The sequence below is a fragment of the Cherax quadricarinatus genome, chromosome 30, assembly GCF_038502225.1.
Source record: "Cherax quadricarinatus isolate ZL_2023a chromosome 30, ASM3850222v1, whole genome shotgun sequence".
Classification (NCBI taxonomy): Eukaryota; Metazoa; Arthropoda; class Malacostraca; order Decapoda; family Parastacidae; genus Cherax; species Cherax quadricarinatus.
The window spans coordinates 27873066-28118065 of NC_091321.1; the positions used below are offsets into that span (position 1 = coordinate 27873066).

General features: G+C 40.6%; 4 protein-coding genes and 1 non-coding gene across 21 annotated transcripts in view; 3 read left to right on the forward strand and 2 right to left on the reverse strand.

The window, feature by feature from the left end:
• Trs31 (trafficking protein particle complex subunit 31) overlaps positions 1-18401 on the reverse strand; it is a 105208-nt gene extending 86807 nt beyond the window's left edge. For 2 of the 4 annotated variants that reach the window (XR_011392621.1, XM_070090065.1), the window contains exons 1-2: positions 17815-18395; positions 6096-6252 (exon numbers count right to left, since the gene is read on the reverse strand). Coding sequence is in view for 2 of the 4 variants with exons in the window: in XM_070090065.1 (XP_069946166.1) it covers positions 6096-6247 (152 nt within the window). In the remaining 2 variants the exon portion in view is untranslated. Of the gene's footprint in view, positions 1-6095; positions 6253-17806 lie in introns of all 4 variants that reach the window. The other 2 variants (XR_011392622.1, XM_070090066.1) reach the window with 2 other exon arrangements.
• Positions 18402-23743: 5342 nt separating this feature from the next.
• On the forward strand, positions 23744-23860 carry LOC128692805 (U5 spliceosomal RNA). Its single transcript, XR_008407633.1, has one exon. It is a non-coding gene; the product is annotated as a U5 spliceosomal RNA (small nuclear RNA).
• Positions 23861-45116: 21256 nt separating this feature from the next.
• On the reverse strand, positions 45117-85288 carry LOC128692764 (rab-like protein 3). Of its 9 annotated transcripts, none has more exons than XM_070090063.1 (6): positions 85141-85288; positions 73673-73822; positions 68632-68841; positions 61075-61229; positions 51059-51172; positions 45117-48773 (listed from the first exon to the last, which is right to left on the reverse strand). In XM_070090063.1, exons 2-6 carry the CDS (start codon positions 73728-73730, stop codon positions 48582-48584), a joined length of 729 nt encoding a protein of 242 aa, XP_069946164.1. In that variant the 5' UTR covers positions 73731-73822; positions 85141-85288; the 3' UTR covers positions 45117-48581. The 9 variants fall into 9 exon arrangements, with proteins under 9 accessions (XP_069946164.1, XP_053638088.1, XP_053638089.1 ...); XM_053782113.2 differs by having other exon boundaries at positions 61057-61229; XM_053782114.2 differs by having other exon boundaries at positions 61057-61229; positions 85129-85245.
• Positions 85289-87748: 2460 nt separating this feature from the next.
• CCT2 (chaperonin containing TCP1 subunit 2) lies at positions 87749-153569 on the forward strand. 2 transcript variants are annotated; one of them, XM_053782118.2, is made up of 10 exons: positions 87749-87766; positions 95517-95688; positions 98424-98530; positions 121738-121938; positions 123516-123681; positions 138750-138889; positions 139093-139181; positions 141254-141428; positions 146320-146497; positions 153059-153569. In XM_053782118.2, exons 1-10 carry the CDS (start codon positions 87764-87766, stop codon positions 153433-153435), a joined length of 1608 nt encoding a protein of 535 aa, XP_053638093.2. In that variant the 5' UTR covers positions 87749-87763; the 3' UTR covers positions 153436-153569. The 2 variants fall into 2 exon arrangements, with proteins under 2 accessions (XP_053638093.2, XP_053638092.1); XM_053782117.2 differs by lacking the exon at positions 87749-87766 and adding an exon at positions 87843-87928.
• Positions 153570-209023: 55454 nt separating this feature from the next.
• LOC128692478 (uncharacterized) overlaps positions 209024-245000 on the forward strand; it is a 97242-nt gene continuing 61265 nt past the window's right edge. The window contains exons 1-6 of one of the 5 annotated variants that reach the window (XM_070090040.1): positions 209026-209309; positions 213798-213915; positions 227391-227518; positions 228059-228220; positions 238923-239119; positions 240260-240381. In XM_070090040.1, the coding sequence (XP_069946141.1) occupies positions 213817-213915; positions 227391-227518; positions 228059-228220; positions 238923-239119; positions 240260-240381 (708 nt within the window). In that variant the 5' untranslated portion in view covers positions 209026-209309; positions 213798-213816. Of the gene's footprint in view, positions 209552-213060; positions 213098-213797; positions 213916-227390; positions 227519-228058; positions 228221-238922; positions 239120-240259; positions 240382-245000 lie in introns of those variants that run through there. The other 4 variants (XM_070090039.1, XM_070090038.1, XM_070090041.1 and 1 more) reach the window with 4 other exon arrangements.

The window sequence follows — 245000 nt, forward strand, 5'->3', positions numbered from 1 at the left end:
AGACATGCATAATAACTGTATATTATTGTGTAATGAACAATAAATGACACTTACCTTTATTGAAGATCTGCCGATGAGCGATGGGATGGGAGGAGGGGAGATGATGTAGGTTATTTTTTGGAAGGGGAATCCCCTTCCATGAGGACTTTAGGTAGAATGTCCTTTTCTGGGGTTACTTCCCTTCTTCTTTTAATGCCACTGGGAACAACTTGACAGCCACTGGACGTCTGTCGCACCAAAAATCTTTCAAGATTTTTCTAAAGTGGTTCACAACACTGTCATTGTACAGGTTGTCAACACGGCTTGCAATAGCTGTGTCAGGGTGGTTTTCATCCATAAAGGTTTGCACTTCAAGCCACTTTTCACACATTTCCTTAATCTATGAAGAAGGCAACTTCTTCAATTTCTCTCTCCCCTCCTCTGAAGCAGTTTCCTCAGGTCTGGCCTCTTGCTGTTCCAGATGCTCTTGCAGCTCTTTAGTGGTTAGTTCTTCATCGTCCTCCTCCACCAACTCTTCAACATCTTCCCCACTAACCTCCAACCCCAAGCACTTCCCCAATGCCACAATAGATTCCACAACTGGCATAGGCTTCTCAGGGTTAGCCCCAAACCCTTCAAAATCCCTCTCTTCTACACATTCTGGCCACAATTTCCTCTAAGCAGAGTTCAAGGTCCTCTTAATCACTCCCTCCCAAGCCTTACTTATAAGGTTTACACAACTGAGGATACTAAAGTGATCTTTCCAAAACTTTCTTTGGGTCAATCGAGTGTCTGAGGTCACTTCAAAGCACTTTTGAAACAGCTTTTGTGTAGAGTTTTTTGAAGTTGGAAATGACCTGCTGGTCCATGGGCTGGAGGAGAGGAGTGGTATTAGGAGGCAAAAATTTGACCTTGATGAAGCTCATGTCCCCAGAAAGTCGCTCTGCCAAGTCTGAAGGATGACCAGGAGCATTGTCTAATACCAGGAGGCACTTAAGGTCCAATTTCTTTTCCAGGAGGTAATTTTTCACAGTGGGGGCAAACACATGGTGAAACCAGTCATAGAAAAAGTCCCTATTGACCCATGCCTTACTGTTTGCCCTCCACATCACACACAAATTAGCCTTGAGGACATTGTTTTTCCTGAACACTCTGGGAGTTTCAGAGTGATACACCAATAAAGGCTTCACTTTGCAATCACCACTAGCATTACCATGCAACAAAAGAGTAAGCCTGTCTTTCATAGGCTTATGTCTTGGAAGTGCCTTTTCCTCCTGAGTAATGTAGGTCCTGTTTGGCATTTTCTTCCAAAACAGGCCTGTTTCGTCACAATTAAACACTTGTTCAGGTTTCAATTCACACTATGTATGCCACTACGATTCTTAAATCTCTCAAACCAACCTTTGCTGGTCTTAAATTCACATGCATCACCACTAGTTGCAGGCATTTTTTTAATTAAATCGTCAAGCAACTGCCTTGCCTTTTCACATATGATCGCTTGAGAGATGCTATCTCCTGATATCTGCTTTTCGTTTATCCTCACCAGTAACAGTCAACATTTTCAAGCACTTGCGATCTGTGTTTCGTAAAAATACTTGCATCTTTTGCAACAACAGCTTTCTTGATTGCCTGTTTGTAGGCCAGGATAGTAGAGATGGTTGACTGGGGTTTGTTGTACAACCTGGCCAGCTCAGAGGCACGCACTCCACTTTCGTACTTATTCACTATCTCCTTCTTCATTTCAACAGTAATTTTCACCCTTTTTATCACAGGGTTGGCACTAGAAGCTTTCTTTGGGCCCATGGTGGCTTATTTAGCAGTTAGAAGCACTTAAAATAGTACAGTGGACCCCCGCATAACGATATTAATCCGTTCATGAGAGCTCATTGTTATGCGAAATTATCGTCATGCGAATGAATTTTCCCCATAAGAAATAATGGAAATCAAATTAATCCGTGCAAGACACCCCAAAGTATGAAAAAAAAAACATTTTTACCACATGAAATATTAATTTTAATACACAAACTAAAAAAGGCATGCACAATTACATGACACTTACCTTTATTGAAGATCTGGTGATGATTGATGGGATGGGAGGAGGAGAGAGTCTTAGTGTTTAGAAGGGGAATCCCCTTCCATTAAGACTTGAGGTGTCAAGTCCTTTTCTGGGGTTACTTCCCTTCTTTTAATGCCACTAGAACCAGCTTCAGAGTCACTGGACTTCTGTCGCACAACATATCTGTCCATAGTGGCCTGTACCTCTCGTTCCTTTATGACTTCCATAAAGTGTTTCACAACATTGTCAGTGTAATAGTCACCAGCACGGCTTGCAATAGCTGTGCGAGGGTGATTTTCATCCATAAAGGTTTGCACTTTCAGCCACATTGCACAGATTTCCTTAATCTTTGTAGTAGGCAACTTCTTCAATTTCTCTCTCCCCTCCTCCGAACCAGTTTCCTCAGGTCTGGCCTCTTGCTGTTGAAGTTGATCTAGCAGCTCATCAGTGGTTAGTTCTTCATTGTCCTCCTCCACCAACTCTTCCACATCATCCCCACTAACCTCCAACCCCAAGTACTTTCCCAATGCCACAATGGATTCCTCAACTGGCATACTCCTCTCAGGGTTAGCCTGAAACCCTTCAAAATCCCTTTGGTCTACACATTCTGGCCACAGTTTCTTCCAAGCAGAGTTCAAGGTCCTCTTAATCACTCCCTCCCAAGCCTTACCTATAAGGTTTACACAATTGAGGATATTAAAGTGCTCTCTCCAAAACTCTCTTAGAGTCAGTTGAGTTTCTGAGGTCACTACAAAGCACCTTTCAAACAGAGCTTTTGTGTACATTTTTTTGAAGTTTGCAATAACCTGCTGGTCCATGGGCTGCAGGAGAGGAGTGGTATTAGGAGGCAAAAACTTCACCTTAATGAAGCTCATGTCCCCATAAAGTCGCTCTGCCACATCTGTAGGATGACCAGGGGCATTGTCTAACACCAGGAGGCACTTAAGTTCTAATTTCTTTTCAGTTAGGTAATCTTTCACATTGGGGGCAAATGCATGGTGTAACCAGTCATAGAAAAAGTCCCTAGTGACCCATGCCTTACTGTTTGCCCTCAACAGCACACACAAATTAGCCTTGAGGATATTCTTTTGCCTGAACGCTCTGGGAGTTTCTGAGTGATACACTAATAAAGGCCTCACTTTGCAATCACCACTAGCATTGGAACACATCAACAGAGTAAGCCTGTCTTTCATAGGCTTATGTCCTGGGAGTGCCTTTTCCTCCTGAGTAATGTAGGTCCTGCTTGGCATTTTCTTCCAAAACAGGCCTGTTTCATCACAATGAAACACTTGTTCAGGTTTCAGTCCTTCAGTCTCTATGTACTCCTTGAATTCCTGCACATATTTTTCAGCTGCTTTGTGGTCCGAACTGGCAGCCTCACCATGCCTTATCACACTATGTATGCCACTACGCTTCTTAAATCTCTCAAACCAACCTGTGCTGGCCTTAAATTCACTCACATCATCACTAGTTGCAGGCATTTTTTTTAGTTAAATCCTGATGCAACTTCCTAGCCTTTTCACTTATGATCACTTGAGAGATGCTATCTCCTGCTATCTGTTTTTCATTTATCCACACCAATTAGAGTTTCTCAACATCTTCCATCACTTGCGATCTCTGTTTCGAAAACACAGTTGAACCTTTGGCAAGAACAGCTTCCTTGATTGCCGTTTTGTTGCCCACAATAGTAGCGATGGTTGACTGGGGTTTATTATACAACCTGGCCAGCTCGGAGACACGCACTCCACTTTCATACTTATCAATGATCTCTTTCTTCATCTCTATAGTAATTCTCACCCTTATTGCTGTAGGGTTGGCACTAGAAGCTTTCTTGGGGCCCATGGTCACTTATTTTGCAGATAAAATCACCAAAAACACTGTAATAATACGAAATGTTCCGATTGTATGCTTGGATGTTACCGCGGAGGCTGGCTGGTAAACAATGCCACCGGCGGAACATGTGAGGCTGGCTAAGGCCGCACATTAGACGCGTCTCGGACGAACAGCATTGAGCGGGTTTTTTAGCGGTATGCGAGGCAAAATCTTAGCGATAAAATGTATCGGTATGCAGATTTAACGTTATGTAAGGCCAACGGTATGCGGGGGTCCACTGTACTTTAAAAATAGAAAATGTTCTGAATCTATGCGTGGGAGCAACCGCTCTGGCTTGTAAACAATGGCACACTAACTGAAGGCAGGCCAGGTGAGGCATGCTCAGGCCACACAGATATGTGGATACGTACCGGACGAATGTTGCAGGTTGAGTTTTTCAACGTACGTCAGGGTCAAATTTTTAAGCTGAAATGCATCATAGGTCAGTTTTAACGTAGGATGGGGACATCGTACGTCGAGGGTCCACTGTATTTCTGAGACCAGACAATTTTTTTCACCGAGACTTATACAAGTTCTCCTTTACTTACAATATTTTGACTTTATGATGGTGGAAAAGCAATTATTTTGGAAATGAACCTTAAGACAATTATCCAGAATGAAGGCAGCAAGTCCGTAACTTTTATTCATTTATTTATTGGTATTTAGTTTGTTACAGTAATTATTTATTTATTCAGTGACAGTAGCTATTTATTTACTTATTTATTCAGCGTATCATATTCACATTCGACTAATGATATTTTCAACTTATGATGAGTTTGCCAGAACGTAACTCCATTATAAGTTGAGGAGCACCTGTAGTTTTGTGAAATGTTTAAAAAAAAGAAAAATCTGGCAATAAGATTCCCCTTATTTCTGTCAAATGATAGACGGTGTATGTTACATAAGCTATTATACAATGCAGCTTTTTTTTTTGTTCACTGATGCCATCAAACATTACACAAGTGTTATTCCAGTGGGGAGGTATATTTTGAATGAGTTTGTGCTTTACTAATAAAAAATAATAGTAATAATAATAGCAGTAGTAGCAATAATAATAATACAGTGGTACCTCCAGATACGAACTTAATTCGTTCCAGAAGGCTGTTCGAGTGCCGATACCGAACGAATTTGTTCCCATAAGGAATAATGTAAATTAGATTAATCCATTTCAGACCCCCCAAAAATACACTTACAAGAGCACTTACATAATTGTTCGAGTTTTGAGCTGTTCGTATCCCAAGGTACCACTGTATTCTTTTTCTATAAGCACATGATACAACTGATACAGACCTAGCTGACATCACTGGTAAACTATGTACATATATAAAGAGCCCCTGGTAATGAAGAGCATTTCGGACAACTTAGGTTAATCTTGTCCCCAGGATGTGGCCCACATCTGGCTAATATACAGGTACCTATTTACTACTAAGTGAATAGGGGCAGCAGGTGTAAGGAAACATGCCCAATGTTTCACTTGTGCCGAGGATCAATCCCAGACCCTCGGTGTGTGATCTGAGGAAGTTACCAACCCAGCCATGAACCTCTTGTTTACTGCAGGCTAGTGGAGAATGACTGAAGTGATTTGTTATTTGTCTACAGTTTGCAATGATTCTTTAATTACTCTCTACTCCTAATACAATCATGGATAACCAGATGAAGTGTATGGCAAACTGTTGTATCCTGTCCCTCCAATTCCTTTGACAACAATGGCATCATTATCTCATGTTATAAAATGAATTTTGGAAGCAGTATGTTGAATCAGTGGGGTAGTCAGGAGGGAAGAGTAGAAAGGAAACAGCATTGCTTCCCCTGGGCTTGTGTCTTCTAGAATCTAGGGAAACCCAGTGGCCTAGCATACATTATTAAAAGACAAGCATGTTAAGGCCACAAGCATTTTAAGGAGAAAAACATCTTGGGACTTCTAGCATTAGAGAGAAAAAACAATGTCTTGAGGCACCTGCACTATAAGGAAGGAAATGAACTGTGGTCACCAGCATTATAAAGAGAGAAATGCATTGGAGCCACCAGCATGGAAAAATAATGTCATCATTTGGAGGTAACAGACACTTGCTTCAACAGCTGCCTCCTCCCCTATTAGTCTGTTAAATAAGGTGCACAATGTCTACACAAATACAGTAGCTCATCATTTACATATACATGTAATACAAAACAAAAATTTCAAACTCACTTATTGTGTAATTCATTGACACTTGTCACACGGTTGTGGGAGTACTGGACCATCTCGGAAAACAGAAGCGCATAAGCTGTGAGGCTCACCTCGGTCCTGCCCCGACTCAGAGACTTGTCCAGGATACTTGGGCGCTGTTTGCTACCACTCATTGTTGCTGAAAATCAGTAACAGAATATGTATGGAATTTTTTTTTAACATGCTGGCTATCTCCCACAAAGGCAGGATGATCTGAAAAAAAAAAAACTTTCACCATCGTTCACACAATCACTCCTAAACAGCAAATATGTGAACCCCTCCTGAAGAGTGCAGGCACTACACTTCCCATCTCCAGGATTCAAGTCCGGTTAACTGGCTTCCCTGAATCCTTTCACAAAATATTACCATGCTCCGCTCCAACAGCTCATCAAGTCCAAAAATCGGTTCGTCTCCACTCGTTCCTAACACAGTCACACATGCTTGATGTATGTCCAAGCCCATTGCATCCTAAAATCTCCTTTACCCCCCCCTCTCTCCAGCCTTACCTAGGATGACCCCTTACCCTGCCTTCCCTCCAATACAGATTTATTATTATTTATTATCACACTGGCCGATTCCCACCAAGGCAGGATGGCCCGAAAAAGAAAAACTTTCAACATCATTCACTCCATCACTGTCTTGCCAGAAGGGTGCTTTACACTACAGTTTTTAAACTGCAACATTAACACCCCTCCTTCAGAGTGCAGGCACTGTACTTCCCATCTCCAGGACTCAAGTCCAGCCTGCCGGTTTCCCTGAACCCCTTCATAAATGTTACTTTGCTCACACTCCAACAGCACGTCAAGTATTAAAAACCATTTGTCTCCATTCACTCCTATCAAACACGCTCACGCATGCCTGCTGGAAGTCCAAGCCCCTCGCACACAAAACCTCCTTTACCCCCTCTCTCCAACCTTTCCTAGGCCAACCCCTACCCCGCCTTCCTTCCACTACAGACTGATACACTCTTGAAGTTATTCTGTTTCGCTCCATTCTCTCCACATGTCTGAACCACCTCAACAACCCTTCCTCAGCCCTCTGGACAACAGTTTTGGTAATCCCGCACCTCCTCCTAACTTCCAAACTACGAATTCTCTGCATTATTTTCACACCACACATTGCTCTCAGACATGACATCTCCACTGCCTCCAGCCTTCTCCTCGCTGCAACATTCATCACCCATGCTTCACACCCATATAAGAGCGTTGGTAAAACTATACTCTCATACATTCCCCTCTTTGCTTCCAAGGACAAAGTTCTTTGTCTCCACAGACTCCTAAGTGCACCACTCACCCTTTTCCCCTCATCAATTCTATGATTCACCTCATCTTTCATAGACCCATCCGCTGACACGTCCACTCCCAAATATCTGAATACATTCACCTCCTCCATATCTCTCCCTCCAATCTGATATCCAATCTTTCATCACCTAATCTTTTTGTTATCCTCATAACCTTACTCTTTCCTGTATTCACTTTCAATTTTCTTTTTTTGCACACCCTACCAAATTCATCCACCAATCTCTGCAACTTCTCTTCAGAATCTCCCAAGAGCACAGTGTCATCAGCAAAGAGCAACTGTGACAACTCCCACTTTATGTGTGATTCTTTATCTTTTAACTCCACGCCTCTTGCCAAGACCCTCGCATTTACTTCTCTTACAACCCCATCTATAAATATATTAAACAACCACGGTGACATCACACATCCTTGTCTAAGGCCTACTTTTACTGGGAAATAATTTCCCTCTTTCCTACATACTCTAACTTGAGCCTCACTATCCTCGTAAAAACTCTTCACTGCTTTCAGTAACCTACCTCCTACACCATACACCTGCAACATCTGCCACATTGCCCCCCTATCCACCCTGTCATATGCCTTTTCCAAATCCATAAATGCCACAAAGACCTCTTTAGCCTTATCTAAATACTGTTCACTTATATGTTTCACTGTAAACACCTGGTCCACACACCCCCTACCTTTCCTAAAGCCTCCTTGTTCATCTGCTATCCTATTCTCCGTCTTACTCTTAATTCTTTCAATAATAACTCTACCATACACTTTGCCAGGTATACTCAACAGACTTATCCCCCTATAATTTTTGTACTCTCTTTTATCCCCTTTGCCTTTATACAAAGGAACTATGCATGCTGTCTGCCAATCCCTAGGTACCTTACCCTCTTCCATACATTTATTAAATAATTGCACCAACCACTCCAAAACTATATCCCCACCTGCTTTTAACATTTCTATCTTTATCCCATCAATCCCGGCTGCCTTACCCCCTTTCATTTTACCTACTGCCTCACGAACTTCCCCCACACTCACAACTGGCTCTTCCTCACTCCTACAAGATGTTGTTCCTCCTTGCCCTATACACGAAATCACAGCTTCCCTATCTTCATCAACATTTAACAGTTCCTCAAAATATTCCCTCCATCTTCCCAATACCTCTAACTCTCCATTTAATAACTCTCCTCTCCTATTTTTAACTGATTTATACAGATTTATACACCAATAACCTGCATATAGAAGAGAGGAGCTTATGACTTATACACTCTCCAAGTCATCCTGTTTTGCTCCATCCTCTCTGAATGGAAGTACTGTAGAAAATCGCACTACTACCACATAACTGTTTATTATATACATACATATAATACAATACTATACATGTTTTTTTACCCAAATAAGATGGCCCTGCTTAATTGTTTAAGTCGAGTAATACATATACCATAAATTGTTAGTACAATACTGGATACTATTTATTCTTGACTAAGACAAGGGTATATTTTCATGTCAAGAAAATGTTTGTTTTGCCTTGACTCACCCACAAGCTGATTTCTCCTTTACATGTATAATTATCAAGGAAACCATCATGACTGAAGTTCAATATTTTATTTGTAGGCTGAACTGGAATAGGGTATTAAGAAAACACTAAGACTACTGGAAAAGCAAAAACTGCCTGAAGCAAATAGTACACCAACCATCCAATTTATGACCTGCTCCACATTCGACCACTTGACTTACGACCATGTTTTTTATGCCAAATTTCTGGGATATAAACAACTGTTTGTGTTGTGCACAGTGTTTATCCTAAACCTTATGGTATAAAATACAGTACTAACAGCATAAAAAGTAAAGTAAAAAATGAAATATCAAAATAAAACAGTAAAATAAAATCATTAAAAAAGTGTGATGTTGATGTTCAGTAGTAAAGTTCGACTTACGTCCATTTTGACTTATGACCGGTTGGTCGGAACCAAGCTTGGTCATAAGTTGGATGGTACCTGTATATTGAAATAAACAGAATAGAGGAAATCAGCTCTAATATACATTATTTAGGTATGAATACTGGTCAGAGCCCATTGTAAGTCTGAGGCGTCGGTAAACAAGTGAGGAGAGGCTGTAATTGGACGAGTTGATTTTGTTAGGTATAGCACGGTGTTGGTGTAGTTAAGTTTGGGAGAGGAGGTGATTTCTAATTATATTTCTGTACTGAATGGCAGATGGGGACCTTGTGCTGGTTTGGGAAATGAATTCCAGATCTTGGGGCCTTAAAAAAAATGAATTTGAGTCAAGTCGAGTCTTGGGGCCTTTTATGTGCACTGCATTTTTGCATGGGGTGAGGCGGACATGGGGTACGTTGAAGTGTGTTTTGTGCTTTGTGTTGTACCTGAGTGTTTTGTTGTAGCTATCAAGAAGTTTGAGAGGAGGGTTTGTAATGGAGTTTGTTGTTCTATATATATAATAGGAAAGGTAGTAGGTTGGTGGACAGCAACCACCCAGGGAGGTACTACTGTCCTGCCAAGTGAGTGAGAAGCAGAACCTGTAATTGTTTTACATGATGGTAGGATTGCTGGTGTCTTTTTTCTGTCTCATATATACCATCTCATATATATATTACAGTGAAACATATAAGTGAACAGTATTTAGATAAGGCTAAAGAGGTTTTTGTGGCATTTATGGATTTGGAAAAGGCGTATGACAGGGTGGATAGGGGGGCAATGTGGCAGATGATGCAGGTGTATGGTGTAGGAGGTAGGTTACTGAAAGCAGTGAAGAGTTTTTACGAGGATAGTGAGGCTCAAGTTAGAGTATGTAGGAAAGAGGGAGATTATTTCCCAGTAAAAGTAGGCCTTAGACAAGGATGTGTGATGTCACCGTGGTTGTTTAATATATTTATAGATGGGGTTGTAAGAGAAATAAATACGAGGGTCTTGGCAAGAGGCGTGGAGTTAAAAGATAAAGAATCACACATAAAGTGGGAGTTGTCACAGTTGCTCTTTGCTGATGACACTGTGCTCTTGGGAGATTCTGAAGAGAAGTTGCAGAGGTTGGTGGATGAATTTGGTAGGGTATGCAAAAGAAGAAAATTAAAAGTGAATACAGGAAAGAGTAAGGTTATGAGGATAACAAAAAGATTAGGTGATGAAAGATTGGATATCAGATTGGAGGGAGAGAGTATGGAGGAGGTGAATGTATTCAGATATTTGGGAGCGGACGTGTCAGCGGATGGGTCTATGAAAGATGAGGTGAATCATAGAATTGAGGGGAAAAGGGTGAGCGGTGCACTTAGGAGTCTGTGGAGACAAAGAACTTTGTCCTTGGAGGCAAAGAGGGGAATGTATGAGAGTATAGTTTTACCAACGCTCTTATATGGGTGTGAAGCATAAGTGATGAATGTTGCAGCGAGGAGAAGGCTGGAGGCAGTGGAGATGTCATGTCTGAGGGCAATGTGTGGTGTGAATACAATGCAGAGAATTCGCAGTTTGGAAGTTAGGAGGAGGTGCGGGATTACCAAAACTGTTGTCCAGAGGGCTGAGGAAGGGTTGTTGAGGTGGTTCGGACATGTAGAGAGAATGGAGCGAAACAGAATGACTTCAAGAGTGTATCAGTCTGTAGTAGAAGGAAGGCGGGGTAGGGGTCGGCCTAGGAAAGGTAGGAGGGAGGGGATAAAGGAGGTTTTGTGTGCGAGGGGCTTGGACTTCCAGCAGGCATGCGTGAGCGTGTTTGATAGGAGTGAATGGAGACAAATAGTTTTTAATACTTGACATGCTGTTGGAGTGTGAGCAAAGTAACATTTATGAAAGGATTCAGGGAAACCGGCAGGCCGGACTTGAGTCCTGGAGATGGGAAGTACAGTGCCTGCACTCTGAAGGAAAGGTGTTAATGTTGCAGTTTAAAAACTGTAGTGTAAAGCACCCTTCTGGCAAGACAGTGATGGAGTGAATGATGTTGAAAGTTTTTCTTTTTCGGGCCACCCTGCCTTGGTGGGAATCGGCCAGTGTGTTAATAATAAAATAATAAAAAAAATATACGTGGGATACCAGGTATATCTTGCTATTTCTACATGCACTTAGGTCACACTACACATACATGTACATGCATATACAGTGGACCCCCACCTTACGAGTGCATCGCATTATGTTAAATCCGCCATACGAAGCATTTGAACGCAAAAATTTTGCCTCGCCTCACGATAAAAAATTCGCCTTACATGATTCGTCCAGGACACGTCCCACATGTGGCCTCAGCACCAGTGTTTACAAGCCAGCCAGTACAGTCGCATCTACACATACATTCGGTACATTTCACATTATCCCAGTGTTTTTAGTGCTTGTAACTGCAAAGTAAGTCACCATGGACCCCAAGAAAGCTTCCAGTGCCATCCCTGTGGTAAAAAGGGTGAGAATTAGTGAGAATTAGTAAGGAAATATGTGCAAAGTGGGTTGAACTGCAAACCTTTACGGATGAAAATCACCCTGACACAGCTACTGCAAGCCGTGTTGGCAACGTGTACAATGACAATGTTATGGCCCAATTTAGGAAAGTCTTACAGGAACAGGAGGTACAGAGCTCTATGGACAGATTTGTTGTCCGACAGAGGTCCAGTGACTCTCAAGCTGGTCCTAGTGGCATTAAAAGAAGAAGGGAAGTAACCCCGGAAAAGGACTTGCTACCTCAAGTCCTAATGGAAGGGGATTCCCCTTCTAAACAATAACTTCCACACTCTCCCCTCCTCCCATCCCATCAATCATCACCAGATCTTCAATAAAGGTAAGTGTCATGTATTCTATTCTTAGTAGAGTAGTAATTGTGCATGTCTTCTTCAGTTTGTGTGTATTAAAATTAATATTTCATGTGGTAAAATTTTTTTTTTTTCATACTTTGGGGTGTCAAGAACAGATTAATTTGATTTCCATTATTTCTTATAGGGAAAATTAATTCGGCTAACGATAATTTCGGCTTACGATGAGCTCTCAGGAACGGATTAATATTGTAAGGCGGGGGTCCACTGTATATACATACCCCTCTGGGCTTTCTTCTATTTTTTAAATAGTTCTTGTTCTTGTTTATTTCCTCTTATCTCCATGGGGAAGTGGAACAGAATTCTTCCTCTGTAAGCCATGCTTGTCGTAAGAGGTGACTAAAATGGCAGGAGCAAGGGGCTAGTAAACCCATCTCCTGTATACTGTACATTACTAAATTTAAAAAGAGAAACTTTCATTTTTCTTTTTAGGTCACTTTGCCTTGGTGGGATGTGGCCAGTACCTGACCACAGCCCAGCTGGCCAGGTTCTGATTTTAGGCGCACGTCCAAAGCCGTCTTGAAGACAGCCAGAGGTCTACTGGTAATTCCCCGTATGTATGCCGGGAGGCAGTTGAACAGTCATGCTAGTGATGCCCCTGCTTTTCATTGGGGGGATGTTGTATTGTCTGCTGAGTCTTTTGCTTTCTTAGGGAGTGATTTTCATGTGCAAATTTGGTACTAATCCCTCTAGGATTATCCGAGTGTATATAATCATGTATCTCTCCCACCTGCATTCCAGGGCGTACAGGTCGAGGAACTTCAAATGTTCCCAGTAATTTAGGTGTTTTATCACATTTATGTGCCGTGAAGGTTCTCTGTGCATTTTCTAGGTCAACAATTTCACCTGCCTTGAAAAGTGCTGTTAGTGTGCTGCAATATTCCAGCCTAGATAGAACAAACAACCTTAGGAGTGTCATCATGGGCTTGGCATCCCTAGTTTTGAAGGTTCTCATTATCCATTCTGTCACTTTTCTAGCAGATACCATTGATACAATGTTGTGGTTTTTGAAAGTGAGATTCTCTGACATTATCACTTCCAGGTCTTTTACATTAGTTTTTCGCTCTATTGTATGGTTGGAATTTGTTTTATACTCTGATATAGTTTTAATTTCCTCATGTTTTCCATATATGAGTAATTGAAATTTCTCTTCACTGAACTTCATATTGTTTTCTATGGTCCATTTAAAGATTTTGTTGATGTCCGCCTGGAGTCTTGCAGTGCATTTTGTTAATTAAGCAAGTTCAAATTCTTGAAGAGCAGAGCTGTGTGTTGTCTGGCACAGGAATGGGTGATAACCTACACAGCAGCTATTTGTTGGGTTATTAATGGTTTAACATGATTTGTCATAGTAGTACAGTGGTCCCTCAATTATCGTCTATAATCCGTTCCTGGAAGTGGGACTATTATCGAAGCAGACGATTTTTTAATCAAATTCCCCATAAGAAATAATATAAATACAATTAATCCGTTCCTGACACCCAGAAGTATTAAAACAAAAAAAATTTTTACATGAAATATAGATGTAGTACATAAACAATACAATGGCACATGATGAATGAAACATTAACAGCATAACACTTACCTTTATTGGCGATTCTTCTTAGTGTATGGAAGACTGGAAGAGGAGAGACATTGAATTACTGTTTGGAAGGAGAATCCCCTTCCATCAACACCTCAGGTACCAAGTGCTTTTCTGGGGTTACTTCTCTTCTCTGTTTCTTAATGCCACTAGGACCACCTTGAGAGTTACTGGAGTCCTGTCTCACAAAAAAAACTGTCCAGAGAGCTCTGTTTCTGGTATCTCTTTAAAACTTCCCTAAAATGGGTCAAGACTCTGTCACTGTACAAGTTGCCGATATGGCTTGCAACATCCTTCTCAGGGTGATATTTCTCCATAATTCTTTCCATCCTATCCCACATTTCAAAAATCTCCTTAATTTCTGAAGAAGGCACCTTCTTCCATCTCTCTTCCTCCTCCTCTGCAGCAAGATTCTGAGCTGCGATCTGTTGCTCCTCCTCCTGAAGCTCTTGCAGCTCCTCAGTGGTTAGCTCTTCATTGTGGTCCTCCACCAACTCTTCCACATCCTCCAAACTCACATCCAACCCCATGGAACTCCCCAGTGCCACAACAGAGTTCACAACTGACAGGCTCATCAGGGGCCACCTCAAACCCTTCAAAATCCGTCTTGTGGACACAATCTGGCCACAATTTTCTCCAAGCAGAGTTCAAAGTCCTGGTAGTCACTCCCTCCCAAGCCTTACCTATAAGGCTTATGCAATGGAGAATACTGAAGTGTTCTTTCCAAAAATCTCTTAGGGTCAAGTGAGTGTTTGAGGTCACATTAAAGCACCTTTGAAACATTGCTTTGGTGTAGAGTTTTTTAAAGTTTGAAATGACCTGCTGGTCCATGGGCTGGAGGAGAGTAGTAGTATTCGGGGGCAAGAACTTTACTGTGATGAACCCAAACTCCTTCGGAATTAGGTTATCCAAGTTTGGAAGATGAGCAGGTGCATTGTCCATTACTAGGAGGCACTTGAGATCCAATTTCTTTTCCAGGAGGTAATTCTTCACTCTAAGGCCAAACACTTCATTGAACCACTCGACGAAAATGTCCCTCGTGACCCATGCCTTATTATTAGATCTCCAAAACACACACAATTTACTCTTCAGAACATTGTTTTTCTTGAACACTCTGGGATTTTCAGAATGGTACACTAGTAATGGCTTCACTTTGAAATCCCAACTAGCATTAGCACAGAACATGAGCGTCAGCCTGTCTTTCATAGGCTTGTGTCCTGGAAGTGCCTTTTCTTCCTGAGTAATGTAGGTCCTCTTTGGCATTTTCTTCCAAAAGAGGCCTGTTTTGTCACAATTGAACACTTGTTCAGGTTTCAGTCCTTCAGCCTCTATGTACTCCTTGAATTCCTGCACATATTTTTCAGCCGCTTTTTGGTCCGAACTGGCAGCCTCACCATGCCTTATCTCATTGTGTATGCCAGTATGCTTCTTAAATCTCTCAAACCAGCCTTTGCTGGCCTTAAATTCACTCACATCACCACTAGTTGCACGCAATTTCTTTACCAAATCGTCATGCAACTGCCTAGCTTTTTCACAAATAAGCGATGTCATAAGACTATCTCCTGCTAATTGTTTCTCGTTTATCCACACCAATAATAACTTCTCAACATCTTCGAGTACTGGTGATCTCATTTTTTGTCAGCATATTTACCCCCTTTGCAACAACAGCTTCCTTGATTTCCTTTTTCTTAGCTATGATGGAAGATATGGTTGTACGGGATTTGTTATACATCCTCGCCAGTTCGCCCACACGTACGCCACTTTCATATTGTTCAATGATGTTTTTCTTAAATTCAATTGTATTTCTCACCTTCTTTACCAAAGGCTTGGCACTAGGAGCTTTCTTTGGAGCCTTGGTAGCTTATTTAGCACTTGCAAGCACTAAAATGAATGGAATACAGTGGACCCTCGAATTTAGTAGTGCTGTTTCTGAATGCAAAACTATTTTTATCTATAAAATGTATTGTTTGTTTATATTTTTGGGTGTCTGGAATGGTTTAATTGGATTTACATTATTTCCTATAAGAAATATTAACAAAACATACATTTTATAGATAATAAAAATAGTTTTGCATACAGAAAAGGCACTACTAAATTTCGTATGAACACATGAGGGAACCGTCGCTCACTGGTAAACAATGGCACACTGGCTGGGAAGGGAAGACGACGCAGCTCAGAGTCGTGAGTACGCGTCCAGGACGAAAGACGATTAGCGAGTTAACGGACCATTTACAAGCCTGGAGTTTACCTGGAGAGAGTTTCGGGGGTCAACGCCCCCGCGGCCCGGTCTGTGACCAGGCCTCCTGGTGGATAAGAGCCTGATCAACCAGGCTGTTGCTGCTGGCTGCACGCAAACCAACGTACGAGCCACAGCCCGGCTGATCAGGAACTGACTTTAGGTGCTTGTCCAGTGCCAGCTTGAAGACTGCCAGGGGTCTGTTGGTAATCCCCCTTATGTGTGCTGGGAGGCAGTTGAACAGTCTCGGGACCCTGACACTTATTGTATGGTCTCTTAACGTGCTAGTGACACCCCTGCTTTTCATTGGGGGGATGGTGCATCGTCTGCCAAGTCTTTTGCTTTCGTAGTGAGTGATTTTCGTGTGCAAGTTCGGTACTAGTCCCTCTAGGATTTTCCAGGTGTATATAATCATGTATCTCTCCCTCCTGCATTCCAGGGAATACAGGTTTATAAACCTCAAGCGCTCCCAGTAATTGAGGTGTTTTATCTCCGTTATGCGCGCCGTGAAAGTTCTCTGTACATTTTCTAGGTCGGCAATTTCACCTGCCTTGAAAGGTGCTGTTAGAGTGCAGCAATATTCCAGCCTAGATAGAACAAGTGACCTGAAGAGTGTCATCATGGGCTTGGCCTCCCTAGTTTTGAAGGTTCTCATTATCCATCCTGTCATTTTTCTAGCAGATGCGATTGATACAATGTTATGGTCAGCCAATGTTTAGACAAAATAACGGGACTATTTCCGAAATGGACGACTTTCAGGCCAGACGATTATTGAAGGACCACTGTATTTACAATTATGCCTGTTCTTAATTTAATTTGCATAACACAAAAGTATGAAAATTTAGACAAATTCTGATCATGTCTCTGAGAGAATAGCAATGTCATATCACATACTGTACTTCCTTTTACTCCTCCCTCCCTCCCTTTATCAGTGATGATGGGAGGGAGGAAACATAGTGGTATTATTCCCATTTCAGGAGGGCATAACACAAAAAGGATGTTAAAAAATCATCAAAATATCAAGAGAGGTATCACAAGATACTATACATTTCAACTAAACAATAACAGCTAGCCTACAAGCCATCATAATTTGTCACCCCCAACAATAATAAAAACATAATGATATTTCTCTCAATATTTTGATAATTTTTTCATAGTTTTCTGTATTATGAACTCACCCAATGAGGGAGGGGGCATAAGGAGTATAACAATGCTTCTATTAAACACTTCTATTAAACACTTCTATTAAACACTTATCAACTGCAACACCCCCCCCCCCAATGAAAAGCAGGGAGGCCACGAGTATGCTAAGAGACAACATGATAAGCATCAGGGGGCCCAAGACTGTAGAAGTGCCTCCCAGCATTAATTAGGGAGATTACCAACAGACCCCTGGCTGTCTTCAAAAAGGCACTGGACAGGCACCTGAAGTCAGTACCTGACCAGCTGGGCTGTGGTTCGTACAGTAGTTTGCGTGAAGCCAGCAGTAATAACCTGGTTAATCAGGCCCTGATCCACCACAAGGCCTGGTCAAAGACTGGGCCACTGGGGCGTTGACCCCCAAAACCCTCCCCAGCTATACTCCAGGTAACTCTCCAAGGCTAAGTGGGTGAACACCATAATGTTACTTCTCCACCAGGTGGACGAAACATCTTCTAAGTACATCATATGTAATTCACATACAGTAAAAGGTGAGTAGGGGTGAGATAGCTCACATTCCCTGTGCTACTCCATTATTGAAATGACAACTCTCACTATCCTATTAAAGAATAAAATAAAGTCACATACATACAAACCTCAGGATGTATTTCTTGGCTGCTCACTGGTATACCTGACAGCTACTTTGTGTCAGTGGTATACTTGGCAGCTACCTTGTGTCACTGGTATACTTGGCAGCTACCTTGTGTCACTGGTATACTTGGCAGCTACCTTGTGTCAGTGGTATACCTCGGCAGCTACCTTGTGTCAGTGGTATACCAAATTGACGCTGGGAAGCTGGTATACCGTGTATCAGTGGTATAACTGTCACTGAGTGAAGGTGGGAGGGTTGTTGTTGTTTTGGGTTGTTAAGGGCTAACAAAGGTTACACCTCACTAACTCCTGACTCCCGGGAGTCCAGAGGAACAGGATGCCAAAATTTGGGTGGGAATTGTAAAGAAAAAGTTTCTTAAGAAACGAAAAAAATGGAAACAATAAAGTCCAGTTAGGTCAAGTGGACCATCACCTTGCCTAAGGTTGGTTGGACGGGGTATAAAGTCTTTGGACTACACTAGGGTCAGCAATGACCTATGTTCAATTTCTATAGTATTATATAGTCTGTAAGCCATTAAATTAAGTCTGCCCATAATGCCTAGGCATGATAGTGGCTCTCTTTGCACTGCAACTCATTTTTGTTATTTCATAATCTCAATGTAATCTTGCAAGGAAATAAAAATTTACTGATTAATTGATAGGCAAGATCAACAAGGGGGTGGCACAGCTGTATACTACTCAGACCAACTAGAATGTATCACTAATACTTGCACAAGGGATGAACATGGGGAATATATAATAGCTAAATTCAAATCCAAATACCTACAAAAACCTCTCACAATGATAAACATCTACAGAGTACCACAGTCAAACATTAGCCGTTTTAGTGAAAACCTAGGAAGTATGATAACTGATGCACGCATGAATAAAGATCACTTACTACTCTCAGGTGACTTCAATATAAATCTGCAAGACCAAGTCCCACACGTTACTGAATTCACAAACGCTATGAGTAACTGCTTGTTGCTACCAACAGTAACAAAACCTACAAGAATTACAGAAACTAGTGTTTCCCTACTACACCACATCTGGACCAACATCATATCCCCTTTAAAATCAGGCATAATCACAAATATTACCACAGACCACTACCCTACCTTCCTCATAACTAATCTAGGCAAATTACCCCAAGACACTACTGAAGTCACTTTCAGACTTCACAATGAGGCAGCCATTAATAACTTCACAACAGCAGTAACAAACATTGACTGGCACACTGAGCTAGAAATCTATACAGATATTGACGAATGTATTAATAATTTTCTAAAAAAAGACCCAATACCTCTATAACAAGCACTGCCCTAAAAAAAATTAAACAGATGACAGCTAAGAGACTGAACAGTCCCTGGATAACACCCAGTATCCTCAAATCCATAAATACAATGCACCTATATGAAAAACAGTACAGAATGGATCACATAACCAGAGACCAAACAAAACGTTACTCGTCAATCCTAACCAGCCTGATAAGAAGGGCTAAAAAACTTTATTATGAGAACAGATTATTCAACTTAAAAGGAGATATAAAAAAGACCTGGAAAACCCTATCAGAAATTCTAGGAACAAAAAAGATATCACGAAATGGCGCAATTGAACTAACAAAACCATATGAACCCCAACTCCCACCAACTGAAACAGCAAACAGACTCAATGATTTCTTCTCCACCATAGGAAAAAATCTTGCCAATAAAATCCCAAGCTCAAATACCCCACCCAATGACTACCTCACTGGCAACTACCTGAACACACTGTTCCTAGCTCCGACTAACCCAACAGAAGTTTCCCTTATTTTCAACACACTAAAAAACAAGACAGGAGATTTAAATACCTTACCACCCTTTATATACAAAAAAGCGTCCCAAGTGCTGTCACCAATCATTGCAACACTAACAAATCCATCGAATCCTCTACCTTCCCTACAGTTCTCAAAATAGTGAGGGTAACCCCGATCCTTAAAGGAGGAGAACAAACAGACTTGAACAACTATAGGCCAATATCCAACTTACACCCTCTCTCTAAAATCTTCGAAAAATTAATTCATAAGCGAATCTATTCCTTTCTCATCTCCCACAACATACTCAACCCATGTCAGTTTGGGTTCAGGCCTAATAAAAATACGAATGATGCTATTATACACATGCTAGAACAAATATACACTGCACTAGAGAAAAAAGAATTCCCACTGGGGATCTTCATTGATTTACGTAAAGCTTTTGTTACAGTTTACCGTGATTTGCTCCACATAAAATTGTCGCACTATGGTATTAGAGGGCACTCCCTCAACTACCTAAAGTCATACCTCAGCAACAGAAGCCAATATGTGTACACAAATGGAGCAAACTCTTCCGCACAGCCAATTACAGTTGGTGTCCCACAGGGAAGTGATCTTGGCCCTCTCTCTTTCTCGTTTACATAAATGGCCCACCAAATGCATCGCAACTACTCAACCCCACACTATTTGCAGATGACACTACATACGTCTTCTCTCACCCGAGCCCAGTTATGCTAGCCAGTACTGTGAATACCGAATTACAGAAAATATCTACCTGGATGATGACTAACAAACTTACTCTCAACACTGACAGATGTCCCTCTTAACATAATGATAAACGGATCACCTATCACAAAGCTCACAGAGGGAAAATTTCCAAGAAAATTTCCAAAACCGTAGGCATACTATCGAAGATACGGTACTATGTTCCACAGTCAGCCCTCCTGGCCCTATATCACTCACTTATTTACCCCTATCTCACCTATGGAATTTGTGCATGGGGCTCAACAACAATAAACCATCTCAGACCATTAATTACACAACAAAAGGCTGCAGTCAGAATGATAACAAATTCCCACTACAGACAGCACATTCCACCAATATTCAAAACTCTTAACCTACTCACCATACAGAACATCCATACTTATTATTGTACTTACTACATACATAGAACACTTAACTCGGATATAAACCCTTCCCTCAAACGTCTCCTTACCAACCTCAACAGAACACATGACCATAACACAAGGCACAGATCACTCTTTGATGTTCCTCGTGTCCATCTCACACTATGCAAAAACTCAATGCACATAAAAGGCCCAAAAATCTGGAATTCATTGCCTGTGAATGTAAAAGAAATACTGTTTATAAATTCAAGTCTCTTCTTAAAAATCACTTACTCACCCTCAACTAAATAAATACTGAATAATTGTATCTCATAAATGTTTGCCCTGTGACCCAATCAAACTTTGTTATTTTTAATTACAATACCTAACAGAATACTCCATCCTACTGAATGCACAGCAACATTGTAAATGACAATATGACCTGTCTTTGAAATACTCATTTGTGCTTAATTGTTATTTGTTTACAATAATGTTTACCACCGAATATATCATTGCTTAGTTAATCTTAAGTTAATTTTAAGCCTGCCCATAATGCTCTGCATACAAGGGGCTTTGGCATGTTACACTTAGCCACTATATTTCTTTGTACTTCTATGTATCATGTTCAAATTAATAATAAATAAACAAAATAAATAAATAAATAAATAGCGTTTTAATGACTTGACAAGAATACTTCAATCCTTAAAATAGATTCAAATTAAAAAAAATTATTTCTATGCATAGTATACAATGTGTAGTTTACATGTAGTAAAATATTGTTAAGCACAAAGAAAACTATTAGTATGCATGAGCTTGGATAAAGGGCGCCCCTTAAGGGAGGATCCTTAACGCTGGTGAGGGGCTCTTGATTTAGGGTAAGTTTATTCAGGTATATACAAATACAGTTACATAGAATTATCATACATAGCAGCATATGTGTAGAGAACCTAGGATAACCCAAAAAAGGCAGACAGAGTGGCTTATTTCCATTGGGGAATTGAATCTGTGCTCCAGTTCCCTGAATTGAGCCTGAATACCTTCTATCATCCCCACATGCGCTGTATAATCCTACGGGTTTAGCGCTCCCCATTATAATAACAATGACTGGATAAAGAACCCCAATGGAAATAAGTCACTGACTTTTTTGGGTTATCATAGGTTCTGTACACATATGCTGCTATGTATGATCATCTATGTAAATTTTTTTTTTTTTTTATTCACCGGTATTCTCCCGGCCCGGGTCTTTTCCAAGTAGTGGTGACCCGGCCTTGGCTCCCTATCTGGGGAGTGTCTCGAGACTTAAGTCTCCCATGGGAGGAAGGACAAGTACCTCCTCATCTTTGGGACCAAGTGTCCCCAGGCCTAGCCACATTCCCCGCCCTCACGGGGCTCGTAGGGAGAAGCTAGGCCTCAGGTCTGCCATCTACCCCGCCTCAAAGGGGCTCGTGGGGATGGCAGTCTTATGAGCTGCAGATGGTAGCAAGCTCAGGCTATCTATGTAAATTATTTATTATTATTATTAAAGATTAGCCGGTATTCTCCCGGCCCGGGCCTTTTCCAAGTGGTGGCCCGGCCTTGGCTCCCTCTTTAGGGAGTGTCTGAGACCTAAGTCTCCCATGGGAGGAGGCACAAGTACCTCCTCATCTTTGGGACCAACTGTCCCCAGGCCTAGCCACAAGCTAGGCCTTTCTGGTCTGCCATCCCCGCCCCAAGGGGGCAAATGGGAATGACAGTCTTATGAGCTAAAGGCTCGGGCTCAGGCACCTACCCTACCCTAGAAGGGTTAGGCATGGTGTCGATGTATGTAAATTGTATTTGTGTAAACCTGAATAAACTTACTTGCTTACTTACTAGCAATTCGGGCAGAGATTAAACAGGGATTAAAGTAAACTCCAAGAATCTGCGTATTCTGTTGGATGCACAAGACATGTGGCTCCTCCTGCATGATAGATTGATGATAGATGGACTGACTATTGTCAATCTACCTCAGTCTAAAGTCAATAAAGTTCAGTTGAAGTTCTTTTCGTATTACTGTTCTCAAATTGCTGATTGACAAGCCAAGATTATAATCTACTCTCTCTCTCTGAAAGCATATAATTTAGCTGGCTGAAAGATGGAATAATTTGTAGACAGCGTAGGATGCTGAGCTTCGACCTCCTTTGAGTTGTTATCCCGACCGCTGTTAAGATAAGATAAGATACTTTATTTCAGCAAGATACAATGTTTGTACAAAGGTTAATGATATTTAGGTGGCCATGCTTAAGGTGGCAAACTTTAAGGTGGCCATGCTTAAGGTGGCAAACTTTAGGTGGCAAACTTAAGACTAACTTAAGATTAATAAGGCAATGACATTTTGGGTGGTTTTATACATACAGTCTCTTTGGTGAGTGTAAATATAAATTTAGGAGTTACAGTGAAGGAGGAACCTGTCTCTCATTTTTCCTCATTTCTTCAAAGAGATGCAAGTTACCGCAGTATGTCTAATCTCCTTATCTAACATAAAATAATATTAGTGTCTAAAGTTACATTATTAATTCTAATATTAATTACTAATAATTCAAACCTAAATCCAGGGCCGGATTAAGGCATGGACTTTAGAGGCTGCAGCCCAGGAGCTCACAAAGTCTTTATCCGGCTCTGCTTAAATCTATTTATTAGTATGTCAATATTATGATTTCTCCCCATATTCTTACATAGAGGTATTTATTAATGGGTTGTAAGGAAGCAGTACAATACTCTCGCAGTTACTGTGGCCACCTCCCTGAAATGTTGACATACGAACCCGTCAGTGGTATTTTTGGTACAAATAAATTTCCACAATATCTCGACAGTTATAGCAGACACTTATTTCTGAAACTGTAGGGATAAATATTGCTATGAACACCATATAAAAATATTTGTAATGTACCAAACAAATGACAACAAAAACGAAGTAATAATACAAAATTTCCCGAAAAGTCTTTCTTGCTTGGAGACGGTTCTCGTTATATTGCCTCAGCGACTCATTTCTGGCACTACCAATTTGACCTCGATTTTTAACTCTGGTTTCCCTTCAAAACGAATAAATCTTTCGCCTTTTACTAAAGATTTCCGTGGAGGGGAACAACTCAATGAGTCTTAATTAATTTTTACTTGGCCCATTAAGTTGGGCCTTATAACGTAACGTGACTCCTGAAATCATCTCCGGGTTTTTACTTTGCTTTATATTCAGTGAGAAATAAAGCTTCTAAAGATGGAGAGAGATACAGTTGTATATATAGTCAAGATAATAATGGAAGTTGAGACATGACAGAACAATTGTTAAAATATTCCCTCCAGGTAGAGAATACCTGGTGAGTGTTCCTGTTATGAATTATTATTGAGTAAATTACCTGCATGTGATTTACAGAGGTATTGCCTGAATTATTACAGGCAAGTAATTTGGGTGGGATTTAAGTCACATATTTATTCTTATTATTATACAGATCAAGGGACCTGAACCGTTCCCAGTAATTGAGGTTCTTTATTGTACTTACGCGTGTTTACCTGGAGAGAGTTCTGGGGGTCAACGCCCCCGCGGCCCGGTCTGTGACCAGGCCTCCTGGTGGATCAGAGCCTGATCAACCAGGCTGTTGCTGCTGGCTGCACGGAAACCAACGTACGAGCCACAGCCCGGCTGATCAGGAACCGACTTTAGGTGCTTGTCCAGTGCCAGCTTGAAGACTGCCAGGGGTCTGTTGGTAATCCCCCTTATGTATGCTGGGAGGCAGTTGAACAGTCTCGGGCCCCTGACACTTATTGTATGGTCTCTTAACGTGCTAGTGACACCCCTGCTTTTCATTGGGGGGATGTTGCATCGTCTGCCAAGTCTTTTGCTTTCGTAGTGAGTGATTTTCGTGTGCAAGTTCGGTACTAGTCCCTCTAGGATTTTCCAGGTGTATATAATCATGTATCTCTCCCACTTGCGTTCCAGGGAATACAGGTTTAGGAACCTCAAGTGCTCCCAGTAATTGAGGTGTTTTATCTCCGTTATGCGCGCCGTGAAGGGTCTCTGTACATTTTCTAGGTCAGCAATTTCACCTGCCTTGAAAGGTGCTGTTAGTGTGCAGCAATATTCCAGCCTAGATAGAACAAGGGACCTGAAGAGTGTCATCATGGGCTTGGCCTCCCTAGTTTTGAAGGTTCTCATTATCCATCCTGTCATTTTTCTAGCAGATGCGATTGATACAATGTTATGGTCCTTGAAGGTGAGATCCTCCGACATGATCACTCCCAGGTCTTTGACGTTGGTATTTCGCTCTATTTTGTGGCCAGAATTTGTTTTGTACTCTGATGAAGATTTAATTTCCTCGTGTTTACCATATCTGAGTAATTGAAATTTCTCATCGTTGAACTTCATATTGTTTTCTGCAGCCCACTGAAAGATTTGGTTGATGTCCGCCTGGAGCCTTGCAGTGTCTGTAATGGAAGACACTGTCATGCAGATTCGGGTGTCATCTGCAAAGGAAGACACGGTGCTGTGGCTGACATCCTTGTCTATGTCGGATATGAGGATGAGGAACAAGATGGGAGTGAGTTACTTAACTGTGGGTGATTGATACTCCTTATTTCCTCCATTCACCATCTCATTTCGATGTCCTGCTACACCGACACGGTTCTTATTCCAGCAGGACGAGGTATCTGTTGGTTTGTCCCGGTTTAGAAGTCGTGACTCCATAAAACCTTCACTATCCTCGGGACAGGAACAACGAGGTAAACATGTGCACACACACTCTGGGAATGACAGCTCATATCGCTTCAATGATTCCTTAACTTAGTGTTATTATCACTGATTACATTACGATTTACAAGACGGTTTAATGTCTCATAATTATTATACACATTGGAGGCCTCTCCATTAAGATCTGAGACCGATGAGTGATGATTAAATCACGGGTATTTTTCCTCGGGACACAGTCCATGGCGACGCGCCAGTCACCACCGGTCCTACCATTATTCACTCATTTTACCACCTTATTTACAGCGGTGCCGTCAATCACGTTCCCTCACTCTTCACCAGGGACAGTCACGACACTTCCTATTATGAAGTTTACCTGGAGTTTACCTGGAGAGAGTTTCGGGGGTCAACGCCCCCGCGGCCCGGTCTGTGACCAGGCCTCCTGGTGGATCAGCGCCTGATCAACCAGGCTGTTGCTGCTGGCTGCACGCAAACCAACGTACGAGCCACAGCCCGGCTGATCAGGAACTGACTTTAGGTGCTTGTGAGGCCTATATTAACCCTTAGGCCGCCGTGAACGCCAATTTCCTGGTCCCATGTTTTCACAGCCTCTTAAACCCATTCAAAACACTCCCGCCTCCCCCCATGCCCCGAGTCGACCTGTCTCCCCGCACATCCGCGCAGGCGCAGGGTGAACCCGGTTGGTTCTATTCAAAATACAATTTAGAACAACAGTAATGCATTAATCATGTATATTTACATTATAAAAATATATACAGTATAATTATGGGAATTTATTTTCCACATCCCCCTACCTGTACTGTTCTTTTCAACCTCTCTGTTAGAAATTATGAAAGTCCCAGGACTGAAACGTCTTCTTATAAATATGTCGTAGTATTTGCTCCCTACGAAAGTAAAAGACCCAGAAGGCGGTGCAACATCCCCCCCCCTTACCATTCTACAACGATAAGCTGTAAGTTTATTCAGGTATACACAAATAGTTACATAGCAGCATATGTGTAGAGAACCTGGGATAACCCATAAAAAAGACAAAGTGACTTATTTCCACTGGTGTGTGTGTGTGTGTGTGTGTGTGTGTGTGTGTGTGTGTGTGTGTGTGTGTGTTTGTGTGTGTTTGTGTGTGCGTGTGTATGTGTATGAGTGTATGTGTGTGTGTGTGTGTGTGTGCGTGTGTGTGTGTGTGTGTGTGTGTGTGTGTGTGTGTGTGTGTGAGAGGTAGGTGACTTGTACGTGTGTATGTGTGTGTACTCACCTAGTTGTACTCACCTAGTTGAGGTTGCGGGGGTCGAGTCCGAGCTCCTGGCCCCGCCTCTTCACTGATCGCTACTAGGTCACTCTCCCTGAGCCGTGAGCTTTATCATACCTCTGCTTAAAGCTATGTATGGATCCTGCCTCCACTACATCGCTTCCCAAACTATTCCACTTACTGACTACTCTGTGGCTGAAGAAATACTTCCTAACATCCCTGTGATTCATCTGTGTCTTCAGCTTCCAACTGTGTCCCCTTGTTACTGTGTCCAATCTCTGGAACATCCTGTCTTTGTCCACCTTGTCAATTCCTCTCAGTATTTTGTATGTCGTTATCATGTCCCCCCTATCTCTCCTGTCCTCCAGTGTCGTCAGGTTGATTTCCCTTAACCTCTCCTCGTAGGACATACCTCTTAGCTCTGGGACTAGTCTTGTTGCAAACCTTTGCACTTTCTCTAGTTTCTTTACGTGCTTGGCTAGGTGTGGGTTCCAAACTGGTGCCGCATACTCCAATATGGGCCTAACGTATACGGTGTACAGGGTCCTGAACGATTCCTTATTAAGATGTCGGAATGCTGTTCTGAGGTTTGCTAGGCGCCCATATGCTGCAGCAGTTATTTGGTTGATGTGCGCTTCAGGAGATGTGCCTGGTGTTATACTCACCCCAAGATCTTTTTCCTTGAGTGAGGTTTGTAGTCTCTGACCCCCTAGACTGTACTCCGTCTGCGGCCTTCTTTGCCCTTCCCCAGTCTTCATGACTTTGCACTTGGTGGGATTGAATTCCAGGAGCCAATTGCTGGACCAGGTCTGCATCCTGTCCAGATCCCTTTGTAGTTCTGCCTGGTCTTCGATCGAGTGTATTCTTCTCATCAACTTCACGTCATCTGCAAACAGGGACACCTCAGAGTCTATTCCTTCCGTCATGTCGTGTACTCACCTATTTGTACTCACCTATTTGTGGTTGCAGGGGTCGAGTCCTAGCTCCTGGCCCCGCCTCTTCACCGGCTGCTACTAGACCCTCTCTCTCCCCGCTCCATGAGCTTTATCAAACCTCGTCTTAAAACTGTGTATGGTTCCTGCCTCCACTACGTCATTTTCTAGGCTATTCCACTGCCTTACAACTCTATGACTGAAGAAATACTTCCTACTATCTCTCTGACTCATTTGTGTCTTCAACTTCCAATTGTGGCCTCTTGTTTCTGTGTCCCCTCCCTGGAACATCCTGTCCTTGTCCACCTTGTCTATTCCACGCAGTATTTTATATGTCGTTATCATGTCTCCCCTGGCCCTCCTGTCCTCCAGTGTCGTCAGGCCGATTTCGGTGTGTATGAGTGTGTGTGCGTGTGTGTGTATGAGTTTGTGTATGTGTGTGTGTGTGTGTGTGTGTGTGTACTCACCTATTTGTGGTTGCAGGGGTCGAGTCTTAGCTCCTGGCCCCGCCTCTTCACCGGTTGCTACTGGGCCCTCTCTCTCCCCGCTCCATGAGCTTTATCAAACCTCGTCTTAAAACTGTGTATGGTTCCTGCCTCCACTACGTCATTTTCTAGGCTATTCCACTGCCTTACAACTCTATGACTGAAGAAATACTTCCTAATATCTCTCTGACTCATTTGTGTCTTCAACTTCCAATTGTGGCCTCTTGTTTCTGTGTCCCCTCCCTGGAACATCCTGTCTTTGTCCACCTTGTCTATTCCACGCAGAATTTTATATGTCGTTATCATGTCTCCCCTGACCCTCCTGTCCTCCAGTGTCGTCAGGCCGATTTCCCTTAATCTTTCTTCATAGGACATTCCCCTTAGCTCTGGAACTAACCTTGTGGTAAACCTTTGTACTTTCTCTAGTTTCTTGACGTGCCTTATCAAGTGCGGGTTCCAAACAGGTGCTGCATGCTCCAGTATGGGCCTGACATACACGGTGTACAGTGTCTTGAACGATTCCTTACTAAGGTGTCGGAATGCTGTTCTCAGGTTTGCCAGGCGCCCATATGCTGCAGCAGTTATCTGATTGATGTGTGCTTCCGGAGACATGCTCGGTGTTATACTCACCCCAAGATCTTTCTCCTTGAGTGAGGTTTGCAGTCTTTGGCCACCTAGCCTATACTCTGTCTGTGGTCTTCTGTGCCCTTCCCCTATCTTCATGACTTTGCATTTGGCAGGATTAAATTCGAGAAGCCATTTGCTGGACCAGGTGTCCAGTCTGTCCAGGTCTCTTTGAAGTCCTGCCTGGTCCTCATCAGATTTAATTCTCCTCATTAACTTCACATCATCTGCAAACAGGGACACTTCTGAGTCTAACCCTTCCATCATGTCGTTCACATATACCAAAAATAGCACTGGTCCTAGGACCGACCCCTGTGGGACCCCGCTCGTCACAGGTGCCCACTGTGATACATCATTACGTACCATGACTCGTTGTTGCCTCCCTGTCTGGTATTCTCTGATCCATTGCAGTGCCCTTCCTGTTATATGCGCCTGATGCTCTAGCTTCTGCACTAATCTCTTGTGAGGAACTGTGTCAAAGGCCTTCTTGCAGTCCAAGAAGATGCAATCAACCCACCCCTCTCTCTCGTGTCTTACTTCTGTTATTTTATCATAAAACTTCAGAAGGTTTGTGACACAGGATTTGCCTTCCATGAATCCGTGCTGGTTGGCATTTATACTCTTGTTCCGTTCCAGGTGCTCCACCACTCTCCTCCTGATAATCTTCTCCATAACTTTGCATACTATACACGTCAGTGACACAGATCTATAGTTTAGTGCCTCTTTTCTGTCTCCCTTTTTTAAAAATGGGAACTACATTTGCCATCTTCCATACCTCAGGTAGTGTACGAATGGTATATAATACCGGCAAGATGAGATTAAGACACATGTGCAACATCTGGGTATCTTTATTGTAGACGTTTCGCCATCCAGTGGCTTTATCAATACAAATTCTAGGACATAACTGGAAGACAGTAGAACTATGTACAGAAGATGAGGTAATCAGTCCTTCAACCTAGGAGTAGGTGCGAAGAGCACCATAGTCGTGGCGATTCTGAAGCAGAAGAAAGGATCCTGGCGCTTATATAGTAACGTCAGGTGTAGCAGACGAGGGCATATTCACTGGTAGGCGGGATTCCCCAGTGGAAGTAGGTCCTTCCCAAAGAGATGGGTTAGTTGTAGTAGTAGTTGTCGTAGTCGTGAAGGTTAATTCTGAGGACATGTACATAACCTTCACGACTGCGACAACTACTACTACAACTAACCCATCTCTTTGGGAAGGACCTACTTCCACTGTGGAATCCCGCCTACCAGTGAATATGCCCTCGTCTGCTACACCTGACGTTACTATATAAGCGCCAGGATCCTTTCTTCTGCTTCAGAATCGCCATGACTATGGTGCTCTTCGCACCTACTCCTAGGTTGAGGGACTGATTACCTCATCTTCTGTACATAGTTCTACTGTCTTAAAGTTATGTCCTAGAATTTGTATTGATAAAGCCACTGGATGGCGAAACGTCTACAATAAAGATACCCAGATGTTGCACATGTGTCTTAATCTCATACCTCAGGTAGTTGCCCAGTTTCCAGGGACGTGTTGAAGATTGTGGTAAGTGGCACGCACAACATATCTTCTCCCTCTCTAAGGACCCACGGGGAGATGTTGTCCGGTCCCATTGCCTTTGAGGTATCGATGTCCCTTAGCAGTTTCTTCACCTCCTCCTCATCTGTATGTATGTCGTCCAACACTTGTTGGTGTATTCCTTGCTGGTGTCCCCATCTGATCTGTCCCCCCAGAGTCCTTCCTGTCTCTACTGTAAATACTTCCTTAAATCTCGTGTTGAGCTCTTCACATACCTCTGTGTGTGTGTGTGTGTGTGTGTGTATCTCAACAATCAATATTTGCACCAATAACTCATTACAGTTGTGACCGGGTATGGAAGTGTGAATTGCTCATTACACTATAATTTGTTCATGATTGTAGCCATGTATAAACGTAAGTAACCATTCTTACAGTATTCATTACCTTTGTAACTTGTGAGTTCATTACCTTGTACCTAGTTCAGCCATCAAAACTTTGGGGCCCAGTCCCTGGACCCATTACGTACCTCTGTAATTTGTAAATACCTTTGCAACTTGTCATGATTGTGACTAGACCTACCTGGAGTTCATTACCTTTGTAAATTGTGAGTTCATTACCTTTGTAAATTGTGAATTCATTACCTCTGTAACTTGCTCAGCTATCAAAACTTTGGAGTCCAGTCCCTGGACCAATTATGTACCTCTGTAATCTTTTGACTACCGCCCACAGGATGGGTATGGGGTGCATAATAAACATATTAAACTAAACTTCCACTGGGGTCCTTACTTATTTCTATTGGGGAGCCTTGAGTATGCTAAGAGACAGCACAGGAAGCGTCAAGGACTCAAGGGCCCAAGATTGTTCTACTGCTTCCCATCATACATAGGGAGGATTACCAACAGAACGCTTGCTGTCTTCCAGATGAAGCTGGACCAGCCGGGCTGTGGTTCGTATGTCGGTTTGCGTGCGGCCAGCAGTAACAACCTGAGTGATCAGGCCCTGATCCACTACAAGGTCTGGTCATGGGCCGGGCTGCGGGGGTATTGACCCCCGAAACACCTTCCAGGTATACCTGTTTTTTAAAACCAGTTTATCGGTATACTTACCAAGGTTTATATCAGCTAAGCTGTATAGGGTGCATAATAAATATATTAAACTATACCAACTAAATAATACTATTAATTTAATATATACATAAACTTTGACATTTTTGGGTTATCCTAAGTAATTTACACGTTACTATGTATGATAATTAGTGTAACTATTTATGTGTACCTGTACCGAAATAAACTTACTTAACAAAGTTTGAGGCCATCTTGTTACCTTGATGTGTCATTCATCATCATTCCAATACCATAGTCAAAATGAAAGTTAAGACACATGTGCAACATCTGGATATCTTTATTGTAGACGTTTCGCCATCCAGTGGCTTTATCAATACAGATTCTAGGACATAATAGGAAGACAGTAGAACTATATAGAATCTGTATTAATAAAGCCACTGGATGGCGAAACGTCTACAATAAAGATATCCAGATGTTGCACATGTGTCTTAACTTTCATATTGTCGGTATTTTATACCTTTCTTGCACAACCACCATAGTCAAACATTTCGACAACCTTAACCCATATATTGTTAAAATGTGCTTCCCGAAGATTGCCACGTGACACTGTTATAAGATACACACTTCCGCTGGGTTACCGGTCCATCCCTTTAAAAATTATGGTCATATAACCATTTTAATCCACTCTCTCTCTCTACTGCCCTTATATTACCTGTCTTCTTTTACCCTCTGGCACAGGATGCGTCTTTATGTGCTGGAATGCGATAAAATTAATGAATTCGGAGATAAACCACTCAGAAATATTACATTATTTTATCCAGTGGCATATTACCAAATAGTCTCTCAAAATACCCTGACTTTGCCTATTGTGAATAACGTATCAACATTTAGACTTTAAATTCAAGCATACCTTGTAAAAAATATAGTAATATTTTTGAAATTTTTTTTTTGTGATTTAATTCATGTCTGCATATATCTTATTATGATTGTTACCAGATATAAACATGTAAATAGTTCATTACCTTTGTAACTTGTTCAGCTATCAAAACTTTGCGACCCAGTCCCTGGACCCATTATGTACCTCTGTAATCTCTTCGACTATCACCCACACCATGGGTATGGTGTGACTACCACCCACACCATGGGTATGGTGACTACCACCCACACCATGGGTATGGTGACTACCACCCACACCATGGGTATGGTGACTACCACCCACACCATGGGTATGGTGACTACCACCCACACCATGGGTATGGTGTGACTACCACCCACATCATGGGTATGGTGTGACTACAACCATAATAATAATAATAATAATAATAATAATAATAATAATATCTTTATTTCAATAAGTACATGTAAAGGTATACAGGCCTAGCTGACATCAGTGACATATATATAGTAAGCTGCTTGTTATGCAAAGCATTTCAGGCAACTTAGATCACTTTTGTTCCAGGATTACATTTTTGGGGGACACCATTCTCACGAGCCCTCCTAGGGCAGGGAAGGTGCCAGAGCCAGAGCTTGCTACCACCTGCAGCTCACAAAACTGCCATTCGCACGAGCCCCCCTGGGGCGGGGAAGATGGCAGACCAGAGGCCTAGCTTCTCCCTGAGCCCTGTGAGGGCAGGGAATGGGACAATGCCTAGGGACAATTGGTCCCACAAGATGAGGTACTTGTACCACCTCCCATGGCCGACATAGATCTCAGATACCCCCAGGACAGGGAGCCACGGCCAGGTCACCATCTGGAAAAGACCCGGGCCGGGACAATACCAGTGAATCATCCGTACCGGAGGTTCGAACTCTGGACCTGTGAATAAATAACAAAAAGGCACAATACCGTGACTGGAACAATACACAAATAACCCGCACATAAAAGAGAGAAGCTTACGACGACGTTTCGGTCCGACTTGGACCATTGACAAAGTCACACTAACAGAGGTGGACACTCCCCAGATAGGGAGCCAAGGCCGGGTCACCACTACTTGGAAAAGACCCGGGCCGGGAGAATACCGGCTAATAAAAAAAAAAAAAAAAAAACATACCCGGGCCGGGAGAATACCGGCGAAAAAAAAAAAAAAAAAAACAAAAAAAAAAAACATTCAAGTGAAAAGCCTGAGCTTGTTACCATCCCCACGAGCCCCGAATGAACTGTTCTGCCTTAACAATATGCCATCGCCACCATCATAGGACTTCAAGATAACCCCATACATCTTGAACTTCACATCAACCTCAGGTGCAACTCTTGACTGCCCAAGAACCCACTCCAGAGCCATCCCCACTGACTACCGCCATCTCTCAACACCCACAGACAACCAAGCAAGCCACAAATAGTCTAGATTCCCAGCCTCCTCTCAGAACAATCATAGAAGCAAAGGAACCAGAACATTCTGAAGAATCCTCCGAAGACGAAGAGAAGAAAGTGAAGACACTCAATGCATGGACCACATCTATAACGAGATCCTTATCTTTTTACACCACCTCCAACCGAAATGTACGCAAAAGAACTATATTCTCATCTGAAAGATGGAACAGTTAAGTACACATGCAGACCACCTTGGAACAGTTAAGTACATATGCAGACCACCTTGGAACAGTTAAGTACACATGCAGACCACCTTGGAACAGTTAAGTACATATGCAGACCACCTTGGAACAGTTAAGTACACATGCAGACCACCTGGGAAACCCTATTTTGAAGATGCACTTTCGGAACTTATGCCTTACCTGTAGAACTGCATTCACACACTCCAACTATACCACTTGTCCAAGAGGGACTTCAAAAGACTAAAGAATGGCACATCTACAGACGAATTTTATTATTATTATTATAATCAAAAAGAAGCGCTAAGCCACAAGGGAGACGAATTTTAGCCAATCTCAGGATACACCTTCCCAAGAATTTATCTCAACAATGCCACACGATCTGAGCCTCCCTATACCTGACACCTATCCAGTCAAGATCCTCACTTCAGTCATATGCCAGCCACCCAACAAGCACTGACTCCACCCTGCTCTCCCCACTCTGCACTCTCTACAGTGCCTCACAGCGCCATGCAGCTAGGTTTAGCCCTGGCACTTTCATCTCATTACCAGCCATCAGCTTCCTCCTCATCACCAACCACCAGTTTCCTCCATGTTACCAGCCACCAGCTCCCTCCTCATTACCAACCACCAGTTTCCTCCTTGTTACCAGCCACCAGCTTCTCCCTCATTACTAACCATCAGCTTTCCCCTTCATTACCAGTCTCCTCCCTTCCTCTCCTCAATTAGTTTGTGAAATGGAGGGTTTATATTTTTAATTTTATAGTTATAGACAGTTGAGCATCACATGTACAGACAAATGCAAGATTTTTTATGTTATCAAGTAATGAATCACTTTTTTTTCTGACCACAGATCTGTGAATCATGGCTTCAGGAAATAAATGGTCCTAAAAAGAAGAGTTTTTACAATGGAGCTTCACCAGTTTTGTTGGCAAGTCAATTGAAAAGCCTCAGTGTATTCTTTACAATAAATTCCTTAGTGTAAAGAGCATAAAACCAACCAAAGACCACGTGAACAGTCACACACAGGTTTCAGAAGGCATTAAATTCCTTAAAAGAATGGTGTACATCCTGAAATCTTCCTGTGTGGACTCAGCTGGTCACTTTGCTCACCAAAATGAAGCTACTTTCGAAGCCTCCTATATCACTGCTCTCCATATTGCTGCATGTAAAAAGTCCCATACTATTGGATGAGTTCATCAAGCCATATGTAGTAGAATTATTATTATTATTATAATCAAGGGGGAAGCGCTAAACCCGGAGGATTATACAGCTTATATGTAGTAGAAGCAGTGATGCCTATCCTTGGGAGCAATAAGTGAGAAAGAAGAACTGGATACTTTCAGCCACCATGAGAAACTGTATCTCTGAGATGAGCAATGACATTTTCTACAAAGTACAGTTCAGTTGTAAAAATGAAAGCAAACTGCTACTTTACACTTTAGTTGGACACGTCAACACATACTGACTTCAGGATGTTAACTCATCCAACAGTTACCTCTTGTTGTTCAGGACCTGAAAGATGTCTCTTTTCATAAGGAATATCTGCTTTCTAAATTATTGACCACCACTGCCCATGTTCAGGACGTTGCAGAATTTTATTGCCAACAAGAAGCTGGAGTGAGCAAAGTTAGTTGGCACGTGCACTGATGGGGCACCATTGATGATGGGTTCTGTATTCACCCACTTCATATTTCACTGATGTATGCAGTATGAGAGCGAAGACACTCGCCTCTGATCTTATCAATGTGTTCTCTGAGGTTAAATTTTTTAATCACATCCAAGGGAGTCCCACAGACTCCAGAATTTTTCAAAATAGTATGTAAAAGGGCTGGAGCCAAATTCAGTATACAACTGTCTCATACAGAGGTTCATGGAGGGAAGTCTTACACCATGTGTTGAGACCAAGAGAAGAAATTGACATGATCCTAAAAAGTGTAGAGCTACTAAAAAGCAAGAAAGTCATTTAAAATTAACTATATACGCAGTTTAATTTTGGTCTATTTTTCATTTTTTCTGAATCACCTTCAAGGGAATATGGTGAATACTTTCACAATTCAAGACAAGGTTGCTAGCTTCCTAAACAAACTCCAGCTTTACCAACAGGGTGTAAGCTAATAATGTATCCATTTTCTCAGAAATGACATTGTTACTTAAGGCGATCACAGAGAAATGTTCATTTAATGATGATTTAAATCAACACTTATTTTCCACCAAAGAACCAATCAATGGATACTATACTGATCTGAGACACTGTGAAATATATGTATGAATTATGAGGATTTTCCTCAGTGGAGGAAGGCATCATCAAAGACAAGGATCTCTGGAGAAAGAGTTTGATCAAAAGAAGGAAGAAAGTTTTCATTCTTGAAGAAAACTTTGACCTAATAAATCAATCAGTGCTCTTATCAGTAAAATCATTACAAACTACTGTACTCATAAAAATAAAGTAAAATTAAGTAACAAAATTAAAAACTACTACCATGAACAAAACACACGACATAAATATTTTCAGGCCAATTTAAAACAATTATCAAAGACTCAGCAGCACACCACAAGACACACAACACAGAAAAGACACCTGCAGGCAGATGGCGATGGTTGGAGAGTGAGTGAGTGCGAGAGAGTGAAAGAGAGTGAGAGAGTGTGAGTGTGAGAGTGAGAGAGTGTGTGAGTGTAAGTGTGTGTGTGTGTGTGTGTGTGTGTGTGTGTGTGTGTGTGTGTGTGTGTGTGTGTGTGTGTGTGTGTGTGTGTGTGTGTGTGTGTGTGTACTCACCTAGTTGAGGTTGCAGGGGTCGAGTCCAAGCTCCTGGCCCCGCCTCTTCACTGGTCGCTACTAGGTCACTCTCCCTGAACCATGAGCTTTATCGTACCTCTGCTTAAAGCTATGTATGGATCCTGCCTCCACTACATCGCTTCCCAAACTATTCCACTTCCTGACTACTCTGTGGCTGAAGTAATACTTCCTAACATCCCTTTGATTCATCTGTATCTTCAGCTTCCAACTGTGTCCCCGTTTTGCTGTGTCCAGTCTCTGGAACATCCTGTCTTTGTCCACCTTGTCAATTCCTCTCAGTATTTTGTAAGTCGTTATCATGTCCCCCCTATCTCTCCTGTCATCCAGTGTCGTCAGGTTGATTTCCCTTAACCTCTCCTCATAGGACATACCTCTTAACTCTGGGACTAGTCTTGTTGCAAACCTTTGCACTTTCTCTAGTTTCTTTACATGCTTGGCTAGGTGTGGGTTCCAAACTGGTGCCGCATACTCCAATATGGGCCTAACGTACACGGTGTACAGGGTCCTGAACGATTCCTTATTAAGATGTCGGAATGCTGTTCTGAGGTTTGCCAGGCGCCCATATGCTGCGGCAGTTATTTGGTTGATGTGTGCTTCAGGAGATGTGCCTGGTGTTATACTCACCCCAAGATCTTTTTCCTTGAGTGAGGTTTGTAGTCTCTGGCCCCCTAGACTGTACTCCGTCTGCGGTCTTCTTTGCCCTTCCCCAATCCTCATGACTTTGCACTTGGTGGGATTGAACTCCAGGAGCCAGTTGCTGGACCAGGTCTGCAGCCTGTCCAGATCCCCTTCTATTTCTGCCTGGTCTTCGATCGAATGAACTCTTCTCATCAACTTCACGTCATCTGCAAACAGGAACACCTCGGAGTTTATTCCTTCCGTCATGTCGTTCACAAATACCAGAAACAGCACTGGTCCTAGGACTGACCCCTGTGGGACCCCGCTGGTCACAGGTGCCCACTCTGACACCTCGCCACGTACCATTACTCGCTGCTGTCTTCCTGACAAGTATTCCCTGATCCATTGCAGTGCCTTACCTGTTATCCCTGCTTGGTCCTCCAGTTTTTGCACTAATCTCTTGTGTGGTACTGTGTCAAACGCCTTCTTGCAGTCCAAGAAAATGCAATCCACCCACCCCTCTCTCTCTTGTCTTACTGCTGTCACCATGTCATAGAACTCCAGTAGGTTTGTGACACAGGATTTCCCACCTCTGAAACCATGTTGGCTGCTGGTGAGTGAGATCATTCCTTTCTAGATGTTCCACCATTCTTCTCCTGACAATCTTTTCCATGATTTTGCATGCTATACATGTCAGTGACACTGGTCTGTAGTTTAGTGCTTCATGTCTGTCTCCTTTTTTAAAGATTGGGACCATATTTGCTGTCTTCCATGCCTCAGGCAATCTCCCTGTTTCGATAGATGTATTGAATATTGTTGTTAGGGGTACACAGCGCCTCTGCTCCCTCTCTCAATACCCATGGGGAGATGTTATCTGGCCCCATTGCCTTTGAGGTATCTAGCTCATTCAGAAGCCTCTTCACTTCTTCCTCGGTTGTGTGTACTGTGTCCAGCACATGGTGGTGTACCCCACCTCTCCATCTTTCTGGAGCCCCTTCTGTCTCCTCTGTGAACATTTCTTTGAATTTCTTGTTGAGTTCCTCACATACTTCATGGTCACTTCTTGTCTCTCCTCCTTCCTTCCTTAGCCTGATTACCTGGTCCTTGACGGTTGTTTTCTTCCTGATGTGGCTGTATAACAGCTTCGGGTCAGATTTGGCTTTTGCTGCTATGTCGTTTTCATATTGACGTTGGGCCTCCCTTCTTATCTGCGCATATTCGTTTCTGGCTCTACAACTGCTCTCCTTATTCTCCTGGGTCATTTGCCTTCTATATTTCTTCCATTCCCTAGCACACTTGGTTTTTGCCTCCTTGCATCTTTGGGTGAACCATGGGCTCATCCTGGCTTTTCCATTATTCCTGTTACCCTTGGGTACAAACCTCTCCTCAGCCTCCTTGCACATTGTTGCTACATATTCCATCATCTCATTAACTGGCTTCCCTGCCAGTTCTCTGTCCCACTGAACCTCATTCAGGAAGTTCCTCATTCCTGTGTAGTCCCCTTTCCTGTAGTTTGGTTTCATTTGTCCTGGCCTTCCTGCTTCCCCCTCCACTTGTAGCTCTACTGTGTATTCGAAGCTCAAAACCACATGATCACTGGCCCCAAGGGGTCTTTCATATGTGATGTCCTCAATATCTGCACTATTCAAGATGAATACTAAGTCCAGTCTTGCTGGTTCATCCTCTCCTCTCTCTCTTGTAGTGTCCCTTACGTGTTGGTACATGAAGTTTTCCAGTACCACCTCCATCATCTTAGCCCTCCATGTATCTTGGCCCCCATGTGGCTCCAAGTTCTCCCATTCGATCTCCTTGTGGTTAAAGTCGCCCATGATCAGGAGCTTTGCCCTGCATGCATGAGCTCTTCTCGCCACTGCAGCCAGTATGTCAACCCTCGCTCTATTGCTCTCGTCATACTCTTGCCTTGGCCTCCTGCTGTTCTGTGGTGGGTTATACATCACTGCAATTATCACCTTGGGACCACCAGAGTGAAGCGTTCCTGCTATGTAATCACTTTCTTCTCCGCTGTCTCCTCTCTCCAGCTCATCAAAATTCCATCGGTGTTTGATCAGCAATGCCACTCCTCCACCCCCCCTGTTCCTTCTGTCTTTTCTCAGGATCTGGTATCCCGCTGGAAAGATGGCATCTGTTATCATACCTGTAAGCTTGGTTTCTGTGATTGCTATGATGTCTGGTGATGCCTCTTTGACTCTTTCGTGCCACTCCTCCCACTTGTTTGTTATTCCATCAGCGTTTGTGTACCATACCTTCAGTTTCCTTTCCAACACTGTGGTTTGGGGGGCCTGTGGGGGTGGGAGACCTGGTAGCATACTGTGGGATTCTATGGTTGGGGGTTGGGTGGAAGCTGTGGGTATGGATTGTATTGTGTGTTGGGATGGTGTGATAGGTTGTGGGGTTCTGAGGATGTGTGTGTGCTTGCCCTTGCTGCTCTGTTCTGCTCTGACTGACCTCTGCTGGTTCCATCCTTGTCTCCTTTCCTAGCTCCTTTCGCTTTTTTGTCCTCTCCCTCAGCTGCTGTCTGTTTGTGTTCTGTCTCTGTCTAGGAACACCTTCTTGTACTCTTCCGAGCTTTTCAACCGTGGTTTCTCTTGGAGGATCCTGTTCCGCACTGTTTCTGTCCTGAGAATCAGCTTGATCGGTCGGTTTCTCCCCTTCAAGTACCCCCCTATTCTCTGAAAATTTACAATCTCATCCATGTCTTCTCCCCCTATTTCTGTGGTGATTTTCTCAATCTCCTTTCTTTCTTCCTGCCGTCTTTCAGTGTGTGTCCTTTCCTCTCTCTTCCGAAGCCCATGGATAATCACTGATTTTGCCCAATCCTTTTCCCATTGCCTCTCCCTCTGTGACTCTGGTTCCTGTCTGTATGTGGTCATTTTCTCCCTTGATTTTTCCAGTGGCTCTTGGTAGCATGGTTGTGCCTCAGCATTCGACCTATCTCCCTCTCCATCTGCACCCATCTGCTCTTCCCTTCCACTCCCTGGCCCTTCTTTGCAGGCTGATATGACCTTAGCATAATTCATATCTCCTTCCTTCCTGTTCAGCCTCTCATCTTCGTATGGTGTCTTCTCTGGTCACTACCCCTGAGACTTGCTTCAGCCTGTTTACCTCAAATTCTAGGACCTTTACCCTGGCTACTGCAGTTTCGACTTGTGCCTCCCAATTCTTCATCTCCTTCTCCGACCTCTTTTTCCTATTTCACAGAGAGCTCTTTTTCCATTTTTTCAGAAAGCTCTCCTAATTTTCTCTCCCATTCTTCCTCTATCCTTTTCCACTGTTCCTCCATCCATTCCTCCCTACCAGTACCATTGTCATCTGATCCCTGATTCCTGTGAGTCCCAACCATTTTTTTTTTTAGTGAAAGAGAGAAAGATAAAAAGAAAAAGGGGGAGAGAGTGAGAGATAGGGAGAGAGAGAAGGGGAGCCTAGAAGGAGGGGAAAAGAAGGGAAAAAGGGAGAGAAAGTGAGAGAGAGAGAAAAGGTAAGAGAGAGGGAGGAGTGACAAGGGAAGAGAGAGAGAGATAAAAGAAGAGGAAGAGAGAGAGTATGAGAGGAAGAGAGAGAGGGAGAGGGAGAGAGAGAGGGAGAGAGAGAGGAAGAGAGAAAGAGTGAGAGGAAGAGAGAGAGGAAGAGATAGAGGAAGAGAGGATGAGAGAAAGGGGGAAAGAGAAAGAGAGAGAGAAATGCCAGCTGCTCTAAGCTACATCAATCACCAGCTGAGAGCTATATCAGCTTGGGGAAATAGATGGCAAGTAACATTTGCACCTGAGAAAACGCAAATGATGATCGTCTCTAGGCACCATGATGGTAATGCTGGTGCAGCAGTAAGGATGAATGGGAGGATGTTGGCACCTGGAGAAGTTGATATCCTTGGGGTGAAATTTGACTCCAAACTAACCATGAAGAACCATGTTGTAAATCTTGCAAACAAGGCAGCCAGGAAGCTTACAGCACTTCGCTGTATCTCCCATCTGCTTGACAGTAGGGGTTGCAAGATCCTGTACGAGGCACAAGTACGCTCGCACCTTGAGTATGCTCCACTTTCTTGGTTTGCCTGCCCCCCCTCTCATCTGCGACTGCTTGACAGAGTAGAGAACAGAGCAAGACGTCTCATCTCTCGCCTGGACCCATCCTGGATAGATCTGTCATTTCAGCAGAGCCTTCAACATAGGAGGTTTGTGGGTGGCCTTACTGTTATGTACAAGGCCAATATTGTCAAAATACCACACTTGGATCCACTTCGAGGACAGCGTGAAACAAGCTTTTATGCCACAAGACGGGCAGAAAGCAGCAACTTCACTCTGGCTGTACCCTTCTCCAGAACATCACTCCATCTGAGATCATACATACCCAGGATGACTCGAGTATGGAACACATTCGTACAGGATAATGATGTCAATGAGATAAAGTCAGTTGATCAAATGAAAATGCTGGCCCACAGATGGCTCCAACTTCATCCTGTTTCCTACTTGTATGTCTCATAACAATAAAAATGCTTTCAAATGAGCTGATGTAGGTAACAGCTCTTAGCTTGCCAATAAAGTTAGGACTCCTTAACCTGTAAATAGCTGTCAATAAAGCTAGGGATCCTTAACCTTGTCAAACCCTGTGTAAAAAAAAAAAAAACAAAAAAAAAAAAAAAAAAAAAAAAAAAAAAAAAAGAGAGAGAGAGAGAGAGAGAGAGAGAGAGAGAGAGAGAGAGAGAGAGAGGAGAGGGAGAGAGATGGGGGGAAAGGAAGGGTTATAGGGTCACTTCACAGGAAGGTGTAAAATCCTGTATATGTGTGTGTGTGTGTGTCTGTATGTGTGTGTGTGTGTGTGTGTGTGTGTGTGTGTGTGTGTGTGTGTGTGTGTGTGTGTGTGTGTGTGTGTGTGTGTGTGTGAGTGTGAGTGTGTGTGAGTGTGTGTGAGTGTGTGTGTGTGAGTGTGAGTGTGTGTGTGTGAGTGTGAGTGAGTGAGTGAGTGTGTGTGTGTGTGTGTGTGTGTGTGTGTGTGTGTGTGTGTGTGTGTGTGTGTGTGTGTGTGTGTGTGTGTGTGTGTGTGTGTGTGCTACAGCTATTCAAGTGCCTAACAGCAGAGCTGTCCTCACCTAGTGTGTGTGCATATGTGTATGTAAACAGTCCTTATTTCCCACGTGTGTACTACATATGTATTGTATATGTACCCGATCTCTTGGTTCCCACTGTACTGTCTTATGCGTTTAAAATTACGTTCAAAAATAAATACACTAGGCTTCGCCTATATGCCGCTACCTCTAAATTCTATTAAATGCCAGTAAATGCTGCTTATTCTAATTCTGATAGCTCGAGGAGAGTGACCCCCAATTCCAGCTAGAGACAGGTACTATTGACCCCATGTAACTCAAACTAGGTGAATATTACTTGAGGCTGGCAGTGGAGTAACGTTGCGGGTCTGTCCTGTCCCAGAAGTTGATGTCTGATGCTTCTCGGTAATTTTTCCACTAACTTCCTGTACGCACTATAGTCTCTAGCTCTTCTAATTTTTTCACTCACTCACTGTATTTACTGACACATCTATACATATCTCTTATCTCCCTGGTCTTGAGTCGCACTTATTCTTCAAATACCCCACTGCGTTATTATAGCAACACTATTTAGGCCTGACACAACAGTTCACCCTTCCAACGGCCCCCACTAAACACTTAGTCGCTATTTCCTTTGTTTTCTTTTCTGTGATCACTTATATTTCCTTTTTTCGGGGCTTAAGTGATTATATGCACTCTTATAATCACTCTGGTGGCTCTGGTGGCCTGGTGGCTAACGCTCTCGCTTCACACGGTGAGGGCCTGGGTTCGATTCCCAGCCGGAGTAGAAACATTGGACGTGTTTCTTTCCACCTGTTGTCTATGTTCCCCATCAGTAAAATGGGTACCTGGGTGTTAGTCGACTGGTGTGGGTCGCATCCCGGGACACTGACCTAATTTGCCCGAAATGCAGAGCATAACAAGGGAGTTTCTATATAGTAGTATGTCATTGTTGTCAGCTAGGACTGTATACCTTGTACATGTACTTGTAGTAAACAAAGATATTATTATTATTATTATTATGCGTGCACACGCCTATATCCCACACTCTATTCCTTATGGCACAGTCAGAAATTACCACCAAAACACGACCTCAAACCGCATGACTCCTCCACGAGAGAGAGAGAGAGAGAGAGAGAGAGAGAGAGAGAGAGAGAGAGAGAGAGAGAGAGAGAGAGAGAGAGAGAGAGAGAGAGAGAGAGAGAGAGAGTGAGAGTGAGAGTGAGAGTGAGTGAGAGTGAGAGTGAGAGTGAGAGTGAGAGTGAGAGTGAGAGTGAGTGTGAGTGTGAGTGTGAGTGTGTGTGTGTGTGTGTGAGTGAGTGTATGTGTATGTGTATGTGTGAGTGTGTGTGTGTGTGTGTGTGTGTGTGTGTGTGTGTGTGAGTGTGTGTGTGTGTGAGTGTGTGTGTGTGTGAGTGTGTGTGTGTGTGTGTGTGTGTGTGTGTGTGTGTGTGTGTGTGTGTGTGTGTGTGTGTGTGTGTGTGTGTGTGTGTGTGTGTGTGTGTGTGTGTGTGTGAGTGTGTGTGTGAGTGTGTGTGTGTGAGTGTGTGAGTGTGTGTGTGAGTGTGTGTGTGTGTGAGTGTGTGTGAGTATGTGTATGTGTATGTGTGAGTGTGTGTGTGTGTGAGTGTGTGTGAGTGTGTGAGTGTGTGTGTGTGTGTGTGTGTGTGTGTGTGTGTGTGTGTGTGTGTGTGTGTGTGTGTGTGTGTGTGTGTGTGTGTGTGTGTGTGTGTGTGTCAGATGCTCAGTCAACAGAGAATCATCTCAATGAGGGTTGTTGAAGGAGGGCCAAACATTAATTTCCAGATAAACACTGTATAACTTAATTGTTTGTAGGGCCCACTGAGCCCGATGAAACCGATAACAGTATAAGTTAATCACTTGGAATTACTTGAAATTATGATGTCTATCAAAAGAAGATCTGAAAAGTAATCTCGTGGAAATAAATTTTGGAAATGGTCTGTATAAAATTGAGACTATAGTCAGTGTGCTGTTGTAATTTTTTCGTGAAACTGAATGGAATCTTTTAAAGAAAGAACAGCGTGTGTGTGAAATTCATTGTCAAACTCTGTAAAATGGCTAGTGAAACTCACAAAATGCTTCAGCAAGCATTTGGCAATGAAGTAGTGGTCAAACAATGTTTTAAATGGTTTTCTCAAGTCAAAGCAGGACAAACGTCAATTGACGATGAGCACTGGTTGTCCATCAACATCAAAATAGACACCAGCATTGAAAAATGAAGAAGGCTATTCATGAAGGTCACCATCAGAGTTTCCAGGACATTACAAGTGCTGTGGGGCATTCTTGCAAGTCGTGTCAAATCATTTTGACTGAAAATTTGAAAGAAAGACCAGAAAGACCATTATTTTCTGGCCAAAAATAAAAGACAGTCGTCCTCTGCACTCCCTAGACTTCCAATTCCTTGGATCAATAAGGCAATAAGGCATCCTCATTCCTCATCCTTGAGAGGAAATGTGGAAATAAGACTTCCCTTTGCAGATGGGATGATGCTTCTTGGCAATATATGCCTTCCCTCCAATACAAAAACACTTTATACTCCCATGTAAAACTAGAACACTGATGGACAAGAGTGATGAGCCTCTGTATAACTACAGCAGAGGTGGAGAGCTCTAACAGGATACATATGTGTCTCCAATAAAAAGAGCACTCATCAGATGATCAACAGTACTTTGTTAGATGACGAAACTGCTAGTGTTCTTAACATTATTGTTTAGTGAAAACCGTCTGTGAAATCATCAACTGTTGTCCTGCAAGGTGTAACATAAATGGCAGGGAGCAGTAGTCAAAGGAGTTTATCCACAGTACTAGAATACTTACAGTAGCCATGCACAGTATAAACAAGGTCTCAATGTTGGAGATATGTAAGCCCTATACTGCAGCTCTAATTGACTGTTTATCTTCTGAATACTCTCTTTTTATAACTATCAGATGTAGTACAAGAATGTAGTTGGTTGGTAGACAGCAACCACCCAGGGAGGTACTACCATCCTGCCAACCGAGTGTAAAACGGAAGCCTGTATAATTGTTTTACACGATGGTAGGATTGCTGGTGTCTTTTTATTCTGTCTCATACACATGCAAGATTTCAGATGCATCTTGCTACTTCTACTTACACTTAGGTCACACTACACATACATGTACAAGCATATATATACACCCCTCTGGGTTTTCTTCTATTTTTTCTAGTTCTTGTTCTTGTTTATTTCCTCTTACCTCAATGGGGATGTGGAACAGAATTCTTCCTCCGTAAGCCATGCGTGTTGTAAGAGGCGACTAAAATGCCAGGAGCAAGGGGCTAGTAACCCCTTCTTCTGTATAAATTACTAAATTTAGAAAGAGATACTTTTGTTTTTCTTATGAGGCCACCCTGCCTCGGTGGGATATGGCCGGTGCATTAAAAGAAAGAAATGTAGTACAAGAATACATACAATATAATTTTCAGCTGGGAGATTGAGTCAGCAACTGGCCCTCTGTTTTAGCTCTATTTTCTCACCAAAGAAGGAAAATACCCATCATTGAGCAACAGTGCAAGGAGTAATCTTGACCTCCAAGTGAGAGAAAAACAGTGAGTATACAGATCTCTAAGCATGATAGTCAAGCTGGTTTTCTCAACCACATTCTCTTTCTCTAGTATGGAAGACCTCAACCATTACAGTCCATGGCATCACCAAAGCTGGCAATATTCCATGAACAAAAACTGACTTATCATATTCTGTATGAGATGGAAGGTCAACCATCTCAAGGACTGTAAGAAAGAGCACGTGGATGGTGGTGGTTTACAAAATGTTGATTTCAAAATAAAATGTCATTCAAAAGCATTTTATGTTATATAATTTTCAGTACAGTTATATACAGCCTCTCCTCACTTAACTACGGAATTCCGTTCCTAAGACCATGTCGGTAAACGAATTCGTCACTAAGTAAGGAGCATACTATAATGGTAGTGGGTTTGATATTGGTTTAATGTCATCTCTGCACCATTTATAACATTTCTGGTATATTTTTAAATGTTTATATGGCAGTGTACTGTATTCTTTCAACAAATCGGCCATTTCCCACCAAGGCAGGGCGGTCCAGAGAGAAAAACAAAAGTTTTTCTTCTTAAATTTAGTAGTTTATACAGAAGAGGTTACTAGCTCCTTGCTCCCAGCATTTTAGTTGCCTCTTACAACACGCATGGCTTATGGAGGAAGAATTCTGTTCCACTTCCCCATGGAGATAAGAGGAAATAAACAAGAACAAGAACTAGAAAGAAAATAGAAGAAAACCCAGAGAGGTGTGTATATATATATGCTTGTACATGTATGTGTAGTGTGACCTAAGTGTAAGAAGAAGTAGCAAGACATACATGAAATCTTGCATGTTTATGAGACAGGAAAAAGACACCAGCAATCCTACCATCACGTAAAACAAATACAGGCTTTTGTTTTACACTCGCTTGGCAGGATGGTAGTACCTCCCTGGGTGGTTGCTGTCTACCAACCTACTACCTCAGTGTACTGTATATTGTAATAAAAAGAATTGAGGAAATTAGCTCTAATATACATTATTTAGTTATACATACTGGCCAGAGAGCCCATCGCAAGTCTGAGTCGTCGGTAAACGTGTAAATCGCTAAGTGAGGAGATACTGTATTCATGAACCATACAACATTCCAGCACTGTAATTTGCAATGCTGTAATTTGTGCTCTGAACCAGAGCACAAATTGCAGCAGTTCAGTGGTAAGAGTCTTTCCAACCTCTTGAATCAATGCAACACTTTTCCTTTACCTATAGTTATCTTACAATTGCAGATTACCATAATCACCTGCATTCTTTTAACCCTTTGACTGTCGCGGCCGTATATATACGTTTGTGAGGTACCGTGTTTGACGTATATATACTCATAAATTCTAGCGGCTTCAAATCAGGCAGGAGAAAGCTAGTAGGCCCACATGTGAGAGAATGGGTCTGTGTGGTCAGTGTGCACCACATAAAAAAAATCCTGGAGCACGCAGTGCATAATGAGAAAAAAAAAACTCCGACCGTTTTTTTTAATTAAAATGCCGACTTTGTGGTCTATTTTCGTATAGTATTTGTGGTTGTATTCTCGTTTTCATGGTCTCATTTGATAGAATGGAAACTATATTATAGAAATGGAGGTGATTTTGATTAATTTTACTATAAAAAGAACCTGGAAATGGAGCACAAAGTACAGGAAATGTTTGATTTTTGCCGATGTTCAAAAGTAAACAAATGATGTCATTGTCCAATAAATGTCCAAATAGCCATTCTAATACGCAGTCATGAATGGGTTGATGTAATTTTTACAATTATTACAGTATTGCAGTAGTCTGCATAACAGTAAATCTTCTATTTTTTGTTTGAATAAAATTTCAAAATAAAAAGCAAGAGTAATATCACAGGGACCTGGAGACATGACTGATGAACAAAGAAAATCTTACTTTAGAGCCAGGAATGTCTGCATTGTTCATTCTGGACCTTATTTTGAAATTGTCGTATTTTTTAATTTTCGTGAAATTGGCCAAATTGCAAATTTCTGACCATGTTATTGGGTAGTTGAAATCGGTAAATGGGCAGTTTCTTGTGCTCAATCGATAGAAAAAATAGAGTTCTGAAGAAATAGTTATGAGTTTGGTTGACTGGAATAACGGAATTAGCCGAAAATAGGGCTCAAAGTGGGCGAAATTGCCGATTTTTAAATATCGCCGAAGTCGCTAACTTCGCGAGAGCGTAATTCCGTCAGTTTTCCATAAAATTTCGTTTTTTTGGTGTCTTTACAATCGGGAAAAGATTCTCTATCATTTCATAAGAAAAAATAATTTTTTTTTTTTCGAATATTTTGCGACACCAGGAGCAACTTCAGGATTGGGCCCTTCGACAGTCAAAGGGTTAAATAAGCAAGTGTTCTGACATGATCATCCATGGACATATTAAAAGAAACACTGCAGAACAATTTGCTTAACTTCTCACATCTCACAACATAATTTAAAATTTATGGCACAAGTGATATAAATTTAAAGTGAAGCTGATGCTATTTCCACATAATAATAAAAACGTTATACAAAAAAGCAAATAAGCTTTTATTATTTATCATGGGAAATGTAATACAACTAGACTTCTTATAAATAATTAATTGTTGTCTTGAAAAGAAAATACAGTAATTACAATTTTTTAACAAAGACTGGAACTCTATATTATGAGGAAATTCACAATTTCAAACAATTTCCTTTAACCATCTATCCTGTAACAACAAAGGAAGATGTGGCTTTGTTTCTTCTGAACATAGGATTTTCTCTTTCAAGGTAAGAAAATCCTCCATCTGTCCTTGAGGTGGTTGTCTGCTGCCTTTCAATTACTTTATCAAAAAAACGAGATAGTCTGACTGCATTGCTGGAACCTGGTGCTAGAGAACGTTGATCTAGTGTGTTCTGCAACAAAAAAGTAACATCAGATGTATTTTGGTCCCTGAAAGGTATCCCTGCATTTCATAAGCCCAGCCTCCTCTAACATAATACATGCACTAATTCACTCACAAGCAGTACACAAATCAATGCATTCATAGAAACAAGTGGTTTAAAGCAAAGAATATAACTATTGCAACAGGCAAAGATTTGAACCCGAGTCATTGTGGGAGTCTCCAAAGAAACTAGACAACTTGGGTTCAAATCTCAGCCAGTCAGTATATTCTTTGCTTTAAATCACTTGCTGTGGATGAATTGATTTGTGTAGTGCTAGTGAGATAAAGTCAGTTGATCAAATGAAAATGCTGGCCCACAGATGGCTCCAGCTTCATCCTGTTCCCTACTTGTATGTCTCATAACAATAAAAATGCTTTCAAATGAGCTGATGTAGGTAACAGCTCTTAGCTTGCCGAGAGGAGAATGATATTAATCTCTAAGCTTACCATTCCTTGAATACGCCTGATGTCAAGGGAAACATGTAGTGCTTTCACTGGACACCTAACATCTTTAGCATGGTGGAGTAGTTGTCTAGGGGTTGACAGCTCAGCTGGCTTACCAGGAAGCTGCCTAGATAACTGGGTTTCAAATCTCTTTGCTTTAGACCACTTGTTTCCATGGATTTATTGAGTCGTGTACTGCTCATGAGACTAGTATCCGAATGGAAGGAGAATGAAATTATTTTCTGAGCTTATTACTCCTGAATGTGCCCGGCATTAGGGTAAATACGTCTAGTTTTCTCACTGGACACTAAACATGTGCCATGGTGGTGTAGTGGTCTAGGGCACTGAGAGTTTAGCTAGCTTCCCAGGAGACTGCCTAGATAACTTGGGATCAAATCTTGGCCAATGGCAAAGGTTGGTGTATGAATTTGGGAGGGTATGTAAAAGGAAATTAAAAGTGAACATAGGAAAGAGCAAGGTGATGAGGGTAACAAATAATTTAGGTAATGGAAGACTGGATTTCAAATTGGAGGGAGTATGGAGGAAGTGAATGTGTTCAGATATTTGGGAGTGGATTTGTCTGCAGATGGGTATATGAAAGACAAGGTGAGCCATAAAATTGATGAAGGGGAAAAAGGTGGGTGATGCATTGCAGCATCTGTGGAAACGAAAAACATTATCCATGGAGGCAAAAACAGGAATACTATATGAGAATATAGTGTTCCTTTTATACCAAGAATCATATATGGGTGTGAAACATGGTTTATGAATGTTGCAGCAAGGAGGAAGCTGGAGACAGCAGAGATATCATGTCTGAGGGCAATTTTTTTTTTTAACATGTCAGCCGTTTCCCACTGACGCAGGGTGACCCAAAAAGAAAGAAAAAATTTTCATCATCATTCAACACTTTCATCATCACTCATACATAATCACTGTCTTTGCAGAGGCGCTTAGATACGACAGCTTAGACTGACAAAACCCAAACCCCTCCTTAAAAGTGCAGGCATTATACTTCCCATTTCCAGGACTCAAGTCCGGCTAACTGGTTTCCCTGAATCCCTTCACAAAATATTACCCTGCTCACACTCCAACAGCAATGTATGGTGTGAATATTATGCAGAGAATTCATAGTCTGGAGATTAGAAGGTGCAAGGTTACTAAAAGTATTATCTAGAGGGCTGAGGAGGGGTTGTTGAAGTGGTTTGGACATTTAAAAAGGATGGAGAAAAATAGAATGACTTGGAGGGTGTATAAATCTGTATTGGAGGAAAGGGAAGGTAGGGGTTGCCCTAGGAATGGTTGGAGGGAGGAGGCAAAGAAGGTTTTTGTGTGTGAGGAGCTTGAACATAAAGCAGGCATGTGTGATAGGTGTGAGTGGAGGCAGGTTCTTTCTATGACTTGATGAGGTGATGAAATGAGAGCAAGGTAACACTTATGAAGGGATTTAGATCAGCTAGATAGTTAAACTTGATTTTTGGAGGTGGAGAGTACCGTGCCTGTACTCTTGAAGGATGGGGTGTGGAGGGACATCTGGACTGTATTATCAGCACATCTCGGGCAAGACAGTGGAGTGAATGATAGTGAAAATGCTTCTTTTTTGGGTCACCCAACTGCAGTGGGAGCCTACAGAGTTACTACTTGAATTCAGATCTCAACCTTCCGAAATGAAATTTGAGCAAAACAAATGAAGAACACACTGGATGATCATACAACAGAAAGCATTGCATGCATATACATAAGGAAGTTGCAACTAAAAGAATGGCAGCTTAAATATATGAGAAACCTGGAATTGCCAAGGCATAATAAACTTACAACAGTAATCTCATCAGCAGCACATTCATCAGCAATAGAGGAGCTTCGCACTCTCCCAGATGTGCGAAACTCAGCAACCTGCTCTTGTTTGGTTCCAACAACAAATACTGGCAGCTATTAAACAAAAATATCTGTTAGCAAGAAATTTAATTTTCTAAATTATAATATAAGATTAATACAATTATGTAAGTAAAGGCTATAATTCTTTAAAAAAAAAAATGTGTTTCTTGAGCTAATATTAGTTTCAAAATTATGTTGGAACAATATACTGGTTGTACTTATATCAATTATGCCACTTTGCAATATATGTACAGCAGCAGGGTGGTTCCTATCATCTCACCTCCACACAGCATAGATAACACAGTGCTGTAGGTGCATTTAATCAAATCCCCCCACCCACATTCTCACTCTATGAAAAAGACACAAATTACAAACTTTAGATCCCAGCACCTTGGTCACCCCAGATGTATATAGGAGTAGGAAGACATGAACCTGTAAAGTCACAAAAGCACCCGAGTGGCAGGGCTTTCCTGATTACATAACCTCATGTCTGGCCTACCCATACATACATTTGGAGTAACTAAGGTCCCAGGACAGAAACATCTCTATCACAACGTCTTAGTGTTTGCATTTTGTCTTTTTCCAACAACCTATCAGTATCACATACTATTTTTACCACTATCTTAGCTCATCTTTATTCATATTTCTCACACGAAGTCATATCTGGTTCCTATTGCACTCTTGAGCTGTCAATATTTACCTAATCACACTAAAACATCTATCAAACAACAGGTTTTCATTGTGTTGCCTCAAGTCAACCTTGGCATAGCTTATATTACAAAAATAATAATTTTCAATTCAGTACATCATAACTTTGTAATGCAAAATTTTATTATCTTAATAAAGAAGTCTGCACTTGATGACCTTCTTATCATGTTTCATACAATGCTAATGCTTCTTTTACTCTCTGCAAGCATAATTTTACATTTTATTAAACTTTTAATCCATACTGAAAATTTACTTATTAGGGTAAAACCTTAAAAAAATGTAATTCTACTTTAAAGTAATGGAAAACAAATGTTACCAACATAGATTTGCAAAACAAGGTAACATACTATACAATTACGTAGGAGAGGTCAACAAAAATACATTCTAAATACTGTACTGCTTTATTACATGGATATACTTTGCTGTTCAAGCTGATTCACCAAATAAGCATCATTGGTGCAATAAAAATAAACACCAAAGCAATACTAACAAAATTAATACTACACAGTATTCAAAATAACAACATAAATACAACTATATAGCTAAAGTAGAAAACTGTGCTGGCTAAACCTGGACTGTATTTATCCCTGTGGGCATATAACAGGCTGAAATTAGAGTAATAGATATGTGATGCTTAAGTAATAGGTTCCCACATGAGGAATTTTGTAATTATATATTGGCATTTTGTGATTATCTGGTTGCAGATGCAAGAGCAGAATTATGCTGGTGGTGTCCCATCTTCAGTGATTATTTTTTCATATATTGTTTTTAAGGTTCCTGGATCCCATTCCAGCAGTCTGCTGCTGTACTTCTCTGCCTGCCTGTCTGCATGCCTCCTCACTCTCCCTCCCTGCTTGCCTGCACTGGTCTGCTTGTCTCAGTTGCCCTGCCATCCTTTGATTGCCGGGTATCTTTATAAACAGACTGGGCAAATTTATGAGCGAGAAAGATTGGATTTCATTAGGACAGTAAATCTACTTTGGTGCTCCTCTAATGTAATGTGTGAGAGTAAGACTGTGTGAGAGTAAGACTTGCCTAACATGAGCAAGTAGGTCTACTGCAATGTTCCTTTAGTTCTATGGTAATCATTTGTTAGTTTTCATTACTTCCCCCTTCCTCAAGTTTTGAATACAATAGTACTGTAGTACTACATCTTATTTATTTATTTATTTATTTAGAAATTTTAGCATACAAACAGAGGTACAAAAAATACAGGTAAGAGCAGCATGCCAAAGCCACTTATATGCATAGCATTACGGGCTGGCTTAAAATTAACTTAAGATTAACTAAGCAATGATGAAATCAGTGATAAGACATTATTGTAAACAGATAACTATAAAATACAAATGAGTATTACAAAGACAGGTCCTATGGTTGCATGCATTGCTGTTCATTCAGTAGAATGGAGTATTCTGTTAGGTAGTGTATTTAAAAAAAATAACAAAGTTAGGTTTAACATTTGTGTGATATAATTGTGAGTAACATTTAGGATATACAATTTATATGGTTCAGTTATTCAGTATTTATTTGGTTTTGAGTGAGTAAGTGAACTTTGAGAAGAGACTTGAATTTATAAACAGGTAGTGTTTCTTTTATATTTACAGGTAATGAATTCCAGATTTTAGGGCCTTTTATGTGCATTGAGTTTTTGCATAGCATGAGATGGACACGAGGAACATCAAAGAGTGATCTGTGCCTTGTATTATGGTCATGTGTTCTGTTGAGGTTGGCAAGGAGATGTTTGAGGGGAGGGTTAATATCAGAGTTAAGTGTTCTATGTATGTAATAAGTGCAATAATAAGTATGGATGTTTTGTATGGTGAGTAGGTTGAGTGTTTTGAATATTGGTGGAGTGTGCTGCCTGTAGTGAGAATTTGTTATCATTCTAACTGCAGCCTTTTGTTGGGTAATTAGTGGTCTGAGATGGTTAGTTGTTGTTGAGCCCCATGCACAAATTCCATAGGTGAGATAGGGGTAAATAAGAGAGTGATAAAGGGCCAGGAGGGCTGACTGTGGAACATAGTACCGTATCTTCGATAGTATGCCTACAGTCTTGGAAATTTTCTTAGAAATTTGTTGTATATGTGTATGAAATTTGAGTCTATTATCGAGGTGGATTCCTAAGAATTTTCCCTCTGTTAGCTTTGTGATAGGTGATCCGTTTATCGTTATGTTAAGAGGTACATCTGTAGCTCTGCTACCAAACTGAATGAAGTAGGTTTTGTCAATGTTTAGTGTAAGTTTGTTAGTCCTCATCCAGGTAGATATTTTCTGTAATTCGGTGTTTACAGTATTGGCTAGCGTGACTGGGCTCGGGTGAGAGAAGACGTATGTGGTGTCATCTGCAAAAAGTGTGGGTTTGAGTAATTGCGAAGCATTTGGTAGGTCATTTATGTATAGGAGAAAGAGAAGAGGGCCAAGGACACTTCCCTGTGGGACACCAACTGTAATTGGTTGTGCGGAAGAGCTTGCCCCATTTGCGTACACATATTGGCTTCTGTTGCTGAGGTAAGACTTGAGGTAGTTGAGGGAGTGCCCTCTAATACCATAGTGTGACAATTTTACGTGGAGCAAGTCATGGTCAACTGTATCAAAAGCTTTACGTAAGTCAATGAAGATCCCCAGTGGGACTTCTTTTTTCTCTATTGCAGTGTATATATGTTCTAGCATGTGTATAATAGCATCATTAGTATTTTTATTAGGCCTGAATCCAAATTGGCAGGGGTTGAGAATGTTATGGGAGATGAGGTAGGAGTGGATTCGTTTATGAATTAATTTTTCGAAGATTTTTGAGAGAGGGTGTAAATTGGATATTGGCCTATAGTTATTCAACTCTGTTTGGTCTCCTCCTTTATGGATCGGGGTGACCCTTGCTATTTTGAGAACTGTAGGGAAGGTGGAGGATTCAATGGATTTGTTAAAGAGTGTTGCAATGATTGGTGATAGTACTTGTGATGCTTTTTTGTATATAAAGGGTGGTAAGGTATTTAAATCTCCTGCCTTGTTTTTCAGTGCGTTGATAATAAGGGAGACTTCGTATGGGTTAGTCGGAGCTAGGAACAGTGTGTTCGGGTAGTTGCCAGTGAGGTAGTCATTTGGTGGGGTATCTGAGCTTGGGATATTATTGGCAAGGTTTTGACCTATAGTGGAGAAGAAATCATTGAGTCTGTTTGCTGTTTCTGTTGGTGGGAGTTGGGGTTCATCTGATTTTGCTAATTTTATTTCGCTATGTCGTGATATCTTTTTTGTTCCCAGAATTTCTGATAGGGTCTTCCAGGTCTTTTTTATATCACCTCGTAAGTTGGATAATCTGTTCTCATAATACAATTTTTTTGCCCTTCTTATCAGGCTGGTTAGGATTGACGAGTAACGTTTTGTTTGGTCTCTGGTTATGTGACCCATTCTGTACTGTTTTTCATATCGGTGTTTTGTATTTATGGATTTGAGAATGCTGGGTGTTAGCCAGGGACTGTTCAGTCTCTTAGCTGTCATCTGTTTAGTTTTTTTAGGGCAGTGCTTGTTATAAAGGTATTGGGTCTTTTTTAGAAAATTATTAAAACATTCGTCAATATCTGTATAGATTTCTAGCTCAGTGTGCCAGTCAATGTTTGTTACTGCTGTTGTGAAGTTATTAATGGCTGCCTCATTGTGAAGTCTGAAGGTGACTTTAGTAGTGTCTTGGGGTATTTTACCAAGAGTTGTTATGAGGAAAGTAGGGTAGTGGTCTGTGGTATTATCTGTAATTATGCCTGATTTTAAAGGGGATATGGTGTTGGTCCAGATGTGGTCAAGTAGGGAAACACTAGTCTCTGTAACTCTTGTAGGTTTTGTTACTGTTGGTAGCAACATGCAGTTACTCATTGTGTTTGTGAATTCAGTAACGTGTGGGTCCTGGTCTTGCAGGAGATTTATATTGAAGTCACCTGAGAGTAGTAAGTGATCTTTGTTCATGCGTGCATCAGTTATCATACTTCCTAGGTTTTGACTAAATTGGCTAATGTTTGATTGTGGAATTCTGTAGATGTTTATCACTGTGAGAGGTTTTTGTAGGTATTTGGATTTGAATTTAGCTATTATATATTCCCCATGTTCATCCCTTGTGCAAGTATTAGTGATACATTCTAGTTGGTCTGAGTAGTATATAGCTGTGCCACCCCCTTGTTGGTCTGGCCTACAGTTGTGTATGGCTGTGTAACCAGGAATGGCATAGACATCTGTAGTATCAGGCTTTAGCCAGGTTTCAGTTAGTGTAATAATGGACATATTGGCATGCAAGGAATTTAGTAATGCTAGGAGGTCATCATAATGCTTGCTTAAAGATCTGATATTGTAGTTAAAGATAGTTATGTTGTTGTTGGCTCTGAGAAGTGCCTTTGATTGTTCTGCTGTGTAGTAATTACAGTAACTGTTTGAATCATTTAAGTCATTAAATAAGAGGTTGGTATCAGGATCAATGCTTGTAATCATAAGATTTGTAGTGAATCTATAGTTAGAATTAAGTAAAAAATAAAGTAAATATTCTAAAGCTAAAAAAAAATAGCACCTGAATTATTTAACAAATGTAAAAAATAATGAGCTAAGGTAGTTTTTTAAAGCTAAAATAAAGGAGACAATATAAAAGGGACTAAAATAATTTGTGGTGAACAAATAAAGTGATGATCAAATAATGGAGCTTGGGAATATGATAGTAGGTAGTACTTTAAAGGTAATTCTTTAAAGTTAGAATTATAATATAAAATTATAATATAAAAGGGACTAATATAAGTTGTGGTGAACAATAAAGTGGTAATCAAATAAATGAGCTTTGGAGTATAATGGCAAAATAGTGAACTTATTAACTTTAGCACCTGAGAATAGCACCTTGATTAGTTTAACAATTGCGAATATATGATCTAAGGTAGTTATATAGAGCTAAAATAAAGGACAAAAAATATATAAGGGACTACAATTGAGTAATGGTAAACAAGTTAAATGGACAGATAGTCACTATGAAATAATATTGGTTTAGGAGTAAGATCTGATTTGTAATATTAAATAAGTTGAGCAGTTTATTGCACAATAAAAAGTAAAAAAAAATGAGGTAGTTGGTACTAGCTAGCAAAAGATAGTTTTGGTACTTGCAAAAAAGTAATTGGAATATACACTAATTGCACACACAATAAAAAGTGACTAAAAAAACAAGTAGTGGTAAACAAAATTAAATGGACAGGTAAGAACAATGAATAATGGTAATGTCTTGGTTATAATATGATAGTAAGATGGTAGACAGGTACAAAGGATAATATAAAGGTTGGAGTTGAATATGCAAACTTGAAAATTTGGCAACAAAATGTTATGGGAAGTATAAAATAATGTTTAATGTACAAAAGTAAAATTGACTGGTAGTAAATATGGTGTTTAATAAAATTTTAGTAAGTAATAATGATTACAAAAAAAGTGAAAAAGTAATGTTTATTTCATTCAATATTGCACTGGTAGTTATACTAGAGGTTATATGGCAGTACAAGGTAATTAAGAGTACTCTAAGATAGTAAATGTGGTATAAAACAGGTAAAGGTAATTAGACAAGTAATGGTTATTAAATGTCAAAAATGTTAAGAGTAAATTGAAATTATAGTAAAAATGATAATTATTAATTTTAGTAGGTAATATCAATTGATAGTATTTAAAAAAATATGAGGTAGTAATATGGACAGAGAAAGTATCAATTCAGCTAATGTTTAAGCAAACAATAGTAAATAAGAAAATTACATAAGGTGACTTATGCTTACTAGTAAAATCACAAAATGAGGTAGTTGATTATTTAAATACTAAGAGATTGTACAATGAAATTTGAACAATAATGGAGCAAAACATACACTACACTACGTAGGCTTTTAAGTTGGACATTGTTTAGTTATTCTCTGTAAGATTAGTATCCCTGAGAAATCGTGATAGATCATTCTCGTTCGTGATTGTGTACAGTTGACCTACATTTGTTTTCCTAACAAGAATTTTCCCATCCCGTGTGAAGCATTGGTGTATTGTGTCGTTATTCTCCCGCTTAAGTTTTCTTACTCTATACAGGAGGTTCTGACGTTTTTTGGTAAGACACTCGTTTATGTATACCTCTTTCTTTACTTTAATAGATGCAATAATTAAGTCTTTTTTCCTGTCATGTGAGTGGAATCTAAGCATAACACTTTTTCTACCATGGGATCCTAGTAACCTGGCTTCTTTTATTTCAGACTCAGGTACAATAACACTTGTTTGGTCCTTTATGATCTGCAGAGTAATTTCTTTACTGTTTGTTTGGTTCATATCACTGGGAAAAAGTGGACTGTTAACTATTACTGCGTCCGATAGTTTATCTTGTTCAGTTTTATCTTCTTGGAGAGCAAAGTAGTCACTGAACTGGTTATCTAAGTTGTTCTTCCATTCTTTTACTGCTTCTTCAACCTTTGTATTAAGAGATATTATTTGTTGGGTATGGCTATCTATGACTGTTTGGATGGTCTTGTCACAGTTAGTCATTCCTGGTGTTGATAACTTTTGTTCAAGACTGAGGATTTTGTTCTCGAGTTGTGTCATCCTGGTGTCTTGTTTTGTTAGCGTCTCTCGAAGATTCATATTTTCAATAACTAAGTTGGAGATGCATGACTTTAGGGTATTTGGATCGTTGGTCATACCTGAGAGACTACTTGGTAGGTTGAATCCGGGGAAGAGAGGGGAGGATGGGCTGGTGGCAGCCATGTTTGTTGTTATTGTTGTGGTGTCGCCTTGAGTGGTGGTGAGTGGGGTGGTTGCTGGGCCGGCGTCCACCTGGCTACACTTGTTGAATAGTTGATTTTTCGGCGTTTTCTTGCTGGCCTTGGTGCTGTTTCCTCTTAGATTGCGCCTCATAATACTACAGGAATTGTTGTAGTTAAGAAGAAGTTGTAGTTATACAAAGTTTAGGGTTACGTTGTTCTTATGAGCCAGTGTTGGTGACGTATTAATATGCCCAAATTCTAGAGGCTTCAAATCTAGTGGGAGAAAGCTGGTAGGCCTACATGAGAGAGAATGGGTCTGTGTGGTCAGTGTGAGCAGTATAAAAAAAATTGGGGAGCCAGTGGTGCATTGTGGGAATGCCATTTCAGTAGTCCTTGTTCAGCATGTCTAGTGGTAAGAAACAGCTGACTCCCCGGTGAATCTGGGACTCTTTTCTTCCCACGTGATAGCTCTAACACAGCTGGAAGTATCAGTGAAGATGAATTTCGTGATTTTGAGGAGTTTGTGACCGAAAGCAATGCTCAGGAAACCAGAAGGAAGGAAGGAAGGAAGGAAGGAAGGAAGAGATGAGAAGGAAGGAAGGAAGAAAGGAAGGAAAGAAGAGATGAGAAGGAAGGAAGGAAGGAAGGAAGGAAGGAAGGAAGGAAGGAAGGAAGGAAGAAAGGACACCCCAGACAACCATCAACCTAGGATAACCCAAAAAAGTCAAAGTGACTTATTTCCTTGTGGGTGGTGGGGAAGACACCATGCTTGTTGGAGAAGAGGGTGTGCGTAATAGGTGGTGGTAATGCGTCATTGTGACACCAGCCACGCTGCTCTCAGCACATCCATAACAAAGGGGGCCACCCACACACAACCACCTTCCAGAAGCTGTAGCAGTTCTAGAAACGTGTCCAGTGACTATATTTTTATTTTTTTTTTTTTTAACAAGTCGGCTGTCTCCCACCGAGGCAGGGTGACCCAAAAAGAAAGAAAATCCCCAAAAATAAAATACTTTCATCATCATTCAATACTTTCACCTCACTCACACATAATCACTGGTTTGCAGAGGTGCTCAGAATACAACAGTTTAGAAGCATATATGTATAAAGATACACAACATATCCCTCCAAACTGCCAATATCCCAAACCCCTCCTGCAGGCACTGTACTTCCCATTTCCAGGACTCAAGTCCGGCTATATAAAAATAACCGGTTTCCCTGAATCCCTTCACTAAATATTACCCTGCTCACACTCCAACAGCTCGTCAGGTCCCAAATACCATTCGTCTCCATTCACTCCTAACTAACATGCTCTGGAATGGATTAAACACGAAAACTCAAGGTCAACTGTAATTCATTCCAGAAGGCTGTTTGAGTGCCATTACTGAACGAATTTGTTCCCATAAGGAATAATGTAAATTAAATTAGTCTGTTTCAGGCCCCCAAAAATACATTTACAAAAGCACTTACAAAAATGCACTTACATAATTGTTCGAGTTGGGAGCTGTTATAATTCGAGGTACCACTGTATATATGTATTAGGTACTGACACCTACTATGGAGAAAACCCTGGAGAATTTCAACTAAATCAACTAAATGAAATTAAAAAATTAGAACTATTTAACAGCTTGGTTTTAAAACAAAACAAAATCAGAATGATGTCAACACCCAAAATTTTCTGCATTTTTACATTCTTACATTTTAGTGAAAATTTCTGCTATAATTTGCTCAAACTCTTGCAAAAGTTCAAGGAATACTACATAATACTGAGAGAGATACAATAGTTGCAACAATAGATACAGCAGATACAACAGCAAGTTTAGAAATGTGCATATGAGATGTGTGTACAGATGATACAGAAGAATGTATATAATAACAGTGTAAGGAAGCTCATTGTACTCTAGTAAGAGAATAATGCACAATACTGTACCTAAGTTCTCAATGATGCCTTAGTCTGGTCTGGTTCTTATTTTTTCAAAATAATTACTACTTTGATATCTGAGACCAAAATTATAAGTCTTTCTTTCAACGTACCAGCCATATCCCACTGAGGTGGGGTGGCCCAAAAGGAAAAACAAAAGTTTCTCCTTTTAAATTTAGTAATATATACAGGAGAAGGGGTTACTAGCCCCTTGAAAATTATAAATATGGTAGTATATACATGTTCTTTATTGTATAATTTTTAGCAAAGATTTAGATATACAGAAGCAAAACAGGTAAAACTAACTCATATACATACAATCTTGCAGCATAAATTTTGCCTAAATGCTGAACATTACAACAATCAGTTTTCAACAACAACTTAAGCACAAACAAAACTACAACTTACAAAACCCACAACCTACTTACCACAAGAAGTGATTAGGAAAAAATCTTACAAACTAGTAATACTTAGGCAACAAATTAGGCCTACAGCCATCAAGCTTACCCCTCGTAGACATACAGACAACCAAAGGCTCCCAGGAGAGATGCTAAAAAAAATATATATATAATAAATACCTTTTTCATTCCATATACCTGAGAAAACCCTCCAAATTGCTCTGCATCAAAGTCATCTACCAGTGGAATACGGGATTTCGTCCCGCCCCCTTCTCGAAGCAGAATTTCAGACAACCAACGGCGAAGATTTTGCTGTGATTTCCGATTGGTCAGATCATGTACAAGAATGATTCCTGAAAGAATGTATAACAAAATAAGTTGTGCAATATTAAATAATAGTGTTAATAACAATAATAGGACAAACAAAACAACAGTATGACAAATGTTTTTATTGATACTTTACTACTGTAACATTACAAAGAGGCACGAAAAATGGCTATACAGTTTGACTGTAAGAGGGAGGAACACATCTACGCTTGAAAAACTTATTATTTTAAAAAAAATTATTTTACCACATTGGAAGGGTTACCCTTAAAGGAAACACATTCACCATCACTTATTCTCCAGCTATCATTCCAGAAGTACACAGACATCACTATTCAAATGATCCTCAAAACTACAACATCCCCATCAATCCTTCAAAGTGCAGGTACTGTATTTCTCGCCTCCAAAACTTGAGTCCAATTACCTTGTTACCACGAACCCCTTCACAAATTTTACTTTGCTCACACTTCAATAACAAGAAAATCTAAAAAATACGATCACAAAAGGCTGTTCGAGGCTCGAACCTCTACCACTTAAAATTACCACCCATCTTCCAACCTTCCCTGGCACATCCCCTACACCTACCAACCACCACAAATACATATATACAGGAGGGCCCCACGTACTCTGCTACCTTTTTTTGATGTTCCAAGTTTTCGTTGGCTTTCAACTGAGCTGTTATTCATCACGTTCAATGCTTTACTATTTTTCAGCCTTTCTGCACAACAGTTGTGTAAGGGAAGGGCGACTGGTGCCATATTTTAAGTATTGTATATACTGTGTATTTATTTTACCTTTTGTGCCTGTTTTTTATGCCTGGCTGTATTGAGTACTTAATATATATATATGATAGTGTAAACACGCTATCAGGCATTTTAGAAGCATCTGGTAATGAAAAAATGCTCTTTTCCATCCACTGGCGATTTTTGCTCACTGCACAGGTTCAGGAACCTAAGAGCCATACAAATGGGGCCCCTACCATTTAAACTCTCCTGGTCAAATAATCTTGCTTCACCCTTTTTAAAATAACAAACTATTTCAACATCCCCTCCCCTCCGAATGTAACTTTCATACTGTGTTCAGTCGAACCCTCAAATTCACAAGTGTTAAGTTTCTAGAGGTCCTGTATTATTTGTATTATAACCAAAAGAAAGTGCTAAGCCTTTAACCCTTTGACTGTCACAGGCCCCTTTCTGAAACTGTCATTCTATGTCGCAAAATATTCGAAAAAAAAATTATTTTTTCTTATCAAAATGTTAGAATTATTTTACTGAGTGTTTTAAGCCTAAAAAAAAATTTTTGCCATCAGTACTTAATGAAAAACAGAGGCGCAAAGTTGGCAGAAAATGAGCGGTGTATGGCAACAGCGGCGAATGACGCCCACCCGGTATTCTTTCATTTACCCCAATTCAAAGGTTTCTTGTATTTTCCAATATTTTTCTTTTCTAAGTAACTTATGTGGCCTGTGAAACCAAAGTAAGGTGTGCTGTTCAAATATACACTCATTGTTTACAACACAATAACTGAACAAACATTATCACTATTAGATTGTGTACAAAACTTGTTTACACAAACAATACAAAACATTGTTTATTACTTCTTTCTTTCTTTCAACACACCGGCCATATCCCACCAAGGCAGGGTGGCCCAAAAAGAAAAACTAAAGTTTCTCTTTTAAATTTAGTAATTTATACGGGAGAAGGGGTTACTAGCCCCTTGCTCCCGGCATTTCAGTCGCCTCTTACAATACGCATGGCTTACGGAGGAAGAATTCTGTTCCACTTCCCCACTGAGATAAGAGGAAACAAACAAGAGCAAGAACTAGAAAGAAAATAGAAGAATACCCAGAGGGGTGTGTATATATATGCTTGAACATGTATGTGTAGTGTGACCTAAGTGCAAGTAGAAGTAGCAAGACATACCTGAAATCTTGCATGTTTATGAGACAGACAAAAGACACCAGCAATCCTACCATCATGTAAAACAATTACAGGTTTTCGTTGTACACTCACTTGGCAGGACAGTAGTACCTCGCTGGGTGGTTGCTGTTTACCAACCTACTACCTAAGTGTTTATTACTATTGTTCCATAATATATATGCTTATGTACAGTCACTGAACACTTTCCTAGAACTGCTGCAGCTTGTGGAACTCTTTGAAACATGGGTATATGCAGAGTGGTACTTGACACTCCTCACACATAAAACGAGTGTCTCTGCATGTTTGTGGGCGTTTTGTGGTATGTCCACATACAAAACGCCTCTTCCGAGCACTTTTCTTGAAAGCAGTAGGAGGCAGTTGTATGGGGTAGTGATCACCAGGCCTCAAACGAGATGGCATGTGTTGGTAATTTCATGGGCGCTGGTCTATTGCAGGTGTTGCTCCTTGGTACTTGGCAATTATTTGTCTGATGACTGACAAACAAAATTCACCATATTTTGGTTTGTTGTTGGTCCTCAACTTGTATATGTTATAAGCATTTAGCATGGAAATATCAACAAGATGGAAAAAAAGTTTCATATACCACTTATAACTCTTGCGTACACAATCAGCAAACCCAATCTGCATGTCACATTTGTCCATTAAGTGCATATTGAGGTTGTAGTCCATGACAGCTGCAGGTTTTAGAATGGGTTCACTGGTCTCTCTGCTGTGCCTGCCAGTGTGTGCCATTTCGTTTCGGTGAACTGATGTCAACAATGTGACATCACATTTGTCATGCCACCGAAATGCCATGATGTCATTGGCAGCAAAGGCCTGCACCTCACCTCTGCGAGTGCCAGCGTCGAACCTTGGCATATGTTTACGATTACCATGCACTGTGCCACACATGTCTGTCAGGTTCACTTGCAAGAAATCATTGAGTATGGGGCTTGTGTACCAGTTATCAGTATATAATTTATGCCCCTTACCAAGATATGGTTCCATCATTGTTCTAACCACATCACCAGAGATACCCAATAACTTCCTGGTATATCTCAATGTATTACTGCCAGTGTACACAATGATATCCAAAACCAGACCATTTTTGCAATCACACAGTACAAATAACTTTATATCAAAGCGTTTCCTCTTGCTTGGTATGTATTGCTTGAATGAGTCTTCCTTTGAATAAAATCAAAGACTCCTCAATAACAAGCTTCCTGAAGGGATAAAAATACATGCAACACTTTTGTTTCAGGTACATAAACACATTTCTGATCTTATATAACCTGTCGCTTCTGTCAGGCCTTGTTTTGTCTGAAAAGTGTAACATATGTAACAGTATCAAAAAACGATTCACACCTAAAATGTCACTAAAACCTGGGGTTGAAATCAAGCATTCTATTGCCCAGTATGTGGTGACAGTGTGCTTATACACATGTGGCATAAGCATTATTGTGGCAAAAAACAGGTACATCTCTGCTACAGTTGTGTCCTTCCACTGGTGTAGCCGTGAATTGGTGAAATAATTGTATTTGCCATGGTGTACTCATAGCATGTGTTGGTTTCCCTTACAATAATGTCCATCAGGGGTTCACTGAAGAATAACTGAAAGCATTCCAGTTCAGTAGCATTGTTCCCAAGTGTACACGATGGCCATATTCCACTTCGTGTTTCATCAAAGTCATGGGGACTGGGAACAAACTCGTCACCTTCCTCCCAATCCCAGATGCGGTCTGCTGGTGGGTTCTGGATATTGAAACGTGGTTGTGGTTGTGCAGGTTGTGGGAGTGTGGGGTTGGGTGAGGCTGGTTGTAGTTGTGCAGAGTCAGCAGCGTTGGTAGTAGCGTGGCCCGCTGCTGGTGCCACATGACTCATGCCACCATCACTATCACCACCACCACCTGCTGCCTCACTCACATCATATTCATAACCACAGTAACAACATTGTCATCTTCACTATCAGGTCGTGGTGTAGGGCCACGGGATGTGCTCCGAGATTTACTCCTTCCCCTTGGAACAGCATATGACACACTACCAGACCGCATACTATGTCAAACATACTGCCGCTTCACTGGGGAATATTCACCCTCACTGTCGCAACTAGAACTGCTTTCAATAGCTCTGAAATCACTATCGCTTTCACTGTTCACATCTGAGCCTTGTACATGGACAAATAGTTTCCTCTTTCATCCTGGTACAGGTGAACGTGAACGAGCCGGCCCAGCACCAGAGGTGGAAGGTCATGGGTCATCTGGATTTTCATCACTAATTACATTATCCTGGGCACTGTTTTCGGTCACACCTGCTTGAAAACCATGGAATTCACTTTCACTGACACTTTCATTGCTGTTAGAGCTATCACTTGGGAATAAAAGACCTCCAATCCGCCGAGGAGTGAGGTGCTTCTTACTGTGAGGCATGGTGAAAATGGACCACCAAGATGGCGTTCCCACAATGCACCACTGAGTCCCAGATTTTTTTTCACAGGGTGCACACCCACCACTCAGACCCATTCTCTCTCATGTAGGCCTACCAGCTTTCTCCCGCTTGATTTGAAGTCGCTAGAATTTACGCGTATAAATATGCCAGAAGCAGTGGCGCATAAGACGTATATATACGACCGAAACAGTCAAAGGGTTAAAGGCCATACAGCACTGCTAGAGGTCCTGTAAATCAGGACTTGTAAATAATATAAAATTTTGTTTGATATACCTTTGAAGGTTTTCAAAAGTTTTCCTACTCTTGCAGCCTGGCCCTGGGCCAGGCTTGTCTGGTGCTTGCCTGATCAGCCAGGTTGTTACTGCTGGCAGTCCATTGGCCCACAAATCCATCACAACCTGATTGATCTGGCACTGCATAATGAATTTTGTTTAAGATTTGGGTATGTTTTATGTTTCAGGTGACAGCTCTCTCTAACCATTGCTTTAATCTTGTTAATATTAGCACTCATAAAAAAGAATAACCAGAAACAGATTTGGATGTTGCAGTTCAGAGGGTCATTTCATCTGTGATGTCTTCACACTTCTGGCACAACAGCTACTGAATGAATGATGGGGAATGGTGTGCTAAAAAAATCATTAAAAAGAATATACAGTACAGAAGGAGCATTGGTACTCTTTAGTTGAATTGAAGGGGCTCTGGCACCCTTCTTTGGTTGATAATTCAATTCAAAGTTTATTCTCTATAAGGATTACAATGCTGAGTTTACAGAATTTGGTTACTGTGTGGTTTACATGTAGTAAAATAATGATTACAGAGTGTACCACTAGAACACCTATAAAGATAAGATGAAGTGAGTATAACTAAATGCAACTGAAAAGTGCATCCTTATTAGTATAGTGCATGAAGAAAGCCTTGAAATATGTCAATATGCACAATTTTGATAATTCACATCATAGATTTCTTCCCCTCTAAGCTACACCATGAATTTCTTTCCCTCTGACCCAAGTTGGGCCTATGGAGAATAGTGTTTGGAAAAACACAGATCCTCTACTCACACACTGCCTGCAGTTGCTTTTTGGGAATGTTATGTGTCAGTTTATCAAACAATTTTGGATCTTCAAATCACTCCATCTCTGAATAATAACCATGATGCCCAAGAGGAATACATTACTAGAGATGCTGGAGGTGCTAAGAAGAAAAGCATGTAGCTCGTATGGTATTAACCTTTTCAGGGTCGACAGGCCCTCTCAGAGACTTGTTCTCAGGGTCAGCCAAATTTCAAAAAAAAAAAAAAAAAAAAAAATTTCTTATGAAAAGATAGAGAATCTTTTCCCGATCATAATGACACCAAAAGTATGAAATTTGATGGAAAACTTACGAAATTATGCTCTCACGAACTTAGTGGTCTCAACGATGTTTACGCATCGGCGATTTTGCTCACTTTGAGCCCTATTTTCGTCCAATTCCAGTGTACTTGTCGACAAAAATCATAACTATTTTGCTAGAACTCCATTTTTTCTACCAAATTTCAACTATCCAATAAAGTGGTCAGAATTTAGCAATTTTGCCAATTTCACACAAATTTCAAAAGATGCCAATTTCCGAATAGGGTCCAGAATAAACAAGAGAGAGATTCCTGGCACTAAAATAACAGTTCCTCTGTTCATTAGTCACATCCCCAGGTCCCTCTTACATTCTTTTGCTTTCCACTTTGAATTTTTATTCTCACAAAAAAATAGAAGATTTACTGTTATGCAGACTACTGCATTGGTGTAGAAATGGTATAAATATTATAAGCGCACTTGTGAAAGAATATTAGACTCACCAGTTGACGTGTATTGGACGCATAGCATGATTTGTTTACTTTTGAACTTTGGTAAAAATCGAACATTTCTGCTACTTTGAGCGCAATTTCAAGGTAGTTTTCTTTGTAAAACCAGTCAAAATCATCTCAATTTCTGTAATATGTCTTCCATTCTATAAAATGAGATCAGAAAAACTAGAATACAGCAATAAATACCATACGAAAATACAGTGCAAAGTCACTGTTTTAATCCAAAAACACGGTCAAAGTTTTTATTTTCTCATTAAGCACTGTGTGCTGCAGGATTTTTTTTATACTGCGCACACTGACCACATAGACCCATTCTTTCATATATAGATCTACCAGCTTTCTCTCACTAGATTTGAGGGCGCTAGAATTTAGGCGTACTAGTACGTCAAAAACCTTGGTGTATAAGCCATACTAGTACAGCCGAAACCCTGAAAGGGTTAAAGAGAGTGGAAATTTCTGGTAAGTCATGAAATGGTTCAAATGTGAAACAAAACTGTTTGCATTTTGGTTTGAGAGAATCCACTATCTACATAATTAAGAGATAATGAGAAGAAAACAAGAGTTTTAAAGTGATGTGGGGAAAAGAATGTCAACAAGATCAATACAGCTAAACAAGGGAGAAATGTTACTGGATCTGTGGACTGAGAACAAAATAAGGAGAGAGGCCCACTTAAAGCTCATATAATAAGGCACAAAGCCTTAGTGTGCTATAAAACTGTGGGAGAAGGAATAAGAACCTTCACAATAGTGTATTTTCAGTTCTCGATGATTTGAAAGCTTCAAAAGCAGAATCAGCTTCATAACATTTGGTTTATCATCAAGAGCACATCACCTGATTCATGCTGCCACAGGAAATTTCCCTTCAGACTTTACACAAATAATTTCTAAGAACAGTTACAGGTGCTTAATGATAATGAGTCAGGGGTATCTTGGAAGCATATACCATCAAGAATATAAATTAGCAAATATGAAAAAATGCAGCAATTTCAATGTAGCTAAGGATTGCTTCACCTTGCTTCCTTGCATAAATGCAACAGGTGATTTGTACAAGTTAATGATAATTTATCATGCAGAAAACCCTCATGATTTAAAACATCAGGACAAAGCCTGTTTACTTGTTTTTAACACACTAATAATGCAGCACAGAAGACTGAGGCCTTGTCTGTTGATTCAAGCATTATTTTATTCCTGCAGTCAAAATAAATATATGCATATTAATGGCATACAAACCATGGACAGGATTGTAGAAGACATGCCGAGCATTTTTATGAGAGTTGCTGCCACCCACATCCCAGAGTTCCACAAAATAAGGTCGCTGACTTGGCGTTCCTTCGCGATACTCGTGAACACGAACCTCCACACTGCATCCAATTGTCCAAGAGGAATTGCTGAGGCACTGTCCATGGCATATTAAGTGAACTAAAGATGATTTACCCACTCCTGGAAAAAAATAAATTGTTTTAATATACTGTAACTACAAACTAGATGACTGGAATTACAAGTAAATAATCCTGCACCTGCCTACCTGGAGTTACCTGGAGAGAGTTCCCGGTCTGTGACCAGGCCTCATGGTGGTCCAGGGCCTGATTAACCAGGCTGTTACTGCTGACTGCACGCAATCCAACATATGAGCCACAGCCCGGCTGGTCAGGTATCAACTTCAGGTGCTTGTCCAATCACATTGACTATCCTATGCCTTCACATTACACCCAAATAGTTTACCATACTACATAACTCAATATGATTGACAACAGTATTAGCAAAATTACAAGATATCTACTTTCTGGATAGGCATTTTGTCACTGAAGGGAGAAAACAGACCTTGAGCAACATTATAATGAAAAGCAGGCATTTTTCAGTTGCTGTTGTTATAGAGCAACAACAGCTAGAACCTCGTGTTTAGGTGTTCTTATACAATTTTTGGTGGTGATTTCAGAAACTGTTATCTGAATTGATAGGGACTGATATTTATTTTGCAAATTAAGCCTAAACCTGTCAAAGTGTCTTTTTGGCATGATATAAACCATTTTTTCCCTGTCCTTATGTCTTTTTTCATTATTTTTTTTCAGTTTACTTGCAGTTGAGCAGTTGATCAGTTTAAGGCCCTTCTTAATACTGTGATTTTCCTTTGAAAATGAATTAGAACAGTATCTTTCCTGCTGTTCATACATTGTTAAAAAAAGCTTCGTGTTGCAAACATTCTAGATTCCCCACTGAACTTCAAACCTGAGCACTTACTTAACAGCTTTTGGTTTTCGGCTTCAAAATCCTTGAAAAACTTCAAACCTATTTTCTTTGCATAGAATTTCATAGAATGGCACTTTGTTGAATTGTCAGCTAGTCCAACAGCACATGGATCCAATTGCCCTGAGTTTGCTTCACTTCAGACCTTATAAGCTCTGCAGATTCCATTTTTTCTGTCTATAAAAAATAAAACTCTTTTCACTCATTCAGTTGAAATAAACATCAAGCAAACATAAAATCTGGGTATAAATACGTATTACAGCTCAAGTATACAAGTAAATGTTACACTGTAGAAAAAACAACAAAGTTTACTGAAATATTTTATTCAAATATATCATAATGAAACATGCAACAATGCACGAGCCAACTACATAAAATCAGTAACTTTTACAAAATTTTATGTTACGTTAATGTTTTCTCGAAAATCAGCACTTTTCTAACAACTTTAAGTTAATTTGCAAAATAAATATCGGTCCCTATCAATTCAGATGACAATTTCTGAAAATCGCCACTGAAAATTGTATAAGGACACCTAAACGTGAGGTTCTAACTGTTGATGCTCGTTAACAGCAGCTGAAAAATGTCCGACTTTCATTATAACTTTGAGCAAGCCAAAAATCACCTTATTTTAAGGTCTGCTTTCTTCCTTCAATGGCAAAATGCCTATCCAGAAAACAGATATCTTCTGGTTTAGAATCTGCTCTTTCTAATGAAGTTTTTTTTTTTTTTTTTTTTTTTAAGGAAAGTTGGTTGTGCTGCTTTTTTACTATTGGTCTTCAAAAATGACCCTGAGGTCTGTGAGGGCATTTTTAGGTGCCATTAGCACAGGAAGTAAAAATGTTTGAAGTCTGATATTTTAGGATTGTGATGATGTCCACTTGGTTAGTTGGCTACATTAATGTCATACTAAAATACAGTGGAACCTCAAATATTGAACTGCTCCCAACTCAACCAATTATGTAAGTGTATTTTTGTAAGTGCTTTTATAAGTGTATTTTTGAGGGTCTGAAATGAACTAATCAAATTTACATTATTCCTGATGGGAATAAATTCGTACGGTAATGGCAATCTAACAGCCATCTGGAATGGAGAAAGTTTGATATTTGAGGTTCCACTGTAATGTTTTCCCTTTAGAAATATAAGCAGATGAATTCAAGATTCAATTTTACGTGACAGTTTTTTTTTTGCCTACTTTGGCTTCATACTGTGAAAAAAGTAAAAGCATGTAAGTTTTAGGACTGCAATTTTTGAAATCAGCTCCAAAAGAAAGTTGTACGTATAGACATGTCTACTTACACAAATTTTGCTCTTCAAGATTTGCCACAGCAATAACCTGAACACTGTTGATTGTGTGCCACAGGTCGGTGAAATTTTCACGTGCCTCATTCTAAGGCCATAGAATTACTACTACTGCATATCATGAACTAAAATTTTGCCAAAGTTAGTTTGATATATGCCAACCTTCATGTAAAATTTTATCGAAATTGGAGATGGTCAGGTGGGGACGATTTTCAAAATTGGTCCACTTGACACGGAATGACCCTACTGTCTTCAATAATCAATACTTTGTACATTAAAAGTTTATTAATTCTTCCAGTGGTTACAGCATGTATTACCTCTTCCTGTAAACCATTACACTGATCAGCCACTCTGTAAAGAAACACTTTTAATATGTACTGTATCTTTTCTGACAGGTCTTCTCCCTTAATTTATAGTTATGGCCTCTTGTGTTGGAGTATTTTGTATGTATATTCATATGTAATTTTCTCCATGGGTGAGTGGAAGAGAATTCTTCCTCCGTTAGCCTTGAGTATTGTAAGAGGTGACTAAAATGCCGGGAGCAAGGAACTAGTAACCCCTTCTGTATATATTATTGAAGTTTAACCTTTAAACTGTCCAAACGTAGATCTACGTTTTTTCAACATTTGAAAGCATGTAAAAAAAAAAAAAGAGATCTTTTTGTTTTTTTTACATTTGAAAACATGGAAAAAAAACTTTGATCTACGTTTTTTTGTTATAATTGAAAATATGTAAAAAACGTAGATCTACTTTTGGAGCACTATGCATGTGAACATAGATCTGTTTGGACAGTTTAAGGGTTAAAAAAGAAACTTTCATTTTTCTTCCTGGGCCACACTGCCTCAGTGGGATATGGCAGTTTGTTGAAAGAAAGAAGAAAGCTTAACATGTAATTTATGGAATGTTAATATATCCTACTTTTTTTTATACGTATATGCACTACTATTATCCTGCTCAATACTTAATTCTGTGTTTTTTATATTATCCTGTTTTTGTATATGACATTATCATATTTATTGTACTGAATATTATCTTCCTTGTATAACATGTATTTTTGATAATATCCTATCTTTTTAGTAACAACAAATCATTTTGCAATTATTATTATCACTACCATTATTATTAGAAGTAGGGGTGTGCCCAAGTATCGGTATCAGTGGTATCGGTATCTGCCTAAAATTGAGTATTGGTATCAATGAGTATTAACACTGAGTATTCATACTGGCAAAATTATTGGTACTGTCCCAACCCTAATTATAAGCACATTATCAGGTAACTCTGATGCAAACACTGTACTGATTATGAACTAAATCTCCTCTCTGATCTCTATAATAAGGTTTACTGCAGACCAAGTCAGCAATTATTATACATATACATCTACCCCAACAAAAGCTACAGTATCTTCAGCAACACTAAGAACATCTCAGTAGTTAACTACAATGTCAAATTTGAGGAATCATTGTAACATCAATGTGTTCATAGAGTCACTAAATGTAAATCTAATTTTCATTATTCTTCCAGTAACCTGGCTAAAACACGATATTATAGACATCCATAGACATCTATAACCTACCTGGGTACATCACTATATACATAACTGCAGACCTGATCTACACGTGTACACTTGTGAGATGAAATCTATTAACCCAACATGCACCAGAATCAAACTTGGGAAATACATATTTGCATAATTTACAACCCAAAAAATAAAGCCCCGAGTTACAACAGAAGCTGTCTACAGATCACCACATACCAACATAACCATCTTTGGTGATAATCCTAAACACTTAATCATGAACATTTACCCAGATACACATCACTTAATAATCACAAAAGACTAACATCAACCTCATCCAATCAGACCACCCACAAGTAGCTGATTTCCTAAATATACAAGAATGCTTCTAAATACTACCAATAACCAAGAATTCCTGCATCTAATGTGATCACATTTGGACAAATACTGTAGTTCCTCTATAAGAAGGCTTTATTACTGACAATAAAACTGATCATTACTTGACCTCTCTAGTCACTAACACAAAATCACTACTTGATACTAATAAGATGTCATTTAGGTTCCATGAAGAGGCATCAGCGAATAACTTTACAACAGAAGTCAGTAACAATGACTGGCAGAGAGAATTTAACAATAAAGACATAAATTTTATTTTTAACAGATCGGCCGTCTCTCACCAAGGTAGTACTAGTACGATTCAAATAGAAAAAACTTATTTAACATTAGCCCCTGCGTCCACATTTCCCTACAAAAAGTTAAAAGCTTCTATGACGAACACTATTATTCAAAACTCAAAAAGGTTACAACAGAGATTAAATAGCCCATGGCTAACCAAGAGCACTGTTAGATATTTTATTACATGGAGACTACACTTTGTATACTATACAAAGAAATAAAGTTGTTGTGTTTGTTTATTGACACAAAACATATATATGAAAAACAATGCTGAGTTTAATACCAAAAGAATTAACAAAGAAAAAGTATGCAACAGTGCTCACTAAACTAATAAAGATATCCAAACTGCATTATGCTAACAAGCTTAATGAAAAGAGAGATAATAAAATTCCTGGAAAACTTTCTCACAAATACTGTACATACTTAGTTCAAGTAAATTTGTATTCTTTATAAAAAACCTGTAATAACAGTTATAAAACACTTCAAAAATTTATTCAGTTCATTAAGATAAGAATAAAACACTTCCTTTAAACTCACCCGAGTCTCCAACCACAAGAATCTTCACCTTGTTCATGGCATTTGCATGATTTGCCATTCTTCCTAATCTATGTAAGAATTACAGTAGCGTGTAGATTACCTGTCTTGTTTTAGGAGCTGTCATTTCAATGGTCATGCAAAAATTTTAACCTGGGGAGGAAAATTAAAATGGAATTGATTCCACAGCATTTTATATGCAAGAGTATTACAAAGTACAGTGGACCCCCGCATAACGATTACCTCCGAATGCGACCAATTATGTAAGTGTATTTATGTAAGTGCGTTTGTACGTGTATGTTTGGGGGTCTGAAATGGACTAATCTACTTCACAATATTCCTTATGGGAATAAATTCGGTCAGTACTGGCACCTGAACATACTTATGGAGTGAAAAAATATCGTTAACCGGGGGTCCACTGTATACATATACAGTGACTTCTCAGTTTATGAATGAACTGTGTTCCAAGTGCTTTAACTTGTAAACAAGTTGCTTATAATCCTAAACTTATTACCCAACATAAAATGACAGTGATAAATGGTATAAAATACCAAAATGATGGAAAAATAGACACAAATGCAGTACAGTGCAATCCTTTGTTGACTTTTGTTTCACCCACACTGTGTGGGCAAAATGTAATCAATAAAAGATTGCATTGTGTCTATTTTTTTATAAAACGATTGTTCAATGCAAGATGCATCATACATGTTCAAAACTGTGAATTGGTATTTGTAAAATAATTATTTCCCCAATAATATGACTGGGCCCTCTTTAGTAGATGTACATCATTGTAACCCATCTGTTCATAATTCAGGAATCCCCTGTAAAGCAGGATCAATAATAATAATAATAATAATAATAATAATAATAATAATAATAATAATAATAATAATAATAATAATAATAATAATAATAATAATAAAGAATAAAATAAATAATAATAATAAATTCATAAGCACTCAAACACCAATCCACAAATGCAATATAAAAAATGAAGAAGAAATACTGAAGTTTATATTCAAAAGTGACAGTATGATCATCAAAATCATAAGCTCTGGAAAAAAGAGATGTGTTTTCAACTGCGACTTGAAAGCATGAATAGGTTTCTAATTCTTAACAGACACTGGCAACCTGCTGAGCAATCAGTAAGCTGCATAAGAAAATGCTCTTTCTGTGAATGATTTCTTCCCAACAGCATCAAGGTTAATCAGTCTAAAAATGTCCATGTAATCTTCAGACACATTCCCGAGCCACATGTAATGAGCACAAGCACATCAACAAAATACTCAGGCTCAATAAATTTACTAGTTTTAAATGTTAATAAGAATAGTATAAACTCAATTCTTGCCTTGATAAGGAGCTAATGCAGTTCATACCAATCTAGCTGCATGATTTAATACAGATTTTAGTCTTTTTGAAACAACTATATGGATGAAAACCAAGATATTCGGCTTAGCAAGATCTTTTCTAACTGCATAGATTAAGAATATAAAAAATTATGATTTAACAATCTGCTTCATATGTTCAACAAATGACAATGAAGAATCCAGGTATGATATACCAGGTTTATCATCATAAAAATTAATTTATTGTCATGTGAACAGGGGCAACAGGTCTAAGGAAACCTGCCTAACATTTCCATTTGAGCTGCAATCAAACCTGGGTCCTTCTGCTGTTAGCAGAAGAGGCTACTGCTTGAACTGCAAGCCCCTAATGTAAGGCAATCAAACAAAAAATAAACCACAAATGCTATTATGCTGATGCAAAGCAGACCTAATTACTAGAAGTCAATATCCTTATTTAATGCCATCAAACTTTGTGCTTAATCAGTCTAATAATATTTACACTATGTACATATTTCCCTAAAAATAATCTTTAATTTTGTTTCTACCTTATTAATTACACCATGTTCCTTTATTTTTAAAATCACTGAATAATCTTTTATGTGGAGTAAAATAAAGGTTGGATGTGAGAAGTGGGTTATAGTAAGTGTATATGCACCTGGGGAAGAGAGAAGTATAAAGGAGAGAGAGAGACTTTGGGAAATGTTGAGTGAATGCATGGGGAGTTTTGAACCAAGTGTGAGAGTACATGTGGTTGGGGATTTTAATGCTGAAGTGGGTAAAAATGTTGTCGAGGGACTAGTAAGTAAATTTGGGGTGCCAGGGGTAAATGAAAATGGAAAGCCTTTAATTGAGCTATGTGTAGAAAGAGGTTTGGTAATAAGTCATACATATTTTATGAAAAAGAGGACAAATAAATATATAAGGTATGATGTAGCACGTAATGAAAGTAGTTTGTTAGATTATGTATTGGTGGATAAAAGGTTGATGGGTAGGCTCCAGGATGTACACGTTTATAGAGGGGCAACTGATATATCTGATCATTATCTAGTTGTAGCTACAGTTAGAGTAAGAGGTAGATGGGATAAGAGGAAAATGGCAACAACAAGTAAGAGGGAGGTGAAAGTGTATAAACTAAGGGAGGAGAAAGTTCGGGTGAAATACAGTGGACCCCCGGTTCATGAAGTCATTGGTATCCGATAAATCCGGTATCTGAAGCATTATATCACAAAAAATTTGCCTCGGTTCCCATTACAAAACCCGGTACGCGATACGATTCGTCAATTCGTACGAGACGTGTCCACGTATGGCCTGAACTGCCCAGTGTGTGCCAGTGTTTACAAGCCAGCCAGTGTGCGCGCATCTAAGGATACATTCGGTACATTCCATATTATCCATATTATCACTGTTTTTGGTGCTTATTTCTGCAAAATAAGTCACCATGGGCCCCAAGAAAGCTTCTAGTGCCAACCCATCGAGACCAAGGGTGCTAATGACTATTGAAATGAAGAAAGAGATAATTGCAAAGTATGAAAGTAGAGTGCATGTGTTGGACCTGGCCAAGCTGTATAGTAAATCCCAATCAACCATCTCTACTATAGTGAGCAGGAAAACAGCAATCAAGGAAGCTGTTTTTGCAAAAGGTGCAACTGTGATTACAAAACAGCGATCGCAAGTGTTAGAAAATGTTGAGAGACTGTTATTGGTGTGGATAAATGAAAAACAGATAGCAGGAGATAGCATCTCTCAAGCAATCATTTGTGAAAAGGCTAGGCAGTTGCATGAGGATTTAATTAGAAAAATGCCTGCAACTAGTGGTGATGTGAGTGAATTTAAGGCCAGCAAAGGTTGGTTTGAAAGATTTAAGAATCGTAGTGGCATACATAGTGTGATTAGGCATGGTGAGGCTGCCAGTTCAGACCAAAAAGCAGCTGAAAAATATGTGCATGAATTCAAGGAGTACATAGAAGCTGAAGGATTGAAACCTGAACAAGTGTTTAATTGTGATGAAACAGGCCTGTTTTGGAAGAAATTGCCAAGCAGGACTTACATTACTCAGGAGGTAAAGGCACTCCCAGGACATAAGCCTATGAAAGACAGGCTTACTCTTCTGATGTGTGTCAATGCTAGTGGTGATTGCAAAGTGAAGCCTTTATTGGTGTATCACTCAGAAACTCCCAGAGCGTTCAGGCAAAAGAATATCCTCAAGGCTAATTTGTGTGTGCTGTGGAGGGCAAACAATAAGGCATGGGTCACTAGGGACTTTTTCTATGACTGGTTACACCATGCATTTGCCCCCACTGTGTAAAATTACCTAATTAAAAAGAAATTAGACCTTAAGTGCCTCCTGGTGTTAGACAGTGCCCCTGGTCATCCTACAGACTTGGCAGAGTGACTTTGTGGGGACATGAGCTTCATTAAGATGAAGTTTTTGCCTCCTAATACCACTCCTCTCCTGCAGCCCATGGACCAGCAGGTCATTTCCAACTTCAAGAAACTGTACACAAAAGCTATGTTTGAAAGGTGCTTTGAAGTGACCACAGATACTCTATTGACCCTAAAGGAGTTTTGGATGGATCACTTTAATATCCTCAATTGTGTAAACCTTATAGGTAAGGCTTGGGAGGGACTGACTAAGAGGACCTTGAACTCTGCTTGGAAGAAACTGTGGCCAGAATGTGTAGACAAAAGGGATTTTGAAGGGTTTGAGGCTAACCCTGGGAATCCTATGCCAGTTGAGGAATCCATTGTGGCATTGGGAAAGTCCTTGGGGCTGGAGGTTAGTGGGGAGGATGTGGAAGAGTTGGTGGAGGAGGACAATGATGAACTAACCACTGATGAGCTGCTAGATCATCTTCAACAGCAAGAGGCCAGACCTGAGGAAACTGCTTCGGAGGAGGGGACAGAGAAATTGACGAAGTTGCCTACTTGAAAGATTAAGGAAATGTGTGCAAAGTGGCTTGAAGTGCAAACCTTTTTTGATGAAAATCACCTCGACACAGCTACTGCAAGCTGTGTTGGCAACCTGTACACTGACAATGTTGTGAACCACTTTAGGAAAGTCATAAAGGAACGAGAGGTACAGGCCTCTATGGACAGATAGTATGTTGTGCGACAGAAGTCCAGTGACTCTCAAGTTGGCCCTAGTGGCATTAACCCTTTGACTGTCGCGGCCGTATATATACGTCTTACGAGGTACCGTGTTTGACGTATATATACTCATAAATTCTAGCGGCTTCAAATCAAGCAGGAGAAAGCTGGTAGGCCCACATGTGAGAGAATGGGTCTGTGTGATCAGTGTGCACCATATAAAAAAAATCCTGGAGCACGCAGTGCATAATGAGAAAAAAAAAACTCCGACCGATTTTTTTAATTAAAATGCCGACTTTGTGGTCTATTTTCGTATAGTATTTATGGTTGTATTCTCGTTTTCGTGGTCTCATTTGATAGAATGGAAAACATATTATAGAAATAGAGGTGATTGCGATTGATTTTACTATAAAAAGAACCTAGTAATGGAGCTCAAAGTAGGGGAAATGTTTGATTTTTGCCAATGTTCAAAAGTAAACAAATGATGCCATTGTCCAATAAATGTCCAACTAGCCATTCTAATATGCAGTCATGAATGGGTTGATGTTATTTATACAATTATTACAGTATTGCAGTAGTCTGCATAATAGTAAGTCTTCTATTTTTTGTTTGAATAAAAATTCAAAATAGAAAGCAAGAGTAATATCAGAGGGGCCTGGAGACATGACTGATGAGCAAAGAAAATGTTATTTTAGAGCCAGGAATGTCTGCATTGTTCATTCTGAACCTTATTTTGAAATTGTCATATTTTTTAGTTTTCGTGAAATTGGCCAAATTGCAAATTTCTGACCACATTATTAGGTAGTTGAAATCGGTAAATGGGCAGTTTCTTGTACTCAATCAATAGCAAAAATGGAGTTCTAAAGAAATAGCTATGAGTTTGGGCGACTGGAACAATGGAATTAGCCGAAAATAGGGCTCAAAGTGGGCAAAATCGCCGATTTGTAAACAGAGCCGAGGTCACTAACTTCGCGAGAGCATAATTCTGTCAGTTTTCCATCAAATTTCGTTTTTTTTTGGTGTCATTACAATCGGGAAAAGATTCTCTATCATTTCATAAGAAAAAATTATTTTTTTTTTTTTAAATTTTGCGACACCAGGAGACACCTCAGGATTGGGGGTTGCGACAGTCAAAGGGTTAAAAGATGAAGGGAAGTAACCCCGGAAAAGGACTTGCTACCTCAAGTCCTAATGGAGGGGGATTCCCCTTCTAAACATTAAAAACTTCAACACTCTCCCCTCCTCCCATCCCATCAATCATCACCAGATCTTCATTAAAGGTAAGTGTCAATTATTCTATTGTGATTATTCTATTGTTATTATTGTTCTTGTAATTATTCTTTTGCATTAAACCTAATATTTCATGTGGTAAAACTTTTTTTTTTTCATACTTTTGGGTGTCTTGTACGGATTAATTTGATTTCCATTATTTCTTATGGGGAAAATTGATTCGCTTTCCGATAATTTTGCTTTACGATGAGCTCTCAGGAACAGATTAATAACGTGAACCGGGGGTCCACTGTATAAGCAACTATCGACAGAAAGGTGGGCTGGTGCAGGTATAAGTATACGGGGGGGAGGTTGAAGAGGGTTGGAATAGCTTTAAAAATGCAGTACAGTGGACCCCCGCATAACGATGGCATCACATAGCGATTATTTCGCATACCGCTTACTTTAATTGCAAAAATTTTGCCTCACATACCGCTTAAAAACCCGCTTACCGATTTTCTTCCGAGACGCGCTCACATGTTCCGCCGGTGGCATTGTTTACCAGCCAGCCTCCGCGGTAACATCCAAGCATACAATCGGAATATTTCGTATTATTACAGTGTTTTCGGTGCTGTTTCTGGAAAATAAGTGACCATGGGCCCCAAGAAAGCTTCTAGTGTCAACCCTGTGGTAAAAAGGGTGAGAATTAGTATGGAAATTAAGAAAGATTTTGAAGGGTTTGGGGCTAACCCTGAGAAGCCTATGCCAGTTGTGGAATCCATTGTGCCTACTTCAAAAATTAAGGAAATGTGTGCACAGTGGGTTGAACTGCAAACCTTTATGGATGAAAATCACCCTGACACAGCTGTTGCAAGCCGTGCTGGTGACTATTTCAATGACAATGTTGTGGCCCATTTTAGACAAATCGTAAAGGAACGGGAGGTACAGAGCTCTATGGACAGATTTGTTGTGCGACAGAGGTCCAGTGACTCTCAAGCTGGTCCTAGTGGCATTAAAAGAAGAAGGGAAGTAACCCCGGAAAAGGACTTGCTACCTCAAGTCCTAATGGAAGGGGATTCCCCTTCTAAACAGTAAGAAGATAAAGCTCTCCCCTCCTCCCATCCCATCAATCATCACCAGATCTTCAATAAAAGTAAGTGTCATTTAGTTGTGCATGCCTTTTTCAGTTTGTGTGTATTAAAATTAACATTTCATGTGGTAAAAAAAAATTTTTTTCATACTTTTGGGCGTCTTGCACGGATTAATTTTATTTCCATTATTTCTTATGGGGAAAATTCATTCGCATAACGATTATTTCGCATAACGATGAGCCCTCTTGCACGGATTAAAATCGTTAACCGGGGGTCCACTGTATTAGAATGTGGGGCAGAAGTTTGTGGTTATAGGAGGGTGGGTGCAGGAGGAGAGAGGAGTGATTGGTGGAATGATGAAGTAAAGGGTGTGATAAAAGAGAAAAAGGTAGCTTATGAGAGGTATTTACAAAGCAGAAGTGTTATAAGAAGAGTAGAGTATATGGAGAGTAAAAGAAAGGTGAAGAGAGTGGTGAGAGAGTGCAAAAGGAGAGCAGATGATAGAGTGGGAGAGGTACTGTCAAGAAATTTTAATGAAAATAAGAAAAAATTTTGGGGCAAGTTAAACAAGTTAAGAAAGCCTAGGGAACAAGTGGATTTGTCAGTTAAAAACAGAGTAGGGGAGTTAGTAGATGGGGAGATGGAGGTTTTGGGTAGATGGCGAGAATAGTTTGAGGAACTTTTAAATGTCGACGAAGAAAGGGAGGCGGTAATTTCATGCACTGGCCAGGGAGGTATACCATCTTTTAGGAGTGAAGAAGAGCAGGATGTGAGTGTGGGGTAGGTGCGTGAGGCATTACGTAGAATGAAAGGGGGTAAAGCAGCTGGAACTGACAGGATCATGACAGAAATGTTAAAAGCAGGGGGGGACATAGTGTTGGAGTGGTTGGTATTTTTGTTTAATAAATGTATGAAAGAGGGGAAGGTACCTAGGGATTGGCAGAGAGCATGTATAGTCCCTTTATATAAAGGGAAGGGGGACAAAAGAGATTGTAAAAATTATAGAGGAATAAGTTTACTGAGTATTCCAGGAGAAGTGTACGGTAGGGTTATTATTGAAAGAATTAGAGGTAAGACAGAATGTAGAATTGCAGATGAGCAAGGAGGTTTTAGAGTGGGTAGGGGATGTATAGATCAAGTGATTACATTGAAGCATATATGTGAGCAGTATTTGGATAAAGGTAGGGAAGTTTTTATTGCATTTATGGATTTAGAAAAGGCATATGATAGAGTGGATAGGGAAGCAATGTGGCAGATGTTGCAAGTATATGGAATAGGTGGTAAGTTACTAAATGCTGTAAAGAGTTTTTATGAGGATAGTGAGGCTCAGGTTAGGGTGTGTAGAAGAGAGGGAGACTACTTCCCGGTAAAAATAGGTCTTAAGCAGGGATGTGTAATGTCACCATGGTTAATATATTTATAGATGGGGTTGTAAAAGAAGTAAATGCTAGGGTGTTCAGGAGAGGGGTGGGATTAAATTATGGGGAATTAAATACAAAATGGGAAGTGACACAGTTACTTTTTGCTGATGATACTGTGCTTTTGGGAGATTCTAAAGAAAAATTACAAAGGTTAGTGGACAAATTTGGGAGTGTGTGTAAAGGTAGAAAGTTGAAAGTGAACATAGAAAAGAGTAAGGTGATGAGAGTATCAAATGATTTAAAGAAAAAATGGATATCAAATTGGGGAGGAGGAGTATGGAAGAAGTGAATGTTTTCAGATATTTGGGAGTTGACATGTCAGCGGATGGATTTATGAAGGGTAAGGTTAATCATAGAATTGATGAAGGAAAAAAGGTGAGTGGTGCACTGCATATGTGGAGGCAAAAAATATTATCTATGGAGGCAAAGAAGGGAATGTATGAAAGTATAGTAGTACCAACACTCTTATATGGGTGTGAAGCTTGGGTTGTAAATGCTGCAACAAGGAGGCGGTTGGAGGCAGTGGAGATGTCCTAAGGGCAATGTGTGGTGTAAATATTATGCAGAAAATTCAGAGTGTGGAAATTAGGAGGTGTGGAGTTAATAAAAGTATTAGGAAGAGGGCTGAAGAGGGTTTGTTGAGGTGGTTTGGTCATTTAGAGAGAATGGATCAAAGAAGAATGACATGGAGAGCGTATAAATCTGTAGGGAAAGGAAGGCGGGGTACAGGTCGTCCTCGAAAAGGTTGGAGGGAGGGGGTAAAGGAGGTGTTGTGGGCGAGGGGTTTGGACTTCCAGCAAGCGTGCATGAGCGTGTTAGATAGGAGTGAATGGAGACAAATGGTATTTGGGACCTGACGATCTGTTGGAGTGTGAGCAGGGTAATATTTAGTAAAGGGATTCAGGGAAACCGGTTATTTTATATAACCGGACTTGAGTCCTGGAAATGGGAAGTACAATGCCTGCACTCTAAAGGAGGGGTTTGGGATATTGGCAGTTTGGAGGCATATATTGTGTATTTTTATATGTATATGCTTCTAAGCTGCTGTATTCTAGGCACCTCTGCAAAAACAGTGATTATGTGTGAGTGAAGTGAAAGTGTTGAATGATGATGAAAGTATTTTCTTTTTGGGAATTTTCTTTCTCTTTGGGTCACCCTGCCTCGGTGGGAGACACCCTACTTGTTGAAAAAAAAAAAAAATCTTTTAATATATATTTTTAATAAACATTTTGTCAAAGGTTACTTAAAAGGTAATTTGGGCAGTGACCAGTTTATAGAGTAGATCAGGCTAGGTTCAGTTACATTTGGCAACATAAACCTATGAATTATATTTAAGGCAAGAGCTAAACCTGTATGGGGGTTATACTATGCCTGAGGAATAGGAGACAATCAGGTTCAATACAAGGAAGGGGAGGACAAGTGCAGTTTCTTGGATCAAAAACTATTATTACATTTATGAGGTCGCAGAGTGCCCTGGTGGGGGATGGGCAATAAAAGACCTTCAATTTTGATCCAAGGAAGGGAAGAGTATATTAAATTCCTTAAGCCAGTATTAAGGAACCTCTGAAGGCTCATACGATGCATAGCATTGTATAGTTAACAATAAAATAAATAAACAATACATAAACAACTTTATTTCTTTGTGTAGTAAACAAAGTGTAGTTTACATGTAGCCAAATATTGTTAAGCACAAGGTAAGCCACTAGCATGCATGTGCATTTCTGGTAGACTAATCCTAATGCTTACAGACTACTTATGATTAGACACAGGTTACTGAGTGGTAAAATTTTAATTAAGTATGTATTATTATAAAAAGAGAGGTAGCAAAATATTATAATTAGTATAATTTAAAAATAGAGGGGTAGCAAAATATTACAAGTAGTACAAATTACAACTGTACAATAGTACAATTTTGAGTGTGTATTAATACTTTAAACTGATTTAATGACCTTAAGTTATTTGGGATTTATTTAGTAAAACATTATACTCTTATTTCTTCATCGTCTACAGACGATTGGTTGCATGGTTATTTATTGGATGTGAGGACACAAGTTTATATATAAGTTTCACGCATCACTTGCAACTACTGGGCACTACAGTGCCCCGTGGCCTGGTCACTAAAGTTCTTGCTTCACACGGCGAGGGTCTGCGTTCGATTCCCAGCGAGGGTAGAAACATTGGGCGTGTTTCTTTACATCAGTTGTCTATGTTCACCTGTCAGTAAAATGGGTACCTGGGTGTTAGTCGACTGGTGTGGGTGGCATCCTGGGACAAGGACCTAATTTGCTTGAAATGCTCTGCACAACAAGGGGCTTTCTTTATAGCATGTCATTGATGTCAGCTAGGCTTGTATACCTTGTACATGTACTTGTACTAAATAAAGATTATTATTATTATTATATTATTATGTAGAATTTAACCTAAAGTAACCCAGGTGAAACAAAGTGACAATTTCATCAGGGTCCAGCACAATGCTTATTAAAAATAAAAAAAAAATAAAAAAATAATTTCTTTGCAAGATTACATTGAGTTTATGAAATTACAATAATGAGTTGGAGTGCAAAGAGCCACTATCATGCCTAGGCATTATGGGCAGACTTAATTTAATGGTTTACAGACTACAAAGTACTAAATAAATTTATCATAGTTTGTTTAACTTGCACATCTGTTTTTATTTATAATAGACGTTAATTGTACTCAAATTACAATAGTTTCAATAATAAATATTGATATTATATTATGGGAATATAACATTGTGAGTTGTTGAAAGTAGTTTGAGAATGCTACAACTGGGTGTAAGGCAGTATTGTTTTGGATAGGTATTTTTACTACAATGTAGTATATTAATCAATGTAAGAACTTCGGGCATCTTGTTTTGAAGTTTTAGGATTTAAGTAATTGGGTGATTTTTTGGTAAAGCTAACATCAATAATACTCTTATCTTTAGATTATTATTATTATAATCAAAAAGAAGCGCTAAGCCACAAGGGCTATACAGCTCAAAAGATTATAGAGGCACATAATGGGTCCAGGGAATAGCGTCAAATTTTGATAGCTGAACAAGTTTGTGATAATGAAGTATTTACATGCTTATTTCTGGTTACAATCGTAGAGTTATTTTTGTAGACATGAATTGTCACACACACAATACACGATGTTTTTGTTCTATATATGTTAAGACGACGACCCAATGGAAATAAGTCACTGACTTCTTTGGGGTTATGCTTGGTAATTTACACGTTACTATATGTATATTAATTGTAATAACCTAAAACATGTGAAATTATACTTCCGTGTAACTGTACCTATAAACTTACACTTTCCTCAATGTTTGTTGGGTTTATCAGGGCCACTGACAGCTTACGTAGTATCGAGCCCAACTTCCCTATTTTAGTAGAAGAGAGAAGCTGACGACGACGTTTCAGTTCGACTTGGACCATTTACAAAGTCACGGAATTGTGCCTTTTTTGTTACGTAAGTAAGTAATTTATTCAGGTATACACAAATATAGTTATATAGATGATCATACATAGCAGCATGTGTGTAGAGAACCTATGATAACCCAAAAAAAGTCAGACAAAGTGACTTATTTCCAGTGGGGTTTTTGAGATTGCTAGTTTTCGGTACGGTCGCTACTCCTATACTTTCCTGTTCTTTCATGGTTGTCAAAAACATCACCCAAAAAAAAAAATTATATTTCATTACCCCAACTCAACCACTTCATAATATGTTGGTCGCTAAAGCATTATTCAAATTCAAATTCATTTCAGTGAATCTAATTTATACAAACCAAGGGATATATTCATGTATTCAAAAATGATTTTTTTTATGAAACATGATTCAGGAGTAGTTTACAGTATGAGAATGATACAGATCGGTGAAGGTCAATACTGGTTTTGGTAGGTATGTATACTTCTGTGTGGTAATTTGTCAATATATGAGCTTGGTTGTCTGGTTATGAAGTTTTAAGATTTAGGTAATTGGTAGATTTATTGGTAAAGTTAAATATTGAGTATTGTGTATTTAGTCTAGGGTGATTAAGTGGCTTTTGAGAAGAGTCTTAAATTGATTTTCAGACCGGATTACTTTGGTATTTTCTGGTAATGCATTCCAAATTTTGGGGCCCTTTGTGTCCATAAAGTTTTTACACAGCGTGATATGGACACGGGGTACATCAGAAAGAGATCTGTGTCCTGTGTTGTGGTCCTGTGTTGTGGTCATGTGTCCTGTTAAAGTTGGTGAGGAAAAGTTTGAGTGGAGGGTTTATGTTTGCATGTATTGTTCTATGTTTGTAGTAGGCACATGAATAAGTATGGATGTTCTTAATGGTGAGCAGATTTAGACTTGAATACTGGTGGAGTATGCTGTCGGGAGTGGGAATTTGTTATCATTCTGACTGCTGTTTTTTACTGTGTTATTAGTGGTCTTAGGTGATTTGATGTTGTTGATCCCCATGTACAGCTTCCATATGTGAGATAAGGGTACATGAGTGAATGATATAGTGCAAGAGAGCTGGTTGTGGAACATAGTACCATATCTTTGATAGTACATGTATGCCTACTGTCTTAGAGACTATCTTGGAAATTTGTTGTATATGTGTCTGGAACTTGAGGCGACTGTCAAGGTGGATTCCTAGGAATTTTCCCTCCGTGAGTCTTGTGACGGGTGATCTGTTTAGAGTTATGTTAAGTGGAACATCTGCAGCTCTGTGTCCAAACTGAATGAAGTAGGTTTTGTCAGTATTCAGTGTAAGTTTATTAGTCATCATCCAGGCAGATATTTTCTGCCATTCGGCATTGACTGTGTTGGCGAGTATGGCTGGGTTTGGGTGAGAGAAGACATATGTAGTGTCATCTGCAAATAATATGGGTTTGAGTAGCTGTGATGCATTCGGTAGGTCATTGATGTAGATGAGAAAGAGGAGTGGTCCAAGGACTCCTCCCTGTGGGACTCCTACTGTGATTGGTTGGGTGGAGGAGTTTGCACCATTTGTGTACACATATTGGCTTTTGTTGCTAAGGTATGACTTTAGGTAGTTGAGGGAGTGGTCTCTTATACCATAGTATGTTAATTTAGTGTACAGCAGTTCACGGATGACTGTATCAAAAGCTTTATGCAAATCAATGAAAATTCCCAGCGAGACTTCTTTTCGAGAGCGGTATATATTAGTTCTAGCATGTGTATAATAGGATCATTTGTGCTTTTATTATTCCTGAATCCAAACTGACAGGGGTTTAGCATGTTATGTAAGACGAGTTAGGAATAGATCCGTCTATGAATTAATTTTTCAAAGATTTTAGAGAGGAGTGGTAAGTTAGATATTGGTCTATAGTTATTCAAGTCAGCTTGGTCACCTCCTTTGTGTATCGGAGTGACCCTCGCTATTTTGAGTACTGCTGGGAGGGTGGAGGATTCAATGGATTTGTTAAAGAGTGTTGCAATAATTGGTGACAATACTTGAGCTTTTTTGTACATAAAAGTTGGCAAGTTGTTTATGTCTCCTGCCTTGTTTTTAAGGGTGTTGATGATGAGTGAGATTTCTGTTGGGTTGGTTGGGGCTAGGAATATTGTATTAGGGAAGATGCTCGTGATGTAGTCTGATAGACGGATGTTTGATGATGATGATATTAATCATCATCATTATTATACTCAGCATTGCTTTTAGGTTAACTGTAATGTTATTCTTTAATATATACTGAGGTTAAATAATCATCATTTGTCACTGTTGTATGACTGTAATAATACTATGCTTAATAAAATAATTGCAGGAAGATAATATATGGATTTGTAATAATATTTAAATATATAAATTAAGCGAAGTTTTGTGATTGAAGGTGAAGGAACGTCGGAGAAACAAACTCAAAACATTATCAACCTTCAAGAACATTCCACTAGATTTATTCTCTTCATCCCTACAAATTATTATGAAACTAAAGCATAATGGTAAGTACGGATTAAAAAAATAAATGCACCCCTTACTTTCGTTTTAGTATATGAATATTTGAATTATGTGTATGTAAATGTGTTTAGCGTTGTAGTGTTGACTAGTGAGTCAGAAGAGACAACAGTGGCACCTTCTCTCTAAGTTATTAACTCCTCACAATGGTACGTTCTCATCAATACCTCTCTTTCTCTACTTGTGTGTTATTTATCAATGCTCGGATACATTGGGGATAATAAATGAGCGATATATTACCGGAGTTTAGTTTAAGATGAAGTTATAGTGTAGGCTGCATGGCAGTGTTGGTGTGGTAGGTCACACCTGCCCACGCCGGCTGTCTTATACACCATACCTGTTATATACCATACATGCCTTAATTTATAAGAGCATAAGAAATGAAGAGCACTGCAGTAGGCCTACTGGCCCAGTCATGTTTGTCCAACCCAAAGTTCTTGCTGCAATGACGCTGTCTGGGAGTTCCACTTATCTGACTATTACTAAAACAGTACTTTCTTATATTCTTTCAAAATCTATTGCTGCGAGTCTTGTCTTAAATAGTTTCATCACTGTTTATATCCCATTTATTTCTGTCTTCTGTATGCACAGTCATATCCCCCTTAATTCTACGCCTTGTCAGAGAGTTCGAGTTTGGTCTATTCGGCCTTATTTTTTGTATAAAATGTTTCTGATACAGGACATGTACTTTGTCATCCTTCTCTGTATTGTTTCAAGTGAATAAAAGTTCATTTTGTTAAGTGGAGACCAGATCTGAGCAGTATAAACTATATGAAGACTTACAAAGACCCCAATGGAAATGTCACTTTTCTCTTGACTTTTTTTTGGGGGTTATTGAAGGTAATTTACACATATGTTACTTCTTTCTTTCAACACACCGGCAGTATCCCACCGAGGCGGGGTGGCCCAAAAGGAAAAACGAAAGTTTCTCCTCTTACATTTAGTAATATATACAGGAGAAGAGGTTACTAGCCCCTTACTTATGTATGATAATTTGTGTAACTGTATTCATGTGTACCTGAACCTAAATGAACTTACTTCCTGGCAGTGTATAACCTGAAGACTTCTATAATCTAGACTTCTTGATATGAAACCAAGTACTCTTAAGTGCGACTAATGTAAATTTTTATTGCAGTAATGTTTTGCTTGCCAGGAGCTTTGAAGAGCAAAACATTACTGTTATAAAATATCACTTTAGTTGCATGTGTATCCTTTACCTAACATAGTAATTTTACCTTATTGCACTTCTTATGTTCTGCTATGGACTTTCAGTTTTTCATATATTTTGTAGAATTATTTGAAATAAAATTAAATTTGAATCAAATCTACCCTTCCCACTTTAAACACTTAGCAATGAGTTTACTGTTTTCCTCTTAATGTTTGCACCTGGCTACTCCCAACACTTGGCAACCTCCCTCCCCACATTCGGCTACCTCCTTCCCCATACCTGGCTACCTCCCCCTACACCTGGCTTCATCCTCCACACCTGTCACATCCATATCTGCCACACCCATATCTGCCACACCCATATCTGCCACACCCATATCTGCCACACCCATATCTGCCACACCCATATCTGCCACACCCGTATCTGCCACACCCGTATCTGCCACACCCATATCTGTCACACCTGTATCTGTTGCCCCATGCCAACCACTCCAGCACTAACTCTTCCACACTGATTACTGTTTATATAATTTAAGTGCGGATGACAAGAAACAGATGATTGCTGATGTTATGAATGAAAAGAAGTTGGATGTCCTGGCCCTAAGCGAAACAAAGCTGAAGGGGGTAGGAGAGTTTCAGTGGGGGGAAATAAATGGGATTAAATCTGGAGTATCTGAGAGAGTTAGAGCAAAGGAAGGGGTAGCAGTAATGTTAAATGATCAGTTATGGAAGGAGAAAAGAGAATATGAATGTGTAAATTCAAGAATTATGTGGATTAAAGTAAAGGTTGGATGCGAGAAGTGGGTCATAATAAGCGTGTATGCACCTGGAGAAGAGAGGAATGCAGAGGAGAGAGAGAGATTTTGGGAGATGTTAAGTGAATGTATAGGAGCCTTTGAACCAAGTGAGAGAGTAATTGTGGTAGGGGACTTGAATGCTAAAGTAGGAGAAACTTTTAGAGAGGGTGTGGTAGGTAAGTTTGGGGTGCCAGGTGTAAATGATAATGGGAGCCCTTTGATTGAACTTTGTATAGAAAGGGGTTTAGTTATAGGTAATACATATTTTAAGAAAAAGAGGATAAATAAGTATACACGATATGATGTAGGGCGAAATGACAGTAGTTTGTTGGATTATGTATTGGTAGATAAAAGACTGTTGAGTAGACTTCAGGATGTACATGTTTATAGAGGGGCCACAGATATATCAGATCACTTTCTAGTTGTAGCTACACTGAGAGTAAAAGGTAGATGGGATACAAGGAGAATAGAAGCATCAGGGAAGAGAGAGGTGAAGGTTTATAAACTAAAAGAGGAGGCAGTTAGGGTAAGATATAAACAGCTATTGGAGGATAGATGGGCTAATGAGAGCATAGGCAATGGGGTCGAAGAGGTATGGGGTAGGTTTAAAAATGTAGTGTTAGAGTGTTCAGCAGAAGTTTGTGGTTACAGGAAAGTGGGTGCAGGAGGGAAGAGGAGCGATTGGTGGAATGATGATGTAAAGAGAGTAGTAAGGGAGAAAAAGTTAGCATATGAGAAGTTTTTACAAAGTAGAAGTGATGCAAGGAGGGAAGAGTATATGGAGAAAAAGAGAGAAGTTAAGAGAGTGGTGAAGCAATGTAAAAAGAGAGCAAATGAGAGAGTGGGTGAGATGTTATCAACAAATTTTGTTGAAAATAAGAAAAAGTTTTGGAGTGAGATTAACAAGTTAAGAAAGCCTAGAGAACAAATGGATTTGTCAGTTAAAAATAGGAGAGGAGAGTTATTAAATGGAGAGGTAGAGGTATTGGGAAGATGGAAGGAATATTTTGAGGAATTGTTAAATGTTGATGAAGATAGGGAAGCTGTGATTTCGTGTATAGGGCAAGGAGGAATAACATCTTGTAGGAGTGAGGAAGAGCCAGTTGTGAGTGTGGGGGAAGTTCGTGAGGCAGTAGGTAAAATGAAAGGGGGTAAGGCAGCCGGGATTGATGGGATAAAGGTAGAAATGTTAAAAGCAGGTGGGGATATAGTTTTGGAGTGGTTGGTGCAATTATTTAATAAATGTATGGAAGAGGGTAAGGTACCTAGGGATTGGCAGAGAGCATGCATAGTTCCTTTGTATAAAGGCAAAGGGGATAAAAGAGAGTGCAAAAATTATAGGGGGATAAGTCTGTTGAGTGTACCTGGTAAAGTGTATGGTAGAGTTATAATTGAAAGAATTAAGAGTAAGACGGAGAATAGGATAGCAGATGAACAAGGAGGCTTTAGGAAAGGTAGGGGGTGTGTGGACCAGGTGTTTACAGTGAAACATATAAGTGAACAGTATTTAGATAAGGCTAAAGAGGTCTTTGTGGCATTTATGGATTTGGAAAAGGCGTATGACAGGGTGGATAGGGGGGCAATGTGGCAGATGTTGCAAGTGTATGGTGTAGGAGGTAGGTTACTGAAAGCAGTGAAGAGTTTTTACGAGGATAGTGAGGCTCAAGTTAGAGTATGTAGGAAAGAGGGAAATTTTTTCCCAGTAAAAGTAGGCCTTAGACAAGGATGTGTGATGTCACCGTGGTTGTTTAATATATTTATAGATGGGGTTGTAAGAGAAGTAAATGCGAGGGTCTTGGCAAGAGGCGTGGAGTTAAAAGATAAAGAATCACACACAAAGTGGGAGTTGTCACAGCTGCTCTTTGCCGATGACACTGTGCTCTTGGGAGATTCTGAAGAGAAGTTGCAGAGATTGGTGGATGAATTTGGTAGGGTGTGCAAAAGAAGAAAATTAAAGGTGAATACAGGAAAGAGTAAGGTTATGAGGATAACAAAAAGATTAGGTGATGAAAGATTGAATATCAGATTGGAGGGAGAGAGTATGGAGGAGGTGAACGTATTCAGATATTTGGGAGTGGACGTGTCAGCGGATGGGTCTATGAAAGATGAGGTGAATCATAGAATTGATGAGGGAAAAAGAGTGAGTGGTGCACTTAGGAGTCTGTGGAGACAAAGAACTTTGTCCTTGGAGGCAAAGAGGGGAATGTATGAGAGTATAGTTTTACCAACGCTCTTATATGGGTGTGAAGCGTGGGTGATGAATGTTGCAGCGAGGAGAAGGCTGGAGGCAGTGGAGATGTCATGTCTGAGGGCAATGTGTGGTGTGAATATAATGCAGAGAATTCGTAGTTTGGAAGTTAGGAGGAGGTGCGGGATTACCAAAACTGTTGTCCAGAGGGCTGAGGAAGGGTTGTTGAGGTGGTTCGGACATGTAGAGAGAATGGAGCGAAACAGAATGACTTCAAGAGTGTATCAGTCTGTAGTGGAAGGAAGGCGGGGTAGGGGTCGGCCTAGGAAGGGTTGGAGGGAGGGGGTAAAGGAGGTTTTGTGTGCGAGGGGCTTGGACTTCCAGCAGGCATGCGTGAGCGTGTTTGATAGGAGTGAATGGAGACAAATGGTTTTTAATACTTGACGTGCTGTTGGAGTGTGAGCAAAGTAACATTTATGAAGGGATTCAGGGAAACCGGCAGGCCGGACTTGAGTCCTGGAGATGGGAAGTACAGTGCCTGCACTCTGAAGGAGGGGTGTTAATGTTGCAGTTTAAAAACTGTAGTGTAAAGCACCCTTCTGGCAAGACAGTGATGGAGTGAATGATGGTGAAAGTTTTTCTTTTTCGGGCCACCCTGCCTTGGTGGGAATCGGCCGGTATGATAATAATAAAAAAATAATAAATAATTTAAGATAAAATCTGGTTGTTATTAATGGCACTTATCTAATACAGTATTTCATGAGCTAAACCCTCGTTGGTCAAGCAGCACCAGGAGTGATTGAGGTTCCCTGAGAATGCTTTTTAGTTTCTCTTCTCAATCTAAATTTATTCATCTAATCCATTGCTGCAATTCCTTATTGGGTTAGATTTTTTTTTTTTTTTTGCATTTAATTTATGTTCACCATTTATTCCTATTTTTTTTAATTTGTATGTTTTAATTCCAGTGTCCTTTATTCTGTGCATTTCTAGCTTTAACCTATCATTGCGTGTGAGCTCTGTTTTAACCTATCTTTGCAAAGTAAGATTTCTCACACGTGGATTAACTTTTATCTTCCTCCCTGTATAATTTTTCTGGTGCATTTATGTATTCCACTGTAGAAATCTTGCCAGTTATCTGTTGTGTTGTACGATAACTATTCCAAGATGCTGGTTACTGTACATGCATCCTTTAACCGTCTCACATGTATATATACCATATATAAGTACTTGCCAAACTTTGCTGCTAAATTTTGTCATATAAAAATGGAAAAAATTGGGACAGAAGTCTTGTATGTGTTTTATGATTAACCCGTGACCTATTTTGAGTTTCCTACTCTTGTAGCTTGGTTGGGAATTTATATTTATACAATATTACAGCTATTGGAGGATAGATGGGCTAATGAGAGCATAGGCAATGGGGTCGAAGAGGTATGGGGTAGGTTTAAAAATGTAGTGTTAGAGTGTTCAGCAGAAGTTTGTGGTTACAGGAAAGTGGGTGCAGGAGGGAAGAGGAGCGATTGGTGGAATGATGATGTAAAGAGAGTAGTAAGGGAGAAAAAGTTAGCATATGAGAAGTTTTTACAAAGTAGAAGTGATGCAAGGAGGGAAGAGTATATGGAGAAAAAGAGAGAGGTTAAGAGAGTGGTGAAGCAATGTAAAAAGAGAGCAAATGAGAGAGTGGGTGAGATGTTATCAACAAATTTTGTTGAAAATAAGAAAAAGTTTTGGAGTGAGATTAACAAGTTAAGAAAGCCTAGAGAACAAATGGATTTGTCAGTTAAAAATAGGAGAGGAGAGTTATTAAATGGAGAGTTAGAGGTATTGGGAAGATGGAGGGAATATTTTGAGGAATTGTTAAATGTTGATGAAGATAGGGAAGCTGTGATTTCGTGTATAGGGCAAGGAGGAATAACATCTTGTAGGAGTGAGGAAGAGCCAGTTGTGAGTGTGGGGGAAGTTCGTGAGGCAGTAGGTAAAATGAAAGGGGGTAAGGCAGCCGGGATTGATGGGATAAAGATAGAAATGTTAAAAGCAGGTGGGGATATAGTTTTGGAGTGGTTGGTGCAATTATTTAATAAATGTGTGGAAGAGGGTAAGGTACCTAGTGATTGGCAGAGAGCATGCATAGTTCCTTTGTATAAAGGCAAAGGGGATAAAAGAGAGTGCAAAAATTATAGGGGGATAAGTCTGTTGAGTGTACCTGGTAAAGTGTATGGTAGAGCTAGAGTTAGAGTATGTAGGAAAGAGGGAAATTTTTTCCCAGTAAAAGTAGGCCTTAGACAAGGATGTGTGATGTCACCATGGTTGTTTAATATATTTATAGATGGGGTTGTAAGAGAAGTAAATGCGAGGGTCTTGGCAAGAGGCGTGGAGTTAAAAGATAAAGAATCACACACAAAGTGGGAGTTGTCACAGCTGCTCTTTGCTGATGACACTATGCTTTTGGGAGATTCTGAAGAGAAGCTGCAGAGATTGGTGGATGAATTTGGTATTTAAAGGTGAATACAGGAGTAAGGTTATGAGGATAACAGAAGGTGATGAGATTGAATAAGATTGGAGGGAGAGAGTAAAGGTGGTATTCAGATAATATGGGTCTATGAAAGATGAGGTGAATCAGAGTGGTGAAGAATGTATGAGAGTATAGTTTTACCAACGCTCTTATATGGGTGGAGAAGGCTGGAGGCAGTGGAGATGTCATGTCTGAGGGCAAGGTGCGTAGTTTGGAAGTTAGGAGGAGGTGCGGGATTACCAAAACTGTTATCCAGAGGGCTGAGGAAGGGTTGTTGAGGTGGTTCGGACATGTAGAGAGAATGGAGCGAAACAGAATGACTTCAAGAGTGTATCAGTCTGTAGTGGAAGGAAGGCGGGGTAGGGGTCGGCCTAGGAAGGGTTGGAGGGAGGGGGTAAAGGAGGTTTTGTGTGCGAGGGGCTTGGACTTCCAGCAGGCATGCGTGAGCGTGTTTGATAGGAGTGAATGGAGACAAATGGTTTTTAATACTTGACGTGCTGTTGGAGTGTGAGCAAAGTAACATTTATGAAGGGATTCAGGGAAACCGGCAGGCCGGACTTGAGTCCTGGAGATGGGAAGTACAGTGCCTGCACTCTGAAGGAGGGGTGTTAATGTTGCAGTTTAAAAACTGTAGTGTAAAGCACCCTTCTGGCAAGACAGTGATGGAGTGAATGATGGTGAAAGTTTTTCTTTTTCGGGCCACCCTGCCTTGGTGGGAATCGGCCAGTGTGATAATAATAAAATAATAACAATATTACTAGGATGTCAATAATATTTTTTGTTTATTCGCATTTTGCAAGTTTTCAGGAGTCTTCTAGTCTACATAAAACTCCCATAATCAGTCTCCATTTTGTCTACATGGCTAAAGCATCTTAACTCCAGTTTCACTCTTTTAATTACTGTACACCTTTTCCACATATTCTCTATAATTATCATAACACTATGATCTCAGACAAGACATATTCAAAACATTTTAAAGCACGTATAACTTTATGTGGACCTAAAGAATTAAGTGTTGGTTTATATGACATCACATTAAAATCCAAAATGCGCTAAACCAATTATTATTCTTCCAGGCTTTATCACTTAATCCTGTGCAGATTATGCGAGCAGAGGCTGAGGAAGAGCGGTCAGAAACTGCTCGCCTCTCCTCGTTCATTGGTGCTATTGCTGTTGGGGATTTAGTTCGTTCAACTCTTGGACCCAGAGGAATGGACAAAATTCTTGTTGCAATGGGAAGAAACGAAGGTATGAAAATCATCATAGTACAGCCTCTCCTCACTTAACAACGGAGTTCCGTTCCTATGACCACGCCACTGAACGAATTCGTTACTAAGTGAGGAGCATATTATAATGGTAGTGGGTTTGTGTCAACCATCTTTGATATTGTTTTAATGTCACTTTTGCACCATTTTTAACATTTCTGGTATACTTTTAAATGTTTATGCAGTAGTGTACTTTTTTTTTTTTTCAACAAGTCGGCCATCTCCCACTGAGGCAGGGTGACCCAAAAAAAAAGAAAGAAAATCCCCATCATTCAACACTTTCACCTCACTCACACATAATCACTGTTTTTGCAGAGGCGCTCAGAATACAACAGTTTAGAAGCATATACGTATAAAGATACACGACATATCCTTCCAAACTACTGATATCCCAAACCCCTCCTTTAAAGTGCAGGCATTGTATTTCCCATTTCCAGGACTCAAGTCCAGCTATATAAAAATATATATTGTAATAAACAGAATAGAGGAAACTTAGCTCTAATATACATTATGTATTTAGGTATGCATACTGATCAGAGAGCCCGCCGTAAGTCCAAGTCATCAGTAAACGAGTACGTATGTCGCTAAGTGAGGAGAGGCTGTATTTTATGTGTACACTTGGGCACACGCACGTTCGTGGTGAATATTGTATTAATATTTAAAAGGAGTAAAAAGACCTTGAAATTCAAGCCATTCAGTCTTGCTAACAAACATGATAGACAAAAAATTGATACAAAACTACTGTAATGAATTGGATAATACTTTGTTAAAAATGGAAAAGCACGTCTCATTGACAATACCTTTTAAGGCAAATAAGATTGTGTGCATTACTGTATATACTCCTGGAGTTTACCTGGAGTTTAACTCGAGTGCATATAGTGTACATGTGTACCAATGACTTGGCTAGATAATATTTAGTCATATATTTAAGTCACCCTGCCTCAGTCGGAGATGGCTGACTTGTTAAAAAAAAGAAAAATTAAGTCTACTCTAGTTTTTTGAGGAAGAGTGAACAGAATTTGGAATGTACATATTGCCCTGAGCATTAATAATGTTTGAGTCAATGTATTGAGATGGGCGAGTCCTGTGGCATGTTCTGTGTAAAAAAAATTGATGAAGGGTATGTCCCAATCTGTTTTGTTTTTCTCTCCTAAGAGTTTAGCATAACACATGTATTTATAGTTTTTCTTCTTATTTTTAGTAAGTGTGTACAGGAGAAGGGTTACTAGCCCATTGCTCCCAGCATTTTAGTCGCCTCATACGATACGCATGGCTCACGGAGGAAAGATTCTTTTCCACTTCCCCATGGACAATAGAGAGGGAAAAAAACGAGAACAAGAGCTATTAAGAAAAAGAAAAACCCAAGATTTTTTTTTGTTTTTTTTCAACAAACCGGCCATATCCCACCAAGGCAGGGTGGTCCAAAAAGAAAAATGAAAGTTTCTCTTTTTAAATTTAGTAATTTATACAGGAGAAGGGGTTACTAGGCGCTTGCTCCCGGCATTTTAGTCGCCTCTTACAACACGCATGGTTTACGGAGGAAGAATTCTGTTCGACTTCCCCATGGAGAGAAGAGGAAATAAACAAGAACAGGAACTAGAAAGAAAATAGAAGAAAACACAGAGGGGTGTGTATATACATGCTTGTGCATGTATGTGTTGTGTGACCTAAGTGTAAGTAGAAGTAGCAAGATATACCTGTTATCCAGCATGTTTGTGAGACAGAAAAAAGACACCAGCAATCCTACCATCATGTAAAACAGTTAAAAGTTTCTGTTTCACAGTCATCTGGCAGGACGGTAGTACTTCCCTGGGTGGTTGCTGTCTACCAACCTAGTACCTACAAAGGAGGAGGGGTGTTAATGTTGCAGTTTTGCATCTTTAGCATAAAGCACACCTCTGGCAGACAGTGATAGAGTGAATGATGATAAAAGTTTTTCTTTTTCGTGCCACCCTGCCTTGGTGGGAATCGGCCAATGTGTTAATAAAAAATAATAAAAAAAAAATGTATGCATATTGTACAAGGAGAGTTAGGTGAAAATCAGCCTGTCATAGAGCTGGTATTGTGTTGGTCACTATTTTCCATGCATTTTAAAACCTCTGCTTCCAGATTTTGACATTGTTGTTAATCCATCCGCATTTTCTATATTCAGTGCTGTGAAGCTTCGGTCTTTCCTCCATGATTTATTTTTTGTCTCGTCCAGAAGCACTGGCACACAGTTTGCTCACTGGTTTAAACTTTTGCCATTAGAATAGCAAGAAAATTGCTGGCTTCTGTGAACACCACAAGTCTCTCTTGGTTGAGAACTAGCAGTGGCACATGTGGGTAGAATATTGCAGTCATAAGTCATCTGATTTACATTTGTCATTCATATTGGATGTTTCTTCTTGCCAATTAATAACAATAAAGTACGTATGCAGTAGACTCACTCATGATTAATATAATTATGGGATGAACAATCTCGCTACACTGATTAGGATGTAAAAACCTGCTTAATATTTCAGGGGTTACTAGAGCAGTTTCCAGAAAGGAACCAAAAAACAACACAAAAAAAAAGTAAATATAGTAATCTCTTATAAAGAGAAACCGGAGTCTTTCAACATACATTGGGAAATGTCATCCAGTTTTGTTAAAGCTGTGTACTGTATCATGTGGAAATCAAGTATTTATTTATTTGTAAATTATTATACAACATTCAATAATGAAATACTTCAACAGGTCAAATTGAGGTAACCAATGATGGTGCAACAATCCTGAGAAATATTGGTGTAGATAATCCTGCAGCCAAGATTCTTGTGGATATTAGCAAGACCCAGGATGATGAGGTAGGACCAGCATGAAAATGTCCATTACTTGTACATTATACTGTACTTACAGCTCCTAACTTAAAAAAAAAGTTGCTTTTTTAAAATCTCTATTAATCTTGGCACATTAACCCCTTGACTGTCGCAACCCCAAATCCTGAGGTGTCTCCAGGTGTAGCAAAATCCCTCCCCAAAAGTTTTTCTTATGAAATTAAATGAGAATCTTTTCCTGATTGTAATGACACAAAAAGAACAAAATTTGATGGAAAACTGACGGAATTACGCTCTTGCGAAGTTAGGGACCTCAGCAATATTTATGAATCAGCGATTTCCCCCACTTTGAGCCCTATTTTCGGGTAATTCCATTGTTCCAGTTGACCAAACTCATAGCTGTTTCTTTAGAACTCCATTTTTTCTATCAATTGAGTACAAGAAACTGCCCATTTACCGATTTCAACTACCTAATAACGTTGTCAGAAATTTGTAATTTGGCCAATTTCACGAAAATTAAAAAATATGACAATTTCATAATAGGGTCCAGAATGAACAATGCAGACATTCCTGGCTCTAAAATAACATTTTCTTTGTTCATCAGGCATGTCTCCAGGCCCCTCTGATATTACTCTTGCTTTCTATTTTGAATTTTTATTCAAACAAATAATAGAAGATTTTTCTGTTATGCAGACTACTGCAATATTGTAATAATTGCATAAATAATGTCAACCCATTCATGACTGCATATTAGAATGGCTACTTGGACATTTATTGGAAAACGATATCATTTGTTTACTTTTCAACATCGGCAAAATTCAAACATTTCCCCCACTTTGAGCTCCATTTCAAGGTTCTTTTCATAGTAAAACCAATCAAAATCACCTCTATTTCTATAATATGTTTTCCATTCTATCAAATGAGACCAAGAAAACGAGAATACAACCATAAAATACTGTACAAAAATAGACCACAAAGTCAGCATTTTAATTAGAAAAAAACGTTCGGAGTTTTTTTTCTCATGCACTGCGTGCTGCAGGATTTTTTTTATATGGTGCACACTGACCACAGAGATCCATTCTCTCACATGTGGGCCTACCAGCTTTCTCCTGCTTGATTTGAAGCCGCTAGAATTTATGAGTATATATACGTCAAAAACGGTGGCTCGTAAGACGTATATATACAACCAAAACAGTCAAAGGGTTAATTAAAGTTTACATTTTGACTGTACAGTAGGAGGCACAACAAGTTTACATTTTGACTATACAGTATGGGGCACAACTTGCAACTTTCTGACTTGCGATATTCTATGTATATGTTTGCATTTTGGAATCAATTACTTGTGCCAAGGTACAAGTGACACTTCCACCAGCAAGAGTTATGATGGTGGAGATGTGAATGATGTTTGGAGAATTTTACAATACAGTAGATCCCCCATGTCCACTGATTTGGTATCTGCAGTTTCAGTTATCCACAGTTTACTCTGGCCCAAAAATACCTCTTAATTTTGCATAATAATGGCCCCAAAGCACAAAAGTAGAAAAGCTGGCATTTCTTCAAAGCCTAAGAGAAGCTGTGAAGTACTTCCCATCAGTGAAAAAGTGATAATTCTCCACTTACTGTGCATAGGTTATCAATTAAACTTTGTAATAGGTATGTATAAGGCTACATATAAGCCCTATACATACTTATACACATCCATGGCAGGTCCTTGAAACGTATCCCCCCTTGGATACGGGGGCCCTACTGTATTGTGAAACTAACATTGTAGATCAAAAAACACACAAAACAGCATAAGCCTTTATTATACCGATGTTTTGCTTCAAGAAAGCTTTATTAAGTCATTACGGTATTTGATCATAATGAAGGAAAATGGGGCAAGAGATAATATAAAAGTTATAAGGGGATAAGCTTAGTGAGCATACGAGGTAAAGTTCATGGTAGAATTATTATTGAAAATGTTAGGAGTGTAAGGCAGAAAGTAGGTTTGCACAGGAGCAGAGAGGATTTAGGCAAGGTAGGGGTTGTGTAGATCTAGTGTAAACATTGAAGCATATAAATGAGCAGTACTTAGATAAGGGTAAAGCACTGTTTGTGCATTTATGGATTTAAAGAGGGCATATGATGGGGTGGAAAGGGAAGCCATGTGGCAGATGTTGCAAATGTATGGAAAAGGAGGTAAGTTACTAAAAGCAGTTAAGAGTTTCTTTATGCAGAGTAAGGTGGTCTATTTTCCAGTGAGAATGGGACTTACAGGGACATGTAATGCCCACATGGTTTAACATATTTATAGATGTGAAATAAATAAATGCTATGGTGCTGTGAAAAAGTGTGAAATTAAAAGATGTTGGATCTGATACAAATTGGGAGTTATCCCAGTTGCTGTTTGTTACTGACAGTTCTTTTAGGGGATTCTGTTGTGTTTAGGGCAATATGAAAGGCTGTTTAAGCCCTTCAAGCAACAAAGGAATAGGAAAACTTGTCCTGCTTTCCACAAATTCACTCAAAGGTTCAAACGGTAATAATATCACAGTTCTTTTTGATATTTATTAAATTGCCTTATAAACCACCAAAGGTTTTAATACCAATTCTTTAACAGGTAATACTATAAAATATAACTTTGCATAAAATATTTACACAGAGATATTAGTCTTTTTCTATGATACATCTCCCCGAACGTGAAGTCATAACACGTTTATAGCACATACATAGTCTTATACAATTCACAAATGTTCTCCTCCACAACACTTTATACACATCGATAGTCTCCACTCTCATTATATAAATAAGTAAGACACCTCCCTTAACCCTTTGAGGGTTTTGGTCGTACTAGTACGTCTTACGTGTAGGGGTTTTTGACGTACTAGTACGCATAAATTCTAGCGGCCTCAAATCTCGCAGGAAAAGGCTGATAAGCCTAGATGTGAGAGAATGGGTCTGTGTGGTGGGTGTGCGCAGTAGGAAAAAAATCTGGGACCCAGTGGTGCATTGTGGGAATGCCATCATAGTACACAATTTCCACCATGCCCTGCGGTAAGAAGTTCCTCACTCCTCGGCGAATTGGGACACTTTTGTTCCCCAGTGACAGTTCTAATACAGATGGAAGTGACAGTGAAGATGAGTTTCAAGGTTCTGGTGAGGTTTTGACCGAAACTAATGACCATAATATGAGTAATAGTGAGGAAAACCCAGACAACCCACAGCCTTCCACCTCTGGTGCTGGGCCGTCGTTCAGTTGTACCAGAATCAAAGAGGAAACTCCTATTTTCCAAAATCCCAGACTCAGATGTGAGCATTGGTGATGATAATGATAGTGATTATGAACTACAAGCTCTTCAAACTTGTTCCAAGAATGGAGGAGGAGGAGGAGGCAGAGGAGGAGGAGGCAGAGGAGGAGGAGGCAAGAGGAGGAGGAGGCAAGTGGAGGAGGAGGCAGAGGAGGAGGAGGAGGAGGAGGAAGAAGAAGAGGAGGAGGAGGAAGAAGAGGAGGAGGAGGAGGAAGAGGAGGAGGAGTAGGAAGAAGAAGAATACGTAATGATAACAATAATACATAATAATAATACATAATAATAATAATACATAATAATAATAATACATAATAATAATAATACATAATAATAATAATAGGTAATAATAATAATATGTAATAATAAATGTTCACCCATGACAGTAACAAGATAAGGGGAGATAACATCTGATAAGTGCTGACGTTTGATGAGGGTAAATGAGGGTAGAGCTGATGCCAAAAGATGAGATGAACATCGCCCTCCCTTTGTTTTTGCTGGTATACTAACATTTCTGTCTGTCTATTTGCCTGTCTGTCAAGCTCCCTGTCTATCCATCTAGCTCTCTGTCTCAGAGAGCCACAAGACTGCGTCATCACTTTTACTCACATCTTCAAGCAGAGTATAGCACTTTGTCTGGGTTTCTTGGGTTATCCTAGGTAATTTATACTATGTATACTTGTATTTATGTGTACCTGTGAGACAGAGATAGACAGACAGATAGAATGAGGGAGAAAGATAATTAGATAGAATGGAGGAGGGGAAGCAGCATCCGACCCCATTGTTTTGACAGGCCGGAGGGGGAAAGAGTAATTAGCCAATATGTCACTTTGACAGCTGCGGACTCCTTGTAATTTACACTATGGACGAGGAGGAGAAGGAGAAGGAGGAAGAAGAGGAGGAGGAGGAAGAGGAATAAGAGGAAGAGGAGGAGGAAGAGGAATAGTAGGAGGAAGATTAGGGGGAAGAGGAGGAAGAGGAAGAAGAGGAGGAGGAGGAAGAGTAGGAGGAAGAGGAAGAAGAGGAGGAGGAGGAAGAGGAGGAGGAAGAAGAGGAAGAAGAGGAGGAGGAGGAAGAGTAGGAGGAAGAGGAAGAAGAGGAGGAGGAGGAGGAGGAAGAGGAAGAAGAGGAGGAGGAGGAAGAGGAAGAGTAGGAGGAAGAGGAAGAGGAGGAAGAGGAAGAGTATGAGGAAGAGTAGGGGGAAGAGGAGGAAGAGGAAGAAGAGGAGGAGGAGGGTGGAACACTAGTACACTGGTACTGGTACACTAACATTTCTGTCTGTCTATTTGTCTGTCTGTCAAGCTCCCTGTCTATCTGTCTATCCATCTAGCTCTCTGTCTCAGAGAGCCACAAGACTGTGTCATCACTTTTACTCACATCTTCAAGCAGAGTATAGCACTTTGTCTGGATTTCGTGGGTTATCCTAGGTAATTTATACTATGTATACTTGTATTTATGTGTACCTGTGAGACAGAGATAGACAGACAGATAGAAAGAGAGAGACAGATTGAAAGAGATAGAATGAGGGAGAAAGATAAAACACCATTGTGTATGACACCATGTTTCAGAGTTCCACAAGCTGCAGAACTAATAGGAATATGTTCAGTGACTGTATATTGGTATATATATTATAGAACAATAATAATAAACAATGTTTTGTATTGTTTGTTTTTGTAAACAAGTTTTGTAAACAATATATTGATAATTATGTTTGTGTGCTTATTGTGTTGTATACAACGAGTGTATATATGTACATTGCACCTTACTTTGGTCTCATAGGCCACATAAGTTACGTGAAAAGATAAAATAGTGAAAAAAACAACAAACCTTCAAATACAAGTAAATCAAAGTTTACCAGGTGAGCGGCAGTCGCCGCTGTTGCCATACGCGGCTCATTTTCTGCAAACTTCATGCATCCATATCTCCGTAAGTATTGATGGTAAAATTTTTTTGTTTATCCTATAATGTTTAGAAAAAAAAAACTCTATTTTTTCATAAGAAAAAATAATTTTTTTTTTTTTTGAAATTTGGCCGACCCTGAGAACGAGTTTCGGAGAGGGCCTGTCGACCCTCAAAGGGTTAATACTCATACAGATAGTCTCCGCTAAATGAGTTCACTGATGCAACTGACTGCGTGAGGCAATTCCTTGAACTCTTCACACTAAAGTCACTTGAAAGTTTCTTGAAGATGTAGCGACCATCATAAGCGTTTAAATGCAGCCATTCGCATCACAACCGAGGAACTCTGGTAGTAGGCCGACCAGTGGTAGAAGATCGCGAAGAAACCTTAAGTGAGGCATACGGTTTATAACACCAAAACATCCTATCTATACACATAACTAAATAAATTAAGGCCAGATAATATTATAAAGTACTCTACCCTCATTTTAGCTACTAATGAGGCTAGAAATAATATAATATTAAGTGAAAAAGCCTGTTAAGCATACATAATACTCGATTGAGAAGGTCCACAAACGAGGGGCGTAACAATTTTGAAAACAAATTGCAAAGGTTAGTGGATGAATATGGGAGTGTATGTGAAAAAAGGAAATTAAAAGTGAATGTAGAAATGAGCAAGGTGATGAGGGTGAGGAAAAAGTCTAGGTAGTCTTATATTGCATATCAGAGTGGAGAGAGGGAACATAGAAGTGGATGTATTTCAATGTTTGGGAGTGAATGTATCAACAGATAAGTCTGTGAAAGATGTAGTGAAACCACAGAATGGATGAGGAGGGGGAGAAGGGGGGTGATGTGTTAAAGTATCTGTGGAAAGAAGTTACTCTGTGGAGAAAAAACAAAAGGGGGGGATGAACCCGGGTATAGAGGTACTAACACTTATATGAGTGCGAGACATGGGTTTTCAGTACTGTAGTGAAAAGGATGCTGAAGGCAACAGAGATATCATGTTTGAAAACATCATGTGGTGTGTATATTTCATTCAGATAAATCAGAGTGTAGAAATTAAAATGTGATGTGGGGAATAATTCAGAGGTCTGTGGGGTTGATGTTGAGGTAGTTTGGGCATGGAGAGGGAGAGAGTTTGAAAGGATGTGTAAATCTGGGGTGGAAAGTAGGAGGGGAATGTGTCATTCCAGGAGTGGTTTTAGGGAGGGGAGTATAAGAGACTTTGAGTAACAGGGGCTTGAGCATCCAGTAGGCTTATGTGAGCATCTTAGGAGTTCATGGAGGCAAGTGGTTTTTAATGGATATGCTGTTGGGGTGTGAGCAGAGTAATGTATTTGTGAAAGGATTCACAGATACTGGTTAGCTGGACTTCAGTCCTGGAGGTAGGAAGGAGTGAGGTTGTTGCAGATGAAGTGTAATCCAATTGTGATGTTGGTACAGTTGGTACACTTATGAAAAGACTAAGATCGAGTGAATGTTGGAGAATGAGGGTTTCCACTCTAGATCACTCTGCCTTGGAGGGAGATGGCCACTGACTTAAAAAAAAAAAAAAAAAAAAACTGGATGACAGGTAATAAACATGGAGAGTCCCTGGGTGTGCAGAACACCCTAAGCAAGTTTAAATGTATCCTAAGATTAGTACAACATAACAAACATATAAAACATTGCACCAACCTATATATAAGTACATTAACCCTGCCAGGGTCGGTCTCGCAATATTACTGCTTCGTAATATTACTGCTCCCGGTCCCGTAATACTACGCCAAAATTCTAGCGGCTTCCAATCTTGCGGGAGAAAGCCGGTAGGCCTACATATGAGAGACTGGGTTTGTGTGGTCAGTGTGTGCAGTATTAAAAGAATCCAGCAGCAAGCAGTGCATAAAGAGAAAAAATACTGTGACCTTGTTTTGGGTGTAAAACGGTGTATATTTGTACAGGTTTTATGGTAGCATTCTCGGTTTCTTGGTTGGTCTCATCTGATAGAATGGATGATCTGTTCCAGAAATAGAGATGATTTTGAATGGTTTACAGAGCAAAAGTAACTTGAAATTGAGCTCAAAGTAGCAGAAATGTTTGATTTTTAACAATGTTCAAAACATGTCATGCAACCAATACATGTCAACTGGCCAGTCTGATATGCACTCACAAATGCACTGACATTGTTTATACAATTATTACCATTATGCAGTAGTCTGAATAACAGTAAATCTTCTATTTGTTTTGTGAATAAAAATTCAAAATAAAAAGCAAGCATAATGTAAGAGAGGCCTGGAGACATGACTAATGAACAAAGAAAATGTTATTCTGGACCCTATTTTGAAATTGGCTTTTCTTGAATTTTGTGTGAAATTAGCCAAATTAGTAATTTCTGATCACTTTATTGGGTAGTTGAAATAGGTAAATGAGTGGTTTCCTCTACTCAATCGATAGAATAAAAAAAGTTCTAGCTAAACAGCTATGAGTTTGGTCAACTGGAACAATGGAATTGGCCCAAAATAGGGCTCAAAGTGGGTGAAATCTCTGATGCATAAATATTGCTGAGACCGCTAAATTCTTGAGACCGTAATTCCATAAGTTTTTCATCAAATTTCGTGTTTTGGTTTCATCACCTTTGGCAAAAGACTTATCATTTCATAATGATTTTTTTTATATATACAGTAGGGTCCCACTTTACGGCGTTTTGTTAATACAGCAATGTCAAATTATGACAAAAATTTGCTATATGGCAAGCGGTCTTTCAAATACGGTGCGTCCCACATGATTTGTTAACATTCTCTGTGACCCCATCTATTATGTCTGGAAACTCCAGAATTTCAAGTGTTTTATAGTTATTGCGTATTTTATATGTACATGTACTCTGATGTGTACCTGTACCTAAATATACATACACACTGTGCTGGTGTGCAGGTACACATTAAAATCGCTAAGTCTCTCTCTACTCATGACGCCAATAGTACGTAATAATCATCACTCTTGGGCACATTAAACATCTTATTTTACATTAATATAGGCATTTTCATTAATCCATCTATGATATTTTCCTCAAAATTATGTAAGAAACATGTTACATAGCATATAAACATGATACACTCATGGAATAAAAATTGACAAATACAGAGGTCCCTCGATAATCGTAATTTTCAAAAATCATAAAGTTATTTTCGTCAAAACATTGGCTCGCTAATCGTAGTTTGACTCGCGAATAGTCGTTCATCTGGGACGCGTACTCATGGCTCTGAGCTGTTCCCAGCCAGTGTGCCATTGTTTACCAGTGAGCGACAGTTCCCTCACTTGCTCATACGAAATATTTCATAATATTCCATTCATTTTAGTGCTTGCAACTACTAAATAAACCACCATGGCTCCAGAGAAAGCTCCTAGTGCCAAGCCTTTGGTAAAGAAGGTGAGAAATACAATTGAATTTAAGAAAAACATTATTCAACAATATGAAAGTGGCGTACATGGGGCTGAACTGGCCAGGATGTACAGTGGACCCCCGCATAACGATGGCATCACATAGCGATTATTTCGCATACCGCTTACTTTAATTGCAAAAATTTTGCCTCACATACCGCTTAAAAACCCGCTTACCGATTTTCCTCCGAGACGCGTCCAATGTGCGGCCTGAGCCACGCTCACATGTTCCGCCGGTGGCATTGTTTACCAGCCAGCCTCCGCGGTAACATCCAAGCATACAATCGGAATATTTCGTATTATTACAGTGTTTTCGGTGCTTTTTCTGGAAAATAAGTGACCATGGGCCCCAATAAGGGTGAGAATTACAATAGAGAAGAAGAAAAAGATCATTGATAAGTATCGCTACTATTGGTGGTACAGCTGCTGCTGCTGCTGCTGCTGCACTGTCAGCTGCTGCTGCTGCTGTAGCATCGTCTGCTGCTGCTGCTGCTGTAGCATCGTCTGCTGCTGCTGTAGCATTGTCTGCTGCTGCTGCTGCTGCTGTAGCATCGTCTGCTGCTGCTGCTGCTGTAGCATCGTCTGCTGCTGCTGTAGCATTGTCTGCTGCTGCTGCTGTAGCATCGTCTGCTGCTGCTGTAGCATTGTCTGCTGCTGCTGCTGCTGCTGTAGCATCGTCTGCTGCTGCTGTAGCATCGTCTGCTGCAGCTGTAGCATTGTCTGCTGCTGCTGCTGTAGCATCGTCTGCTGCTGCTGCTGCTGTAGCATCGTCTGCTGCTGCTGTAGCATTGTTGCTGCTGTACCACCGTCTGTTGCTGCTGTACCACCGTCAGCTGCTGCTGCTGCTGTAGCACCGTTGTTGGTGTGGCTTATTGAGAATACCAAGAAACAATTAACCCCAGAGGATTTGCCACCCAGGATAACCCAAAAAAGTCAGTGTCATTGAAGACTGTCTAACTTATTTCCATTGGGGTCCTTAATCTTGTCTCCCAGGATGCAACCCACACCAGTCGACTAACACCCAGGTGAACAGGGAAAAATGCCTGGAACTAGTGCTCATATTGGTGAATTTAAAGCCAGCAAAGGTTGGTTTGAGAGATTTAAGAATCGTAGTGGCATACACAGTGTGATAAGGCCTGTTCTGGAAGAAAATGCCAAACAGGACCTACAGTACTCAGGAGGAAAAGGCACTCCCAGGACACAGTGTCTCATCAGTCATTGCTGCATCTTCAATAAAGGTAAGTGTCATTTATTCTTCATTTAGTAGAGTAGTACATGCACAATATATACTGTGCATGTACTACTATACTATTGTGCATGTATCCTTCTCTTTGTGTGTGGGAAAATGTATATTTCATGTGGTAAAATTTTTTTTTTCATACTTTTGGGTGTCTTGCACGGATTAATTTTATTTCCATTATTTCTTATGGGGAAAATTCATTCACATAACGATTATTTCGCATAACAATTACCCCTCTGCACGGATTAAAATCGTTAACCGGGGGTCCACTGTATAACAAACCCCATACAACCATAGCTTCCATCATGGCCAAGAAAAAGGAAATCAAGGAAGCTGTTGTTGCAAAGGGGGTAAATATGCTGACAAAAATGAGATCACCAGTACTCGAAGATGTTGAGAAGTTATTATTGGTGTGGATAAACGAGAAACAATTAGCAGGAGATAGTCTTATGACGTCGATTATTTATGAAAAGGCTAGGCAGTTGCATGACGATCTGGTAAAGAAATTGCCTGCAACGAGTATTGATATTTGTGAATTTAAGGCCAGCAAAAGTTGGTTTGAGAGATTTAAGGACCGTAGTGGCATACACAGTGTGGTGAGGCATCTGCCAGTTCGGATAAAATTGCAGCTACAAAATTCGTAAGTGAATTCAAGGAGTACATAGAGGCTGAAGGACTGAAACCTGAACAACTGTTCAGTTGTGACGAAACAGGCCTCTTTTGGAAGAAAATGCCAAAGAGGACCTACATTACTCAGGAGGAAAAGGGACTGCCAAGACACAAGCCTATGAAAGACAGGCTGACACTCATGTTCTGTGCTAATGCTAGTGGGGATTTCAGAGTGAAGCCATTACTAGTGTACCATTCTGAAAATCCCAGAGTGTTCAGGAAAAACAATGTTATGAAGAGTAAATTGTGTGTTTTGGAAATCTAATAGTAAGGCATAGGTCACGAGGGAAATTTTCGTCGAGTGGTTCAATGAAGTGTTTGGCCCTTGTGTGAAGAATTACCTCCTGGAAAAGAAATTGGATCTCAAGTGCCTCCTGGTAATGGACAATGCACCTGCTCATCCTCCAAACTTGGATGACCTAATTTTGGAGGAGTTTGGGTTCATCACAGTAAAGCTCTTGCCCCCGAATACCACTCCTCTCCTCCAGCCCATGGACCAGCAGGTCATTGCAAACTTAAAAAAAAACTACACCAAAGCAGTGTTTCAAAGGTGCTTTAATGTGACCTCAAACACTCACTTGACCCTAAGAGATTTTTGGAAAGAAAACTTCAGTATCCTCCATTGCATAAGCCAATTGGTAAGGCTTGGGAGGGAGTGACTACCAGGACTTTGAAGTCTGCTTTGAGAAAATTTTGGCCAGATTGTGTTGACAAGAGGGATTTTGAAGGGTTTGGGGCTGACCCTGATGAGCCTATGTCTGTTGTTAAATCTATTGTGGCACTGGGGAGTTCCATGGGGTTGGATGTGAGTTTGGAGGATGTGGAAGAGTTGGTGGAAGACCACAGTGAAGAGCTCACCACTGAGGAGCTGCAAGAGCTTCAGCAGGAACAGCAACAGATTGCAGCTCAGAATCTTGCTGCAGAGGAGGAAGAGAGATGGAAAAAGGTGCCTTCTTCAGAAATTAAGGAGATTTTTGAAATGTGGGGTAAGATGGAAAGATTTATGGAGAAACATCACCCTGACAAGGCTGTTGCAAGCCATGTTGGCAACATGTACAGTGACAAAGTCTTGGCCCATTTTAGGGAAGTGTTAAAGAGACGCCAGAATCAGAGCTCTCTGGACAGTTTTTTTGCGAGACAGGACTCCAGTGACTCTCAAGCTGGTCCTAGTGGCATTAAGAAACAGAGAAGAGAAGTAACCCCAGAAAAGCAATTGGTCCTGAGGTGTTGATGGAAGGGGATTCCCCTTCCAAAGAGTAACTAATGCAATCTGTCTCCTCCTCCAGTCTTCCATACACTAAGAAGATTCACCAATAAATGTGTTATGCTGTTAATGTTTCATTCATCATGTCCCATTGTATTGTTTATGTACTACATCTATATTTCATGTAAAAAATTTTTTTGTTTTAATACTTCTGGGTGTTACGAACGGGTTAATTGTATTTACATTATTTCTTATGGGGAAAATTGATTCGACAATTGTAAATTTCGATAATAGTCACACTTCCAGGAACGGATTAATTACGAAAAACGAGGGACCGCTGTACGAGATTTGTTTACAAAGCGGCTGTGTAGGTAGTGTCGGAAGAATTACGTTTCTCTAGTCAAACACTGGGGGATACCTGTATAAAAATATTCCTTTCATAGGTAGTAGGTTGGTAGACAGCAACCACCCAGGGAGGTACTACCGTCCTGCCAGATGACTGTGAAACAGAAGCCTGTAACTGTTTTGCATGATGGTAGGATTGCTGGTTTCTTTTTCTGTCTCATAAACACGCTAGATAACAGGGATATCTTGCTACTCCTACTTACACTTTGGTCACACTTCACAGACACGCACATGCATATATATATATACATACATCTAGGTTTTTCTCCTTTTTCTAAATAGCTCTTGTTCTTTTTTATTTCTTCTATTGTCCATGGGGAAGTGGAAAAGAATCTTTCCTCCGTAAGCCATGCGTGTCGTATGAGGCGACTAAAATGCCGGGAGCAATGGGCTAGTAACCCCTTCTCCTGTATACATTTACTAAAAAAGAGAAGAAGAAAAACTTTATGAAACTGGGATGCTTAAATGTGCGTGGATGTAGTGCGGATGACAAGAAACAGATGATTGCTGATGTTATGAATGAAAAGAAGTTGGATGTCCTGGCTCTAAGCGAAACAAAGCTGAAGGGGGTAGGAGAGTTTCAGTGGGGGGAAATAAATGGGATTAAATCTGGAGTATCTGAGAGAGTTAGAGCAAAGGAAGGGGTAGCAGTAATGTTAAATGATCAGTTATGGAAGGAGAAAAGAGAATATGAATGTGTAAATTCAAGAATTATGTGGATTAAAGTAAAGGTTGGATGCGAGAAGTGGGTCATAATAAGCGTGTATGCACCTGGAGAAGAGAGGAATGCAGAGGAGAGAGAGAGATTTTGGGAGATGTTAAGTGAATGTATAGGAGCCTTTGAACCAAGTGAGAGAGTAATTGTGGTAGGGGACCTGAATGCTAAAGTAGGAGAAACTTTTAGAGAGGGTGTGGTAGGTAAGTTTGGGGTGCCAGGTGTAAATGATAATGGGAGCCCTTTGATTGAACTTTGTATAGAAAGGGGTTTAGTTATAGGTAATACATATTTTAAGAAAAAGAGGATAAATAAGTATACACGATATGATGTAGGGCGAAATGACAGTAGTTTGTTGGATTATGTATTGGTAGATAAAAGACTGTTGAGTAGACTTCAGGATGTACATGTTTATAGAGGGGCCACAGATATATCAGATCACTTTCTAGTTGTAGCTACACTGAGAGTAAAAGGTAGATGGGATACAAGGAGAATAGAAGCATCAGGGAAGAGAGAGGTGAAGGTTTATAAACTAAAAGAGGAGGCAGTTAGGGTAAGATATAAACAGCTATTGGAGGATAGATGGGCTAATGAGAGCATAGGCAATGGGGTCGAAGAGGTATGGGGTAGGTTTAAAAATGTAGTGTTAGAGTGTTCAGCAGAAGTTTGTGGTTACAGGAAAGTGGGTGCAGGAGGGAAGAGGAGCGATTGGTGGAATGATGATGTAAAGAGAGTAGTAAGGGAGAAAAAGTTAGCATATGAGAAGTTTTTACAAAGTAGAAGTGATGCAAGGAGGGAAGAGTATATGGAGAAAAAGAGAGAGGTTAAGAGAGTGGTGAAGCAATGTAAAAAGAGAGCAAATGAGAGAGTGGGTGAGATGTTATCAACAAATTTTGTTGAAAATAAGAAAAAGTTTTGGAGTGAGATTAACAAGTTAAGAAAGCCTAGAGAACAAATGGATTTGTCAGTTAAAAATAGGAGAGGAGAGTTATTAAATGGAGAGTTAGAGGTATTGGGAAGATGGAGGGAATATTTTGAGGAATTGTTAAATGTTGATGAAGATAGGGAAGCTGTGATTTCGTGTATAGGGCAAGGAGGAATAACATCTTGTAGGAGTGAGGAAGAGCCAGTTGTGAGTGTGGGGGAAGTTCGTGAGGCAGTAGGTAAAATGAAAGGGGGTAAGGCAGCCGGGATTGATGGAATAAAGATAGAAATGTTAAAAGCAGGTGGGGATATAGTTTTGGAGTGGTTGGTGCAATTATTTAATAAATGTATGGAAGAGGGTAAGGTACCTAGTGATTGGCAGAGAGCATGCATAGTTCCTTTGTATAAAGGCAAAGGGGATAAAAGAGAGTGCAAAAATTATAGGGGGATAAGTCTGTTGAGTGTACCTGGTAAAGTGTATGGTAGAGTTATAATTGAAAGAATTAAGAGTAAGACGGAGAATAGGATAGCAGATGAACAAGGAGGCTTTAGGAAAGGTAGGGGGTGTGTGGACCAGGTGTTTACAGTGAAACATATAAGTGAACAGTATTTAGATAAGGCTAAAGAGGTCTTTGTGGCATTTATGGATTTGGAAAAGGCGTATGACAGGGTGGATAGGGGGGCAATGTGGCAGATGTTGCAAGTGTATGGTGTAGGAGGTAGGTTACTGAAAGCAGTGAAGAGTTTTTACGAGGATAGTGAGGCTCAAGTTAGAGTATGTAGGAAAGAGGGAAATTATTTCCCAGTAAAAGTAGGCCTTAGACAAGGATGTGTGATGTCACCGTGGTTGTTTAATATATTTATAGATGGGGTTGTAAGAGAAGTAAATGCGAGGGTCTTGGCAAGAGGCGTGGAGTTAAAAGATAAAGAATCACACACAAAGTGGGAGTTGTCACAGCTGCTCTTTGCTGATGACACTGTGCTTTTGGGAGATTCTGAAGAGAAGCTGCAGAGATTGGTGGATGAATTTGGTAGGGTGTGCAAAAGAAGAAAATTAAAGGTGAATACAGGAAAGAGTAAGGTTATGAGGATAACAAAAAGATTAGGTGATGAAAGATTGAATATCAGATTGGAGGGAGACGTGGACGTGTCAGCGGATGGGTTTATGAAAGATGAGGTGAATCATAGAATTGATGAGGGAAAAAGAGTGAGTGGTGCACTTAGGAGTCTGTGGAGACAAAGAACTTTGTCCTTAGAGGCAAAGAGGGGAATGTATGAGAGTATAGTTTTACCAACGCTCTTATATGGGTGTGAAGCGTGGGTGATGAATGTTGCAGTGAGGAGAAGGCTGGAGGCAGTGGAGATGTCATGTCTGAGGGCAATGTGTGGTGTGAATATAATGCAGAGAATTCGTAGTTTGGAAGTTAGGAGGAGGTGCGGGATTACCAAAACTGTTATCCAGAGGGCTGAGGAAGGGTTGTTGAGGTGGTTCGGACATGTAGAGAGAATGGAGCGAAACAGAATGACTTCAAGAGTGTATCAGTCTGTAGTGGAAGGAAGGCGGGGTAGGGGTCGGCCTAGGAAGGGTTGGCGGGAGGTGGTAAAGGAGGTTTTGTGTGCGAGGGGCTTGGACTTCCAGCAGGCATGCGTGAGCGTGTTTGATAGGAGTGAATGGAGACAAATGGTTTTTAATACTTGACGTGCTGTTGGAGTGTGAGCAAAGTAACATTTATGAAGGGATTCAGGGAAACCGGCAGGCCGGACTTGAGTCCTGGAGATGGGAAGTACAGTGCCTGCACTCTGAAGGAGGGGTGTTAATGTTGCAGTTTAAAAACTGTAGTGTAAAGCACCCATCTGGCAAGACAGTGATGGAGTGAATGATGGTGAAAGTTTTTCTTTTTCGGGCCACCCTGCCTTGGTGGGAATCGGCCAGTGTGATGATAAAAAAAAAAAATAATAAAAATGTCTTCACTCTATATATAGCAATTCACGACCCTTGTGGGTTTAGCGCTTTTTATTATGTTGATAATAATATCATCACTCTAAAAATGGTGTGTTGCATGAGAATGGGAGTGTTGCTGTTTGTTTATTCTGTACTAAAGTTCTGATATTCCTTACTAGGTTGACCAGCAACATTATTTACACCCTTTACCTTCTCCAAAGCCTTAGTTTTGCAGGACACAATGTTGTCCTCCACTTCATAATGTTGATCCAGCAGCCGCTCCTTTTCAGCATCATCTGCACAATTCTACTAAGGGGCCACGCAACCTTAAATATTCCACCTCTTTATTTTTCAACCGATTACGTTCATTTTTGGTGTACTATTAGAAGCTTATATCGAGCATGCTTTGCTGAAGTTTCAAAAATATCAGCCAAAAAGGAAATGAAATATGCAAAATTTTGAAAAAATTACATTTGGCAGCGAACCTGTACTCAGTGGTACTTGGAAAAGTGGTTTTGATACTTGCAGCTGATAGAACACTTTTAATTCCATCAATGTCAATGTACCATTTCTAAAATAAACCTTATCTTCATGCTAAAAAAAAATAAAGTTTATAACTTTTTTGACATTTTGGAAGAAGTCGGTCTTGTTGCCCACACAAATCTAAAAATATTTGGGATACTTCAGAAAGATTCTTTACAATTTGTAAAGCAATCATTCTTCTATGTTTGTTGTGAAAATCAAGTCAATTCATTCATAAATAAGGATGGAGTGCCCCTAAATAGGTAAATAACTTACTTCCGAGATATAGGTCGAAGCGCACGGCACCCCAGGTGCCCGGGGAAATTTTTTTTCACGGAAAATTTGCTTTCTTTACACTTTTTCCGTGACCTACAAGTGTTTATTACAGTTAACTATTGTAAATCTCCGTTTTCTCTCATCATAGTGACGAGAGAATGGGTCTTTCACCTTGCTGGTATATAGTATCATCAGATTTTTTTCGCCTCTCGGGCATCATATTATGCTATATATTATTTTTTCTGGTGTACTTTTTAAGTTTGTATGCTATTATTATATCGCCCTACGTCATATTAGATCAATTGTGATAGGTAAATAAGCCTTAAAATTGATATTAGCGTGGGTATGGAATATTTTGTTGGCTGGTCATGTCGGCCATCTCAGCACTATACCCAGGGGAGGTTCCTGATTGGTTCCTTGACCATATTAGCTCCACCCATTCTGCCATGATCTCAGATGGTGAATTTGTATTATATTAGACATAAAGATATAAGAAAACGATAACAAACGCAGGGGGGAAAAAATGCCACGTCAGCGTGCTTGCTATGCAAGGCGGTCACCATGCGTGTTATAAATGACCATAATTCCTTTTAGAAACATCATATAAAGATGATAATTATACCAGAGTGTAGTCAGAAAGTTCAGCTATTTTTTTTGGTAAGAATAATTCAATTTTCGTACTTTTTCAATTTTTTTTTTTACTCTGCGCTGCAAAGTGTCAGGCGCCCCTAACTTGTACAACTTGTACACAACGTAAGAGTATTTGTATTGTGAGGTAATTATTATAATAAAAAAAATATTGTGAGGTAAAAGTTTTATAAACTCTTACAAACATGCGTGAATGAACTAAAAGAAGACACACATTAACCCTTTGAGGGTCGACAGGCCCTTTCCGAGACTCGTTCTCAGGGTTGGCCAAATTAAAAAAAAAAAAAAAAAAACCTTTTTCTTATGAAAAGATAGATAATCTTTTCCCGATCATAATGACACCAAAAATATGAAATTTGATGGAAAACTTATGGAATTATGCTCTCACGAAGTTAGCGGTCTCGGCGATGTTTATGGATCGGCGATTTTGCCCACTTTGAGCCCCATTTTCGGCCAGTTCCACTGTACTAGTCGACAAAAAACATGAATATTTCGCTAGAACTCCATTTTTTCTATTGAATGAGTGCAAGAAACCACCCATTTACCAATTTCAACTATCCAGTACAGTGGTCAGAATTTAGCAATTTTGCCAATTTCACACAAATTTCAAAAGATGCCAATTTCCGAATAGGGTCCAGAACAAACAAGAAATACATTCCTGGCACTAAAATGACATTTCCTCTGTTCATTAGTCACGTCTCAAGGCCCCTCTTACATTCTTTTGCTTTCCACTTCGAATTTTTATTCTCACAAAAAATATGCAGACTACTGCATTAGTGTAAAAAATGATATGAATCATATTGGATCACTTGCAAAAGAATATTAGACTCACCAGTTGACGTGTATTGGACGCTTGGCACAATTTGTTTACTTTTGAACTTTGGTAAAAATCGAACATTTCTGCTACTTTGAGCTCAATTTCAAGGTACTTTTCATTGTAAAACCAGTCAAAATCATCTCAGTTTCTATGATATGCCTTCCATTCTATAAAATGAGACCAAGAAAACTAGAATACAACAATAAATACCATACGAAAATACAGTGCAAAGTCGCTGTTTTATTCCAAAAAAACGGTCAAAGTTTTTTTTTTCTCATTATGCACTGTGTGCTGCAGGATTTTTTTTTATACCGTGCACACTGACCACATAGCCCCATTCTTTCATATGGAGGCCTACCAGCTTTCTCCCACTAGATTTGAGGGCGCTAGAATTTAGGCGTACTAGTACGTCAAAAAGCCTGAGTCGTAAGCCGTACTAGTACGTCCGAAACCCTCAAAGGGTTAATACGCATTTATTTTACCTGACTAAGTGATCGCCCACTACCTGTTCAGTTTGTGTTCTTACATCATCTGAACTCTGTATCTCGTTCTCTCTCTTGTTTACTCTTTCGTTAACTAGTTGGCTCTCAATGACGATGGTGTCTAAGCTTAGCTGTGATAAAAACAGGAGTTGTAAGCCTCTTGCTTTAAGTGCCAAGTTAAAGGATGATGGTGTGCCATTCTGATTTTATTCAATAAACACCCTGCCACTCACCTCTCACACATTAATATTAATATTTTAAGGTAAGTAATAAGTGTACTTATTACTTATTTCTATTGCTAACTTAATATAAGTTAGCGTAAACTTGTTGTCTGGCATTTATTGCATATTTTGTATGTACTCTGATAATAACACTTGTGGACCTGTCTGGTAGCCGGGCGGAGGGATAACATTACGTTTTCTCTGCTCAGCCACCAGAGAAAACATGTATGAATTTGCGTTTGGCCCAGCCACTCCCCCACTCCACTTATGTTTACAATTTTCTGCATGAATTATTCATTACTTCTCCCTTCGTTTATGATGGCATCTAAAGGTAGTTGTTAGAAACAATTAAATTCAGTGAAGAAGGTATGTCGATGCTAATAATATGGCTCTGAGCCACAGTGTAGGTAGCCGGTAGGTGTCGCCCAGGCGGGCTACACCTACCGGCTACCTACACTGACTTATAAATACTACTCACCTCTCTTCCTACATTAAGACTACACATATTTTAAGGTAAATAGTGAGTGTACTGTTTGTGTATTTTAACTCTCTGGGATGTTTTAAATGTCATATATTAAGTATGAGACTGGGAGCCAGGGCTACCTACACCTGACTTCCTTCAAATAAGTACTACTCACCACTCTCCCTACATTAAGATTACAAATACTTTAAGATAAGTAATGTGAATGTACGTATTTTACTTTGTGTGTTTTTAATGCCTAGTTCTATTACTTACTTAATATAATTTAGTGTAAAGTTGTTGTCTGGCATTTATATACATTTATAAATGGAAAAAATGGCGTTCTGCTTTCCGGCGATAGCCTGGAACCTAACCCGCTGTATAAGTGGGGCCCTACTGTATATAAAATTCTTTGACCCTGGGAGCACGTTTGCAAGCATGGGTCTTGACTCTCAAAGGGTTAAAGATATGCATAGATTAAAAGTAATTCTAATGACTATAACAATCATATAGGAGGGCCCTGTTTATGAAGCAGGTTAAGTTCCAGGCTACTGCTGTAGAGCAAAAATTGCTGTAAAGTGAAACATAGCCTTTTTTTTTTTACTTTCCAGTGCATATAATATTAAATGAGCAATAGAGGTAGGCGTAAAAAAAATGCATATACAGGACATACATTACTTACCTTAAAATATTTTCCTCCTTAACTTATAGCGATTGGTGAATATACACCTACCATCCGACTTACGACCGAGTTCGGTTCCGAGAAACCGGTCGTAAATCGAAATGGTCGTAAGTCGAACTTTACTACTGAATATCAACAAAACATTTTTGTAATGACTTTATTTTATTGTTTTATTTTGGTATTTCATGTTTTACTTTACTTCTTATGTTGTTAGTACTGTATTATACTGTAAGGTTTAAGATAAACACTGTGTACAACACAAATAGTTGTTTATTTCCCAGAAATTTGGCATAAAAAACACGGTCGTAAGTCGAGCAGATCGTAAGTCGGATGATAGGTGTATTTGTTGTAGGAAGTCTGAATAAATGAGCAGTAGCAATATGCCGTAAAATGAAGCACTGTAACGTGGGGCCCTCCTATATATACATGACAGTAAATAAAAGTGTAGCATGCCACTTGACAATAAGTAAAAGTGGGTTCTATTTTATTTTATTTTACATTAGGTGTCATTCAGTACAGTACGTATATTGAAGCAGTAGTGCTCATAATGAGAAACTAATACAAAAAGTAAGTTATTTACATACTATTTGACTAGAATATTTAGGCACTGTGCCTTCTTTAGCTTAGTTTTGAATTGGGTAAAAGTGATCAAACATTCTTTTCTGGTGTGATGCCTGTGTGTTATGTTACAATTTCCTTGAAAGTCAAACATTATTTTAATAAAGGCTAAAGTTGTTTAATGCCATTTTGCATGCACTTGTTGGCTGGCAGCCTCTTCTACCATATAGTGTTTATTTGGCAGGCATTTGAAAATTGCCTCCCCTCTCCTCCATTTATTCAGTGTTTCAGGTGTGCATCTACCTTGTAAATTGACTGTCAAGGGTTTACTATACATAGAAAGACACCTCTTACTTGTCTTGCATATTCTTCTCTCAAAATCTTCATTGAAATTGTACTGAATTACAGTATTATCAGATTCGTATTTTGATTCATATATTAAATGTGCAATAAGCTTATTTTATTTTGTTTCTTAATTCCTGTTACTCTTTCACTGCCCTTCTCCTTTTTCCCTACTTGCCCCTCATCCTCTCCTGCTTGACTGTCTCCACCAGTCCCCTTGTCTTCTCCCCCCTTCCTGCCTTTCACTTGTTCCTCCCCTCACCTTTTAGTGGAGATGTAAAGGTATTTGGCACTCTTGGTGAAACTTTTGAGATTGTGCCCCTCCTACCAAATTTACTGGCAAAAATTAGTAGCGTGTTGGCAATGCAAAATCAGGTATTTATAATAATCATAATGATTTATATGAAAATTGGTATACGGTAGACCGACATTTAACACTAGTTTATTTGGCACGGTTTGATTATAGCACGATTGAAGAATTGCGGCACAATTTTATGCAACACTGTACAATTAACTTAACACAATTCAGTTTGTGAGGGGGGGGGGGGAATTTTGAGCGCGTGGTCACCCACAGGATTGGCTATGGGTTACACTATTGAGTCAACGGGGGAGACCTATCACCATCCCCCGCCACCCTCCCAGCCTTCAGTTCGGTTCATACGTGTGTAAGATGATCCTCTGGATGCTCGCTCTGCTTGTTTAGATACGCATTTTAATTGCCATATCTTATATCTACCAAGCAATCATGGCACCCAGTAGGCATACAAGTGTTACTGAAAGTGGCACGAAAAGGTATAAGCATTTAAGTCTTAGAATTAAACAAGAAAATAGAGATATTAGACGAGATAGCCAGTGGCCGTAATGAAGCGTCACTTTTTGCACATAAGAATGAGGCAAATATGAGTGCGTGTGTGATGACTGACTGACTTACTGATTTGACTGACTTGAAGGTAGACTTTTTCACTGAAGAGGACCCTGAAACGGTGTCTAGAGCAGCTGATGCCTTATCATCAGTTGTATAATGTACTGCTGGGTAAAATAGAACAGAAATCCATTACAGAATTTATGCACACTCCAGTACTGCCATCGACTTCAGTACCAGAACTTCTACCATCCACCTCAGCCCAGTAGGGCCACAGCATAACTCTCCACTCTCCACAATAGTCCACAAACACCAACACCCACAATTTAAGGTAAGAAATACTATTATTTCTGTTGCAGTTGTAATCTTAAGCAGTAAAAACAACATAATACATCACGACAATGAACTACAGTTACATATTCATTTTTATTTTTGTACAATGTGGAGGCCTAAAAAAAAGTTGTTTGGCCTTTTTAGGGCTCCCAGGAATGTAACCCTATTTTTCCCATAAGTTCTTCACTTCATCTAACACAGTTTTACCTAACGCCGTTTTTCAGGACCATAGCTACCGTGTTAAATGATGGTATACTGTAATTGCAATTTTTTCCTTGTACTTTTTTTACAGGCATTTTAAAATTTAAGGTTCTGTACTGCTTATTGCCATGATGTGTATGTGAGAGGAGCAATGAAATTAGAAATAATACAAAAAATATGCTTTTTTTTTTCTCTCTCTCTCTCTCTGCATGATTGCCTAGTTTGTCACATTTGTTTTGCCAGTCCTACACCCTTTGTTCTTACCTATTTGTGGTTGCAGGGGGTTGAGTCATAGCTCCAGTGTTAGTCTTAATGAGTGTCTTGCAAGTTGTAAATGAATGTATGATTTTTCTTAATTTATAGAGCACTGGATTGCCCTTTTGGTCCTCTTGTTCAGTTACTTGCACAGCTCCTTGCCCCTTTTTCTCTCCCACTCCAAATTCTTCCCATAATCTTTCCCAGTGCCTTCTCATCTTCCTTCTCCCTCAACCCTGAGCTCTCTCTCTATTTTTCTGACTTTCCCTCACCCCTAGTTCACACCCTAGTCCTACCCTCTTAGTTTTCAACCCCCGCTCTCCCTCCCCCTGTTTACCCCCTTTACACTTGCCCAACGTGTTACTCGCTTCCACCTCTTAACCCCTCCTCACACCTCCTCCCTTGCCTTTTCCTAATTTCTCTCACTTTTGCATTACTCCTTACCTCTTTCCTCACTCCTCACTTTTCCCTTCCCCCACCTTTCCTTCCCTCATCCCTTGCTAATTTCCCTCTCCCTCTGTTTCTTCATCTGTCACACCATTCCCTTTCATCTTTTTTTCATTCCTCACATCCTTTTCTCATACCCCATCTTTCTTCATTCCTCACATCTATTCTTCATTCCATACATCATTTCCTCATCCCTTACATCCTTTCCTCATCCCTCACATCTTTGCTTCATCCCTCACATTTTATGCTTGTCCATATTTTTTTCTTCACCCCTCACACCTTTTCCTCACCCGTTATACCTTTTCCTTACTCCTCACACCTTTTCATCTTTCCCCTCTCTCCTCATCCATCACCTCTTTTTTCCCGTCTTTGCATTTTTTTCTTGTGGTTGTAAAATTTACAGTAATACATGGAGACTCAACCTTGCAGGTGGGAGATGGCACAACTTCAGTGGTGGTTTTGGCTTCGGAGCTTCTTCGAGAAGCAGAGAAATTGGTAGCCATGCGACTCCACCCACAGACCATCATAGCTGGGTATCGTAAAGCTACAGATGTTGCTCGTGAAGCACTTACAAGTTCGGCACAGGATAATTCTGCCAACCCAGCAAAATTCAGAGAAGATTTGCTCAAGGTTAGCATAAATTATTAGGAGAATAACTAAAACATTTTTATTTTAAATAATGTGTTGATATTTGACAGCAAATGTAGTATGGGTTATAAAAAATTCTTCTTCTTAAACGAAATGGCTGTATTCTACTGAGGCAGGTGACCTAAAAAGAAAAAAAAAAGTTTTTCTTTTTAAATTTAGTAATTTATACAGGAGAAGTGGTTCCTAGGCCCTTGCTCCCTGCAAAATAAAAATGTGCAATACATAAAACAATACAGTTGCATGCTTATATAATTTCAGACAGTAATTTTAAATTTTCTTTTTTAAAACGCCCATTGCCTACTGAGGTAGGGTGACCCAAAAAGAAAGAAAAAAAACTTTCACCATCATTCTTATATAATCACTGTCTTTGCAGAGGTGCTCAGATACGACAGTTTAGATATCACTCCAAACAGCCAATATCCCTATCCCCACCTTCAAAGTACAGGCATTGTACTTCCTACCTCCAGGACTCAAGTCCAGCTAACTGGGTTCCCTGAATCCCTTCACAAAATATTACCTTGCTCACACTCCAACAGCTCATCAGGTCCCAAAAACCATTTGTCTCCATTCACTCCTATCTAACATGCTCATTCATGCCTGCTGCATGTCCTGGCCCCTTGCAAACAAAGCCTCTTTTATCCTCTCCTTCTGACATGTTTTAAGACAAGATGTGTGGCAGGCAAGCTGTAAGATGTTTGATAGTCATGTTAGACATTTTGAATTAAAAACTGGCATTTTATTAGGTTAATACAATTATTCTGGTTAGCTGGACATGAGTCCTGGAGGTGGGAAGTACATTGCCTGCACTTTAAAGGAGGGGTTTGGAATATTGGCAGTTTGGAGTGACTAAACTGTCGTAACTGGGCACCTCTGCAAAGACAGTGATTTTGTGAGTGAGAGTGTTGGTGAAAGTGTTGAATGACAATGAAAGTTTTTTCTTTCATTTTGTTTTTTTTCTTTCTTTGGGGTCACCCTGCCTTGGTGGGAAACGGCCAATGTGTTAAAAAAAAGAAAAAGATATTGCATTAAAGAATGAAAAATGTGCATTTGTAGTGAAAGTAGTCTTAGGAATGGAAGATAACATATGTATTACCTATTGTGTTTCTTGATGGTGGTGCTTCCATGGGTGACCAGCTACAAACAGTCTTTATGGACAGCTTTTCTCTTCAGTTTTAGATTTCCCATCAAATGTGTTAACAAATTGGTCAATATGAATGTGATAATTGTTTGCACAACATTTATTCCTTGAGAAAGATAGCAGCTGCTGAACATTTTGGTACATTAATAGTTAAGCATCTACAGTTTTTCACACAGTTTCTTGCACATGCCCCTGGATGTGCAAGATTCTGGATGACAATTTATGGTTGATGTTTTAGTAAAGGGAGGAAATATGACATTTAATACCTGAGTGTTAATCAGGATATCTTGAAATAGATTTGTTTAAATTAATTAGTGTTTGAAGTAGACTTGAAGTTTGTGTTATTATGTTAGTATATAAATTTTATACAGTTAACAATTTTAAACAATTTTGTTAAGTTGATTATTTGTCCACTATGCAGATTGCCAAGACTACCCTCAGCTCAAAGATTCTTTCTCAACATAAAGATTTCTTTGCCAACTTGACTGTTGATGCTGTGTTAAGGCTGAAGGGTTCAGGAAATCTTGATGCTATCCAGATCATTAAGAAACAGGGTGGTACCCTTGGAGATTCTTTCCTTGATGAAGGTAAGATTATTGTGTTGCCACTTGTTAAGATGCCTTATCAGTTCAAAACTATATGTACTGTACTTATTGGGAGCATTATTAAGTTAATGTGAATTTTAAACTACAGCCTCTCCTCACTTAACGACGGAATTCCGTTCCTAAGACCACGTCAGTAAATGAATTCGTCACTAAGCAAGGAGCCACCCCTTACCAATACTTCAAGCATTTATAACAACCGTTTACAACATTTTATTCTGAATAAAGGAAAGATCTGCAGGAAACTCCAACTTGATAACTTTGTTTTAATTTGCCTAACTCTTATGTATTACAGAAAATTGTAATTGCTGTACAGTGTCAAAAATGATGTACGAAAAAAATCAAATTACAGTATAAAATAGTATAAAACGGAGAAGAGAGAAGTGTAGAGGAGAGAGAGAGAGATTTTGGGAAATGTTAAGTAAATGCTTAGGGAGTTTTGAATCAAGTGTGAGAGTAATGGTGGTTGGGGATTTCAATGCTAAACTGGGTAAAAATGTTATGGAGGGAGTAGTAGGTAAATTTGGGGTGCCAGGGGTAAATGTAAATGGGGAGCCTTTAACCCTTTGAGGGTCGACAGGCCCTCTCCGAAACTCGTTCTCAGGGTCGGCCAAATTTAAAAAAAAAAATATATTTTCTCTTATGAAAAGATAGAGAATCTTTTCCCGATCATAAAGACACCAAAAGTTTGAAATTTGATAGAAAACTTACGGAATTATGCTCTCGCAAAGTTAGCGGTCTCGGCGATGTTTACGCATCGGCGATTTTGCCCACTTTGAGCCCCATTTTCGGCCAATTTCACTGTACTAGTCGACAAAAAACATGAATATTTCGCTAGAACTCCATTTTTTCTATCGAATGGGTGCAAGAAACCACCCATTTATAAATTCAACTATCCAGTACAGTGGTCAGAATTTAGCAATTTTGCCAATTTCACACAAATTTCAAAAGATGCCAATTTCCAAATAGGGTCCAGAATAAACAAGAAAGACATTCCTGGCACTAAAATGACATTTCCTCAAGTCATTAGTCACGTCTCAAGGCCCCTCTTTTATTCTTTTGCTTTCCACTTTGAATTTTTATTCTCACAAAAAATATAAGATTTACTGTTATGCAGACTACTGCATTAGTGTAAAAAATGGTATAAATATTATTGGTGCACTTGTAAAAGAATATTAGACTCACCAGTTGACGTGTATTGCACGCTTGGCACGATTTGTTTACTTTTGAAATTTGGTAAAAATCGAACATTTCTGCTACTTTGAGCTCAATTTCAAGGCACCTTTCATTGTAAAACCAGTCAAAATCATCTCAATTTCTGTAATATGTCTTCCATTCTATAAAATGAGACCAAGAAAACTAGAATACAACAATAAATACCATACGAAAATACACTGCAAAGTCGCCGATTTATTAAAAAAAAATGGTCAAAGTTTTTTTTTTCTCATTATGCACTGTGTGCTGCAGGATTTTTTTTAGACTGTGCACACTGACCACATAGACCCATTCTTTCATATGAAGGCCTACCAGCTTTCTCCCACTAGATTTGAGGCCGCTAGAATTTATGAGTACTAGTACGTCAAAAACCCCTACGCGTAAAACGTACTAGTACGACCAAAACCCTCAAAGGGTTAATTGAGCTAAGTGTAGAAAGAAATTTGGTAATAAGTAATACATATTTTATGAAAAAGAGGATAAATAAATATACAAGGTATGATGTAGCATGTAATGAAAGTAGTTTGTTAGATTATGTATTGGTGGATAAAAGGTTGATGGGTAGGCTCCAGGATGTACATGTTTATAGAGGGGCAACTGATATATCGGATCATTATTTAGTTGTAGCTACAGTTAGAGTAAGAGGTAGATGGGAAAAGAGGAAGGTGGCAACAACAAGTAAGGGAGGTGAAAGTGTATAAACTAAGGGAGGAGGAAGTTCGGGCGAGATATAAGCGACTATTGGCAGAAAGGTGGGCTAGTGCAAAGATGAGTAGTGGGGGCGTTGAAGAGGGTTGGAATAGTTTTAAAAATGCAGTATTAGAATGTGGGGCAGAAGTTTGTGGTTATAGGAGGGTGGGGGCAGGAGGAAAGAGGAGTGATTGGTGGAATGATGAAGTAAAGGGTGTGATAAAAGAGAAAAAGGTAGCTTACGAGAGGTTTTTACAAAGCAGAAGTGTTATAAGAAGAGCAGAGTATATGGAGAGTAAAAGAAAGGTGAAGAGAGTGCAAAAGGAGAGCAGATGAAAGAGTGGGAGAGGCACTGTCAAGAAATTTTAATGAAAATAAGAAAAAATTTTGGAGCGAGTTAAACAAGTTAAGAAAGCCTAGGAAAAGTATGGATTTGTCAGTTAAAAACAGAGTAGGGGAGTTAGAAGATGGGGAGAGGGAGGTATTAGGTAGATGGCGAGAATATTTTGAGGAACTTTTAAATGTTGAGGAAGAAAGGGAGGCGGTAATTTCATGCACTGGCCAGGGAGGTATACCATCTTTTAGGAGTGAAGAAGAGCAGAATGTAAGTGTGGGGGAGGTACGTGAGGCATTACGTAGAATGAAAGGGGGTAAAGCAGCTGGAACTGATGGGATCATAACAGAAATGTTAAAACCAGGGGGGGATATAGTGTTGGAGTGGTTGGTACTTTTGTTTAATAAATGTATGAAAGAGGGGAAGGTACCTAGGGATTGGCGGAGAGCATGTATAGTCCCTTTATATAAAGGGAAAGGGGACAAAAGAGATTGTAAAAATTATAGAGGAATAAGTTTACTGAGTATACCAGGAAAAGTATACGGTAGGGTTATAATTGAAAGAATTAGAGGTAAGACAGAATGTAGGATTGCGGATGAGCAGGGGGGCTTGCGGATGAGCAGGGGGGGCTTCAGAGTGGGTAGGGGATGTGTAGATCAAGTGTTTACATTGAAGCATATATGTGAACAGTATTTAGATAAAGGTAGGGAAGTTTTTATTGCATTTATGGATTTAGAAAAGGCATATGATAGAGTGGATAGGGGAGCAATGTGGCAGATGTTGCAAGTATATGGAATAGGTGGTAAGTTACTAAATGCTGTAAAGAGCTTTTATGAGGATAGGCTCAGGTTAGGGTGTGTAGAAGAGAGGGAGAATACTTCCCGGTAAAAGTAGGTCTTAGACAGGGATGTGTAATGTCACCATGGTTCTTTAATATATTTATAGATGGGGTTGTAAAAGAAGTAAATGCTTGGGTGTTTGGGAGAGGGATGGGATTAAATTATGGGGAATCAAATTCAAAATGGGAATTGACACAGTTACTTTTTGCTGATGATACTGTGCTTATGGGAGATTCTAAAAAAAAATTGCAAAGGTTAGTGGATGAGTTTGGGAATGTGTGTAAAGGTAGAAAGTTGAAAGTGAACATAGAAAAGAGTAAGGTGATGAGGGTATCAAATGATTTAGATAAAGAAAAATTAGATGTCAAATTGGGGAGGAGGAATATGGAAGAAGTGAATGTTTTCAGATACTAGGGAGTTGACGTGTCGGCGGATGGATTTATGAAGGATGAGGTTAATCATAGAATTGATGAGGGAAAAAAGGTGAGTGATGCGTTGAGGTATATGTGGAGTCAAAAAATGTTATCTATGGAGGCAAAGACGGGAATGTATGAAAGTATAGTAGTACCAACACTCTTATATGGGTGTGAAGCTTGGGTGGTAAATGCAGTAGCGAGGAGACAGTTGGAGGCAGTGGAGATGTCCTGTCTAAGGGCAATGTGGTGTAAATATTATGCAGAAAATTCGGAGTGTGGAAATTAGGAGAAGGTGTGGAGTTAATAAAAGCATTAGTCAGAGGGCAGAAGAGGGGTTGTTGAGGTGGTTTGGTCATTTAGAGAGAATGGATCAAAGTAGAATGACATGGAAAGCATATAAATCTATAGGGGAAGGAAGGAGGGGTACGGGTCGTCCTCGAAAGGGTTGGAAAGAGGGGGTAAAGGAGGTTTTGTGAGCTAGGCGCTTGGACTTCCAGCAAGCGTGCGTGAGCGTGTTAGATAGGAGTGAATGGAGACGAATGATACTTGGGACCTGACGATCTGTTGGAGTGTGAGCAGGGTAATATTTAGTGAAGGGATTCAGGGAATCCGGTTATCTTCATATAGTCGGACTTTTTTTTTATTTTTTATTATTACACTGGCCGATTCCCACCAAGGCAGGGTGGCCCGAAAAAGAAAAACTTTCACCATCATTCACTCCATCACTGTCTTGCCAGAAGGGTGCTTTACACTACAGTTTTTAAACTGCAACATTAACACCATAGGAAGGTTAGCATAGGCACCACTGTGACCACAAATGCAAGTTGACGGCAGTGAGGGGACTTGAGCTAGAGTTCGTCACGGCCACGCTAGCTGGAGATTCGTCTGTAAAAACTTGCATTTGTGGTCACAGTGGTACCTATACTAACCTCCCTATGGTGTAGAAATATACCTAGTTGGACGAATCTTATTGTGGCTAGCTGGTCCAGTGGGTAATGCGACGGTCTGGAGTTTTGAGACTCTCTGACCGCGGGTTCAAATCCCGCCCGTGGTATGGTTTGTTTGCAATCGTGTCATTACGATTTCGTGAGTCATGTTGACGGCAGTGAGGGGACTTGAGCTAGAGTTCGTCACAGCCACGCTAGCTGGAGATTCGTCTGTAAAAACTTGCATTTGTGGTCACAGTGGTACCTATACTAACCTTCCTATGGTGTAGAAATATACCTAGTTGGATGAATCTTATTGTGGCTAGCTGGTCCAGTGGCTAACGCGACGGTCTGGAGTTTTGAGACTCTCTGACCGCTGGTTCAAATCCCGCCCGTGGTATGGTTTGTTTGCAATCGTGTCATTATGATTTCGTGAGTTATTTCAGCATTTTCTATTGCTGCTATAGCTTTGGACAAAGATGTGTGCAAATAGTATGCCTTGAACATAGCTATAGCCCCCTGGTCCATTGGCTGTATGATAAAAGTCGTGTTTTTAGGCAGATATACTATGTTTACATCCGGGTGTAGATCATCAAGATGCTGGAGGTGGCCTGGAGCATTATCAAGCAAGAGGATATTTTTAAGGGAATGCCCTTTTCCAGACAATAATGCTTGACCAAGGATATGAAGCAGTTGATGAACCAGTTCTCAAATAAAGCTTGCATCATCCATGCCGTGTTATTTGCACGATAGTAAACGGGCAGCATGTGCTTACTAACCTGCTTCAATGCACGTGGGTTCTTGGAGTGATAGATGAGGAAAGGCTTAACTTGAACCCAGCGATATTTCCTCCCAACAACAACATGACCCTGTCTTGAGAGCCTTGAAACCGGGCATTGTTTCATCTTTGTGTACGTAGGACCTTTCGGGCATTTTCTTCCAAAAAAGTCCAGCTTCATCCACATTAAATATCTGTTTTGGACGGTATCCGCCTTTCTTGATGATTTTATCAAACTGGTCAGCAAGTCTTTGTTGCTTCTGCATCTGCACTTGCTGCCTCACCACCGGTACTCTTATTATGCAAGTTGAATCTCCAACAAAACTGTTGAAACCATCCATGGCTTGCTGTAAATGTTTGCATTGATTCTTCACCTTCACATGCCTTAAAAATCTCAGAGATACTGTGTGCCTTGGCTTAAATTATTAAAAGCCTCATCGGCATTCTTTTTTGTATCTGGTCATCAAACCAGATTGCCAGTAATTTCTCCATTTCATGACTGAGGCCTGTCTGCTGCCTAGTTATTGTGGCTTGAAATCCTGCTGTTGCTTTCACTGCCTCTTTCACTTTATCTTTATCCTTCAGGATAGTGGAAATGATAGAATGCACCAGCTTCAAGTCAAGGGCTATCACTTGCACTTTCTTACGAGCTTCGTATTTGTTTATACTTTTCATTTTCTCTTCAAGATCAATATCTTCCCTTTGTTTCTTGGTGCTTCCTTCAGGTGAAGTCAAGATCTTCCTTTTTGCCAACATCTTATACTATGGGGTGCACAATAAGGTACAAATTTGTACAAATATGTAGTCTTGGAGACTGAAAGCTAGTGTACTGAGTGACTGCGGAAGGAGACTGAGATGCTTGATGCCGAGATGCCGCGCTACCTGTTTCCATGACGCAAGTTCTCGTACGGCATACAATACCAACTGGTTGGAGAGCCAGTCATAACTCCGAGTGGCTGGTAAACACGTCGCTAAGTGAGGAGAGGCTGTATCTCACTGTCCTGGCAAGACAGTGATAGTGTGAATGATGGTAACAGTGTTTCTTTTGCGGGTAACCCTGTAGTGGGGGTTCGTAGGAGATATGATGATTGGAGTAAAACACACTTGTTGGATGGTAACACTTATATTAGCAGAGTATGAAGGGGAGGAGCCCAAACTGCCTGTCCTGTCGCCTGTTTTGATTACGGGGAACTGAGCCGATGCAGCGCAGCCCACCCACTCATGCGGAATCACGTGATGTCGTACAAACTAGTCACTAGGCCTAGCAAAGGGGTCGTGTATGTAAAACATATGGATGGTACTAACTATGATACTCAGATAAGCTCTACAACACATGTAGGGGATCAGCAACTATGCTGACAACCCTACCTCAGTGGGAGATGGCCGCTGGGTTAAAAAAAATGCAACTTGTATTTCTTATAATTTTATAACATAAGAAAGAAGGAACACTGCAGCAGGCGTACTGGCCCATGCGAGGCAGGTCCAAGTCACCTCCCAACTTAAACCAATGACCCACCTAGTCAGGTCAGGTCACATCCACTTAACCCTTAACCCCTTGACTGTCGCAAGCCCCTTTCTGAAACTATCATTCTTTGTCACAAAATTTTTTGAAAAAAAAAATTACTTTTTGTTATGAAATGATAGAGAATCTTTTCCCGATGGTAATGACACCAAAAGTACGAAATTTGGTCGAAAACTCACGGAATTATGCTCCCCCAAAGTTAGCGGTCTTGGCGATATACACACATCGGTGATTTCGCCGACTTTGAGCCCTGTTTTTGGCCAATTCCATTGTTCCAGTTGACCAAATTCATAGCTATTTCTTTATAACTCTATTTTTTTTATCAGTTGAGTACAAGAAACTGCCCATTTACCGATTTGAACTACCCAATAAAGTGGTCAGAAATTGGCAATTTGGCCAATTTCACGCAACTTAAAAAAGATGCCAATTTCAAAATAGGGTCCAGAATAAACAATGTAGACATTCTTGGCACTAAAATAACATATCCTCTGTTCATTAGTCACGTCTCTAGGCCCCTCTTATATTACCATTGCTTTCTATTTTGATTTTTTATTCATACAAAAAATACAAAATTTACTGTTATGCAGACTACTGCATTATTGTAAAAATGGTATAAGTAATATCAATGCACTAGTGAAAGAATATTAGACCCCAGTTGACATGTATTGGATGTGTGGTGTGATTTGCTTACTCCTGAACATTGGTAAAAATCGAACATTTCCGTTACATCGAGCTCAATTTCAAGGTCGTTTTCATCGTGAAACTAATCAAAATCATTTCTATTTCTGTAATATGTTTTCCATTTTAACCCGTAAACAGTCCAAACGTACATATACGCTTTTTCAACATTTGAAAGTATGTAAAAAAAGTAGATCTTTTTTTTTTTTTTTTACGTTTGAAAACATGTAAAAAAACTTTGATCTACTTGAAAATATGTAAAAAAAAAAACGTAGATCTACTTTTGGAGCACTACGCATATGAACGTAGATCTGCTTGGACCATTTACGGGTTAATATGTTTTCCATTTTATCACGTGAGACCATGAAAATGAGAATACAACGATAAATACTATATGAAAATACACCTTGAAGTCGGCATTTTAATCCAAAAAAACGGTCAGTTTTTTTTTCTCGTTACGCATTGCGTGCTGCAGGATTTTTTTTTATGTGGTGCACACTGACCACACAGATCCATTCTCTCACATGGGGGCCTACCAGCTTTCTCCTGCTTGATTTAAAGCCGCTAGAATTTATGCATATTAATACGTCCGAAACACTGGCTCGTAAGACATATATATACAACCAAAACAGTAAAAGGGTTAAACTGTCCAAACGTAGATCCACGTTTGCACGCATAGCACTCCAAACGTGGATCAGCGTTTTATTTTTCATTCCTTCAAATTTGGCACAATAGGCTTGAGTCGCCTAGACATGAAGGAATGGGTCTGTGCCCTCAGTGTGCGCAGTATTAACCCAAAAACAGTCCAAACATACATATACGTTCTCTACTGTAGTGCCCCAACTTTTTTTTGAAGAAAAAAAAAATAGTTGTTTTTTTTTTAATAGGAAAAAGGAGCATATGGTACCCAGGCATCCCCAATTATTTTAATATGGCACACAGTGAGTGCACACACCCATTCTCTCATGTCTAGGCGACTCAGGCTTATCGTGGCAATGTTGAATGTATGACAAAAAAAACGTATATGTACGTTTGGGGCACTAGAGGTAAAAACGTATACATGTATATACATTTGGGCCGTTTACGGGTTAAAAAAAATCTGGAAGCACTTAGTACCTTGTGGGAGCACCAGTTCAATTGAGTGCCAGCTAGAGCAAATAGAGTGGCAGGCACCAGGGATTCACTGATGCCATGTTGCATTAACACTCCTATTTTAAGAGGAAAGTAAAAATAGTTTAGATAAATACATGAGAGTGTGTGGGTGGGTGTGAGTTGGACCTGACTAGCTTGTGCTGCTAGGTCTGATGTCATGCTCCTTCTTTCAATGGATGTGACCTGACTAGGTGGGTCATTAGTCTTAGCCAGGAAGGGAGAGGATGACATGGACCTGCATTGCATGGGCCAGTAGGGCTGCTGCAGTGTTCCTTCTTTCTTATGTTCTTATGGTTTTGGCAGGCTGGCTGGCTTGCTTTGGCTGTCTCTCTGTCTGTATCTCTGTCTCACATGTACACATAAGTTCAGTTATTATACATAGTGTAAATTACCTAGGATAACCCAAAAATTCCAGGCAGAGATAGAAAGACAGATACACAGACAAACATGTTTGTGTGTATCAATGAAAACAAATAAAGCGAGGGTTCCCCGAGCACCCATTTATCAAATGTCACTGAGTTGATAAATGTCATAACACCATTCTTCAAGGAGTTTGATATACGTATTCTCCAGGAAGACAGAAAAACAGATGAGCAGAGACAGACAGATAGACAGAGACAGAGAGATAGACAGGCAGATAGACAGATAAGACGTTTTTGTGTGTAACAGTGATAACAAATGCAGCGAGGGTTAGCTGGAGCAGTGGGCATTTATCAAATGTCTCTGGGCTGTCAACAGTATAGGGATGCTTTTCATAACATCATGCTTCAAGGTATGTGCCAGGGTATCTAAAACATTGCTGGGACCTATAAATACTTTGTATATACAGTATTTCTAGACAATAGTAAAAACCCAAGCAGGTGTAAATGTTCACCTGTCATTGTGACTATTTGAGCATAATTTCAGTACCTAATATTAGTGTCAGAACAAAGATTGGCTATGAAATTGCAAGAGCTATTGTAAATTGTAATTATCAAAACAAAAAATATATAAATTAAAATAAAAACGAGAAAAAAGGTATATCAGCAACGCTTCTTTAAGCGGCAGGAGTCGATGTTGCCATCAGGTGAGCATCCAGAGTCAACTTCACGGTCTTATATCTCGGTAAGTACTGACCCTAATTTTTTTTTATTCTATAACGTGTAGAAAAATGCACTCTTTGTTTTAAAAGAAAACAATTTTTTTATTTTTCAAAATATTCGGAGTGCCACTTAAGTGAACGTAGATCTAAGTTTGGACAGTTTAAGGGTTAAGGAAGGAGCACGACATCAGACTTATTAGCACAAGCTAGTCAGGTCCAACTCACACTCACCCACAACCACTCGTGTATTTATCCAATCTATTTTTAAAACTACACAACGTCTTAGCTTCTATGACGGTACTTGAGAGTTTGTTCCACTCATCCACAACTCTATTACCAAACCAGTGCTTTCCTATATCCTTCCTGAATCTGAATTTTTTCCAACTTAAAACCAATGCTGCGAGTTGTGTCTTGGCTAGATATTTTTTAGCACTATTTACATTCCCTTTATTTATTCCTGTTCTCCATTTACACCCACTGAGATGGGTGACCCAAAAAAGAATAAACATTTTCATCATCACTCATTCCATCACCGTCTTGCCAGAGGCATGCCGATGTTACAGCTCAGATGCCCCTCCAAACTGCAATATCCCCACTTCTTCAGAGTGCAGGCACTGTACTACCACCTCCAGGATTCAAGTCTGGCTATCTGGTTTCCATGAATCCCTTCATAAATATTATCCTGCTCACATTTCAGCGAAAGTATTTAGGTTTTCACTTTTTGATCATGAATCATATTAATCATATTCTGAAAAATTATCAAGTATGACTCATAGTGACACCCAAAAATTAACAAACTATGGTTTTTATAACTGAAATAGTCTCTCTGTGGAGATTAGTTTTTGAAAAGTAGAATTGGCCCTCAAATTACATACAGTATATGATTTTATCATTTTTGTTTAATTGGCTTTGCTTGTTTTAACAAGCATTATTTTCCACACAAGGAGAGTTGCTGCAAAAGAACACAAACCATTGCTCATTCCTTGTATGGGATCAGATTTGAGGGTTTTTCTTGTGTTCTGACCTGTATTGCTGTTAGTGGCCTGCTGGTCCACATAGCCATCACATTCCAGTTGGTTTGGCACTTGGTATGAGGTAGTGATCCTCTTCTTGAAGACTTCTACATTATTTCCAGCAAAATTTCTGATATGTACTGTTGCAGGTTGAAGAGTCTCGGACCATAAATTTTTGACACTATTCTCTACTTGTGCCTGTGATGCTCCTCCTTTTCAATGAATTCATTTTACATTTCCTGCTATATCTCTTACTCCAGTAAGTTATGGTAGTGTGTAGCTTTAGGATTGGGCTCTTTAATATTTTTCAGGTATGTACAGTGGACCCTCATTTTGCGTAATTAATCCGTTCCAGAGAGTGTGACTAATGGCGAAATTGACGATTTGTAGAACCATTTTCCCCATAAGAAATGATGCAAGTTTAATTAATCCGTTCCAGACACCCAGAAGTATTAACAAAAAAAATTTTTTTTTTACTCTAAAGATAGATTTACATACACAAAAGAATGAACATTCATCATGACACTTACCTTTATTGAAGGCTGTTGTTGGTGGATGGAAGACAGGGAGGAGGGGAGAGAAGTTATTGTTTGGAAGGGAAATCCCCCTCCATAAGGACTCTTAGGTACCAAGTCCTTGTCTGGGGTCACTTCCCTTCTATGTTTTTTAATGTCACAAATCTTTCCATCTTCCTCCACATTGCACAAATCTCCATTACTACCACCCTCTACCACCATCACAACCACTACCACCCTCTACCACCATCACAACCACTACCACCCTCTCCACCATCACAACCACTACTGCATCCACTACCACCATCACAACCACTACCACCATCACAACCACTACCACCATCACAACCACTACCACCCTCTACCACCATCACAACCACTACCACCCTCTACCACCATCACAGCCACTACCACCCTCTACCACCATCACAGCCACTACCACCCTCTACCACCATCACAGCCACTACCACCCTCTACCACCATCACAACCACTACCATCCTCTACCACCATCACAACCACTACCACCCTCTACCATCATCACAGCCACTACCACCCTCTACCACCATCACAGCCACTACCACCCTCTACCACCATCACAGCCACTACCACCATCACTGCCACCCTCTACCACCATCACAACCACTATCCCCCTCTTCCACCATCACAACCACTACCCCCCCTCTACCACCATGAAAACCACTACCACCATCACAACCACTACCATCTTCTACCACCATCACAACCACTGTCACCTACCACCATCACTGCCACCCTCTACCACCATCACTACCACCCTCTACCACTATCACTAACACCACCACTTTTGTATTTTTCTACAATCTTTTTCTTTAATTCTATTGTGTTTGTCACCTTCTTTACCAAAGGGCTGGCACTAGCTTTCTTTCGGCCCATGGTGGCTTATTTGGCAGTTGCAAGCACTAAAACAATTGGAACATTACAAAATGTATGAATGAGTGGGATCGTGCTCACTCATTGATAAACGCTTGGACACTGACTGTGGCTGTGTTGGGGTCGCTCGTATGTATCTGGGACGAACAACTATTTGCAAGTCAATATTCTGACGAAAAAACGTTACGATTTTCGAAAATTATGACTTTCTGATGCTTACGAACACTATATTAACAGGCATCTTCTCTCCACTGGAGTGGAGAGAAGATACCTGTTAATATATACCCCAAGGTACATTGCAAGTAACTAGGAGTTTTCCCATTAATTTAAATGCTTTACTGCCTGTGCGGGCAATAACCAGTCTCTGAACATTTTCCACTTCTGTCTCTCCTGCCTTGAACAGAGCTGTGCTCAGAACATTATTCTCTATGTGATGAGAACAAATTTGGTTTGAATAGAATCATTGGTGCTATTTCTCTTTTTTTTTTTTTTTTTTTTTTTTTTTTTTTTAAAGACCTTGTTTTTCCAGAAGATGCATGAACATACTTTAAATGATTATCCAAGGACCTGCAGCATCTTCACATACTTATCTCTCAGAGTCCAGCCACTCTAAAGGATAATTAACCAGAACCTCAGTCCCTTCATAGATTAAAATGTTACCTTGCTCACAGTCTAACGGCCTGTCAAATCTCTCTCCTCCCTTTTCCAAATGAATACGTATCTCTCATTCTCACACATGTCAACTGAATGCTTAGGACCTTACCATTCAAACCCTCATTAAACCCTTTTTCCAGTTTGAAAACCCAATTTATACATACTCTTGATCCATCTGTCTTGGTTCATCTTTCAGTCTGAATTACATATTTCATACTACTACTTTAACGTGACTCACGAAATCGTAATGACACGATTGCAAACAAACCATACCCTGGCCAGGATTGAACCCTCGGTCAGAGAGTCTCAAAACTCCAGACCGTCGCATTAGCCACTAGACCAGCTAGCCACAATAAGATTCATCCAACTAGGTATATTTCTACACCATAGGAAGGTTAGCATAGGCACCACTGTGACCACAAATGCAAGTTTTTACAGACGAATCTCCAGCTAGCGTGGCCGTGACAAACTCTAGCTCAAGTCCCCTCACTGCCGTCAACATGACTCACGAAATCGTAATGACACGATTGCAAACAAACCATACCCTGGCCGGGATTGAACCCGCGGTCAGAGAGTCTCCAAACTCCAGACCGTCGCGTTAGCCGCTAGACCAGTTTGCCACAATAAGATTCGTCCAACTAGGTATATTTCTACACCATAGGAAGGTTAGCATAGGCACCACTTTGACCACAAATGCAAGTTTTTACAGATGAATCTCCAGCTAGCGTGGCCGTGACGAACTAGCTCAAGTCCCCTCACTGCCGTCAACACGAGTTTGTCACGGCCACGTTAGCTGGAGATTAGTCTGTAAAAACTTGCATTTGTGGTCACAGTGGTGCCTGTGCTAACCTTCCTATGGTGTAGAAATATACCTAGTTGGATGAATCTTATTGTGGCTAGCTGGTCCAGTGGCTAACGCGACGGTCTGGAGTTTTGAGACTCTCTGACCGCGGGTTCAATCCCGGCCGGGGTATGGTTTTTTTTTCTACTACTTTACATAAGAACAGTACTACATGTTGCTCTCAAACATGATGTATTCACTACTTCCAGCCATGTTCAGAGACTATGCTTCACACCCATACAAAAATGTTTGCACAACTATTCTCTCATATTCTGCTTTTTTGCATTTATTAATGAACTTGCTTTCCGCACACCTCAGCATTCTATCTACTTTTGTTTTCCAGTCTGATATGTAAAGGTCTTTCTTTATCTTTTGAACATCTATCTGCTGACATATGCATTTCCAACTATATATCTAAATATATTCAATTCCTCTTTGCTCTCCTTACAATCTGATGTATTTTTTCATTGTTTAGACTATTTCATAGTCTTCATCTAGCCCCTTTTCTGTTACTGCAAATTATAAGAGCTGTAAAACCCTGTAAATAAACCGCTGTTTTACTAACAATGCACGTTTATTACAAGAGGCAAGTGATTATGACAGTGTGCTGTTTGAGTATAAGCAAGATAACATTTATGAAGGGAAACTGGTTTGCTAGACTTGAGTTCTGGAAGTGGAAGTACAGGGTCTACACCCTGAAGGAGGGGCAGGAATATTCATTGGAGGGTCATCTGAACTGTGCTGTCAGTTCACTTCTGGCAAGTCCGTGATCAAACGAGTGATGGTGAAAGTGTTTCCTCTTTTTCCGGTTACCCTACCTTGGTGGGGGATAGCTGGTGTCTTAAAAAATAAAATACATGTTGTAAGTTATGCATGAAGCAGCTCCTTTTGCATTAAATCTTAGTCATAGCTATTGTGTTGCACACCAAGTTTTAGGGAAGTTTTGTTCTTTTTCTTATGTCCTTTACATAGTAGGTTGGTAGACAGTAACCGCCCAGGGAGGTACTACCGTCCTGTCAAGTGAGTGTAAAACGAAAGCCTGTAATTGTTATACATGATGGTAGGATTGCTGGTGTCCTTTTTTCTGTCTCATGAACATGCAAGATTTCAGGTACGTCTTGCTACTTCTACTTACACTTAGGTCACACTACACATACATGTACAAGCATATATATATGCACACCCCTCTGGGTTTTCTTCTATTTTCTTTCTAGTTCTTATTCTTGTTTATTTCCTCTTATCTCCATGGGGAAGTGGAACAGAATTCTTCCTCCGTAAGCCATGCATATTGTAAGAGGCGACTGAAATGCCGGGAGCAAGGGGCTAGTAACCCCTTCTCCTGTATAAATTACTAAATTTAAAAAGAGAAACTTTCGTTTTTCTTTTTGGGCCACCCTGCCTCGGTGGGATACAACCGGTTTGTTGAAAGAAGAAAATATTAGTTTGACCATCAAAAGCTATGAGAGTATTAATTGGTTAATTTTTTTAGGATTCATCCTGGAGAAGAAGATAGGTGTCAACCAGCCCAAACGTATTGAAAATGCCAAGCTTCTGATTGCCAACACTCCCATGGACACGGACAAAATAAAAGTTTTTGGCTCAAAGATTTCTGTAGAGTCTACAGCTAAGGTGTGAAAGTTCTTCACAGTGCACTTTTATTATCTTTTAAGTTAAATTGGAAGTTTGAATTAAAAGTAATTGGAATCTGTCAGATAAATGACCCATATGAATTTATGATAGTTTATAAAGAATAAAATTAAAACTTGCTGTTGTATCATTTGTTGTAAATTAGGTTGTGTGCCTGAAGTTTTTCTTCTTTTTTTCATGTATAGGTTGCTGAACTTGAATTGGCAGAGAAGGAGAAGATGAAATCAAAAGTTCAGAAGATACTGAAACATGACATTAATGTCTTTATTAATAGGTAAGTGAAAATTACCAAGAAGTCATCATTATAGTGTGTTTCAGTGTAGAGTGAGTGAATGGTAATGTTTGTTTGAAAAGTGTTTAGAGTTCTTGGTCCACGGAATAAGGAAATTATTTTTTACATGATGTGAAACATGTAAAACATTATGCTTAGTTCATCTCTAACATTGCTTCACCCCTCATGGTTGTGGGTTTAGCACTCAACTTTCATTGTAATAATAATACACTCCTCATGGGAGGTTCCTTGTTGCTGGTAAAGGACTCTTGATCTAGGGAATTGGACATGTCCTTTTCCTCCTTGGATCAAAAGCTAAGGCTTTTGGGCTTTGGTTTTCCATGAATATAATATTCTGTTACAAAACCTGTGTGCATACTGAACCATTGTGGTCACTTTCCTATTCACTCAACTTTCAGTTGAGGGTATATTGAATAGGCAAAAATCCATATCCATTTTACTTTAGATTATTTTGTTAAATAGCAGGGTATTGATCTGGACAAACCCTCAAAGTGGATAATAGTTCACTTAGTACTGTACTTGTAATCTTGTGTTGCTACAGATAGTCACCACTGAATACCAGATAGCCAACTCCATAACTTCCCTTTTTCTTTAGGATTTGAACCATGGGGAGTTTATCAGACGAACAAGGAGAATTTAGGAAAGGTTGGGGAATGTATAGACGTGAGTGTTTACATTAAAGCATACAAGTGAATAATACTAAGTTAAAGGAATGGAAATGCTTGTTTCATTTATAAATCTAGAATAAGAATATGATAGGGGTGGATAGAGGAGCTATATGGAGTAGGTAATAGGTTACTAAAAGCAGGAAAGACTTAACAGAGTGAGACAGGCCTTAAACAGGAATGCTTGATGTCCCCATTGTTGTAACATATTTATTGATAGGGTGGTTGTGATAGGAGTCAATGCTAGCATGTTGAGGAAAGAAGTGGGATTAAAAGATGATGAATTAATACATAGAGTTATCACAGTTGGTCTTTGCTAATGACAAACTTCTTTAGGAAGATTCTGAAAATTTACTGGGAGAACATGTTTTTAAAATAAAGAAATTAAAAGTGAGCTTTCAAGAAAAGAACATGGTGGTGAGACTGACAAAAATCTCAAGACAATTAGAGATGAGATAGGAGGGAGGGATTATGGAGGAAATGAATGTATTTTAGATATATAGTAGATCCCCAACTTCTAAACAAGATGTGTTCCTGGTGTTTTAACTTGTGCACAAGTCATTTGTCATTTGCAGTCCTGAAGTATTTATCCTTTAGAAAATGATAGAGAAAAGTATGAGTATTTGTCACACATGTTTGTAACTGGAGATCAGCATTCATAAAACTGATTTTCTAAGCATTGTCTTCTGGGCCATGTTTGTAAGATAGATAACCTTAGGTTGGAACACAATAAGTTGGGGCCTTATTAGATTTGACAGTAGACATGGCAAATGGGTCTATGATAGACGAAGTTAGCCATAGAATAGAAGAGGGAAAACAATTTATGAATAGAGACTAAAGAAGAAATGTATCAGAGTTTAGTGATTCCAACACGTTTTAGTGTCAGTGGGGATGTTACATTTGAGAGCAATGTATTTGTGAATATTATGTACAGAATTTGGAGTTATAAATTGAGATAGTTCTTGTACACTCCAGAGGATGGAGAAAGGGTTGTTAAGGTGGTTTGGGCATTTAGAGAGGATGAAGCAGAATACAATGACCGAAAATGTATAAATCTATTGTGGAAGGAAGGACAGGTAGGGGATATTCCAGGAAAGGGTAGAGGGAGAGAGTAAAGGGAGTTTGAGTAGTAGATTCAGCATTCAGCAGGTTTGTGCGAGTATGTTAGAGCAGAGTAAGTGGGAAGTACAGTGCTAGCACTGAAGAAAAAGGGGGGGGGATGTTGCATTTCAGAGGGTCATTTGAATTGTCAGGTCTGCAGATTTCTTGCAAGAAGCTGTTGAATGAATGATAGTGAATGCATATTTTGAGTGGAGGAGGGGGTCACCCTGATTTAGTGTAGACCTAACATGTTGAAAAGAAAAATTAATTAAATTCTTTACCTTTCAGACAGCTGATCTACAATTACCCTGAACAGTTATTTGCTGATGCAGGCATCATGGCTATTGAACACGCAGACTTTGATGGTATTGAACGCCTGGCACTAGTCACTGGTGGAGAAATTGTGTCCACATTTGATAACCCAGAGTTAGTTAAACTTGGCCATTGTGATCTAATAGAAGAGGTTAGTCCAGTGAAAACCTCTTTTTATCGAGTTTGCTTTGTTTAGTTTAAGCAGCAGCAGCAGCTCCTCCTCCTCTTCCTCTTCTGCCTCCTCCTCCTCCTCCTCTCTCTCTCTTTTTTTTTTTTTTTTTTTTTTTTTTTTTTTTTTTTTTTTTTTTTTTTTTTTTTTTTTTTTTTTTTTTAGTGTGTGTGTGTGTGAGAGAGAGAGTTTGAGAGATTTATACAGGAGACGGGATTACTACCATTTTAGTCGCCTCTTACAACATGCATGGCTTACCTTATGGAGGAATAATTCTGTTCCACTTCCTCATGGAGATTTGAACTTAATTTCTTTTAACACATTGGCTGTTTTCCACTGAGGCAGGGTGACTCAAAAAGAAAGAAAGAAAAACATTCATCATTCAACACTTTCACCATCACTCACACACAATCACTGTCTTTGTAGAGGCACTCAGACATCTCTCCAAACTGCCAATGTCTCAAATCCCTCCTTTAACCCTTTGAGGGTCGACGGGCCCTCTCCGAAACTCGTTCTCAGGGTTGGCCAAATTTAAAAAAAAAAAAAATTATTTTCTCTTATGAAAAGATAGAGAATCTTTTCCCGATCATAAAGACACCAAAAGTTTGAAATTTGATAGAAAACTTACGAAATTATGCTCTCGCAAAGTTAGCGGTCTCGGCGATGTTTACGCATCGGCGATTTTGCCCACTTTGAGCCCCATTTTCGGCCAATTTCGCTGTACTAGTCGACAAAAAACATGAATATTTTGCTAGAACTCCATTTTTTTCTATCGAATGGGTGCAAGAAACCACCCATTTATGAAATTCAACTATCCAGTACAGTGGTCAGAATTTAGCAATTTTGCCAATTTCACACAAATTTCAAAAGATGCCAATTTCCGAATAGGGTCCAGAATAAACAAGAAAGACATTCCTAGCACTAAAATGACATTTCCTCTAGTCATTAGTCACGTCTCAAGGCCCCTCTTATATTCTTTTGCTTTCCATTTTGAATTTTTATTCTCACAAAAAATATAAGATTTACTGTTATGCAGACTACTGCATTAGTGTAAAAAATGGTATAAATATTATTGGTGCACTTGTGAAAGAATATTAGACTCACCAGTTGACGTGTATTGCACGCTTGGCACGATTTGTTTACTTTTGAAGTTTGGTAAAAATCGAACATTTCTGCTACTTTGAGCTCAATTTCAAGGCACCTTTCTTTGTAAAACCAGCCAAAATCATCTCAATTTCTGTAATATGTCTTCCATTCTATAAAATGAGACCAAGAAAACTAGAATACAACAATAAATACCATACGAAAATACACTGCAAAGTCGCTGATTTATTCCAAAAAAATGGTCAAAGTTTTTTTTTTCTCATTATGCACTGTGTGCTGCAGGATTTTTTTTAGACTGTGCACACTGACCACATAGACCCATTCTTTCATATGAAGGCCTACCAGCTTTCTCCCACTAGATTTGAGGCCGCTAGAATTTATGCGTACTAGTACGTCAAAAACCCCTACGCGTAAAACGTACTAGTACGACGAAAACCCTCAAAGGGTTAAAGTACAGGCATTGTATTTCCCATTTCCAGGACTCGAGTCTGGCTAACTGGTTTCCCTGAATCCCTTCACAAAATAATAATCTCTTCAAACTCCAACAACTCATCTGGTCCCAAAAACCATACATCTGCATTTACTCCTATCCAACATGCTCACACATGCTTGCTGGATGTTGAAGCCCCTCGTCTACAGAACCTCCTTTACCCCCTCCCAACCTTTTCGGGGATGAGCCATACCCCGCCTTCCTTCTCCTACAGATTTATACGCTCTTCAAGTCATTTACTTTGTTCCACCACCACCTTTGTTTTACCTCCCTGGCCAGTTCATGAAATTACTGCCTCCCTTTCTTCATTAACATTTATAAGTTCCTCAAAATATTCCTGCCATCTACCCAATACCCCCAGCTTCCCATCTACTAATTCTCCTACTGCTTTTAACTGACAAATCCATTTGTTCACTAGGCTTTCTTAACTTGTTTATCTCACTCAAAAAAAATTTCTTCTTCTCAGCAAAATTTCTTGACAGTGTCTCTCTCACTCTATTGTTTGCTCTCCTTTTGCACTCTTTCACCACTCTCTTCACCTTTCTTTTACTCTCTATATACTCTGCCCTTCTTATATCACTTTTGCTTTATAAAACCTCTCATAAGCTACCTTTTTCTCTTTTATTGCACCCTTACCTCATCATTCCACCAATCACTCTTTCCTCTTGCACCCACCCTTCTATAGCCACAAACTTCTGCCCCACATTCTAATACTGCATTTTTATAATTACCCCATCCCTCTTCAGTCCCCCCACTACTCATACTTGCACTAGCCCACCTTTCTGCCAGTAGTTGCTTATATCTCACCCTAGCTCCCTCCTCCCTTAGTTTATAAACTTTCACCTCTCACTTACTGTTGCCATTTTCCTTTTGTACCATCTACCTCTTACTCTAACTGTAGCTACAACTAGATAATGATCTGATATATCCGTTGCCCCTCTATAAACATGTATATCCTGAAGCCTATCCATCAACCTTTTATTCACCAATACATAATCTAACAAACTACTTTCATTACAAGCTATCATATCGTGTAAACTTATTTATCCTCTTTTTCATAAAATATGTATTACTTATTACCAAACCTCTTTCTACACATAGTTCAATCAACTACACATAGTTCAGTCAACTCTACAGCTTATTTATCTATCACAATTGATATAATATGACATAATAAACAATATAAATAACATAGAAACCTGATATACACACTAGAATGAATAAAATGTCATTATGTACATGTATGTGGCTAGTGGTGGCAGAGGCAGAGAGTTTGTTTGAAGGCAGGACAAAATACTCCTTCAATATGACACTAATATCAACTCTGCGGCTTATTAATCTTATCACAATTGATCTAATATGCTGGTGGTGGTGTTGGGTTTATAAGGGCCACAGAGCATAAGCTGTATAGTAATGGTGGTGGCGGCGGCGGTGTTCTCAGTGGCCCTATATACCTCAAACACCAATGGAGAAGTTAAGTTTCGTGTCATCTTTTTTCTATCGCTTAATCGCTTAACTTACTTGCTGCACTTAATGCTGGCTGGCTGGCGCTATAGCTTTTATAGACTCCTGCTGTTTTAGTATCATACATATCGTAGAGAATCACTGAAGAAGGCACATTCTCCTCTGTCTCTCAGCCACTTACCACTGGCACTAGGAACTTTCTTTAGGCCCATGGTGGCTTATTTCGCAGTCGCAATCAGTAAACTTGCACAGAAATTGCGAAATGTTTCGGATGAATGCTCACTCGACCAGTGACAGCCAGACTGAAGCAGTGTCCCGGCGGGTGAACGCATCTGATATGTGCAATTTTCGGATGAAGATTCGATATCCGGAGCAAAATTTCACACAAGAAACGGTTCTATAACCAAATCGTCCGATAACTGGGGCATGCGAAAACCAGGGCTCCACTGTATTTACGTACTTTGTACCACATCCTTTCTGTGGTAATATGAATTTTATGTTACTGTAGTAAAAAAAAGTGCATGCTTTTATTAATACAGTGGAACCTTGGTTTTTGTATCCCATGGTTTTCGACGACTTTTTGTCAAAATATTGTCCCAGTTTTCGTTCATCACCTTGGTTTTCGTCCACCATACCAAACGTGTCCACGCACCTGCGCCCACACAGAGCATCTCACACATGCATTCTGAGTCAGTCTGGCGTTGTTTCTTGTTGAGTGAACATTACTTTGCTCAGTCATACGAAGCATTTCATAATAATCGATTGTTTTTTGTGCTTGTTTATTGAGTGTGACTGCTAAATAAGCCACCATGTGGCCAAAGAAAGTTCCGAGTGCCAGCCCTTTGATAAAAAAGGTGAGAAACATGATAAAATTCAAGAAAGAACTTGTAGAAAAGTACGAAAATGGCATATGTATGGTTGATCTCGCCAGGATGTATGGGAAGTCCTCATCAACAATCAGTTCCATCCTGGCAAAGAAAAAAGAAATCAAGGAATCTGATCATACCCCCGGCCGGGATTGAACCCGCGGGTTCAATCCCGGCCGGGGGTATGGTTTGTTTGCAATCGTGTCATTACAATTTCTTGAGTCAAGGAATCTGATGTTGTGAAAGGGGTAAGTGTGCTAACGAAACGGAGATCGCAAATAATCGAAGACGTTGAGAAGTTGTTTTTGGTGTGGATGAATGAAAAACAGTTAGCCGGAGATAGTGTTGTGGAGGCGAGAATTTGTGAAAAGGCAAGGCAGTTGCATGCGGATCTCGTAAAGAATGTGCCTGGAACGAGTGCTGCTGTTAGTGAATTTAAGGCCAGCAGAGGCTGGCTCGACAACTTCAAGAAGTGATCTGGCATACACAGTATGTTAAGGTATGGCAAGGCTGCAATTTCGGACAAACAGGAATCTTCAATAGAGGTAAACTGATTTAAATTTTCATTTATCTATTAAAATTAGTGCTTTCTACTTATTTTTCATTGTTTTCTGTATGTAAAATTATGGCTATTCTCTATAAAATGTATTTTTTGTTGGATTAACATTTCTTATGGGAAATATTGCTTTAGTTTTCATGGAATTTGGTTTTCGTCAGACACTCTGGAACAAATTAAAAACGAAAACCGAGGTTCCACTATATTTATTTGGAAAAATAGGGTTTTAGATTTTTCTTTTTCTAATCAAAGATATTACAGCAGGGTAATAAAGTCATGTATCTAGAACAAAAAAACCTCCTTTAGAGCATTTCTGAATGATTCATAACTAGAGCATATTCTTTATTTCAGTTTTTTTCTAACTGCCTATTGTTATTCATTATTTCATTTCAGTGCATTATTGGTGAAGATCGCATGATTCGCTTGAGTGGCGTTGCTATGGGTGAGGCCTGTACTATTGTGTTGCGTGGGGCTACAAATCAAATTCTAGAAGAAGCAGAACGCTCTCTGCACGATGCCTTGTGTGTCCTTACACAAACTGTTAAGGAAACTCGCACTATTTATGGAGGAGGTAAGAAATAATAAAATCATTATGTACATGTATGTAAGGTGCAAATTATTTAAAATTTTGTGAGTGATACTGTAAATTAGATTTTCATGGCCCCTTGCATAGCATACATTTAATAATATTTTGGCACCTAATATTTTATGCCAGAGTTGCTTAATAAAATTCAAATTCTCCTAATTTTTGTATTTAATATTTCATCTAAATTTATACTTTTTAACCAAAATTTTTTATTTTTGTTGAAAAAAAAGTGATGACCTTTCTTACCCCCAAACATGACATCTCTACTGCATCCAGCCTCCTCCTCACTGCAGCATTTAAACTCCATTGTTTTCACCTTAGATACATTTAATTTTTTTTTTTCTACATGGAAAAAGTTCTTTGTTTCCACTAAATCCTCAGTTCATCACTCACCTTGCCTAGACTGTTCTATGGGTCACCTCATCATTTTTAGACCAGTCTGCCGACAAGTGCACTCACAGATATCTCAATACATTTGCCTCCTCCATTCTCCCTCCCTGCAATTTGTTATCCAGTCTTTCATTAAATGGATCTTCTGTTACTCATCACCCTGCACTTTCCTATGTTCACTTTTAATTTCCTTTTTTTTTTTTTATATATAGCCTTCCAAATTCATCAACCAACATTTTCTACTTCCTAGAATCTTTCAAAAGAACTCTGTCTTTGGCAAAGAGTAACTGACAATTCCCACTTTATATCAAATTCATTATCTTTGAATCCCACACCTCTTCCCAGAACCCTAGCATTTACTTTACCCACCGAGGTTGGGTGACCTGAAAAACAAATACTTTCACCATTATTCACATTATCACTGTCTTTCCAAAGGTACATAAATATGACAGTTCAGCTGTCCCTTCAAACAGCAAATATCCCCATGCAGGTGCTACTTCCCACCTCCAGGACCTGTGTGTGGCTAACCAGTTTTCCTGAATCCTTTTCATCAAATGTTATCTTGCTTACACTCCAACAACTTGTCAGGTCCCAAGAACCATCTACTTCCACTCATCCCTATCTAACATGCTCACCCATGCCTGTTGAATGTCTAAGCCCCTTACATATAAAACCCCTCCCTCCATCCTTTCCTAGGATGACCCCTACCCAGCCTCTTCTTCACTACAGACTTATACACCCCTTAAGTTATCCTATTTTGCTCCACCCTCTCTAAATGACCAAACCATCTAGCAACCCCTCCTTACAATATGTTAGAAATATGGTGACATCACACATCCCTCACTAAGGTCTATATTAACTAGAAAATAATTTCCCTATCTCTCCTGTATACCTTTACTTTTGTCTCACTGTCATCATAAAAACTTTACTGCTTTTAGTAACCTGGTACCTGTTCCATATATTGGTATCATTTGTCACATTGCAACCTTATCATATTCCTTTTCTAAATCCATAAATGTGACAAAAAGTACTGTATCTTTAAGTATTGCTCAGTAGGTCTACACATCACCTACCCTCTTAACTGTCCAAATGTAGATCTATGTTCTCTTGCTCAGCTCTCCGAATATTTTGAAATTTTTTTTTTTTTTTTAAATCTATAGGACATTGTTTTACATAACGTAAAAAAAAAAAAATTCTAGGGTCAGTACTTAGAGATAAAAGGCCACAAAGTTGGCACTTGTCACTCACCTGATGGCAACATAAAGCGCTGCTGCTTGCAGATGTGTTGCCGATGTACCTTTTTTTTTCTCTTTTGTTTTCTCTTTTTTTTTTATTTGTATAATTTTTATGTTCTGATAATGACAATTTGTAGTAGTTCTTGTGATTTCATAGTTAATCTTTGTTCTGACACTAATATTTGGTACTGAAATAGTGCTCAAATAGTCATAAACACAGTGACAGGTGAACATTTTCACCTACCTTAGTCACATACTATTGTCTAGAAATATATACCTATTATTTATAGGTCCCAGCAATGTTTTGGATACACGGGAGTATATAATAATAATAATAATAGTAATAATAAATAATAATAAGTTCCCTTGAAGCTTGATATAGGAGTGTGTCACTTACCTTATCTCTTCACTCCACTGCTGACAATCATGAGGTCATCTTATCACCCTACTAATGACAGTGGTGACATTTGATGAGCTCGTCGTATCTTATCTCCGCTAATTACAGTGGTGACATTTGATGAGCTCGTCTTATCTTATCTCTCCGCTATTTACAGTGGTGACATTTGATGAGCTCGTCTTACCTTATCTCTCCGCTAATTACAGTGGTGACATTTGATAAGCCTTCACTTTATTTGTTTTCATTACACATAAACATGTGTCTGTCTCAGAGAGTTGCTCATGAACCAACTGGTATTACACATATCACTATCTACAAGCACAGTATAGCACTTTGTCTGGATTTTTTGGGTTATCCTAGGTAATTTACACTATGTATAATTGTATTTACGTATGTGTTCCTGTGAGATAGAGACAGATACAGATACACAGACGGAGTTAGAGACAGCCAATCAGCCTGCTGGCCAGCCAGCCGCCAGCTGGCCAGGCAGCCTGCCGAAATTACAGTTCCAGAATGGCACTTTGTCTTGATTTTTTTGAGTTTCCTAGGTAATTTACACTATGTATAATTGTATTTACATATGTGTTCCTGTGAGATAGAGACAGAGATAGATACAGACAGACAGACGGAGGTAGAGACAGCCAATCAGCCGGCCAGCCTGCTGAAATTGCAGTTCCAGAATTGTTTCTTTTTACTTAGGGCATAAGTTACAGGACATTCTGGCAATTTGACACTTTCCTCTTAAAAGGGGAGTGTTAATACGACATGACGTCAGTGAATCCTTGGTGTTTGCTGCGCTGTTTGCTCTAGCTGGTGCTCAATTGAACTGGTGCTCCCACAAGGTACTAAGTGGTCCCAGATTTTTTTAATACAGCACACACCGAGGGTTAATACCCATTCTATGCTGACCAGGCATCTTAGGCTAATCATGCCAAATTTGGAGACAGGAAAAATAAAACGTAGATTTACGTTTGGAGCGCTAGCTGTAAGAACGTTGATCTACATTTGGACAGTTAAAGGGTTAAATTCTTCTTGTTCCTTTATAGTTCCACTTTGTCTTCACTTTAACTCTTTCAGAAAGCAGAAGTGATAAAAGAAGAGTACAGTATGTGGAGAGTAAAAAGAAAGGTGAAGAGAGTGGTGTGAGAGTGAAGGAGAGCAAATGATAGAGTGGGTGAGGCACTCTCAACAAATTTTGCTGAGAATAAGAAAAAATTTTGGAGTGAGATAAACACGTTAAGAAAGCCTAGGGAACAAATGAATTTGTCAGTTTAAAACAGAGTAGGGGAGTTAGTAGATGGGGACCTAGAGGTATTGGGAAGATGGCAGGAATATTTTCAGGAACTTTTAAATGCTGTTGAAGAAAGGGAGGCCATAATTTCATGTACTGGCCAGGGAGGTATAACATCATTTAGGAGTGAAGAAGAGCAGGATGAGAGTGTGGGGAAAGGTGCATGAGGCATTATGTAGAATTAAGGGAGTAAAGCAGCTGGAACTGATGGTATCATGACAAAAATGTTAAAATTCTTGGACCCTGTGAACAAGTTTTAGATCCGAGGTCTGAACCCTCAAAGGGTTAATAATAATAATTATTATTATTATTTTTACAAATTACATTTAACAAGAAACTATGTTAATAGTTGAATGAGGTGGTAGTTTATAGTGATAAAATAGAACATCCTGGGTAGGAGGAAGAGTAGAACCATCTACCTTGTTCACTGAATTAAAGTTGTTAAGAAAGGTAGAGCCCAAAAAAAAAAAAATCCTCTATATGACTCCTCTTATCTTTGTACAACTTGTAAAAGGTGATTTGGTCATTAATTATTCCTGAAACTTTTAGGTGGTTGCAAGGTGTAAAGGTTTTAGGCTGCTCAGTGAAATTTCTAAAATAAAGACTTGCTCCACATTGCTTATCTTTATATCTACTTGTCAGTTTTGGCCAGAGTCACTACTTAATACTATTGCTGTAAGAGCACTATACTTATATCCATTATTTTTTCACCTGTTTTACCCACTGAAGATTTAGTGATCACTTATTGTTTTGGGATTTTGCTCTTTCATCTACCTCAAAGCTCTGTAACAAATGCACTTTTGTCCAACCACATTTTTTTTTACAGTGACTTAAGGCAATAGTACTGCTACTATATTTGCATTGTGAATTAGTGTGTTACTGTGCCATCTTAATACAGTGTGCAAAATCAAAGATGTGAGCTTTACAGGAAAAGCTAGAGGAGGACGTGATGACATTAAACAGATGGTGTGAGAGATGTGTGAAGCACACTATCAAACATTTTGAAATGCACTCCAGTACAAATTACATATTTTTTTATTTGAGCAAATTTGTATGCTCATTGTTACTATTCTTGGGTTAATCATTTAGCCCTACTAAATTTTATTTTCAATTGACATAGTGAGCACTAAACCCATAGGGGTCATATAGCATCTGGGAAAATAGAAGGCAATCAAGTTCGAGATGGGGAGGTCAAGTCTGTTTCCTTGGCATCAGAGAACCCTTCTTAAGGGGCGCTATTTCAATATGATTTTTTTTTTTTTTTTGTCATAATTGATGCATTTGCAGGTCAGAACTCTTCAGCCTTAGAGTTCTAATACAAATGCATATTGGCCATACATGAATTACATAGATATTACATAAATCTTATCAGGTCCCAGTGATGGTCAAACTCCTTTTAATTGATTTTACCATATATCAGGGAGAACATAGAGTTCATTTTCAGCCTGTTTCAACACTTGGGGGGGGATTCACTTTGACTGTTCTCCTTTCAGAAAGCTCTTCCTTTAATGCAGACACTAAGATTTTTTTTTTGTTTCTATTACAGAAAATGACTAATGCCAACTTTGGCTTTCATTATTAACTCATTAGGTCTTTTATCACACTACTTTCCTTTGCATGTAGCTCTACTCAGCCTTGTAGTGCTTTTTGACAATATGGGTTAGGGGCATTTTACAGATATAATAAAGTGCAATCTTGGTGACTGTAAGGTTGGGAGATAAATGTGCTATGAAATAATGGTGCATTGTTAATGAAAACAAAGCAATGGATGCTGTAGTACATTACTTTTATATTGGCTGTAGCCCTTTTGGTCTGTAATGCATAGAAACCAAATACTAAGTATACTAGTACTCCACTGTACTCCAGAAAGATCCAGATAGAGATCACTGAATTTGATGTTCATTCCCAAGGTACAAATTAAAAAATGAGAAGCTAGAGCCAGAATAATGAATTATTATAGATGAGCTTGCTGTATCACTAAATGTCATGCACAAATTTTACTGCACTTGTTGAATGTCAGCTTGTATGTAATGTAGGCATAAGAAGTACAATGTATACATTACATATCCATGTGTGCAGCTTGGACCAAGGTAAAGCTGTGTTTGTAGCAAATATTGCATGATATTTTTTGACAAGTACTTTAGTATGATTCATCAGCAAGTTGTATATTTTGGTTTTCCCTCAAGAGACATCAGATAAACTAGAATGCAGTCATTACTGCAATTTGACTTTCCAAATTAAACAGTGGGTATGAAAGGTTAGTAATAGCTTTTACATAATATGCCCCTTGAAGATCCTGTCCAGTCATAAGTTCAGTGAGGTCCTACTGTGACATATCACTACTACATTATAGCAATATCAGTATGTGCTGCTAAAATAGTGGCATGTGTATGATCATAAAGAGAAATGTGATATACCGGAGATCATAATACATTTTGCTGGATATGATATTCTTACTAGATGCGATGAGTATTTTTCTCTCTCCAACGAACCGGCTATATCCCTCCGAGGCAGGGTGACCTAAAAAAAACAAAAGTTTTTTTTTATTTAACTTAGTAATTTATGTAGAAGTTACTAACCCCTTACTCCCAGCATTGTAGTTGCCTCTTACGACTCACATGGCTTATGGAGGAAGGATTCTTTTCCACTTCCCCATGGAGATGAATGAAAGTAAATAATGAATTGTTAAGAAAACAGAAGAAAATTCAGATTGGTGTGTGTATATGCATGTGTAGTGTGACCCAAGTGTAAGTAGAAGTAGTAAGATATTCCTGTAATTTTGCATGTTTATGAGACAGAAAAGACACCAGCAATCCTACCATAGAGTAAAACAATTACAGTATTCCATTTCACACTCTTGGCAGGACGGTAATACCTTCCTGGGTGGTTCCTGTCTACCAACCTACCACCTGCTTTAAGAATTATGTAGATTTTATTTTCATTTCTAGATTGACTTGTATAGCATCTAGTAATGAAAATAGGTTTTGGCTTTTGTATTTTTATCTACCTCCTTTCTTCACCAATGAAAACAATGCTATAAAGATTATATAACTAAATGGGTCACTATATTCCTTGTGTACTTTTTTCATGTGAGTAATTCCCATTGAAGTACGGTACTGTCCACCTGTGAAACATTTCTTTATTTTAAGTTTCAAAATAAAAGTCTTAAGAAAAATCAGCCTTGCTTAATCGGTTGCAGTTCTTTAGCTCCAATCTGCCTTTTTCTTCTACAGGTTGCAGTGAGACCCTCATGGCACGTGCAGTAATGGAAGCTGCTGTTCGTATCCCTGGAAAGGAGGCTCTTGCCATGGAATCTTTTGCTCGGGCTCTGCTCATGATTCCCACAATTATTGCTGACAATGCAGGTTATGATTCTGCACAGCTAGTATCTGAATTACGGGCTGCTCATGCTGCAGGCAAATCAACGATGGGTCTTAATATGGAAGAGGCCATAGTAGATTGCATGAATACTGTTGGTATTACCGAGAGCTTTCAAGTTAAAAGACAAGTGTTGTTATCAGCATCTGAGGCAGCAGAGATGATTATGAGAGTTGACGATATAATCAAAGCAGCACCTAGGAAACGCACGACAGATCAGTCGCATTGTTAAAATGCCAATAAAGGAATTAGCTTAGCCTTGCACTCTAGTGATAAAAGTGCTTTTTAACTCCTAACCACACATAGGATTTCTGGTCTTAACAATGCTTTTTATTTCTACAATCTCAGAATAAAACTGAAAGCTTTGTTGAGGTTTCAAGAAACCTTCCAAGCAGTGTTATGAATGAAATATATGAGCCTGTACTCATTTGTGAATTTTCAGAATTAATGAGCTATTCAATTTCTAGGGATGCAGATTTCCAAGAGGTACATAGGTCCATTTCTGTCTGAATATCTCTAGTCTTTGGATAACATCTCTCAACCATATATCATTCTTAACTAAGAAAGGTAGAAAAGGTGCAAGGGAATTAAGTTTTTACCTTTTATTATATTGCTTCATTGCAATTAACAATATGCACTAGTTGGACTTTAATCATGATAATTATCTGTGGGGAGAAATACTACTTCCTGGAAGTAAGAATTGGTGCCCATATGCTTTTTCATGTTTTATAATTAGATGTAGATTATTGGCTGCTAAAAAGTCTAAATCTTAAGAAATTAATTCAAATTTACAGTGTTAATTCAAATTTACAGTGTTTATTGATTTCAGAAGTACACGAACTGAAAATTGCACCTTTTATTAGAATTTATAAATTATGAATATGGTAATACACAGATTCCAAGTGTAATACAATAAGAACTAAGATTCTCAACATAATTCTGGACAACAAATACTTGAGAATGTCCACTCACATAAAAGTGTGGTTTCACACAAGGTGAACTACACATTGTATTGAAAAAAGATAAATCACAATTAATCTGGCATGTTTATCCTACTGCGGGAAAAGCTATCAATAATTAAACCATACCTAATTTTAAGTTGAACAGTCTTACATTAAATGTAAGGAAGAAATCTTTAATGTTAACATTCTTACATCCTGTTGTCTTTACATTATATATTAAGACCATTCTCATTATTTTAGTCTTTTCATGGCAATCATCCTACAACTTACAGGATTAATCCCCTGACTCCAATTCCTTTTTCATGGCGAGCGAGATTATGGTCTTCGTTGATACAGTGGCCATGCTGAGTGGGCCTTCTTGACCAGGAGTGGCCATGACCTGTGAAGGGCAAGTAAATGCTCTCCTCCGTAATTTGGTTCTGGGCAGGGTGCTAGTCCACTCATGATTTTGGTGCATGGATTTGTAATTCATGAATTCTGTTCATCTTTCACTTTGTGAATAGCAGGTTTCCACAGGTAGTGTATTGAAAGTGTGTCAGGCAGATCAGATTGTGCTCAGTCTGAACAAGAGCTGTGGCAGGGTGGTGTGTTTGACTAAGTTCAAGTAAGCATTGTAAGGGGAGGGCACCTTTTTGGTCCTCTAGTTACCATCACACCCTCTGGTCACTCTGTTACCATTAATCTTGGGACTGATATGGGTTAGTGCTTTCCATTTTTAAACTTGATGGGTAGGGATATGGAAAACTGAAGTTTTTCTGTTACAGTAGACCCTCATATTACATGGATTTATTTGGCACATTTTGGTTATTACGCTATTGAAAAATTGCGACACAATTTTATACAACACTTCATAAAATTAACTTAACACCATTTGGTTTTCGGGAGGGAAAAAATTTTGAGGATCGCCAGCGGGATATTTTCCTAGCTCAGGCCGCCGCCTGGCTGTTGGTGAGACCACTGTCTCCGTGAGGCTGCACCAGATGATTACTTCACCTTGCTCCTTCGCGGTAATGTGTCAGGTGATTTCAAGTGTAAGCCCATGGTTATTTACTGCTATAAGAATGCTCGTGCTTTGAAAGGCATAGCTAAAAACACCTTACCAGTAATTCTGAGATCAAACTTGTCAGCGTGGATGACAGAGGGAATATTTATTGCCTGGTTTCAGCATCACTTTATTTCTGAAGTAAAGGTTTACCTGCACAGCAAGAACCTTGCATTCAAGGCTCTCTTCATTTTTTATAATTCTCATACTCATCCAGAAGCTTTGCTGGATGTGACCCCATATGTGAAAGTTGTATTTTTACCTCCAAATACAAATCTTTAATACAACCACTGGATCAGGGAGTTATTAAGTCATTCAAGTGTAAGTACACAAGAAAAGTGATGAAAAAACTTGTTGCATCAGTGGACTCTTGACTCCAACCTGGCAGTACCAAGCTTCTGGAATAATGTATAATGTACTGCAGGATAAAAGAAGCCAGAGATCCATTAGAATTTATTCACACTCCAATACAACCATCGATTTTAGTACCAGAACTTCAACCATCCACTTCTGCTGACAACCTACAACCATCCACCTCAGCCCAGTTGGGCAACACCATGCATCTCCACTCTCTTCACAATCACTGACATACACCAACAACCACAATTTAAGGTAAGTAATATTTCTGTTGCATTTGTAGTCTTAAGCAATAAAAACATTATCATTTTTTTTGTAAGATCTGTATGTTTAAAAAATGTTTGGCTTTTGGGGGGGGGGTCCCTGGAACATAATCCTATTTTCCCCGTAAGTTCTTCAATTTATATAACATGGATTTATCTAACACAGCATTTTCAGGAACGTAACTACCGAGTAATATGAGGGTCTACTGTATTACTGGTTATTTCCTAAAATCTTTGCAACAGTACTCTAAAATATTCTTTGCCAAATTTTGTTTAATGCTTCTCACTCATCACAACTGCTACTACTTCAGACACTGCTTGTGACCTTCACCACTTCACTATTAACTCTTTGAGGGTCCGCCCCGTAGTTCTATGGCTCTGAAGCCTGGGTCCAAGCCGTAGTTCTACGCCATGAGCTCAGCTCACTCGTATATGTGTGAGCAGTAAATTTGGGCCTAGATATGAGAGAATGCATCTGTGTGGTAAGTGGGCACCATATAAAACAAATCCTGCAGCACGCAGTGTATTATGAGAAAAAACTGCAATTGTATTATTGGACTAAAACAGCGACTCAGCGGTGTATTTTCGTGTGTTTTTACAGTTGTATTCACGGTTTCTTGATCTCATTTGATAGAATTTTAGATATATTACAGAAATAGAGATGATTTTGATTGGTTTTAGTACTGAAAATGGCTTGAAATTGAGCTCAAAGTAGCAGAAATGTTTGATTTTTGTCGATGTTCTAGGGTAAGCAAATCATATCACACGTCCAATACACGTCAGCTGGTGGGTCTAATGTCCGTTCGTGAATGCGCTGATATTATTTATACAATTATTACAATATTGCATAACAGTAAATCATCTATTTTATGGTGTAAAAGAGGGGGTTGGGATATTGGCAATTTGGAGGGACATCTAAACTGTCATATCTGAGTGGATCTGCAAAGACTGTGATTATGTGTGAGTGATTGTGAAGTGTTGAATGATGAAAGTTTTCTCTTTCTTTTTGGGTCACCCTGCCTTGGTGGGAAACGCCCAATGTGATAAAACTATAGACATAATGCAGAGTAAGATTTTTAGATATAATTTCAACAAGAATGGGACCCTATGGGTTTACCGCTTCCCACTGATTCAATTTACTGACAATAGAGCTATAGTCTACACCCTTCATGAGAGTTCTCCTGGTGGTGGTAAGGGTTCTACAGTATCATCACCTTCCTTGGATCAAACCCTACTTCCTCCTATTTCCCAGTCATTGGAGTGTTTCCCTATGATTATACATAATATGAATTCACAAAGAACCACAAATCACTCCTGGTGAGATGGAGAGGGAAAAGTGTGTTATCAAATGAATTGAAGATGTGACCCCTCTCTCCCTTCAAGGGAGGTTCCTTGATACCAGTGAGGGGCTCTTGATCTAAGGAATTGTTCTTGGGCTCCAATTCCTTGAATTTTTCCTGACTAATGCTTTTCATTTTCCCAGGCGCTGTGACCCCTATATGTTTAGCACCCCCTACCCTTTATTAATGTAATTCATCTAAAGCATTGCACCTGTCTTCCTTAGATTGAACCTGACTCTGTCTAATGCTCCCAGGCACTGTTTTGTCACTAAGAATTTAGTGTGTCCCCTAAATATAATAAAATTTAAGGATAATTGAATGGTTAGTGTTTCGAGTCAAATGTAGGTGACCTAAAGGATGAGGTGGGAGAGGCTTGTAAATGGTGTAGTAGGTAGTGCCAGGGATAAATGATTATGGAAGACCTTTAATTCAGTTGTGTATTGAAAGGGGTTTGGTAATAGATAATGCTTATTTTGAAGAAAAGAGGATAAGTATACAAAATATGATACAGAGTGCAATGATAGCAGTTAGATTATGTGTAAGATAAAAGGTTAATGGATAGAGAAGCAACATGTGTTTGTTATGTACAGAAAAGGAGTGGGGTACAAGTACAAAAAGAATGGCATCAGTGGGTAAGAGCAGTGAATCTGAATAAACTGAGAAAACTCGGAAATGATATAAGCAACTATTGGGAGAAAGTTGGGTTAGCATACAGAAATTAAGGGGAGATCAAAGAGGTATGAGGTGGCTTTAAGAATGCAGTCTAGAATAGAAAAAGGAATTATGAGTTTTTTTTTTTAACAAGTCGGCCATCTCCCACCAAGGCAGGGTGACCCAAAAAGAAAGAAAAAATCCCCAAGAAGAAAATACTTTCATCATCATTCAACACTTTCACCTCACTCATACATAATCACTGTTTTTCCATAGGCACCCAGATACAACAGTTTAGAAGCATATATTGATATATAACATATCCTTCCAAACTGCCAGTATCCCAAACCCCTCCTTTAAAGAACAGGCATTGTACTTCCCATTTCCAGTACTCAAGTCCGGCCATATAAAAATAGCCAGATAAGTTACAGGGAGAAAATTTTTGCATATAGGAGGTTTTTACAAGTTAGAACTTCCTCCTGTGTCGTCACCGCTCTAACACCCTTTATCTGACCTCGCTGACAGCCCCACCTTTGACACGGACTCCCTCTTTGCCTTTTTGTCAGCAACAACTTAATTACACTAACTGGTTATACTTTTCTTTTGCACTCCTCATCGCTCTTACTACCTTTGGCATACCCTTCACCCCTCGCTGGTATCTTACCAGGTATTTTACATCTTTAGCACACACTACCCTGCAGTGCCATATGACCCTTGATTTAGGGCTTTATTTGATTATAATAATAATACTACCTGGTTATGATTCAATAATAATAACACAAGTTACACAGACTCCCTATGAATTTTTGTCAGCAACAGCTTATTACACCAACTTCGATTATATTTTCCCTTTAGCATTTGTCACTACCATTACTGACTGCCTCTTGCATCCTACTCACCCTCGCTGGTCTCTGATCTTCGCATATTACATTTTATGCACATCCTGCCCTGCAGCGCAGTATGACCCTTGTGGGTTTAGTGTTTAGTTTTGATTGTAATAATAATACAGGTTAGAATTAATGAACGAAAAGCAGAGTATAGGAGAAGAAACAAAGCGTTTAAGAGTTGAGGGAGCGCCTGTGAGAGAGAAGGCGAGTCATCGGCAAATTTTACCGAGACCGGAGAATTGTTTTGGACCCCTCAAGGGAGGTTCCTTGATGTTGGTGAGGGGCTCTTGATGTAGGGAATTGGATCTGTGCTTCAGTTCCCTGAATTGAGCCTAAATACCTTCCTCCCCCCCTCCACATGCACTATAATCCTATGGGCTTAGCGCTCCTCCCCCATAATAATGTATGACTCCTACCGGTGTTGAGCTTCCCCCATGAATGTAGTAATAATAGTAAAATAAAGCCTGGAAAGCAAATAGGCTTAACTTATTCAGATGTGAGAGAAATAACAGGCAACAAGGAGGTGGGGGGGGGGGGTTGGCCTGTATGTCACTTGAATTGCTTACATAAGAACATAAGAAAGGAGGAACGCTGCAGGAGGCCTGCTGGCCCATACTAGGCAGGTCCTTTACAATTCATCCCACTAACAAAACATTTGCCCAACCCAATTTTCAATGCCACCCAAGAAATAAGCTCTGATGTGAAAGTCCCACTCAAATCCAACCCCTCCCACTCATGTACTTATCCAACCTAGATTTGAAACTACCCAAAGTCCCAGCCTCAATAACCCAACTAGGTAGACTGTTTCACTCATCAACTACCCTATTTCTAAACCAATACTTTCCTGTGTCCTTTCTAAATCTAAACTTATCTAATTTAAATCCATTACTGCGGGTTCTCTCTTGGAGGGACATCCTCAAGACCTTATTAATATCCCCTTTATTAATACCTATCTTCCACTTATACACTTCGATCAGGTCTCCCCTCATTCTTCGTCTAACAAGTGAATGTAACTTAAGAGTCTTCAATCTTTCTTCATAAGGAAGATTTCTAATGCTATGTATTAATTTAGTCATCCTACGCTGAATGTTTTCTAACGAATTTATGTCCATTTTGTAATACGGAGACCAGAACTGAGCTGCATAATCTAGGTGAGGCCTTACTAATGATGTATAAAGCTGCAGTATGACCTCTGGACTTCTGTTGCTTACACTTCTTGATATAAGAACATAAGAAAGGAGGAACACTGCAGCAGGCCTGTTGGCCCATACTAGGCAGGTCCTTTACAATTCATCCCACTAACAAACATTTGACCTACCCAATTTTCAATGCTACCCAAGAAATAAGCTCTGATGTGCAAGTCCCACTCAAATCCAACCCATCCCACTCATGTATTTATCCAACCTAAATTTGAAACTACCCAAAGTCCTAGCCTCAATAACCCAACTAGGTAGACTGTTCCACTCATCTACTACCCTATTTCCAAACCAATACTTTCCTATGTCCTTTCTAAATCTAAACTTATCTAATTTAAATCCATTACTGCGGGTTCTCTCTTGGAGAGATATTCTCAAGACCTTGTTAATATCCCCTTTATTAATACCTATCTTCCACTTATACACTTCGATCAGGTCTCCCCTCATTCTTCGTCTAACAAGTGAATGTAACTTAAGAGTCTTCAATCTTTCTTCATAAGGAAGATTTCTAATGCTATGTATTAATTTAGTCATCCTACGCTGAATGTTTTCTAACGAATTTATGTCCATTCTGTAATATGGAGACCAGAATTGAACTGCATAATCTAGGTGAGGCCTTACTAATGATGTATAAAGCTGCAGTACGACCTCTGGACTTCTGTTGCTTACACTTCTTGTTATAAATCCCAGTAATCTATTTGCCTTATTACGTACGCTTAGGCATTGCTGTCTTGGTTTAAGGTTGCTGCTTACCATAACCCCCAAGTCCTTTTCGCAATCTGTATGGTTAAGTTCTACATTATTTAACTTATAAGTGCTAGGGTTATGGACACTCCCGAGCTTCAGAACCTTGCATTTATCTACATTGAACTGCATCTGCCACTTTTCTGACCAAGAGTAGAGTTTGTCTAAATCCTCCTGAAGTTCCCTAACATCTACGTTTGAATCAATTATCCTACCTATCTTCGTGTCATCGGCGAATTTGCTCATATCACTAGTAATTCCTTCATCAAGATCATTGATATATATTATAAACAACAACGGGCCCAAGACTGATCCCTGTGGAACGCCACTTGTTACTGATCCCCACTCGGATTTAACCCCATTTATGGACACTCTTTGCTTCCTGTCTGTGAGCCATGATTCGATCCACGAGAGCACCCTTCCCCCAATGCCATGAGCTGCTACTTTCTTCAACAGTCTTTGGTGCGGAACTCTATCAAATGCCTTACTAAAATCTAAGTAAATAATATCAAATTCTTTATCGTGGTCAACAGCCTCAAAAGCTTTACTGAAGAAAGTTAATAAATTAGTTAGACAAGACCGGCCTCTTGTGAATCCATGCTGAGTATCATTAATCAAGCTATGCTTATCGAGATGGCTTCTTATAATCTCAGCTATAATTGACTCTAGTAATTTGCCTACAATTGAGGTCAGGCTTATTGGGCGGTAATTTGACGGTAACGACTTGTCCCCTGTTTTAAAAATAGGAATTACATTAGCCATCTTCCACATATCAGACACTGCACCTGTTTGAAGAGATAAATTAAAAATATTAGTTAATGGTTCACAGACTTCCATTTTGCATTCCTTTAGAACCCTTGAAAAAACCTCATCAGGACCCGGTGACTTATTTTGCTTCAGTCTGTCTATCTGCTTCACAACCATTTCACTAGTGACTGTGATGTTACATAATTTATCTTCTTCTGATCCACTATAAAAATTAATTACCGGAATATTATTAGTGTCTTCCTGTGTAAAAACCGAGAGAAAATAATTATTTAAAATCGAGCACATTTCATTCTCTTTGTCAGTAAGATGCCCATAGTTATTTTTAAGGGGACCTATCTTATCTCTGACTTTTGTTCTATAGACCTGGAAAAAACTTTTTGGGTTAGTTTTAGAATCCCTAGCAACTTTAATTTCATAGTCCCTTTTAGCTTTTCTTATCCCCTTTTTAATGTCCCTCTTAATGTCAATATACTGATTCATAAGATGACCCTCGCCTCTTTTGATACGCCTATAAATTCCTTTCTTATGCCCTAGTAGATATTTCAGCCTATTATTCATCCATTTTGGGTCATTTCTATTTGATCTAATTTCCTTATAAGGGATAAACGTTCTTTGAGCAGCATGTATTGTGTTCAGAAAACTGTCATATTGATAGCTCTCTTCGTTACCCCAGTCAACAGATGATAAGTGTTCTCTAAGCCCATCGTAATCTGCTAAGCGAAAATCTGGGACTGTTACTGAGTTATCCCTACTATCATACTTCCATTCAATTCTACATGTAATTGATTTGTGGTCGCTGGCACCCAGTTCCTCTGAAACTTCTAAATTATTAACAAGGGATTCATTGTTTGCCAGAACTAAGTCAAGCAGGTTATTACCCCTTGTAGGTTCTGTCACAAACTGCTTCAAAAAACAATCCTGAACTACTTCTAAGAAATCGTATGATTCTAAATTCCCAGTTAAGAAATTCCTATCAATATGACTAAAGTTAAAGTCTCCTAGAATTACTACATTATCGTGCCTTGTGGCCCTAACAATTTCCTCCCATAGTAGTCTCCCCTGGTCCCTATCTAAATTTGGGGGACGGTATATCACACCTAAAATTAATTTTTCATGCCCCTCTGAAAATTCTATCCAAACAGACTCTGTATGTGTTACTTCAGACTTAATACCTGTTTTTATAAGAACATAAGAACATAAGAACGAAGGAACACTGCAGAAGGCCTACTGGCCCATGCGAGGCAGGTCCAAGTCCCTACCGGCTTAAGCCAATGCACCCAACCTAGTCAGGTCAGGTCACATTGAGTTAAGGGAGGAACACGGCAACCGACCTGTTAGCACAAGCTATCAGGTCTAACTCACACCCACCCCCATCTACTCATGTATTTATCCAACCTATTTTTAAAGCTACACAACGTTCTGGCCTCTATAACGGTACTTGGGAGTTTGTTCCACTCATCCACAACTCTATTACCAAACCAGTACTTTCCTATATCCCTCCTGAATCTGAATTTTTCCAACTTAAAACCATTGCTGCGAGTCCTGTCTAGGCTAGATATTTTCAGCACACTATTTACATCCCCTTTATTTATTCCTGTCTTCCACTTATAAACCTCAATCATATCCCCCCTGATTCTACGTCTTTCTAGAGAGTGCAGTTTCAGGGCCCTTAGTCTATCCTCATAGGGAAGGTTTCTGATACATGGGATCATCTTTGTCATCCTCCTTTGTACATTTTCCAGAGAATTTATATCCATTCTGTAATACGGTGACCAAAACTGTGCAGCATAATCTAAATGAGGCCTAACCAAGGATGTATAGAGTTGAAGAACAACCTGAGGACTCCTATTATTTATGATTCTTGATATGAAGCCAAGGATTCTATTAGCTTTATTGCGAACACTTATGCACTGTTGTCTTGGTTTCAGATTACTGCTAACCAGAACTCCTAAATCTTTTTCGCAATCCGTAATATTAAGATCTACATTATTTAGTTTATATGTGGCATGGTTATTGTCCTGTCCAACATTTAGAACTTTGCATTTGTCTATATTAAACTGCATCTGCCACTTCTCCGACCACTGCATCAGTCTATTCAAATCTTCCTGGAGTGCTCGAATGTCCTCGTCAGAATGAATTCGACGGCCTATTTTGGTGTCATCGGCAAACTTGCCGATGTCGCTCTTTATGCCCTCATCTATGTCGTTTATGTAGATTGTGAACAGCAGGGGGCCCAACACTGACCCCTGTGGAACACCGCTCGTGACGCTTCCCCACTCTGATTTCTCCCCATTTATGCAAACTCTCTGCTGCCTATTTGTCAACCATGCCTCTATCCAGGAAAAAATTTCTCCTCCTATTCCATGTGCTTTAATTTTCCTCAATAGTCTCTGATGTGGGACCCTGTCAAAAGCCTTACTGAAGTCCATATACACAATATCATATTCATTACCATGATCTACCTCCTCAAATACCTTAGTGAAAAAAGTTAATAAATTCGTAAGGCAGGAACGCCCCTTTGTAAAACCATGCTGAGATTCGTTGATTAATTTATGCTTTTCAAGGTGGCTACGAACTGCCTCGGCAATTATTGATTCCATAAATTTTCCCACTATGGAGGTTAGGCTTATTGGTCTATAGTTCGAAGCTAAGGACCTGTCACCTGTTTTGAAAATAGGTATCACATTTGCCATTTTCCACTTATCTGGCACCATGCCAGTTTGTAGTGATATGTTGAAAAGATTAGCCAAAGGTGTGCTAAGCTCCTCTTTACATTCCTTTAGAACCCTTGCATACAGTTCATCAGGGCCTGGGGATTTGTTAGGTTTTAATTTATCTATTTGCCTAAGGACCATGTCACTTGTGACCCTAATCGTGCACAGTTTATTATCGTCCTGTTCTACATAATTTATCATTACTGGAATATCGCTGGTATCCTCCTGTGTAAAAACTGAGAGGAAGTATGTGTTAAAAATTCTACACATTTCCTTATCACTGTCAGTGAGCTGACCCGAGGAACTTTTGAGTGGGCCTATATATATAATAGTTCAAGCGATCTCGGACATACAATGCCACCCCACCCCCCTTCCCGATACTTCTATCTACTTGGAACAATTTAAAACCCTGAATGTGACATTCTGCAGGCATGTCCCGACTTTTTGAATTAAACCACGTCTCAGTAATGGCAAATACATCTATGTTACCTGCACTAGCAACTAGTCTCAACTCGTCCATCTTATTCCTAGCACTGCGACTATTTGTGTAATAAATATTTAATGACCCTCCTATCTCTTTACCCTTCCTGCTCCTTTCTGTTATTCCACTAAACCTATTACTGTCATTGTCAATTAGTGCCACTGGCTTTCCAATATCCTCCTCATTTTGCCTATTACTAGTTCTCCTAGTATTCATGTTACTACCCTGCGACTTCACAGTTTTCCCGCCAAAACCCATACCACTAACTATTCCTAGTTTAAAGACCTAACAGCTCCCTCCACTGCGTTGGCCAGTGCTCCCATCCCACACCTAGACAAGTGAACCCCATCTCTGGCATACATGTCATTTCTGCCATAGAAGAGGTCCCAGTTGTCAATGAATGTTACCGCATTTTCCCAGTAATCTATTTGCCTTATTACGTACGCTTAGGCATTGCTGTCTTGGTTTAAGGTTGCTGCTCACCATAACCCCCAAGTCCTTTTCGCAATCTGTATGGCTAAGTTCTACATCATTTAACTTATAAGTACTAGGGTTATGGGCACTCCCAAGCTTCAGAACCTTGCATTTATCTACATTGAACTGCATCTGCCACTTTTCTGACCAAGAATAGAGTTTGTTTAAATCCTCCTGAAGTTCCATAACATCTACGTTTGAATCAATTATCCTACCTATCTTTGTGTCATCGGCGAATTTGCTCATATCACTAGTAATTCCCTCATCAAGATCATTGATATATATTATAAACAACAACGGGCCCAAGACTGATCCCTGTGGAACGCCACATGTTACAGATCCCCACTCGGATTTAACCCCATTTATGGACACTCTCTGCTTCCTGTCAGTGAGCCATGACTCGATCCATGAGAGCACTTTTTCCCCAATGCCATGAGCTGCCACTTTCTTTAACAGTCTATGGTGTGGAACTCTATCAAAAGCCTTACTAAAATCTAAGTAAATAATATCAAATTCTTTATTGTGGTCAACAGCCTCAAAAGCTTTACTGAAGAAAGTTAATAAATTAGTTAGACAAGACCGGCCTCTTGTGAATCCATGCTGAGTATCATTAATCAAGCTATGCTTATCGAGATGGCTTCTTATAATCTCAGCTATAATTGACTCTAGTAATTTGCCTACAATTGAGGTCAGGCTTATTGGGCGGTAATTTGATGGCAACGACTTGTCCCCTGTTTTAAAAATAGGAATTACATTAGCCATCTTCCACATATCAGACACTACACCTGTTTGAAGAGATAAATTAAAAATATTAGTTAATGGTTCACAGAGTTCCATTTTGCATTCCTTAAGAACCCTTGAAAAAACCTCATCAGGACCCGGCGACTTATTTTGCTTCAGTCTGTCTATCTGCTTCACAACCATCTCACTAGTGACTGTGATGTTACATAATTTATCTTCTTCTAGCCCACTGTAAAAATTAATTACTGGAATATTGTTAGTGTCTTCCTGTGTAAAAACTGAGAGAAAATAATTATTTAAAATCAAGCACATTTCTTTCTCTTTGTCAGTAAGGTGCCCATAGTTATTTTTAAGGGGACCTATCTTATCTCTAACTTTTGTTCTATAGACCTGGAAAAAACTTTTTGGGTTAGTTTTAGAATCCCTAGCAACTTTAATTTCATAGACCCTTTTAGCTTTTCTTATCCCCTTTTTAATGTCCCTCTTAATGTCAATATACTGATTCATAAGATGACCCTCACCTCTTTTGATACGCCTATAAATTCCTTTCTTATGCCCTAGTAGATATTTGAGCCTATTATTAATCCATTTTGGGTCATTTCTATTTGATCTAATTTCTTTATATGGGATAAACGTTCTTTGAGCAGCATGTATAGTGTTCAGAAAACTGTCATATTGATAGCTCTCTTCGTTACCCCAGTCAACAGATGATAAGTGTTCTCTAAGCCCATCGTAATCTGCTAAGCGAAAATCTGGGACTGTTACTGAGTTATCGCTACTATCGTACTTCCATTCAATGCTAAATGTAATTGATTTGTGGTCGCTAGCACCCAGTTCCTCTGAAATTTCTAAATTATTAACAAGGGATTCATTGTTTGCCATAACTAAGTCAAGCAGGTTATTTCCCCTTGTAGGTTCTGTCACAAACTGCTTCAAAAAACAATCCTGAAATACTTCTAAGGAGTCGTATGATTCTAAATTCCCAGTCAAGAAATTCCAATCAACATGACTAAAGTTAAAGTCTCCTAGAATTACTACATTATCGTGCCTTGTGGCCTTAACAATTTGTTCCCATAGTAGTTTCCCTTGGTCCCTATCTAAGTTTGGGGGACGGTATATCACTCCTAAAATCAGTTTTTCATGCCCCTCTGAAAATTCTATCCAAACAGACTCTGTATATGTTACTTCAGACTTTATACCCGTTTTTATGCAACAGTTCAAGCGATCTCGGACATACAATGCCACCCTACCCCCCTTCCCAATACTTCTATCTTCTTGGAACAATTTAAAACCCTGAATATGACATTCCGCAGGCATGTCCCGACTTTTTTAATTAAACCACGTCTCAGTTAAGGCAAATACATCAATGTTACCTGCACTAGCAACTAATCTCAACTCGTCCATCTTATTCCTAGCAATACGGCAATCAGCATAATAAACATTGACTCTCCTTTCTCTTTACCCTTCCTGCTCATTTCTATTTTTCTACTAAACCTGTTACTGTCCTTATCACCCAAGGTCCCTGGCTTTTCAATATCTACCTCGTTCTTATTATTACTAGTTCCCCTAGAACTCGTAATATTACTACACTGGGACTTCATTGTTTTCCTGCCAAAACCCATACCACTAACTACTCCTAGTTTGAAGTCCTAACTGCTCCCTCCACTGCAGTTGCCAGTGCTCCCACCCCAGACCTAGATAAGTGAACCCCATCCCTGGCATACATGTCATTTCTGCCATAGAAGAGGTCCCAGTTGTCAATGAATGTTACCGCATTTTCCTTACAGTATTTGTCCAGCCAGCAATTGACACCAATTGCCCTGGACAACCATTCATCTCCAACTCCCCTCCTTGGCAAAATACCACATATGAGAGGGTTCCCACCCTTACTCCTAATTATTTCTATTGCTGACCTATACCTGCTAATCAGGTCTTCACTCCTACGTCTGCCAACATCGTTGCCTCCAGCACTGAGACAGATAATAGGATTACTCCCATTACCTCTCATGATGTCATCCAGACGGCTAACAATATCCTCCATCCCAGCCCCAGAAAAGCAAACTCTGTCTCCTACTCCTGTCCTTCAAGCAGAACGCCCTATCCATATACCTTACTTGGCTATCCTTCCAGATGTTCCATGTATAGGTTCGCCAGGACGGCACTAAGTGGCCAACCCATGGGTAGTTCGAAAGTCTGCTGCAAGAGGTGATTTTCGAAAGAGGAACACGTAAAGCCAACACGTAGTTCAACAAGGTCGATGAAATTGCTGGCTGGAATAGGAAGATCAAGTGAATCTTCAATTTTCCTGCGCAAGAGATCGATGGCTTGTGTAGTAGGTACTTTGGTGAATAGGGAAGTTACGTCAAGGCTCCTCTTCAAGGGGGGCTCCTTGGCATGGTGAAGAGGCTCTTGCTCTGAGGAATTAGCCCTGTCGGTCTTCTTCCTCAGACCGAACCTAATTACCCCCCATTCTCCCCTCCCCTATCCCATCCTCCCCATCCTCCCCTTTTTCCATTCCTCCTCCTCCTCCTCACCCCTCCCTTTTGCCCTTCCTCTTTTTAGCCTTCGTGATTTCTCCCACAGGCGCGCTAGTTCCTAGGTAGGGGAAAGGACACCGGGGTCCATCCCATTCCGTTGAGGTTTCTTGGCGGTGGCGTAGTTTGCCGTGGAATCTGGATTGCCTAGGGATGTCCCGATCCCTCTCCGGTATCCCGGAGTAGCTTTGGGTGTCTTTTGGGCGACGGGTGTATCTCTGGAAGCCACCTTTCGGATTCCGGGGGTGGTGGCTGAAGGAGGTATGCTTTGTGGCGGATATCCGGCCGCCCTCTCTTTTGTCCACCGAGGTAGCTCGGCAGATGTGAGGTTGCTATCCCTGATTGCTGGTTTACTGGCATGAAGGGTAGGGTATGGCACGGGTTCCATGCTGCATCTGCGCTACTAGCGGTGTCGAGTCCTCTTGGGCGCGGAGGGAGATTTCTGGCCCTTTCATTCCTCCTAGGAACTATCCCTCCCCGGTCCCCCCTTTTTTTTTCTTTTTTTTGTTTTTATTTTCTTTTCTTCTTTCTTTTTTTTTTCTTAAAAACAAAAAGAAAGAAGTAACCTAACCATGGCAGCCCTAGTCCATGAACCTAGTACCCCCGGGCCCCTTCTTGATACCGCACCCCGTTCTGACCCCGCCTCGTCTTTGGACCACTCTTCAGACATTCCTCATGCCTCTGTACCTATTGCCGGTGCTGTTTCCTCACCCGCTTCAGGTACTGAGGCCTCGACTGACTCCTTCGATTTATCAGACCTTCGCTCTCCTCTGACTATGCTTCCGGCCTCTCCCTCTACGGTGCGGCAATTTTCAAATCGCCGACCCGTTCCACGTCGGACCAACTCTGGTCCCACGCCTAAACGTCAACGACAATTACCTGCTGATGATACTTCTCCACCTTCACCTTCTCGTTCTTCTCAGAAACGATTGACACGTCCTTCACTACCTTTCCACGCTCAGTTTCAGACTGAACAGTGGACTAAATTCTTCACTTTACGACCAACTTCCTCTACTGCCTATCTTTCTGACCATAGTATTGGCAAGGCACTCCTACGCCATGTTGGTAAAGATATTTCTTTTCATGCTCTTAAGAGCGGTACGCGCATCATTACCGTACAGAATGCTACCCAGGCTCGTGAGCTCTCTCGTCTTTCCCATATAGATACTGTTCCTGTCACCCTTGAAAAACATCATTCCCTCAATTCTTGTAGTGGTACCGTTATTCTGCCCCATACCATAGTTCAACAAAATTTCCAGACATGTGGCACCGACATTCTCGAACAGCTGGAACTCCAAGATCTCCCAATCCTCAAGGTAGACACTTACGTTCTTCCTGCCCGTGGGCGGAGACGATACCCTAGCAATGTGGCTCGTTTAACTTTTGACAGCCGAGAACTCCCATCCTCCGTTTATATAGCAGGACATCGGTTACAAGTTCGAAAGGTGATCCCTACACCACAACAGTGTAGAAATTGCTGGCGATTTGGCCATCCAGTGAAATATTGCAGATCTATCGCCGAATGCCCAGTCTGTGGTGCCGATGACCATTCTAATACGTCTTGCAATCGATCTCCCTCTTGCCTTAACTGTCATGAGGCTCACCCTTCGTACTCTCGCCGTTGTCAGGTCTATTTAAACGAGCGGGAAATCCGTTACCTCAAAGAGACAGAAGGTCTCCCTTATGCCATGGCAGTTTCTCATCTCCGCCTCCAAGGGAGACTCCCACGTGTTTCTTATTCCCGTGTTTCAAAACGTCCCCCCACTTCTGGTATCCCATCTTCTACACCCACCTCTGTGGTTACCTCTCCCATAATCACTCCTGTATCTAATCCTTTTGCTGTCCTCGGCTCAGACGTCCCTACTTCAACGCCTCAGTCTAATCTCGCTTCTTCGAGTTCTCTCTTACAAGCCTCAGTATCGACGAGACCTCGTACGACACCTCTTCCCAATCGTCCCTCTACTTCTCAAAAGTCAAAAAAAGGTCCGGTAACACCTCCTACCCATCTTCCACCTCCTCATTTTACCCTCCCTGTCTCTGTCCCTAGTTCTTCCCCTCTCACTGGCTCGGTTACAAGTGCAGAGGTTCACCCTCCTCCTCGTAATGTACCTTCCTCCCCTGTTCCCTCCCAAGTTTCTTCCTCTTCTGCCACCTCCCAGGTTCCTGTCTCTTCTGTCCCCTGCCACGCTTCTCCAGTTCCCTCCACCCTTTCGCCCCCCCCTACCTTGGTACAGTCCAATACAGTTCCAATCTTTACTCATCCTCCCCCTACCATTCCCAATATTGTCTCCCATACGACATCTCTGAATTCCGAAACACTTGAAGCAATCTCTGAATATATTGCAGAGACCAAACCATCAATGGACACTGATCCACCTTCCGCTCTTTCTCTCTCCTCTGCTCCATCTGCGCAACTCCTTTCTTCACAGCGCACCGTTCCTTCGCTGCTTGAACATTTTCCACTGCCTCCGCATGTGGACTTTTCTAACCCTTCTAGTCCGTAGGAACCCTTACCTGCGGATTTCAAGTATCTTTATCATTGCCAATCATGGCCTTTTTACAGTGGAATATACGCGGCCTCAGGGGTAATCGGGGTGAGCTTCAGATGTTACTCTCCCAGTTTGCCCCTGTTGGTGTTTGCTTACAGGAACCAAAATTACACTCTGCTGTTATTTCTCACATCTCAGGCTATAATTTGTTGTATTCTTCAGATCCTTTTCCTGATGGGACCTTTAATGAAAGTGCCCTTCTTCTCCGCACTGATATTCCGTACCATCAACTATTTATTCATACTTCGCTGCATTACACAGCAGCCCGTATCCACTTACATAGGTGGTATACGCTCTGTTCTTTATATCTCTCTCCTTCTCGGGCATTATCTATTCCGGATTTTGCCTTCCTTGTTTCGTCATTACCGCCACCGATTCTGTTACTTGGTGATTTTAATGCCCACCATTTCCTCTGGGGAGGGTCTCACTGTGATTCCCGTGGAATTCAGTTAGAGGCTTTTCTTGCCACCCACCCCCTCCATGTTTTAAATACAGGTACTCACACCCATTTTGATCCTCGGACTCATACTCTCTCTTGCATCGATCTCTCAGTTTGCTCTTCCTCCGCCGCATTAGACTTTACTTGGTCTGTTCTCCCGGACTTACATGACAGTGATCATTTAACAATCATTCTTTCTTCCCCTTCATATTCGCCACCTCTTCGCACCCCACGCTGGCAATTTAATCGGGCAAATTGGAACCTTTACTCACACCTGACTGTTTTTAAAGAGGTTCCTTCTTCGTCCTCCATCGATGAGCTTTTACACCTCTTCTCGTCCTCCGTTTTCACCGCAGCTTCTCATTCTATACCCCAAACTTCGGGCAGGCATTCTCAGAAATGCGTGCCTTGGTGGTCTCCTGCTTGTGCTCGTGCAGTACGTTTGAAACGCGCTGCATGGGGCAGGTACCGGTACAATAGAACCACAGAGCGACTCCTTGATTTTAAACAGAAGCGTGCGATCGCTCGCCGTGTCATCCGTGACGCTAAACGCACTTGCTGGCGAGATTATGTCTCCACCATCACCTCTGCTTCCTCTATGAGTGCAGTCTGGAAAAAAGTACGAAAACTGAGTGGTAAATATTCTCCTGACCCGGCTCCTGTTCTGCGAGTTGCCGGTGTTGATATAGCAAACCCACTAGATGTTGCCAATGAAATTGGCAATCATCTGGTCCGTATTTCTCAGGGACTCCATCTATGCCCCTCATTTCCTTCCTCAAAGTCTGCCAGAGAGTTAGCACCCTTGGACTTTTCTTCTCTCAGAGAAGAACAGTATAATGTGCCTTTTACACTTCAAGAACTGGAGGCAACACTCTCAGCTTGTCGATCATCGGCAGCTGGGCCCGACGACATTCATATTCGTATGCTACAACATTTACATCAGTCAGCCCTTGCAGTCCTATTACGCCTTTACAATCTTATTTGGTCACAAGGAGTTCTTCCACAGCTGTGGAAATCCGCCATTGTTCTCCCTTTCCGCAAACCAGGCACTACAGGACATGAAACCTCCCACTATCGTCCCATTGCTCTTACCAGTGCAGTTTGCAAAGTAATGGAACGTCTAGTAAATAGACGTTTAGTGTGGTATTTAGAGACACACAACAGTCTCTCCACTCGTCAATATGGCTTTCGTAAGGGACGTTCTACCATAGACCCCTTACTGCGCTTGGATACGTATGTTCGTAATGCCTTTGCGAATAACCACTCAGTTATTGCCATATTTTTTGACCTTGAGAAGGCATATGACACAACTTGGAGGTATAATATTTTAGCCCAAGTCCACTCCTTAGGCCTTCGAGGCAATCTACCATCCTTCCTTAAGAACTTTTTAACTGACAGGCATTTCCGTGTTCGGGTTAATAATGTGCTCTCCCCGGACTTTGTCCAAGCTGAAGGTGTCCCCCAGGGATGTGTTCTGAGCACAACACTTTTTCTCCTTGCTATTAATGATTTGGCCTCTAGTCTTCCATCAAATATTTGGTCATCACTCTATGTTGATGACTTCGCTATTGCCTGTGCAGGCGCTGACTGTCACCTCCTTACAGTTTCTCTCCAGCATGCAGTCGACCGTGTTTCCAATTGGGCCACCACACATGGGTTTAAATTTTCCAGCACTAAAACCCACCAAATCACTTTCACTAGACGCTCTGTCATCTCTGATCATCCTTTGTACCTCTATGGCTCACGTATCCCTGAACGTGATACAGTCAAGTTTCTGGGCCTCCTCTTTGATCGTAGGTTATCCTGGAAACCTCACATTACCTCTCTGAAGGCAACTTGTCACAGCCGGCTGAACCTTCTTAAAACCCTTGCTCATCTTTCGTGGGGAGCTGATCGTCGAACCCTCCTTCACCTACATTCCACCCTTATTTTATCGAAACTTGATTATGGTGACCAGATCTATTCAGCGGCATCTCCTGCTACTCTCTCTAGCCTTAACCCCATTCATCACCAAGGATTACGTTTATGCCTTGGTGCTTTTCGCTCTTCCCCTGTCGAAAGCCTCTATGCAGAAGCGAATGTTCCATCCTTATCCGATCGCCGTGATGCCCATTGCCTGCGCTACTATGTACGCTCTCATGATCTCCGCAATCCTTCCATTTATAGAATGGTCACTGATATTAGTAGACATTCTTTATTTGTTCGCCGCCCCTGCTTACTCCGTCCCTTCTCTCTTCGCCTTCATTCGCTCTTGTCTTCTCTTCAACTACCACCTTTCTATGTACATGTAGCATCTCACTTTTCCCTACCCCCCTGGGAAGTTCCAGCTGTTCGAGTCTGTTCTTTCTCCCTCCCTTGCTCGAAAGCCCAACTGTCTACGGTCGCTTCCCGCTCTCTTTTTCTTGACCACTTTCACTCTCATTCTCATGCCATTGCTGTGTACACAGATGGCTCTAAGTCTTCTGACGGCGTAGGATTCGCAGCAGTGTTTCCGGACAGCGTCGTACAAGGGCATTTACTATCTTCAGCTAGTATTTTTACTGCTGAATTATATGCCATCCTTACAGCACTTATCCGTATTGCATCTATGCCTGTGTCATCATTTGTGGTTGTCTCAGACTCCCTTAGTGCTTTACAGGCTATACAAAAATTTGATACACCTCACCCCTTAGTCCTCCGTATCCAACTTTGGCTACGCCGCATCTTTACTAAGCATAAAGATATTGTTTTTTGTTGGGTCCCTGGTCATGTTGACGTACAGGGCAATGAACAGGCAGACACTGCTGCGCGGTCAGCAGTACATGACCTACCAGTTTCTTACAGAGGTATTCCATGTACGGACTATTTTGCTGTAATATCTTCCCACCTTCACACCCGTTGGCAACAACGTTGGTCTACTATGCTCGGCAACAAACTTCAGTCTATTAAACCGAGTATAGGTTACTGGCCGTCTTCTTATCACCAGTGTCGAGGTTGGGAGACTACTCTCTCCCGTCTTCGCATTGGCCATACTCGTCTTACTCATGGATATCTCATGGAGAGGCGTCTTGCTCCTCTCTGTGAGAATTGCCAAGCTCCATTATCAGTCAGCCACATTCTGTTGGACTGCCCACTTTATCAACGAGCACGCAGAATTTACCTCTGTCGTCGTCTTCGCCCCGCTGCTCTCTCTTTACCTTCCCTTCTCGCTGATGGACCCACCTTTCATCCGGACTCTCTCATTGACTTTTTGACAACGACTGACTTACTTCACAAATTCTGATACTTTCAGCCCTTTCTACTTGTATCTCTTGCTACCCTCTACCCCCGTACTATCCCCTGCCCCGCTGTTTTCTGTAACCTGCTGATCATCCCCCCTCCCTTCTGCCATCCAATTCCCTTGCTTCCTTCCCTACCCTGCAGCGCTGTATAGCCCTTGTGGCTTAGCGCTTCTTTTTGATTATAATAATAATAATCTGAGGAATTAGACCTGTTGGTCTCCTTCCTCAGACCGAACTTAATTACCCCCCAATCCCCCCTTCCCTATCCCATCCTCCCCTTTTTCCTTTCCTCCTCCTCTTCCCCGCCCCTCCCTTTTACCCTTCCTCTTTTTGGCCTTTGGGTTTTTTCCCACAGGTGCACTAGTTCCTAGGTAGGGGAAAGGGTACCAGGGTCCATCCCATTCCGTTGAGGTTCTTGGCGGTGGCGTAGTTTGCCGTGGAATCTGGATCACCTGGGGATGTCCCGAACCCTCTCTGGTATCCCGGAGGGTGGCTTTGGGTGTCTTTTGGGTGACGGGTGTATCTCTGGAAGCCACCTTTCGGATTCCGGGGGTGGTGGCCGAAGGAGGTATGCTTTGTGGCGGATATCCGGCCGCCCTCTCTTTTGTCCACCGAGGTAGCTCGGCAGATGTGAGGTTGCTATCCTGGATTGCTGGTTTACTGGCTTGAAGGGTAGGGTATGGCACGGGTTCCATGCTGCATCTGCACCACTTGCCTGACCTTCGCTCTCCTTTGACTATGCTTCCGGACTCTCCCTCTACGGTGCGGCAATTTTCAAATCGCCAGCCCGTCCTGCGTTGGACCGACTCTGGTCCCACTTCTAAACGCCAACGACAATCTCCTGATGATGTTACTTCGTTACCTTCCCATTCTACTCGGAAAAGACCGACACGTCATGCACTCCCTCTCCACACTCAGTTTCGGACCACACAATGGACTAAATTCTTTACTTTACAACTGACTTCTTCTACTGCCTATCTTTCCGTCCATAGTATTGGCAAAGCGCTCCTACGCCATGTTGGTAGAGATATTTCATTTCATGCTCTCAAAAGCGGTATGCGCATCGTCACTGTCCAGAATGCTACCCAAGCTCATGATCTTTCTCTCCTTTCTCATATCAATACTACTACTATCACTATTGAAAAACATCATTCTCTCAATTCTTGTAGTGGTACTGTCATTCTGCCCCATACCATAGTCCAACAGAATTTCCAGACATTTGGCAATGACATTATTGAACAGCTGGAACTCCAGGATCTCTCAGTCCTTAAAGTAGATACTTATGTCCTTCCTGTCCATGGACGGAGACGATACCCTTGCAATGTGGCTCGATTAACTTTTGACAGCCGTGAACTCCTGTCCTCTGTTTATGTAGCAGGACATCAGTTACAAGTTCGAAAGGTGATCCCTACACCGCAACAGTTTAGAAATTGCTGGCGATATGGCCACCCAGCAAAATATTGCAGATCTATAGCCGAATGCCCAGTCTGTGGTGCCGATGACCATTCTAATACGTCTTCCAGTTGAACTCCCTCTTGCCTTAATTGTTATGAGGCTCACCCTTCGTACTCTTGCCGTTGCCAGGTCTACTTAAATGAGCAGGAAATTCGTTGCCTCAAAGAAGCAGGTTTCCCTTATGCTATGGTGGTTTCCCATCTCCGTCTCCAAGGGAGACTACCCTGTGTTTCTTATTCTCATGTTTCAAAATGTCCCCCACTTCTAGGATCCCATCTTCTGCAGCCTCCTCTGCGGTTGCCAGTCCCATAGTCACGCCTGTATCTAATTCTTTTGCTGTCTTGGGCTCAGACGTCCCTACTTCAACACCTCAGTCTGTTCTCACTTCGTGTTCTCCCTCACAAACCCCGGTATTGACAAGACCTCGTACGACACCTCCCAATTATCCCTCTACTTCTCAGAAGTCCAAAAAACTCCTTTAACCCCTCCTTCCCTTCATCCACCTCCACACTTTACCTTCCCGGTCTCTGTACCTGGGTCTTCCCCTTTTACTGGCTCTGTTACAAGTGTGGAGGTTCATCCTCCTCCTCGTACTGTGCCTTCCTCCCCTGTCCCCTCCCAAGTTTCTTCCTCTTCTGCCACCTCCCAGGTTTCTGCCTCTTCTGTCCCCTCCCACACTTCTCCAGTTCCCTCCACCCTTTCTCCCCCCCCTACCTTGGTACAGTCCATTACAGTTCCGATCTTTACTCAAACTCGTCGTCCTTCCATCTCCAATATTGTCTCCCATACGACGTTTCTGAACTCCGAAACACTTGAAGCAATCTCTGAATATATTGCAGAGACCAAACCATCAATGGACACTGATCCACCCTCTGTTCCTTCTCTTTCCTCTTCTCCATCTGTGCAACTCCTTTCTGCACCGTTCCTTCGCAGCTTGAAAATTTTCTGCTGCCAGCGCATGTGGACTTTTCTAACCCCTCTAGTCTGTAAGTACCCTTACCTTCGGATTTCTAGTATCTTTATCGTTGCCAATCATAGCCTATATACAGTGGAATATACGCGGCCTCGGGTAATCGGGGTGAGCTTCAGACATTGCTCTCCCAATTTTTCCCTGTTGGTGTTTGCTTACAAGAACCAAAATTACACTCCGCTGTTATCTATCCCATCTCAGGCTATAATTTATTGTATTCTTCAGATCCTTTTCCTGATGGGACCTTTAACGAAAGTGCCCTTCTTCTTCACACTGATATTCCATACCATCAGCTATGTGTTCGTACTTTGCTGCATTACACAGCAGCCCGTATCCACCTGCATAGGTGGTATACACTGTTCTTTGTATCTCTCTCCTTCTCGAGCAGTATCTATTCCGGATATTGCCTTTCTTGTTTCGTCATTACCGCCACCAATTCTGTTACTTGGCGATTTTAATGCCCATCATTTCCTCGGGGGGGGGGGGTCTCACTGTGATTCCCGTGGCATTCAGCTAGAGGCTTTTCTTGCTTCCCACCCCCTCCATGTTTTAAATACAGATACTCGCACCCATTTTGATCCTTGTACTCATACTCTTACTCTCTCTTGCATCAATCTCTCAGTCTGCTCTTCCTCCACTGCACTAGACTTCACCTGGTTTGTTCTCCCTGATTTATATGACAGCGATCATTTTCCAATCATTCTTGCTTCCTCTTCATATTCACCACCTCTTCATAACCCACGCTGGCAATTTGATCAGGCAAATTGGGACCTTTACTCACAACTAACTGTTTTTAGTGAGGTTCCTTCTTCGTCCTCCATTGATGAGCTTTTACACCTCTTCTCATCCTCGGTTTTAACCGCAGCTTTTCATTCTATACCCCCAAACCTCGGGCAGGCATTCTCAGAAATGCGTGCCTTGGTGGTCTCCTGCTTGTGCTCGTACAGTACATTTGAAACGCGCTGCGTGGGGCAGGTACCGGTATAATGGAACCACTGAGGTTTCTAGATTTTAAGCAGAAGCATACGATTACTCGCCGTGTCATCCGTGACGCTAAACCCACTTGCTGGCGAGGAGATTGTGTCTCCACCATCACCTCTGCTTCCTCTATGAGTGCAGTCTGGAAAAAAGTACGGAAACTGAGTGGTAAATATTCTCCTGACCCGGCTCCTGTTCTGCGGGTTGCGGGTGTTGATATAGCAAACCCTCTAGATGTTGCCATTGAAATTGGCAATCATCTGGTCAGTATTTCTCTGGGGCTCCATCTCTGCCCCTCGTTTCTTTCCTCCAAGTCTGCCAGAGAGTTAGCACCATTGGACTTTTCTTCTCTCATAGAACAGTATAATGTGCCTTTTACACTTCAGGAACTGGAGGCAACACACTCAGCTTGCCGATCATCGACAGCTGGGCCCGACGACATTCATATTCGTATGTTACAACTTTTACATCAGTCAGCCCTTGCAGTCCTCTTACGCCTTTTCACTCTTATTTGGTCACAAGGAGTTCTTCCAGAGCTGTGGAAATCTGCCATTGTTCTCCCTTTCCACAAACCGGGTACTAAGGGACATGAAGCCTCCCACTATCGCCCCATCGCTCTTACCAGTGGTTTGCAAAGTGATGGAACGTCTGGTAAATAGACGTTTAATGTGGCATTTAGAGACACACAACAGTCTCTCCACTCGTCAGTATGGCTTTCGTAAGGGCCGTTCTACCATAGACCCCTTAATACGTTTGGATACGTATGTTCGTAATGCCTTTGCGAATAACCACTCAGTTATTGCCATATTTTTTGACCTTGAGAAGGCATATGACACAACTTGGAGGTATAATATTTTGGCCCAAGCCCACTCCTTAGGCCTCCGAGGCAATCTACCATCTTTCCTTAAGAACTTTTTGACAGACATTTCAGTGTTCAAGTCAATAATGTGCTCTCCCCGGACTTTGTCCAAGCTGAAGGTGTCTCTCAGGGATGTGTTCTGAGCACAACACTTTTCTCTTTGCTATAAATGATTTGGCCTCTGTTCTTCCATCCAATATTTGGTCATCACTCAATGTTGATGACTTCGCTATTGCTTGTGCAGGCGCTGACTGTCACCTCATTACAGTTTCTCTCCAGCATGCGGTGGACCGTGTTTCCAATTGGGCCACCACGCATGGGTTTAAATTTTCCAGTACCAAAACTCACCAAATTACTTTCACTAGACGCTCTGTCATCTCCGATCATCCTTTGTACCTCTATGGCTCCCGTATCCCTGAACGTGATAGTGTCAGGTTTCTAGGCCTTCTCTTTGACCGTAGGTTATCCTGGAAACCCCACATTACCTCTCTAAAGGCAACTTGTCAGCCGGCTGAACCTTCTTAAAACCCTTGCTAATCTTTCATGGGGAGCTGATCATCGAACTCTCCTTCGCCTACATTCAGCCCTCATTTTATCGAAACTCGATTATGGTGACCAGATCTATTCAGCGGCCTCTCCTGCTACTCTCTCTAGCCTTAATCCCTCTTCAAGGGGGGCTCCTTGGCGTGGTGAAGAGGCTCTTGGTCTGAGGAATTAGCCCTGTCGGTCTTCTTCCTCAGACCGAACCTAATTACCCCCCATTCTCCCCTCCCCTATCCCATCCTCCCCATCCTCCCCTTTTTCCATTCCTCCTCCTCCTCCTCACCCCTCCCTTTTGCCCTTCCTCTTTTTAGCCTTCGTGATTTCTCCCACAGGCGTGCTAGTTCCTAGGTAGGGGAAAGGACACCGGGGTCGATCCCATTCCGTTGAGGTTTCTTGGCGGTGGCGTAGTTTGCCGTGGAATCTGGATTGCCTAGGGATGTCCCGATCCCTCTCCGGTATCCCGGAGTAGCTTTGGGTGTCTTTTGGGCGACGGGTGTATCTCTGGAAGCCACCTTTCGGATTCCGGGGGTGGTGGCTGAAGGAGGTATGCTTTGTGGCGGATATCCGGCCGCCCTCTCTTTTGTCCACCGAGGTAGCTCGGCAGATGTGAGGTTGCTATCCCGGATTGCTGGTTTACTGGCATGAAGGGTAGGGTATGGCACGGGTTCCATGCTGCATCTGCGCTACTAGCGGTGTCGAGTCCTCTTGGGCGCGGAGGGAGATTTCCGGCCCTTTCATTTCTCCTGGGAACTATTCCTCCCCGCTCCCCCCTTTTTTTATTCTTTTTTTTGTTTTTATTTTCTTTTCTTCTTTCTTTTTTTTTCTTAAAAACAAAAAGCAAAGGAGTAACCTAACCATGGCAGCCCTAGTCCATGAAACCACTACCCCCGGGCCCCTTCTTGATACCGCACCCCATTCTGACCCTGCCTTGTGTTTAGACCACTCTTCGGACACTCCTGATGCCCCTGTACCTCTTGCTGGTGCTGTTTCCTCACCCGCTTCAGGTACCGGGGCTTCGACTGACTCCTTCGATTTGTCTGAACTCCGCTCTCCTTTGACTATGCTTCCGGCTTCTCCCTCTACGGTACGGCAATTTTCGAATCGCCCACCCATTTCATGCCGGACCAACTCCGGTCCTACTCCTAAACGCCAACGTCAATCTCCTGATGATGCTCCGTCGTTACCTTCCCATTCTACTCGGAAACGACCGACACGTCAAGCACTCCCTCTCCACGCTCAGTTTCGGACCACACAATGGACTAAATTCTTTACTTTAAGACCAACTTCTTCTTCTGCCTACCTTTCTGACCATAGTATTGCCAAAGCGCTCCTGCGTCATGTTGGCAGAGATATTTCATTTCACGCTCTCAAGAGCGGTACGCGCATCGTCACTGTCCAGAATGCTACCCAAGCTCATGATCTTTCTCTCCTTTCGAATATCGATACTACTCCTATCACTATTGAAAAACATCTTTCTCTCAATTCTTGTAGTGGTACTGTCATTCTGCCCCATACCATAGTCCAACAGAATTTCCAGTCATGTGGCAATGACATTTTTGAACAGCTGGAACTCCAGGATCTCCCAATCCTCAAAGTAGACACTTATGTCCTTCCTGCCCGGGGGCGGAGACGTTACCCTTGCAATGTGGCTCGTTTAACTTTTGACAGCCGAGAACTCCCGTCTTCTGTATATGTCGCGGGACATCGGTTACAAGTTCGAAAGGTGATACCTACACCGCAACAATGTAGAAATTGCTGGCGTTTTGGTCACCCAGCGAAATATTGCAGATCTATGGCCGAATGCCCAGTCTGTGGTGCCGACAACCATTCTAATACATCTTGCAGTCAACCTCCATCTTGCCTTAATTGTAATGAAGCTCACCCTTCGTACTCCCGCCGTTGCCAGGTCTACTTAAATGAACGTGAAATCCGTTGCCTCAAAGAGGCAGAAGGTCTCCCTTATGCTATGGCAGTTACTCATCTCCGCCTCCAAGGGAGACTACCCCGTGTTTCTTATTCTCGTGTTTCCAAACATCCCCCCACTTCTGGGGTCCCATCTTCTGCAGCCTCCTCTGTTGTTACCCCTCCCATAGCCATTACGGCATCTAATCCTTTTGCTGTCCTTGGCTCTGACGTCCCGACTACAACTCAGTCTGTTCTCACATCTTCGCGTCCTTCCTCACAAGCCCCAGTATCGACAAGACCTCGTACGACACCTAATACCAATCGCCCCTCTACTCAGAAGTCCAAAAAATCCACATTGCTCAAATCTTCTTTGCCCCTTCCTTCCCTTCTTCCACCTCCACACGTTACCTTTCCAGTCTCTGTACCTAGTTCTTCCCCTCTCTCTGGCTCTATTACAAGTGTGGAGATTCACCCTCCTCCTCGTACTATGCCTTCCACCCCCGTCCCCTCCCAAGTTTCTCCCTCTTCTGTCACCTCCCAGGTTTCTACCTCTTCTGTCCCCCCCCACACTTCATCTCCAGTCCCTTACACTTTTCCCTCCCCCTCTACTTTGGTACAGTCCATTACTGTCCCAATCTTTACTCACCCTCCTCCTCCTATCTCCAATATGGTTTCCCATACATCTTTGAATTCAGAAACACTTGAAGCCATTTCAGAATATATTGCAGAGACTAAACCTTCAATGGACACTGATTCACTTCCTGTTCCTTCTCTTCCCTCTCCTCCATCTTCACAACCCCATTCTTCGCAACGCTCCGTTCCTTCGTTACTTGAACATCTTCCAATGCCACCACACGTTGACTTTTCTAACCCCTCTAGTCCGTAGGTGCCTTTACCTACAGATTCCTGATATTTTCTTCATCGCCAATCATGGCCTATTTACAGTGGAATATCCGCGGCCTCAGGGGTAATCGGGGTGAGCTTCAGATGTTGCTTTCCAGGTTTTCCCCTGTTGGTGCTTGCTTACAAGAACCAAAATTACACTCGGCTGTTTTCCAACCTATCTCAGGCTATAATTTATTGTATTCTTCGGATCCTTTCTCAGATGGGACCTTTAATGAAAGTGCCCTTCTTCTACGCAATGATATTCCGTACTGTCAACTATTTGTCCATACCTCGCTGCATTACACTGCAGCCCGTATCCACTTGAATAAGTGGTTTACAATATGTTCTTTATATCTCTCTCCTTCTCGAGCATTTTCTATCCCAGACTTTGCCTTTCTTGTTTCATCCTTACCACCACCACTTCTGTTACTTGGTGATTTTAATGCCCACCATTTCCTCTGGGGGGGGTCTCATTGTGACTCACGTGGCATTCAGTTGGAGGCTTTTCTTGCCTCTCACCCCCTCCATGTTTTAAATACGGGTACTCCCACCCATTTTGATCCTCGTACTCATACTCTCTCTTGCATCGATCTATCAGTCTGCTCTTCCTCCACAGCACTAGACTTCACCTGGTCTGTTCTACCAGACTTACATGACAGCGATCATTTTCCGATCATTCTTACTTCTCCTTCTTATTCACCACCTTCCCGTAGCCCTCGCTGGCAATTTGATCGGGCAAATTGGGATCTTTACTCACACCTCACTGCTTTTAGTGAGGTTCCTTCTTCATCCTCCATTGATGAGCTCCTACACATCTTCTCGACATCAGTTTATACCGCAGCTTCTCATTCTATACCCCACACCTCAGGCAGGCATTCTCAGAAGTGCGTGCCTTGGTGGTCTCCTGCTTGTGCTCGTGCAGTACGTTTGAAACGTGCTGCATGGGGCAGGTACCGGTACAATAGAACCGCTGAGAGACTTGTTGATTTTAAGCAGAAGCGTGCGATCGCTCGCCGTGTCATCCGTGAAGCTAAACGCACTTGTTGGCGAGACTATGTTTCCACCATCACCTCTGCTTCTTCTATGAGTGCAGTCTGGAAAAAAGTGAGGAAATTGAGTGGTAAATACTCTCCTGACCCGGCTCCTGTTCTACGGGTCACTGGTGTTGATATAGCAAACCCTCTCGACGTTGCCATTGAACTTGGCACACATCTGGTCCGTATTTCCCGAGGGCTCCATCTATGCCCCTCGTTTCTTTCCTCAAAGTCTGCCAGAGAGTTAGTACCCTTGGACTTTTCTTCTCTCGGAGAAGAACAGTATAATGTGCCTTTTACACTTCAAGAACTGGAGGCAACGCTCTCAGCTTGCCGATCATCGGCAGCTGGGCCTGACGACATTCATATTCGTATGTTACAACATTTACATCGGTCAGCCCTTGTAGTCCTCTTACACCTCTTCAATCTTATTTGGGCACAAGGAGTTCTTCCCCAGCTGTGGAAATCTGCCATTGTTCTCCCTTTCCGCAAACCGGGTACTACAGGACATGATGCCTCCCACTATCGCCCCATCGCTCTTACAAGTGCAGTTTGCAAAGTGATGGAACGCCTCGTAAATCGACGTTTAATGTGGTATTTAGAGACTCACAACAGTCTCTCCGCTAGTCAATATGGCTTTCGTAAGGGTCGTTCTACCATAGACCCCTTACTACGCTTGGATACGTATGTTCGTAATGCCTTTGCGAATAATCACTCAGTTATTGCCATATTTTTTGACCTTGAGAAGGCATATGACACAACTTGGAGGTATAATATTTTGGCCCAGGCCCATTCCTTAGGCCTCCGAGGCAATCTACCATCCTTCCTTAAGAACTTTTTAACTGACAGACATTTCCGTGTTCGAGTCAATAATGTTCTTTCCCCGGACTTCGTCCAAGCTGAAGGTGTCCCTCAGGGATGTGTTCTAAGCACAACACTTTTTCTCCTTGCTATAAATGATTTGGCCTCTGTTCTTCCACCCAATATTTGGTCATCACTCTATGTTGATGACTTCGCTATTGCTTGTGCAGGCGCTGACTGTCACCTTATTGCAGTTTCTCTCCAGCATGCGGTCGACCGTGTTTCCACTTGGGCCACCACACATGGGTTTAAATTTTCAAGTACCAAAACTCACCAAATTACTTTCACTAGACGCTCTGTTATCTCCGATCATCCTTTGTATCTCTATGGCTCCCGTATCCCCGAACGTGATACAGTCAGGTTTCTAGGCCTTCTCTTTGACCGTCGGTTAACCTGGAAACCTCACATTACCTCTCTGAAGGCAACTTGTCACAGCCGGCTAAACCTTCTTAAAACCCTTGCTCATCTTTCCTGGGGAGCTGATCGTCGAACTCTGCTTCGCCTACATTCAGCCCTCGTTTTATCGAAACTCGATTATGGTGACCAGATTTATTCCGCGGCCTCTCCTGCTACTCTCTCTAGCCTTAACTCTATCCATCACCAAGGCTTACGTTTGTGCCTTGGTGCTTTTCGCTCTTCCCCTGTTGAGAGCCTCTATACAGAAGCAAATGTTCCATCCTTGTCTGATCGCCGTGATGCCCATTGCCTTCGTTACTATGTACGCTCTCACGATCTACACAATCCTTCCATTTATAGAATGGTCACCGATATTAGTAGACATTCTTTATTCGTTCGCCGCCCCTGTTTGCTCCGTCCCTTTTCTCTTCGCCTACTTTCACTCTTGTCTTCCCTTCAGTTACCACCTTTATATGTTCATGTAGCATCTCACTTTTCCCTACCCCCCTGGGAAGTTCCAGCTGTTCGGGTCTGTTCTTTCTCACTCCCTTGCTCGAAAGCTCAACTGCCTACGGTGGCTTCCCGCTCTCTTTTTCTTGATCACTTCCACTCTCATTCTCATGCCACCGCTGTGTACACAGATGGCTCTAAGTCTTCAGACGGCGTCGGATTCGCAGCAGTGTTTCCGGACAGCGTCGTACGAGGGCATTTACTATCTTCAGCTAGCATTTTTACTGCTGAACTGTATGCCATTCTTGCAGCACTTATTCGTATCGCATCTATGCCTGTGTCATCATTTGTAGTAGTCTCAGACTCCCTTAGTGCTCTACAGGCTATACGAAAATTTGATACATCTCATCCCCTAGTTCTCCGTATCCAACTTTGGCTACGCCGTATCTCTACCAAACATAAAGATATTGTTTTTTGTTGGGTCCCTGGTCATGTCGACGTACAGGGCAATGAACAGGCAGACACTGCTGCGCGGTCAGCAGTATATGACCTACCAATTTCCTATCGAGGTGTTCCATTTCTAGACTATTTTGCTGCAATAGCTACCCACCTTCGCACCCGTTGGCAACAACGTTGGTCAACTCTGCTCGGTAACAAACTTCATTCTATTAAACCGAGCATAGGTTACTGGCCGTCTTCTTGTCATCAGTGCCGAGGTTGGGAGACCACTCTCTCCCGCCTTCGCATTGGCCACACTCGTCTTACTCATGGGTATCTCATGGAGAGGCACCCTGTTCCTCTCTGTGAGCAGTGTCAAGTTCCAGTATCGATTAGCCACATTCTGTTAGACTGCCCTCTCTATCAACGAGCACGCAGAATTTACCTCCAACGTCGTCTTCGTTCTCCTACTCTCTCTTTACCTTCCCTTCTTGCTGATGGACCCTCCTTTAATCCTGACTCTCTCATTGACTTCTTGACAACGACTGATTTACTCCACAAACTCTGATGATACTTTTCACACTCCCCTCAGCCCTTTCTGGTTCAGTCTCTTGCTGCCCTTTACCCTTTCACCATCCACTGCCCCGCTGTTATCCGTAACCTGTTGCTCATCCATCTCCCTTTTGCCACCTGATGCCCTCGCTTCCTTCCTGCCCTGCAGCGCTGTATAGTCCTTGTGGCTTAGCGCTTCTTTTTGATTATAATAATAATAATCTAGCCTTAATCCCATCCTTCACCAAGGATTACGTGTATGCCTTGGTGCTTTTCGCTCTTTCCCTGTTGAGAGCCTCTATGCAGAAGTGAATGTTCCATCCTTGTCTGATCACCGTGGTACCCATTGCCTTCGCTACTATGTGCGCTCTCACGATCTCCGCAATCCTTCCATTTATAGAATGGTCACTGATATTAGTAGACATTTGTTTGCTGCCCCTGTTTGCTCTGTCCCTTCTCTCTTCGCCTACATTCGCTTGTCTTCCCTTCAGTTACTGCCTTTATAGTAGCGGTCGCAATATACACAACGAGAAGCAATTATTACTACAGAAAAAGCGTCCTTCCTCCAAAATTTCCACCAGTCAACTATAGTGATAATATAGCATTTATTGTGGTGGAGACGAAAAAAAACTAGAAAAGCTAGATACAGCGATTGATAAACAAAGGTTGAGGCTCGACCATTCGTCATTGTAGGAGCTGCCAGCAATCACCGGTTCTTCAACACACAAGTTATACTTTTGTATCAATCAAATCACACATTACTCGGGTAGATAATTTCCAGTAGATCCTTCATGTGTTAGCCCAAATCACCGACCAGTATGTTTTAAATAAGTGACCCACTGATCAGATCAGACTGGTTCCAAACCCTCGACTGGTCCGAACCCTTGACTGGTCCGAACCCTTGACTGGTTTCAAACGGATTCGTTGGACAATAAAGCAGACTGTAAACGGATGGGGTTGTAGGCGCCCTTATCAAACACAAACAATAAATATAAATCCGGAACGTACACGGTAAGCTGTCCAATATACAAGTACAGTTAGAAATAGAAATACAGACAGCTAGAGCTTCATTTAAGGAAAGGTTCCTTGATGTTGGTGAGGGGCTCTTGATTTAGGGAATTGGATCTGTGCTCCAGTTCCCCGAATTAAGCCTAAATGCCTTCCACATCCCCCCCCCCAGGCGCTGTATAATCCTCCGGGTTTAGCGCTTCCCCCTTGATTATAATAATAATTCATTTAAGGAGGTTATTAATAGAGTATTCAAGAGGTTGCTAGTAGAATTACAGTAAATCAACCATTCAAATCATTATGAAGCTCTGTAGTTTGCAGTCAAACAAACGGGCTTCCACATGGATAAATTGTCATTTTTGTGGAAATTGGTGTCATGCCCCTTGTGCAGATATTCAAGAACTAGCTACAAGCAGTATTAAAACAGGGAAGTGTTTTTGGGTATGCCCAAATGAGATAAATCTGTGGACTAAAATCACAAGGGTATTAAAAGAGGATAACATCAAAGCTTCTTTCATAGAAAACCTGGAAGCTTCCTACAACAGATGGGAACATAAAAAGTCTGGGCTGAATGGTACTGCCCTTGATACTGGCCATGTAGTCAGAAACTGTAAGGCTGGAGGTGATGTCCTGGTAGTCAGTAAATGTGGGGCTGATAGTGCTGTCCTGGGAGACAGTAATGGTGAAGCTGGAGATTTTGTCCAGGTAGTCGGGAATTATACACAGGAAGGAGTACATATAAATGACCTCATAGGGGACAGGAGCCGTAGTGGGGAAACAAGTGTAGTCAAAGATAAGATAAAACCAATATTGCAAACTAGAAATACCACAGGAAATAGCAAACAAGAGGACTCCACTAGCAATAGTGAGGATATATTACCAAAAACAACTGGTGGGAGCTCCATTGTTGGTGCTAGGGAGGATAGGAATAAGACAGGTAAACATGCACCAACAGGGAATACAGTCACAGAAACCCAAGGCAAACGGAAACCAAGCCTGTGCACATACTATGCTCTTGGTATCTGCAGACATGGGAAATCTGGAAAAACAGACCTCTTCAAGGGGGGCTCCTTGGCGTGGTGAAGAGGCTCTTGGTCTGAGGAATTAACCCTGTCGGTCTTCTTCCTCAGACCGAACCTAATTACCCCCCATTCTCCCCTCCCCTATCCCATCCTCCCCTTTTTCCATTCCTCCTCCTCCTCACCCCTCCCTTTTGCCCTTCCTCTTTTTGGCCTTTGAGATTTCTCCCACAGGCACGCTAGTTCCTAGGTAGGGGAAAGGGCACTGGGGTCCATCCCATTCCGTTGAGGTTCTTGGCGGTGGCGTAGTTTGCCATGGAATCTGGATTGCCTGGGGATGTCCCGATCCCTCTCCGGTATCCCGGAGTAGCTTTGGGTGTCTTTCGGGCGGCGGGTGTATCTCTGGAAGCCACCTTTCGGATTCCGGGGGTGGTGGCCGAAGGAGGTATGCTTTGTGGCGGATATCCGGCCGCCCTCTCTTTTGTCCACCGAGGTAGCTCGGCAGATGTGAGGTTCCTATCCCGGATTGCTGGTTTACTGGCATGAAGGGTAGGGTATGGCACGGGTTCCATGCTGCATCTGCGCTACTAGCGGTGCTGAGGCCCTCTTGGGCGCGGAGGGAGAATTCCGGCCCTTTCATTCCTCCTGGGAACTATTCCTCCCCGCTCCCCCCTTTTTTTATTCTTTCTTTTATTTTTATTTTATTTTCTTTCTTTTTTTTTCTTAAAAACAAAAAGCAAAGGAGTAACCTAACCATGGCAGCCCTAGTCCATGAACCCACTACCCCCGGGCCCCTTCTTGATACCGCATCCCATTCTGACCCTGCCTTGTGTTTAGACCACTCTTCGGACACTCCTGATGCCTCTGTACCTCTTGCTGGTGCTGTTTCCTCACCCGCTTCAGGTACCGGGGCTTCGACTGACTCCTGCGATTTGTCTGAACTCCGCTCTCCTTTGACTATGCTTCCGGCTTCTCCCTCTACGGTATGGCAATTTTCGAATCGCCCGCCCATTTCACGCCGGACCAACTCCAGTCCTACTCCTAAACGCCAACGTCAATCTCCTGATGATGCTCCTTCGTTACCTTCCCATTCTACTCGGAAAAGACCGACACGTCAAGCACTCCCTCTCCACGCTCAGTTTCGGACCACACAATGGACTAAATTCTTTACTTTAAGACCAACTTCTTCTGCCTACCTTTCTGACCATAGTATTGGCAAAGTGCTCCTGCGTCATGTTGGTATAGATATTTCATTTCATGCTCTCAAGAGCGGTTTGCGCATCGTCACTGTCCAGAATGCTACCCAAGCTCATGATCTTTCTCTCCTTTCGAATATCGATACTACTCCTATCACTATTGAAAAACATCTTTCTCTCAATCCTTGTAGTGGTACTGTCATTCTGCCCCATACCATAGTCCAACAGAATTTCCAGTCATGTGGCAATGACATTTTTGAACAGCTGGAACTCCAGGATCTCCCAATCCTCAAAGTAGACACTTATGTCCTTCCTGCCCAGGGGCGGAGACGTTACCCTTGCAATGTGGCTCGTTTAACTTTTGACAGCCAAGAACTCTCGTCCTCTGTATGTGTCGCGGGACACCGGTTACAAGTTCGAAAGGTGATACCTACACCGCAACAATGTAGAAATTGCTGGCGTTTTGGTCACCCAGCGAAATATTGCAGATCTATAGCCGAATGCCCAGTCTGTGGTGCCAACGACCATTCTAATACATCTTGCAGTCAACCTCCATCTTGCCTTAATTGTAATGAAGCTCACCCTTCGTACTCCCGCTGTTGCCAGGTCTACTTAAATGAACGTGAAATCCGTTGCCTCAAAGAGGCAGAAGGTCTCCCTTATGCTATGGCAGTTACTCATCTCCGCCTCCAAGGGAGACTACCCCGTGTTTCTTATTCTCGTGTTTCCAAACATCCCCCCACTTCTGGGGTCTCATCTTCTGCAGCCTCCTCTGTTATTACCCCTCCCATAGCCACTACGGCATCTAATCCTTTTGCTGTCCTTGGCTCTGACGTCCCGACTACAACTCAGTCTGTTCTCACATCTTTGCGTCCTTCCTCACAAGCCCCAGTATCGACAAGACCTCGTACGACACCTAATACCAATCGCCCCTCTACTCAGAAGTCCAAAAAATCCACATTGCTCAAATCTTCTTTGCCCCTTCCTTCCCTTCCACCTCCACACTTTACCTTTCCAGTCTCTGTACCTAGTTCTTCCCCTCTCTGTGGCTCTATTACAAGTGTGGAGATTCACCCTCCCCCTCATACTATGCCTTCCATCCCTGTCCCCTCCCAAGTTTCTCCCTCTTTTGCCACCTCCCAGGTTTCTGCCTCTTCTGTCCCCCCCCCCCACACTTCATCTCCAGTCCCTTACACTCTTCCCTCCCCCTCTACTTTGGTACAGTCCATTACTGTCCCAATCTTTACTCACCCTCCTTCTATCTCCAATATGGTCTCCCATACATCTTTGAATTCAGAAACATTTGAAGCCATTTCAGAATATATTGCAGAGACTAAACCTTCAATGGACACTGATTCACTTCCTGTTCCTTCTCTTCCCTCTCCTCCATCTTCACAACCCCATTCTTCGCAACGCTCCGTTCCTTCGCTACTTGAACGTCTTCCAATGCCACCACACGTTGACTTTTCTAACCCCTCTAGTCCGTAGGTGCCTTTACCTACAGATTCCTGGTATTTTCTTCATCGCCAATCATGGCCTATTTACAGTGGAATATCCGCGGCCTCAGGGGTAATCAGGGTGAGCTTCAGATGTTGCTTTCCAGGTTTTCCCGTTGGTGCTTGCTTACAAGAACCAAAATTACACTCGGCTGTTTTCCAACCTATCTCAGGCTATAATTTATTGTATTCTTCGGATCCTTTCTCAGATGGGACCTTTAATGAAAGTGCCCTTCTTCTACGCAATGATATTCCGTACTGTCAACTATTTGTCCATACCTCGCTGCATTACACTGCAGCCCGTATCCACTTGAATAAGTGGTTTACAATATGTTCTTTATGTCTCTCTCCTTCTCGGGCATTTTCTATCCCAGACTTTGCCTTTCTTGTTTCATCCTTACCGCCACCACTTCTGTTACTTGGTGATTTTAATGCCCACCATTTCCTCTGGGGGGGGTCTCATTGTGACTCACGTGGCATCCAGTTGGAGGCTTTTCTCGCCTCTCACCCCCTCCATGTTTTAAATACGGGTACTCCCACCCATTTTGATCCTCGTACTCATACTCTCTCTTGCATCGATCTATCAGTCTGCTCTTCCTCCACTGCACTAGACTTCACCTGGTCTGTTCTACCAGACTTACATGACAGCGATCATTTTCCGATCATTCTTACTTCTCCTTCCTATTCACCACCTTTCCGTAGCCCTCGCTGGCAATTTGATCGGGCAAATTGGGATCTTTACTCACACCTCACTGCTTTTAGTGAGGTTCCTTCTTCATCCTCCATTGATGAGCTCCTACACATCTTCTCGACGTCAGTTTATACCGCAGCTTCTCATTCTATACCCCAAACCTCAGGCAGGCATTCTCAGAAGTGCGTGCCTTGGTGGTCTCCTGCTTGTGCTCGTGCAGTACGTTTGAAACGTGCTGCATGGGGCAGGTACCGGTACAATAGAACCGCTGAGAGACTTCTTGATTTTAAGCAGAAGCGTGCGATCGCTCGCCGTGTCATCCGTGAAGCTAAACGCACTTGTTGGCGAGACTATGTTTCCACCATCACCTCTGCTTCTTCTATGAGTGCAGTCTGGAAAAAAGTGAGGAAATTGAGTGGTAAATACTCTCCTGACCCGGCTCCTGTTCTACGGGTCGCTGGTGTTGATGTAGCAAACCCTCTCGACGTTGTCATTGAACTTGGCACACATCTGGTCCGTATTTCCCGAGGGCTCCATCTATGCCCCTCGTTTCTTTCCTCAAAGTCTGCCAGAGAGTTAGTACCCTTGGACTTTTCTTCTCTCAGAGAAGAACAGTATAATGTGCCTTTTACACTTCAAGAACTGGAGGCAACGCTCTCAGCTTGCCGATCATCGGCAGCTGGGCCTGACGACATTCATATTCGTATGTTACAACATTTACATCGGTCAGCCCTTGTAGTCCTCTTACACCTCTTCAATCGTATTTGGGCACAAGGAGTTCTTCCCCAGCTGTGGAAATCTGCCATTGTTCTCCCTTTCCGCAAACCGGGTACTACAGGACATGATGCCTCCCACTATCGCCCCATCGCTCTTACTAGTGCAGTTTGCAAAGTGATGGAACGTCTCGTAAATCGACGTTTAATGTGGTATTTAGAGACACACAGTCTCTCCGCTAGTCAATATGGCTTTCATAAGGGTTGTTCTACCATAGACCCCTTACTACGCTTGGATACGTATGTTCGTAATGCCTTTGTGAATAATCACTCAGTTATTGCCATATTTTTTGACCTTGAGAAGGCATATGACAACTTGGAGGTATAATATTTTGGCCCAGGCCCATTCCTTAGGCCTCCGAGGCAATCTACCATCCTTCCTTAAGAACTTTTTAACTGACAGACATTTCCGTGTTCGAGTCAATAATGTTCTTTCCCCGGACTTCGTCCAAGCTGAAGGTGTCCCTCAGGGATGTGTTCTAAGCACAACACTTTTTCTCCTTGCTATAAATGATTTGGCCTCTGTTCTTCCACCCAATATTTGGTCATCACTCTATGTTGATGACTTCGCTATTGCTTGTGCAGGCGCTGACTGTCACCTTATTGCAGTTTCTCTCCAGCATGAGGTCGACCATGTTTCCACTTGGGCCACCACGCATGGGTTTAAATTTTCAAGTACCAAAACTCACCAAATTACTTTCACTAGACGCTCTGTTATCTCCGATCATCCTTTGTATCTCTATGGCTCCCGTATCCCCGAACGTGATACAGTCAGGTTTCTAGGCCTTCTCTTTGACCGTTGGTTATCCTGGAAACCTCACATTACCTCTCTGCAGGCAACTTGTCACGGCCGGCTAAACCTTCTTAAAACCCTTGCTCATCTTTCCTGGGGAGCTGATCGTCGAACTCTGCTTCGCCTACATTCAGCCCTTGTTTTATCGAAACTCGATTATGGTGACCAGATTTATTCCGCGGCCCCTCCTGCTAGTCTCTCTAGCCTTAACTCTATCCATCACCAAGGATTACGTTTGTGCCTTGGTGCTTTTCGCTCTTCCCCTGTTGAGAGCCTCTATACAGAAACGAATGTTCCATCCTTGTCTGATCGCCGTGATGCCCATTGCCTTCGCTACTATGTATGCTCTCACGATCTACACAATCCTTCCATTTATAGAATGGTCACCGATATTAGTAGACATTCTTTATTCGTTCGCCACCCCTGTTTGCTCCGTCCCTTTTCTCTTCGCCTACATTCACTCTTGTCTTCCCTTCAGTTACCACCTTTATATGATCATATAGCATCTCGCTTTTCCCTACCCCCCTGGGAAGTTCCAGCTGTTCGGGTCTGTTCTTTCTCACTCCCTTGCTCGAAAGCTCAACTGCCTACGGTGGCTTCCCGCTCTCTTTTTCTTGATCACTTCCACTCCCATTCTCATGCCACCGCTGTGTACACAGATGGCTCTAAGTCTTCAGACGGCGTCGGATTCGCAGCAGTGTTTCCGGACAGCGTCGTGCGGGGGCATTTACTATCTTCAGCTAGCATTTTCACTGCTGAACTGTATGCCATTCTTGCAGCACTTATTCGTATCGCATCTATGCCTGTGTCATCATTTGTAGTAGTCTCAGACTCCCTTAGTGCTCTACAGGCTATACGAAAATTTGATACATCTCATCCCCTAGTTCTCCGTATCCAACTTTGGCTACGCCATATCTCTACCAAACATAAAGATATTGTTTTTTGTTGGGTCCCTGGTCATGTCGACATACAGGGCAATGAACAGGCAGACACTGCTGCGCGGTCAGCAGTACATGACCTACCGATTTCCTATCGAGGTGTTCCATTTCTGGACTATTTTGCTGCAATAGCTACCCACCTTCGCACCCGTTGGCAACAACGTTGGTCAACTCTGCTCGGTAACAAACTTCATTCTATTAAACCGAGCATAGGTTACTGGCCGTCTTCTTGTCATCAGTGCCGAGGTTGGGAGACCACTCTCTCCCGCCTTCGCATTGGCCACACTCGTCTTACTCATGGGTATCTCATGGAGAGGCACCCTGTTCCTCTCTGTGAGCAGTGTCAAGTTGCAGTATTGATTAGCCACATTCTGTTAGACTGCCCTCTCTATCAATGAGCATGCAGAATTTACCTCCAACGTCGTCTTCGTTCTACTACTCTCTCTTTACCTTCCCTTCTTGCTGATGGACCCTCCTTTAATCCTGACTCTCTCATTGACTTCTTGACAACGACTGATTTACTTAACAAACTCTGATGATACTTTTCGCACTCCCCTCAGCCCTTTCTAGTTCAGTCTCTTGCTGCCCTTTACCCTTTCACCATCCACTACCCCGCTGTTATCCGTAACCTATTACTCATCCATCTCCCTTTTGCCACCTGATGCCCTCGCTTCCTTCCTGCCCTGCAGCGCTGTATAGTCCTTGTGGCTTAGCGCTTCTTTTTGATTATAATAATAATGGAAAAACAGACGGGATGTGCAACTATGACCACCCTAGAAAATGCCGTGCCCATATGACAACAGGAAAATGCAAACTCCCTTCCTGTAAGCTTTTTCACCCTGAAATGTGTACCTCTTCAGTACAGGAAAGACTGTGCTATAACTTAAATTGCCAGGCACACCATCCAAAGGGGACAAAAAGATACAAAACATCCAGGCCATGGGAAAACCTGGGTAGCCACAGCCACTCTAAGTGGGAGAGGTTTTTTAGTGCCAGGAAGGAAAAAAAAACTGGCAGGAAATGGCAGAAATCGTACACAAAATCCAGTCATTCCTGGAGTGGAACCACAGTCGATGGCCTCCACTCCAAACCAACAGATACAGATACTAATGCCGGAAAAAAAAATCTTCTCCCCAGTACCAACAATACCACCAGTCCGATGACATTCTTCTTTGCAAATATACAGGGTCTAAAGCCAGCAACAAATAACAAAATACCTTTCATCCGTGGACTGCTTGCAGAGGCAAAGGCAATGTTCGCGGCTTTCACTGAGACCCACATAAAGGATCACTTGGACAACGAAATATGGATCCCATTTCACAGATGTGACAGAGTGAACAGGCAAAAGGGGGGGGGGTTGGCCTGTACATTGCAGAGTCACTTGTTTGCACAGAACTGCTTAATGCCTCAAATGATGTAGTGGAAGTTTTAGCAGTAAAGATCGAGAACCAAAACCTAGTCATTGTGGTAGTCTACAAGCCTCCGGATGCAACATCCCAGCAATTCCAGGAACAGCTGTTAAAAATTGACCACTGTCTGGAAAATCTTCCAGCTCCTGCACCCAACATCTTGCTCCTGGGGGATTTCAACTTAAGGCACCTAAAATGGAGGAATATAGCAAATAATATTGTTGCAGTAATAACACCAGGAGGCAGCTCTGATGAAAACTCACACTCACACGAGCTTTTAAATCTCTGCACAAAATTCAATTTAAACCAGCAAATAATAGAGCCTACTAGACTGGAGAATACACTAGACCTCATCTTCACTAACAATGATGATCTGATAAGAAATGTCACCATATCAAAAACAATATACTCAGATCACAACATAATTGAGGTTCAGACATGTATGCGCGGAGCCCCAGACCGACATAATGAGACTAGTCACGAGGGTGCATTCACCAAATTCAACTTCAATAACAAAAACATAAAGTGGGACCAAGTAAACCAAGTCCTAACCGATATAAGCTGGGAAGATATACTAAGCAACACAGACCCCAACTTATGCCTAGAACAGATTAACTTGGTGGCACTCGATGTATGTACAAGGCTTATTCCACTAAGAAAAAGGAGGAGTAGATGTAAAATAGAAAGAGACAGGCGCTCCCTTTACAGGCGATGGGAAAGAATAACAGAGCGGCTAAAAGAGGTCAATATATCTGAAATGCGTAGGGAGACACTGGTCAGAGAAATAGTAAGCATCGAACTTAAGCTAAAGGAATCTTATAGGAGTCAGGAATCGTGGGAAGAACTAAAAGCCATAAATGAAATCGAAAGAAACCCAAAGTATTTCTTCTCCTATGCCAAATCAAAGTCGAGAACAACGTCCAGTATTGGGCCTCTACTTAAACAAGATGGGTCCTACACAGATGACAGCAAGGAAATGAGTGAGCTACTCAAGTCCCAATATGACTCAGTTTTTAGCAAGCCGCTAACCAGACTGAGAGTCGAAGATCAAAATGATTTTTTATGAGAGAGCCACAGAATTTGGTTAACACAAGCCTATCCGATGTTATCCTGACGCCAAATGACTTCGAACAGGCGATAAATGACATGCCCATGCACTCTGCCCCAGGGCCAGACTCATGGAACTCCGTGTTCATCAAGAACTGCAAGAAGCCCCTATCACGAGCCTTTACCATCCTATGGAGAGGGAGCATGGACACGGGGGTCGTCCCACAGTTACTAAAAACAACAGACATAGCCCCACTCCACAAAGGGGGCAGTAAAGCAACAGCAAAGAACTACAGACCGATAGCACTAACATCCCATATCATAAAAATCTTTGAAAGGGTCCTAAGAAGCAAAATCACCACCCATCTAGAAACCCATCAGTTACACAACCCAGGGCAACATGGGTTTAGAACAGGTCGCTCCTGTCTGTCTCAACTATTGGATCACTACGACAAGGTCCTAGATGCACTAGAAGACAAAAAGAATACAGATGTAATATATACAGACTTTGCAAAAGCCTTCGACAAGTGTGACCAAGGCGTAATAACGCACAAAATGCGTGCTAAAGGAATAACAGGAAAAGTCGGTCGATGGATCTATAATTTCCTCACTAACAGAACACAGAGAGTAGTAGTCAACAGAGTAAAGTCCGAGGCAGCTACGGTGAAAAGCTCTGTTCCACAAGGCACAGTACTCGCTCCCATCTTGTTCCTCATCCTCATATCTGACATAGACAAGGATGTCAGCCACAGCACCGTGTCTTCCTTTGCAGATGACACCCGAATCTGCATGACAGTGTCTTCCATTGCAAACACTGCAAGGCTCCAGGTGAACATCAACCAAATCTTTCAGTGGGCTGCAGAAAACAATATGAAGTTCAACGATGAGAAATTTCAATTACTCAGATATGGTAAACACGAGGAAATTAAATCTTCATCAGAATACAAAACAAATTCTGGCCACAAAATAGAGCGAAACACTAACGTCAAAGACCTGGGAGTGATCATGTTGGAGGATCTCACCTTCAAGGACCATAACATTGTATCAATCGCATCTGCTAGAAAAATGACAGGATGGATAATGAGAACCTTCAAAACTAGGGAGGCCAAGCCCATGATGACACACTTCAGGTCACTTGTTCTATCTAGGCTGGAATATTGCTGCACACTAACAGCACCTTTCAAGGCAGGTGAAATTGCTGACCTAGAAAATGTACAGAGAACCTTCACGGCATGCATAACGGAGATAAAACACCTCAATTACTGGGAGCGCTTGAGGTTCCTAAACCTGTATTCCCTGGAACGCAGGCAGGAGAGATACATGATTATATACACCTGGAAAATCCTAGAGGGACTAGTACCGAACTTGCACACGAAAATCACTCACTACGAAAGCAAAAGACTTGGCAGACGATGCAACATCCCCCCAATGAAAAGCAGGGGTGTCACTAGCACGTTAAGAGACCATACAATAAGTGTCAGGGGCCCGAGACTGTTCAACTGCCTCCCAGCATACATAAGGGGGATTACCAACAGACCCCTGGCAGTCTTCAAGCTGGCACTGGACAAGCACCTAAAGTCGGTTCCTGACCAGCCGGGCTGTGGCTCGTATGTTGGTTTGCGTGCAGCCAGCAGTAACAGCATGGTTGATCAGGCTCTGATCCACCATGAGGCCTGGTCACAGACCGGGCCGCGGGGGCGTTGACAAGCGGAACTCTCTCCAGGTAAACTCCAGATAAACTGTGAAAGAATAGTGAAATTCCAAGCGCTTTCGTGACTTCTCACATTATCAAGGAACTATAAAAAATTACATCAAATAAAGGAGTATAAAGGATCAGAACTCCACCTCACCATCACATCCCACAACAAAGCAACACATTGTTCTGTCACAGTGGTTATTTTGCATATTCTGATAGCATCTGTTTACTGTGATCTTATTGCATATATATATATATATATATATATATATATATATATATATATATATATATATATATATATATATATATATATATATATATATATATATATATATATATATATATATATTTAATATCAATGAAAATAACTAATTTTATCTTTCCCCTAGTATATCTTCTTTTATTGTAACTGCTTTTTACGTAGTTAAGATACCCATTTTTAACTTTTAAACATAAATAATACTTATCACAAAGACCCCAATGGAAATAAGTCGCTTCGTCTGACTTTTTTTTGGGTTATCATAGCTTCTCTACACATATGCTGCTATGTATGATCATCTATGTAACTATTTGTGTATACCTGAATAAACTTATTATTTACCCTATATAGGCGAAGGCGAAGAATCACAGAGCTGCTGAAAGGGGCCACTATATCTGAAATACTTAAGAAGGCACTGGGCAGAGAAGTAGCAAATATTGAACTTAAGTTTAAGGAACCATACAGGAGACAAGAAACTCAGGAAGAATTTTAAGCCTTAAAAGAAATTGAAAGAAACCCAAAATACTTCTTTTGTTATGCCAAATCTAGGGCACAAACAACATCCAGTATTTGACCCCTTCTTAGAAGAGATAGGACTTGCACAGGTAACAACAAAGAAATAAGATACTGAAGTACTAATATGACTCAGTGTTTAGTGAGCCGTTAACCAGACTAAGAGACGACAATGTGAATGAATTCTTTTATGACCGAGACTCAAACTTTGCTTAATTAAAATATCTCTGATAACCTAACACCAAAAGACTTTGAAAAAGTAATAATTGACGTGCCCATGCACTCTGCCCCAGGCCCAGACTCGTACAACCGTGTTCATCAAAAACTGCAAGAAGCCCCTTATACGTGCCTTAAGCATTCTATAGAAAAGAAGCATGAACACAGGGGTATTCCACAGGCACTAAAAACACCATATGGCACTACTCTACAAAGGTGGCAGTAAAGCAATTGCGAAGAATTACAGACCTATAGCACTGGACAAGCACCTAAAGTCAGTTCCGGATCAGCCGGGCTGTGGCTCGTATGTTGGTTTGCGTGCAGCCAGCAGTAACAGCCTGGTTGATCAGGCTCTGATCCACCAGGAGGCCTTGTCTCAGACCGGGCCGCGGGGGCGTTGACCCCCGGAACTCTCTCCAGGTAAACTCCAGGTAACATCCCATATCATAAAAATCTTAGAAAGGGTTCTAAGAAGTAAGATTGCCACCCACTTCGATACCCATCAGTTACACAACCTAGGCAGCATGGGTTTAGAGCAGGCCGCTCCTGCCTATCCCAACTAATGGACCACTATGACATGGTCTTGGGTGCTCTGGAGAACAAACAAAATGCAGATGCAGTATAGTATATAGACTTAGCGAAAGCTTTCGACAAGTGAAATCATGGTATAATAGGTCACAAAATTCGTGATAAAGGAATAATGGGAAAAGTTGGTAGATAGACTTATAACTTCCTAACAAATAGAACACAAAGAGTTATAGTAAATGGATCAAAGTTAGAGGCGGCTACAGTGAAAAGCTCTGTCCCACAAGGTACAGTACTCGTTCCCGTCCTGTTCCTCGCTATACGAACCCAGGTAATGAATGGCCTGTGAGACCTGGTCGTAATGGGAATTGAAGCAAACAGACTCAGCAGTAGACTATAATGTATATTTTGCCTTCACCCACTGTATACGGATATGTACAATATGTACAGTTAGAATAATATTAATAATAATAAGTGTACACCACAGTGACAGATGGCAAAGCAGAAGGCAGAGTGCACCATACTGAACCAGTAGGTAGGCAAGTCTGCCAATGCTTACCGCAAGTAAACCATGTTGCTTCAGCTTTGGCGGGCTTGCCTGTGATTGGTTAATGAACCAAGGTACTGATTTAACAGTGGGTACTCTATTGATCGTTAAACCCTTAGCATCTGGTTCGCTGGTTGGGAGGCAGCCTATATGGGAGCTTGACATACGCCGAATAAATTGTAACATACTCTTAGCATGCCACACTCATCCTCATATCTGACATAGACAGAGATGTAAGTCACATCACTCTGTTTTCCTTTGCAGATGACACCCGAATTCACATGACAGTGTCAGCCATCGAAGACACTACAAGTTTCCAAGTGGACAAAAACCAAATCCTTAAATGGGTTGCAGAAAAAAAACAACATGAAGTTCAACAAAGACAAATTTCCACAGCACCGTGTCTTCCTTTGCAGATGACACCCGAATCTGCATGACAGTGTCTTCCATTGACGACACTGAAAAGCTCTAGGCAGGCATCAAACAAATCTTTAAAATGGGCTGCAGAAAACAATATGAAGTTCAATGATGAGAAATTTCAACTACTCCAATATGGTAAACGTGTGGAAATTAAAATTTCATCGGAGTAAAAAACAAATTCCAACCACACAACAGAGCGAAAAACTAACGTCAAAGACCTAGGAGTGATCACGTCGGAAGATCTCACCTTCAAGAACAATAACATTGCATCAATCGCATCTACTAGAAAAATGACAGAATGGATAATGAGAACCTTCAAAACCCATTATGAGACTCTTCAGGTCGCTTGTTCTATCTAGGCTGGAATATTGCTACACACTAACAGCACCTTTCAAGGCAGGTGAAATTGCTGACCTAGAAAATGTACAGAGAACCTTCACGGCGCGCATAACGGAGATAAAACACCTCAATTACTGGGAACGCTTGAAGTTCCTAAACCTATACTCCCTAGAATGCAGGCGGGAGAGATACATGATTATATATACTTGGAAAATCCTAGAGGGATTAGTACCAAACTTGCACACGAAAATCACTCCCTACGAAAGCAAAAGACTTAGCAGACGATGCAACATATCGCCAATGAAAAGTAGGGGGTGCCACTAGCCTGTTAAGAGACAACACAGTAAGTGTTAGGGGCCCAAGACTGTTCAACTGCCTCCCAGCATACATGAGGGGGATTACCGATAGACCCCTAGCTGTCTTCAAGCAGGCACTGGACAAGCACCTAAAGTCAGTACCTGACCAGCCTGGCTGTAGTTCATATATTGGATTGCATGCAGCCAGCAGTAACAGCCTGGTTGATCAGGCCCTGATCCACCATGAGGCCTTGTCACAGACCGGGCCGCGGGGGCGTTGACCCCCGGAACTCTCTCCAGGTAAATTTCAGGCATGGAAAACTCGAGGAAATTAAAACTGTATCAGGGTATAAAACAAATTCCAACCACACAATTAGAGTGAAAACTAATGTGAAGGACCTGGGAGTGATAATATTGGAGGATCTCATTTTCAAAGACCACAACAATGTATCTACTAAATCTGCTAGAAAAATGATAGGATACATAATGAGAACCTTCAAAACTAGGGGTGCCAAGCCCATGATGATTCTCTTCAAATCGCTTGCTCTCTCTTGGCTGGAATATTGTTGTATACTAATGACCCCTTTCATGGCAGGCGAAATTGCTGATCTAGAGAATGTACAGAGAACCTTCACGGCACACATAAGCAAGATAAAGCACCTAAATTACTGGGAACGGTTGAAGTCCCTTGATTTAAGATAAGATAAGATTTCGTTCGGATTTTTAACCCCGGAGGGTTAGCCACCCAGGATAACCCAAGAAAGTCAGTGCATCATCAAGGACTGTCTAACTTATTTCCATTGGGGTCCTTAATCTTGTCCCCCAGGATGTGACCCACACCAGTCGACTAACACCCAGGTACCTATTTGCTACTAGGTGAACAGGACAATAGGTGTAAGGAAACGTATCGAAATGTTTCCACCCGCCGGGAATCGAACCCGGGCCCTCCGTGTGTGAAGCGGGAGCTTTAGCCACCAGGCCACCGGGAATGCAGGTGAAAAGGGTACATGATAATGTACTCCTGGAAAATCCTAGAGGGGTTAGTACCAAATTTGTATACGAAAATCACTCCCTACGAAGGCAAAAGATTCGGTAGGAGATGCAACATCCCTCAATGAAAAATAGGTGCATCACGAATGCTAAGAGACAACACAATAAGTGTCAGGAATCCAAGACTGTTCAACTGCCTCCTAGCATATATAAGGGGGATTACCAATATCTGGTAGTTAATGCTCTCGCTTCACACGGCGAGGGCCTGGGTTCGATTCCCAGCCAGAGTAGAAACATTGGGCGTGTTTCTTTCCACCTGTTGTCTATGTTCCCCATCAGTAAAATGGGTACCTGGGTGTGTTAGTCGACTGGTGTGGGTCGCATCCTGGGACACTGGCCTAATTTGCCCGACTTGCGGAGCATAACAAGGGGCTTTCTATGTAGTAGTATGTCATTGTTTTCAGCTAGGCCTGTATACCATGTACATGTACTTGTAGTAAATAAAGATATTATTATACCCCCTGTCTGTCTTCAAAAATGCGCTAGACAAGCACTGAAGTCGGTACCTGACCAATCGGGCTGTGGTTCGTATGTAAGCAGTAACAGCCTGGTGGATCAAGCCCTGATTCACTGCGAGGCCTGGTCACAGATAGGGCCGCTGGGGCGTTGACCCCTTAAACTCTCTCTAGGTAAGATTCGACCTACACCAGTTAACTAGCACCCAGGTACCTATCTACTGTTAGGTGAACATGGACAACAGGTATCTTAAGGAAACACGTCTTATTTTTTATACCCGTACCAGGGATCGAACCACAGATCTTAATGTGTGAGCTGAGTGCTCTGGCAATCAGTTGGCGTAGGCATTGGTGGAGTACAGACACCGTAAATGCTCAGGAAGTAAGGCTCCTGGCTCTGCCGGTGTTTAGGCCTGGGGCCAATCTGATCTAAGTTGGGAATATAATGTTCTCGTTTCACTTTCCAGAGGAATCTTTGCTTCATTTCTTATTCCCTCCCAGATTTTGGCAATATCTTTTTCCCGGACTCCGAGAGGGAAGGCTCAGTACAGCTTCAGCTGTGGTGGCCCTGAATAACCCTGACAACAACAACAGGAATGCATCCACTCAGAAGTTTTAGTTTAATATGTTTATTATGCACCCCATACCCATCCTGTGGGCGGTAGTCAAAAGATTACAGAGGTACATAATTGGTCCAGGGACTGGACTCCAAAGTTTTGATAGCTGAGCAAGTTACAGAGGTAATGAACTCACAATTTACAAAGGTAATGAACTCACAATTTACAAAGGTAATGAACTCCAGGTAGGTCTGGTCACAATCATGACAAGTGACAAAGGTATTTACAGATTACAGAGGTACGTAATGGGTCCAGGGACTGGGCCCCCAAAGTTTTGATAGCTGAACTAGGTACAAAGGTAATGAGCTCACAAGTTACAAAGGTAATGAATTCTGTAGAATGGTTACTTACGTTTATACATGGCTACAATCATGAACAAATTATAGAGTAATGAGCAATTCACACTTCCACACCCGGTCACAACTGTAATGAGTTATTGGTGCAAATATTGATTGTTGAGTCACACACACACACACACACACACACACACACACACACACACAACTGGAGAAAGCACGATTAAGGGACATGACGGCATACAGGAAGGTGTATCGACCGCGACAGAACACAAGAAGAAAGGCAGAAACTGAGAGAGATGATACAAAGGCGAAAGGAGGAAAGAGAGGGGATGGAGAAGACAGACAGGAGATCCCAGACCCAGGAAGAAGATCAAATACAGCCTCCCTCACAACTTCCTATAGAAGCCTCCCAACCAGGTCAACCCCAGTGCAACCAAACTGTAAATCAAAACACCCATGCCACATCCAATGCCCCCACCCACTACATTACAAACTCCACCCCCACAGCAACAACCCATAGTTCCTTACCAGGTCTCCCACTTCCCCAACCCCAATATACCTCCCAGACCACAGTCTTAGAAAAGTTGAAGGTGTGGTATACAAATGCAGATGGAATAACAAACAAGTATGAGGAGTGGCATGAAAGAATCAAAGAGACATCCCCAGACATAATAGCACTCACAGAAACAAAACTCACCAGAATAATAACAGATTCAATCTTTCCATCCTGATATCAAATCCTCAGGAAAGACAGAGGGAGGAGAGGGGGAGGAGGAGTTGCACTGCTCATTAAAAACCAGTGGGGTTTCGAGAAAATGGAAGGAATGGATGGCACGGGCGAAAGGGACTACTTAGTAGGAACAATCCAGTCTGAGGGACATAAGGTGATAATTGCAGTAATGTACAACCCACCACAGAACTGCAGGAGGCCAAGAGAAGAATACGATGAGAGCAACAGAGCAATGATCGACACACTAGCCGAGGTGGCCAGGAGAGCACACATGGGGGGAGCAAAGTTACTAGTTATGGGTGATTTCAATCACAAGGAGATTGACTGGGAAAACCTGGAGCCCCATGGGGGTCCTGAAACATGGAGAGCCAAGATGATGGGTGTGGTACTGGAAAACCTCATGCATCAACATGTTAGAGACACTACCAGAGAGAGAGGAGAAGATGAACCAGCAAGGTTGGACCTTGTATTCACCATGAGTAGTTCGGACATCGAGGGTATCATGTATGAAAGGCCCCTGGGAGCTAGTGATCATGTGGTTCTGTGCTTCGACTACATAGTTGAGCTCCAAGTGGAGAGAGTAGCAGGAATAGGCTGGGAAAAACCAAACTACAAAAGGGGGAACTACTCAGGCATGAGGAACTTCCTTCAAGACATTCAGTGGGAGAGGGAACTGACAGGAAAACCAGTACAAGAAATGATGGACTATGTAGCAACAAAATGCAAGGAGGCAGAGGAGAGGTTTGTTCCCAAGGGAAACAGAAATAATGGGAAGAACAGAACGAGTCCTTGGTTCACCCAAAGGTGTAGGGAGGCAAAAACTAGGTGTACTAGAGAATGGAAAAGGTACAGAAGACAGAGAACTCAGGAAATAAAGAAATCAGCCGAAGAGCCAGAAACGAATATGCACAGATAAGAAGGGAGGCTCAGAGACAATATGAAAATGACATAGCATCAAAAGTAAAGACTGACCCGAAGCTGTTGTACAGCCACATCAGGAGGAAAACAACGGTCAAGGACCAGATAATCAGACTGAGGTTGAGAGGTTTGTCAGGAGCTCAACACAAGATTTAAAGAGGTATTTACAGTGGAAACCAGTAGGACTCCAAGAAATCAGAACAGGGGGGCACACCGGCAAGTGCTGGATGAGGTATATATAACCAAGGAGAAGGTGAAGAAGCTGCTATGCGAACTTGACACCTCAAAGGCAGTGGGACCAGACAACATCTCTCCATGGGTCCTTAAAGAGGGAGCAGAAATATTGTGTGAGCCATTAACAAAGATCTTCAGTACATCATTTGAAACTGGGCAACTCCCTGAGGTATGGAAAATGGCAAATGTAGTCCCAATTTTTAAAAAGGGAGACAGACATGAGGCACTAAACTACAGACCTGTATCACTAACGTGTATAGTATGCAAGGTCATGGAGAAGATCATCAGGAGGAGAGTGGTGGGGGCACCTGGAAAGAAACAAGTGTATAATTGACAACCAGCACGGTTTCAGGGAAGGAAAATCCTGTGTCACAAACCTACTAGAGTTTTATGACAAGGTGACAGAAGTAAGACAAGCGAGAGAGGGGTGGATCGACTGCATATTTTTGGACTGCAAGAAGGCCTTCGACACAGTTCCTCACAAGAGGTTACTGCAAAAGCTAGAGGACCAGGCACACATAACAGGAAAGGCACTGCAATGGATCAGAGAATATCTGACAGGGAGGCAGCAACGAGTCATGGTACGCGACGAGGTGTCAGAGTGGGCGCCTGTGACAAGCGGGGTTCCACAGGGGTCAGTCCTAGGACCTGTGCTGTTCTTGGTATATGTGAACGACATAACGGAAGGGATGTGATGTGAAGTTAATGAGAAGAATCAAATCGGACGAGGATCAGGCAGGACTACAAAGAGACCTGGACAGGCTACAAGCCTGGTCCAGCAACTGGCTCCTTGAATTTAACCCTGCCAAATGCAAAGTCATAAAGATTGGGGAAGGGCAAAGAAGACCGCAGACACAATATAGTTTAGATGGCCAAAGACTGCAAACCTCACTCAAGGAAAAAGATCTGGGGGTGAGTATAACATCGAGCATATCTCCTGAGGCGCACATCAATCAGGCCCAGTGGCCTGGTGGCTAAAGCTCCCGCTTCACACACGGAGGGCCCGGGTTCGATTCCCGGCGGGTGGAAACATTTCGACACGTTTCCTTACACCTATTGTCCTGTTCACCTAGCAGCAAATAGGTACCTGGGTGTTAGTCGACTGGTGTGGGTCGCAGCCTGGGGGACAAGATTAAGGACCCCAATGGAAATAAGTTAGACAGTCCTCGATGACGCACTGACTTTCTTGGGTTATCCTGGGTGGATAACTCTCCGGGGTTAAAAATCCGAACGAAATCTTATCTTATCTCTTATCTTAACTGCTGCAGCATACGGGCGCCTGGCAAACCTACGGATAGCGTTCCGATACCTCAGTAAGGATTCGTTTAAGACTCTGTATACCATTTATGTCAGGCCCATACTGGAGTATGCAGCACCAGTTTGGAATCCACACCTAGAAAATGTACAGAGAACTTTCACGGCGCGCATAACGGAGATAAAACACCTCAATTACTGGGAGCGCTTGAGGTTTCTAAACCTGTATTCCCTGGAACGCAGGAGGGAGAGATACATGATTATATACACCTGGAAAATCCTAGAGGGACTAGTACCGAACTTGCACACGAAAATCACTCACTACGAAAGCAAAAGACTTGGCAGACGATGCACCATCCCCCCAATGAAAAGCAGGGGTGTCACTAGCACGTTAAGAGACCATACAATAAGTGTCAGGGGCCCGAGACTGTTCAACTGCCTCCCAGCACACATAAGGGGGATTACCAACAGACCCCTGGCAGTCTTCAAGCTGGCACTGGACAAGCACCTAAAGTCAGTTCCTGATCAGCCGGGCTGTGGCTCGTACGTTGGTTTGCGTGCAGCCAGCAGCAACAGCCTGGTTGATCAGGCGCTGATCCACCAGGAGGCCTGGTCACAGACCGGGCCGCGGGGGCGTTGACCCCCGAAACTCTCTCCAGGTAAACTCCAGGTAGTCAAGCACGTCAAGAAATTAGAGAAAGTGCAAAGGTTTGCAACAAGACTAGTCCCAGAGCTACGGGGATTGTCCTATGAAGAAAGGTTGAGGGAAATCGGCCTGACGACACTGGAGGACAGGAGGGTCAGGGGAGACATGATAACGACATATAAAATACTGCGCGGAATAGACGAAGTGGACAAAGACGGGATGTTCCAGAGATGGGACACAGACACAAGAGGTCACAATTGGAAGTTGAAGACTCAGATGAATCAAAGGGATGTTAGGAAGTATTTCTTCAGTCATAGAGTAGTCAGGCCATGGAATAGCCTAGAAAGTGATGTAGTGGAGGCAGGAACCATACATAGTTTTAAGGCGAGGTATGATAGAGCTCATGGGGCAGGGAGAGAGAGGACCTAGTAGCAATCAGCGAAGAGGCGGGGCCAGGAGCTGTGAATCGACCCCTGCAACCACAAATAGGTGAGTACAAATAGGTGAGTACACACACACTTTAGTTTAATATCTTTATTATGCACCCCATACCCATCCTGTGGGCGGTAGTCAAAAGATTACAAAGGTACATAATGGGTCCAGTGACTGGACCCCAAAGTTATGATAGCTGAACTAGTTACAAAGGTAATGAACTCCAGGTAGATCTGGTCACAATCATGGCAAGTTACAAAGGTAATGAATCAGCTTCACTCCTATACACGGTTACAGTCATGAGCAAATTACAAAGTAATGAACCACTGATAAGACGTAGGACTTCTGCGTCAGGCATCGTCGGGTATGGACGCCTCTCTCTCGCCTGTGTCAGTGACAAATTTCCACCTTTCTCACTGGGACGCTTGTCCTCATCTATCTGGGTCGTCGGGCACTCGACAGGAGGGACACTTGTACATCGGCTTACTTTTAGCCAGTTAGTTTAATATGTTTATTATGCACCCCATACCCATCCTGTGGGCGGTAGTCAAAAGATTACAGAGGTACATAATTGGTCCAGGGACTGGACTCCAAAGTAGCTGAGCAAGTTACAAAGGTAATGAACTCGATCTGGTCATAATCATGACCAAGTTACAAAGATAATGAGCTCCAGGTTGAGCTGGTCACACTCATGAATAATTGCAAAGGTAATGAATCATAAACACATTAATCATGAGAATTTACAAAGGTAATGAGCTCCAGGTAGAGCTGGTCAAAATCATGACAAGTTTCAAAGGTAATGAATGATAAACACGTTATGACATGATTACAATCATAGACAAATTACAGAGTAATGAGCAGTTAACAAACATAGTAGGGAATTCATCCATTGCCCCAACAACAGATGTTGCTAGGTGCCTCTCTCTCCTCGGTAGACAGCCATTGGAAACAGCAGCAAGTTGCCCAGGGATCTGCTGCTTGCACGAGCACCATCGACCCTCCCCAAGAGGTCCAAGAAGCCAGTGACTCCGTTAGCAGCCCGATGGAGAGCTGTCGTAGGGACATGTCAGCGTCCTGGTGGACGCCAAGTTGATTGAAGATCCCAGGCCCTCGTGTGCACGGATGTTGAAGCTTGAGGAACTGAGTACACACTGCCTGTGGCACACCTGGCAGCTGCCTCGCGGTCGAACTCCACGATGCTGTCCCTGTAGTGGAAGTTCTTGTGAGCCCGGCACTCCCTTTTAGCCAGCTCCATATTTTCCGCTCTGCGGAAAATTCTTTATCGGTCTTGGGTGGGAAGCCGGTTACTGAACTCAGGTGGGAGTGTGGGCGTCCCTCTCTGCTGGGGCTTGGCAAGGTGGTCCACCAAATCTAATTGGAAACTTCAACTTTCTATCTCTATTTACAAAGGAACTTTTGTTCCTTTTCTCTCATCGCCCAACCTTGGGCAACAATTTTTCCTCGTACCATCGAGAAACCAGTCTCGATACTGCATGAGCTGTCAGTGGCCCTGATAAACCCAACAAGAAGAAGACTTAGAAGTTTGTAAGTTTATTCAGGTATTGGAACACATAAATACAGTTAGGCAAATTATCATACGTAGCAACATATATGTAGATTACCTAGAATAAACCAAAAGTCAAAGTGACAAGAAGGCAGGCAGCTGTTAGTGACCCTTATAAATACAAGAAGAAGCAGACGTAAGTCAAGTGAAAACGGACATCAGGGAAGCAACAAAAGTCACTATTACTACTGCTGCTGCTGTAGTCATCGGCAGCGTAAACCTCCATGAAAACTACAGGTATTCTCTAGTTTAGTTAGTTGTGCTGCCTGAGCGACTGGTTTTTTGTGCACCTCATGTGAGCAGTAGTGCAAAAAAAAAAAAAACAGGATTACGAAGGTCACAGTGAGTCTTGGTTATTCAAATTCAAATTCAAAGTTTATTCTCTATAAGTATTACAGTGCTGAGTTTACAGAATTTGGTTATTGTGTGGTTTACATGTAGTAAAATAATAATTACAGAGTGTACCACTAGAACACCTAGCATGGCTAGGCATTTCGGGCAGACTTATATTAAATCTTAGGTTTAAAATGTTACAGAATTATGAGATAAGTTGGTATTATGGCTAAGTGACTAAATACTAGTTTGTAAGTTTAGCAATGTGAATGCTTTTTGTTTTGGCACAGTACATAGTTTCAGTATTGGAGTATCACAGGATTCATTATTTTAAGATTGAGATTAATATTTCTGTTTATGGTCAAATGGGTGAGTGAGTGTAAGTGTGAACCACCAGGTGGTATTCGTGTAGTTAGTTGATGGGGTTTATCAGGGAGATAAGATGTTTTCTAATGGTAGTTTTGAAGGTGATGAATGTGTCTGCAGTTCTAGAGTTCTCAGGTAGGGTGTTCCAGATTTTAGGGTCTTTGACATACATTGAATTTTTGTAAAGGTTTAGTCGGACACGGGGAATGTCGTCGAGATGCTTGTGTCTGGTGTTATGCCTGTGGGTTCTGTCACAACTATCAAGAAAGCGTTTTAGGTCAAGGTTGATATTGGAGTTTAAGGTCCTGTAGATGTAGATTGCACAGTAGTAAGTGTGGATGTACTGAACGGGGAGTAAGTTTAGATCTATGAAGAGTGGGGGCTTAGTCTCCACTGAGCATTGTTACATCACTAGAAAGAAATATTAGTCATTTCATATTTTACAATTACTTCATATAGTTGTTGTACACAGTATAGTAAGGAATACAATCTCAAAATGTTTAATCTTATTACTACTAAAGAAAAAAAAGGAAAAAATGGCCATAACCGGGTTGCAGTCTCAATTATTATTATTATTATAGTCAAAACCAAGCGCTCATCCTACTAGGGTAATACAGCACAATCTCAATAAAAAAAAAAAATTCATTCATCTGGTAGATGCAAAATGTTGATATAGTCTCAGGATTTCAGATATCTTATCATTAACACTGAGGTATTTTACCATATCCTGTAAGGTTTGCCTGGAGATGTCTCTGGAAGGTTTGATGTTTGGACACTAACATATAGTATTCCAGTGTAAGGTACTGTCTCTGTCCACACACTTTACATTTTATGTCTCTGACATCTCTATACAAACCATAGTGCCAGAGATACAGCCCAGCCTTAGTCTAGCAGTAGTAACATCTTGCAATCAACTAACCTTATTGCTTTCTTCATAGATATGTTTAACCTGACACATTTCACACAGTTCCTATCTGTACTGTTCTACTTTCTTCAAGCTCGTTTGCTAGTTCCTTTCTGACAATGCCTCGTAGGCTTTTTTTTTTTTTAGAAAACCCCAAATTATACTCATCATTCACTTTATTTAATACTTACTTAGCTAATTCATCAACTTTGTCATGTTCATGGAGGCATATGTGACAGATGATCCACAAAGGTTAACTTTAATCCATTTCTTAATAATTTATGTATACAGTAGGGTAAAGGAGGTTTTGTGTGCGAGGGGCTTGGACTTCCAGCGGGCATGCGTGAGCGTGTTTGATAGGAGTGAATGGAGACAAATGGTTTTTAATACTTGACGTGCTGTTGGAGTGTGAGCAAAGTAACATTTATGAAGGGATTCAGGGAAACCGGCAGGTCGGACTTGAGTCCTGGAGATGGGAAGTACAGTGCCTGCACTCTGAAGGAGGGGTGTTAATGTTGCAGTTTAAAAACTGTAGTGTAAAGCACCCTTCTGGCAAGACAGTGATGGAGTGAATGATGGTGAAAGTTTTTCTTTTTCAGGCCACCCTGCCTTGGTGGGAATCGGCCAGTGTGTTAATAAAAAAAAATAGGGCCTCACTTATTCGGCAGGTTAGGTTCCAGGCTACTGCCGGAAGCAGACTTCGCCAGAAAGCAGAACTCCATTTTTTCTATTTATAAATGCCAGATAACAAGTTTACACTAACATATATTAAGTTAACAATAAAACTAGGCATTAAAAAGTAAAATACACACACAGTACACTCATTATTTACCTCAAAATATTTGTAGTCTTAATGTAGGGCAAAAGTTTAGTATTTACTCTTAAGAAGTCAGGTGTGGCAGCCCTCCTGGCCACCCCATCCACACATACTATACTACAATGCTTAAAGCTCCCTAGAGCAATAAAATGCATATGCACCTAAAGTCGGTACCTGACCAGCCGGGCTGTGGCTCGTACGTTGGATTGCATGCAGCCAGCAGTAACAGCCTGGTTGATCAGGCTCTGATCCACCAGGAGGCCTGGTCACAGACCGGGCCGCGGGGGCGTTGACCCCCGGAACTCTCTCCAGGTAAACAGTACATGCATTACTTACCTTAAAATATTTGTAGTCTTAATGATCTTAATGTAGGGTGAGAGCTGAAAAGTATTTATTTGTAGAAAGTTGTGTGGGAGGTATGGCATCCTGCCTGGCCACTTATACCTACTACGGCATTAAGCTCCATAGAGCAATAAAATGCATATATAGTACACTCATTAATTACCTTAAAATATTTGTAGTCTTAATGTAGGGTGAGAGGTGAGTTTTATTTGTATGAAGTCAGGTTGGGAAGTATGGGTAGCCAGAAATGGCAGCCCTCCCAACCCCACCCACTTATAATGTAAACAAACCAGATGAACGCATCTGGTTTTCGTCACAAATCCTACAAGTTGCCTGGCTACCACAAGTCCTACAGGTTGCCTGGCTACCACAAGTTCTACAAGTCACCTGGCTACCACATCTCATATTTATGTTAATTTATTCTACTGTGGGGTGTATTTAGATAGGTTAAGCAAAATGTCTGTACATACTAACGTTTTATATATTTAATGCTCCTTAGAGTGATTATTATTGTGTTATTATTATCATTATAATATGGCATCTTCAAGACTAATAAGACACTCTTAATGATTTTAATGTGTACCTGCATGCCAGCACAGTGTGTAAGTTTACTTAGGTACAGGTACACATACGTATAATTATCAGTTATAATAATAATGTAGGTATGTATTCCACCTGGGCTACATACCTACACCAACCTACATAGCCACACGATATTTAATGTGGCCCAGAGCCATATTATTACCATCGACATACCATGTTCACTGACTTTAATCGTTTCTAACAACTATCATAAACATCATAAACAAAGGGAGAAGTAATGAATAATTCATTCCGAAAATTGTAAACAAAATAAGTCATTCTGACTTTTTGGGTTATCCTAGGTTCTCTACACATATGCTGCTATGTATGATAATCTATGTAACTATATTTGTGTATACCTGAATAAACTTGCTCACTTACTATGTATTAAGGGGAGTGACGTAATGTTTTCCCTCCACCCGGCTACCACACCTATATAGTATATAAACAAAATGTTTATATCTTATGTAACGTGTTTCTTGTATAATTTTGAAAATATCATAGATGGATTAATGAAAATGTCTATATTGATGTAAAATTAGACATTTAGTGTGCCCAAGAGTGATTATTATTACATAATAGAGAGATGTGCATATGGAGAATGTAAACAAATCGGGTGGCCCGCGCCATATTTGAAAGACCACTTGCTGTATAGAAAGTTTTGATCATAATTTGAGATCGCCGTATTAGCGGAATGCTGTAAGGCGAAACGCCGAAAAGCGGGGCCCTTCTGTATCCATACTTAGCTTCATGTACAGACTATTTAGAACAAGTAATGAGGAAAGAGTCACTTAGAAGTACACTGAGTGCAGTTGTAGTTTCAACATTCTTTTTTTTTGTGGGTGAATGTGTGCACTTACCTTTTTGTGGTTGCAGGGGTTGAGTCATAGCTCTTGGCCCCATGTGTGCATGCTTGTGTGTGTTCGTGCATGGGAGAGGGAGGGAGGGGAAAGGAGAGGGAGGGGGAGAGTGGAAGGGAGAGGGAGGAGGGAGGGAGGGAGAATTTTTGTTATTTTCATCACCTTGCTCTTTCCTACATTTACTTTTATTTTTGTTCTTTTACATGCTTTCAAAATTCATCTTCTGTTTAGAATCTTCCAAAAGAAATGTGTCATAATTAAAAAAATATTGTTTGACAGATTGAAATAAAAACTGAAAATGGAAACTATGAAGAATAGAGGAATACATAGAAAACGGGGAAGGCCTAGGAAGAAACCAAAGATAGAAATTGAGGAGGAAGAAATGATGTCTTATGAGGTTTGTGTTGTAACAGCAGTTACAGTAATGCTGTTTTACATTATTACACTGAGCATAATATTTGCTTTGTAAAAAGTTACTGTGCATGTATATTATTTTGCTGATGCCTTTAATGTTTTTACTAATATTATACAGGTGCACATCCCTTTATCTGAAACCCTTAGGCCCTGTATTGTTTCGAACTTCAGAATGATTCTCGGCACTGCTAAGTGGAGGTGTGACCCAGCATGGGTCACACCGCCACTTAGCAAGAAAAACTTCGGTTTTCGGAACTTTTCGAATTTCAGAATTTTGGATAAAGGGATGTGGACCTGTACTATAAATATTTGATTCTGAAAACATTGCATCATGTTCCTTCTTTTATGTTGATTTTAAAATTTGTTCTTGGTTATGCTCACAGCTTAGCTCAAAATTCAGATTTCCTGATTACTTATGTATAGTTGCAGTGTTAGTTTGTCATATAAGTTTCCTGTTGTAACTCTTACTGCTATACCTCCAGCCTGTCACTGTGAAGAAATATTTTTATAGTACAGTGGAACCTCTACTTACGAGTTTAATCCATTCCATGACCTTGCTCGCCAACTGGATTTGCTCGTTTGCAGAGTCAATTTTCCTCATTTAAATTAGTTGAAATGCAATTAATCTGTTCCAGTGGAATTCTGTACTTCAATCATTTCGCTAATATCAACTCTACGGCTTATTTATCTATCTCACTTCATCTAATATGACATAATAAACAATATAAATAACATACAAACCTGATATATACTCTAAAATGAATAAAATATGTCATTCATGTGGTGGCATGGGCGGTGTCGGCAGTGGACGAGTTTGTCTGGAGACCGGGCAAAATACTTCATGAATAATTTCACTAATATCATCCATACGGCTTATTTATATATCACAGTTCATCTAATATGACATAAAAAACAATAAAAATAACATAGAAACATGATATATACTCTAGAATGAATAAAATATGTCATTATGTAACAGGTGGAGGCGGCCACAACCACTCCCTCTTTGTTGTTGTAAATACAGTGGACCCCCGCATAACGATCACCTCCGAATGCGACCAATTATGTAAGTGTATTTATGTAAGTGCGTTTATACGTGTATGTTTGGGGGTCTGAAATGGACTAACCTACTTCACAATATTCCTTATGGGAACAAATTCGGTCAGTACTGGCACCTGAACATACTTCTGGAGTGAAAAAATATCGTTAACTGGGGGTCCACTGTACTGCCATCTAGTGACAACCTTTTGAAGCCGTCTATTATAATTGTTATATGTATTACATTATTATTATATATGTAATTAATAAATTATTTAATAAATGTATGGAAGAGGGTAAGGTACCTAGGGATTGGCAGAGAGCATGCATAGTTCCTTTGTATAAAGGCAAAGGGGATAAAAGAGAGTGCAAAAATTATAGGGGGATAAGTCTGTTGAGTGTACCTGGTAAAGTGTATGGTAGAGTTATAATTGAAAGAATTAAGAGTAAGACGGAGAATAGGATAGCAGATGAACAAGGAGGCTTTAGGAAAGGTAGGGGGTGTGTGGACCAGGTGTTTACAGTGAAACATATAAGTGAACAGTATTTAGATAAGGCTAAAGAGGTCTTTGTGGCATTTATGGATTTGGAAAAGGCGTATGACAGGGTGGATAGGGGGGCAATGTGGCAGATGTTGCAAGTGTATGGTGTAGGAGGTAGGTTACTGAAAGCAGTGAAGAGTTTTTACGAGGATAGTGAGGCTCAAGTTAGAGTATGTAGGAAAGAGGGAAATTTTTTCCCAGTAAAAGTAGGCCTTAGACAAGGATGTGTGATGTCACCGTGGTTGTTTAATATATTTATAGATGGGGTTGTAAGAGAAGTAAATGCGAGGGTCTTGGCAAGAGGCGTGGAGTTAAAAGATAATCACACACAAAGTGGGAGTTGTCACAGCTGCTCTTTGCTGATGACACTGTGCTCTTGGGAGATTCTGAAGAGAAGCTGCAGAGATTGGTGGATGAATTTGTTAGGGTGTGCAAAAGAAGAAAATTAAAGGTGAATACAGGAAAGAGTAAGGTTATGAGGATAACAAAAAGATTAGGTGATGAAAGATTGAATATCAGATTGGAGGGAGAGAGTATGGAGGAGGTGAACGTATTCAGATATTTGGGAGTGGACGTGTCAGCGGATGGGTCTATGAAAGATGAGGTGAATCATAGAATTGATGAGGGAAAAAGAGTGAATGGTGCACTTAGGAGTCTGTGGAGACAAAGAACTTTGTCCTTGGAGGCAAAGAGGGGAATGTATGAGAGTATAGTTTTACCAACGCTCTTATATGGGTGTGAAGCGTGGGTGATGAATGTTGCAGCGAGGAGAAGGCTGGAGGCAGTGGAGATGTCATGTCTGAGGGCAATGTGTGGTGTGAATATAATGCAGAGAATTCGTAGTTTGGAAGTTAGGAGGAGGTGCGGGATTACCAAAACTGTTGTCCAGAGGGCTGAGGAAGGGTTGTTGAGGTGGTTCGGACATGTAGAGAGAATGGAGCGAAACAGAATGACTTCAAGAGTGTATCAGTCTGTAGTGGAAGGAAGGCGGGGTAGGGGTCGGCCTAGGAAGGGTTGGAGGGAGGGGGTAAAGGAGGTTTTGTGTGCGAGGGGCTTGGACTTCCAGCAGGCATGCGTGAGCGTGTTTGATAGGAGTGAATGGAGACAAATGGTTTTTAATACTTGACGTGCTGTTGGAGTGTGAGCAAAGTAACATTTATGAAGGGATTCAGGGAAACCGGCAGGCCGGACTTGAGTCCTGGAGATGGGAAGTACAGTGCCTGCACTCTGAAGGAGGGGTGTTAATGTTGCAGTTTAAAAACTGTAGTGTAAAGCACCCTTCTGGCAAGACAGTGATGGAGTGAATGATGGTGAAAGTTTTTCTTTTTCGGGCCACCCTGCCTTGGTGGGAATCGGCCAGTGTGATAATAAAAAAAAAAAAAAATTATTATTATACATATTATTATTATTATTATTATTATTATTATTGTATTATACTATTATTATTATATGTATTATTATTATTATTATTATTATTATTATTATTATTATTATTATTATTATTATTATTATTATTATTATTATTATTATTATATAAATAATTTGTAATTTTTATTCACACAAAAAATATAAGATTTACTGTTATTCCTTATTGCAATAATTGTATTAATAATGCCAACCCATTCACGACTGCATATTGGAATGGACAGTGACGTCATTTGTTTACTCTGAAACCACCAAGCAATTGACCATTTCTCCCAGGTTGAGCTCAATTTCAAGGCACTTTTCGTCGTGAAAGCAATCAAAATCATATCTATTTCTGTAATATACAGTGGACCCCCGCATAACGTTGGCATCGCATAGTGTTAAATCCGCATAGCGATACATTTTATCGCTAAAATTTTGCCTCGCATAGTGCTAAAAAATTCGCTCAACGCGATTCGTCTGAGACACATCCATGCGGCCTGAGCCAGCCTCATTGTTCACATTATTTACAAGCCAGCCTCCGCGGTAACATTCAAGCATACAATCGGAACATTTCGTATTATTACAGCCTTTTTACAGTGATTTCACCTGAAAAATAAGTGACCATGGGCCCCAAGAAAGCTTCTAGTGCCAACCCTACAGGAATAAGGGTGTGAATTACTATGGAGATGAAGAAAGAGATCATTGCTAAGTATGAAAGTGGAGTGCGTGTCTCCGAGCTGCCCAGGTTGTATAGTAAACCCTAATCAACCATCGCTTCTATTGTGTCCAAGAGAACGGCAATCAAGGAAGCTGTTCTTGCCAAAGGTTTAACTGTGCTTTCGAAACAGAGATCGCAAGTGATAGAAGATGTTCAGAGACTGTTATTGGTGTGGATAAACGAAAAACAGATATGATGAATGGTTTTGAAAACCGACAAGTTGAAGAATTGAGACACTTATGCAACACATGGGAATCTTTATTGAAGAAACGTTTCGCCACATAGTGGCTTCATCAGTCCAATACAAAGTAGAAATGGGTAAGGAGAGTAGAAGTTTGAGGTAATCAGTCCCTCAACCTGGAATCGATGTGTTCAGTCCATCTCTCAAGTAGCATCTCAAGTGATCATAAGTGAAAAGGCTAGGAAGTTGCACGAGGATTTAATTAGAAAAATGCCTGCAACTAGTGGTGATGTGAGTGAATTTAAGGCCAGCAAAGGTTGGTTTGAGAGATTTAAGAGGCGTAATGGCATACATAGTGTGATAAGGCATGGTGAGGCTGCCAGTTCGGACCAAAAAGCAGCTGAAAAATATGTGCATGAATTCAAGTACATAGACAGTGAAGGACTGAAACCTGAACAAGTGTTTAATTGTGACAAAACAAGCCTGTTTTGGAAGAAAAGGCCAAGCAGGACCTACATTACTCAGGAGGAAAAGGCACTCCTAGGACATAAGCCTATGAAAGACAGGCTTACTCTTCTCATGTGTGCCAATGCTAGTGGTGATTGCAAAGTGAAGCCTTTATTAGTGTATCACTCTGAAACTCCCAGAGCATTCAGGCAAAAGAATATCCTCAAGGCTAATTTGTGTGTGCTGTGGAGGGCAAACAATAAGGCATGGGTCACTAGGGACTTTTTCTATGACTGGTTACACCAAGCATTTGCCCCCACTGTGAAAAATTACCTAACTGAAAAGAAATTAGACCTTAAGTGCCTCCTGGTGTTAGACAATGCCCCTGGTCATCCTACAGACTTGGCAGAGCGATTTTGTGGGGACATGAGCTTCATTAAGGTGAAGTTTTTGCCTCCTAATACCACTCCTCTCCTGCAGCCCATGGACCTGCAGGTTATTGCAAACTTCAAAAAACTGTACACAAAAGCTCTGTTTGAAAGGTGCTTTGTAGTGACCTCAGAGAGTTTTGGAGAGAGCACTTTAATATCCTCAATTGTGTAAACCTTATAGGTAAGGCTTGGGAGGGAGTGACTAAGAGGACCTTGAACTCTGCTTGGAAGAAACTGTGGCCAGAATGTGTAGAGCAAAGGGATTTTGAAAGATTTGAGGCTAACCCTGAGAATCCTATGCCAGTTGAGGAATCTATTGTGGCATTGGGGAAGTCCTTGGGGTTGGAGGTTAGTGGGGAGGGTGTGGAAGAGTTGGTGGAGGAGGACAATGAAGAACTAACCACTGATGAGCTGCTAGATCAACTTCAACAGCAAGAGGCTACACCTGAGGAAATTGCTTCGGAGGAGGGGAGAGCGAAATTGAAGAAGTTGCCTACTTCAAAGATTAAGGAAATCTGTGCAAAGTGGCATGAAGTGCAAACCTTCATGGATGAAAATCACCCTCAGACAGCTATTGCAAGCCATGCTGGTGACTATTACACTGACACTGTTGTGAAACACTTTAGGAAAGTCATAAAGGAACGAGAGGTACAGGCCTCTATGGACAGATATGTTGTGCGACAGAAGTCCAGTGACTCTGAAGCTGGTCCTAGTGGCATTAAAAGAAGAAGAGAAGCAACCCCAGAAAAGGACTTGACACCTCAAGTCCTAATGGAAGTGGATTCCCCTTCTAAACACTAAAACCATACAGTCTCCCCTCCTCCCATCCCATCAGTCATCACCACATCTTCAGTAAAGGTAAGTGTCATGTAACTGTGCATGTTTTCTTAAGTTTGTGTGTATTAAAATTAATATTTCATGTGGTAAAATTTTTTTTTTTTCATACTTTTGGGTGTCTTGCACGGATTAATTTGATTTCCATTATTTCTTTTGGGGAAAATTCATTCGCATAACGATAATTTCGCATAACATTGAGCTCTCAGGAATGGATTAATAGTGTTATGCGGGGGTCCACTGTATCTTCCATTCTATCAAATGAGAACAAAAGAACGAGAATACAGCCATAAAAACCATTCGAAATTACCGCTAAGGGGTGGCTAATTGCTGAGAAGTGAACTCCATTATTTATGCTTAGATTTCTTTCATTATTATTATTATTATTATTATTATTATTATTATTATTATTATTATTATTATTATTATTATTATTATTATTATCATTATTATTATCTATTATTATTATTTAAATAATTTGTAATTTTTATTCACACAAATATGGTAGGTTGGTAGACAGCAACCACCCAGGGAGGTACTACCGTCCTGCCAAGTGAGTGTAAAACGAAAGCCTGTAATTGTTTTACATGATGGTAGGATTGCTGGTGTCTTTTGTCTGTCTCATAAATATGCAAGATTACAGGCACGTCTTGCTACTTCTACTTACACTTAAGTCATACTACACATACATGTACACGTTTATTTATACACACTCATCTGAGTTTTCTTTGATTTTATCTTAATAGTTCTTGGTCTTATAAGAATAAGAATCTTTCCTCCGTAAGCCATGCGTGTTGTAAAAGTCAACTAAAATGCCGGGAACAATGGGCTAGTAACCCCTTTTCCTGTAAAGATTACTAAAAAGAATAAGAAGAAAATTGTCAAAGTGGGAAGTCTGAATGTGCGTGGATGTTGTGCAAATGATAAGAAAAAGATGATTGTGGATGTTATGAATGAGAAGAAACTGGATGTCCTGGCTTTAAGTGAAACAAAGCTGAAGGGGGTGGGAGAGTTTCAATGGAGAGGAATTAATGGGATTAGGTCAGGGGTTTCAAATAGAGTTAGAGCTAAAGAAGGAGTAGCAATAATGTTGAAGGATAAGCTTTGGCAGGAAAAGAGGGACTACAAATGTATAAATTCAAGGATTATGTGGAGTAAAATAAAGATTGGATGTGAAAAGTGGGTTATAGTAAGCGTGTATGCACCTGGAGAAGAGAGAAGTGTAGAGGAGAGAGAGAGATTCTGGGAAATGTTGAGTGAATGCGTGAGGAGTTTTGAATCAAGTGCGAGAGTAATTGTGGTTGGGGATTTCAATGCTAAAGTGGGTAAAAATGTTATAGAGGGAGTAGTAGGTAAATTTGGGATGCCAGGGGTAAATGTAAATGGGGAGCCTTTAATTGAGCTATGTGTAGAAAGAAATTTGGTAATAAGTAATACATATTTTATGAAAAAGAAGATAAATAAATATACAAGGTATGATGTAGCACGTAGTGAAAGTAGTTTGTTAGATTATGTATTGGTGGATAAAAGGTTGATGGGTAGGCTCCAGGATGTACATGTTTATAGAGGGGCAACTGATATATCGGATCATTATTTAGTTGTAGCTACAGTTAGAGTAAGAGGTAGATGGGAAAAGATGAAGGTGGCAACAACAAGTAAGAGGGAGGTGAAAGTGTATAAACTAAGGGAGGAGGAAGTTCGGGCGAGATATAAGCGACTATTGGCAGAAAGGTGGGCTAGTTCAAAGATGAGTAGTGGGGGGGGGGGGTTGAAGAGGGTTGGAATAGTTTTAAAAATGCAGTATTAGAATGTGGGGCAGAAGTTTGTGGTTATAGGAGGGTGGGGGCAGGAGGAAAGAGGAGTGATTGGTGGAATGATGAAGTAAAGGGCGTGATAAAAGAGAAAAAGGTAGCTTACGAGAGGTTTTTACAAAGTAGAAGTGTTATAAGAAGAGCAGAGTATATGGAGAGTAAAAGAAAGGTGAAGAGAGTGGTGAGAGAGTGCAAAAGGAGAGCAGATGAAAGAGTGGGAGAGGCACTGTCAAGAAATTTTAATGAAAATAAGAAAAAATTTTGGAGTGAGTTAAACAAGTTAAGAAAGCCTAGGGAAAGTATGGATTTTTCAGTTAAAAACAGAGTAGGGGAGTTAGTAGATGGGGAGAGGGAGGTATTAGGTAGATGGAGAGAATATTTTGAGGAACTTTTAAATGTTGAGGAAGAAAGGGAGGCGGTAATTTCATGCACTGGCCAGGGAGGAATACCATCTTTTAGGAGTGAAGAAGAGCAGAATGTAAGTGTGGTGGAGGTACGTGAGGCATTACGTAGAATGAAAGGGGGTAAAGCAGCTGGAACTGATGGGATCATGACAGAAATGTTAAAAGCAGGGGGGGATATAGTGTTGGAGTGGTTGGTACTTTTGTTTAATAAATGTATGAAAGAGGGGAAGGTACCTAGGGATTGGCGGAGAGCATGTATAGTCCCTTTATATAAAGGGAAAGGGGACAAAAGAGATTGTAAAAATTATAGAGGAATAAGTTTACTGAGTATACCAGGAAAAGTATACGGTACAGTTATAATTGAAAGAATTAGAGGTAAGACAGAATGTAGGATTGCGGATGAGCAGGGAGGCTTCAGAGTGGGTAGGGGATGTGTAGATCAAGTGTTTACATTGAAGCATATATGTGAACAGTATTTAGATAAAGGTAGGGAAGTTTTTATTGCATTTATGGATTTAGAAAAGGCATATGATAGAGTGGATAGAGGAGCAATGTGGCAGATGTCTAACTAATTTATTAACTTTCTTCAGTAAAGCTTTTGAGGCTGTTGACCACAATAAAGAATTTGATATTATTTACTTAGATTTTAGTAAGGCTTTTGATAGAGTTCCGCACCATAGACTGTTAAAGAAAGTGGCAGCTCATGGCATTGGGGGAAAAGTGCTCTCGTGGATCGAGTCATGGCTCACTGACAGGAAGCAGAGAGTGTCCATAAATGGGGTTAAATCCGAGTGGGGATCTGTAACAAGTGGCGTTCCACAGGGATCAATCTTGGGCCCGTTGTTGTTTATAATATATATCAATGATTTTGATGAGGGAATTACTAGTGATATGAGCAAATTCGCCAATGACACAAAGATAGGTAGGATAATTGATTCAAACGTAGATGTTATGGAACTTCAGGAGGATTTAAACAAACTCTATTCTTGGTCAGAAAAGTGGCAGATGCAGTTCAATGTAGATAAATGCAAGGTTCTGAAGCTTGGGAGTGCCCATAACCCTAGTACTTATAAGTTAAATGATGTAGAACTTAGCCATACAGATTGCAAAAAGGACTTGGGGGTTATGGTGAGCAGCAACCTTAAACCAAGACAGCAATGCCTAAGCGTACGTAATAAGGCAAATAGATTACTGGGATTTATATCAAGAAGTGTAAGCAACAGAAGTCCAGAGGTCATACTGCAGCTTTATACATCATTAGTAAGGCCTCACCTAGATTATGCAGCTCAGTTCTGGTCTCCGTATTACAAAATGGACATAAATTCGTTAGAAAACATTCAGCGTAGGATGACTAAATTAATACATAGCATTAGAAATCTTCCTTATGAAGAAAGATTGAAGACTCTTAAGTTACATTCACTTGTTAGACGAAGAATGAGGGGAGACCTGATCGAAGTGTATAAGTGGAAGATAGGTATTAATAAAGGGGATATTAATAAGGTCTTGAGGATGTCTCTCCAAGAGAGAACCCGCAGTAATGGATTTAAATTAGATAAGTTTAGATTTAGAAAGGACATAGGAAAGTATTGGTTTGGAAATAGGGTAGTTGATGAGTAGAACAGTTTACCTAGTTGGGTTATTGAGGCTGGGACTTTGGGTAGTTTCAAATCTAGGTTGGATAAGTACATGAGTGGGAGGGGTTGGATTTGAGTGGGACTTTCACATCAGAGCTTATTTCTTGGGTGGCATTGAAAATTGGGTTGGGCAAATGTTTTGTTAGTGGGATGAATTGTAAAGGACCTGCCTAGTATGGGCCAGCAGGCCTCCTGCAGTGTTCCTCCTTTCTTATGTTATGTTCTTATGTTCTTATATGGAATAGGTGGTAAGTTACTAAATGCTGTAAAGAGCTTTTATGAGGATAGTGAGGCTCAGGTTAGGGTGTGTAGAAGAGAGGGAGAATACTTCCCGGTAAAAGTAGGTCTTAGACAGGGATGTGTAATGTCACCATGGTTGTTTAATATATTTATAGATGGGGTTGTAAAAGAAGTAAATGCTAGGGTGTTCGGGAGAGGGGTGGGATTAAATTATGGGGAATTAAATACTGTACAAAATGGGAATTGACACAGTTACTTTTTGCTGATGATACTGTGCTTATGGGAGATTCTAAAGAAAAATTGCAAAGGTTAGTGGATGAGTTTGAGAATGTGTGTAAAGGTAGAAAGTTGAAAGTGAACATAGAAAAGAGTAAGGTGATGAGGGTATCAAATGATTTAGATAAAGAAAAATTGGATATCAAATTGGGGAGGAGGAGTATGGAAGAAGTGAATGTTTTCAGATACTTGGGAGTTGACGTGTCGGCAGATGGATTTATGAAGGATGAGGTTAATCATAGAATTGATGAGGGAAAAAAGGTGAGTGGTGCGTTGAGGTATATGTGGAGTCAAAAAAACGTTATCTATGGAGGCAAAGAAGGGAATGTATGAAAGTATAGTAGTACCAACACTCTTATATGGATGTGAAGCTTGGGTGGTAAATGCAGCAGCGAGGAGACGGTTGGAGGCAGTGGAGATGTCCTGTCTAAGGGCAATGTGTGTAAATATTATGCAGAAAATTCGGAGTGTGGAAATTAGGAGAAGGTGTGTAGTTAATAAAAGCATTAGTCAGAGGACAGAAGAGGGGTTGTTGAGGTGGTTTGGTCATTTAGAGAGAATGGATCAAAGTAGAATGACATGGAAAGCATATAAATCTATAGGGGAAGGAAGGAGGGGTAGGGGTCGTCCTCGAAAGGGTTGGAAAGAGGGGGTAAAGGAAGTTTTGTGGGCTAGGGGCTTGGATTTCCAGCAAGTGTGCATGAGTGTGTTAGATAGGAGCGAATGGAGGCGAATGATACTTGGGACCTGACGATCTGTTGGAGTGTGAGCAGGGTAATATTTAGTGAAGGGATTCAGGGAAACAGGTTATTTTCATATAGTCGGACTTGAGTCCTGGAAATGGGAAGTACAATGCCTGCACTTTAAAGGAGGGGTTTGGGATATTATCAGTTTGGAGGGATATGTTGTGTATCTTTATACGTATATGCTTCTAAGCTGTTGTATTCTGAGCACCTCTGCAAAAGCAGTGATAATGTGTGAGTGTGGTGAAAGTGTTGAATGGTGATGAAAGTATTTTCTTTTTGGGGATTTTCTTTTCTTTTTTGGGTCACCCTGCCTCGGTGGGAGACGGCCGACTTGTTGAAAAAAAAAAAAAAAATAAGCTTTACTGATATTCCTTATTGCAATAATTGTATAAATAATGTCAACCCATTCACGACTGCATATTGGAATGGACAGTGACGTCATTTGTTTACTCTGAAACAGCAAAGCAATGGACAATTTCTCCCAAGTTGAGCTCTATTTCAAGGTACTTTTTGTCGTGAAAGCAATTAAAATCATATCTATTTCTGTAATATATCTTCCCTTCTATCAAATGAGACCAAAAAAAACGAGAATACAACCATCAAAACCATTTGAAATTACCGCTAAGAGGTGGCTAATTGCTGAAAAGTGAACTCCATTATTTATGCTTAGATTTCTTTCATTTTTGGTGTACGTTAAGAAGCATCTTTCCATCATACATTGCCCAAGTTTCAATAAGATAGTCCAACAAACAAATGAGATACAATTCCCGAGATCAAGAGCAAGAGCCCCTCACCAGTGTCAAGGAACCTGCCTTGAGGTCTGCTAGCTTGTGGAAATTTTGCTCGCGTATGGAAGCAAAAAATTGACCCATCGACTGCTCGTATTTGGAAAAACTCGCACTTGGACACACTCGCAAGTAGAGGTTCCACTGTATTCCTTTGGCACTTCTATTTTTTCATCAGCTTACAGTTCTTACTTCTAGTTCTTACTGTGGATGGTGCTATGAATTCTTTCCATTTTTATAATACTTGGCCATCTCACACCAAGGTGCAGTGAAACCCCCATTCCCCCCCTTCCCCCCCACACACACAAAAAAAAAAGACCATCATTCACTTTATCACTGTCTTGCCAAAAGCATCTTCACATTATACTTCAGATGGCCCTCTAAACTGTAACATTTTCACCCCTCCTTCAGAGTGCAGGCACTGTACTCCCCTCCTTGCAAGACTCAGGTTTGGCTGACCAGTTTCCTTGAATCCCTTCATTAATATTACCTTGCTCACACTCCAACAGCACGTCTAATCACAAAAACTGCTTGTTCCTACTTGGCTTGATCTAACTTGCTTACGTAAGCCTGTTGGACGCTCAAGCCCCTATCACTCAAAAAAACCTCTATTACCACCTCCTTCCAACTCCTGGGATGATCCCCTACCTGTCCTTCCGTCCATCCCAAAATACTAACCAAATTTAAAGAGTGGAGAAAAATGCAGGCGTGGAAGATTAGAGCTATAAAGGTTGAGTTAACATACTTTGTTATGGGACTCTCAGCCTGACTTACATATGCAGAAGACAACAGCCATATGTTACTACAGACAGATGAAACATTAAGGAATCAGTTTGTTCATTAACCCGGATTTTAGCTGTGGTTGCATTTATTCTTTTCTGCCATGCAGCACCTAGTATATTTTGAATGAAGGGAAAGAGTAGGGATCATACCAGGAAAAGTCAAAGGGGAAACTAAAGAAGGTCTTGTGTGCTAAGGGTCATCCAAGGAAGAGTTGAAGGGAGGGGATGAAGAAGGTCTTGAGTGCTAGTTGTTGTCCCAGGAGGGGTTGGAGGGAGGAGGGCAACAATTTTAAGTGCTAGGGGCTTGAACATCCAACAGGCTTGTGTGAATGAGTTAGATCAGGGCGAGTGGAGACAAGTGATGTTTATGATGTGTTGCACATCAAGAAAGAATAAATGGCCAAATCTGGGTTAGTGAACGGATCAATTGCTTAATGTTTTTCTGTTTGTGGTAATGTGTATTGTCTTCTGCATCTGTAAATTAGCCTTAAGAGCCCCATAACTAAGTATTGTAACTTGAACTTCATAGTGAATTTGGTGGCTATTCATTCCTGCCATATATCACCTTAGATACCCTTCCTGAAAAATATTCAGAATTATAGTTATTATGTATCTTGTATGTGGTTACCATTTTTCTTGTATGTGGTTAACATGTTTTTTGTGTGTGGTTATCACATTTCTTGTACAGTGCTCATCATTAAATTATGCCAGCTTTTCTGAAACCACAACTACAAAATAGGGCATCCTTCAACTGTCTAAGAAGTGATTAACACATTCCTCAGGGTTTCATGGGGTAAATTTCCCTGTGACTTGCAGATAGCATCCTTAAGCCTTGAGAGTGGCTGATAGCCTTCCCATAGTATATCTCTATCAAAGCCCAGAGGTCTCAGTGGGGTTTAAGCTTGGGAAATATCCAGGCCAATCATCTAAGAAGGGTACCTCACAGGAACAAGGCAGCTGAAAGACAGGTTTTGCACTGCCTTACAGAAAAACTTTGTACCATACTACATGAAAGATTTAGGTAAATGATAGAGCAATTCTAGGTAGGTTACTACAGTTATTGTTAGTGGAGACATTTTTTGAGGCTTCCCTGGACTGATTTTGGTGTGGGCATGTCATTAGCAGTGTCTGCAAGGGACTGATGGAACAAGGTCATCACTGATTATTTAATTTTGTTTACAGGAATTACAAGCTAAGGTACAGATGTTAGAGGAGCACAACAAGAAATTATCACAGTTACTCTCAAGAAGTCCTGTGCCACATAAAATGTTTGAAACACAAAAGTTGGAGACAAAGAAAACTATTGCATGGTGAGCTTATAATTGACATTTGCAACCTTGCCTTATAAGAAACTGAAATGGTGAAAAACTGTTTATTGCAATATTTAATACAAGTACTGTAGTGTACTATTCATATCATATGGATGGCAAAATTTTATTTTTTTTTACCAAATAAAGACAGTTTTACTGTCTTTTAATTATTTGCCATATAAAGGTAGCAAAATTGAATTTTTTTATCACATGAAAAAAAGCAAAAGTATATTGTATTTAATTTTTTTACATACAGCCAAACTGTATTTTCATTTTTAATTTCACATTGGCCTTGTCCCACCAATATAATTTTAAAATGAACATGTATATTGTTCAGTGTTCCCCCTTGAACAAGTGACTGACTCCTTTAATTAGTTCAGTACTTGTAGCTCAAATTTCATGTTAGAAAATGTCTCAAACCACTCTTGAAACATTGAAATAGGCAATAGAAGCAGTTTAATCTTGTTCTTTTACAATTGATAATATTTTTAATTTTTTTCAATTGAATGTGAAAAGTCCATTGCCCCTCTGTTTCTACAGTTATCCCAAAAGACAAATTCTGCTGAAAATTGCTTACCTGGGCTGGAACTACCAGAGCTCTGCTTCACATAGTGATATACAGAAGATGGTTGAAGATAAACTGTTGCAGGCTCTCTTAAAAGTTTCCTTAATTGATGCTCCTGACTCTGCAAAGTTCCACAGGTAGTTTTTTTTTTTTTTAAGTTTTTAAAACACTACCACAGTGTTGTCATATACTGTGTGTCACCATTGACCAGTGTATTAATCAGGGCAATGTGTGGTTATGCACATTTTGTGTATGTATACACACATATTTAAAGGTGCATGTATTTTCTACTTTTTTTTTTAATGGCCATTTCCCACTGAGGCAGGGTGACCCAAAAAGAAAGAAAAAACCTAAAAGAAAGAAAAAACTTTCATCATCATTCAACACTTTCACCATCACTCATACATAATCACTGTCTTTTCAGAGGCACTCAGATACGACAGTTTACATGTCCCTCCAAACTGCCAATATCCCAAACCCCTCCTTTAACCTTTTGAGGGTCCGTCCCATAGTTCTACAGCTTTAAAGCCTGGGTCCAAGCTGTAGAACTGTGGCTTGAGCTCAGTTCACTCAGATAAGCTGTAAGCAGTAAATTTGGGCCTAGATATGAGAGAATACATCTATGTGGTAAGTGTGCACCACATCAAACAAATACTGCAGCACGCAACGCATAATGAGGAGAAAACCGAGACCATATTTTTGGATTAAAACAGTGACTTTGCAGTGTTTTTTTGTATGTTTTTTACAGTTGTATTTGTGATTTCTTGATCTCATAGATAGATAGAATGAAAGATATATTACAGAAATAGAGGTAATTTTGATTGGTTTTAGTACTGAAAATGGCTTGAAACTGAGCTCAAATTAGTGGAAATGTTCAATTTTTGCCAATGTTCAAGAGTAAACAAGTGATATCACGCATCTAATACACATCAGCTGGTGGGTCTAATATACGTTCGTGGATATGCTAATATTATTTATACAATTATTACAATATTGCATAACAGTAAATCTATTTTTTGGTGTGAATAAAAATTCATTATATGAATAAAAAATCAAAATGGAGTTCATTTGTAAAGCCTGAAAATGTAACTAATAAACAGAGGAAATGCTAGTTTAATGCCAGGAATGCCTGCATTGTTTATTCTGGACCCTATTTTGAAACTGGAATATTTTGAACTTGTGCTCAGTTGATAAAATAGAAGTAATACTAGCGAAATAGCTAAGAATTTGGTTGAATGGAATAATGTAATTGGCCTAAAATGGGAGTCAAAGTTGGCAAAATCGCAGATGCTGAAACAGCAAAATTTGTGAGAGCGTAATTTTGTCAATTTTCGATGAAATTTCATACTTTTTGTTTTATTACCTTAAGAAAAAGATTATCATTTCATAAGAAAAAATAACTAACATTTTTTTAAAAATTCTTGGACCCTGCCTGTCACTCTGAGATTTGGCCTCTGGACCTTCAAAGGGTTAAAGTGCAAGCATTGTACTTCCTATTTTCAACTTTTCATATAAATATATTCAGATGTACTTGTGTGTACATATATACTACATGTTATGTTTTTTTTTTTTTTTTAACAAACCGGCCATATCACACTGATGCAAGGTGACCTAAAAAGAAAAATTCACGTTTCTCTTTTTAAATTTAGTAATGTATATAGGAGAAGGGGTTACAAGCCCCTTGCTCCCATCATTTTAGTCGCCTCATACGACACGCATGGCTTACGGAGGAAGAATTCTGTTCCACTTCCCCATGGAGATAAGCGGAAATAAACAAGAACAAGAACTAGTAAGAAAATAGAAGGGAACCCGGGGGAGGGGGATGTATATATATGCTTGTACATGCAAGTGTAGTGTGACCTAAGTGTGAGTAGAAGTAGCAAGACGTACCTGAAATCTTGCATGTTTATGAAACAGAAAAATGACACCAGCAATCCTACCATCATGTAAAACAATTACAGGTTTCTGTTTCACTCTCACTTGGCAGGACAGTAGTACCTCCCTGGGCAGTTGCTGTCTACCAGTCTACTACGTAGGACTACATGTTATGTACAGTCGACCCTCAACTAACGGCGGCAATAAGTAACGGCATTTTCGTCTAACGGTGCTTTTTGCCATAGAAAAAAATGCCTTAACCGACGGCGAAAAACTTAACCAACAATGTTCGTCTGGAATATGGCCTGAGCGGGCCCAGCCACTTTAAGACTCAGTGTGCCATTGTTTACAAGCTGTTGTGGTCATTATCCACGTGTGCTTCCCATACATTTTGGATTATTCTACTGTTTCTAGTGCTTTTTTTTATTTATTTTATTATCACACTGGCCGATTCCCACCAAGGCAGGGTGGCCCGAAAAAGAAAAACTTTCACCATCATTCACTCCATCACTGTCTTGCCAGAAGGGTGCTTTACACTACAGTTTTTAAACTGCAACATTAACACCCCTCCTTCAGAGTGCAGGCACTGTACTTCCCATCTCCAGGACTCAAGTCCGGCCTGTGGGTTTCCCTGAATCCCTTCATAAATGTTACTTTGCTCACACTCCAACAGCACGTCAAGTATTAAAAACCATTTGTCTCCATTCACTCCTATCAAACACGCTCACGCATGCCTGCTGGAAGTCCAAGCCCCTCGCACACAAAACCTCCTTTACCCCCTCCCTCCAACCTTTCCTAGGCCGACCCCTACCCCGCCTTCCTTCCACTACAGACTGATACACTCTTGAAGTCATTCTGTTTCGCTCCATTCTCTCTACATGTCCGAACCACCTCAACAACCATTCCTCAGCCCTCTGGACAACAGTTTTGGTAATCCCGCACCTCCTCCTAACTTCCAAACTACGAATTCTCTGCATTATATTCACACCACACATTGCCCTCAGACATGACATCTCCACTGCCTCCAGCCTTCTCCTCGCTGCAACATTCATCACCCACGCTTCACACCCATATAAGAGCGCTGGTAAAACTATACTCTCATACATTCCCCTCTTTGCCTCCAAGGACAAAGTTCTTTGTCTCCACAGACTCCTAAGTGCACCACTCAATCTTTTTCCCTCATCAATTCTATGATTCACCTCATCTTTCATAGACCCATCCGCTGACACGTCCACTCCCAAATATCTGAATACATTCACCTCCTCCATACTCTCTCCCTCCAATCTGATATCCAATCTTTCATCACCTAATCTTTTTGTTATCCTCATAACCTTACTCTTTCCTGTATTCACCTTTAATTTTCTTCTTTTGCACACCCTACCAAATTCATCCACCAATCTCTGCAACTTCTCTTCAGAATCTCCCAAGAGCACAGTGTCATCAGCAAAGAGCAACTGTGACAACTCCCACTTTGTGTGTGATTCTTTATCTTTTAACTCCACGCCTCTTGCCAAGACCCTCGCATTTACTTCTCTTACAACCCCATCTATAAATATATTAAACAACCACGGTGACATCACACATCCTTGTCTAAGGCCTACTTTTACTGGGAAAAAATTTCCCTCTTTCCTACATACTCTAACTTGAGCCTCACTATCCTCGTAAAAACTCTTCACTGCTTTCAGTAACCTACCTCCTACACCATACACTTGCAACATCTGCCACATTGCCCCCCTATCCACCCTGTCATACGCCTTTTCCAAATCTAGTGCTTGTAACCACTAAATAAGCCACCATGGGCCCCAAGAAAGCTTCTAGAGCCAGCCCTTTGGTAAAGGATGTGAGAAATACGATAGAATTCAAGAAAAAGTTTGTAGAAAAATACGAATGTGGTGGTGGTAGAGGGTGGTAGTGATGGTGGTAGATGGTGATTCTGGTTGTGATGGTGGTAGAGGGTGGTCCAGTGATTCTCAAGCTGGTCCTAGTGGCATTAAAAAACCAAGAAGGGAGGTAACCCCACCAAAGGACTTGGTACCTGAAGTCTTTATGAAAGGGGATTCTCCTTCCAAGCAACAGACAATCCTGAATCTCCCCTGCTGCTGGCACATCACTTATCAACAACTCCACAATAAAGGAAAGTGGCATTTAATTATTGTTTATTTTGCATGTCCTGTTCCTTTCCATATAGGGAAATGTATATTATATGTAAAAAATTTTTTTTTTTTTCAGACTTTGGGGTGTCAGAAACGGATTAATTCTATTTCCATTATTTCTTATGGGGAAAATTAACTCGACCAACGACGAGCCCTCTGGAACGGATTAATGCCGTTGGTTGAGGGTCCACTGGATATGTATGAAATTTTACTTGTACATGTATACTCGAAATGGTTATGTATGTAGACATGCACAATAATCATGAACAAGTGATAAAAGATGCAAAATATCCAGGGTTGATTTGCATGTATACCAGTACAGGAAGGCCCCACTTATACGGCTGGTTAGGTTCCAGGCTACCACCGTAAAGCGGAAACCGCTGTAAAGTGGAACACCTTTTTTTTCCACTTACAAATGCATACAAACACTAGATAACAAGTTTACACTAACATATATTAAGTTAGCAATAGAACCAGGCATCAAAAAACAATAAAAAAGTACAATACACACATGGTGCACTCATTACTTACCTTAAAATATTTATAGTCTTAATCTAGGGTGAGACAAGTAGTATTTATTGTAAGAAATCAAGTGTGGTATGTATGGTAGTCAGCCAGGCTACCATACCAGGCCACCCCACCCACACATACAATTCTATGATATTTAAGCATCCCAGAGCGATAAAATGTATATACAGTTCACTCATTACTTACCTTAAAATATAGGGTGAGATGAGTAGTATTTATTGTAAAAAATCAAGTGTGGTATGTATGGTAGTCAGCCGGGCTACCATACCAGGCCAACCCACCTACACATAATATTCTATTACATTTAAGCATCCCAGAGCGATAAAATGTATATACAGTTCACTCATTACTTACCTTAAAATATTTGTAGTCTTAATGTAGGGTCAGGAGTAAGTAAATGAGATAAAACGAATAAATGAGAGAGAGAAAGAATGAGTGCATGAGAGAGTACAAGTGCAGAGTTATGTAAACAAACCAGGCGAAGGTAAGTTTTGTAAACGAAGTGTACACGTCTGGTTTGTGTACAAGTTACATTGTGTACAGGTTGTCTCTACATTGATACGGTAGAATAAATAAAGAAGAACACTCCCATTCTCATGTAACATCATTTTGAGAAGAAATGATGCTCTGAGTGAAGGCAATGGAAATAAGTCACTCTGACTTTTTTGGGTTATCCTAGGTTCTCTACACATATGTTGTTATGTATGATAATCTATGTAACTGTATTTGTGTATACCTGAATAAACTTACATACATACGAAAGTTATAATTTTCTACAGTTACCCCCAGTAACACATTTTCTCTTATGTTAGATTAGAGAAAATGTTATTCTTGGCATCACTTGTACAAGTTATCTGGCTACCACATCTCATATTTATGTTTATTTATTCTATTGTAGGGTGTATTTATCATCTTTTTATGTTATGTATCGTGTTTATTATATAATTTTGAAAAAAAAAATATCATGGATGGATTAATGAAAATGTGTATATTAACGTAATATACAACATTTAATGAGACTCGGTGATTATTATTATTATTATCATTTCTAATATGGCGTCACTTGTGCAAGTCGTCTGCTACCACATCTCATATTTATGTTTATTTATTCTATTGTGGGGTGTATTTATCATCTTTTTATGTTACGTATCGTGTTTATTATATAATTTTGAAAAAATATCATAGATGGATTAATGAAAATGTGTATTTAACGTAATATACGACATTTAAATGAGACTCGATGATTATTATTATCATTACTAATATGACGTCTGGAGACATAAGACACTCTTACTGATTTAATGTGTACCTGCATGCCAGCACAGTATGTAAGTTTATTTAAGTACAGGTATACATAAGTATGATTATCAGAGTATATATAAAATATGAAATAACTTTTAAAAACATTTGAAATTTTGGAGTTTCCAGACAAAATGGCTGTATAGCCCTTGTGGCTTAGCACTTCTTTTTGATTATAATAATAATCCAGACAAAATGGAGAGACTTAGTGCTTACTGAGCTCACGAAGAATGTAAACAAACAGGGTGGGGCGCGGTGACCGTATTAGAAAGTCAGGTGGGGGGAGCCGTATAGCAAGTTTAGGTCATAATTTGAAATGACCGTATTAGTGGAACGCCGTAAAGTGAAACGCCGTAAAGTGGGGCCCTCCTGTACTTGTATGTGAATTTATAATCCACATGGTTATATATATAAACCCTACATTTAACAGACTAATAGAGGGATTCTCTGAGTGTTCATTAAATCAGAATCATGTTAAAACATTGCAGAAAAAGCACTACAGTACAATACAGTATAACAATTATTGCAACGCTCTTTAACAAATCCATTGAATCATCTACCTTCCCAGCAATCCTCAAAATAGCGAGGGTCACTCCGATCCATAAAGGAGGTGACCAAGCTGACTTGAATAATTTTTTTTTTTATTATCACACTGGCTGATTCCCACCAAGGCAGGGTGGCCCGAAAAAGAAAAACTTTCGCCATCATTCACTCCATCACTGTCTTGCCCGAAGGGTGCTTTACACTACAGTTTTTAAACTGCAACATTAACACCCCTCCTTCAGAGTGCAGGCACTGTACTTCCCATCTCCAGGACTCAAGTCCGGCCTGCCAGTTTCCCTGAACCCCTTCATAAATGTTACTTTGCTCACACTCCAACAGCACGTCAAGTATTAAAAACCATTTGTCTCCATTCACTCCTATCAAACACGCTCACGCATGCCTGCTGGAAGTCCAAGCCCCTCGCACACAAAACCTCCTTTACCCCCTCCCTCCAACCTTTCCTAGGCCGACCCCTACCCCGCCTTCCTTCCACTACAGACTGATACACTCTTGAAGTCATTCTGTTTCGCTCCATTCTCTCTACATGTCCGAACCACCTCAACAACCCTTCCTCAGCCCTCTGGACAACAGTTTTGGTAATCCCACACCTCCTCCTAACTTCCAAACTACGAATTCTCTGCATTATATTCACACCACACATTGCCCTCAGACATGACATCTCCACTGCCTCCAGCCTTCTCCTCGCTGCAACATTCATCACCCATGCTTCACACCCATATAAGAGCGTTGGTAAAACTATACTCTCATACATTCCCCTCTTTGCCTCCAAGGACAAAGTTCTTTGTCTCCACAGACTCCTAAGTGCACCACTCACCCTTTTCCCCTCATCAATTCTATGATTCACCTCATCTTTCATAGACCCATCCGCTGACACGTCCACTCCCAAATATCTGAATACATTCACCTCCTCCATACTCTCTCCCTCCAATCTGATATCCAATCTTTCATCACCTAATCTTTTTGTTATCCTCATAACCTTACTCTTTCCTGTATTTACTTTCAATTTTCTTCTTTTGCACACCCTACCAAATTCATCCACCAATCTCTGCAACTTCTCTTCAGAATCTCCCAAGAGCACAGTGTCATCAGCAAAGAGCAACTGTGACAACTCCCACTTTATGTGTGATTCTTTATCTTTTAACTCCACGCCTCTTGCCAAGACCCTCGCATTTACTTCTCTTACAACCCCATCTATAAATATATTAAACAACCACGGTGACATTACACATCCTTGTCTAAGGCCTACTTTTACTGGGAAATAATTTCCCTCTTTCCTACATACTCAAACTTGAGCCTCACTATCCTCGTAAAAACTCATCACTGCTTTCAGTAACCTACCTCCTACACCATACACCTGCAACATCTGCCACATTGGCCCCTATCCACCCTGTCATACGCCTTTTCCAAATCCATAAATGCCACAAAGACCTCTTTAGCCTTATCTAAATACTGTTCACTTATATGTTTCACTGTAAACACCTGGTCCACACACCCCCTACCTTTCCTAAAGCCTCCTTGTTCATCTGCTATCCTATTCTCCGTCTTACTCTTAATTCTTTCAGTAATAACTCTACCATACACTTTACCAGGTATACTCAACAGACTTCTTCTTTCTTTCAACACACCAGCCGTATCCCACCAAGGCAGGGTGGCCCAAAAAGAAAAACGAAAGTTTCTCTTTTAAATTTAGTAATTTATACGGGAGAAGGGGTTACTAGCCCCTTGCTCCCGGCATTTTAGTTGCCTCTTACAACACGCATGGCTTACGGAGGAAGAATTCTGTTCCACTTCCCCATGGAGAACTCAACAGACTTATCCCCCTATAATTTTTGCACTCTCTTTTGTTCCCTTTGCCTTTATACAAAGGAACTATGCATGCTCTCTGCCAATCCCTAGGTACCTTACCCTCATCCATACATTTATTAAATAATTGCACCAACCACTCCAAAACTATATCCCCACCTGCTTTAAACATTTCTATCTTTATCCCATCAATCCTGGCTGCCTTACCCCCTTTCATTTTACCTACTGCCTCACGAACTTTCCCCACACTCTCAACTGGCTCTTCCTCACTCCTACAAGATGTTATTCCTCCTTGCCCTATACACGAAATCACAGCTTCCCTATCTTCATCAACATTTAACAATTCCTCAAAATATTCCCTCCATCTTCCCAATACCTCTAACTCTCCATTTAATAACTCTCCTCTCCTATTTTTAACTGACAAATCCATTTGTTCTCTAGGCTTCCTTAACTTGTTAATCTAACTCCAAAGCTTTTTCTTATTTTCAACAAAATTTGTTGATAACATCTCACCCACTCTCTCATTTGCTCTCTTTTTATATTGCTTCACCACTCTCTTAACCTCTCTCTTTTTCTCCATATACTCTTCCCTCCTTGCATCACTTCTACTTTGTAAAAACTTCTCATATGCTAACTTTTTCTCCCTCACTACTCTCTTTACATCATCATTCCACCAATCGCTCCTCTTTCCTCCCGCACTACTCTCTTTACATCATCATTCCACCAATCGCTCCTCTTTCCTCCCGCACCCACTTTCCTGTAACCACAAACTTCTGCTGAACACTCTAACATTACATTTTTAAACCTACCCCATACGTCTTCGACCCCATTGCCTATGCTCTCACTAGTCCATCTATCCTCCAATAGCTGTTTATATCTTACCCTAACTGCCTCCTCTTTTAGTTTATAAACCTTCACCTCTCTCTTCCCTAATGCTTCTATTCTCCTTGTATCCCATCTACCTTTTACTCTCAGTGTAGCTACAACTAGAAAGTGATCTGATATATCTGTGGCCCCTCTATAAACATGTACATCCTGAAGTCTACTCAACAGTCTTTTATCTACCAATACATAATCCAACAAACTACTGTCATTTTGCCCTACATCATATCTTGTATACTTATTTATCGTCTTTTTCTTAAAATATGTATTACCTATAACTAAACCCCTTTCTATACAAAGTTCAATCAAAGGGCTCCCATTATCATTTACACCTGGCACCCCAAACTTACCTACCACACCCTTTCTAAAAGTTTCTCCTACTTTAGCATTCAGGTCCCCTACCACAATTACTCTCTCACTTGGTTCAAAGGCTCCTATACATTCACTTAACATCTCCCAAAATCTCTCTCTCTCCTCTACATTCCTCTCTTCTCCAGGTGCATACACGCTTATTATGACCCACTTTTCGCATCCAACCTTTAGTTTAATCCACATAATTCTTGAATTTACACATTCATATTCTCTTTTCTCCTTCCATAACTGATCCTTCAACATTACTGCTACCCCTTCCTTTGCTCTAACTCTCTCAGATACTCCAGATTTAATCCCATTTATTTACCCCCACCGAAACTCCCCTACCCCCTTCAGCTTTGTTTCGCTTAGGGCCAGGACATCCAACTTCTTTTCATTCATAACATCAGCAATCATCTGTTTCTTGTCATCCGCACTACATCCACGCACATTCAAGCATCCCAGTTTTATAAAGTTTTTCTTTTTCTCTTTTTTAGTAAATGTCTACAGGAGAAGGGGTTACTAGCCCATTGCTCCCGGCATTTTAGTCAACTCATACGACACGCATGGCTTACGGAGGAAAGGTACTTTTCCACTTCCCCATGGGCAACAGAAGAAATAAAGAAGAACAAGAGCTATTTAGAAAAAGGAGAAAAACCTAGATGTATGTATATATATATGCATGTGTGTGTCTGTGAAGTGTGACCAAAGTGTAAGTAGGAGTATCAAGATATCCCTGTTATCTAGCGTGTTTATGAGACATTTAGGTATGCATATATACAGTATGTCCTAGGTAGTAGGTTGGTAGACAGCAACCGCCCAGGGAGGTACTACCGTCCTGCCAAGTGAGTGTAAAACGAAAGCCTGTAATTGTTTTACTTGATGGTAGGATTGCTGGTGTCCTTTTTTTCTGCCTCGTGAACATGCAAGATTTCAGGTACGTCTTGCTACTTCTACTTACACTTAGGTCACACTACACATACATGTACAAGCACATATATACTCACCCTTCTGGGTTTTCTTCTATTTTCTTTCTAGTTCTTATTCTTGTTTATTTCCTCTTATCTCCATGGGGAAGTGGAACAGGATTCTTCCTCCGTAAGCCATGCGTGTTGTAAGAGGCGACTAAAATGCCGGGAGCAAGGGGCTAGTAACCCCTTCTCCTGTATATATTACTAAATGTAAAAGGAGAAACTTTTGTTTTTCCTTTTGGGCCACCCCGCCTTGGTGGGATATGGCCAGTGTGTTGAAAGAAAGAAAGATATACAGTATGTACTTGTATCTGAGTATACTGTATGTCCAACAGGTTTGTAGTATACATTTGCATGTGCATGAATGATGCACTTTGCAAATTTTAATTCTTACTAAGGATATGGAATTGCAGATGTGGAAAAGCTGATCAGGGCTTCAATCCCTTCAACCAGATAGTTTCAGTTGTGGTGCGGAGCCAGCACAACTCTGGCTTGGGTGTACTTCCTCCGGAGGGGCATGCAGCTCCAATCAAGGAGGAGCCAAATTATGACAGCCTGGATGAGGGTAACATTCAACATGAAATTCAATATACTGAGCTTGTGAATGAAGGTAGGTAAGAGCTTTGATTCAGCCAAGAACACTAGCCAACATAATTTAACTTTTTTTCTAGTTCAGAAACCAAATAGATTCCTTTAAGTTAACTTTGATGCACTGATCACAAATCTTAGCTTATTTAGTCTCTATCATGTAAAGATTTTCTGAAACCTTATGATCAATGTTTTGGCTATTTAACCCTTTCAGTAGCTGTCATGTAGAACTACGTTATTGAGGCCAGACTCATATAGTTCTACATCATGAGCTCAGCTCACTCAGATAAGCTGTATATTATGTGTGAAAGTGAAGTGAAACAGAATTCTTCCTCCATAAGCCATGCGTGTCGTAAGAAGTGACTAAAATGCTGGGAGCAAGAGGCTAGTAGCCCCTTCTCCTGTATACGTCACTAAATTTAAAAAGAGAAACTTTCATTTTTCATTTTTAGGTCACCCTGCCTCAGTGGGATATGGCCGGTTTGATGAAAAAATAAATTGTGTGTGTGTGGAGTGTGCGTGTGAGCATGCCCATGCATAACAAAATATAACAAGAATTTCCATACAGTCATGCACCCATATTTACATCATGGTTTTCAGGCTTTTTGTCTTGTGTTTGGTATTGCTGTCCTGCACCAGTGTCCAGCAGTATTCAGTCATCAAACTGATTATCAGATTTTCCATATATCTCTTCTCCACGATGGCTGTGTCTTTGTGAAAAAGTTCACGTTTGGGTTCTTTTTCACAGACGTTACATGTTAGAGCAAAACTAAGTATCCCAAGATCAGTAGAAACACATTAGTTGGAAATGTGTTTTTAAACATGAACTGAAGAAAATGTTGGCCAGTGGAATTAGAGCTTTGTGCTGTAAAACATTATATAGTATTTTTACAGCAAATTACATATACCTAAAAAAGTTCATGTTATTATTTTTATTATACTATATTAGTATTATGTAATTTAAAAGCACTTTTGAAATATAATTATCTGTATTGCATGCACACATCAGTCTTTTTTGCCAAAGCTTTTGTAATTAATGCAACTTTATGCAATTTCTTATCTATAGCTACAGAAAGAGCTGAGCTTGTGGTATTCTGGTATTTAAATTTTTGTAAGTACCATGTTATATTTTTGTCATTATCAATGTGTGTTTTGTGTGAAGTTCTTCCAGCAGAGATGAGAGTGGTAGCTTGGTGTCCAACACAGCTAGGATATCCCCAGAGATTTGACAGCCCCATCTGCATTTACAAATATTTCTTTCCAAGAGGAAATTTAAACATACAAGTTAGTAAAATGATTTTAAATTACAGTTTGTTGATTAATAATAAGTGAGATACAATGAGGCCTGTGTATTCACAGGGAATGTATTCCTGAAGACCTTGTTATTATGAGAACAAAGTGAGAATATAACACTCCACCATACCAAGAAACTGTGTGTGTGGACTGTTGGAGAATGTATGGGAGTGTGTTTGTCAGGGACACCAGTAATACACTGCCATCTGGCTTCTTTGCTGGTGTGTACACACTAACACACACACAGATGTGAGGTGAGTGAGGCAGGTGGGATGCCTAGGTTTGTTGTGAGGTGGGGAGGCACTGAGAGAGGGAGGGAGGAAGTAAGACGGTGAAGGAGGGAAGAAATGAGATTGTAAGAGAAGGGAGGAAGGAAGAGAGACCATGAGGAGGGGATAGTAGCTATGTGGGATGAGGCAGGCAGGAAGGAAGCAAGGAGGGATTAAGCCATATACAGTACAGCCTCTCCTCACTTAATGACTGAGTTGCGTTCCCAAGACCATGTCAGTAGACAAATTCGTTGCTAAGCAAGGAGCATACTATAATGGTAGTGGGTTTGTGTCAACCATCTTTGATATTGTTCTAATGTCACCTTTACACCATTTATAAATTTTTTAGTATATTTTTAAATGTTTATACAGTAGTGTACTGTATATTGTAATAAAAAGAATAGAGGAAATGAGCTCTAATATACATTATTTAGGTATGCATACTGGTGAAAGAGCCTGTTGCAAGTCTGAGTCATTGGTAAATGAGTACAGGAAGGCCCCGCTTTACGGCGTTTCACTTTACGGCGTTCCGCTAATACGGACATTTCAAATTATGACCAAAACTCACTATACGGCTCCCCCCACCTGACTTTCTAATACGGTCACCGTGCCCCACCCTGTTTGTTTACATTCTCCATGAGCTCAGTAAGCACTAAGTCTCTCCATTTTGTCTGGAAACTCCAAAATTTCAAATGTTTTTAAAAGTTATTTCATATTTTATATATACTCTGATAATTATACTTATGTATACCTGTACCTAAATAAACTTACATACATCGAGTCATTTAAATGTCGTATATTACGTTAATATACACATTTTCATTAATCCATCCATGATATTTTTTTCAAAATTATATAATAAACACGATGCATAACATATAAATAAGATAAATACACCCCACAGTAGAATAAATAAACATAAATGTGAGATGTGAGCAGACGACTTCCACAAGTGACGCCATAATAACAATACTCACCGAGTCTCATTAAATGTCGTATATTACGGTAATATACACATTTTCATTAATCCATCCATGATATTTTTTTCAAAATTATATAATAAACATGATGCATAACATATAAATAAGATAAATACACCCCACAGTAGAATAAATAAACAAATGTGAGATGTGAGCAGACGACTTGCACAAGTGGTGATAATAACAATACTCGCCGAGTCTCATTAAATGTCGTATATTACGGTAATATACACATTTTCATTAATCCATCCATGATATTTTTTTCAAAATTATATAATAAACACGATGCATAACATATAAATAAGATAAATACACCCCACAGTAGAATAAATAAACATAAATGTGAGATGTGGTAGCAGACGACTTGCACAAGTGGTGATAATAACAATACTCACCGAGTCTCATTAAATGTCGTATATTGCGGTAATATACACATTTTCATTAATCCATCCATGATATTTTTTTCAAAATTATATAATAAACACGATACATAACATAAAAAGATGATAAATACACCCCACAATAGAATAAATAAACATAAATATAAGATGTGGGAGCCTGGTTTGTTTACATAACTCTGCGCCTGTTACCTCTCATGTACTCATTCTTTCTCTCTCTCATTTATTCGTTTTATCTCATTTACTTACTCCTGACCCTACATTAAGACTACAAATATTTTAAGGTAAGTAATGAGTGAACTGTATATACATTTTATCGCTCTGGGATGCTTAACCCTTTGACTGTCGCGGCCGTATATATACGTTTGCGAGGTACCGTGTTTGACGTATATATACTCATAAATTCTAGCAGCTTCAAATCAGGCAGGAGAAAGCTAGTAGGGCCACATGTGAGAGAATGGGTCTGTGTGGTCAGTGTGCACCACATAAAAAAAATCCTGGAGCACGCAGTGCATAATGAGAAAAAAAAAACTCCGACCACTTTTTTTTAATTAAAATGCCGACTTTGTGGTCTATTTTCGTATAGTATTTGTGGTTGTATTCTCGTTTTCTTGGTCTCATTTGATAGAATGGAAACTATATTATAGAAATGGAGGTGATTTTGATTAATTTTACTATAAAAAGAACCTGGAAATGGAGCACAAAGTACAGGAAATGTTTGATTTTTGCCAATGTTCAAAAGTATACAAATGATGTCATTGTCCAATAAATGTCCAAATAGCCATTCTAATACGCAGTCATGAATGGGTTGATGTAATTTTTACAATTATTACAGTATTGCAGTAGTCTGCATAACAGTAAATCTTCTATTTTTTGTTTGAATAAAATTTCAAAATAAAAAGCAAGAGTAATATCACAGGGACCTGGAGACATGACTGATGAACAAAGAAAATGTTATTTTAGAGCCAGGAATGTCTGCATTGTTCATTCTGGACCTTATTTTGAAATTGTCGTATTTTTTAATTTTCGTGGAATTGGCCAAATTGCAAATTTCTGACCATGTTATTGGGTAGTTGAAATCGGTAAATGGGCAGTTTCTTGTACTCAATCGATAGAAAAAATAGAGTTCTGAAGAAATAGTTATGAGTTTGGTTGACTGGAATAACGGAATTAGCCGAAAATAGGGCTCAAAGTGGGCGAAATTGCCGATTTTTAAATATCGCCGAAGTCGCTAACTTCGCGAGAGCGTAATTCCGTCAGTTTTCCATCAAATTTCGTTTTTTTGGTGTCTTTACAATCGGGAAAAGATTCTCTATCATTTCATAAGAAAAAATAATTTTTTTTTTTTTCGAAAATTTTGCGACACCAGAAGCAACTTCAGGATTTGGCCCTTCGACAGTCAAAGGGTTAAATATCATAGAATAGTATGTGTGGGTGGGGTGGCCTGGTGAGGTAGCCTGGCTATTACAATACATACCACACTTGATTTCTTACAATAAATACTACTTGTCTCACCCTAGATTAAGACTATAAATATTTTAAGGTAAGTAATGAGTGCACTATGTGTGTATTGTACCTTTTTATTGTTTTTTGATGCCTGGTTCTATTGCTAACTTAATATATGTTAGTGTAAACTTGTTATCTAGTGTTTGTATGCATTTATAAGTGGAAAAAAAGGGTGTTCCACTTTACGGCGATTTCCGCTTTACGGCGGTAGCCTGGAACCTAACCTGCCGTATAAGTGGGGCCCTCCTGTATGTAGCTAAGTGAGGAGAGGCTGTAGTTCCCTCCCTCATATCTGCGGGTGGTACATTCCAAGACCTACCGTAGATGCCTGAAACTGCGGATAGTAGTGAACCCTATATACAAGTCATTATTCATTTGCATACATTCCTAAACATAAATTATGCAAAAATTGTGCATGAATTATGCATAAATTGTGCATAAATTATGCACAACAAGACATTACCAACATTATATACTAATAAAATATATTGTGCATTATTATACTTTTTTTTTTTTTTACACAGGGTTTGACAAGGTTAAGGATCCCTAGTTTTATTGACAAGCTATTTACAGGTTAAGGATTCCTAACTTTATTGACAAGCTAAGAGCTGTTACCTACATCAGCTCATTTGAAAGCATTTTTATTGTTATGAGACATACAAGTAGGGAACAGGATGAAGTTGGAGCCATCTGTGGGCCAGCATTTTCATTTGATAAACTGATGTTATCTCGTTGACATCATTATGCTGTACGAATGTGTTCCATACTCAAGTCATTCTGGGTATATATGATCTCAGATGGAGTGATGGTCTGGAGAAGGGTACAGCCAGAGTGAAGTTGCTGCTTTCTGCCTGTCTTGTGGCATAAAAGCTTGTCTCACGCTGTCCTCGAAGTGGATCCAAGTGTGGTACTTTGACAATATTGGCCTTGTACATAACAGTAAGGCCACCCACATCCCTCCTGTGTTGAAGGCTCTGCTGAAATGATAGATCTATCCAGGATGGGTCCAGGCGAGAGATGAGACGTCTTGCTCTGTTCTCTACTCTGCCAAGCAGTCGCAGATGAGAGCGGGGGGCAGGCAAACCAAGAAAGTGGAGCATACTCAAGGTGTGAGCGTACTTGTGCCTCGTACAGAATCTTGCAACCCCTACTGTCAAGCAGATGCGAGATACGGCGAAGTGCTATAAGCTTCCTGGCTGCCTTGTTTGCAAGATTTACAACATGGTTCTTCATGGTTAGTTTGGAGTCAAATTTCACCCCAAGGATATCAACTTCTTCTCCAGGTGCCAACACCCTCCCATTCATCCTTACTACTGCACCAGCATTACCATCATGGTGCCTAGAGACGATCATTATTTTCATTTTCTCAGGTGCAAATGTTACTTGCCATCTATTTCCCCAAGCTGATATAGCTCTCAGCTGGTGATTGATGTAGCTTAGAGCAGCTGGCATTTCTT

Coding starts and splice junctions, on each gene's coding strand:
- LOC128692764 (XM_053782110.2), bottom strand. CDS start 69,712: ATGAAATTCTATGCAAAGAAAATAGGTTTGAAGTTTTTCAAGGATTTT. Junction 51,173..61,056: donor AGGTATATGGAATGAAAAAG/GTATTTATTATA, acceptor TTTGTTTAATAG/CTGCCAGTATTTGTTGTTGG. Junction 48,774..51,058: donor CTGCTGATGAGATTACTGTT/GTAAGTTTATTA, acceptor TTTTTGTTGCAG/AACACACTAGATCAACGTTC.
- CCT2 (XM_053782118.2), top strand. Junction 98,531..121,737: donor GCAAGACCCAGGATGATGAG/GTAGGACCAGCA, acceptor TCAACCTTGCAG/GTGGGAGATGGCACAACTTC. Junction 139,182..141,253: donor ATTAATGTCTTTATTAATAG/GTAAGTGAAAAT, acceptor TTTACCTTTCAG/ACAGCTGATCTACAATTACC.